Below are 268241 nucleotides of genomic sequence, written 5' to 3'. Positions count from 1 at the left end.
GTAGTTTAATTTGTAACATTATCCACTTAAATAAACAGAAGTGCTCAATGTCTATTGTCCTTTTTTTACATATTGGTACAGATTTTGATTTGGTAAGCAAATGCTTTTTAAAGAAAACTGATTTAGTTTTACAATTTTCAACCTAATGTCTGCTCTAAACTATCCAGAGGCTCCTGTCTGTACCAGCCGCAGTGGAATGTGTGGATGGCCATTCGCAACACCTTTTTTATTCAGCCTAGGAATGTCTCTGCTTATTGATGCACAAGAGTGCAGATCAGCTCATGTGAGTAGAGTGAGGTGCTCTTGCTACAGAGCAGACCCGTATGTATTGGCTGATATGGTCATATGGCTAGATCAACAATCAAGCATTGGGTTTGGACAGGGCTGGATTTACCCTAAGGCACTGTAGGGACATGCCTACATGCACCTGATGATGGAAGGGCGCTCATTTCTCTCCCCGAGCGCCTCCCTCTCTCCTTCCCTTTGCAAAGTCCTGATAAGTGTAAATTAGGTAACTTGCCCTGCTCTTGGCAATCCACTGACGAGATATCAGGAATCAAGAATTCTTTATTTCGCCAAGCATGACTGGGTCATGCCCGGAATTGGGTTTGGCACAGTACAAATAGCTCAAGAGGAGACAATGATAGGTAGCATAGAACAGCAGAACAGAGTTAACATGACACTTTTACACAATTTTACAAGCAATTACGTTTACATTATTGCACTTAACATTTGCGTTACATGCTAGAGCAGCAATTTTACGTTACCCGTAACAGGGCTGAAAAGTCATAGAATGGGCTATCGTCAATTAGTTTTGAGACAATTTATTCAATTAGTTCTTGTGTGCTGGTGGGAGTATGTGGAGGGAATTTAGAAGGCTGACGGCTGAGGGAAAGAAAGAGTTACTGTGTCTGGCAGTCCTTGTGGAGATGGCACGAAGTCTCCGTCCTAGTGGGAGCTGACAGAAGTAACGGTGGCCCGGGTGAGCCGGATCATTAGCGATCCTCAGCGCCCTTGAGCTCAGCCTTCTCTTGTGTAGGAGGTCCAGTGAGGGGAGAGGTCTTCCAATGACCCTCTGCTGCTCTGATGACTCTCTGAAGTGTGAGCCTGTTGCTGGCGGTGGCGCCAGTGTACCAGACCAGGATGGAAGAGCAGACGATTGATTTCAATGGTGGCGGAGTAGAAGCTGGTCAAAATCTCCGGGGCCATGCCGAACTTCCTTAGCTGGCGGAGGAAGTAGAGTCTCTGCTGAGCTTTCCTTTGGATGGCAGTGATGTTAGGCCTCCAGCTGAGATCTTTAGAGATGGCGGTGCCTAGGAGACGGGCAGAAGGCACTCTGGCCACTTCCATACCATCAATGTGAATTGGTGGTGGGGTGGGAGCAGATTTCCTGAAGTCAACAATTAGCTCAACAGTTTTTGTAGCGTTGAGCACTAGTTTGTTCTCCTTGCACCATTTGGAGATTCTTTCCACCTGCTGACAGTACTCCTGGATGTTGTCCTTGGTGACGAGACTGACAATGGTGGTGTCGTCGGCGAACTTGATGACCTTGACTGAGTCTGCCTTGGATCTGCAATTGTTTGTGTAGAGGGAGAACGGCAGAGGGAGAATATCCCTTCTGTTAGGGGCACCTCTAGCTACAGGTTCCCCTTAATACTAATGTTCCTCAGGCTACCTGATACTAAGATTCCTCTGCCTAACTAATACTAAGGGGCACCTGTAGCTACCTATGATGAGCAAAGAGAGTAAAGAAGTGACAGCTGGGCCAGGCAGCACACTTGTTGTGCGGTTTGGTGGCTTTTGTAGGTTCATGGAGGGCAGAGTGTAGGGTGCCAGGACATCTGTGCCTATAGGCTCCTGTGAGGTAAATCTGGGTATGAATAGCCATTCCACCAATTCACTGCAGGTCTGGTCTGGACGGATAATCCCACCGGTCATGGCAGTTCTGCCTGTGGGATTAGCAGTTTGGCGTGGGGTTGTACAATAGTGTCCCAGGTCTGGTTTAATTAAAACGCATGAATTCGAGGTGTACCTAGTTTCACTGGTTTATTTGCTATTACAACTTAAACTAATTTTCACAAGGTTCCTCTTCCCTTCTAGATGGTTGTTAGTTACATATAATACACACATCACTAATCTATATAAAAGTCAGATCACAATCCAAATTGGCACTGAACAATTGGTATACGTGAGCAGTTCTTATCGTGTAGTTTATTCAACCAATTAACATGAATTCGTAGTAGGGCTGTTCAACAATCAATATACTGCTGTGAACAATTTTGTCCACTTTTTATTACGGTCTATCGTTACTGGTTAGTATCCACTAAGGCTGAGAACTATGTGTGACAGAAGCGTATCTTATATAATGATCTGAAGAAATCTTTAATTCATGAGGAAAACATTTGCAGTACTAAGTCACTGGTTCAAATCCCAGCCAGGGCACTATCTGTACTATCACGATCATCAAACTCTGTCTAGAGTTTGTATGTATGTCTTCCCTGTGTCTGCATGGGTTTCCTCCAGGCAATCAGGTTTCCTCATGTCACAAAAACACAGATACGTTAATTGTCTCTCTCTTCCCCCCCCCCCCCCCCTCCCTCCAAATTGGCCCTAGGCTACGATACTTACACTACAAGATACATACATAGATATGACTAAGGGAATAGATTGCGAGCCCCTCTGAGGGATCGCTAAGACAAGAGAATACTCTTTACAGTGCTGCAGAGTGTCAACACAAATTTCTGTAAATAATTAAATCATAATATAGGATCATTGTGGATATTAATATAGTTGGCCCTACAAACTTAAAACTTGTGGTGAACACAGTGTATCTAGTCTTGTCTCCTCACCATCAAAATGCTTCCCTTATTGAAAGTTTTATCTATTGAGCAGATCCCGGAGGTGTGTTCTGATAGACTACCGGTAGCTAAAATCTGTAACCATGAGCGATTCTGGATGCACAGGTTGGGGACTGTGACCTGGGAGTTTCAAAGACTTGGCAACTCAAAAAAAATCAATTTCTTTTTATTTATAGTATGCAGGGCTGGTTCTCTCATGAGGCAAGGTGAAACATTTGCATTAGGGAGAAGCAATTACAGGGGCAGCACTTTTCTACTGCGTTTTCACTAACCGCATGTAGTTAGAGAACAAGACCCACAGCCAGCCAGTGTGCTATTCTGTTGAACTGCAGCATGTCATGTGAGACCATTAATTGAAGCTGAGTAAATTGTTGTGTGCTGCGTGAGCACTCTAAATCTGGTGGGTGGGGGGTGGGCGCATCCGCACAAGTCTGCCTCAGGCAGCAAAAAGTCTAAAACCGGCCCTGTGAGTATGGCCAGTTGATGGCATCCAATTTTTAACCGAATTTTTTTTCATGCATCCCTGTGGATTGAAACATCAGTTTATGAAGATTTCTGTATTAAGTGATATAAGGTGAATGGCCACTAGATGGCACTCTAGTATTTTTAAAAATTAAAAAAAAGTATTAAGGATTGTTTTGTATTTAGTCAGACACTACCCTACTTACAAACTACTTGAGTAGTTTTCTTCTTGTACATAATATACAGGTGATGGACAAAATAATGGAAACGCCTTGAAAATCAACAAAATATATATTTTAATATGGTGTAGGTCTACCTTTTGCTGCAATTACAGCCTCAATTCTCTGAGGTATTGAATCATAAAAATTGTGAATTGTTTCCAAAGGAAGTTTAGCCCATTCTTCAGTTAACCACTTCCCGACCGCCGTATATACAATTGGCGGCCAGGGAAGTGCACCCCGCAAGGACCGCCGTATAGACAAATGGCGGCGGTCCTTGTAGGGGCATGGGTGGAGCGATCGCGTCATACGTGACGCGATCCTCCGCCTGGCGCCGCTCACCCGCCGCAACATCCCGCCGGCCATACGGAAGCGCCGGCGGGATGTTAACCCGACGATCGCCGCATACAAAGTGTATAATACACTTTGTAATGTTTACAAAGTGTATTATACAGGCTGCCTCCTGCCCTGGTGGTCCCAGTGTCCGAGGGACCACCAGGGCAGGCTGCAGCCACCCTAGTCTGCACCAAGCACACTGATTTCCCCCCCCCCCCGCCCCAGATTGCCCACAGCACCCATCAGACCCCCCCTGCCCACCCCCCTGTTTCCACCCAATCACCCCCCTAATCACCCATCAATCACTCCCTGTCACTATCTGTCAACGCTATTTTTTTTTTTATCCCCCCCCCCCCCCTGCCCCCTCCTGATCACCCCCCCACCCCTCAGATTCTCCCCAGACCACCCCCCCCCATGTACTGTATGCATCTATCCCCCTGATCACCTGTCAATCACCCATCAATCACCCCCTGTCACTGCCACCCATCAATCAGACCCTAACCTGCCCCTTGCGGGCAATCTGATCACCCCCCCACACCAATAGATCGCCCGCAGATCCGACATCAGATCACCTCCCAAATCCATTGTTTACATCTATTCTCTCCTCTAAACACCCACTAATTACCCATCAATCACCCCCTATCACCACCTGTCACTTTTACCTATCAGATCAGACCCTAATCTGCCCCTTGCGGGCACCCAATCACCCGCCCACACGCTCAGATTGCCCTCTGACCCCCCCTTATCAATTCACCAGTGCATTAATTACATCTGTTCTTCCCTGTAATAACCCACTGATCACCTGTCAATCACCTATCACCCATCAATCACCCCCTGTCACTGCCACCCATCAATCAGCCCCTAACCTGCCCCTTGCGGGCAATCTGATCACCCACACCATTAGATCGCCTGCAAACCCGCCGTCCGATTACCTCCCAAATGTATTGTTTACATCTGTTATCTTCTCTAAACACCCACTAATTACCCATCAATCACCCCCTATCACCACCTGTCACTGTTACCCATCAGATCAGACCCTAATCTGCCCCTTGCGGGCACCCAATCACCCGCCTACACGCTCAGATTGCCCTCAGACCCCCCCTTATCAATTCGCCAGGGCATTATTTACATCTGTCCTTCCCTGTAATAACCCACTGATCACCTGTCAATCACCCATCAATCACCCCCTGTCACTGCCACCCATCAATCAGCCCCTAACCTGCCCCTTGCGGGCAAACTGATCACCCACCCACACCAATAGATCGCCCGCAGATCCGACATCAGATCACCACCCAAGCGCAGTGTTTACATCTATTCTCTCCTCTAAACACCCACTAATTACCCATCAATCAACCATCAATCACCCCCTATCACCACCTGTCACTGTTACCCATCAGATCAGACCCTAATCTGCCCCTTGCGGGCACCCAATCACCTGCCTACACGCTCAGATTGCCCTCAGACCCCCCCTTATCAATTCGCCAGTGCAATATTTACATCTGTTCTCCCCTGTAATAACCGACTGATTACCTGTCAATCACCCATCAATCACCCCCTGTCACTGCCACCCATCGATCACCCGCTGTCACTGCCACCCATCAATCAGCCCCTAACCTGCCCCTTGCGGGCAATCTGATCACCCACCCACACCAATAGATCGCCCGCAGATCCGACATCAGATCACCTCCCAAGTGCAGTGTTTACATCTGTTCTCTACCCTAAACACTCACTAATTACCCATCAATCACCCCCTGTCACTGCTACCTATCAGATTGGACCCCTATCTGCCCCTAGGGCACTCAATCACCCGCCCACACCCTCAGAATGCCCTCAGACCCCAGCCCTGATCACCTCGCCAGTGCATTGCTTGCATCTATTCCCCCCTCTAATCACACCTTGAGACACCCATCAATCACCTCCTGTCACCCCCTAGCACACCTACCCATCAGATCAGGCCCTAATTTGCCCCGTGTGGGCTCCTGATCACTCGGCCAAACCCTCAGATCCCCCTCAGACCCCCTTCCGATCACCTCCCCAGTGCATTGATTGCATCTATTTTCCCCTCTAACCACCCCCTGAGACACCCATCAATCACCTCCTGTCACCCCCCCCTAGCACTCCTATCCATCAGATCAGGCCCAATACAACCTGTCATCTAAAAGGCCACCCTGCTTATGACCGGTTCCACAAAATTCGCCCCCTCATAGACCACCTGTCATCAAAATTTGCAGATGCTTATACCCCTGAACAGTCATTTTGAGACATTTTGTTTCCAGACTACTCACGGTTTTGGGCCCGTAAAATGCCAGGGCGGTATAGGAACCCCACAAGTGACCCCATTTTAGAAAAAGACACCCCAAGGTATTCTGTTAGGTGTATGACGAGTTCATAGAATTTATTTTTTGTCAAAAGTTAGCGGAAATTGATTTTTATTGGGTTTTTTTCACAAAGTGTCATTTTTCACTAACTTGTGACAAAAAATAAAATCTTCTATGAACTCGCCATACACCTAATGGAATACCTTGGGGTGTCTTCTTTCTAAAATGGGGTCTCTTGTGGGGTTCCTATACTGCCCTGACATTTTAGGGGCCCTAAACCGCGAGGAGTAGTCTAGAAAACAAATGCCTCAAAATGACCTGTGAATAGGACGTTGGGCCCCTTAGCGCACCTAGGCTGCAAAAAAGTGTCACAGGTGGTACCGCCGTACTCAGGAAAAGTAGTATAATGTGTTTTAGGGTGTATTTTTACACATACCCATGGTGGGTGGGAGAAATTTCTATGTAAATGGACAATTGTGTGTGTAAAAAAAAAAAAAAAAAAAAAAACGTCATTTACAGAAATATTTCTCCCACTTAGCATGGGTATGTGTAAAAATACACCCCAAAACACATTATACTACTTCTCCTGAGTACGGCGGTACCACATGTGTGGCACTTTTTTACACCCTAAGTACGCTAAGGGGCCCAAAGTCCAATGAGTACCTTTAGGATTTCACAGGTCATTTTGCGACATTTGGTTTCAAGACTACTCCTCACGGTTTAGGGCCCCTAAAATGCCAGGGCAGTATAGGAACCCCACAAATGACCCCATTCTACAAAGAAGACACCCAAAGGTATTCCGTTAGGAGTATGGTGAGTTCATAGAAGATTTTATTTTTTGTCACAAGTTAGCAGAAAATGACACTTTGTGAAAAAAGACAATTAAAATCAATTTCCGCTAACTTGTGACAAAAAAATAAAAACTTCTATGAACTCACCATACTCCTAACGGAATACCTTGGGGTGTCTTCTTTCTAAAATGGGGTCATTAGTGGGGTTCCTATACTGCCCTGGCATTTTAGGGGCCCTAAACCGTGAGGAGTAGTCTTGAAACAAAATTTCTCAAAATGACCTGTGAAATCCTAAAGGTACTCATTGGACTTTGGGTCCCTTAGCGCAGTTAGGGTGCAAAAAAGTGCCACACATGTGGTATCGCCGTACTCGGGAGAAGTAGTACAATGTGTTTTGGGGTGTAGTTTTACACATACCCCTGCTGGGTGGGAGAAATACCTCTGTAAATGACAATCTTTTGATTTTTTTTTTTTTACACACAATTGTCCATTTACAGAGATCTTTCTCCCACTCACCATGGGTATGTGTACAAATACACCCCAAAACACATTATACTACTGCTCCTGAGTACGGCAATACCACATGTGTGGCACTTTTTTGCACCCTAACTGCGCTAAGGGGCCCAAAGTCCAATGAGTACCTTTAGGATTTCACAGGTCATTTTGAGAAATTTTGTTTCAAGACTACTCCTCACGGTTTAGGGCCCCTAAAATGCCAGGACAGTATAGGAACCCCACAAATGAACGGTGAGTTCATAGAAGATTTTATTTTTTGTCATTTTGTATTTTTTTCACAAAGTGTCATTTTCCGCTAACTTGTGACAAAAAATAAAATCTTCTATGAACTCACCGTACTACTAAGGGAATACCTTGGGGTGTCTTCTTTCTAAAACGGGGTCATTTGTGGGGTTCCTATACTGTCCTGGCATTTTAGGGGTCCTAAACCGTGAGGAGTAGTCTTGAAACGAAATTTCTCAAAATGACCTGTGAAATCCTAAAGGTACTCATTGGACTTTGGGCCCTTTAGCGCAGTTAGGGTGCAAAAAAGTGCCACACATGTGGTATTGCCGTACTCAGGAGCAGTAGTATAATGTGTTTTGGGGTGTATTTGTACACATACCCATGGTGAGTGGGAGAAAGATCTCTGTAAATGGACAATTGTGTGTAAAAAAAAAAAAAAAAAAAAAAAAAAAAAAAATTGTCAATTTACTGAGATATTTCTCCCACCCAGCATGGGTATGTGTAAAAATACACCCCAAAACACATTATACTACTGCTCCTGAGTACGGCAATACCACATGTGTGGCACTTTTTTGCAGCCTAACTGCGCTAAGGGGCCCAAAGTCCAATGAGCACCTTTAGGCTTTACAGGGGTGCTTACAAATTAGCACCCCCCAAAATGCGAGGACAGTAACCACACCCCACAAATGACCCCATTTTGGAAAGTAGACACTTCAAGGTATTCATTAAGGGGCATGTTAAGTCCATGGCAGATTTCATTTTTTTTTTTTTGTTACAAGTTAGCAGAAATAGAAACCTTTCTTTTTATTTTTTTTTGTGTGACAAACTGTCATTTTCCGCTAACTTGAGACAAAAATTAATATCTTCTATGAACTCACTATGCCTCTCAGTGAATACTTTGGGATGTCTTTTTTTCCAAAATGGGGTCATTTGGGGGGTATTTATACTATCCTGGAATTCTAGCACCTCATGAAACATGTCAAGTGGTCAGAAAAGTCATAGATGCTTGAAAATGGGAAAATTCACTTTTTGCACCATAGTTTGTAAACGCTATAACTTTTACCCAAACCAATAAATATACACTGAATGGTTTTTTTTTTAATCAAAAACATGTTTGTCCACATTTTTCGCGCTGCATGTATACAGAAATTTTACTTTATTTGAAAAATGTCAGCACAGAAAGTTACAAAAATCATTTTTTTGCCAAAATTCATGTCTTTTTTGATGAATATAATAAAAAGTAAAAATCGCAGGAGCAATCAAATAGCACCAAAAGAAAGCTTTATTAGTGACAAGAAAAGGAGCCAAAATTCATTTAGGTGGTAGGTTGTATGAGCGAGCAATGAACCGTGAAAACTGCAGTGGTCTGAATGGAAAAAAAGTGGCCGGTCCTTAAGGGGTAGAAAGCCCTAGGTCCTCAAGTGGTTAAAACACGCCCTACTTCTTTTAGAGATGATGGCAGTGGAAATCGACTTCTTACTTGAATCTCTAATGGCCATAAATGCTCAATAATGTTGAGGTCTGGGGATTGTGGTGGCCAGATGTGATGATCCACTTCATTAGAATGTTCCTTGTGCCATTCTTTATCCGCTGTATGGATTGGGGCATTATCATCTTGAAAGATGGCATTCCCCTCCGGAAAAAGTTCTTGAACCATAGGATGAACTTGTTCACCCAAAATTCCTTAATAGTCTAGGCTGTTAATTTTTTCCACGAAGGGAAATAATTGGCCTGGTGGATTTCCAAGAAATGGCACCCCAGATCATCACAGAACCCCCGCCATGTTTTACGGTTGGGAGAAGGCAGTCTGGATGAAATGCTTCTTTCCACTGTCGCCAAACATACACTCGGCTGGAGGTTGGAAATAAAGTAAACGATAATTCGTCAGAAAATAACATTTTTCCGCTGCTCGAGGGCCCAATTCTGATGGTTTCTACACCACTCTAAACGCTTTGAAACCTTTGTCTTTGAGAGCAGAGGTTTTCTAATTGCACAAATCTGGATTCCACGGAAGAACTGCAGCTCCCAACGAACAATTTTTTTTTTGTGTTTTTGGATACTGGGTTCTGTAGGTGTTCGTTCAGCTCTGCAGTGATTTTAGGAGCCGTGGTCTTGCAAGCTTTAACAATTCGATTTAGAGTCCGACGGTCTCTCTCAGACAACTTTGACTTTCGGCCACAACTGTGCTTTGCTGAGGATGATTTTCCTTCTCTTTCAAAGGCAGTCATTACTTTTGAGACAGTACATCTTGAATTACCAAGCATTCGGACAGTTTCTGTTACAGTAGCGCATGCCATACAAGCACCAACAATTTGGCCTCTTTGAAAGTCTGAGAGATCTGCAAGTTTTATAAATTCTAACAACTTTGGTTTAAATATATGTAAAAAAAACTTTTAATTAAACATATCAAATAACAAAAAAATTAACATATGTCAAGTTTTGATTGCTTAAAACATGTTTAAAGATTATGATGTCAAAATGTTTGGTGTTTCTATTATTTTGTCCAACCCCTGTACAATACGGTTTATTGCACAATTTGTGATGTTTATACAATACTGTAACATTTATCATTAGTTTAAAATGCATTAAAAGCTCACTGAAAACCATGAAAAGACAGTTTATACTACAGAGGCAGTTTTGGTGCAGAATGAAGCCAAAAGACTGCTCACTCTGTGCCTCCTGCCTGACTGTAGTTACTATTCCACCTCCGATTTGTAGCAACGCGGGGGAGACATGTAATTTGGGCATTGGTTCTTGCTGGTGGCTGAATTACCTTTTTTTTTTTTTTTTACAAATCTACAATAATATATCTGTGCCAGAGAATGATGGCCAGAAAGCTGAAGTCCTCCAGATAAGACTTCTTACACTTTCACAATGTATGCCTCAGCGCTGATCAAACAGCTGTGTTCTGCCACCATAAAGTGATAGACTTACCAAATGGCAAGAAGACCTGGATAACTGTATAATCTCGTTATAATAAACGCTGATATAGTAAACATTTGGGTATAGTAAACTACGCCAAGGTTCTGGCCAATCTCCATTAAAAGTCTATGGGAGCAACACCTGGTACAGTAAACTCTGACACAATAAAACTTCTGTTATAGTAAACATTTGTTGGGTCCCCTATGTGATGCTGACTCTGGATATAGTAAACAGTGGGTGGTGCATGCATTATATGTCCTTGTGAAACCCATGGTCTGCTTCTCTTCAGGCTGGTTGCAAGTGAGCTGATGCCTGATAACATTTGTAAGACAAAAAGAATGGTGCTGGATATACAGTACTGTACAGATAAGCAGCATGGGGAAAATGAGGAATGTGAACGTAAACAAAAGAGGATGCAGTGTTACCACTTCCACTTTGCAATCACCGACAAAAGTATCATCATGTTCCTCCCACAGGATTGTACGCACTTCCGGGTATCCCTTGTTAGCAATGACGCTTCTGGTAGTGTGTGGAGCACAGTATAGGCTCCTTTCAGTTGTAGTGCAACTCAGAGCGGGCCTACTCACTACAAAACGAAAAGTGGTGAGGTGAGTGCTATATCCCACCTGTGGCGGTATCAGAGCCACTCGCATTACAGATGCGAGTGGCTTATCATGATTGGCTGCATTTTGAAGAGAGACTTCATGATTGGATCAAGTGTGAGCGTAAAGTTTTTCAGGACACCTGCTGCAAGTCCTGTCCCATAGTCCCCAACCGTCCCGTTTTCGTCGGGACTGACCCGATTTGGGAGGGCTCTCCCGCTATCCCGCTATGACCCCCCAGTGTCCCAGCTGGCTGGGGGGTCAGATGCAGGAGCGGACTCACTATTGGGGCAGGAAGGGAGGCAGCCAGTGAAAGGGAGCTGGTGGCAAAGCGGCGGAGAAGGGGGGGGAAGTCTCCCCCCCTTCCCTCACCTTAGGGCTCCCTTTCTTGGCTCTCCTTTCCGGATGTATGCATCTCCTCCGATGGCACAGCGGCTGACAGCGGGCGGAGTGGACTTACCGCTGTTACGCAGCCGCCGGAGAGAGCTGTGATCTGTGCGCCGCAAGTCTGGTCTACTCAAGACCAGACTAGCGGCGCACAGATCACAGCTCCCTTTGCCGGCGTCTGTGTAACAGCGGTAAGTCCTCCCCGCCCGCTGTCAGCCGCTGCGCCAGGAGGAGACACATTAATCCGGAAGGGAGAGCCAGGAAAGGGAGCCCCAAGGAGAGGTAGGGGGGGGGGGGGAGACTTCCCCCCCCCCCTTCTCCGCCGATTTGCCACCAGCTCCCTTTCACTGGCTGCCTCCCTTCCTGGGGGCACCTATACACCTGGCTATACTGGGGAGACCTATACACCTGGCTACATATACTGGGGAGACCTATACACCTGGCTACATATACTGGGGGCACCTATGCACCTGGCTACATATACTGGGGACACCTATACACCTGGCTACATATACTGGGCACATATACCCCTGGCTACATATACTGGGGACACCTATACAGCTGGCTACATATACTGGGGACACCTATACACCTGGCTACATATACTGGGCACATATACACCTGGCTACATATACTGGGGACATATACCTCTGGCTACATATACTGGGCACATATACCCCTAGCTACATATACTGGGGACACCTATACAGCTGGCTACATATACTGAGGAGACCTATACACCTGGCTACATATACTGGGGACACCTATACACCTGGCTACATATACTGGGGACACCTATACACCTGGCTGCATATACTGGGGACACCTATACACCTGGCTGCATATACTGGGGACACCTATACACCTGGCTGCATATACTGGGGACACCTATACACCTGGCTGCATATACTGGGGAGATACTTTAAATTGATATATTACTAATTTTAAAATGTTAATATAAAGGAAAATGAACCAGGATAGAAAGGACCAGTGTGGTTTGAATTATAAAACCACATATTTTTCTCAGGAAATCTTTATGGTATGCGTGACTAGGGGTGTGACGGGGGCGTGATCAGGGGTGTGGCAGGGGCGTGGCTTAAGTGTCCCTCTTTCTCATCTCAAAATGTTGGGAGGTATGCCTGTCCCTAGAAGTATCGTAACCACTCACAGGAAGCGAGTGGCTGCCTCTATTCAGTGACAGTTTCATTTTTTAAGGAGCACTGGATACTGTACTAGTGATTTGTGCAGCCCTAAGGTATACTTAACCTTGTAGTCCACCTAATGTGCAAGTGCTTGTACTGTACCTCCAATGGAAGGACAGAAATGGCATGCTGGGCCATTTGTAGGACAATTTCTGATACAGTATATAGTAAACTTTTACTATAACGAGATTTTACTGTATAAGGTCTACCTGTATAGTTCAAATAGGAATCGGAGAACTCCAAAGGTCGACAAACTTCCTTACAGCATCACTCGATGTATCAAAATAGATCAACAATCATGTGAATACATCAATCAGCTCAAAAACTAATCACAATGGGTCTAAATGAATAGTTATGGATTGCTAAATAAGAGAAGTTCACAGCAGTATACTGAATGTTGATCAGCGCTACTAATTATTTGGGTGAGTCAATCCTATACAATAAAACCCCTGTGTCGCTGCGTCCAGCTGTCCCTGTTTTTTGCTACTACGCATGTGCGCAGTAACGGACAGCTGGACGGGACCAGGGAGCGAGACGCATGCACGTTGGCGGCGGCAGGAAAAAGACCTAGAGCCCGTTATTAAACGGGCTTGGGTCTACTAGTAGTTGAATAATCTACTTGAACAGATCTGCAGATGTATAGTAATTGGTCAGTGCTAATTTGATTGTGATCTCACTTGTTTACTCTGGTGAAACTTTGAAATGATAGTTCTTTTAAGTTGTTCCATCAAATCAGTGGAACTATACCTCCACTTTGTGCCTTTTTAATTAAGCCAACCTGTGACACAATTGTACCATCCCATGCCAAACTGCTTATACTGGAGGAAGCACTGCTGTCACTGGTGGACTTGTCTATCCAAACCAGATCTGAAGTGGAATGTCTATACAAACCCAACGTACCGAACGCTTGATGTATGATACAGACATATGCCCATATCATGCAACATAACAGGGGAGCAGGAGCGCGTTACCCTACCTTATTGATGCATATGTTACGGCCAGAACCCGAAGTTTGGCCACTTCTAGTTCTGGCCGGCCACTTCAGGTTCTGGCCGGCCAATGTGCGAAGTGGCCGCTGCGCTGCGGCCAATGTTAGAAATGGATTGATTCCTGTGACATGAATGTATCTTCTGGCCGCAGCGCAGCGGCCAAACGTATAACCACTTAGTTACTTTATTGCAATTAAGCCGGCGGCAATGTAACAATTCAAGCCGCCGGCTTTTTCATCTGCCTCTCTCCTCCCCCCGCATCTCTCGCTCTCCTATTGGCAGCCGGCGGGGACACGAGTGTCCCCCCCCCCCGGAGTCGTTCGTCGCGGCAGGGAATAGAGCGGGTGCTGGCAGAAGCAATGTCTGCAGCCTCCCCGCTCTGCTTTCCTGGTGCGACGAACGACTCTCGGGGACACGCGTGTCCCCCGCCCGCTGCCCATAAGAGGAGAGAGAGAGAGAGGCAGATGAAAAAGCTGGCGGCTTGAATTGTTACATTGCCGCCGGCTTAATTGCAATAAATTAACTAAGTGGTTATACGTTTGCCCGCTGCGCTGCGGCCAGAAGATACATTCATGTCACAGGAATCAATCCATTTCTAACATTGGCCGCAGCGCAGCGGCCACTTCGCACATTGGCCGGCCAGAACCCGAAGTGGCCGGCCAGAACTAGAAGTGGCCAAACTTCGGGTTCTGGCCGTAACACATACATGGAGTGCGTACCTTAGACAAATTAAATGAAAGTACTTACAGGTCCTTCTCAAAAAATTAGCATATTGTGATAAAGTTCATTATTTTCTGTAATGTACGGATAAACATTAGACTTTCATATATTTTAGATTAATTACACACAACTGAAGTAGTTCAAGGCTTTTATTGTTTTAATATTGATGATTTTGGCATACAGCTCATGAAAACCCAAAATTCCTATCTCAAAAAATTAGCATATCATGAAAAGGTTCTCTAAATGAGCTATTAACCTAATCATCTGAATCAACTAATTAACTCTAAACACCTGCAAAAGATTCCTGAGGCTTTTAAAAACTCCCAGCCTGGTTCATTACTCAAAACCACAATCATGGGTAAGACTGCCGACCTGACTGCTGTCCAGAAGGCCATCATTGACACCCTCAAGCAAGAGGGTAAGACACAGAAAGAAATTTCTAAACGAATAGGTTGTTCCCAGAGTGCTGTATCAAGGCACCTCAGTGGGAAGTCTGTGGGAAGGAAAAAGTACGGCAGAAAACGCTACACAATGAGAAGAGGTGACTGGACCCTGAGGAAGATTGTGGAGAAGGGCCGATTCCAGACCTTGGGGGACCTGAGGAAGCAGTGGACTGAGTCTGGAGTAGAAACATCCAGAGCCACCGTGTACAGGCGTGTGCAGGAAATGGGCTACAGGTGCTGCATTACCCAGGTCAAGCCACTTTTGAACCAGAAACAGCGGCAGAAGCGCCTGACCTGGGCTACAGAGAAGCAGCACTGGACTGTTGCTCAGTGGTCCAAAGTACTTTTTTCGGATGAAAGCAACTTTTCGGAAATCAAGGTGCCAGAGTCTGGAGGAAGACTGGGAAGAGGGAAATGCCAAAACTCCAGTGTCAAGTACCCACAGTCGGTGATGCCATGTCAGCTGCTGATGTTGGTCCATTGTGTTTTATCAAGGGCAGGGTCAATCCAGCTAGCTATCAGAAGATTTTGGAGCACTTCATACTTCCATCTGCTGAAAAGCTTTATGGAGGTGAAGATTTCCTTTTTCAGCACTGTCAGGAACCGGCCCGCGGCACGCCTGCGTATACGGTTCCCGACTGCGAGTTTGACAAGATCGAGAGGGGAAGCAGCCTTAGTCAAGCTAAAAACAAGGCTGTGACCCCTCAAATGCTTCTTACTGCCACCACTAGCTGTTGCTAGACACGTCCACTCGGCTGTCGAGTGCTCAGCGCGCAATCCGCGTTTTCGTATTCGGGTCAGCTTTGTGCTTTAGGCCGAATACGGGAACGCCACGCACACACATGCACAGTACAGTTGTACAGTAACACGGCACAATAAGGCACTGACTTGTAATGCAAGTTACACTGTAGTGCAGCAAAACCACTAACAGTCGTTCTGAACGATACTGTTAGCCACTCTGCTGTCGAGCGCAACAGTGCCCATACACATAATGCAATTACAATCTTATACGGTAGGGTTGCTCAATCATACAATCAGGCATGGACTTATACACAGTTACACTTCAGTCTCTTCTAGGCTATGAGTGTTAGCTTAGTACAGCAGAAGTCAAACTTATTAAATAACGATTTAATATTCCAGGAAAAAAGTGGAACAATGCAGAAAATATTATATACAAAAGATTTACAAAAACAAAGTAAAAATTACAATGATAAAAGTTACGATACACACAAGGCTATTTGCTTACAATAAACAGGGAAAAATAAACGTTACCAGCGTTGTTTGAACGTCAACGCCGCTTTCGACCAGTAGTTGGGCAGCCCTCGCGTCTTTGCTATCTCCAGAGAGCCACAAGTTGTAAAGGACCTGTGCAGGTTCTTATAGGCCCATTTGGGGCCTGGGGCATTGAATGTTCCATCCCCAAAACGCAATTTCCCCGTTTGTGACATCACGGTCTGCCGAGCCCCTTGTCACATCTGAGCTTGTCGCATTGGGAACGGCGGAATCCGCATCGGTAACGGCGGAATCCGCATTGGAGGCGGCTCCCGCACTTGGTTCACTAGATACATTGCAAAACAGTACTGGTGTGGCTGGGACTGATAGTCCACCAAGATTCAGACTTACACGCACGCGAGCACAAAGGCTGAGTTTAAATAACAGCCAGAAGTGAGTCAGCTGACCAGGCTGGTCAGCTGACATTTTCCACAACTCTCATTGGTCCAGCAATTAGGGAGGTCCTGGAAAGGTCCTGGAGTATATATACTGCTGGCTGTTCACTTGCTCTTTGTCTGGCGTTGCGATCACATATGTGGGAGCACCCAGATCCATAGTCAGATCCGCAAGTGTGCCGGGACCAGCTGGAGCTGTAATCCTACACTTAGCTAGATTCTGTTGATAGCTAAAGTACTAGTTTGATTGTATTTATTTGTTATGACTTTTGCCTGCTTTGACTATCCTCCTGAACTCTGATCTTGTACCTCGATATTTCTGATACCTGTTGCCGAACCCCGGCTCGTCCTTAGACTCTGTTTCTGCCTCCTGATTTTGTACCTCGATATTTCTGATACCCGTTGCTGAACCCTGCCTGTACTTAGACTCCGCCTTTGCCTACTGTATCTGTACTTTATCTGTCCGTGTGTTACGACCTGGCTTGTCCGACCTCGAGAACCGACCTCACTATTGGAGGCGGTTCCCCGTCCTGTTAGTGACACTTCCTCCTGAGTGTCACTCTCGGACTATCCTTCCTACTGTCAGTCTGACTCCTCCCGTCTTGGAGAGCTCAGGTCTGCGGAAGGAATCCGTGCAGTTTTCCTTGCTGCACTGAGGCCTAGGCCTCCAAGTGTTACTGTTACACCAAACACTACACTCTACTCAGGTGAACAGAGGTTAGTTAGTATATCGGATTATCGGTGATACTGCAGATCAAGTATAATCTGGTATACATCTGTATTTCCTGTGATACTGCAGATCACCGGTAATCAGACCCTCTCTGTGCTTCACCTATCGTTACATAGAGACTGTGCAAAGTCACATTTCCATGAAATCCTCAAAAGTAACGGTCATTGGATAAGTTCCTTGTTAAAGCTACACAAAAAAAAGTTTGTGGCGAGCCAACAGATAACAATGATTCTGTTAGTTATAGTGAAAGTCTTGATTACATTTTTGTACAAGGAAGGATCCGCAAACCAGAGCAGGATGAGGTAAAAAAGGCTGAAAAGTTTATTTGAAAAAATCCACAGACAAGGCAATAAAATCACAGGATCAACTAACGTGTATCGGGCCTACCATCTGCCCTTAGTCGTAGTTAAAAGTGAACCTGTACAAGAGGAAATTTATATGAAACCCGGGGATAGGAAACTCCACCCCCGGGGACACACAAACCGCCTTTTAAAGAGACATACATCCCCAAAAGATACAATATAAAGATACAATAATAACATTGAAAAATATCATATAAAAGATGTAAAAAGGCGTTACCACTGGTAAACTATGAAGTTGAAAATGGACAGGAAAGGAGAGAGGACAGCAATGGCAATTCACATAGATTATTAGCTAGGCACAATATGTATGGTTAAAGTGAACCTAAAGCCTGTTAAAAAAAAATGAGATGAACTCACCTGGGGCTTCCCTCAGCCCCCTGCAGCCGATCGGTGCCCTTGCAGCTCCGGTCCGATTCCTCTGGACCCGCCGGCGAACACTTCCGGTTTGGCCGTCACCGGCCGACAGCAGTGTTGCCAACTCATCCCTTTAATTACTGACACATCTAAGTTATACAGGTTCTGGGGCTATTTGCACATAATCAGTGCTTTAACTGCATCTACCTAGCCCCAAAACCTGTATAATTCATATGTGTCAGTAATTAAAGGGATGAGTTGGCAACACTGGCCGACAGGCATGGGAACGCGAGTGATTGTTCGTGTTCCCAGCCTGTATATCGCCCCCTATGCTGCTATTGCGACCTACTGGCCGCAATAGCAGCATAGGGGGCGATATACAGGCTGGGAATGCGAACAATCACTCGCGTTCCTATGCCTGTCGGCCGGTGACGGCGAAACCGGAAGTCGTCGCCGGCGGGTCCAGAGGCATCGGACCAGAGCTGCGAGGGCACCGATCGGCTGCAGGGGGCTGAGGGAAGCCCCAGGTGAGTTCATCTCATTTTTTTAACAGGCTTAAGGTTCACTTTAAGGAGAGGAAAAAAGGCCTCAATATGTATAAACTAAACTCAGGTCCCATCTCTTATTTAAACCCTGTGATATACGGGTACCTAACCTATGAATCCAAAAAGCTTCACGCTTCAAAAGCAATCTCTGTAAATCACATCCCCTGACTGGACAAACCACCCGCTCCACCCCCTGGAAAGCAAAGGAAGATAGGTCCCCCTCATGTACTGTTTCAAAGTGTTTGGAAACCGCAGATTTGCAAAAAGTGTTCCAATTGGTGCCACCATAGGTCATAATGTGAATTACACCTATAGCGGCACTCACTGAGAAACTCGGGCACCGGCAGTAGTTAGAGCCGGAATTATGCGGGGGGCAAAATTAATAGGTTATCAGTAGGGGAATAGTCTTTAGGCTTGTACACACATGCAACTTTTCTGCCCAACTATCATCCAAACTTGGTCTGTTGGACAATAGTTCGCATGAGAATGTGTGACAAACGACTGGACGAGCGACTGATAACATTTGGTTTGCTCGATCCAACAGGCAGATTGGCTCAGACTGTTGGGCTGATATTGTGCAGTTGGCCGCGTGTGTACAAGTCTTTTAACTGACTTGTTTTGAATGTGACCATATTGTGCAGTCCATCGTTCCACTCGTGTGTGCAGTATGCAAATGAGTTGGTCGTTCAGTTGGTTGGTGTGCGGAAAATAGTCGGTCGTGCAATAGCTTGGTCGTTCAGTCAGTCATGTGGTCAGATTGGTTGTGGGGAAAAGTTGCACGTGTGTATGAGCCTTTTAAAATAAAGAGATTAGCTACAGTAAAGTGTGCTGCCTTTCAGCTTCACCATGTGCCAAAATTTCCCTGTACCATTTTTACATGTATGCAGTTGCATGGCATATTAAAACAGTGGGCTTAATTACTGTTGAATTTCAAATTCACAAAGTAAAAATAAACTGATTAAACCGTATATATGGCCCTAGTCCCAAACAGGACTTCCCTGGAATACCATACTCTTGTTTTGCATTTGGCTGGTATTGGCAGAATGGATTAAACCTCCCCTTTTCCCATTAACCCTCTCTTGTGGCTTAACCTTGTAAACCTAAACCCACAATGCCCTAACCTTAACCTACACTCGCATTTCATGGACTTCAGAGCCAGGTCTTTTAGCTGTAAGATGGCAGCCAATTATCTAATGTCAAATATAACCTCTGGCAGCAGCAAACTGCACATGGCCAGACCGAAACAGATTCATCTACCGACCACTGCCAGTAATTGCTTCTGCTACAGCCTCACTCCTTTCTGTATGTTTCCCCTGTAGTGTATTTACACTGTGTCTGCCCAGCCTTCTGACTCTGTATACTCAGAATGTGATTCACTTGAGACCAGTAAACAGTGCTGAACACATGCAAGTATAAATTTACTAAACAAAAACTGGATGCAAGTATGACTCACAATGGCTGTTCAGAGATTTAGTAATTTAGCTTTTTCACAATCCTTATTAAGGTCAATTATGATTCAAATGAGACTTGAATGCATTTTCCAGCTATTGCTAGACCATGAAAAAGATACAGTCCATGTTTACATTAATTATAATCCAGCTTTAAAGTGGTTTGAAAGTCAGCATTTCTACTTTCCTATAAAGATTCCTTACAGCTTTAAAGCTACTATCCCAGAAAAAAAATTGTAGCAGAACATCAATGAAATGGTTAAACAAAGCACTTTGTCCTGCTATTCAGCTTCAAATCAGCATCCAGACTGGAGATAACAGTATCTTTGTTTGCATTCCAGTGTTGATACATGTGGGGTCATTTTATAAAAGGCTGTGTGGTAAAAAAAAATCTGGTCAGGAAAATGCCGCATTCGGTATTTTAGACTTTTCTGTGCTAATTCATAAACATTTTCACAGCTGCGATAGAAATGCGATGATTTACCGAACTAAACTGTCATTAACATGAGAAGAGTTGCTGACTGAGTTGTTACATTTGCTGTTCTCTGCGCAAATACTGCATTACAATAAAAGAGGCATCCCAACTTCAAATTAGATGTGCATGTTTTGTTACACTGCCTCTGCTTGCCCTGAATCTGCTCTGAATCTATTAGTCTTTCTAAACAATCTATTTTAAGGAGAACTGTAGTGAGAGGTATATGAAGCAGCCATATTTATTTCCTTTTAACCCTCCCGGCGGTTAATTTTTTTTTGCCACTTAGGCAAAAATCCTTTTTTTTTAATTTTTTTGTTTTGTTTCATGTAAAGCTACCAGAGTGGTAGCTACATGAAACACCACTAGAGGGCGCATGTGTCCCTCTAGTGCGATCGTCGCCGGCATCAATAGCAAACAGGGGAACGCGTATATATCGCGCTCCCCTGTTTGGCTTCTCCTGTCGCCATGGCGACGATCGGAATGACGTCATGGACGTCAGACCTCCGATCCAGCCCATAGCGCTGCCCGGAACTCATTGGTCCGGGCAGCGCAGGGCTCTGGCGAGGGGGGGCCCTCTTGCACTGCTGCGTGCGGGAGTTCGCCACAGAGCGGCGGCGATCGAGCTGTACGCTCGGCTAGCAAAGTGCTAGCTGCGCGTACAGCATTTTAAACTGAGCAAATCGCCCCACCAGGGGCTGAGATATCTTCCTGCGCGGCATAGCCCGAGCTCAGCTCGGGCTTACCGCCAGGAAGGTTAAAGAGAAACTCCGACCAAGAATTGAACTTTATCCCAATCAGTAGCTGATACCCCCTTTTACATGATAAATCTATTCCTTTTTACAAACAGACCATCAAGGAGTGCTGTATGGCTGATATTGTGGTGAAACCCCTCCCACAAAGAAATTCTGAGTACGTACTCTTGGCAGTTTCCTGTCTTTGAACCTTGCTGCATTGTGGAAAATAGCTGTTTACTAGAGATTGCCCGAACGGTTCGCCGGCGAACGGTTCCAGGCGAACTTCCAGTGGTTCGCGTTCGCCATGTAAGGTAAACTTTTCCGGAAGTTCGGTTCACACCCATAGTGCATTAGGGTCAACTTTGACCCTCTACATCACAGTCAGCAGGCACATTGTAGCCAAACAGGCTACACTCTCTCCTGGAGCCACTCCCCCCCCTTAAATAAGGCAGGCTCCACTGGCCATTACACTCACTCTTGTGCCTGCAATAGTGAGAGAAGGGACTGCTCTTTTGAGAGCTAATCTTGTTTTTGTGATAATTTTTTTTTTCTGTGTGTCCCACTGACACTTGTGTTGCATAGACAACCTTGCTAATTCATACTGTGTGTGTGCCACTGCCAGGCCCAGCACATTCAGTGACTACCTGTGTGTGTGACAGCTGCCCATTGTAGTACCAAGTACTGCATATACCTACCTTTTGTGTTGAGTGCACCCACCTCATCACTGCATATACCTACCTGTTGTTTTCAGTGCTCCCACCTCATCACTGCATATACCTACCTGTCATGTTCAGTGCACCCACCTACCTATGTGAGTGCACGCAGTGTGATATACACCTACCTACGTGAGTGCACGCAGTGTGATATACACCTACCTACATGAGTGCACGCAGTGTGATATTCCACTCCGTGCATACCTGTTAACTGCACCTGTGTGACTGCACATTGTATTAGTCAAGTCAGTGCATACCTTTTACTTCATCCCCCCCGATATGGACAAAACGGACAAACCAGGTAGAGGAGGAGGTAGAGGCAGACCCAGAGGTAGGCCACCCGGCAGGTCTGTGCGAGGTTGTGTTGATGTGATTTCGTGCGGGCCCTGGCCCAAAGTACAGTGCTCAGAAGAAGGCACGTCCCATCAACTCCCAAGATTGTCAGGACGTGGTTGACTATCACAGCACACCTCATCTCCCACAGCCACCAGCGCTACTACAAGCACCACATCCGCTGCATTTGACATTTTGCAGGAGTTATTTGGTGGTGAACTCACTGATTCACAGCCACTACTGCAACAACAAGATGAAGGCGCTAAGCAAGTTACACCACCTCATATGTGTGAGTTAGGCGACACTATGGACGTAACGTGAGGAGGAGGATGAAGTACCTGCTGTTGGTGCAGTTTTGGAGGTGCCTGAGGCAAGCGAAGCTGGGCAGGATGATTATGATGATACGGATCCCACATGGGTTCCAAAGAGACAAGATGACCAAGGGGACAGTTAAGAGGGGGAGCCAGAGAGGAATAGGAGGAGACGAGTTCCTGAAAGAAGCAGGGGGAGCTCGTCATCAGAAACAGCTGGTGGCAGTGTCCGGCGCCATGTATCGCCACCTATGGACAGCCAGCCAACATGCCCTTTAACGTCAGCTGCTGAGGCCACCGTAGTGCCATCACCCCAGGGGGGATCAGCGGTTTGGAAATTTTTTAGGGTGTCTGCCTTAGATCGGAGCAATGCCATCTGTTGTCTCTGCCTCCAAAAATTGAGCCGTGGAAAGGCCAACACTGACGTAGGGACAAGTGCCTTACGAAGGCACCTGGAGAAAAGGCACAAACTGCAATGGGAAGAGCAAACAGCAAAAGCAGCACACAAAAGAAAAGCCACCCTCCTTCTCCTCTTCCTCCTTCAGGTGCAGCATCTTCTGCTGCTTTCTCCCTTGCACCTTCACAGCCACCCTCCTCCACTCCACCTCTGACATTGAGCGGTTCCTGCTCCTCTGCCCACAGCAGCCAGGTGTCCGTGAAGGAAATCTTTGAGTGGAAGAAGCCAATTTCTGCCAGTCACCCCCTTGCCTGGCGTCGGACAGCTGGCGTGGCGGAACTGTTAGCTCGCCAGCTGTTACCATATAAGCTGGTGGACTCTGAGGCCTTCCGTAAATTTGTGGCCATTGGGACACCGCAGTGGAAGATGCCAGGCCGCAGTTATTTCTCTAAAAAGGCGATACCCAAACTGCAACGTGAAGTGGAGAGGCAAGTAGTGTCATCTCTGGCACACAGCGTTGGGTCAAGGGTCCACCTGACCACGGATGCCTGATCTGCCAAGCACGGTCAGGGCCACTACATTACTTACACAGCCCATTGGGTCAACCTGGTGACCGATGGCAAGCAGGCAGTACGTGGCTGTGCAGTGGACCAACTTGTGACACCTCCACGGCTTGCAGGCAGGCCTCCTGCCACCTCCTCTCCTTCTCCTCCTGCTACATCCTCTTCGCTATCGTCCTCCTCCTCCTCCTTGGCTGAATGGCAGTTCAACTCTACTGGTGCTGCTGTCTCCAGCTACACAGCCCCAGCTCTCCAGTGCCTATGCTGCATGCCAGGTATGACGGTGTAACTCCATCTTAGACATGTCTTGCCTCAAAGTGGAGAGTCACACTGGACAAGCTCTTCTGGCTGCTCTTAACAAACAGGTGGATCATTGGCTGACCCCGCACCAGCTGGAGATCGGCAACGTGGTGTGTGACAACGGCAGCAATCTCCTTTCCGCTATGAATTTGGGAAAGCTGACACATGTACCCTACATGGCACATGTGCTGAATCTAGTCATTCAAAGATTTGTGTCGAAGTACCCAGGCTTAGAGGACGTCCTGAAGCAGGCCAGGAAGTTGTGTGGGCATTTCAGGCAGTCTTACATGGCCATGGGCATTCAGTGAAGAAACAACTTGCATGTGAGATGCTTGATATGTGATAGCCCGACTCGCTGGAATTCGACCCTGGTCATGTTCTCTCGCCTGCTAGAACAGGAGAAAGCCATCACCCAGTACCTCTACAATTTCAGTAGAAGGACACAATCTGGGGAGATGGGGATGTTCTGGCCCCCAAAATGGTCACTCATGCGAAATGCATGCAGGCTCATGCGGCCGTTTGAGGAGGTGACCAACCTGGTGAGTAGCAGTAAAGGCACCATCAGCGACTTGATCCCGCACACTTACTTCCTGGAGCGTGCCATGCGTAGAGTGGTAAATCAAGCTGTGGAGGAGCGTGAAGAGCAGTTACGGCAGGAACAGTTGTGGGAGCCATTTACATCAGAACCAGATGTTTCCTCAACACCTGCGGCAGCACAGAGGGGGGAGGAGGAGGAAGAGTCGTGTGGGGAAGAGGAGTCAGACTCGGGTGATGAGGAAGGTGTTTCTTTGGATGAGGAGGAAGCGGCAAAAGAACAACCGCAGCAGGCATTGCAGGGGGCTTGTGCTGCTCAACGTTCCCGTGGTATTGTCCGTGGCTGGGGGTAGGAGAAGGACTTACCTGATGTCACTGAGGAAGAGCAAGAGGAGATGGAGAGTACGTCTGGATCCAACTTTGTGCAGATGGCGTCTTTCATGCTGTTCAGCCTGTTGAGGGACCTCCGTATAAAAAAACTCAAGGGGAATGAGCTGTACTGGGTGGCCACACTACTAGACCCTCGGTATAGGCACAAAGTGGCGGACATGTTACCAACTCACCAGAAGGCAGAAAGGATGCAGCACATGCAGAACAAGCTGGCAAGTATGCTTTACAATGCGTTTTTAAGGGTGATGTCACAGCACAATGCAATAAAGGTACCACTGCCAGTAATCCTCCTCCCATGTCCACGCAGGCAAGGATAGGAAGCTCCAGCGATCTCATAGTGATGTCGGACATGCGGACATTCTTTAGTCCAACGCCTCACCTTAGCCCTTCCGGATCCACCCTCCACCAACGCCTGGACCGGCAGGTAGTTTACTACCTGGCCTTAAGTGTGGATGTAGACACTGTGAGCAGTGATGAACCCTTGGACTACTGGGTGCGCAGGCTTGACCTGTGGCCAGAGCTGTTCCAATTTGCCATCCAACTTCTGTCTTGCCCTGCCTCAAGAGTCCTGTCAGAAAGGACCTTCAGTGCAGCTGGAGGCATTGTCACTGAGAAGAGAAGTCGCCTAAGTCACAAAAGTGTTCAGTACCTCACCTTTATCAAAATGAATGAGGCATGGATCCCGGAGGGCTACTGCCCGCCCGAAGACTAAGTCAGTCCCCACACACCGCATCTTTGCCTGCAGGCCGCTTGCCTTCTCCGCCACTACCAACAGGGTCCAGGACTCCAGGTGGATTCCTGAATTTAATAATTTTTCTGGTGCGTGTACATGCCTGCCTAATTTTTCTGGCTGCAGTGCAGCTGCAACAACAAAACAAAAGGCATGTACATGTGCCCATTCCCCTTCGTGATCATTACCTTGCCGCGGTGAAGGGGCTTGCGTATCACAATGAAGCAATGACCGCTGGCTATATGAGTGTCTCGGGGGGTGGCACACCAAAGATAATAAGGTCGTTGCTTCATTGTGGACAGACCAAATTTGATCAGCTGGACAGTCACTGTTGTTCTATCATTGAGCCCGGTGACCATATGGGCTTAAAAACCGCCACAGCCTACACTCTCGCCATGGTGCGCACCAGTCCAGCACTGGCTATCACAAGGCAAACAGCTGTTTGCGGTGCCTTACACAGTGAGTTTGGTGTGTCATTGTGAAGCAGTACTCTAATTACACTCCCTGATTGATGTATACACATGCAAGATGTTTTAAAGCACTTTAGACCTGCAATTTGGCATTCAATGTGATTTCTGCCCTTAAAACGCTGTTTTGCGTCAAATCCAGATTTTTCCCCGGGACTTTTGCTCTTCCTCACTCAGTGATGTCAGGTAAAGTTTGACTGCCTTATCAACTTTCAATGGTTCTTTCTCTACCATTGTTAAAGCTTACATCTATTTTTTTAAATACTTGTTCTGCTTGCTGTTAAGTACCTGCAACGAGAATCTTATGGAGGGCAAGTCTGCCATTGCGAGTGACCACGGGTAATGGCCGGGGAATCCTGGTTCGATTCTGGTCCGGAGTGGGAGCCTAAGAAACGGCTACCAACCCCTGCACATCCAAGGAAGGCAGCAGGCATGGCATGCACATCCCGAGGTAGTGACCAAAAATAACAATACAGGAGGACTTTCCAGGTTCTGCTGTATATGTGAAATGAATCAACTTTAAATCCTTTAACGAGAATCTGTTATGGAGGGCAAGTTTGATGGTGCCTTCACTGCGACTCACCAGGTTGGTCACCTGGTATGGGCCAGTGATCCCTACCGACTGACTGACCCTGCAAATAAAACGGTTAAAACACGCTGTACTCTGTCTAGATATCAATAATAGTAGCAACTCCTCAGAGACCTGAGTTCAGTTTCTGTGTATGGCTGTATAGCAGGTGTAGCGGAACAGTAAACGACTTTGATAAAGTCTTTATTTATGTGCAATATAAATAATTAATATATACAGAAAATCGTTAAAATCAACAATTATAGAGACATTAATAGCGCAGTATGAAAAGAAAAGGAGAAAATACTTAGGTTTATGAAAGATGTCCTTTGGGGGAAAATCTGAGCACATAGAAAATGTGCTTTGTTTCAGTCCAAGAAAATGGCTGCCAGCCGCATGGTCCTCTGGCTGGCTCAATCAGGTGATGGTACACAGGGGAGGACTGAGGTCCGCCTGCCGGCCATTTGCTTTTGATGAAGCTGGTTCGGGGGTGTGGCAATGCCGGCCCCCTCTGAATTACCCACCAATGACAGTTCATTTCCTCTGAGAGATTTTAGGTTTAAACTTATAAAATGACGTAACTCATAAATGATACATGTCATATTTAGGTGGATAACAGATTCATACTTGTCGGAAAATACAGATTAATATGACATCAGACGTGACTTGGGTAGCTTCTCAGGTTCCTGAGAAGATTCATACCGCAATAACTGGACAAGATATTGCCATGAATTTTATATCCGCACGTTGGGCAGACTTTAACGAATAAGACTATATGAATTTCATAACTGTGCGATATACGGTTTTCATATACCGACAGGAAATCATACCACACATGCATTCAGATCTGCCCTTCATCGGTGCCATGAAGTCTGTGTGAAAGCAGATTTTGAATAGCCTCCTGCTGTGAGTAGCTTCCTGGCTCTCCCTGTATGAAAAGGGCTCACCAAATGGTGGGCAATTGACATTTGCCTGAGGTAATTAAAAATAAACATTCTCCTGGACACAAGCTTGGCCCAAGCTAATTAGCAAATCAAAAGACGTCCTGCTAGCTCTCTGCTGAGAAAAAAGAGAGCCCAGATTGACTGCAGATGCTCCTACACAACCAATCTAGATTCTATTCGATTTTAATCGTAATCGATACAGAGAATCGATTGCGATCGTATGTTCTGTACGGGTGGTTCAAGGACGCGGCTGCGGCTACGCAACCGTCCGTCATAGTAGGTATATGCAGTGATGAGGTGGGTGCACTAAACACAACAGGTAGGTATATGCAGTACTGGGTATTACAATGTGCACCTGTCACACACACAGGTAGTCACTGAATGTGCTGGGCCTGGCTGGCAGTAGCACACACACAGTATGAATTAGCAAGGCTGTCTATGCAACACAAGTGTCAATGGGACACACAGAAAAAAAATAGATCACAAGAACAAGATTAGCTCTCAAAAGAGCTGTTGTGGGGTGCTATTTTAGCAATAAGAATCAGCAAGGAGCAAGCTAACAAGCCTACAACAGCCTAACTAATCTTTCCCTATGAGAGAGTCTGATGCAGCTGTCCCTTTCTAATTAATGCAGGCACACCAGTGAGTGTAATGGCCGGCGGACCCTGCCTTTTTAAGGGGGGGAGTGGCTCCACGAGGGAGTGTAGCCTGATTGGCTACAATGTGCCTGCTGACTGTGATGTAGAGGGTCAAAGTTGACCCTAATGGTGCACTATGGGGGTGAACCGAACTTCTGGGAAAGTTCGCCTTACATGACGAACACGAACCACCGGAAGTTCACCTGGAACCGATCGCTGGCGAACCGTTCGGGCCATCTCTAAATGTAAATCAGGGATCTTAAAGAGTTCACAATGGGCAAACACTGACTAAATCATTTATACATAATTATTGTAAAAATGAAGCATTTTTTTTTATTACATTATTTTCACTGGAGTTCCTCTTTAAAGTGAATGGGAACCACATTTAAAAAAATGAGACGGATACTTTCCCAAGGAGCGGGAAGGCTCTGGGTCCTATAGAGCCTTCCCGCTCCTCTCCTGGTCCCCTCGTTCCAGTGCTGGCTCGTCCGGTAGCAGTATTTGACTAATTTAGTGAAATACTGCTTTACCCGGCCGAAGGAGGCTTCAGAAGACTTCAGGGAGCCCGACTGCTCCTGAAGAAGGGCAGCCCTGCACTGCACCTGCGCAAGCACGCTCTCTTGCACGCTCACGCCTGTGCAGTATGGAGCCGCACGCCTTCGGGAGGACACGGCTCCCGAAGACTTTCAAATACCCTTTCGGTGGGGTATTAAAAAGGGAAGGGGGGAGCCAGCACAGGATAGAGGGCACCGAGAGAGGAAACGAAAGGTTCTATATGGGATATGTGAGGGAGCAGGCTGGTGTTGTACTTTATACTGGTTGAACTCGATGGACGTATGTCTTTTTTCAACCAAAATAACTATGTAACTATGTAACCCAGCGCCTTCCCTCTCCTTAGGTAAGTATTTGCTTAATTTTTTTAAAAATACAGTTCCTATTCACTTTAACCTATTTTAGTTCCTGGACGTAGAAACTACGTCCAGGAACCATGCGTGCTCCCGCGGCCGGGAGCGCACGTGCACGTTAGCCAGGCAATCAGTGAATCGGGCTATGGTGCCCGATCAGATTCCTCTCCCCGCTGAAAAAGCGACAGCTTCTCTCGGAAGCTGCGCTCTTTCTGGCTGTAGCATCCCCCATGCATCTCTCTAAGCGTATGGTACGCTTATAGTGGCGTCATGTAAATAAACTCATGGCCGCCATCTTGTGGCCAAAAAGTAAAACTACAACTAAAAGTAAAAAAAATAAAACTCAAACACACATTTAGAATCAGAATCTTTATTATCGCCAAGCACGACTGGGTCGCGCCCAGAATTGGGCTTGGCACGTACAGGGTACTGATACAGGATATAGATACAGATACAGAACAGAACATAATACCAGGTGCAGAGAGACAATGTGGCATAAGTTGCAACACAAAAATAACCAAAGAGTCCGCTTAAGCTAGAGCGCCATCTATGTGCAGAGTGCCTCAGTGTGGGCACATATTGTGGGCTGGGGATGGGCAATTTTGTGGGTAGAGTTCAGAAGGGTGACAGCCGAGGGAAAAAAGCTGTTTTTATGTCTTGAGGTCTTGGTGAAGATGGACCGAAACCGGAGCCTCCGGCACGAGGGGAGCTGACTAAAGAAGCAATGGCCTGGGTGTGAGGGGTCGTTGGTGATCTTTAATGCTCTGGAGTACAACCTGGAGTGGTAGAGGTAGTCCAGAGAGGGAAGGGGTCTCCCGATGATCCTCTCCGCTGATCTGATGACCCTCTGCAGTCTGAGCCTGTCACTGGCGGAGGAGCTGGCGTACCAAACCAGGATGGAAGAGCATAGGACAGATTCGATTGTAGCGGAGTAGAAGTTCGTCAGAAGTTTTTGGGCCATACCACAGTGGCGTACCTAGGGCATTTGACACCCGGTGCTAGGTATTGAAAGACACCCCCCCACCCACGGACTACCACCTGCGGCGCGCGAAGCGCGCCGCGGCGAAAAAATGGGCGTGGCTATGACCGGATGGGGCGGAGCTAATTTAAAAGTGCACCCAAGTTTTAGTCAACCTTTCTCCAGAAAATTCACATCATTGCGCAGCTTTTCTCCAGAAAATACACAAAATGTCAGAAGCTTTCAACATAAAATGCACGTAATGCGAGAACATTTCACCAGACATTACACGTTATGTGAGCAGATTTCACAAGAAAATACATTCAATCATGTCGGCAGATTTGACCAGAAAAAAATCATTCAATCTTGCGGTAGATTTGACCAGAACATACACAATGTCAGCACCAGATTTCACCACAAAATACACAATATCGGTAGTTAAACTGACCACAAAATACACAATGACGGTAGTTAAACTGACCACAAAATACACGACGGTAGTTAACTGACCACAAAATACACAATGACGGTAGTTAAACTGACCACAAAATACACAATGACGGTAGTTAAACTGACCACAAAATACACAATGTCGGCAGTTAATCTGACCACAAAATACACAATGTCGGTAGCAGATCTGACCACAAAATACACAATATCGGTAGCAGATTTGAGTGTTGGCAAGCTGATAGCCTGGTGGGTAGGTGGTTAAGGGTGAGCAGCCTGATTGCCTAGTGGGTAGGTGGGCAGCCTGCTGGGTAGCAGTGGTGGGTAGGGGGGAAGCAGTGGTGGGTAGGTGGGCAGCCTGCTGAGTAGCCTGGTGGGTAGGTGGGCAGCAGTGGTGGGTAGGTGGGTAGCATGGTGGGTAGCCTGGTGGGTAGGGGGGCAGCAGAGGTGGGTAGGTGGGCAGCCTGCTGGGTAGCAGTGGTGGGTAGGTGGGCAGCCTGCTGGGTAGCAGTGGTGGGTAGGTGGGCAGCAGTGGTGGGTAGGTGGGCAGCCTGCTGGGTAGCCTGGTGGGTAGGTGGGCAGCCTGCTGGGTAGCAGTGGTGGGTAGGTGGGCAGCAGTGGTGGGTAGGTGGGCAGCCTGCTGGATAGCCTGGTGGGTAGGTGGGCAGCCTGCTGGGTAGCCTGGTGGGTAGGTGGGCAGCAGTGGTGGGTAGGTGGGCAGCAGTGGTGGGTAGGTGGGCAGCAGTGGTGGGTAGGTGGGTAGCAGTGGTGGGTAGGTGGGCAGCAGTGGTGGGTAGCCTGGTGGGTAGATGGGCAGCCTGCTGGGTAGCCTGGTGGGTAGGAGGGCAGCAGTGGTGGGTAGGTGGGCTGCAGCGGTGGGTAGGTGGGCAGCAGCGGTGGGTAGGTGGGCAGCAGTGGTGGGTAGGTGGGCAGCCTGCTGGGTAGCCTGGTGGGTAGGTGGGCAGCCTGCTGGGTAGCAGTGGTGGGTAGGTGGGCAGCAGTGGTGGGTAGGTGGGCAGCCTGCTGGGTAGCCTGGTGGGTAGGTGGGCAGCCTGCTGGGTAGCCTGGTGGGTAGGTGGGCAGCAGTGGTGGGTAGGTGGGCAGCAGTGGTGGGTAGGTGGGTAGCAGTGGTGGGTAGGTGGGCAGCAGTGGTGGGTAGCCTGGTGGGTAGATGGGCAGCCTGCTGGGTAGCCTGGTGGGTAGGAGGGCAGCAGTGGTGGGTAGGTGGGCTGCAGCGGTGGGTAGGTGGGCAGCAGCGGTGGGTAGGTGGGCAGCAGTGGTGGGTACGTGGGCAGCCTGCTGGGTAGCCTGGTGGGTAGGTGGGCAGCAGTGGTGGGTAGGTGGGCAGCAGTGGTGGGTAGCCTGGTGGGTAGGTGGGCAGCAGTGGTGGGTAGGTGGGCAGCAGCGGTGGGTAGGTGGGCAGCAGCGGTGGGTAGGTGGGCAGCAGTGGTGGGTAGGTGGGCAGCAGTGGTGGGTAGGTGGGCAGCAGTGGTGGGTAGCCTGCTGGGTAGCCTGGTGGGTAGGTAGGCAGCAGTGGTGGGTAGATGGGCAGCCTGCTGGGTAGCCTGGTGGGTAGGTGGGCAGCAGTGGTGGGTAGGTGGGCAGCAGTGGTGGGTAGGTGGGCAGCAGTGGTGGGTAGCCTGCTGGGTAGGTGGGCAGCAGTGGTGGGTAGGTGGGCAGCAGTGGTGGGTAGGTGGGCAGCAGCGGTGGGTAGCCTGCTGGGTAGGTGGGCAGCAGTGGTGGGTAGGTGGGCAGCAGCGGTGGGTAGGTGGGCAGCAGTGGTGGGTAGGTGGGCAGCAGTGGTGGGTAGCCTGCTAGCAGTGGTGGGCAGGTGGGCAGCAGCGGTGGGCAGCAGCGGTGGGTAGCCTGCTGGGTAGCCTGGTGGGTAGGTGGGCAGCAGCGGTGGGTAGGTGGGCAGCAGCGGTGGGTAGCCTGGTGGGTAGGTGGGCAGCAGTGGTGGGTAGGTGGGCAGCAGCGGTGGGTAGGTGGGCAGCAGCGGTGGGTAGCCTGGTGGGTAGGTGGGCAGCAGTGGTGGGTAGGTGGGCAGCAGCGGTGGGTAGGTGGGCAGCAGCGGTGGGTAGCCTGGTGGGTAGGTGGGCAGCAGTGGTGGGTAGGTGGTGGGCAGCAGCGGTGGGTAGGTGGGTAGGTGGGCAGCAGCGGTGGGTGGCCTGTAAAAGAAAAAAAAAACATTCACTTACCTGCAGATGAAACCTCTCTTCCGAATCCCAGGCAGCCTCCGCAGCTCCTCTTGAATGTCCCGCGCCGTCTCCTGCTGCGTCATCAGTGCAGGGCTACGGGAAGATGGCCACCGAAGCCCGCACTGGAGACAAAAATAGACGGCAAGATGGCGTCGGCGGCCATCTTGCCGTCTATTTTTGTCTCCAGTGCGGGCTTCGGCGGCCATCTTCCCGTAGCCCTGCTCGGGTAAACTGAGGGCGGCTATCAGCCGCCCTGTCAGTGCCCGTTGCCGGCGCCCGTGGAGGGGAAGCGCCGAAGGAGGGGACCCAGGTGAGGGAGATGTGGGGGGGTATTTCCCCCCTCCCCGCCGACGCTGCCACCCCTCCTTCAGCGCTGCTTCCCCTCCTGTGTCATCAAGGCTTCTGGGGAGGCCTTGATGACACCCCCCCTGGAGCTGACACCCGGAGCGGAGCGCTCCTGGCCGCCCCATGGTAGGGACGCCACTGCCATACCAAATTTTTTTAGTTGGCGGAGAAAGAAAAGTCTCTGTTGGGATTTCCTCTGTGTGGAGGCAGTGTTGGCCTTCCACCTCAGGTCATTGGAGATGGTTGTGCCCAGAAGGCGGACACTGGGGACTCTTTCTACTTCCTTGCCATCGATGCGGATTGGGGGTGGGGTGGAGGCGCGCCTCCTGAAGTCAACTATCATCTCCACAGTTTTTGCTGTGTTTAGGACCAATCCGTTCTCTCTGCACCAGTGACAGACACTTTCCACCTGGTGGCAGTACTCCTTCTCATCATTTTTGGTGATGAGACCGACAATAGTCGTGTCATCAGCAAGTTTGATTACTTTTACAGAGTCTGACGTGGATTTGCAGTTGTTCGTATACAGAGAGAACAGAAACGGCGACAGGACGCAGCCTTGTGGGGCTCCTGTGTTGGTGAACCTAGGTTGTGAGGAGATAGTGCCTAGCCTAACGACCTGGGACCTGTTGGCGAGGAAGTCCTTTTTATATTTGTCACACGAAACGTGGCTTCATGACGACATCCCTGAGAGTGCCCTCCAGCATTTACATTATAAATCTATTGTTTGCATTCCACCCTCCCAAAACTACCCAAATAAAATGTTTAATATAAAAAAACAAAAAACATTACAATAAAAAAAACATGTAAATATTTACCTAAGGGTCTAAACTTTTTAAATATCAATGTAAAGCTGAAATATTTCTATATTTTTTTTATTGTAAACTTGTAAATAGTGATAGATGCAAAACGGAAAAAATGCACCTTTATTTCCAAATAAAATATTGTCGCCATACATTGTGATAGGGGCATAATTTTAACGGTGTAATAACCGGGACATATGGGCAAATACAATGAGTTTTAATTATAGAGGCAGTTATTATTTTAAAACTATAATGGCTGAAAACTGAGAAATAATGAATTTTTTCAGTTTTTTTCTTATTCTTCCTGTTAAAATGCATTTACAGTAAAGTGGCTCTTAGCAAAATGTACCCCCCAAAGAAAGCCTAATTGGTGGCGAAAAAAACAAGATATAGATCAGTTCATTGTGATAGTAGTGATAAAGTTATAGGCTAATGAATGGGAGGTGAACATTTCTCAAGTGAAAACGACGGAACGCGAATGGGTTACGTAATACCAGTTGCCTAGCTGCCCTGCTGATCCTCTGCCTCTAATACTTTTAGCCCTAGACCCTGAACAAGCATGTAGCAGATCAGGTGTTTCTGACATTTTTGTCAGATATGACAAGACTAGCTGCATGCATGTTTCTGGTGTGATTCACACTACTGCAGGGATATAGCTCAGCAGGGCTGCCAGGCAACTGGTATTGCTTAAAAGGAAATCAATATGGCAGCCTCCATATACCTCTCACTACAGTTCTCCTTTAATTTCCACAGCTTACAAGAACTTCAAGAAACTTTACACATGCCAGGCTTTGTGATGTTCACCTCCAGCAAATACACATCTGAAAAACAGGAACCCAAGAGTTTAAACACACAGCCTAAAGTATTCAGGGGAACCCTTGTTTGTTCTGCTCTCACTGCTGCTGCCTGGGGGGAGATCTCACTGCTTCTGCTTGTGAGTCCCACAGTCCCACGCTTTTATCGCTCTCTTATCACCTCTTCAAAGCAGGCGGTATTGGTCAGTGCCATTACCCAGTGTTCTAATCTGTATGAATTGACATTTACTGACATGTGTTGAGGTAATTACCGAGCAAGTCAGTAATTTACTTCACTGCTCGGGAATTTCAGCTTTTCATGCGGTAACAGCTTTTATGAATTTACATTTTCCTAAGTACTCAGTAAAGTCAGCTGTTTTCAGCATTACCGCATGCGGTAATGCTTTATGAATCAAGGCCTGTGTGTAACAAGTGACTGTGCTTCAGGCACACACACAGTTCAGAACAGCTCATTAGAAGATTTTAATATATCATAAAAAGCAGTTGGAATGAAATGCAATGGCAGCTTTCAGGGCAAGATAAACTACACTTTGGAAACTTGTAATTTGTAGACAGACAATATTATTTGTGCACAAAAGCAAATCTGATCAATGTATGAGTAATACAAACAAAGTAGGAAAACATGTTTTTATTCAATGTTATGTCAGAGTTTCAGACCACTTTAAAAGAACCTTATTTAGTTTACACCACTATTAAAGAGTACTTTGGAAGTTTGTAAGTTAATTTTTCTCCAATATGCATATAAAAAAAGCACAGAAATGCTTCTTGGTAAACTGCATTTAATGATTAGTAATGGCTAAATCCCATATGAAATGCTTTACAATGCCTTTTAAGTGGTAGAACAGATGCACCACTGGAATGGTCCTTGGTGAGGTAAGTCAAGCCTTACCTTTCATCTAGGCCTGGGACCCACTAGCAGCACTTTTCTATTTGCTTGTGATCTTAAAAGCTATTGTTAGGGCTTGTTTACACTATGAGAGCTTTTGTAAGCGCTTGTGATTTTAAAAGCTCTTGCTAATGTTATCCTATGCGAGTGTTCATACTGGAGCGATGTGATTTTGTAAAAATCCCCCATAGCATTGCATTAGCAAGAGCTTTTAAAATCTCTAGCGTTTTTAAAGCTCATGTAGTGTGAATCCTCCTTTAATGCGATGCTATGTGTGTGATCCCACTTGAGTGATGTGTTTTTTTTAACCATTTCGCATCCTACATACAGTACATTCACGTCGTTGTAAGTGGCTCTTGAAAGCCACATGACGTGAATAAGTCAGTTCCCTTTAATGAGCACAGTACGCGTGCTAGCACGCGTCTGAGCTCATTAACCCCCCTCCCTCTAACTACACTAATTAACCACTTCAGCCTTCAGTTGTTTTCACTTTATGCATCCGAGCAATGTTCACCTCCCATTCATTAGCCTATAACTTTATCACTACTTATCACAATGAACTGATCTATGTCTCGTTTTTTCCGCCACCAATTAGGCTTTCTTTGGGGGATACATTTTGCTAAGAGCCACTTTACTGTAAATGCATTTTAACGGGAAGAATAAGGAAAAAATGCATTATTTCTCAGTTTTCGACCATTATAGTTTTAAAATAATACATGCCTCCACAATTAAAACTCACATATTGTATGTGCCCATTTCTCCCGGTTATTACACCATTTAAATTATATCCCTATCACCATGTATGGCGACAATATTTTACTTGGAAATAAAAGTGCATTTTTTCTGTTTTCCATCCACCACTATTTACAAGCTTATAATTTAAAAAAAAATAGAAATATTTCATGTTTACATAGATATTTAAAAAGTTTAGACCCTTAGGTAAATATTTATGATATTTATGTGTTTTTTTTTTTTATTGCAATGTTTTTGTTTTTTTATTATTAAACATTTTATGTGGGTATTTTTGGGAGGGTGGGGTGCAAATCAATTTTTTTTGTACATATTGGTCTATTTTTAATTTTCTTTTTGCATTTTCATGCAGTTAGCTTTTTGGCCACAAGATGGCAGCCATGAGTTTGTTTACAATGACGTCACTCTAAGCATAACACGGATGCTATTTCGGGGGATATAGGAACAGAAAAACCTCAGCTTCCGTGCGAAGCTGACGGTTTTTCTCGGGGGGAGAGCAATCAGTGATCGGGCACCACAGCCCGATTCACTGATTGCCTGGCTAGCAAACCACGGGCCGGGAGTGTGCGTGCACGCGCGCGATCGGCCGCAGGGGCGCGTGGCAGCGCACATGGCCTCCTGGGCGTAGCTAGTACGTCCAGGAGGCCAAAGTAGTTAAGGATGCTCTTCCGGAGGTCCGATCCTCCAACCCCCTGCCCGATCCCCTGATATTCAGCATTCCCCCCCTTCTTCTCCCATGCTGCGATCGGGCAGCATGGAGGATTAGCATGTAAACAACATACCTCATCTCGTTCCAGCGTGATCAGCCTCCCCTCCGTGCATCACCACTGCCTGTGTCTTAATGCCGAACGGATCGGGTCCCGGCTTCAAGCCGGGACCCGATCCGTTCGGCATAATGACACAGGCAGCGGTGACGCACGGAGGGGACACTGAGCGCCCTGGAACGAGGCAAGGTGAGCTGTTTACATGCCAATCCTCCATGCTGCTTGCTCGATCCCAGCATGGAGGGGAAGGGGGCATAATAGCTGGGGGCTATCTAAGGAGGAGAGGGGGAGGATCATCACGCACCTGGCCATCTATGGGGAGTGGCGCAAAGGGGCACACTCGGCTATCTATGGGGCAAAGGGGCTCACCTGGCTATATATGGGGGGGGGGGGCAATGACAAAGGGACACATTGATTATCTATGGGGAGGGGGGGGGGGAAATACATTTGCTCACCTTTGGATCTATGGGGGGTCAAGGGGGCACATATATATCTTTTATACTGGGGGAGGGGGTGATAAGGGGCACATCTGGCTATACTGGGGGGATAAAGGGGGACACCTGGCTATCCATGGTGGGGGGGGGGGAGGTGGAATAGAGGGTACATCTGATTACCTATTGGAGAAGAACAAAGAGGCAAACCTGGCTATCAATGGGGGTAGGGGACAAAGGGGCTAATCTGGCTAATAAAGGGTCACATCTGGGATTTATGGTGGAGGGGCTAATAAGGGGCACATCTGGCAATCTATAATGGGGGGGAGATAAAGAGGCACACCTGGCTATCTATGGGGGTGGGGGGGAATAAAGGTGCACACCTGGCTATCTATGGGGGGTGGAGGGTAATAAAGGGGCACATCTTGCTAACTACGGGGGTGGGGGCTAATAAATGGATTTAGCAGTTTAGATATGTATGCTGTGAGGGTATATTACTGGTATTTTGGCATATACGGCTTGTAATCGCTAGTAAAGTGCAAAGCAAAAAAATGGAAAAAATACACCTTTATTTACAAATATTATATTGACCGCCATACATTGTACTAGGAAGATAATTTAAATGTTGAAATAAACAGGACATATGGACTAATAAAATTTGTGGGCTTGATCTACAGTAATACTTTTTATTTTTAAACGGTAATGCCTGAAAACTGAGAAATAATGACTTTCTTTCATTTTTTTTCTCCTTATTCCCTTTAAAATGCATTCAAAGTAAAATAATACTTAGCAAAAAGTACCACCTAGAGAAAGCCTAATTGGTGGCAAAAAAACAAGGTATAGATCATTTATTTGTGATAAGTACTGCTAAAGTTATGGGCTAATGAATGGGAGACCTGTGAATGTAGAAAATTGCTTGGGTTTTTTAAGGGGAAAACCCCAGAGTAGGGAACTGGTTAAACATCACCCTTCGCATTACATTAGAATAAAATCACAAGCACTTAGAAAAACGCTGCTAGTGGGTCACAGGCCTTCGAGTTCTTAACCCAAGGGGAGAGGGTTTGTTCTCCTCACCTGCAAAATACATGGCCTTTTTTGTGGTGACCTATTCTTGTGAGTATATACTTTTACTTCAAAGCTCACAAAATACTACAGTATATTGGCTTTTGGTTTCTTTGTTTTTCTGATATTTACCTTTGATGATTGATGTTAGAAACAGAGAGCCTACACAGTTTGCATTGCTGCTCGCGTGCCTGTACAGGTTGGGAGCTCTCTGCTGCTGCATCCTCACTCCCGGCGGTCTCCAGGATGTCCTGACTCAGCGTGAGAGCTCCCGACCTGTGTAGGCGCACGAGCAGCAATGCAAACTCAACTGTGCAGGTGAGGGCAGCTATGGCAAATTCTCCTTCTGGGTTAGGGGATGCCGACCCAGGGGATGGGAGAGGCCCAGGTTCGGGCACTTTGCAAAAGATTTGGATACAATCTGGGGAAAAAGAAGGACGCAGACTATGGCCTCAATTCACTAAGCTTTATCAAACACCTTATCAAACGTTTTATAATTTACCTCATGGGTAAAATCGAATTTTGAATTCACTAACTAGTCACCTCGCATATTCTTTAAGGCCTCTTTCACACTGAACGCTGAAAACGGTTGCGTTTTAATTAATCAGTTCCATAGCAGTGCGTTGAGAACATTTTTCAGTTAAAAGCATGTAATGTGAACTGATCCATAGGGAAACATGGATACTGGACTGTATGCCACTTGTCTGGTTCACTTGTAACTGACTGCAACTGATTCAGTGTGAATGGACCCTTAGGGCCTGTTTCCACTAAACGCGATTTTTCTGATGCAGATTTTCCCATAGGCAGTCATTAGAGTCAGTTTTTCTGCATCCATTCTGCATCCGATCTGCGTGTAGTGGAAACAGGCCCTTATTGTATTCAGTCTTTCCTCTACATAGATCTTCAATACAAAACCTCAGCGTTTTCTCACAATTTTCAATAAAGATAGTTATATTTCAATTTCGGTGAACCTGCAGCCACCCGGTGCTCACAGATAAGACAGACCAGTGACCACCACCAAATCAACCATACAAATCTTCAATATTGCTAATAAAAGCAATACACTTTTATTGAAGAACATCAACCAGTAATAATTAAAATACTCACATCATGGGCCACTATGACAAGGACCCTTCAGATGTATATGAGTATATAGTGTACATTCAGCACGCAAAAGTCATATCAAGTCACACAGATGTGATTGCCCAGTCTCCGATCCCATTGATCATTAATACTGATTGATGTTTTTCAATAAAAGTGTATTGGTTGATTTGGCGGTGGTCACTGGTCTGTCTCATCTGTGAGCCCCGGGTGGCTGCAGGTTCACCAGCATTGAAATATAACTATCAGGATGGAAAATTGTGCTGAGGTTTTAGTATTGCATCCTGCTGTGCCTACGGTGGAGTAGAAACCTCTGGCAACTGCTTAGATTTAAAGATCTTGTTTGGATTAGAAAGTGCCTGTTTACTACAATCACTTACATAGGTAAGTAAGAAACTTGGGGTGAATTAATCACTTCAGATTTGCTTTAAAGTGTATCTGAAATGACCCTAAATAGAAAGTTTTATACATACCTGGGGCTTCCTCCAGCCCCCTTCAGGCTTCTTGGTCCCTCGTCATCCTCTGCCTCCTGGTTCTTCTGTAATTTGGGCCGGTAACTTAGGCAACAGGAGATATTGGCAGCGCTTCCAAATACAGGAAGTATCCGAGTTGACCACCTCCTCCTTAAGCCAAGGTCCTCCTTTGCTGCATCTGTTTTGAATGCAAGTTGTGTGGGCTCTGCACATCTATTCAGCTGGTCAACTCAGATGCAGCCTGTATTTGGAAGCGCTGCCAATATCTCCTGTTGGACAAAATTGTAAGGGCTGGTTCAGATGGACGTTTGGAGGCGTTGCGTTCGTTGGCGTCGCGTTCATGTGCGTTTGGATGCGGTCGCGTTTTTTCTTCCCCTAGGGGGACATTAGCCGTCGCGGTTAACCTCCCCTGGAAGCTACATGTAGCTTCCAGGGGCTCCTTGAACGCCAGGGAAAATCGGGACCCAAACGCCGCGTTTGTGTAAACGCGCTTGAAAGCTTGGTACAAACTCTCCCATTCACTTGAATGGGAGCGTTTAACACCAAGCCCTGAACGCTGGCTGTAAACGCTCTGCAAGCGTCCGTCTGAACCAGCCCTAAGTCTACTTATGGCTCGCTGCATTCATGTGTATCAGTAGCGTAGTTTTGCATCTGATTTGTATTCAAGGTGTGTAATTTAAGTCCCTGGGGGGCAGTGCATGCCTCTGTTGGTTTCATTTCAGTAGCAGCCTGATTGAGCACTACCAATCTTTTCCCAGGTAACTTAGGCAGTCAGCACAGTTGAAGTCCTGCCGCGTGTGCGCGCTACCCTGTCTCGCTCTTGTAGTTGGGAGCATTCTATGTCTGTGCAGAAGTCTCCCAGTGACGGGGTACGTGTTTGTGGTTGGGCTGCGCATGTGCAGTACGCGACGACTGTCCGAATTACTGGTCCAAATTGCAGTTGAACCAGGATGTGGTGGAGGGCAGCGAGCCTGAAGGTGGCTGGTATGTATAAAACTTTTATTTTGGGCCATCTCAGGTTCTCTTTAAAGTATACTGTGCTCGATTGGCTCTGTTCTACTCCGCAGACGCGGGTTGTACTTCGCACCTGACTGGTGCCACTCGTACACAGAGGGCAGTGCAGCCACAAGCAATCTTTAATGGACCCTGAACAAGCACATGCAGGTCAGATGTTTCTGAGTCTTTCACATTATTGTCAGATCTGGCAAGCTGCATGCTTGTTTCTCGTGTTATTCAGATACTACTGCAGCCAAATAGACCAGCAGGACTGCCAGTGCCAGGCAGCTGGTATTGTTTAAAAGGAAATATGGCAAGCTCTAAATCCATCTCACTTCAGTTGGCCTTTAATTGTACTTAATCTGAGTGTACGGACTGTACAAAGTCACTTTCATGAAATACTCAAAAGTAGGCAAAAGCAACTGTCACTGGGTAAGTTCCTTGTTAACCATTTCCACCCGTGTGGATTTTTCACCTTATGCAACAGAGCAATTTTCACCTCCCATTAATTCGCCAATAACTTTATCACTACTTATCACAATTAATTGATCTATATCTTGTTTTTTCCGCCACCAATTAGGCTTTCTTTGGGTGGTACATTTTGCTAAGAATTATTGTTTTCTAAATGCATTGTCGCAGGAATATGAAGAAAAAAAATCATTATTTCTCAGTTTTCGGCCATTATAGCTTTAAAATAATACATGCTACCATAATGAAAACCTATGTATTTTATTTGCCCATTTGTCTCGGTTATTACACCATTTAAATTTTGTCCCCATCACAATGTATGGAGCCAAAATTTTATTTGGAAATAAAGGTGCATTTTTTCAGTTTGACGTCCATCACTATTTACAAGCTTATAATTAAAAAAATGTTTGTAATATACCCTCTTCACATGCATATTTAAAATGTTCAGACCCTTAGGTAACTATTTATGTTTTGTTTTTGTTTTTTTTTAATTGTATTTTTTTTTTCCATTAAAAATTTTATTTGGGTAATTTTTGGTGTGGAAGTTAAACGGTTAATTTTAAATCTAATAGTGTGGGTTTATTTTATTATAAAAATGTAGGTTTTACTATTTGGCCACAAGATTGCCACAGTGAGATTTTTTTTTTTTTTGCAGAACGACCACGGCCTCTGATAAGAAACCGTGGGTTTTTCTGCCGGGGACTTAGATCGATGAATGGGAACTGTATTCATTAATCTCTGGGCTAATGGGGGGATGGCACGGGAGCGCACGGGCCCGTGCCCGATCACACGGGAACGCTCAGCAGCCCAGCAGCTGCCGCCTGCATGTGACAATCACGTCCAGGTGGCAGGAATGGTTAAAGAGAGCGCGAGGTGGGCTCATAAAATAAAATAAAAAAAACTAGGCTACCTGATCCGGGTGCTGAGCTGGTCAGGTAGCCACCAAAACCGCTGCTCCTGTGTGTGCCGCACTGGCCCACTTTCACGTCTGTGACCTATGGGTCACGGCGCTGAAAAGAGAGATTGATTCTCTATCCCTGCGAGCAGGTAGGGGACGAAGTGGCAGGGGGCATGGCCAGGGATAGAGCGCTGCCCAATGGCAGCTCTGGAAACCCTGCAGGAATGCCACTTGCGGGCGTTTTGAACAGGGAACTCCTCACCCACATGTTTACCCTCGAGATAGCGACAAATATTGTTGCTAATTTCGGGGTGTGAATGCGCGGTGGTGGGGGGGCAGAGAGCAGCGGTGTGGGGACATGGAGGCATGTCATGAGGCAGAGAACATGTCTCTGTGTCCCATCTGCCCCCCCCCCCCCCCCATGAACCTCCTCAGGTTGTTTCAGGTTCCATACTCGCCTGGGGCTTGAGGCCGCTTGTCCCTCACCGTCTGCCCGGGTGGCTCCTGTCACCCGCAATAGTGCCCAAAAGCCTGGCTTCGTGCTTAATCGTGCATGCATGGCCCAACCAGGCGCACTCCTCCGTCATGTTCTCGTCCCTGGGGGCGTTCTGCACCAGCACAGTAGTACTGTGCAAGCACAGAATGCTACTAGCTGTGGTAAGGCGACGGGGGAAATAACCTTGGCCGGGCTTTCGGGCACTATTGCAGATGACAGGAGCCACCTGGGGAGACAGCGAGGGACGAGCGGCTTCAAGGGTGCTTAAGGAAGCACCAGGTAAGTATGGTCCCTGAGATACTTCTCGTCTCAGGTACACTTTAAAGCCACACAAAAAGAAAGGTTAGGGTGAGCCACCAGGTAGCATGGATTCTGTTAGTTATAGTGAAAGTCTTGTTTACTTTTTTGTTTTATACAGTACAGTACTTTGTGTGATGGATTCACCCGCGCCAGATGCGCCCCTCTCATAAAAGTGTGCGCCCAAAGACATGCTGCTGAATACCACTTTATATTTCAGTTTTGCCTAAAAAGGAAACGTGTCTATAAAAGGTGTTTACACTTTCCATAGGCAGGGTTGTAAAACTCCCCACACAGGATAAAGCAATAAAACCATTACTTCTTAGCAGGCCTGATTTCTCCACTTAATGACTTCTCAAAAGTTCTAATCCCTATTTTCAGAGAATACTGATAAGGGGAGTCAGAGAACCAGAAAACCAGATCCCTGTTGTAAACCAATAATTGACAAAGCCACATTCCTCCTCATGTCCTGTCAGGGGAGATGGAATCAAATGTTCTGTAATTAACCTAGAAATAAATAATATTCATTTTTACTATATTTCCATCTTTTCTATAAATGCAAGCAATATCAAACTAGATGGTCGCTGGACACAACCTGAACGAGTACAAGTAAGAAGAGTTCATCTACCACCTTCTGTCACAAACATATGGTTTTTTCTGAAATGCAACATAATAATTAACGCATGTTTGATATCTGTGAACAGCAGAGAACACAAGGAACCCACAGGTCTCATCCTCTGTGGATCACATGAACTGACGCCGAGATATGATAATTTCAGATATTTCCTATCTCTTTCTCCCTCTAATGAGAGCAGTGGAACTGGATCATGTGGTAGGTTCTGCCCATCTCTGATTACTATCTCCAGCGTAGAAAGGGTGGAATTTCTGGGCACACTGACGGTCAGGGTGCTTCTGTACCAAACTTTACCATCAAGGATTTGCCAGACCTGGGCTTTTATCTTTGGAATATTACCCACAGAACTATCTTCTGTTTGGACTTACAATTTCCAAAGGACAGGGTAATTCTATAGACTGCTCAGGCTGTATCCAGTTATTATTTTAACTTTTTATCCCTATTATTTTGATATATCAATCTGATCATTTTTAGATACTTTTTGACATTTTTCTGTACTCATTTTATGCATTTATTTTATTATAAAATAAACAATTAAAAATCATTTGTCTAAGTGCTTGTTCTGAATAGCCTCTGCAAAGAATCCTGCCTTTCGGAGAGCACGTTACCATAACACTTTTATTGCTATACTAGTAAAAAGGCCCGTCCGTTAAAAAGCGGGCGCTAGGTCACAGCCGCTACCCCCCGCAACTGGCACACATACGCGTCCTGCTTGCTCGTTCCCCACCACTGTCTGAAGTATATGCACACAGGGAGCTGCTTGCTGGGCAGTTGAAAAAAGCTGTTATTTCCCACAAAGCAATGAGAACCTCTGTGAACCACACACAGCAAACTGTCAGATCCGGCCCTGTGTCCTAACTGCCCTGGCTGCGCACATGCTCAGTACAAAAAAGCCAGAAACACACAACTAGAGATGGCCTGAACCTCCGATTTTAGGTTCGCGAATATTCGCCAAACGTTCGCTTTGCGCAAACTTTTGCGAATCGCAATAGACTTCAATGGGAAGGCGAACTTTGAAAACTACAAACATTTATGCTGGCCACAAAAGTGATGGAAAAGATGTTTTAAAGAGAACCAGAGACGAAGCACCCTCATGTATTTTATTACATTTATCAGTGGGAACATGACAGTAAACACCTACCCTGCTTTTAGTTTCATTGTTATCTGCTTAATTAGTCTATTAGCAACTGTGATAAGAATCCACCGACTATTCAGTCGAGGTTTGACCTGGAATCATTATAGCTGAGTCACTCTTCTGTGGAGTCTTTTCAAGCCCAAGCCTTCCCCCTCCTGGCTTAGATTTCCTGCTTTGCATACTGAGAGCTGTGATGACATGGGAGGGGCTGCTCCTGCTGAGAGAGTGTAGCTGCAATATGATCCCTGTGTGCTCTGTGTGCACTCTGTCTGCATACTGTAGATACTGATGATGACTGCAGTTTCATTCCTATGAGAGACACTTCCTACAGGCAGCTGTACATCATACCAAAATGAAAGCACATAGATGAAAGGCTGCATTTAGCCTAGATAGCAGCATGGTCTCATATAGCCTAGACAGCACATCCAGAACAACTCATAACCCGGAAGGAGAAGGGATATGAGCCGGCGGCCATATTTGATTTTTCCTGGAGCAATAATAGATAAAAAAACACTAAAAAAGGCACACCAGAGCGGCAAAATTATCAGGTAGAGCATTTATTCTTTACAAGCTATCAACTGATATGTTTATTTTGTGTGAAACGTTCATCTCTGGTTCTCTTTAAGGGGTCTAACATCTGGAAGGGGGGCATGGCAGAGTGGGATACATGCCAAAAGTCCCGGGGAAAAATCTGGATTTGACGCAAAGCAGCGTTTTAAGGGCAGAAATCACACTGAATGCTACATTGCAGGACTAAAGTGCTTTAAAACATCTTGCATGTACATCAATCAGGGAGTGTAATTAGAGTACTGCTTCACACTGACACACCAAACTCACTGTGTAACGCACCGCAAATAGCTATTTGCGTAGTGACGGCCGTGCTGGACTGGTGCGCACCATGGCGAGATTTCTCTTCCTCACTCAGTGATGTCAGGTAATGTCTGACTGCCTTATCAACTTTCAATGGTTCTTTCTCTACCATTGTTAAAGCTTACATGTATTTTTTTAAATACTTGTTCTGCTTGCTGTTCAGTACCTGCAACAAGAATCTTTTATGGAGGGCAAGACTGTCATTTTGAGTGACCACGGGTAATGGCCGGGGAATCAGAGTTCGATTCCGGTCCGGAGTGGGAGCCTGAGAACTGGCTACCACCACCGCACATCCAAGTAAGGACCCATTTGCTGTATAAGTAATGTACCTGCCCTGACCGTGCTTTGCAAACCAGGCATCTATAGTCAGATGGACCCTTGACCCAGTGCAAGATGAACCAATTCGAAAGTATTTGTCAAGAATGTGTTATGGAGGGCAAGTCTGCCATTCATTCAACTGTGTGAAACTTTCGATGGCACTTTCTCAGTAGCATAGTGACCACGGATAATGGCCGGGGAATCCTGGTTCGATTCCGGTCCGGAGTGGGAGCCTAAGAAACGGCTACCACCACCACACATCCAAGGAAGGCAGCAGGCACGCTGTGGGCAAAGGAGCAGGAACGGCTACCACACATCCAAGGAAGGCAGCAGGCATGGCAAGCACGTCCCGAGGTAGTGACCAAAAGGAGGACTTTCGAGGCCCTGCTGTAAATGACCCTTATATACTGTACTACCTGTAATGAAAATCTGTTATGGAGGGCAAGTCTGCCATGCATTCAAGTGAAAGGTATGCACTGACTGCCAGGTATTATATAATGTGCAGTCAAATATGCAGTGAAAGGTATGTAGTGACTGCAAACTCTTGTTTGTGTAGTGACGGCCGTGCTGGACTGGTGCGCACCATGGCGAGAGTACAGGTGATGGCGGCTTTCCAGCCCATATGGTCGCCGGGCTGAGGTAGCTGAATGACAGAACAGTGACTGTCCAGATGATCAAATTTGGTCTGTCCACAATGAAGCAACGACCTTAAAGTGAACCTCCGGACTAAAAATTGACTCAGCAGCACTAAAAATGCCTGGTGTTTCTTTAACATTTTCACGGCATCAGAACTTTGTTTCTCTTATACAAGCCTCATTTTTAGCTGCACAGAAGAAAACTGCCCGGGCTTTTTTCCCCTGATGCTGTGCAAAGCATGATGGGATTTCTGATGTTGTTGTTCTCGTTCTGCTGTTTTTCGTGCAATTTTGTTTTTTTTACATTTTGAATTTGACATTTGAAGCCTAGCGTGTGCAGCTGGGAGGAGTAATCAGGACACAGGACAGTTGGAACTGTGTCTCCTGCTCCTTGTCACCTCCTTTCAACCAAAAAGATGGCTGCCCCCATGACAAAGATGGCAGCCCCCATGAATCACAAACATTTGCCTGTTCTTTTAAAACAGGGTGGGTAAGAGATTATATTACCTATCAATTCTAATTAGCATAACTAATGTAACTTGATGACAGTATGTTTGTTTAGGCTGAAGTTCCCCTTTAATATCTTTGGTGTGCCGAGACACTCATATAGGCGGCGGTCATTGCTTCATTGTGATACGCAAGCCCCTTCACCGCGGCAAGGTAATGATCACGAAGAGGAATGGGCACATGTACATGCCTTTTGTTTTGTTGTTGCAGCTGCAGTGCAGCCAGAAAATTTAGGCAGGCATGTACACGCACCAGAAAAATTGCTGCTAGCAGCAGCCTTAAAAATTCATGAATCCGCCTGGAGTCCTGGACCCTGTTGGTGGTGGCGGAGAAGGCAGTCACACGGCGTGCAGGCAGAGATGCTGTGTGTAGGGACTGACTTAGTCTTCGGGCGGGCAGTAGCCCTCTGGGATCCTCCATGCCTCATTCATTTTGATAAAGGTGAGGTACTGAACACTTTTGTGACTTAGGAGACTTCTCTTCTCAGCGACAATGCCTCCAGCTGCGCTGAAGGTACTTTCTGACAGGACGCTTGAGGCAGGGCAAGACAGAAGTTGGATGGCAAATTGTGACAGCTCTGGCCACAGGTCAAGCCTGCGCACCCAGTAGTCCAAGGGTTCGTCGCTGCTCACAGTGTCTACATCCACACTTAAGGCCAGTTAGTCGGCTACCTGCCGGTCCAGGTGTTGGTGGAGGGTGGATCCGGAAGGGCTAAGGTGAGGTGTTGAACTACAGAATGTCCGCATGTCCGACATTACCATGAGATCGCTGGAGCGTCCTGTCCTTGCCTGCATGGACATGGAAGGAGGATTACTGACAGTGGTACCTTTATTGCGTTGTGCTGTGACATCACCCTTAAACGCATTGTAAAGCATACTTGCCAGCTTGTTCTGCATGTGCTGCATCCTTTCTGCCTTCAGGTGAGTTGGTAACATGTCCGCCACTTTGTGCCCATACCGAGGGTCTAGTAACGTGGCCACCCAGTACAGCTCCTTCCCCTTGAGTTTTTTTATATGGGGGTGCCTCAACAGGCTGAACAGCATGAAAGACGCCATCTGCACACAATTGGATCCAGACGTACTATCTATCTCCTCTTGCTCTTCCTCAATGACGTCAGGTAAGTCCTCCTCCTCCCCCCAGCCACGAACAATACCACGGGAACGTCGAGCAGCACAAGCCCCCTGCGATGCCTGCTGCGGTTGTTCTTCTGCCGCCTTCTCCAAAGAAACACCTTCCTCATCATCCAAATCTGACTCTTCTTCCCCACACGACTGTTCCTCCTCCTCCCCCCTCTGTGCTGCCGCAGGTGTTGAGGAAACATCTGGTTCTGATGAAAATTGCTCCCACAACTGTTCCTCCCATAACTGTTCCTGTTCACGATCCTCCACAGCTTGATCCACCACTCTACGCACGGCATGGTCCTGGAAGTAAGCGTACGGGATCAAGTCGCTGATGGTGCCTTCACTGCGACTCACTAGGTTGGTCACCTCCTCAAACGGTCGCATGAGCCTGCATGCATTTCGCATCAGTGTCCAGTTGTTGGGCCAGAACATCCCCATTTCCCCAGATTGTGTCCTTTTACTGTAATTGTACAGGTACTGGGTGACGGCTTTCTCCTGTTCTAGCAGGCGAGAAAACATGACCAGGGTCGAATTCCAGCGAGTCGGGCTATCACATATCAAGCCTCTCACTGGCAAGTTGTTTCTCCGCTGAATGTCCGCAAAGCGTACCATGGCCGTGTAAGACCGCCTGAAATGCCCACACAACTTCCTAGCCTGCTTCAGGACGTCCTCTAAGCCTGGGTACTTTGACACAAATCTTTAAATGACTAGATTCAGCACATGTGCCATGCAGGGTACATGTGTCGGTTTTCCCAAATTCAAAGCGGAAAGGAGATTGCTGCCGTCACACACCACGTTGGCGATCTCCAGCTGGTGCGGGGTCAGCCACTGATCCACCTATTTGTTAAGAGCAGCCAGAAAAGCTGTTCCAGTTTGACCCTCCGCTTTGAAGCAAAACATGTCTAAGATGGCGTGACACTGTCGTACCTGGCATGCAGCATAGGCCCTGGGGAGATGGGGCTGTGTAGCTGGAGAGGAGATCGCAGCACCAGTAGAGTGGAACTGCCATTCAGCCAAGGAGGAGGAGGAGGATCATAGCGAAGAGGATGTAGCAGGAGGAGTAGGAGGAGAAGGAGAGGAGGTGGCAGGAGGCCTGTCTGCAAGCCGTGGAGGTGTCACAAGTTGGTCCGCTGCACAGCCATGTACTCCCTGCTTGTCAGCGGTCACCAGGTTGACCCAATGGGCTGTGTAAGTTATGTACCTGCCCTGACAGTGTGTCAGGGTCATCTGGCGGGCTTACCACTTGCTGGTGGACGGACGCGCGGGATTCCGTGATCCATGGCGGGTCTTTGCTTCCGGGTCGGCCTTCTGGGAGCTGTGAGTACGCGTGCGCGCATGTCACTGGTGGTGGATTTATGTCTGCCGCCGGGGGCGTATGCGGAAGTATTTCCGCATCGCGAGGGACGTGTACGCGTGTGCAGGAGATTGTGTGCATGTGCGCGGTTTCTTGCGGTCGCGGGTACGCATGCGTGGCACGCAATTCGAACGAGGGGCCGGCCCGGCTCCAGTATTTAAGGCATCTGTCTCCAGCACTCTGCGCTGATCGTCTTGTCAGCTTGTGTGTACTGTGCTGCTAGCTTCTACTTACCTTGACTTCTGGTATCTGACCCAGCTTGCCTCTGACTTCCCCTGATCTGCTCTCCTCGTTTTGACCTCGGCTTGTTTCTAGACCTCCCTGCTCGCTGCCTTCCCCGACCCGGATTGCCTTGGATACTGCTTGATCTCTGCCTGCCCTGACCTCGGATTGCCTACCGTGCTGAACCCTGCTGCCTGCCCTGACCTCGAATTGCCTACCGTGCTGAACCCTGCTGCCTGCCCTGACCTCGGATTGTCTACCGTGTTGAACCCTGCTGCCTGCCCTGACCTCGGACTGCCTACCGTGCTGAACCCTGCTGCCTGCCCGGACCTCGGACTACTCACTGTGTGGATCCTGCTGCCTGCTCCGGCCTTGATCTCAGTTATTTCTACCATACCCGGAACCCTTATTTCTCCAGTCTAATCAAGGCCTTCCTCCACACTGAGGTGTCACCTAACCACTGCAAAAGTCCTTCCTGTGTGCAACCTGGTGGGCACTAGGCAGCTAAAGTAGCCCGTAGCCCATTAGGGGTTTACGGCCCATCACCCCCTCCTGGGGTGCTCTGGTGAAGACCCGTGGTCACTTAGACTCTGCATTGAGGAGACTCTCACTGCAGTGGAAGGGTCAACAGTGCACTAGCCTAACACTAGCCTAACACAGTGCTTGGCAGACCAGGCATCCGTGGTCAGGTGGACCCTTGACCCAACGCTGTGTGCCAGAGATGACACCACTTGCCTCTCAACTTCACGGTACAGTTTGGGTATCACATTTTTAGAGAAATAATTGCGGCCTGGTATCTTCCACTGCAGTGTCCCAATGGCCACAAATTTACAGAAGGCCTCAGAGTCCACCAGTTGGTTTGGTAACAGCTGGCGAGCTAACAGTTCCGCCAAGCCAGCTGTCAGACGCCGGGCAAGGCGGTGACTGGCAGAAATTGGCTTCTTCCGCTCAAAGCTTTCCTTCACGGACACCTGGCTGCTGTGGGCACAGGAGCAGCAACCTCTCAAGGGCAGAGGCGGAGTGGAGGAGGGTGGCTGTGAAGGTGCAAGTGAGAAAACAGCTGAAGATGCTGCACCTGAAGGAGGAAGAGGAGAAGGAGGGTGGCTTAGCTTTTGTGTGCTGCTTTTCCTCAGGTGCTCTTCTCATTGCAGTTTGTGCCTTTTCTGCAGGTGCCTTCGTAAGGCAGTTGTCCCTACGTGGGTGTTGGCCTTTCATCGGCTCAATTTTTGGAGGCAGAGAGAACAGATGGCATTGCTCTGATCTAGGGACGACACACTAAAACATTTCCAAGCCGCTGAGCCCCCCTGGGATGATGGCACTATGGTGGCATCAGCAGCTGACGTTGAAGGGCATGTTGGCTGGCGCCGGACACTGCCACCAGCGGTTTTTGACGACGAGCTCCCCCTGCTTCTTTCAGCAACTCGTCTCCTCCTACTCCTCTCTGGCTCCCCCTCTGAACTGTCCCCTAGGTCATCTTGTCTCTTAGGATCCCACGTGGTATCCGTATCTTCGTCATCATCATAATCATCCTGCCCAGCTTCGCTTGCCTCAGACACCTCCAAAACTGCACCAACAGCAGGTACTTCATCATCCTCCTCCTCACACATTACGCCCATAGTGTCGCTGCCTAACTCAGACATATGAGGTGGTGTAACTTGCTTAGCGCCTTCATCTAGTTGTAACAATAATGGCTGTGAATCAGTTAATTCCCCACCAATTAACTCCTGCGAAGTGTTAAATGCAGCAGATGTGGTGCTTGTAGTAGCGCTGGTGGCTGCGGAAGATGAGGTGTTCTGTGTTAAATAGTCAACCCTGTCCTGACAATTAGAGATGGCCCAAACCTCCCTACCGTGAAAGTTCGGTTCGCCCGAACTTTCGCGAACCGCAATAGACTTCAATGGAGAGGCGAACTTGAAAATTCAGAAAAAATTATGCTGGCTAGAAAAATGATGGAAAAGATGTTTCAAGGGGTCTAATACCTGGAGGGAGACATGGTTGAGTGGAATAGACATCAAAAGTACCAGAAAAAAATCTGGATTTGACACAAACCAGTGTTTTAAGGTCAGAAATCTCATTGAATGTTCAATTGCAGGCCTACACTGCTTTACAACATCAGGAAGTGCAATACTCCTCCTCCTTCTCCTACACCAACACAACACACTACAATGCTACATGCTGAAGCCAGCCTAGCATGTACCATTATAATATATCCAAGAGAAAAATGAGCTTGCTTAGGGATTTGTAGGATTTCAAAATCCAAAAGCCAAAGGCCAATGTATGTGAGTTGGCTTTTGAAATCCTACAAATCCCTAAGCAAGCTCATTTTTCTCTTGGATATATCATAATGGTACATGCTAGGCTAGCTTCAGCATGTAGCATTGTAGTGTGTTGTGTTGGTGGTATAATGGTTAGGATAGCAGCCTAACAAACGTTAGGCCTGGGTTCAATTCCTGGCCAATGTATGTGCGTTGGCTTTTGAAATCCTACAAATCCCTAAGCAAGCTAATTTTTCTCTTGGATATATCATAATGGTACATGCTAGGCTGGCTTCAGCATGTAGTGTTGGTGGTGGTATAGTGGTGAAGAGAGATGCCTACCAAGCACTAGACCTGGGTTCGATTCCCAGCCAAGGTATGTAAGCTGGCTTTTGAAATCCTACAATTCCCTGGAAGACAAGACCCTCCTCCTCTGGAGGAGGGAGCTGTGGTGGGGTGTAATATAAGGAATAACAATCAGCCAGGAGCAAGCTAACAAGCCTACAAGAGCCTAACTAAGGTTTCCCTAGCTAATCTCGCCTTAACTAATTACTGTAGGCAGACGAGTGAGTAAAACATCAGGAGAACCTTGCCTTTTATAAGGAGGGGGGGGGGGGCTCCAGGAGTGAGTGTACTTTGATTGGCGACAATGTGCCTGCTGACTGTGATGCAGAGGGTCAAAGTTGTTCTTAATGGAGCATTATAGGGGCGAATCGAACTTCCGTAAAAGTTTGCCTTCGCCAGCGAACGTGAACCACCTAAAGTTCGCCTGGAACCGTTCGCGAGCGAACTGTTCGGGCCATCTCTACTGACAATCTTGGGAGTTGATTGGACATGCCTTCTTCTGAGCACTGTGCTTTGGGCCAGGGCCGCACAAAATCGCATCAACACGACCTCGCACAGACCTGCCGGGTGGCCTTCCTCTGGATCTGCCTCTACCTCTCCCTCTACCTGTTTTGTCCGTTTTGTCCATATCGGGGGGGAATAAAGCGAAAGGTATGCACTGACTTGACTAATACAATGTGCAGTCACACAGGTGCAGTTAACAGGTATGCACGGAGTGGTATATCACACTGCATGCACTCATGTAGGTAGGTGGGTGCACTGTGAACAACAGGTAGGTATATGCAGTAATGAGTATTACAATGTGCACCTGTCACACACAGACAGGTAGCGGACAGGCACAGTGACACTGCACACTGCGTGCGCTCAGCTCACATAGGTAGGTGGGTGCACTGTGAACAACAGGTAGGTATATGCAGTAATGAGTATTACAATGTGCACCTGTCACACACAGACAGGTAGCGGACAGGCACAGTGACACTGCGTGCGCTCAACTCACGTAGGTAGGTGGGTGCACTGTGAACAACAGGTAGGTATATGCAGTAATAGGTATTACAATGTGCACCTGTCACACACAGACAGGTTGCGGACAGGCACAGTGACACGGCGTGTGCTCAGCTCACATAGGTAGGTGGTGCACTGTGAACAACAGGTAGGTATATGCAGTAATTTAGTATTACAATGTGCACCTGTCACACACAGACAGGTAGCGGACAGGCACAGTGACACTGCACACTGCGTGCGCTCAGCTCACATAGGTAGGTGGGTGCACTGTGAACAACAGGTAGGTATATGCAGTAATGAGTATTACAATGTGCACCTGTCACACACAGACAGGTAGCGGACAGGCACAGTGACACTGCACACTGCGTGCGCTCAGCTCACATAGGTAGGTGGGTGCACTGTGAACAACAGGTAGGTATATGCAGTAATGGTTATACAATGTGCACCTGTCACACACAGACAGGTAGCAGACAGGCACAGTGACACGGCGTGCGCTCAGATCACGTGGGTAGGTGGTGCACTGTGAACAACAGGTAGGTATATGCAGTAATGAGTATTACAATGTGCACCTGTCACACCCAGACAGGTAGCAGACAGGCACAGTGACACTGCGTGCGCTCAGCTCACGTAGGTAGGTGGGTGCACTGTGAACAACAGGTTGTTATATGCAGTAATGGGTATTACAATGTGCACCTGTCACACACAGACAGGTAGCGGTCAGGCACAGTGACACTGCGTGCGCTCAACTCACGTAGGTAGGTGGGTGCACTGTGAACAACAGGTAGGTATATGCAGTCATGGGTATTACAATGTGCACCTGTCACACACAGACAGGTAGCAGACAGGCACAGTGACACGGCGTGCGCTCAGCTCACATAGGTAGGTGGTGCACTGTGAACAACAGGTAGGTATATGCAGTAATGAGTATTACAATGTGCACCTGTCACACACAGACAGGTAGCAGACAGGCACAGTGATACTGCGTGCGCTCAGCTCACGTAGGTAGGTGGGTGCACTGTGAACAACAGGTAGTTATATGCAGTAATGGGTATTACAATGTGCACCTGTCACACACAGACAGGTAGCGGACAGGCACAGCGACACTGCGCACTGCGTGCGCTCAGCTCACGTAGGTAGGTGGGTGCACTGTGAACAACAGGTAGGTATATGCAGTAATGAGTATTACAATGTGCACCTGTCACACACAGACAGGTAGCAGACAGGCACAGTGACACTGCACACTGCGTGCGCTCAGCTCACGTAGGTAGGTGGGTGCACTGTGAACAACAGGTAGGTATATGCAGTCATGGGTATTACAATGTGCACCTGTCACACACAGACAGGTAGCAGACAGGCACAGTGACACGGCGTGCGCTCAGCTCACGTAGGTAGGTGGTGCACTGTGAACAACAGGTAGTTATATGCAGTAATGAGTATTACAATGTGCACCTGTCACACACAGACAGGTAGCAGACAGGCACAGTGATACTGTGTGCGCTCAGCTCACGTAGGTAGGTGGGTGCACTGTGAACAACAGGTAGTTATATGCAGTAATAGGTATTACAATGTGCACCTGTCACACACAGACAGGTAGCGGACAGGCACAGTGACACGGCGTGCGCTCAGCTCACATAGGTAGGTGGTGCACTGTGAACAACAGGTAGGTATATGCAGTAATGAGTATTACAATGTGCACCTGTCAAACACAGACAGGTAGCGGACAGGCACAGTGACACAGCACACTGCGTGCGCTCAGCTCACGTAGGTAGGTGGGTGCACTGTGAACAACAGGTAGGTATATGCAATAATGGGTATTACAATGTGCACCTGTCACACACAGACAGGTAGCGGACAGGCACAGTGACACGGCGTGCGCTCAGCTCACGTAGGTAGGTGGTGCACTGTGAACAACAGGTAGGTATATGCAGTAATGAGTATTACAATGTGCACCTGTCACACAAAGACAGGTAGCGGTCAGGCACAGTGACACTGCGTGCGCTCAACTCACGTAGGTAGGTGGGTGCACTGTGAACAACAGGTAGGTATATGCAGTCATGGGTATTACAATGTGCACCTGTCACACACAGACAGGTAGCGGACAGGCACAGTGACACGGCGTGTGCTCAGCTCACATAGGTAGGTGGTGCACTGTGAACAACAGGTAGGTATATGCAGTAATGAGTATTACAATGTGCACCTGTCACACACAGACAGGTAGCGGACAGGCACAGTGACACTGCGCACTGAGTGCGCTCAGCTCACGTAGGTAGGTGGGTGCACTGTGAACAACAGGTAGGTATATGCAGTAATGGGTATTACAATGTGCACTTGTCACACACAGACAGGTAGCGGACAGGCACAGTGACACTGCGTGCGCTCAGCTCGCGTAGGTAGGTGGTGCACTGTGAACGACAGGTAGGTATATGCAGTAATGAGTGTTACAATGTGCACCTGTCACACACAGACAGGTAGCAGACAGGTACAGTGACACTGCGTGCGCTCAACTCACGTAGGTAGGTGGGTGCACTGTGAACAACAGGTAGGTATATGCAGTAATGGGTATTACAATGTGCACCTGTCACACAAAGACAGGTAGCGGACAGGCACAGTGACACAGCATGCGTTCAGCTCACGTAGGTAGGTGGGTGCACTGTGAACAACAGGTAGGTATATGCAGTAATGAGTATTACAATGTGCACCTGTCACACACAGACAGGTAGAGGACAGGCACAGTGACACTGTGTGCGCTCAGCTCAAGTAGTTAGGTGGGTGCACTGTGAACAACAGGTAGGTATATGCAGTAATGGGTATTACAATGTGCACCTGTCACATACAGACAAGTAGCGGACAGGCACAGTGACACTGCGTACGCTCAACTCACATAGGTAGGTAGGTGCACTGTGAACAACAGGTAGGTATACACAGTAATGGGTATTTCAATGTGCACCAGGGCCGGCTCTAGACAGGCACATATGAGGGGGCAGACAGAAATTTGCAGGGGGCACGAAGAAACCCTGCGCCGCGCGTAGCGCGGCGCGCCGAAAAATGGGCGTGGTCATGCAACAGACCGTGGGCGTGGTCATGGGTGGGGCCAAATATACATGTCATGACCTTACAGTGGTGTTAAAGGTCTGCCGGGGAAGTTTGAGCTCTGCTGTAGTGTATCCCCCAAAAATTTACAGCACAGACCAAAAGTTTGGACAAACCTTCAATGACTGTCATTAAATATTTTTCGTCAAATGCTAATATACTGGTATTGCGTGGTGTTTTTTACCACAAATACAGTTCTGCGCACTGCAGATTATCAAAAAAATGTTCTCAGGTGTAACACAGAAATATTTTTCGTCAAATGCTAATATACTGATATTGCGTGGTGTTTTTTTTACCACAAATACAGTTCTGCGCACTGCAGATTATCAAAAAAATGTTCTCAGGTGTAAACACAGAAATATTTTTCGTCAAATGCTAATATACTGGTATTGCGTGGTGTTTTTTACCACAAATACAGTTCTGCGCACTGCAGATTATCAAAAAAATGTTCTCAGGTGTAAACACAGAAATATTTTTCGTCAAATGCTAATATACTGATATTGCGTGGTGTTTTTTACCACAAATACAGTTCTGCGCACTGCAGGTTATCAAAAAAATGTTCTCAGGTGTAAACACAGAAATATTTTTCGTCAAATGCTAATATACTGATATTGCGTGGTGTTTTTTACCACAAATACAGTTCTGCGCACTGCAGATTATCAAAAAAATGTTCTCAGGTGTAACACAGAAATATTTTTCGTCAAATGCTAATATACTGATATTGCGTGGTGTTTTTTTTACCACAAATACAGTTCTGCGCACTGCAGATTATCAAAAAAATGTTCTCAGGTGTAAACACAGAAATATTTTTCGTCAAATGCTAATATACTGGTATTGCGTGGTGTTTTTTACCACAAATACAGTTCTGCGCACTGCAGATTATCAAAAAAATGTTCTCAGGTGTAAACACAGAAATATTTTTCGTCAAATGCTAATATACTGATATTGCGTGGTGTTTTTTACCACAAATACAGTTCTGCGCACTGCAGGTTATCAAAAAAATGTTCTCAGGTGTAAACACAGAAATATTTTTCGTCAAATGCTAATATACTGATATTGCGTGGTGTTTTTTACCACAAATACAGTTCTGCGCACTGCAGATTATCAAAAAAATGTTCTCAGGTGTAACACAGAAATATTTTTCGTCAAATGCTAATATACTGATATTGCGTGGTGTTTTTTTTACCACAAATACAGTTCTGCGCACTGCAGATTATCAAAAAAATGTTCTCAGGTGTAAACACAGAAATATTTTTCGTCAAATGCTAATATACTGGTATTGCGTGGTGTTTTTTACCACAAATACAGTTCTGCGCACTGCAGATTATCAAAAAAATGTTCTCAGGTGTAAACACAGAAATATTTTTCGTCAAATGCTAATATACTGATATTGCGTGGTGTTTTTTACCACAAATACAGTTCTGCGCACTGCAGGTTATCAAAAAAATGTTCTCAGGTGTAAACACAGAAATATTTTTCGTCAAATGCTAATATACTGATATTGCGTGTTTTTTTAACCACAAATACAGTTCTGCCACGCACTGCAGATTATTGAAAAAAATGTTCTCAGGTGTAACACAGTCAGAAATAATTTTCTTCAAATGCTAATATGCTGCGTGTTTTTTATTTTTAGCACAATTACAGTGCTGTGCAGAGGGCCTGAGGTGGCAGCAGATGGCAAAGAACGCACACAAAATAAATGAGGCACTCTGAACTATTGATTTGCCAGAAAGGCTGCAGTGCACTCTGGCAGTGACACTGATTGACCTTAAATGAGGCAATTATCGGATTTGCCAGCCAGGCTGACTATTGGACTGGTCACTGGCAACTGAACTGGCACAGCACACCAGACCTGCAGCACTCTGATCGATTTTGCCAAATGCCAATGCAATTGGCACAGCACACTGCGCAGCCACACTGCCACAGCCAGTGTCTGGAGAGGCGGGTGGCAGTCAGATGGCGGCGGGTAGCAGAAGGCGGGCGGACAAATATGCTGGCTGAAAAAGTTTGCCGAGTGCTGCTCTCCGAGAGGAGTCTCAGCTAGCTCTGACGCAGGCACAGTGGCGGGAGCGGGACCTTAAGAGGCCGCCCTGCATAGAGGAGGAGTCGACTCTCTCAGAGGAGGAGAATTCCTCTTTCTCTGAGAGAGTCGACTCCTCCTCTATGCGGGGCGGCTCTTAATGTCGCCACACTGCCTGCGTCACAGCCGAGACTCGTCTCGGAGAGCCGTCGGAGGAAGAAGCGGTCATGTGACTGATCACATGACCGCTCTGCGCTCCACGCAGGACCAGGAAGCAGCCGCAGCGGCAGAGCGAGAGCCGCTCTGATTTGAGGGGGCAACGAGTCTGTTTGAGGGGGCTCTGCCCCCTCTCGCCCCCCCCTAAAGCCGGCCCTGATGTGCACCTGTCACACACAGACAGGTAGCGGACAGGCACAGTGACACTGCGTGCGCTCAGCTCAAGTAGTTAGGTGGGTGCACTGTGAACAACAGGTAGGTATATGCAGTAATGGGTATTACAATGTGCACCTGTCACACACAGACAGGTAGCGTTCAGGCACAGTGACACTGCGTGCGCTCAGCTCACGTAGGTAGGTGGGTGCACTGTGAACAACAGGTAGGTATATGCAGTAATGGGTATTACAATGTGCACCTGTCACACACAGACAGGTAGCGTTCAGGCACAGTGACACTGCGTGCGCTCAGCTCACGTAGGTAGGTGGGTGCACTGTGAACAACAGGTAGGTATATGCAGTAATGGGTATTACAATGTGCACCTGTCACACACAGACAAGTAGCAGACAGGCAAAGTGACACAGTGTGCGCTTATCTGACGTAAGTAGTCGGGTGCACTGTGAACAACAGGTAGGTAGATATATGCAGTAATGGGTATTACAATGTGCACCTGTCACACACAGACAGGAAGCGGACAGGAACAGTGACACTGCCTGCGCTCAGTAGAGATGGCCCGAACAGTTCGCCGGGCGAATCTCTCTGGGCCTTGTACTACTTCCAGGTCACTATGACCCGGAGTAGTATGCCTGCGCCGGCCTGGCGGTGCACGTCCTATATCACGCTCCTGTTTCCCGGGCACTTTCTGCGCATGAGCGTGACATCACTCATGACGTCACGCACATGCGCAGAAAGTGCCCGGCAACAGGAGCGCGATCTAGGATGCGCACTGCCGGGCCAGTGCAGGCGTACTACTCCGGGTCATAGCGACCCGGAAGTAGTACAAGGCCCATAGATTCAGAGATGTTCGCCGGCGAACGGTTCGGCAACCGTTCGCAACATCTCTATCGCTCAGCTCACGTAGGTGGGTGGGCTCTACAGCCCCCAGCACAGATCAAACATTAGGCAGCGCGACCAGATCACCCCCCTTTTTTCCCCACTAGGGGGATGATGTGCTGGGGATCTCTGATCGCTCCTGCCTGCGTGTGGCTGGCGGTGGGGGGGGGGGCACCTCAAAGCCCCCTCCACCGCAGGATTCCCCCTCTCCCTTCCCCGGAGATCGGAGGCTGCACAGGAACGGATCTGTCCTGTGCAGCCTCTAACAGGCTCCTGCCTGTCATGTGACAGCGATCCCCGGCCGCTGATTGGCCGGGGATCGCTGATCTGGTACAACGCTGCTACTGTTAGCAGCGTTGTACAAATGTAAACAAAGCGGATTATTTCCGCTTGTGTTTACATTTAGCCTGCGAGCCGCGATCGGCAGCCCGCAGGCTATTCATGGAGCCCCCCGCCGTGAATTGACAGGAAGCAGCCGCTCGCGCGAGCGGCTGTTTCCTGATTAATTAGCCTGCAGCCGGCGACGCAGATCTGCGTCGCTGGTCCTGCAGCTACCACTTTGCCGACGCGCGTTATGAGTGCCCGGTCGGCAAGTGGTTAAAGTGGACCCAAATTAAAAATACAAGATTTCAGAAATAAAATCTATTTTCTAAATTATAATAATAAATATCAGCCTTTTTCAGCTGCATGATGACAAATAAAATATTTTACATTTATTGGGGGAACCCCTCCTTTCGTTTCATATTGCCGGGACAGAATCCGGCAGACTGGTGAAGTAAGAGGTGTCCAGCAAAGGAGGAATTGCTAATGGCTGCCACCTGTAAAACCCTAGTTATGGAAAGAGAAGGGTGAAAAGCATGCACTGAAATGCTCATAGGCTTGAAGGAGTGTTTATTTATATTAACTAAATATATAGAATTAAAAAAATGTTTGGTTTCGGTGCGCTTTAATTTTTTCCAGTGTTCCATTTTTGTGTGTGGGTGATCACGAAATTGCGGTGGTGATTTGAACAGTCTATACCTCCTTACTCTAGAACATAGAGGGGAGGTTAAGATGCACAGTGGGAGCAACAAAATCTCTATTTTTTTTTTTTTTGCATGGACAAGTGTGGTCCCACAAGCTGTTTACATATGGTACTGTATGTTTGCATTGCAGTTAGTGCATTATTGGCATACATTTGCCATCTAAGCTCAATGGCAGTGGCGTAGCTACAAACCTCTGGGCCCCGATGCGGAATCTGGATGTGGGCGCCCCCCCCCCCCCACGGCAACAACAGCTCCCCTCCCCTGGCAACACCCGACGCACACACATATCCAAATCCCTATAGCCAGCTATAGGTCCCCCCAGTATAGGTAGCCAGGCATAGGTAAGCCAGTATAGTTGCCCCCGGTATAGGTTAGCCAGGTAGGTGCCTCCAGCATAGGTAGCCAGTATAGTTGCCCCCAGTATAGGTTAGATAGGCAGGCGCCGCCGGTATAGGTTAGATAGATAGGTGCCCCCAGTACAGGTTAGCTAGGTGGGTGCCTCTAATATAGGTAGCCAGAATAGTTGCCCCCAGCATAGGTTAGATAGGTAGGTGCCCCCAGTATAGGTTAGTTAGGTAGATGCCTCCAATATAGGTAGCCAGTATAGTTGCCACCTGTATAGGCTAGCTAGGTGCCCCGAATACAGGTTAGACAAGTAAGTGCCCCCAGGTTAGATAGGTAGGTGCCCCCCAGTATAGGTTAGATTAGGTAGCTGCCCCCCAGTATAGGTTAGATGAGGTAGCTGCCCCCCAGTATAGGTTAGGTAGCTGCCCCCCAGGATAGATTAGGTAGCTTTCCCCCAGGATAGGTTAGATTAGGTAGCTGCCCCCAGGATAGGTTAGAATAGGTAGCTGCCCCCCAGAATAGGTTAGAGTAGGTAGCTGCCCCCGGGATAGGTTAGAGTAGGTAGCTGCCCCCCGGGATAGGTTAGAGTAGGTAGCTGCCCCCCAGGATAGGTTAGAGTAGGTAGCTGCCCCCCAGAATAGGTTAGAGTAGGTAGCTGCCCCCCGGGATAGGTTAGAGTAGGTAGCTGCCCCCCAGGATAGGTTAGAGTAGGTAGCTGCCCCCCAGGATAGATTAGAATAGGTAGCTGCCCCCCAGGATAGATTAGAGTAGGTAGCTGCCCCCCAGGATAGATTAGGTAGGTAGCTGCCCCCCCAGGATAGGTTAGGTGGGTAGCTGCCCCCCAGGATAGGTTAGGTAGGTAGTTGCCCCCCAGGATAGGTTAGGTAGGTAGCTGCCCCCCCAGGATAGATTAGGTAGGTAGCTGCCCCCCAGGATAGGTTAGGTAGGTAGCTGCCCCCCCAGGATAGGTTAGGTAGGTAGCTGCCCCCCCCAGGATAGGTTAGGTAGGTAGCTGCCCCCCCAGGATAGGTTAGGTAGGTAGCTGCCCCCCCAGGATAGGTTAGGTAGGTAGCTGCCCCCCCAGGATTAGGTAGGTAGCTGCCCCCCCAGGATTAGGTAGGTGCCCTCCCCCATAATGAAGGGGGGAGCCGCAGCTGCGGGGAGGGCAGCCCGACCTCTCCCTCCCTTCCTCTCCCCGGGGCCCCCCCCTTCAAATGCAGAGTGCGCGGCGCACGGAAGCGCTGTAGCAGGCAGAACTCACCTCCGTCCCTGCGTTCCAAGCGCCGCTGATCTCCTCCCGCTCTGGCTGCATAGATGTTGTTACACACTGCTTCCTGTTTAGCCGGAAGCAGTGTGTATCAGCATCTATACAGCCAGAGCGGGAGGAGATCAGCGGCGCTTGGAACGCAGGGACGGAGGTGAGTTCTGCCTGCTACAGCGCTTCCGTGCGCCACGCACTCTGCATTTGAAGGGGGGGGGGCCCCGGGGAGAGGAAGGGAGGGAGAGGTCGGGCTGCCCTCGCCGCAGCTGCGGCTTCCCCCTCCCAATATCGCGCACGGGCCGCACGGGCACTACAAAAAGACATGGCCCCCCCCCCCCGGGCCCCTCCCCCGCCTCTTCAGGAGCCGGGCCCGGTCGCCGTGGCGACCGTTGCGACCACAGGCCCTACGCCCCTGCTCAATGGTATTTTATTTATCCGCTCTGTTCCTAGTGTAGTTTGCTGCATTGGTCGATATGAGCCAGCGTTTTTCACTGTCTGCAGGTTGTGCATTTTGTATATACAGTACCCTTTACCATCTTGGCAAGTAATTTATCTGTACGGATGATTGCTGCATTGCAGACCCCCCTTCCCCATCACCAATGTAGATTTGCTAGCTAGAGAGGTCCATTTTTTTAACCATTGTGTTGTGTATATGCATTTTTTTATTGGCTCCCATGTACTGCTTCTGCCTTCGTTTCCGTTCCGCTGTCCGGAAAAAATCGTTGCAGAACATAACTTGTGGTCCGTTTAGCGTAGCGTGTGGAACAGATCGATTCGGAGGGACCAAAGTGAACGGATCCATTGATCCATTAGAATCTGTAAGAGCTGGTCCACACTAGACACAGTTGCAGGACGGACACTGCAGTCCGGATCAGGGGAAGATTAGGGGAAGTACCACCGTACTGCAAACTGATGAAAGTGCATCAGTTTTGCATCAGTTTCCGTTCAGGTTTTTCCCTGACAGAAAACGTCTCCATCATTAGGAAGGAGTGGGAGGATTTTTTGGGCCAATAATAAAGCTCAGGCTATCCGTTTTAACATCCGTTTTTGCCTGTGGAGCTGGAGATGCGTTTTCTCATTACTTTCACTACCCCTGCGTGTATCCGTGGTCCTGATCCGTTGCGTGAAAATGCAGCAGATCCGGACCTTCCGTTCAGGTTTTGAAAACGGGTCCCCGCAAACGCAGACGGATCCGTTTTTTACTTGGGTGAGTCTGGCTGCTATTTTCAACATTAGTATCCGGGACTCCGTTTTTCATCAGGTTTGAAAAACGCAGCCACGGATACGTTTCCGGACCTAGTGTGGACCAGCTCTTAACATCAGTTCTGTTATGATCCGCTAATGGACTGTTTTCTAGTGCCAGTATGAACCAGACCTTGCAGATTGTGCCCATCGTATATAAATCATGCAATGATTTTAGGACTATAATCATTCCACCATGAGGCTACAAGTGAATGCCATAGTGAACAGGCACCCAGAGGTAATTCACCTGCACTCTATGCAAGCCATGAATCTGCAGGAGGTCCCTACAAATGGAGTCATGATTTATGTAGATTATCTTGACTTTTGCACACATAGTAACAGGAAGTTGCTCGATTCTGAAGTACTGAAGTCTTCAGCCAGGACATGCATTATGCCTTCTCACTTGATTTAAAGGACAACTGTAACGAGAGGGATATGGAGGCTGCCATATTTATTTCCTTTTAAACAATACCAGTTTCCTAGCTATCCTGCTGATCCTCTGCCTCTAATAATTTAATCCATAGACCTGAACAAGCATGCAGCATATCAGGTGTTTCTACCATTTTTGTCAGATCTGACAAGATTATCTGCATGCTTGTTTCTAGTGTGATTCAGACATGGCTGCAGTCACATAGCCCAACAGGGCTGCCAGGCAACTGGTATTGTTTAAAAGGAAATAAATATGGCAATCTCCATATCACTCTCCTTTAATAGCAGTGATGTACATTTGTTTTGTACAGAAAGTTTAAGGACCTGTTTCCACTATGTAATGCAAATTATCGTGGTGAAAATGTAACCAATGAATGTCAATAAAGTCACCAGAATGTCAATAGAGTCATTTACATTGAATGTGAATTTTCCCATGTGGTCCGATGCAGAAAGAATATGGATGGCATGCTGCAGATTTCCGCACCATGCTTTCGTTCCTCATGTAATGATTGTTAGACGCATATAAAAATTAAGGGGCCCATACACTCAGCCGATTTTCTGGCCGACAGATCGATCCCGATCGATCGACCGATTGATCGTTTGCAAATCGGTTGGCCAATCGACCGATCGATGAAAATTTAGGTCGATCTGATGAGATTGCTTATCAGTTTGCATTGGCCTTAATGGAAATCTGATGGCAAAAAAATGCCATCAGATAGAATTCCAACAGATTTCAAACTGAAATCTATTGGAATTCTATCCTGGTAAAAAATGTTCTAAAAACGCATCAGATAGATCATCAGATGCATTTCTTATCTATCTGCTGCCAATCTGACGAGTGTATGGGCACCTTTAGCCTTAGAACAGAAAAATTTGCATATGGGAAAAAGGCCCTTTCAGCCATGGAATTTATAGATAATTGTACATTTACATACATGTTACCTCCTTTCTATTGCAAAATATTTAAATTAAAAAAGTGTTCTTTGTTGATGAAATCATACTGTATTATAGCTTCTAGTTTTTTGTCATTTGGCTATATTCATAATAGGGCCTTGCGGTGTGAAGTAAGGTCTTGTGCACATTGCACTCCTTTAGCATTGGGCATTTTTTGATGGTTTTTTTGCGATTCCTGGCGATTTCTGTGCATTGGGCCCTTTTGGTAAGCATTTTTCGTAAGCACTTTTTGGGGCGTTTTGCAATATTTAATTGTCTTAGGCCTTATTTTTAAAGGGAAAAGGACTTAAAAATCCCAGAAACACTTCACATTTAAATTGACAGGGAAAAAAACGCCCACAAAAATCCTGGGATCGAATCTGCTGCCAATCGTTCGCGCTAAACGCACCCGCCGATCCGATTTCCTACCGAAATCGGATCGGTCCGTCGATCGCGCCGTGCGTGAAATTACCCTCGATCGCCCGCGGGTAGGGAGCGCGTCGCTAGCAGCGGCCGATCCGATCAGGTATACATTACCTGACGCTGGCTCCCGGGCGTCTTCTCCGCATCTTCTCCGCGCTGCACCCGCTCCATCCCGGCGCTTTCTGTCACTGCAGTGACCAGGAAGTTCAAATAGAGTGCGCTCTATTTGAACTTCCTGGTCACGGAGTGACACAGGAAGCACCGGGATGGAGCGGGTGCAGCGTGGAGAAGATGCGGAGAAGACGCCCGGGAGCCAGCGTCAGGTAATGTATGCGCGTGGGGACACAGGCGGCAGCTCCACAGATTGTGATCGGTTTCAGGCTGAAATCGATTCACAATCTGTTTGCAGTAAAGGCAGCCATACGATCCCTCTCTGATCAGATTCGATCAGATAGGGATCTGTCAGCTGGTCGATCTAATGGCAAATCGACCAGTGTATGGCTACCTTTACAGCATAACGTATGTGTTATCAGTGGTAGTGAAGCATAGTTTTCATTGACTGTATGTTTCACTGTATGCGAAGCAACATATGCACAACATGCAGTTGCAGTGGGACTTTTCCCCTCAGGTGTGTTCCTGTTTTTAAAGGAAAGCAGCACAGCTCCCACTGTGGACTTATTTTTGTTAGAAACACCACAAATTAAAATATACTAATGATAAAAAATATTTAAGATTCAGACAAGTTAAATGTCTCAAAAGCATCGCCATTGTCTGTTGTTATAACTTCGAGTATATTGCTATAGTATAGGCATATATTTTCTCCAGTATCAAACATGTTAACTTGACTTATTCAGCTGTTCTGCAGTAGGGGTGGCGCCGTGTCCTCATATTACTGTCCATCGCCTAAAGCATCTCTCTACCTTTCTCAATTATTTGGGCTGAGCCTCTGCAGGGCCCGGCTAGGCGTCTCCCTGCAGAACTTGTCACGCAGGGAGTACTAGGAAAGCGAGGGGAGGAATAAGCACAGGCCATTACCAGCAAGTTTAGGAACTGCATGGAAAAAGCACTGCTGTACCGAAAGTCACCGTCAGAATAATATCCTCGGAGCATAAACGGAATTGTGTCACACTGCAGTCTGCAGCGTAGATGGATAGAAGGCTTTCCATACACCAGGCAGGGCAGGAACTATAAAGCAGATTCAAACACAAAGAACAGATGGAACAGTGTCATAACTGACAGCCAGGGAAGGTTTGCTCTGGATTTTCAGGGCAAGGAGTGTCAGCCATAGAGAGACTGCCCCAGGGAGTGTCTGAGAGGCTGGCAGAGCAGGGAGGAGACTGCAGAGGAGGCTTCTCACCAAAAAAAAAAAAAAAGATAACCAGGAAGGGTGAGACTGCGAGATTTGCAGCCTGCAGGACACCATCACAGCCAGGAGACCATCTCGCCCTCTCACAAGGGTCATTTACACAGGTAGGTTTGACAGGGGCTGTACGGAGCAACGTGAAGACCCTGTAAGCTGATCACAACTGTCCCTCCCTCCATTGTCGTCGTGTGTGAAAGTTGGGGAGGAGTGTTCCGTGAACTGATGTGATCTCATTGGGGTATTTAGATCAGAAGTAAGAAAGTTGCATTTTTGTAACCAAATGGCGTGTTTTCTGTTTACTTGTACACACACGTTCCTAAGCATTCTGCACATGCTGACAGATCATTGTATGCTACCTGGCTGTCTTTGCTCTCTGTGTCTGTATTGAAGAGAGTTTCTTTTACTTCCTATCTTCTGTGACATCTCTGAAATGCTCAGGAAGTTGAGGGAAGTATCTTCAGCAGACACAATGACAGCAGTAAAAACCTAATAAACACCCCTCCCCCACTTTGAAAAAAAAGGGTTATGTATTATCTGTGTGTCTTTGGAGATCTATGTTTACTAAGGGCTCTTTCACACTAGAGCCTATTTCCTGCGTTTTGACGCAAAGTCGAAATTTTGCGTTAACCAAGGTAAAATAAAAGTCAGTAGACTTTCATTTTACCTTTCAACCTCGACGCTGCGTTTCTGTACGTTGCGATTTGATGCACCCGGAAGTTTTTTTTATCGTCGGGAGCTGGCGTTTTCCCGTCGGGTGAATTAATAGCTTCCGCTGCTGATTGCGTCGCACCGCAGCATCCAGACGACCCGCTGCAGGCTATTCAACGCATGCAGGAGAACGGCTCCTGCATGTGTTGTCTGATGTGAAAGAGCCCTTAGTTTGGATGGAAAAAAGGAAGAAAAGCCTTCAGGTTCAACCATAAAAATTGGTACAAGGCTGTCTTGCGTTCTTACATATCTCAGTTCTAAAGGAAGTGAATTTCTCTGCCTTGTGCATCCTGGCAGCAATAAAAATTGGGTAGGTGGATTTAGGCTTCTTTTCCATGAGCGGCTGATTACTTCATTTTAGCTTCTTCTGTCCACCAGCCAGACGCTTGCTAGCACACTGCACAGATGGTGGACAGGCACCCTCCCACCATGAAGTTGCATCTAAGCATAACATTTGCCATGCTCAGACGCCACATGCAACATTTTTTTTGCTGTTGGGTAATGCTGCCGTGTGTCAAACATGACGCGCGGTGTTACCAAACGCTACCATTCAGCTGCATGTAATTGCAGCTGAATGGTGCTGCAATCGGGGCGGCTGAACTGCTTGACAAGCAGTTTAGCGGTTTGTGGAAAAGAGGCCTTAGGTCTGGTATGCACCATGTCATTTTCACCTCAGATCCTGCTCGAGCGAGATCGATTGGATATAGAATAAAACAGGGCCTAGCATTAAGACAGGCCCTGCATGGGTCTGTGGTAATCCTGTAGGGAACTATTAGTCACAGGGCTTTTCTATTACAGTATCTAGTCATAAGCAATATGTTGATTTTTCCCTCTGTGAGGTACGCTCTCCCCTGATTGGTCAAATTTTGGTGCAGAATAGAAAAAAAAGTTAGTAGTGAGGTCAGAACCTGTGATTGGCTAGGTGAGAGGTTAGGTCATCTCTCCTCAGGTGTTGCTAGGGTCAGTCAGGTCTGCCGTGACCAATCAGGGGAGAGTTAGGCCTATATAAGTAGGGTCCGTCCAGCTATCTAGCTGCCTGTCACCTCCGTGGCTATAGGTGAGCTCTGAGCTGTGATACAGGGCTGTAATACGTGCTCACCTGGCCACTATGGAGGTCCTGAGGCAGTTGGCGGCGAGAGCAGAAGAGCCCGGCGGTCTGGAGGTCCTGGAGCGGTGCCTGCGGCTAGCGGAGGAAGAGCGAGGGGATCCGAGGGAGGAAGCCGGCAGAAGCGGAGAAGAAGGAGGATCTAGCCGGCATTCGCAGAGGAAGAAGGCGGCGAAGAGGCCCTACTCTCCTGGAGAGCCCAGCGGTGCCGCCCAGCGGAGATCCTCGTCTGCTCGGCAGAAGGACGGAAGCGGCGCATCATCCGGGATGTCGGGCGGTAGCGGAGTTCGCTCCGCCAAGAAGAAGGGAGGCAGTGCCGGTGGCTCCAGAGGCTCGTCCGTCCCCGCTCCGGCCAGTCGGGCCGTAGGAGTGACAGCGGGTGTGAGCGCGGCTAGTCGAGCCGCTAGCGTGGTCCCCCCGGCTTCTGTGGACATCCGGGCATCGGCGGAGGTGGCGGCAGGAAGCGCGGCCAGTCGGGCAGCGTTAGAGGCGGCGGCTGGGATCTCAGCCAGTCGAGCGGCAGAGGAGGCGGGGTCCGGGAGCACAGCCAGTCCGGTGGCAGCGGCTCTGGATCCGATGGCGGCCAATCGGGCGATCCTGGAGGCGGTCCTGGGCGGCAATCTCTTGGCGGCGACCAGTCGGGTTGCCGCTTTCGGAAGTGGGCGGAGCGGAAGTCCGGAGGCATCTGCAGTAGTCCATTCCGGGCTACAAGAAGATGGCGCGGCCCCTTCATCTGTTCCGGCTCCCTTCAGAGATGTGAGCGCAGGTGTCGGGGGGCGTGGCCTCGCCCCCGGAAGATGCGGAATCGATGCGGCAGAGAGGGGAGAGCAGAGCAGTGACCCGAGCGGTGGGGGCAGGTGTGTGCGCACTGTGGCTGCAGCGGGAGCGCATTATGAGCTTGGTGTGCCTTCTGCTGTGGCTACTAGTGGCGTTGCACTGCCTCATGCTCGGGGACCTGCGGATGACATCACCAGACTGGGACAGCCGTCAGAAGCTAGGATGCCGCAGCCTGCTGGAGCCGGTGAGTATAGTGTTGTATCACCGCTAATTCAGGCTTTATTACAGGTTTTGCAGCAGCAGCTGCAGCAACAGCAGCAGCAGCAGCCGGTATGTAATGTTGATGGGGCCAATGTGGTCTGGGGTGAGCAACCGGGAGTGGGTCCGCAACAGATAGTTACCCCTCTGACACCACTCACATCTAGCCAAGTTGGGGCCCCATTTAATTCCAGTTCAGTTAATGCTATTCCGGTTAGTAAACCGGGGGTAGCTGAGACAGTATACAAAGAGCATCTTCCTTGTGATCTCTCCCCCCTGGGGTTTCATTTACCCATAGCAATAAAAGAAAAAATTTGGAGAGGTGATTACATCGAATTGCTGACTCTATTACCTTTCCACAAAGACAAAAAAGAAAAAGAAAAGTCGGACGACAAAGGTGATGATGATAGGAGAAGGCCTGTCGCCAGATCTTTTAACAACTGGCTTCAGGCATTTTGTGTTTACGCCAGTGTGTTGGGAGAGAAATTTCCTGAAAGGTGCCCATATATGTTCCAGTATTTGGATTCTATTTTGGAAGCGTACAAATCCTTTGGCGGTTTAGCTTGGTTTCATTATGACGAGGCTTTCCGCCAAAGGATTTCTGTTTATCCGCAGATGAAATGGAATTCAAAGGATGTAGGGTTATGGTTAAATTTGATGTTACCGCAGAGGGTGTCTTCCTTTAAGCAACAGTCCAATAGTCCATCTTCATCTAGTTACAAAAAAGGTGTTTGTTATGCGTACAACAATTCGCAGTGTAGGTGGCCCGGAACCTGCAAATACCGCCATGAATGTGGTTTTTGTTCTGGTTCACACCCCATAGTGAAATGTTTTAAGAAAGCAAATTCTTCTTCTAGCTCTAAGGAGCTTTTTCTTAAGGGCGGACACTCCAGTGATGCTGGAAAACATGTTGCCATGGCTACAGGCGTATCCAAACAGGGAGAAAGCTCAGCTGCTAATTGATGGTTTTAGTGATGGTTTTCCTTTGCCTGCTTTTACTGGTTCAGGCTGTGCATTGGTAAGTAACCTTAAATCAGTTAATACACTTGAAGATATTGTGCAGGAGAAAATAAACAAAGAATTGCTGGAGGGTAGAATTTCAGGTCCATTCGCTGAACCCCCATTTAAAAACTTTCGGATTTCTCCTTTAGGTATTGTTCCAAAAAAGGAACCAGGCACATATAGATTAATACATCACTTGTCCTTCCCTTTTGGTCAGTCTTTAAATGATGAGATTTCCGGTGAGTTCACATCAGTTTCTTACGCATCTTTTGATGATGCCTTAGAAATTCTTCGCCCCCTTGGAAGAGGTGCCTTGCTAGCGAAAGCAGACGTTAAGTCTGCTTTTCGACTGTTACCTATTCACCCATCATCGTTTTGCTCTCTCGGTTTTTACTTTCGTGATTTTTATTATTTCGATCGCTGTTTGCCCATGGGGTGTGCATTGTCTTGCACCTATTTTGAAAGTTTCTCGACCTTTTTAGAGTGGGTGGTTTCTTTTATTTCCAATCAATTTTCGTTAATCCATTACTTGGATGACTTTTTATTCATGGGTCCTCCTGATTCGGTCACCTGTAATAACCTTTTGCTGACATTTCAGGTAGTATGCGAGCACTTTGGAGTGCCGCTGGCTGCGGATAAAACGGTAGGCCCCTGTACTAATTTAGAATTTTTGGGTATCACAATTGATACTGTAAGTATGGAATTTTGCCTCCCAGAAGCTAAGATCAAAAAAATTGAGTGTTTGATTGCCACATTTTTGCGGCGGAAAAAAGTGTTGTTAAAGGAGATGCAAACATTGCTTGGCAATCTGGCGTTTGCTACCAGAATTATGCCCATGGGCAGGGTATTTTCAAGGCGTCTATCTTCAGCGATGAGTGGTTTAAAATCTCCTTTTTCTCACATTAGGCTAAACTCAGATTTAAAGGCTGACTTGTTAGTTTGGGCTGAGTTTCTTAATTCTTACAATGGGAGGTCAATATGGCAAGGAAAATTTCTATCTAGCACAGAATTGAATTTCTTCACCGATGCATCAGGCAGCGTGGGCTGTGGTGCATTTTGGTCCGGAAAATGGTTTTGTGCTCAGTGGCCAATTGAGTGGCGACAACGGGAGATAACGAATAACATTGTGTTACTGGAGTTATTTCCTGTTTTAGCGGCTCTGTACATTTGGGGGGAGGAGTTTGCAGGTAAACGCATTTTAGTCCAGTCCGATAATAAAGGAGTTGTATATGCAGTAAACTGCTTATCCTCAAAATCCCCGGTAGTAGTTAGGCTGCTTAGGTTATTAGTTTTGTATGCCTTAAAATTCAATGTGTGGCTCAAAGCGCAGCATGTGCCGGGTATAAAAAATGATATTGCCGATGCTTTATCCCGGTTGCAGATGAACAGATTTTGGCAGCTGGCTCCAACTGCGCAGCCCAGAGGGGAAGAAATTCCGTCTTTCATGTGGAACCTGCTGTGGACTTAATAAGGTTAGGTATACAGCAGTCAGTTTCCATGGCGACCTGGCAGGCATATTCTGTCGCATGGAAGGAATGGACAGCATTCACAAGAAGTCTGGGTTTTACTGAATGGATTGCATCTGAAGAGACTGCATTGAAGTTTGTTGTTTCATATATGCAAAAAGGTTATTCTCATGCTCATATCTCAAAATCGTTATCAGGTATTTCATTTTTTCTCAAATTGAGGAGTCTTTCTCCCCTTCATTCGTACTTTTCAGTGAAGCAGTTATTGAAAGGCTTCAAGCGCCAGACACATCGCCCTGACACAAGACAACCGATTACGCTGGATATATTATCAGAGCTTTGGGTTAATTTAGAGACAGTATGTTCTTCCAGATTTGAAGTATTGCTTTTTAGATGTGCATTTACACTGATGTTTTTCGGAGCTTTTCGGGTTTCGGAGCTTGTGTCCCAAAGCGCCAAGATTCCTTCGGGTTTGAGATATGAGGATGTGAGTAGATCTGGTAAAAAACTCGGATTACTCCTCAAGAGATCCAAAACTGATCAGCTGGGTAAAGGAGTTTTAGTAGAATTAAATGCTTGGCCTGATAATAATCTCTGCCCACTTAGTAACTTGGATAGATATTTGTGTTATAGGGGTGTTTCTTCGGGCGTTTTGTTGCGTCACGAGGATAAGGCTCCATTAACAAACTTTCAATTCTCGGTTGTGTTGAATCGCTGCGCTACCAAAGCAGGTTTTAATGCAAGTAGTTTAACTGCTCATTCCTTCCGTATAGGAGCAGCCACAGAAGCAGCAAGATTGGGTTTAGATGATAGTGTAATAAAGAAAGTGGGCCGTTGGAAGTCCTCTGCTTTTAAGTTGTATGTCCGTTCTTGATTTGATTATTTGTTTTACAGGTAAGAAAACTATAGTCTGGATCATAGGACATTCGTATATTTTTTGGGCATATGAAAGAGCCTGCAAGAGATCTTACTCCGCCAATTTGAATATGGATCCCAGCAAGTTTTCTATTTATTGGTATGGTATTAGAGGAATGCTATGGTCTCAGTTAAAGTCTGAGTTGTTTCAATTGGTTCAGTTTTTCCCACTGCCTGACATTTTAATTGTCCACCTGGGGGGAAATGATATTGGCAAAAAGAAAACTATCGAATTGTTCTTTAATATAAGGGACGACCTCTCTACATTCAAAGCCTTCTCTCAGAACACGTGTATCATTTTTTCTGAAATTGTTCCTAGGTTGAAGTGGTTGACGTCTCCGGGGTTGGTTCCGTGTGAAAAAATCCGGAAACGGCTCAATCACCAATTGGCTAAGTGTTTGGAAAAAGTAGGGATCTTCACGTTCAGACATGTTAATTTGGAGGGAGGGACACCTGGGTTTTATAGGCAAGATTCAGTGCATCTTAGTGACATTGGATTGGACATTTTTAACTGGGACCTTCAGAGCTGCATAGAATTGGTCGTGGGTGGGGTGCCAGCCTAGGAGTCTGGCCGGTGGGGTCTTGAGTTGTTTGTTATGACTAAACATATCCGGGCTGTGGTAGTCGGATATGCACCTGTGTTATACTAAGTTATACTTGTATGTTTAATAAAGTTGGTTTTTTTTATTAGACCCCAATTACTTATTTATTAAAGTTTGATTAAATATGAATAAAGATGGCCACGGCCTTAAATGCCAGCTTGAAGTGTCCAGTGTCCTTTATTTAATTTAGGTTTGTTTATTGAAGTGGAGTACAGGCAGTATTACCTACAGTCCCATAAAACAGGGCCTAGCATTAAGACAGGCCCTGCATGGGTCTGTGGTAATCCTGTAGGGAACTATTAGTCACAGGGCTTTTCTATTACAGTATCTAGTCATAAGCAATATGTTGATTTTTCCCTCTGTGAGGTACGCTCTCCCCTGATTGGTCAAATTTTGGTGCAGAATAGAAAAAAAAGTTAGTAGTGAGGTCAGAACCTGTGATTGGCTAGGTGAGAGGTTAGGTCATCTCTCCTCAGGTGTTGCTAGGGTCAGTCAGGTCTGCCGTGACCAATCAGGGGAGAGTTAGGCCTATATAAGTAGGGTCCGTCCAGCTATCTAGCTGCCTGTCACCTCCGTGGCTATAGGTGAGCTCCCCGCCCTCCCATTCCCCTTTGTTCAAAGACGTCGTGGTCAATCTTTACTCATTTTATGACATGCCTGGAGGCATGGTCAGTTGTAATGGGGTCTTGAGTTGTTTGTTATGACTAAACATATCCGGGCTGTGGTAGTCGGATATGCACCTGTGTTATACTAAGTTATACTTGTATGTTTAATAAAGTTGGTTTTTTTTATTAGACCCCAATTACTTATTTATTAAAGTTTGATTAAATATGAATAAAGATGGCCACGGCCTTAAATGCCAGCTTGAAGTGTCCAGTGTCCTTTATTTAATTTAGGTTTGTTTATTGAAGTGGAGTACAGGCAGTATTACCTACAGTCCCAAAAAAGGTAGCGCACACTTGTTTGTTTTTTATTTTTTCTCATATTTCTGATCATTTTTTTGAACTTTCAAACTTCAGCAGTAACTTGCAGTGTTACTTGAAAGTGTAACCCTTAAAGGCCCTGTTCACAGTGGTCAGTTGCGTTGCAGAATAATTCTGTATGTCATCTCACTGCTGCCCATACAATTCTATGGGCCTGTTCACAGTACTGAGTTGTAACTTATTGCATTACTAGCTGGACACCCGGCGTTGCCCGGGTATGTATTTGGCTAGTGTTGGCTCTGCCCACTTTTCCTAACCCTAACACACAATTACTTAATGACCAAGTATGTGAGCTTTGCGGTCTTTGGCATCAATAATTTGTAATGAAATAAAATTAATCTGATTGGATGTGGCTCCACCCCTTTTCTGAATTTGAACCCCAATCACCCAATGGCCAACTGTACCAGGTACAGGTGATCAACAGTGCAAGAATGGCAGCATTTCAATATTCCCCTTAAAAATCAATAGGTGGATTTTGATTGGCTTTTATAGGCTCCCCCCACTTTTCTGAATATGAATTCCAGTCACCCAGTGACCAACTGCAAAGTTCGAGAACCCTACCATTAACAGTGTAAGAATGGCTGCAGTTTACATTTGCGCAATTAAATTTGTATTTTTCTCCACCCACTTATTTCCTAACATTGAAAAGATAGAAGACCGAGAGCCCAATATAGTGTAATATGTTTAAGTAAGATTGGAGGTATAAATGACTTGTAAGAATTATACTTACAAACCAGGGTTGCCAAGATAGCAACCACTGTAAAGGCAGGTTGGGAGAACAAGCCTGTCCCCACTCAGGAGTAAAACGTCGCTCTCTGCGGATAGAGAATTTTTAGGGTGGGTCACCCCTCCACCAAGGGTGGACTTCTGAATGCTTGCAGGTGTACAGAGGCGCCGGGAGTATAAAAATGGCTAAAATGTTTAAAATGTTTAGGTTGCGGTGGTGGACCGGCTAACCACAAACTGACAACAAGGCTGTTGATTTTTCAAAAATCAAAAATCAACAGCCTTGTTGTCAGTTTGTGGTTAGCCGGTCCACCACCGCAACCTAAACATTTTAAACATTTTAGCCATTTTTATACTCCCGGCGCCTCTGTACACCTGCAAGTATTTCCTAACATTGTTCAGGTATGTATTTGGCTGGTGTTGGCTCCGCCTACTATTTCTAACCCTAACACACAATTACTCAATAACCAAGTTTGTGAGCTTTGCGGTTTTTGGCATCAATAATTTGCATTGAGATTAAACAAATCTGATTGGCTGTTTGTGGCTCCACCCCTTTCTCTGAATATAACCTCAGTCACCCAATGACCAACTGTACCAGGTTTAGGGCTTGTGCCATTAACAGTGCAAGAATGGTAGCAATTACATATTCCCTCTAGAAAATCAATAGGTGAATTTTGATTGGCTTTTGTAGGCTCCACCCACTTCTCTGAATATTAATCCCAGTCACCCAGTGATCAATTGTGCAAAGTTTGAGAACCCTACCATTAAGTGTAAGAATTGCTGCAGTTTACATTTTCTCAGTGAAATTTGCATTTGTCTCAACCTACTGATGACCCGGCATTGCCCGATTATGTATTTTGCAGGTGCTGGCTGCGCTCACTTTTCCTAACCCTAACACACAATTAATCAATTACTCCATGACCAAGTTTGTGAGCTTTGCTGTCTTTGGCATCAATAACCTGCATTAAAATGAAACAACTCAGATTGGCTGTTTGTGGCTCCACCCCCTTTTATAAATTTAAACCCCACTCACCCAATGATCAACTGTACCAGGTTTGAGGCTTGTGCCATTAACAGTACAAGAATGGCAGCAATGTAAACATTCCCCTTGAAAATCAATCGGTTAATTTTGATTGGCTTTTATAGACGCCACCCACCTTTCTGAATATTAATCCCAGTCACTCAGCGACCAACTGTGCAAAGTTTGAGAACCCTGCCATTAACAGTGTAAGAATGGCTGCAGTTTACATTTTCCAGTGAAATTTGTATTTGTCTCCGCCCCCTTTTTGGTTATGGGAATAAAAAGTATCCTATACTTTATTCCAGGTAATGTACTATGTGTGTGCCAAATTTCATTCAAATCCATTCAGCCATTTTTGCGTGATCGAGTAACAAACATCCAAACATCCGAACTTTCCCATTTATTATATTAGTAGGATTCTAACTCGCTGCATGCAGGCTTTGCATTAAAGTCTTGTCCAGTCTCCATTGCAGTTCTCACACTCTATAGCACATGCGTTATGCAACTGACCCCTGTGAACTTAGTCTTAAAGTGGGATTGTCAGACACAAAATCAAATTCCATTTACCCACAGCTCTGTGTTTAGTATGCAGCCTGCAACCTAACCCTGCATTGCAAGCATTCCAATATAGTCATAAATGTTTCTGCTGTAATAAATCTGATCTCAGTCAGCCTGACTCTATTTGGTACGTTACTGACAAGAAGGAAGCTTGTCATCTCCCATCCCACATTCCTGCTTCTCACTGATTGGCTGAGGGTAGTTCAGTGTGACACAAGGCTGAGAAGGGAAAAGCTGCTGAAATACCATAAATGCTGTGCTCTCGTCTGTTTACAAAGCAAGCTATATATGACAGTGCAGTTTCTTGGAGAAAAAAAAAAGGGAGGAAATTACATCAGGATTGGCTTCAGTCAGAAGAAATAAAAATGGAAAATGCCTAGTTTTCAATTTATTACAATATAATATTCAATGTAATGAAAATGTGCACAGAAAAAGGAAAAAAAAGCGGTGCTGCGCGTTATCTGCTTGTTGCGTCGGGTACGGTGAAGCATATAGTCAATTAAAGGTATTCTACTCTAAAACTGCTATCGGGCACCTTAGTTACCCTAAACCCATTGGGCCATATGCAATTCACTTTTTCACCTGAGTTTTCTCCTAGGTGATATTTTAAAACTTGTCAATAAAATGCCTTTTAAGCCACCAGCAAGCAAGAAAATACTCAACATAATTTTGATAGTACTTTATACCTACTTATTGATACTTTTTTCCATTGCAAAGTGCTAAAAAGTTATTTTAAATCAAAGATGACATTTTTCTCCTAGGAGAAAACTCAGGTGAAAAAGTGAATTGCATATGGGCCATTGAGTCTCTTATTCAATCAGTTTTTAAAAAGGGAATTTCGACACCAAATTAAGAAAGTTTTATGTGTCAGACCTCTGCCTGTACTCGGATGGGTTATGTAACATGTTGTCATATGAAGCAATCTGCATACTACTGTAGTGGAATACTTAATTATTTCAATCTGCAGTAACTCATGGCCTTACAAAATAAAGTGGGAATGAAATCATTATACAAATCTGTATTGATAAAGGGTTAAACCGTGTCCTTTTATTTTTCATGACACAATGTTTGAGTTCGTGGTAACAAGCTCTGACACATGTTTTCCAGAAACGAGCTGCGATCTTAGTAGAAGCCAGGATGGCTGAGCCGGAAATAGTTCCCGTGTTTGCCACAGGAGTATCGGCCCAACTGCAGAAGCAGCGGGAGCAGGAGCTGGGCATAGGGAAAAATGACAATGCTGTGAAGTTCTTGGGCCAGGATTTTAATCGCATCCAGCACGAGTGTTTGCAGTGCGGAACTCTGTTTAAGGATGACACCTTCCCACCCAGCGCTTACTCCCTGGGCTTCAAAGAGCTCGGTCCAAATTCCTCCAAAACTTATGGAGTCAAATGGGTCCGACCTTCAGTGAGTATACAGTTTATTAACATAGTCTCATTCTGAAAGCTTTGTAAAAAATAGACAACTGTTATGTAATTTATTGTACCTTTTTTAAATGTATGGACAGAAGTGCACAACAGAATAGAGATAATTGCATATCAGTCTTCATGTGTCTTCTTTTTCCTACATATATAATGATGTGCATCCTTTTTGTTGCTAAAGTGGTATAGACTTCTAGCCTATACTAGGTTGTTCATATCACTCATAGTAAACTGAATAATAATTCTGGGTATGGTCTGCCTATTACTGGATCATCACCATTACAGTAGTGTAGTGGTTTACACTCTCACCTTACAGCGCTGGGTCCTCAGTTTGAACCCCAGTTTGAATCTCAGCCAGAGCAGTATCTGCATGGAGTTTGTATGTCTGCGTGGGTTTCCTCCCAAAAACATACAGGTAAGTTAAGGTGACACGGAAGCGAAAAAAAGTATGATAAAATGAATTGTATGGATAATAGATCATTTGTAGCAAATGTCTCATATTTTTATTTTCACTTAGGGCCCTTTCACACGGGCAGTTGATAGGCAGTGAAATGCCGTGGACCTCTCACAACTGCTTGCTGCTGCCTGGTAAATGCTTGTTGCTGCCTAATAACTGCTCACTGCTGCTTGAAAACTGCTTGGTGAGCAGACAGATCACCTGCCCGTGTGAAAGGGCCCTTATATAGCTGTTTTTCTATAACACTGCATTATTCTGTTATATTTGCAGTTTACAAATAACACTCTGTATTTTAAACTATGAAACAGTAGAGCTAATGACCCATTGAACTTCCTGGCAATAAAACCTTAAAGAAACAAACAAAACAGTGAGAGGTTGAGATAAGTACTTCAGAAAACAGCACTGTAGCCGACCCGAGTTGGGTCAGAGAAGCTCTTTTGCATAGATAATGGAAGTTTCTTAACTCTTCCTGTACTGGAAACAATATGAGAGACTTTTCTTTGCTACTAATGTTCAATTTTTTAGCTGTACTACACATACAAATAATTATCTCATAAGTTTATTTTCACTTCAGATTCCCCTTTATTGGCTTCCCCTAAATTTGCTCTAGACTATGATACATACACCACACAATACATACATAGAAAAATGACTATGGCAGGGATTAGATTGAGACCCCCTTCAAGGGTCATTTAAGTGACAAGACAATCTACTCTGTACAGCGCTGCGGAAGATGTTGGTGCTATATAAATACGGAATAATGATAATCCTTTTTAAATTGGAATGTTATCTCTGTTGCATCTTTACACTGCAATCCTTGTGTCGTGTGTGCACAAGGATAGCTGTGCAGAAGAACGTTAATAGTTCTAATCTGATCCAATTCACTTTTTCACCCAAGTTTTCTCCTCTGAGATATTTTCCCATCTTATCAATAACATTCCCTTTAAGCCACCAGCAAGCAAGAAAATGCTTGAAATAATTCGGAGTGCTGAAAAGTTATTTAAAACAGATGGTTAAAAATCATCTCCTAGGAGAAAAAGTGAATTGGATTGGGCCCATTATGCTTTCCACAGGATGGGCCTGAATCACAAATGTATCACATCACCATTAATCATGACCTTTGAAGGCACCATTTTAACACCTCTATGGCCATCTTTAGTTGAAAACTGTGTACAGATTTAAATTGAGGTTTGTAATTTTTCAGCATGTTGCTCAAGCTACTGGCAAGTATGTGTATCAGGTGATCCCCACCAGTGCCGGATACTGAGACTTTACTGTAGTACAAATCCTCTGGATAGTCCTGAAGCTTCTTGGAGTCTTCTCTAGGCCACCGTTCCACCGCTGGATCTATCTATATCTTCTGGCCAGGAGTGTGGCCATGAATGAGTGCATCTGCACTGGCCCTGCATGAGGACAGTCCACGCATGCCCAGCAGAACGAAGCAGCCCGTTTGTGGCTTATTTTTTTCTCCATACATGAGCACTTTGTTCTTCTGTGCATGCATGGACTAGGCTCACACAGCCAGTGCAGATGTGCTCATTTACAGCTGCGTTTTTGGCCAGAATAAATCTATTTTGCCTACTGCATCAACTAGATATAGATGGACTCGGCGCTGGAATGTGGGTTGTAAAAGGATCTGGGAAGTTTCTGGACCATCCAGAGTCTTCCCACTACCGTGATAAATATCTAACTCTTCAGGATTGCTTTAAATTACTGGAGCACCATTTCCTTGGCAAAGCAGCTTCACTGCAGCCATTGCCTAAAGCTCTGTAGCAATGGCTAGGAATCCCTTCATTCCCGAAGTGTCATATTGGTCCGTACACGCAAGCCGCACTTCTTAATCTATGATTTCTATTGATTGTGGAGTGTAGCCACAACCAATTTAATCAGATTAATGAAATCGATCCAAAAATTGGATTGATTCCATTAATCTGAATGGTTAGATTATTGTCCATTAGTGGTCCCACACTATCATTTCTGAACATTCATACAAAGAATCGTTTGGAAATGAACATTCGGCATATTGTATCATTAGTGGCCACCTTTTAGAATCATGGACTTCATCAATAACTTTTCTTCAAATTTATGCAGAGGACTCATTGATCTTGTGACTGAAATCAGCAGTAAAGCCCAGTGCACACCGAGCGGTTTTTGGAGCGATCCGCCAGCCGCATCCGCCTATAAAAACGCTTGTCTAATGTATTGCAATGGGATGGTGCACACCGGCGGTTTGCGTTTTTTGCCAAGCCGCAAACGCGCCTCCTGCTGCACGCTTGCGGTTTTCGGAAGCGTTTCGTCCTCAATGTAAAGTATAGGAAAAACGCAAACCGCTCTGAAAAACGCTAGTTCAGAGCGGTTTGCCAGGCATTTTTGTTACAGTAGCTGTTCAGTAACAGCTTTTACTGTAACAATATGTGTAATCTGCTACACAAAAACGCACCCAAAACCGCTAGGTATGTTAAGAAAACCTCTCTAAACATACCTAGAATCGCTCTGAAATCAGCTCCCAAAACCGCTAGCGTATTGCGGATCTGCTAGCGGTTTTGGTGTGCACTGGGCCTTAATCTGACGTCATCACATAGTGGGTTGAGTGGCCAGTGCATAGTTTAATACTAAATAGAACAGGATAAATATGTGCAGAGCAGAAGTCATCAGTTTAGAGTAGATTTCATCTTGGCTGTGATACAAAAATGTGTGGTAGATGCCTCATGAGAAAACCGTGGCAAAGCATCACTTGGAAAGTGTTGAGGCCTCCTCCATCCCATAGTGGCAGTGCTGGGCCCCCATAACCATAGCCGACAAGGAAAGTCGACTGTGGAATATTTACTTTCCCCGGCTCCAGTGCAGGTGCAGTAGCGGAACTCTCTGCTCGGGGTTAGGCGGAAATAGCCAATCCCAATAAGGTCCGCTTTACTGCACAGGCAAATTGCGCCTGCGCGGTAGAGCGGATCCAATCGGGATCGGCAATTTCCGCCTGACCCCGAGTGGAGGGATGATACTGCGCCTGCGCTGGAGGCGGGAAGGTAAATTGTTACGTTTGGGGACCGCTAGTGCTGCCACTATGGGACGGAGGGGGATGGGGAAGAATCGATAGGATCCCCCAAGGGGATGTTTTTAAAGTTACAGGACCTCTTTAAAGGATAACTGAAGGGGGCAAAGTCCACTTTACCAAAATGCCTCCTCTCCCCCCCTTTCATTCTCCACCACACCCACAGGCACCAGGGCTAGATTGATCCAAACAACCAGATCTTCATTTAGGGCTCGTTTCCACCATAGCGAATCCGCATGCGGCGACGAGATGCGGATTCGCTTGTTACACTGAAGTGGCCGGGGCTGTTTCCACATGTGCGGGAGCGATTTGGCGGCGGCCCAAATCTGCACGACGGGACCCACAGAATTCGCCTGCGTCGGGAATCCGTGCGAATCGCCGCTAATGTATTTAATAGTAAAAACGCATGCGTTTGTTACATGCGTTTTTACCCGCGATTTCGCGTGCGATTTCGCACCTTTTTCAATGTTATTTTGCCCTGGCAGTGTCATGGTTAATTTCGCATGGCACCCTGCCATGCGAAATCGCACACGAAATCGCGGGTAAAAACGCATGCGGAAACGCATCCGCATGCGTTATTACAAGCGTCGGAATGCCGGCGAAATCGCGTCGCAACAGTGGAAACGGGCCCTTACTTACAAACATCACTGCTCCATCCTTTTCGCTGTAGGAATTAGACCAATGCTTTGCTGAAAAAAAATTGTGAAGCTCTATTTATTCTACCTTTCAGTGTCTCCTACCAGCCAGAGGGAGGAGTATTGCCAAATGTAAAAAGCTTTAATTCCTGCTTTTCAAATTGTGTAGCCCAACATGCCTATAAGTGCGGACATGGTGGACACACACCTGGAGTCTGGAGGAGGTGAGAATCCAGGTGGGCATTTTGGATGACTGTATTTAGTGAGTATGGCCTCAATTCACCAGAGGAGAATTAGTAAGAGATAAAAGGTCGGTATTTTATCTCATGCGGAATTTTAACACTTGGTTTGTAATTCACCACTGTGAGAGGATAGAAAGAGGAGTGTTCGGTAGCAGGCGATAATGGAGCGATATGGATGTGAAAACCGAGCGATAAACGGTCCGTAGTTATGCGGTGTTGATGATTTGCATGCGATACTTTACTTCCAGCATCCATAAAAGGCAAAGGATTGTGGGTAGGAGGGGGAGGTTATTACCAGCACGTGACCGCAGAGGGCTTCTCTCCCTGTTTTTTGACCCTCTTCTTCCATTACAAATCCCTCACTCCGTTCTGCATATTAAGTATATTAAGCAATTTTAAGCCTTTACAATAGTAAGTGGATTGGTGAAACAGAGTAGGTATTTGGATACATTTTCATGCTCCCTCCCAATGAAAAATGTATCCAAATTCCTCCTTCGTTTCGCCCATCCACTTAATATTGTAAATGCTTAATATTGCTTAACCATTTCAGCCCACGGGGATTTTTCACCTTATGCATCAGAGCGATTTTCACCTCCCATTCATTCGCTAATAATTTTATCACTTATTAACACAAGAAGTTTTAAATCAGGATGATACCATTTATTGGCTAACTACAAATGAATAAGAATAAACAAGATGCCTTAATACAAACAGACCATCTAAATGGGGTAAGATAAGGATCCTTGTTTACTTTATTGCTCCCAGACCTGGTATTAGGATTGACCCAGAGGTATCGTAAATTCTTAGTTCACAAGTTCAGCTAGGGTGGCTGAGACAGTTCATATATCATCCATCTCATACCAATATAGAAAGTTGTTGTCCTTATTCAGACCCTTCTGCACAGCTTTGAAACAATTTATAAATTTTGTTTCTGCTATTAATCGGTCATTTGACGTTTTGAAGCCGCCCTTCAGGGCAGTGACACGAAGATCATCCATGCTGTGTCCGTTGGACCGAAAGTGTGTAGCAACTGGGAGTCCAGATTTGGTATCATTAATAGTGTGCCTGTGTCCATTCATACGTTTGCGCAGAGTTTGTCCAGTTTCTCCCACGTACATAACATTGGGGCATTTAGCACACATGATCAGATATACCAGATTGGTGGACCCACAAGAAAATTTACCTTGTATTCTGTACTCCTGTTGTGAACCTGGTATCGTTACCCTGTCAGTGGAGTAAATGTGTCTGCAGGTCCCACATATTTTTTGTCGGCAGGGTGATGTTCCGTTTTGTTGAGGCCTATTCAAAGAGCTCCTGACAATCATCTGTTTTAGATTGTGTGGTTGCCGATATGACAAGAGTGGAGGTTTAGGGAATATCGTTCTCAGTCTGTGATCCTTGTGTAAAATGGGATGAAGTTCCTTAGCAATCCTCCTTAAGATTTCCAGGTGTGGGTTGTAGGTGACAACCAAAGGGACACGTTCCTCTTTCTGGTTTTGCTTATATTTCAGGAGTTCAGTCCTGGGGATGTTGCTGGCTTTCCTGATTTGGGCCTCAGCCATGGGAGGACTGTAACCTTGTTTAATGAAAGTGTTCTTAAGGTGATCCAGGTGCTTGTCTCTGTCCATCCTGTCAGAACAAATCCGGTTGTACCTTATAGCTTGGCTGTAAAGTATAGAGTTCTTAATGTGCTTGGGATGAAAACTGTCATATCTTAGGTATGTGGGACGGTCTGTAGGTTTGCGATACACAGAGGTTTGTATGTTGTTACCCCTGATGTATATGGTGGTGTCCAGAAAGTTAATCTCTGTGTGAGAGTAGGTAAGTTTCAATTTGATTGTAGGATGGAAGGCATTGAAGTTCCTGTGGAACTGGAGAAGATCATCCTCACTTGCGGACCAGATGATTAAAATATCATCAATGAAGCGGAAGTAGGCCAAGGGTTTTATGCCACATGCATTGAGGTATTCCTCTTCGATTTTGGCCATGATTAGATTTGCATACTGTGGAGCGAATCGCGAACCCATTGCCACGCCCATCTGCTGTAAATAGAGGTCCTGTCCAAAAGTGAAATAATTATGAGTGAGAATGAATTTGATCAGTCCAGTAATAGGCTTTACAGGTATGCCCTGACCCTGAAGATATTTACGGCAGGCCGCAATACCATCATCATGGGGAATGTTCGTGTACAGGGACTCCACGTCCATCGTGGCCAGTATGGTTCCCTCAGGTACTGGGCCGATGGCTGACAGTTTGTTCAGGAGGTGGGTGGTATCCTGTAAGTAGCTGGGTCTTTTACAGACAAGAGGTTTCAAAATGTTTTCCAGCCACCCTGAGATGTTCTCTGTAAGAGTTCCGCTCCCTGAGATTATGGGCCTGCCAGGGTTTCCCTCTTTGTGGATCTTGGGAAGCATGTAAAAGCAGGCTGTTCTAGGCTCTTCAGGGATAAGGGTCCTTACATGTAGTCTGATGTTTGCAGGCAATCTGTTAACCATCCTATTAAGTGCCATCCTGTAGCCTTTTGTGGGGTCCCCCTGTAATTTGGCATAGTGAGCGGTGTTGGATAATTGTCTTTGTGCCTCCTGGATGTAGTCACTGGTGTTCATTATGACTATGGCACCACCTTTATCCGCTGGTTTAATAATAATGTCCTTATTCTCCTTAAGGGATCTGATGGCCTGTCGCTCCTGTGGTGTTACGTTCTGGGCCAGTGTCTTTCTTTTACTCAGGATCCTGTCAGAGATTCTGCGTCTGAATTTGTTTATGTATTTATCCAGGGCCGGGTTTTTTCCTTCTTTGGGGGTCCATCTTTTTTTTTTTTTTTTCTTTTTAGATCTGGTGCGTTTTGGTCCATTATCCATTGTATCACAGGCTTCCTTATCATGGTAGTGTTCCTTGAGTCGCAGCTTTCTGAAAAATTCCTCCATATCTCCACAGAGTGCAATCCTGTCTATGGGTCTCGCAGGGCAGAATGACAGGCCTTTGGAGAGTACTGACATTTCAGCTTCAGTAGCCTGATAAGAGGAAAGATTCATTACACCTGTGGGTTGCTCTTTTTCTGCTGCTTGTGCATCCAGGCGTCCACTCTTAATTCTAAGTCTCTGAAGTTTTTTCTTTTTGTTGTTAATTAGGAATCTATTATTCACACAATTTATTGATCTATATCTTGTTTTTTTGCGCCACTAATTAGGCTTTCTTTGGGTGGTACATTTTGCTAAGATTTATTTTTTTATAAATGCATTTTAACAGGATTAATAAGAAAAAAAAATGGAAAAAATTCATTCTCAGTTTTCGTTCATTATCGCTTTAAAATAATCCACGCTACCATAATTAAAACCTATGTATTTTATTTGCCCGTTTGTCTCGGTTATGACACCATTTAAATTTTGTCCCTATCGCAATGTATGGCGCCAATATTTTTTATTTGGAAATAAAGGTGCATTTTTTCAGTTTTGCATTCATCACTATTTACAAGCTTATAATTTAAAAAATGTTTGTAGTATACCCCCTTCAAATGCATATTTAAAAAGTTCAGACCCTTAGGTAATTTTTTTTTTTAATTGTAATTTTTTTTCCATTAAAAATGTTATTTGGGTAATATTTTGGTGTGGGAAATACAGTTAAATTTAATGTTATTATATGTGTAAAATATGTACCGTATATACTCGGATACAAGTCGACCCCAATATTTGACCCTCATAAGCTGGAATTTTTCAATCACTCATGTATAAGTCTATCCAGCAAAGTTAATTTCTGCACATGGGGATCAGGATGGGTTAATGGATGCATTGAATAAAGAATTGTAGTCATTAACCTCTCCTGAAACCCCAAGTACAGCCAATAACTCCTCCAGGACAAATATTCAGCCATTGACCCTCTGCCTGTAGCTCCCCCCTCCCCTCCACCATCACCAAACACATGCTGCCTGCAACTTCCCCATACCCATGCTGCTTGTACAGTAATTCCTCCTTTCCTCCCACCCACCATCACCCAAAGGGGGCCCCTGTCTCCATTTAACTCCTCCCTCCCACCATCACCCAAACACTTGATGCTGTAACGATTGTGGAATTCTCTCCGTGATCAGCGCACAAAGCGTGCGCTGACACTGCGGAAATCCTCCACAAGCGTATAATTTGAGGAAACCCAGCAGAAGGTGCAATGCACCTGTAGAGGGAAATTCCTGTCGACAGGTGGAGCTGTGGAGTGCAGAGGAACAGCTCCTCTGCCCTACCACACACGCCAGACAGGAATTGCACGAGGGGCATAAACGCAGGGCAAGATAGCCCTGAAAGGGAGATTGAGCAAAGGGACAGATTGTATGTGTGTGCACCAAACTAGTCGCCAACCCGTGACGGTGCATACACAACAGCAGATATGAAGCAGGAACGCAATCGCGAGAGAGGCGATTGCCAGAGGTGACACAAGGCTACAGCAAGGCAGAGCATGAGAGTAGCAAAGGCACAGCAATCATACAATGAGAAGATAAGGAAAATAACAAACGCTAGCTAAACGCGAACACCGCACTCATTCGCAACAGTGCACGCGTTTATGCGCGGTCTCCACGTGATAAGCACAATAGAGACAAGCACGCCTAACTAACCACCGACAAACAAACATGAAACAGAGGACGCGAGTGCTTGCTTAACGGTTACCTCACCGAGCCTCCAGCAAGCGTTCGTAACAGACAAAACAGACACACGAAAACAGGAACAAGCGAGAGATAGGATCCACAGCACTAGCGAAAAGAGGCCAGTGCGATCCAGGGAGACAGAGAGATGGAGATCAGATGGATCCACAGCACTAGCGCTAGGCGAGTGCGATCCAGGCAAGACAGAGGAGATAGCTGGTAGCAACCGCTGCTCCAGCTATACTCCAAGAACAAAGATCAGAACGACTTCCTGTCGACCACCGCAGGGACAGGACAATCGCAACATACAAACAAAACAGATATGCAATCCTAACTGCACTAGGGAAACCTGCCGAGTGCAGTCCCAGGAATTACTCTAAGCTAATCTTCAAACAATGAGCAAGGCTGACACTCTCCGGAGTGTTTCACAGGAAGAATCCTTATGACCAGCAACTTACTGTGGGAAACATAGCTCTTTATAGAGCAAGCCCACAAAGGATGTGGCTAGGCAATCTGCATGACAAACGTATGCAATATTCTTCAGCAGCAAGCTGCACAACTGACAAAAGATCTCTCTTCCAGAGACCTGCAGAATGCAGACCTGAACAGTGGTCAAAAGGCTGCCTGTCTCCAATTCCTCCTCTCTCTGTGTAATCCTGTGAAAAGTAATTCCCGCAGTGAGAAGCTGTCACTCACCCTCTGTGTGCGCAGCTGCCTTTCTTTTCCCTTCACTCGCTCTGGTCTCCTTGCTTTAGCGTAGCGGCGTCTTCTGACATCGGGAGACGGGGCTACGATAAAGCACGGAGACCAGCGCGAGTGAAGGGAGAAGAGGACGCCGTTGGAGGGGGAGGTGACGGCTACCGCTGCGAGAATCACTTTGCACAGGATTACACAGAGCGAGGAGGACATTGAGACGGATGGCTCCCTTTGGGTGATGGTGGGTGGGAGGGAGGGGGGAAAGCACACTGGCATATTGGCTATAAGTTGGGAAATTTAGGACTACTCATGTATAAGTTCACCCCCCCCCCACACTTTTATACTTTGAGTCAGTCCTAAATTTCTTGACTTATAGCTGAGTATATACGGTAGATGTAGTTTTACTATTTGGCCACCTTGAGGTTGTGTGTTTTTTTTTTTTTTCTTTTTTTTTTTTTCTCCTTGTGCTTCTCGCTAACCGGAAGCACAAGGGGAACGCGGAAATTAAAATTTTTATTTGCAGAAAGACTGAAGCCTCTAGTAAGAGCACTTCGGTTTTCCTGCTGGGGACACGGATTGCTGATCGGGAACCATGTTCCCGTTCACTGATGCCAGGGCTACCGGGGGACAGCGCGGGGGCACTGGGCACGATTGCGCGGGAACACATAGAAACGCAGCAGAGCAGCCGCCTGGACGTGAGCATCATGTCCAGGCGGCTGAAATGGTTAATCTGCTTAAAGGGGCACTACAGCAAAAAAACTGTAAAATTTTAAAATATGTGCAAATATATACAAATTAGATGTACCTTTTTTTTCCAGAGTAAAATGAGCCATAAATTATTTTCTCCTATGTTGCTGTCACTTACAGTAGGTAGTAGAAATCTGACAGAAGTGACAGGTTTTGGACTAGTCCATCTCTCCATAGGGGATTCTCAGCAAGGCTTTTATTCTTTATAAAGATATTTCTGAAAAAGGATTTAAACAATTGTGCTGGCCAGCTTCCCTGCTCGCTACACAGTTTTTTGGCAGTTGGACAGAGCAACTGCCAGGCCCTTTTCCACTAGCAGTCGCTAGCGTTCACGCTGAACGCTAGCGATTGCGATTCAGAAAATGTACAAAATTTCGTGGCGATTTCCCGACGTTTGCGATCGCGATTTTGCTATGCACTGCATAGCAAAATCGCGGCAAAAATCATTCCGCGGCGCGATCGCGATTAAGTAAAAAACGAATCGCGGTAGTTGAAATTACCTACCGCGATTCCTATTTTAAAAAGCAAACTAGCGATTTTAAAATCACTAGCAGTTTGCGGTTTTGCGATTAAGTAATCCCAAACGCTCTAGGGAAAAAGGGCCCTTAGTGCTATTGAAAATAACTATATCCCTGAGAATCCCCAATAAAGAGTTAGACTAGTCCAAAACCTGTCACTTTTGTCAGATTTCTACTACCTACTGTGACAGCAACATAGGAGAAAAGTAATTGATGGCTCATTTTACTCTGGAAAAAATGTTCTTCTTCTTATTTGTATATGTTTGCACATATTTTAAATTTTACAGTTTTTCGCTGTAGTGCCCCTTTAATATTGTAAATGGGCTGCTCTCTGGTGCCTGAAATATGTACAGTATAGGCTGTTACTGTGTGCTGCTGGTAAACTAGCTGCAGAGTGAGCTGCAGCAGCTGTGAGAAAAACCACATATAGCCAGGTACATGCAGGAGATGAATAGATCTAAAATAACGAATGGTCACACCCCCTTTTTTACCTGGTGAATTGTGATTTTGAGGAAAAAATGAATAACTATCGCCTATTTATCGCACAAATTTCACATGAATTTCGACCTGTCGGTATTTCACCCTATACTTCTGGAGAATTGCTATTTTGAGATATCACAGGAGGTAAATTACCTACCATGAAATAAATAGGTTGGTAACCTCTGGTGAATTGAGGCCTATGTCTATCCATTAAGATCTATCAATAATAAACTAAAGGACTTCTGATCAGTCTGACTCCTCAGTCAAGTATGTTATGAAACCACTATATCACCCTCACTATTTGGATTGGCTGGGATGGATTTTCTTTGCTAGTTGCTAATGTTCTTCCTGCACTGGCGCTCATTCCTCATCATCTTCCTCTGGCAGTACACTCGCTCTGCGTATAAATGGTTCTTGACAGCCAAATGGTGTTTACATGTCCAGCTACATTCTATCTAGTGTCAGACTGTTTAACACTACCTACAGATTTGAAATAATAGCTGGATTTATGGCCATTGCCCAGTAATATCCCCAGTAATGTAAATATTGAGTTCCTAGCAGTAGCACATTCCACATACTCTTGGCAAGGTGTGAAAAGGGTTGCGAGAAACACCATCAGTATGAACACTGCTGGTCTAGACAGTAAATACCAGCATGTTAGGCATTAAAAGCCCCGTAATTCTGACAGCATTGACCAAATTATACGTTGATTTATGCATACAAACACCACTTAAAGGAATACTTTCAATGCCCAAGTGTTCTAAAATGACAACGTACAAATAATGTCTAAGTAGCTGTGTTAACATTTTTCTACTATTCATGTGAAATATCAGAGGCAAAAGTTTAAATTCATTGGGCTTGATTCCCTAAACCGTGATAACTCAAATGTCACACCTTATCAAAGATATTACACCTTATCAAAGTTAACACACCTTATCAGAGTAGCATAGCGAGCACTACGAACCCGCAGGAGCTCAGGGCAGGACGAGTGCCGTTGCAAATTAGCAGGCATAAGTTCGTAGCGCTCGCTATGCTACTCTGATAAGGCATGTTAACGGTTGATAAGGTGTGATATCTTTGATAAGGTGTGATATTAGAGTTTTCATGGTTTAGTGAATCAAGCCTATTGTGTGTAGATTGTAGCTACGTTTGGAATGTCTCATTTGCAGAGGTATGAATCTCTGCAGTCTGACTTGCTAAGAACAGTGTAATATTGAAAAACGGGTATCAGGTTTCACACACTACGGTATTACAAATGTTTGTTTCACATAAGATACATTTCCTCTGCCTTCTGTGAGAGAAAGCTGTGACTGAGCTCTCTGCACACAGAGTTAACAGATACACTGTGAGGGAATTTCCTCCCTCCCCTCATGGTTCAGTCTGCCGTCAAAATTTCAGCAGACTGCCGTCAGAAAAATGTGAAAGGAATTAGATAACAGTAATCAAATAGATAAGCAGTGAAATGTATACACCAGTACTTAGCAGCACTTCCCAAACATTTCCTATCTCAATTGGGGAAAAAAACATGTTAATTGATAGTGTCCCTTTAATATACCTAAAAAGGCAGTATGGAGCTAGTGGATGCCCCTTAGATGCGATCTGGCCCCCACAGTCTGGACTTGGCTGCTCCCGATATAACCACTGCAGTAAAAGAAGAAAAGAGAGGGGCGCTCTGAGTCCGTTGCACCGCTAGACTGTGCTCTAATAGGACAGTTCTCACCTGTTTGTGGTGGGGCTTGCACAGCGTACACAGCCCGGATCTGCCTTGTCCCTCTTAGCCGAGCCGGGGACTGAGCTCTAACGCGGGGCGGAAGTGACGTCACTTGCTCCAGGAAGTAGTAGGTCAGTTGCCGGGTAATGCCAGACAGCTCTATACGGAGCTTCTGGCCCTGTACAATGTATATTGCTGAGCAGGAAACTTCACGGAGGTTAAGGTAAATAGACTTGGATATGATAGGGATATAAAATTTTATTAAAATAACGCGTTTCGCGGAGATACAGTCTCCGCTTTTTCAAGTTAATGCTTATGGAACTAGACATCTCTCGGAAATAAATACCCTCTCCTCCATACAAAGGCCCGACTTGACCAATCCGCACTGCAGTGGGTGGGGTCCAGGAATTCATATTGCTTCTAAGTAAGGGGCAGGTGCCGTAAAGCACCTAATAAAGGGACAGGGGATAATATATAGGAATAGTAAAATATAATATAATATAAAGAACATAGTGGCCTAAAGGAATTATAAAAAGGACTCTACATGCATGCAGTGCCCACTGATCTCACATGAACATAATCTAAAAATAAACAGACTAAAAAGTATCAAAAAATTCTATGTATATGTGCATGCACTCTCCCATACATAACCACAGTTGTAAAGTGACCAATGAGATCCTTTCCACACGTATATCTCATTGGACAATAGGTTGGAGGTGGCTCATCTCCTCCAAACACTTGTTTAATCCCCCTGGTTCCAGTGTACCCAATTTCAGAATCCAGAAGGATTCCCGCCTGCACAGGGTATGATATCTCTCATATTTATTGGGGTGGATTATCTGTTCAATTATGATTGCCCTGAGTAATTCAAAGTTCTTATCATGGGTATGAGAAAAATGTTTGGACACCCCATGTTTCTGCTACCCTTTGTTTATGTTGGATCTATGTTTGTTCAACCTGGTCTGGAATTTTTGTGTGGTACGTCCCACATAAAAAAGTCCGCATGGGCAACTGAGTAGGTAGATCACGTATGAGCTCTGGCAGGTAACATGGCTTTTTATAGAGTATACAGTGGGTGAGTTAGTTTGAAATGTAGATACACCTTTCTTTAGAGTCTTACAGGAGAGACATCTTGTGGACCCACAGGGGAAACATCCCAGCTTCCCACTAGTGGTCCTTTGGCTCCGAGATGTTATCTCACATCTCACTGTGAGCAGTCTACTGGGTGCAATATGTCCCCTAATCGTTTTGCCCCGTCTAAAGACCACACGGGGTCTCTGAGGTAGGGATTGTTTCAAAATGGGATCACTTAATAAGACCGGCCAATATTTCGAGAAAATGTCTCTGCATTCCTCGGCCTGTCCAGAGTAGTTAATTACCACAGGTGTCTGTTTCTCAAGGGGTTTCTCTTTCTTAGAAAGAGTTCTAGAGGACTCTAAACACTCCTGTTGAGACAGGAGGGCAGCTCGGTCTCGTGCTGCTTCTACTAAGGGGATAGGATAATGTTTCTCTATGAATCTGGATACAAGTATTTCCGATTGGCGTGTATAGTCTACTATATTGGTACAGTTACGGCGTAATCTCTTGAACTGGCCAAAGGGGACATTCCTTAACCAAGGCTTATAGTGGGCACTGTGGTAGTCTAGATAACCATTCCTGTCTGTTGGTTTGAAGTAGTTAGTAGTTTTAATAGAGGCATCAAGAGGATCTACCTCCAAATCAAGATCTAAAAAGTGTGTCCTGTACAGGGCTGTCTCCATGGTGAAGGACAAGCCTAGTTTGTTCCTATTCAGATAATTCACATAACCCTGTAGTTCCTCCACAGATCACCTCCACACACACAAAATATCATCAATGAAACGGCGATGGAGGACGAGGCTCGCCCGGTACGGACTCCATTAAGTTCATACTGCAAACCAACTATTTCACCTTCCAGGATGTCTTCTACCTGCAGCTGCGGGGGACAGCGATGGGGACGAGGTTCGCTCCAGCCTTCGCTAATTTGTATATGGGTTGGTTTGAAGAGCAACTTGTCTGGTCCGACGCCAACCCGTACCGGGCGAGCCTCGTCCTCCATCGCCGTTTCATTGATGATATTTTGTGTGTGTGGAGGGGATCTGTGGAGGAACTACAGGGTTATGTGAATTATCTGAATAGGAACAAACTAGGCTTGTCCTTCACCATGGAGACAGCCCTGTACAGGACACACTTTTTAGATCTTGATTTGGAGGTAGATCCTCTTGATGCCTCTATTAAAACTACTAACTACTTCAAACCAACAGACAGGAATGGTTATCTAGACTACCACAGTGCCCACTATAAGCCTTGGTTAAGGAATGTCCCCTTTGGCCAGTTCAAGAGATTATGCCGTAACTGTACCAATATAGTAGACTATACACGCCAATCGGAAATACTTGTATCCAGATTCATAGAGAAACATTATCCTATCCCCTTAGTAGAAGCAGCACGAGACCGAGCTGCCCTCCTGTCTCAACAGGAGTGTTTAGAGTCCTCTAGAACTCTTTCTAAGAAAGAGAAACCCCTTGAGAAACAGACACCTGTGGTAATTAACTACTCTGGACAGGCCGAGGAATGCAGAGACATTTTCTCGAAATATTGGCCGGTCTTATTAAGTGATCCCATTTTGAAACAATCCCTACCTCAGAGACCCCGTGTGGTCTTTAGACGGGGCAAAACGATTAGGGGACATATTGCACCCAGTAGACTGCCCACAGTGAGATGTGAGATAACATCTCGGAGCCAAAGGACCACTAGTGGGAAGCTGGGATGTTTCCCCTGTGGGTCCACAAGATGTCTCTCCTGTAAGACTCTAAAGAAAGGTGTATCTACATTTCAAACTAACTCACCCACTGTATACTCTATAAAAAGCCATGTTACCTGCCAGAGCTCATACGTGATCTACCTACTCAGTTGCCCATGCGGACTTTTTTTATGTGGGACGTACCACACAAAAATTCCAGACCAGGTTGAACAAACATAGATCCAACATAAACAAAGGGGAGCAGAAACATGGGGTGTCCAAACATTTTTCTCTTACCCATGATAAGAACTTTGAATTACTCAGGGCAATCATAATTGAACAGATAATCCACCCCAATAAATATGAGAGATATCATACCCTGTGCAGGCGGGAATCCTTCTGGATTCTGAAATTGGGTACACTGGAACCAGGGGGATTAAACAAGTGTTTGGAGGAGATGAGCCACCTCCAACCTATTGTCCAATGAGATATACGTGTGGAAAGGATCTCATTGGTCACTTTACAACTGTGGTTATGTATGGGAGAGTGCATGCACATATACATAGAATTTTTTGATACTTTTTAGTCTGTTTATTTTTAGATTATGTTCATGTGAGATCAGTGGGCACTGCATGCATGTAGAGTCCTTTTTATAATTCCTTTAGGCCACTATGTTCTTTATATTATATTATATTTTACTATTCCTATATATTATCCCCTGTCCCTTTATTAGGTGCTTTACGGCACCTGCCCCTTACTTAGAAGCAATATGAATTCCTGGACCCCACCCACTGCAGTGCGGATTGGTCAAGTCGGGCCTTTGTATGGAGGAGAGGGTATTTATTTCCGAGAGATGTCTAGTTCCATAAGCATTAACTTGAAAAAGCGGAGACTGTATCTCCGCGAAACGCGTTGTTTTAATAAAATTTTATATCCCTATCATATCCAAGTCTATTTACCTTCACCTCCGTGAAGTTTCCTGCTCAGCAATATACATTGTACAGGGCCAGAAGCTCCGTATAGAGCTGTCTGGCGTTACCCGGCAACTGACCTACTACTTCCTGGAGCGAGTGACGTCACTTCCGCCCCGCGTTAAAGCTCAGTCCCCGGCTCGGCTAAGAGGGACAAGGCAGATCCGGGCTGTGTACGCTGTGCAAGCCCCACCACAAACAGGTGAGACCTGTCCTATTAGAGCACAGTCTAGCGGTGCAACGGACTCAGAGCGCCCCTCTCTTTTCTTTTACTGCAGTGGTTATATCGGGAGCAGCCAAGTCCAGACTGTGGGGGCCAGATCGCATCTAAGGGGCATCCACTAGCTCCATACTGCCTTTTTTGGACTTTATCATTTAGTGATACAAAACGCGGAGGCCCCCCCCCCCCCCCCCCGCTTCAAGGATTGGTGACATTTATGTGTATATATTGTTGTGATTCTACCATTTACCACCTTGCACAGTCCATCTTTGCGATAATAATCTGAGATGGATTATTATATCCATAGACAACAGTACAGATTGTCGCTGGGTCTATTGCCAGGTACAATTATAGACAAATCTAGGCCTGGTGATGAAATTAAAGAAAAGAGAATTATTACTCTAATAAGAAATTTGGAGGATGTATTAGTAAGGGAGAAGAAACACTCTTTAGATGTGGTTTTTATGGAAATGTACAAGAAAGCTAGGATTGTACAGAGAGGCCTTAGAGTACCTATCCAATCCGCCTTTTTATCAGATATAGATTACACAGATGTATGGGACAACTATTGGGATGACAAATCCATTGAAGCTATGGATCTCATCATTAGCAAGAGAGAATCGCTCATTTCTCTGGTGCAGGTAGATATCGACAATTGTTTAGATGCCCTTGCCAGTTATGACAAGGATCCTTTTTTCCGCACCTGGGACCTTAAGGTCACCGATAGATTGCGGCGCCTGGAAAAAGATCTGTATGATAAAAAGATGGTGAAGTTTGTTAGAGACAAGGAAGATTATGCTAGGGGCCAGAATAGGAGTTGGAAAAGCAGTGGGGGGACTCGGGGGGGTACTCGGCCTCTGCCGCCCCCTAGAATCCGCCATCGTACCAAACCACCTGGCCCTAATCCCACCATACCATCACTGTTGTCCATATATCCTATTCCTCCCCCCAGTGGGATGGGTGGAGTGGTGCCCGACACAGGTGCACGACCCCCTAGAGATGGTCCACTCATGGGGCAACAACTACGCCCCAGGCCAGTAGGGGGAGGGGAGTTATCTAGGGCCCGCCCCTCTAGAACCAAATACCCTAACTATAGGGAGAGAAATGCACTCTCTAGGAGGAAAGATACCCCTATGAACTGTCGTGCACTGGATAATGCAAGAACCTTCTACAATTCCAAAAGGGTATGGAACAGAATTCCGGCAGACCAGGTCCCTGTGGCCAAGCCCCACATGTCCACCCCCGGACAGACACATAGGGGTCCACTAGATAACTCAGATAGTGCCCCACGTGAGAATGCCAGTACTGGTAATCATTCCTGTGATAAGACCAAGGCTGAAGACAGCATTGAAGCACTGTTTGAGGGCTCATACACGGAATTACCCTCGTCCCATATCTGTAGCCCCATGGCCAATGTATTGGGTCTGCTCTCTGTCCACCCCAACCCCTTGTCCTTGTCCCCTGTGAATCCACTGACTAACAAACGATTGGTGGCTACGGAGGCTCTCATCCACACCCCCAATCTAGTTGTGGATTCATTGGGAGACGGCGAATCAGAGAACTCAGCTAATCCCTCACTTGACAGGATAGAGAGTGTAGACTCTGATATCACCGAGATTCCAATCGATCAGGCATCCAATTTGGAGATATCGAAGCCATTGATAGCTAAGAATAGTGCTCTCTGCCCCTTGAGGGTACCAAGCTTCCCTCGCAAGGCTTTTTTAGGGGTGGGTGCTGCCTCTCTCCCTCGACGGGCCTTGAGGAACACCCTAACCCTTCCTATATACCCCCAAATAACAGAATTTTTCAGAAAAGAGAGTCCCAAAAGAACATCCCCAGAATTGGACCCCATAGAAGGGGTAGAAGGGGCAATAGAAACAAAACACACAACACCAAAGAATATACAATTGACACTGCCACAATAGTTCCCATTTTTAATTTGTCCTCCTATACCCTTAGTTTAAGCGAAACTTCAGTTCTCGCTAAAGGCCTCTCCTTCTGCCCTAGTGACAAAATCAATACGTTTCAGATTTTAACCGATGTGCATGCATTTGTTCGCAAGCTTTCACTGCATAGATATTTTGCCCTAAAGAACGAAAGGAAATCTGCTACAAACAATGAACTAGTGGAAACGATGGGCACCTTGGATCTAGCCGACACGTCGTCTGACAATCTTGTCGACGCGGTGTTGACGCGATCCATACCTACCGACCTTAAGAAAAAATCTAAATTCAACCCCACCCAATATAAAGGTCCACAAGTAGAAACTTTCTGCCAACTAGTCACCGAGGAGCTTCTCAAGCTACCCAATCAGCCCGTCCGCAGGGACAATCTTACCCGAATGGAGAAGGAAGCACTCAAATCGCTCAGAAATAATGACATGATTGTCATTAGAGAAACGGACAAGGGCGGAGGGGTTGTAGTACAAGATCGGGATATCTATATATGTGAAGCTTTGAGACAATTAAGAGACCCTACTTATTATAGAATCCTTTCACATAACCCCACCCATCTATTTTTGAAGCAATATAGAGACCTAATTGGACAGACACATAGAAATGGAGTTTTGAAAGTGGAGGAGTTCAACTATTTGAACATTGAGGCCCCCAAAACGCCCTTTTTTTTTATCACCTCCCTAAAGTACAAATGTATGACGGATCCCCCTGGCCGACCCATCATCGCGGGAATTGGGTCCATCACGAGTGCCCTCTCCCACTATGTGGACCTACACCTCCAGAAATTCGTCTGCCAACTACCCACATACCTCAAAGATACAACCCACACACTACAGACACTGAATGGTATTGAGTGGCTACCCGAAGTGTATAGATGGGCAACCTTAGATGTAAGTGCCCTCTATACAAATATACCACATGATTTGGGCCTACAATCTATTGGGTACTATCTGAGGGGCGACCCATTGATGCCGGAGGCCCAGAAACAATTTATTTTGGACTCCATTAAGTTCATACTGCAAACCAACTATTTCACCTTCCAGGATGTCTTCTACCTGCAGCTGCGGGGGACAGCGATGGGGACGAGGTTCGCTCCAGCCTCCGCTAATTTGTATATGGGTTGGTTTGAAGAGCAACTTGTCTGGTCCGACGCCAACCCGTACCGGGCGAGCCTCGTCCTCCATCGCCGTTTCATTGATGATATTTTGTGTGTGTGGAGGGGATCTGTGGAGGAACTACAGGGTTATGTGAATTATCTGAATAGGAACAAACTAGGCTTGTCCTTCACCATGGAGACAGCCCTGTACAGGACACACTTTTTAGATCTTGATTTGGAGGTAGATCCTCTTGATGCCTCTATTAAAACTACTAACTACTTCAAACCAACAGACAGGAATGGTTATCTAGACTACCACAGTGCCCACTATAAGCCTTGGTTAAGGAATGTCCCCTTTGGCCAGTTCAAGAGATTACGCCGTAACTGTACCAATATAGTAGACTATACACGCCAATCGGAAATACTTGTATCCAGATTCATAGAGAAACATTATCCTATCCCCTTAGTAGAAGCAGCACGAGACCGAGCTGCCCTCCTGTCTCAACAGGAGTGTTTAGAGTCCTCTAGAACTCTTTCTAAGAAAGAGAAACCCCTTGAGAAACAGACACCTGTGGTAATTAACTACTCTGGACAGGCCGAGGAATGCAGAGACATTTTCTCGAAATATTGGCCGGTCTTATTAAGTGATCCCATTTTGAAACAATCCCTACCTCAGAGACCCCGTGTGGTCTTTAGACGGGGCAAAACGATTAGGGGACATATTGCACCCAGTAGACTGCTCACAGTGAGATGTGAGATAACATCTCGGAGCCAAAGGACCACTAGTGGGAAGCTGGGATGTTTCCCCTGTGGGTCCACAAGATGTCTCTCCTGTAAGACTCTAAAGAAAGGTGTATCTACATTTCAAACTAACTCACCCACTGTATACTCTATAAAAAGCCATGTTACCTGCCAGAGCTCATACGTGATCTACCTACTCAGTTGCCCATGCGGACTTTTTTATGTGGGACGTACCACACAAAAATTCCAGACCAGGTTGAACAAACATAGATCCAACATAAACAAAGGGTAGCAGAAACATGGGGTGTCCAAACATTTTTCTCATACCCATGATAAGAACTTTGAATTACTCAGGGCAATCATAATTGAACAGATAATCCACCCCAATAAATATGAGAGATATCATACCCTGTGCAGGCGGGAAACCTTCTGGATTCTGAAATTGGGTACACTGGAACCAGGGGGATTAAACAAGTGTTTGGAGGAGATGAGCCACCTCCAACCTATTGTCCAATGAGATATACGTGTGGAAAGGATCTCATTGGTCACTTTACAACTGTGGTTATGTATGGGAGAGTGCATGCACATATACATAGAATTTGTTGATACTTTTTAGTCTGTTTATTTTTAGATTATGTTCATGTGAGATCAGTGGGCGCTGCATGCATGTAGAGTCCTTTTTATAATTCCTTTAGGCCACTATGTTCTTTATATTATATTATATTTTACTATTCCTATATATTATCCCCTGTCCCTTTATTAGGTGCTTTACGGCACCTGCCCCTTACTTAGAAGCAATATGAATTCCTGGACCCCACCCACTGCAGTGCGGATTGGTCAAGTCGGGCCTTTGTATGGAGGAGAGGGTATTTATTTCCGAGAGATGTCTAGTTCCATAAGCATTAACTTGAAAAAGCGGAGACTGTATCTCCGCGAAACGCGTTGTTTTAATAAAATTTTATATCCCTATCATATCCAAGTCTATTTACCTTCACCTCCGTGAAGTTTCCTGCTCAGCAATATACATTGTACAGGGCCAGAAGCTCCGTATAGAGCTGTCTGGCGTTACCCGGCAACTGACCTACTACTTCCTGGAGCGAGTGACGTCACTTCCGCCCCGCGTTAGAGCTCAGTCCCCGGCTCGGCTAAGAGGGACAAGGCAGATCCGGGCTGTGTACGCTGTGCAAGCCCCACCACAAACAGGTGAGACCTGTCCTATTAGAGCACAGTCTAGCGGTGCAACGGACTCAGAGCGCCCCTCTCTTTTCTTCCTTTAATATACCTGTCTCCATTTGCATTGTTCCATTGGTAGCTACTAATACATGGAATAGTTTCCCTTGCCTTATGATTGGCTTACATTGTTTGATTAGTGGTAGATTAGGTACCATAAATGATTATCTTCCAGATATTGCTAATTTCCCTGGCTTACCACCGTTCACCAGTACATATTTAGGCCCATGCACATGCACAATCAGTGTCACCCGCTTAGTCCTTAACCCTCTGCACTCAAAATAAATCCACAACAAACTGCAATACTACAGTAAGAAAATCTAGTTACAGATGAACGAAGATAGGTGTCAGGCCATGGGAGGTGCGGTAAGTCTATACACACACACACACACACCCGCCGGGCCCGGGGTCCCAGCACGTTGTCTTGCCAGGCGTCCTCTACTGCGCCTGCGTGAGTGCTGCTGTCAATCAAGTCCACGTTGTCAGGACTGTACTGTGCAGCAGGTGCAGAACTACTGCGCCTGTGCAGTACACTGCGGACAACGCGGACTTGATTGACAGCGGCGCTTCACGCAGGCGCAATAAGGACGACCTCGAGGTCGCCCTTTGCACTGTGCCGGGAACCCAGGCTGGCAGCTAAGAGCGGAGCTGCGCCGTGGGACATGTCAGCTGCAAGGGGCTGGAGGAAGCCGTGGGTAAGTAAATCGAGGGGTACAATAAGTCTTGCCTCCAACTTGAAATTCAGTTCTAGAGAATTTTTGCTTGCATGCTTGAGTGACATAGGTAGAGTAGGGACATTTTCCAATAAGTGAACTGGAAAGGTACTGCTGACTTTTTTTTTATTTTTGTTTTGGGAAAGTAAGAGCCTCCATTTTGACAACTCCTAGTTATACATACTATAATTACTGCTTGTTCCTACATGCTGTGCGCATTTGTTATCAGTGCGGACGGTTAATGATTGTTTGCATGCAAATTACCACATCCCTCAGCACCTGTTTTTCCCTTATTTAAGTCCCACCATAAAGAGCAGAGCTACCCTTGTTTTTGTGTTTTCAGGTTTCGTGGGTCCCAGAGTAAACACTGGTTTGCTGGAGTGTAAAAAAACAAAGCCAGTTTTTATTGTTGGCAACACACTGGCACATTGTTGTGACAGATTTTTATCAGATCAGCGTAAAGTATCAGTAGTGCAGGTGGTTTTCTGAAGCTAATGTTTAATGAAAATTTATGATGCAAGAAGTGTTATCAGTTCATCATGATCAGATGAGTCTCCAGACTAGGACAGTGGCCTGCTTTGAGGGCCTGTTTCCACTGCGTGCGAATTTGTGTGCATTTTCTGAACACAAATTTGCATAGCAATGTAATTCAATGGTCATCTTTTCATTGTATCCAGAATCTGTATGGAGCAAAAATCTGCTCAGCAGTGTTTCTGCACAGTGCATGCGATGTACCATCCATTTGCGCATTCGCTTTTTGTTTTCTTTTGCATGCATTTTCATTAATGCCAATAGAAACAAAATAGTGATTACGCATGCAAGTGCATATATTAAAAATGCACTTATATTTATGCGCATTTGAAATGCGATTTTGCATTTGGAAAATAGCATGCACATTCACATGCTTCTAGTGGATTCTAGTAGTTTGTAGATGTGAGCAGACTAGAGGGGATTGTGGTATGCTGGATTCATATAATATCTGAACCATCCATGACCATAGTTCTTGTAGATGTGAGCAGATTAGGGATTGTAGAATGCTGGATTCATATAATATCTGAACCATCCACAAACCATAGTTCTTGTAGATGTGAGCAGATTAGAGGGGATTGTGGTATGCTGTATTCTTATATCTGAACCATCCACGACCATAGCTCTTGTAGATGTGTGCAGATTATTAGGGATTGTGGAATGCTGGATTCATATAATTTCTTGGAGACTGTTGCTTATAATTGCCCTCTCAAATGTACAGGAGTGTTTAGTGCGAATGGATGTTATACATTTGCTACATTCTCGCCAGATCTCTGCAGTGTTCAGTAGATGAAAGGACATGCCTCCAGCTACTAGTCACGAGCCATACAGCTCTGCACGTGTGACACTAGATCACGCTAAAGTGGAGGCTATTTAGGATCCCTCCCTTGTCTTTGTCACTCAGTATTACTGCACTTTATCCCTTTCCTTGGGTTTGTGTCAATCTGTACATGACACAATTTGTTACGGATTGTTTACAATGTATGACTAATAAAACTAGTTTCTCTATGGAGATACCGGTGTTAGGGCTGGAAAAAAGTGAAGAGGGATCAATGGCTCTTGGGGTACATGTCTTATATCACATGCTATACCGTACACGCATGTGAAGGATTTCAGTGAACTTGACTTACCTGATCTCCATGAAACGCTACAAGTTCATCATTTCTCTTATTAGTGCAAGCACACACTAGGTATCCACTACTATAATGATAGTTTCCCCAAGAGTTTTCCCTAAGAGTCTAAAATAACCAGTTCTCAAGATCATAACTGATTTTCAGAAAAGAAAGATTTAGGCAACCTGTGATTTTCAGTTATGAAGAAACAATGCTTGGAGACAAAAAAAAAAAAAAAACTTGTGTTGCGTCTTCATTTTGGGTGCACTGCCAATGCTGCATACTTCCCAGCTATGTATCCGAGAGATCAGGACATAACACTGGAGGATAGATTTGGGAGAATGAGTCAGCAGAGTGTTGGAAGCACAGATCTCAGCTTCAGTGCGGATATTTACAGTACTTTCTCCACAAATTCTCTAGCTTTCTGGATGAAGCTTGAGAGGGCATCAGGTTCAGGTTGCTGTGTGGGGTTGACAAAGAACTATCATGGATGGTTCAATTATTATAAGAATACAGCATACCACAATCCCCTCTAATCCGCTCATGTGTGCAAGAACTATGGTCATGGATGGTTCAGTTATTATAGAATTCCGGCATCCTACAATCCCTTCTAATCTGCTCACATCTGCAAGAACTATGGTCGTGGATGAAGCAGAGGGACACCAAGAGCCCCAATAGTGTAATTCGTCTTGGGGACAACAAAATAAATGAGAAGTTAAAATTATACTCACAAACCAGGGTTACCAATAGGCAACCACTGTATAGGCAGGTGGGGAGAACAATCCTGACCCCACTCAGGAATAAAAAGTCGCTCTCTGTAGACAGGAAGATAGGGTAACAACCCTCCACCCAGGGTGGACTCAATGTAGTGTACAAGATACAGAGGCGCCAAAAGAATAAAAGGTAATTAAATGAACTTAAAAAACCAACTGGTTAAACAGAGGAGGCAGCGGTGGTCTTACCCCCTCCAAACAGACACAGGCAAGGACTGCGATTCAGACAGTCAACAATTTATTCGGAACTCCAAAAAACAATGCAACGCGTTTCACGGGCCATACATCCCGCTTCCTCAGGCAAAATACAGTAGGAGTCACAGCATCTGTATTATATCAGCGAGCTCGCTGATATAATACAGATGCTGTGACTCCTACTGTATTTTGCCTGAGGAAGCGGGATGTATGGCCCGTGAAACGCGTTGCATTGTTTTGAATATGGGGGGGAGGGGGGGAGCTTTGGCGATATGTGGCAAATGAGACCCCAAGATGCAGTGGCGGAAGATGGCAGTGGATGTTTGGTGAATGCACGCCCATCTCTGGAGAGCGAGGCTGTGGTGCTAAAGGACAGCACCACAGTGCTATACCTCGCTTCCCATCGCCGTAGCATGGAAGCATCGCTCATGTTCGCCTAAGTAATGCTCCCTAGCGATAGGCCATCGCGCAAAGGAGACCGGCAGTAGGATTTGCTGGTAATTCTCGTGTGATGGCAAGGTGATAAGTAGCTCGCATCTGCAAGCTACTTATCACCTTGAATAGGATATAGCCCTTAAGAGGCCCATACACTGGTCGATTTAAGCGATTGATCGATTCTATGAAATTGATCGATCAGAAATCGATTGTATCAAAACGATCGATTTGCGGATGATTTCGATTGATTTTGTTTGATTTGATCTAGCTGACAGGAAATCTAGGTCGATCTGCTCCTGGCAGCCCATGGCCCATAGAAGTTGCAGTTACATGTAATGGTCCAATAATGCATTTAGATCGCTTTTCAATAGATTTCATTCTGAACTCTATTGGAAATCTGTTCCTAGTGTGTGGCAGATTTCTGTCAGATTCGACTTGACAGGCATCTGACAGAAATCTATCTGATGGTCGAATCTGCTGCAAATCTATCAGTGTATGGCCACCTTTACCCTCCCACAGTGTGATGTCATAACCATAGTCCTGTCAGATTGGCGCGGTCGCTCTGAGATTATGATAACTGCCACAATAAATATGACACAATGGTTGCTCAGTGCGACTGTAGCACTGAGAATCTGATGTCCACCACACTGAGTAAACAAGGACAAACAGAAGGCATGCTTGCCAATCTAATCGCTGTCCCAGCGATAACAAACATCCATACAGACACAGACAAGACAAACAGTAAGGAACACAACTAATAGCAACCGCAGCTATAGTTACGTTCACAGGATCAGAACTAGCAGGAATACTACCTGTCACTCACCAACGTGGTGAAGGCAGTGTCCAAGCTTTCAGGATAGGAAAGACTTCGCTGTACCCCTGTGGGTGCAGCGAACTGTCCCAAGCAAGCAAGACAAGGTAATGCAATACAATTCAAACTTCACACAAGGAAGCCAGCTAAGGCAAAGCTGAATGCTATGACGGGCAAGGTGTGAGGAGGAGCAGGCTTTTCTATGGACATCAGCCATTGAGAGCAGGGATGCAAATGCCCACACAGCTGAATGGTAATCACTCAATCCTTTGCTAGTCTGATTGAAGACTAAAGGCTGACTGTGGATGGAAAGGACTCTCATTACAAATGCATGCCATATTATGCAACAACATGCATGTAGGGAGTTCAGAGCTGTCTGGCTACAGTTCAACTGCAGCAAGTCATAGGTGGATTCATGCCAACATCCTGAGCTGCTCTGAACTGCAGAGTGATTGCAGATGCCAATGAGACTTTTTGGCTATCATTCATAAAGCATTTCCGCATGCGGAAATGCTTAAAACAGCTGACTTAACCGAACACTTAGCAAGTTCGGCATTCATAAAGCCTCTTTACGCATGAAAAGCTGACACTACCGAGCAGAGCGATAAATCACCGCCTTGTGCGGGGATTTTCGTAAAAAATGTAACAAAATGGTAATTCATATAGATTACCGCAAGCGGTATGAAGACGGGAAATACCGCTCCCTCTGATGTGGCGATAACAATATAAAGTAATGGAGGCACAGACCTCCCAGGCAGCTGCAGTAGAGCGGAACACGGAGAAATGTATCAACTCGGCAGCTTCCTGTGTCCCCGCAAGCCTACCGCTAGCCTACCGCCAGCCTAGTTTGGGAAATCTCCACAGTGCTATCGCACCTGAACACTTTTTTATGAATGTCCACCCAGAACTCTAAAATACCGGCAGCAGTGTTTTCCCGCATTGATTCTTCTTACCGACAGCTCTTTTATGAATGATACCTATTGTGAATACAACCAAAACTAAGCAACTGAATGCAAGCAGAGAAATCAAAACTGCTCAAAACCGACAGGACACGCTACAGGAGGGATCCTTGCAGGAGATAAGTTAGGAGAAAAAGTTAATTGAGTAAGGGTCCTAGTGTGAATTAGTTGTCAGAAAAACAAAATAACATAATAATCTTAACTTAATTGAAAATTTCAAAACAATAACCTAGAGGTAACTGCATTTTTGTTAGTATGTAATCCCCTCATCTACCTGACAAACATTTTCTGCGTGGGAAACAGACGAGGAATTAGAATTTGGGTGGGTATCGAATGAGGTAGATGGGTGTCAGGTAAATGATGTGATTAGATGCTGTGTGGGTTGCAGGTAGAGCTGAAGATTGCATTCTGTGTGACAGGCAGGTCAGGGCATTGTGTGCTCCATGTGTGACAGTGAGAAGATTATGAATTGGTTGGGTTAGGGCCCATTTCTGCTGGGTGTCGCGTCTGTTTCCGAATCGGATCCTGCACCCGTGCTGCTGCAAAGCTGCTTTATTTTTTTATTTTTTTATTGCTATGTTAAGGTTTCTTTTTGACTCTGTCCTGTGGTATCGGCATACATAAAATCTGGAAAAAATTTTTACCAGTCATAGGGAAGCTCAGTTAGTACAGGGGTGGTGAAGGGCAGAGAGAAGCTGCAGGGGGGCCCTTGTAACTGATTGCCTATCACTTAGGAGGTTGAAATTATTAAAAACAGCTATGGGTAGGAGCATATTAGGAGAGTACAGATAATCTCCTGAATATCCATCAAGTCAAACTGGGTCACCTCAACATTAATTAGAATGTCTATTTACCTGTCCATTCTCCTCCGTTGATAACTAAATTATGTAATGCTAATGACCACGTCAGCTAGCAACTATTGGCTCTAGTGATTTGTTGCCCTTTGAAAGGTACACATTTACTTTACTATGCAGAAAGTCCATGGCTGACTGTAGACTGATGGCTTTCCATCCCAATCTGCACTGGTGACATAGCCCATGCCACAGTTTATCTTCACGGGTGTATTTGGATAACTACACATGGATTTATTTTACGAAGGAAAATGGATGTTGATTGAGAAACTAATGACCCCTTAAAGTGGACCTGAACTCTTGAACAGGATTGAAGAAATACATATAGAATTGCACCCTGTATGTATTTAGAGAGTTTAGCCTGTTTAATTCCCCTCATGTGTGTCTAATCACATGCTATAATTTGATCTCTCCCCTGCGTCACATGACTGCCTATGGTAGATAAGTAGATAAGCCCATTTGAAAGCACAGGCTGTAAACAATGGGCTTGATTCACAAAGCGGTGATAACTCAGTTATCACGCCTAAAAGACTTTAGGCGTGATAAGCCGTGCAAAGCTGAGTTATCACCGATTTTTGCTGCTCTTCGCGCGAAGCTCCCGTGCGCAAACGCACAGGCGCGCGCGCAAAGTCCCATAGGGTTCAATGGGCGCGGAAAATTCGCGCGAGTTTCTTCTTATCATGCCTAAAGTGAGTTTAGGCATGATAAGGGGCTTTTCACAGGCGTGCAAACACTTTGCACCGCTTTGTGAATCAAGCCCATTATGTCTACTTCCATGAATCGGGATGTAGAAACAGTGCAGATTTATTTAAGGATTTGTATTAGCTGTAACATAGAAATGTTTTTTGTTTAAAGGTTATTATGCTGTTGCGTATCTTTTAGAGCAGAGAGGATGTTCTTAATTCAGGTCCACTTTAAACTTCCATTTTAGTATGCAGAATATTGAAGCTTTTCTTGGGGAAACTGATTCCTACAGGTTTTCAGCCTTAGGCAACTTAGAACATACCAAACTGACTCCACAAATCCTTCAGCTTCAACCAACAAATGACTGATGACTCTATCACAATGAGCTGAGGTGGAGGATCTTGACAAGACTAGGCAGGTAGAAGGTAGACAAACTGGATCTGTCACATTCTGCTAGTCTTACAGTAAACCCATTGACCCGTGTCTTTCCATCTATAAAACACTGCTGCTCTGTTGAGTGGTACAGTCATGGCTCATCTAAGTAAATAGAATTCTGCAGTAACAATGTTTCTATAACAGACCAGATTTATTTACTTGTATATTATCATGGGTGTGACTTGCAGTGTTCCTGGAGGCAAGAGCATTTAAGCACACTATAGCCTCGATTCATAAAGCATTACCTTATGCGGTAATGCTGAAAACAGCAGACTTTACCGACCACTTAGCAAAGTGTCAATTCATAAAGGCTGTTACCGCATGAAAAGCTGACATTACCGACCAGGGAGATAAATTACCGACTTGGCTGCAGTTACCGACAACACGTCAGTAAATTGTCAGCAAATGTCAATTCATAAAGCCTTCAACAAGCGGTAAGCCTGGCGGTAGTTACCGACATCTCTGGTGAGGTCTTAACACCTTACTGACAGCTCTGATTAATGCAAAGTGCAGAGAGCCGAAGTCTGTTTGAGTCATCAGTGGAGAGAGCCAGAGAGCCCTCTGTGTGAATCATTTCTGCAGGCAGGGAAAGACTGTGTGACTCATCTGTCTGAGTCATCAGTGGAGAGAGCCATCTGTGTGAGTCATTTCTGCAGGCAGGGAAAGACTGTGTGACTCATCTGTCTGAGTCATCAGTGGAGAGAGCCAGAGAGAGCCCTCTGTGTGATTCATTTCTGCAGGGCAAAGAGAGAATCGAGACACTGCTCTACTCTACCGCTCAATGGGCTGCGGTAATTTACCGACCTCCAAGGGCAGCTGGGGAAATCTTTATGAATTAGCACACAGAACGGGAAAATACCGAGTGCGTTATTTTCCCGACAAGATTTTTTTTTTTTATCACACTGCTGTTTATGAATCGAGGCCTTTTTGGTGTTAAAGAAGTCTAACTTGCATTTAAAGGGCGCATCACATTTGATTAACGGGTAGCTCTAGTTTTGGCGTTGATTCCTTTTCCAGAATATTTTTATTGCTTAGTTTGTATATCTAATAAGTGTTTCACAGTACAAGCCCCTCCCTACTTCTAGTACCCTTTTTTTTTTTTTTTTTTTTATTGTTTTATATTGTAGTTTAAAAGTGTATAACCACATAAGCTTAACACTTCCCATTAAGATGAAGATTAGAATTGACCATACATGGATATCCACTTTGACACTTAGCATTACATAGTTACATAGTTACATAGTTATTTTGGTTGAAAAAAGACATACGTCCATCGAGTTCAACCAGTACAAAGTACAACTCCAGCCCGTCCCCCACATACCCCTGTTGATCCAGAGGAGCATTACAGGAGCAATATAGCATCTCCATACAAAAGCACCTAATATAATAGGCATTTTAGGGATTCTATGTTAAGCTGGCCATACACTTACAGATTTCCCCCCAATGTTCCAAAACAAGAAATTCCTTTCTGAAAAGAATACATCCAGAAGGAATCGATTACCATACATTGCACATCTATTGAAAATTAATCGAACTGTGAACTGTTCAATGCAGTGCAAAGCTATAGACCAGTGATCTGCAACCTTGGCTCTCCAGCTGTTAAGGAACTACAAGTCCCACAATGCATTGCAGGAGTCTTGACAGCCACAGTCATGATTTATAAAGGCAAATGCATTGTGGGACTTGTAGTTCCTTAAAGAGAATCTGTATTGTTAAAATCACACAAAAGTAAACATACCAGTGTGTTAGGGGACATCTCCTATTACCCTCTGTCACAATTTCGCCGCTCCTCGCCACATTAAAAGTGGTTAAAAACCGTTTTAAAAAGTTTGTTTATAAACAAACAAAATGGCCACCAAAACAGGAAGTAGGTTGATGTACAGTATGTCCACACATAGAAAATACATCCATACACAAGCAGGCTGTATACAGCCTTCCTTTTGAATCTCAAGAGATCATTTGTGTGTTTCTTTCCCCCTGTTCTCATGCACTGAAGTTTCAGGCTGCTCTTTTCTTCCTGCAAACAGCTTTGCCCTTGTCTGTAATTCTTCAGTATGTGAAAGCCCAGCCAGCTCAGAGGACGATTTATCCAGCTTGTAAAAGATAAGAGAGAAGAGAGAAGCTGCTCTAATCTAAATAACACACAGGCAGTGTGCATAGAGGGGCCTGGAAGGGGGAGTTCATAGCAGAACCACAACACTGAAGAACTTGGCAGCCTTCCAGACACAGGCCGACAAGTCTGACAGGGGAAAGATACATTGATTGATTTATTACAGAGACAGTGATAGTATAAAGTGCTGCAGTAAGCCAGAACACATTAGAATAGCTTTTTGAACTTGTAGGATGATAAAAAACAGGATGCAATTTTTGTTACGGAGTCTCTTTTTAACAACTGGAGAGCCAAGTTTGCAGATCACTGCTATAGGCCATTGATCTGCCAATGCTCTTGCCTGCCCCCAATTGTTTGAAAGTGGACCTCAACTCAGACCTCCTCTTTGCTCTAAAAGATGCACAACCTCATAATAACCTTTAAACAAAAAACATGTATTTGTTACAGCTCATACAAATCCTAAAATATATCTGCGCAGTTTCTACTTCCTTATTCATGGAGGCAGACATATTGTTTACAGCCTGTGCTTTTAAATGGGCTAATCTTCTTCTTATCTGCCATAGGCAGTCATTTGACACAGGGGAGGATCAAATTACAGTTTGAGATTAGACACAAATAAGGGGGAATTAGACTTAAGGGGCCCATACACTGAGCCGATTAGCGGCCGATCGATCGATTTGCGGCCATTGATCGATTTCAAACGATCTGACATGCTGGAAAATCTAGGTCGATCTGTTGAGATTGCTTATCATTTTGCATTGGACCTAATGGAAATCTGATAGCAAAAAATGCCATCAGATCGATTTTCAATAAATTTCATACAGAAATCTATTGGAAATCTCTTCCTAGTAAAAAATGTTCCTAAACACATCAGATCAGAAATCTATCTAATGATCTATCTGCTGCTAATCTAACGAGTGTATGGCCACCTTTAGCCTAAACTCTCTAAATGCATACAGGGTGCATTTCCCTATGTTTTCCTCTGTCCTGTCCAAGAGTTCAGGTCCACTTTAATATTTCCATCCTGTCTAATTGATACTTTCGATTGATTTTTCAGTCAAAATCGATCAAATTCGATCGATCTGACATTTTGGAAAATCTTTTTCCAGCAGATTAATTAAATCTGCAAGGAATCGAATGAGCCAATCATTGAGTATATGACCACCTTTAGTCAGTCTGACCTATTATGAGCTTCTAATCATGGATCCTGTATTTTTTTTTTTTTTTTTTTTTTTAATAAATTTGGTTGGGACAGCCTCATTTTGTAAAGCGGGTGGCTGTTCTTACACATACACTATATGTTGTCGTGTGTCTTCATGTTTACATGTTACCTGAAGTGACACTATAGGATGAGCTAAACCTCTGCATGTATAACACCAATCCTACCTAGAACTCACCTGTGTCTCCTCTTTTTTTTTTTTTTCTTTTTTTAATGTGACATTTGATGAAGGACTATAAATAAGCTGGTAAGACCTAAAGTGCAGTATGTATACACCCAGGCCAGGAGACCATTAATCGAGACCATCAAAACTAGGTTAACTTTTACAACCAGAATAAAGGTGGCCACACACGATACAATAAAATGATTCGATTTTACGGCAGTTCGATAAATATGATCGGATCTCCTGAAAAAATTGAAAGGGGTTTTTTTTTTTTCTTTTTTTTTTTTATTCAGCTGAAAAATCCGATCGCATTTCCTGTTTTTTTTTTTCCCGATCCGGAAGGCTGGAAATTTTTTTCTTCAATTTTTCTAAAGAGTGTATGGCAGGGGTCTCAAACTCGCGGCCCGCGGGCCATTTGCGGCCCTCGATACAATATTTTGTGGCCCTCACCGGCAAAAGCTTCCTTATAGTTCGCTTCAGTGCTCCCAAGTAATCCGCCGCATCCCTGCCGCTAAACAAGGGCTGCAGAGCCCCCAAATCGGCGGGGGGGGGGGGGGATTTGCAATCTACCGGCATTTCCTGGAAGGGGCAGAGCTTTCAGCTTCAGCTCTGCCTCTCCTGACGTAAATCGCCGCATGGATCACCGTCTCTCCCCGCCCCTCTCTGTGAAGGAAGAGTGAGAGGGGCGGGCTGAGGCGGCAATGCGCTGCGATTATGAAATTCCTTATGCGGCCCAGCCTCATCCTGACTTTGCCTCCTGCAGCCCCCAGATAAATTGAGTTTGAGACCCCTGGTGTATGGTGTGTTGGATTGTCAATTTATTAATATACACACCCTAGCAATTTTCTTAGCGTTTCCAATCATATTTTATCATAATTGGGGAAAAATTGAACATGGGTGTGTGGCACATTGGTCATATTTTTGAAATGTTACAATCAGTCAGAAAAATTTATCGCAATTCTTGAATTGAACAGATATTTACAAAAATCTGGAAATCCGATTGGATTTTTCAGTCAAATGAAAAAAAAAAGCTTGCGATATTTTTTTCGGGAGATCCAATCATATTTATCGAATTGCAGTAAAATCAGATCATTTTTATTGTATTGTGTATGTCCACCTTTAGATTGGTTCAGCTAATTTGCTTTTACCTGTCTACCATTATAATTGCACTGTTTTTACTGTTGTAGAGTTAACATTAATTTATCTTCCCCTCCTTTCCATAAAACAGAACAAACTGTTAAACCAGGGGCTGAGCGGCGAGTCTCTATAGTGCTAGTTTACTAAACTTATAACAGGCAATCATTTTGGTGACAAGTATGTTCGTATTGCCATGAATATAAATGGGAGCTGCATCAGTCTTTTTGCAGTTAAATGCCATAAAAATTATCTTTCCATTTTAGTCTGCAGCTAGCTAAGAATTTTTCAGAACTGGCAGCTTAAATTGCCTCTATCTTTAGCAACAGTTTTGCCTGCACTTTGTTTGGAGTACAGTTACTATGAGACTCTCCAGAAACTGCCATCTTCCTGCATGGGTAAGGGCCCCTTTCCACTAGCCGTGGCGCAATCGGATCAGATAGCACCAGAACGTAACCAATGCAAGTCAGTGGAGCAGTTTCTATGGCTTGCGAGTTATGCGATGTGGCCCAAGAAAAGAACTGGATGTTTGCTGCAGATTCTCGCAGTACGCATCCAATTACCATACGCAACAACCAGCAGCCGCATCCGGAAGTACCAGCGGTGCGTGGAGATCATCACATCTTATCGCTATTGGAAATAGGCCCTAATGACCTGCACAGGGCAAGAGGCTATATCATTCTTTTTCAACACCTGGGCTTATCCATTAGCTGGCAGTAGAGGTGGCCAGTGAGATTCTAATAATTGTGGCCCACAGGCAATTTTCATGCGAATTGTATGCAGCTTGGATTTGCACCAATCAGAATTGACAGGAAGTTCATTTGATTGGGCCAGTTCCTAACTACATATAATTTGCATGAAATTTGCGTGCAATCTAGAATTATTTGTATTTTAAACTTGCAGCAAGTGCTATTATTTGTGTCTCCCAACATCTGTTACATGGAATGCATGAATGCTTATGTTTTGAATGCATAGAAAACAAAAGTAAGCAAGCTAAAAAAAAAAAATAATCTTTGCCATACATGGTTCAAAAATTTAAAACCCTGTATTTCTGAACAAAAGTGGAATTTCCTTTAAAGTGGAACAAGTTAAACAAGTTTCACTCTGCTTTAACAGATCAACACCATAAGAACTTATCCTTTATAACAAAACCTAACTGTCATCCTCCTGTCTGTGTGTCCATGGGTTTTAGCTACTGCACATGTGTAGCTGTTAGGACAGGGGGACAGGCGGCTGTTGGTGCGGGCAGCGCAGCCGAGAGTATGGCCATGCGCGCGGCAGGGAATGCGGCCGTGTGCCCTGGGGTCACTGCCCTAGCACCCATTATCTAACTGGCGGACAAAATGACTAGTTAAGAATAATCTTGTGGATGGGTATTCCAGCATGACAATGACCTAAAACACACAGCCAAGGCAACAAAATGTGCATCTCAAGAAGCACATGAAAGTCCTAGAGTGCCTAGTACACACCATACAATTTTCTGTTACATTACTTTCTGTAGAGAATGGTCATTATCTCTGGTGCATTGTCTTCTGTTGGTTGCATATAATATGCTGTAAATAATGTTTTAGAGCAAAGTTGAAATACAGGGTTATATTCCGCTTTAATATCACCCTCAGTGTGTTTGCTTAGATGTTATAACTAGTGACTAGAGGGTATATTCACTAAACCCAGGTAAAGTTTACATGTGCACGCAGCACCTATAAAATTTACCAAGCTTTACATAAATTGAGTAACACATAACATTAACATCTTACATAATTTGCATAACGGGTAATGTGTGCAACAGTTACAGTGCCTGTTACACAAGCAGCGCAGGTGTTGGATGTATAATGCAAGTTGCGCAAAATATCCAAAGCAATACTTTACAAAAAACCTGTTAAACTTCATGTGCACTGCCTACATACCATAAGTTTCCCAGGGTTTACTGGGCTTACCCGTAGTGATGGTCAGTAAGTGCTTCTAACAAGCTGTGCTACCACATGAAAGCTGTTAGGCCCAGTGCACACCGAGCGGTTTTTGATGCGATCCGCCGGCCGCATCCGCCTGTCAAACCGCTCGGTTAATGTATCTCAATGAGCGGGTGCACACGGGCGGTTTGAGGATTGTAGCAAACCGCAAACGTGCCTCCTGCTGCATGTTTTTGGTTTGCAGAAGCGTTTCTGCCTCAATGTAAAGGATAGGAAAAACGCAAACAGCTCTGAAAAACACTACTTCAGAGTGGTTTGCCAGGCGTTTTTGTTACAGAAGTTGTTCAGTACAGCTTTTACTGTAACAATTTGTGTAATCTGCTAAACAAAAACGCAGCCAAAACCGCTAGGCATGTTTAGAAATCCGCTCTAAACATGCCTAGAATCGCTCTGAAATCTGCTCCCAAAACCGCTAGCGTTTTTCAGATCTGCTAGCGGTTTTGTTGTGCACCTGGCCTCAATCAGTTAAAGTGGATCCAAGAAACTTTTACTCATTGCATAGTTGTGTTCCTTTCATATAGTTTATAGGGCATTCCTCAAGCCAAATACTTTTTTTTTTTTTTAATACTCTAGTTCCCTATAAACTAAACAAGCTTTGCCGACAGCTCCTTTTGTGCCTTGGCACTCTTAAGGTGCGTACACACATGCGACTATAGTCGTTTGTAACGATCGTTCCCCGATCTTTACCAACGGGACAGCACGGTGGTGTAGTGGTTAGCTCTCTCGCCTTGCAGCGCTGGGTCCCTGGTTCGAATCCCAGCCAGGGCACTATCTGCAAAGAGTTTGTATGTTCTCTCCGTGTCTGCGTGGGTTTCCTCCGGGCACTCCGGTTTCCTCCCACATTCCAAAAACATATGGATAATTTAATTGGCTTCCCCTAAAAATTGGCCCTAGACTACAGTACTTACACTACATAATATAGACATATGGCAATGGTAGGGATTAGATTGTGAGCTCCTTTGAGAGACAGTTAGTGACAAGATATATATATACTCTGTACAGCGCTGCGTAATATGTCGGCGCTATATAAATACTAAATAATAATAATAATAATAATAATAACGACGATCGTTACAAAAAACGAACCACCGACTATTAAGGCAAACGACGAACGAGCCAAATCGCTACAAAAGAAAGTTCTGTCTCGGCGGCTTTTAACCAACGACGATCGTTTGCAAAAGTAGTACATCGTTGGAAACGGTCGTTCGTACTAGGCTTGACATGCGCATTTCCCAATTTCTTCTTATTTTTATGCGCAGGCGCAATAGTTGCTTTACGTGATGTAACGTTCGTTCTAATGATCAGATCGTTACACACCTTTTAAAACTAACTTTACTTAGGTCGTTCTTTCATCAATTAAAAGTTCGTTCGTCGTCCTCAACGAACGATCGTTGTCGCATGTGTGTACGTAGCATTAGAGCCATGTAGCAAGGGCCTACGGGAGCTCAGTCTGGGCAGGAGGAGGAGATAATTAGCCAGAGATTTCAGAGGCAGAAGGGAGGAGAGAGGAGGGAATTTGTCACAGCCTGAGAGCTGGAGATGCTATCAGCTTGCCTGTGTAATGCGACAAGCAAAACATGGCTGCCCTCATTGTATCACAGGAAGAAGAAATCATAAACTGTTGAAACTGTTTGCTGCTAAATTTGCTGTGCAAACTATCTAAATTTTAGATAAGATACAGTGGTTTGCAAAATTATTCGGCCCCCTTGAAGTTTTCCACATTTTGCCATATTACTGCTACAAACATGAAACAATTTTATTGGAATTCCACGTGAAAGTCCAATACAAAATGATGTACACGTGAGAAGTGGAACGAAAATCGTACGTGATTCCAAACATTTAAAAAAAAATAACTGCAAAGTGGGGTGTGCTTAATTATTCAGCCCCCTGAGTCAATACTTTGTAGAACCACCTTTTTGCTGCAATTACAGCTGCCAGTCTTTTAGGGTATGTCTCTACCAGCTTTGCACATCTAGAGACTGAAATCCTTGCCCATTCTTCTTTGCAAAACCGCTCCAGCTCAGTCAGATTAGATGGACAGCGTTTGCGAACAGCAGTTTTCAGTTCTTGCCACAGATTCTCGATTGGATTTAGATCTGAACTCAATCCCGATTTCCTAGAATACAAGGCTAAGCTGCTACTCTTCCACACTGCCCTCTTGAAAACCAAACTAAGTTACTTTGCAGCCCTGTTTGGAACCCAAACTTCCAATCCTCAATGTCTCTTTGCCACCTTTAATTCCCTACTCCCCTAACCCCCCCCTCCAGTACCTCCCTCTCAGCCAACTACTTGGCCACCCACTTTACCACTAAAATTGCTATAATCTGCAACGAAATCGACCTTACCATCTCCTCCCAGGTTGTTCCCTTGCACCACCTCCTTTGCTTCTGCCACCAGACTGTTGCTGGTGGCTTCTCGTCCCACTTTCCCCCACCCCTTTGACACTGTACCCTCCAACACCCTTCGTCCCCACTTCCCTGACCTTGACTCGGTCCTCAGCTTCTTGTTCAACCTCTCCCTCTCCACAGTCCCCTTCCCCAAAGCCTTCAAACAGGCCACCGTACTTCCCCCTGCTGAAAAACCCCTCACTCGACGAATCCCTAGCTTCCAACGATTGCCTGATCTCCTTCCTTCCCTTTGCCTCTAAACTCCTCGAACATTTTGTCCACCAACGTCATTACCCAGTACCTAAACACCAATTTCCTGCGCGACCACCTACAATCTTAATTTCGACTTGCACACTCAACAGAAACAGCCCTTTAGGTGGTCAACAACCTTACCCTTGCCAGAGCCAAAGGCAGTTACTCCCTCCTGCTCCTCCTTGACCTCTCCTCAGCATTTGATACTGTATACCATCCCCTCCTCCTCCAATCTCTACAGTCTTTGGCCATCCATGGCCTTGCTTTATATCTTCTCCTACATCTCCAATTGCTCCTTCGCGACCTCCTTTAAAGGTTCCTCCTCAACCACTTCCCTCCTCTCAGTCGGGATCTCCTAGGACTCTGTTTTGGGCCCCCTTCTGTTCTCAATATACAGTACCTCCATCGGCAACGTCCTCTCCTCCCTTGGCTTCAAATACCACCTTTATGCTGTCGACACACAGATTTACCTCCACGCCCCTGTTCTCTCCTCCACTACTATGGACAAGGTCTCCTCATGCCTCTCAGCTATTTCCTCCTGGATTTCAGCTATGTTCCCAAAGCTTGACCTAGATAAAACTGAGCTTCTGATCTTTTCATGCCATTCTGCTGCACCCCTCTTGGATATCCACCTCACAATCAATAACCCAACCATTCGCCCTACCTCCCAGGCCCTTTGCCTGGGCGTCACCCTGGACTTTTCCTTACCTTCATTCCCCATATCCAAAACCTCACAGAGCCTGCAATTTTCACCTCCACAATATCTCCAAGTTCCGCCCCTTCTTGACCCCGGACACTACCTTCATCCTTGCCCTCCTCTCCATTTTAATTTTATCCGTCTCCCCATTTAATAGATTTCTATCATATTGTGTCCCAGAGACAAGGTCATTTCGATAACATGGAAATCTCCTCCGCAGCTATTGAAGCAAATATCCCAGTGCCATATTGATTGCTGTGAAGTGGGATTTTAGTAACTAGATAGTTTTCAAATGAAGCAAGGAATGTTGTTGCCAACTGCTTCTGTCCCTGGTGGACTTTTTTTTCCCCCCCTGCTAATTGGCATATTTCTCACATGGTAGTTTGTTATGCAATCATAGAAAGAGAAATACAGCTTTCTCACTAGGGTTGGTCTGTATCTGCAAACAGACAAGTCAGAACAGAATCGGTGGATCGTGTAGATTTATGTTACCAGCTTTTTCCCATAAAGCAGCAGCATGTAAATTTAGAAGTGTCACTAGAAGTTGCATCCTAACTGCAATTATGACACAGTTGACACATGAATTTATTTTTCTGCCAAGATGAAGGCCTGGCAGAGCAGGTGTAGTAATTCCAGTCATATTGCTTTTCAGGCTTTTCTGGAATTCATGTACAGTAATTATATATTGAATCCAATAGTGCTAACCCTCTTTTACATTATATTGTTTTTGACTCTTTTGGAGCAAGAAATGTGGTAAGGCTAAAGCCTACGCACACTAGCCCATAGGCTGAAGTCTAGATGCAGCTAAAGTGCATCTCCCTAGCCCTTGATATCACAATTCCTAAATATTATAAAGTGTGGTATAAATGTGCAGTCACATGACCTTTACTGTCAGCTTTTGGTTCAGTGCCTGCTATAGCTATCTCTTCATTAACAAGCCAGGCCGAGGCAGAGGCCCAGTGTAGGAGGGGGCGCACAACTCATTCATCTATCATTTCCCTATTGTGTTTGTTTGAAGCAAAGAGCAATTAGAAAAGAAGATACATGGCAGTGATTGCAAGCCAGATAAGTAGAGATTAAGGTGTTGAGAGCCCTGGGACGCCTCTTAGGGCCCGTTTCCACTGGAGCGGTTTCCGCTCCAAATCCGCAGAGTTTCCCCGCACACAAATTGCACAGTGAAACTCTGCCATAGGAAACTATGGTGCCGCCGCCACTTTGGTGTCTCAGCCTTAGGTGCTGTAGGACGGAGCAGGAAAAAAAAGGCGCATTCGGCAAGTGTACGAAATTGCAGCTGCCGTAGATGCCAATACAAAATTGTGGTCATTGGGTGCCAGAGCGTAAATTTGGACGCCTGATATATAGTGGGCACTAATACAGCTACTTTGTATTTAGTTCACTTGCCGCATACGCCTATTTTGTTCTACCACGATCTTCCTGAGCTTTGGGCGCAGGTAGAGCCTTTGTGAGCCCAGCCTGTCTCTCTCTGGTAAGTGACTGTTCTCCTCCTCCTCCGCCAGCACACACATACGGGTGCACAGATCCTATGCTACTATGGCCAAATCCTGGACCCAGTCTCCTGCTCTCCATCTCTGCACTACATTTCCCTCCACCCACCCCCCCAGCTGGCGGCGGTACCACCCACTGGCAGTCCCCACCTTGCTGCTCTCTAGGCATGGCATATTGTTGGGGCTGATGTTATGTTGCTCGGTGGGGTTCCAGTGGTAAACCTCCTCCACCTCCTCCCGCTGCTGCAGCGGAGATCCTGGCGCCATTCTGCGCCCAATATTTAACGTTTTTGTTTTTTTTTATGTATTAATCGCACTGCACCATGACTGGGGGTGTGTGTGTCAGAATTAGTTGGGGGGGGGGGGTGTGTGTGAGGGCTGTAGTTTTAGGCATGGGGGGGTTAGGCATCAGGGTGGAGGGTTCTGTGTGAGGGTAGGGTTAGATTTGGCCATAGTTAATATCGATATTTACGTTTTTTTATAGTAAAATATCGGTATTTCAGAACGATATTTTACTAACAACGTTACTGCGCACCCTTATTTCTCCGAATCTTTATTTGATGTACCTGCTGGAGGACCTTGTCCCGTCTCTGTTAACAAGGCACTTGTGTAGTGTTACTGTATATCATGAGCTATTGGGGCTTTGTTGCCTTGAACCTCCCTATCTCAAAACACAAAAAAGAGGAAGTGCCTTTGCAGTCTCATTAATGCACTGGAACAGGAGAATTCAAGCTTAGCTAAGATTTGTTTGAAAGTGAAAAATACAGTTCTTTCGCTAAAATGATGGCCTACCCTACGTACAGTGTCTGCATGCTGATTATGATAATCACACATGCTGATTATTTTAACATCAGCAGCCAGTGCCCAGATATGTGTAGATGGTAATCTGTATCTTGGCGTTTTATTAAAGTGGACCTGAACTCAGAACTCCTCTCTGCTCTAAAAGATACTCAATGGCATAATAACCTTTAAACAAAAAACATGTATTTGTTACACCTGATACAAATCCTTAAATACATTTGCATAATTTCTACCTCCTGATTCATGGAAGCAGACATATTGTTTACAGCCTGTGCTTTCAAATTGGCTTATCTGCTTATCTGCCATAGGCAGTCATGTGACACCGGGGAGGATCAAATTACAACTTATGATTATACACAAATGAGGGGGAATTAAACTGGCTAAACTCTCTCTAAATACATTAAGGGGGCATTTCTCTAGGTTTTCCTTCTGTGCTGTGCAAGAGTTCAAGTCTACTTTAAATGGCTTTACAGCTTCTACAGTCTGAAGTAAAGGACCTGTATCTTTCCACCTTAGTATTTCCAGTGAATCCACTCAGACTTGCTTTAAACTGCATAAAAGGCCGCAATAGGCAGAAGGTAGACCAGCCGTTGCTTTGCCTAGTCAGGAGTTCAAAGTTTTTTTTATGAACAGACACATGAAAGAAAATCTGGTTTATCACAGTGATGCATTGTACTTCGCATTTATTTTTCCTTTTAATCTTCATTTTTCTTTTTTTTTTCTTCACAGCAAATTACCCCCAATCCACAGTTCATTGTAGATGGTGCTACAAGGACAGACATCTGCCAAGGAGCTTTAGGTAATGTTTAAATTTTTTTTTTCTTGTGTTATATACCGAGGGTTTGTCATATACCTACATTGGGGATTATTCTTCATACTGTGGTAGGGTTTATGTGCAGGCAGCAATCATAAAGGTTACCGGGCCTTACAAAATAATAATGTAACATGTTACATGTACAATGTGAGTTACGGAAATTATGTAACATGTTACATACATGCTGGTCACAACTTCAGACATCACTGGCTTTATGCTTGAGTCAGTAACTCTGAGTTATTTTTATAAAGTGGCAGTAATTCGCAGGTTTGCATTAAAGTACATGACTGAAAGAAATGTCAACCTGTTTTTGAAAGACTGAAGTATTTTTGTAAAAAAAAAAATCCAAAACCTTGCCATGATGTTGGATGAATCATTTCAACTGATGTTGGTGAAACTTCATGTAACTTGGTTGACCTATGAGAGTGTAAAGGTGGCCATTAACGGTACAATTCTCCTGACGATCGATCATCCAATTCAATCGTAATAATGTTTGGAAATGATCGTTCAAGCCCACTAATGGAAGGAAAGCTGCTATCCAATTCGATCAGATTAATGGAATCAATCTAGTTTTTCGGATCGATTCCATCAACCTGATCAAATTGGATAGCCGCTTTCCTTTCGAAACGATCGTTTCTGTTCAATATTACGATCAAATGGGATGATCGATCAGCCAGAGAATCGTATAATGAATGCCCACCTTAAGAGAAAACCCGGCAACCTGAAAATGGTGACCGTGGCTTGTAGCCAGAGATTGACCAAAGGTTGGCCTTCTGAGGGGGAGGGACTAGGACTTACTGCTGCGCTGCTCTATTCATTTGAATATTAGACGTTGTCGTTAAAAAGAAAATGTGGCTCTTTGGGGGAGTGGTCCAATCTGAAACTAGCAAAATATCTCATGAATCTTTATAAATGGGCCACAGGTGACTGTACACCTCAATCCCTTAGAAATAAAGCCATATGTCGGCCAGGAAACTGGCAATGGCTAAAACAATATAATTCTGATTTGTTTTCTCACACAGTCCAGGAAAATGCAGATCTAGGAAAGAATCCAAAAGAAAAATTATGTGCTATCCTATGGCACAAATTTACTGTGACTGAAATGGTTGCATGTTCCAGGAAGTTGAGGGTCCCAAAAGCAACATGTGATCTACATAAAGGGCACCATGGAAACCCTCATCTCATGAATGAGATGAAAGTAAAGAGACTGTCAGGTTATCGCTGTAGGAAAAATAACTGGAAGATGCAAATTCATAAACTACAAAAGAACTCCACTGAGAATATAAAGGACAAAAACTTCTTGTTAAATAATTTATGGATCGTTTTACCTAATTTCTTGTTTATAGCCTTGTGATTGAAGCCTGTTATATGTACCACTCCCTGCTGCTTACTTACAACACAAATACAACATACAGCACTATAGCATAAAACACTATATTTAGCATAACCCATATCATGACAACATTCTAGTAATGATCATCTAATGATCATCTTTCTGAAAAGCGTTAAAGAAACACTGAAGCGAAAAAAAAATTTATGATATTATGATTTGTATGTGTAGTACAGCTAAGAAATAAAACATTAAGATCAGATACATTAGATAAGCTCTCCGACTAAGTTAGTGGTGGAGAGGGCTGTTATCTGACTTTTATTATCTCAACTGTAAGTGAACTGTTTACTTTTTCTCTGCTAGAGGAGAGGTCATTACTTCACAGACTGCTCTGAAAGAATCATTTTGAATGCTGAGTGTTGTGTAATCTGCACATATTATAGAATAATGCAATGTTAGAAAAAACACTATATACCTGAAAATAAAAGTATGAGAATATTTTCTTTGATGCTAATCTTCTAGAAATTATTCATAGTACACAACCAATTCATTATATCATATTTTTTTTCCGCTTCAGTGTCTCTTTAAATACTTATGTAAAAAAAAAACCTTGAAAATCTTCTGAAAAATCAGGGGTCCTCTTATACGCCAGCTGTCATTGATGTCAGGTGATACGCCCTATCCTGTTACCGACTCTCAGATCTTGCTGCTGAGGACTGTAGTGAAGGGGTGCAGGCGCGCATTTGCGAGATCTGAGAGGCAGAGAAGGAGGTTAATAGGATACAAGGGTGGGCCAGAAGGATTAAAGAGGCGTGTTCTATGGGCACAGCGAAATCTAATCTTCCATACCGCGCTGATAAACGGGTAGACAAGAAGAGCTGACTAATCCATTTAGGTAGAGGGAGAGTTGACCAATCCAACCAGTCAATTGCCTATATACTGTTCTATACTGGGTACCACATATAGTACAGCACCAGTATCTGTTCATACATAGCACCAATTTATGATTTCAATTTTAATTTTTCATTAACCTCCTTGCCGGTTATCACGAGCTCAGCTCGAGGTAACCTGCGTAGGAGGATTTCTCAGGCCCCGCTGGGCCGGTTTTAATTTTTTTTTTTTTTTACTGCACGCAGCTAGCACTTTGCTAGCTGCGTGCAGTTTCCGATCGCCGCTGATTCGCCGCTACTTGCCGCGCCACCCCCTCCAGACCCCTTGCGCAGCCTGGCCAATCAGTGCCAGGCAGCGCTGAGTGGTGGATCGGGATTCCCTCTGACGTCATGACGGCTATGGCAACCGGGGAAGCCCAGCAGGAAATCCCGTTCTGAACGGGATTTCCTGCTTACTCTGATCGCCGAAAGCGATCGGAGTGGATAGGGGGATGCCGCTTGTCAGCGGCTATCATGTAGCAAGCCCTGGGCTAGCTACATGATTTAAAAAAAAAAAAAAAAATTTAAAAAGTGCTGCCCCCTTGCCGCCAGAATTGGAACGGCAAGGGGGTTAAGTTTGCATTGGAAGAGGGGTAGTCTTATACGGCAAGTATATCCCAAACTCTATATTTTAACTGGAAAAGTTGGGGGGGTCGTCTTATACTCCGTCGTCTTTTATAAGCCGGAATATACGGTGTATTTTCTACAAGTGATCACAGACAGATAGATATATATCTAATGGCAAATACAATACCTGTAAGGAACATTGAAGAAGCAATACTGACCTTTACTATTGTATTAAAAAAATTGAATTGTAGCAAGTAAACCTGTCTCCTGTGAGAATTGATGTTTAAGTGCAGAGCAAAATGTAATTTTGCCTTCTAAAAACAGAAGGTATTTACGATAATTCAGCTTCAAGTGATAAATTGTGGTTTCCCAAGATGCATCACTCCTGACTATGCAAATAATTTATTTTAGCCCTTTATATTTTCCTGATGGTACTGGGTCACCATGAATATCGGGTATTATTTAGTACCGGTCCAAGTGCTATCCCATGGAGCCATATCAATCCATGCCATGCACTGATGACCAGAAAGTCAGAAACAGCTGCATGTATGTTTCATTGGTGTGGCTCTGTAAAATGATTTAGCTATGGGCTCACTATACACCAGTGGTTCTGGATGTGCTGTCTTGCTTTCAGAGGCATAGAGATTATTTACATAGGCATATTTAGGAGTGATGCATCATTGGAAACCACACTTGCTCACTTAAAGCTGAATTATTTATTATTTAACTGAACCACTTTATTATAAACATACTTTTTAATGCTGATTTATGTGTAGTGCTGTGACATATGTCACACCGCACCATCCTCCTCCTGTAAGCAGTACCAGGAAAATGAATCATAATGTTAAACTTCCGGAACTGAGCTGTACTGAGCTGAGGAACAAAAGAGCTCACTAGATAGATTTTACTATATAAATACATACAAAATGCAATGGCAGCTTACAGAGCAGATAAACTGTACTTTGGGAACTTGTGGGCTGTGGAGTCGGTACAAAAATCCACCGACTCCGACCCCTCTGTTTAGGATTCCTCCGACTCCTCTAATTTGCATATTACAATCTTGTTGATTAAAAGTATGTAACATAAAATTCATCTCTTAACTGCCAACACTTAGGAATTTTAAAGGACAACTGAAGTGAGAAGGATATGTAGACATACATATGCCATATTTATTCCCTTTAGTCATAGACTAAAACTAATCCTTGGTAAGAGTATTTGTAAAAGTTACAGACCGGAACAAAGAACATCTATCAGGCCCTAGGCAATGTAACTGTGGGTGCATGTAAGAGTGATGTGCAGGTACTCTGCAGGGGAATGAGGCGATTCTTCCTCTATTACACATCTGAACATGGATCAGGCCCTAGGCAATGTGACTGTGGGATAATGTAAGGCCCCATTCACACTTACAAAACGCAAAACACTAGCGCTTTTGCTAGTGTTTTGCTCTGGCGTTCTTTGGCGACTAACGCCATTCACACTTGGGGCGCTTTCCCGGCGATCGTGATTAGCGCTTCTATAGCACTAAACGCGATCGCCGGGAAATCGGCTGAAAATGGTGCAGGATACAAATTTTTTTTTGACCGATTCGCGTTAATCGCCGGCGATTAAACGCAAATCGCCCAAGTAAGAACAAGCCCATAGGTTATTATTGCACTAGCGCTTGTGCGTTTTGCCCGAAATCGCCGGCAAAACGCTCTAGTGTGAATGGGGCCTGAGAGTGATGTGCAGGTACTCTGCAGGAGAATGAGGCGATTCTTCCTCTATTACACATTCTTCATGCACAATCTGAACCAGGTTTATGGGCGATAGGCAACACCTCTGTGTTCAATGTGCACAACATTTTCAGTGGATTCCCTGCAGCTCGGTGGGGAGTGCATATGTATAGTACTACTGTGTAACAAAGTAAACCTGAGACAGATTAAATTAATGGGGTTTTTTTTATACATGGGGCTTCCTCTAGCCCCTTTCAGGCTAATCGGTCCCTCGCTGTCCTCCTCCGCCTACAGGTACTTGAGCCAGTCTTGCTTAGTTTGCATGCACACAATCCGCCGCCGGGAGCGTACTACACCTGCGTAGCACTATTGCACAGGTGCAGAATGCTCCTGGCTGTAGGAGCGGCACGTGGCCGGACAGCGCTGACTGGCTGAATTGCCGGGACTCATAGCAGAAGATCCAGGTGCCGGAGGAGGACAGCGAGGGACTTATTAGCCTGAAGGGGGCTGGAGGAAGCCCCAGGTACAGTGGTGTGAAAAACTATTTGTCCCCTTCCTGATTTCTTCTTCTTTTGCATGTTTGTCACACTTACATGTTTCTGCTCATCAAAAACCGTTAACTATTAGTCAAAGATAACATAATTGAACACAAAATGCAGATTTATTGATGGTTTTTATTATTTAGTGAGGAAAAAAACTCCAAATCTACATGGCCCTGTGTGAAAAAGTGATTGCCCCCCCTTGTTAAAAAATAACTTAACTGTGGTTTATCACACCTGAGTTCAATTTCTGTAGTCACCCCCAGGCCTGATTACTGCCACACCTGTTTCAATCAAGAAATCACTTAAATAAGAACTTTCTGACACAGAGAAGTAGACCAAAAGCACCTCAAAAGCTAGACATCATGCCAAGATCCAAAGAAATTCAGGAACAAATGAGAACAAAAAGTAATTGAGATCTATCAGTCTGGTAAAGGTTATAAAGCCATTCTGGGACTCCAGCGAACCACAGTGAGAGCCATTATCCACAAATGGCAAAAACATGGAACAGTGATGAACCTTTCCAGGAGTGGCCGGCCGACCAAAATTACCCCAAGAGCGCAGAGAAAACTCATCCGAGAGGCCACAAAAGACACCAGGACAACATCTAAAGAACTGCAGGCCTCACTTGCCTCAATTAAGGTCAGTGTTCACGACTCCACCATAAGAAAGAGACTGGGCAAAAATGGCCTGCATGGCAGATATCCAAGGCGCAAACCACTTTTAAAGGAGAACTGTAGTTGGAGGGATATGGAGGCTGCCATTTTTTTCCATTTAAGCTATACCAGTTGCCTGGCTATCCTGCTAATTCTCTGCCTCTAATATTTTCAGCCATAGGCCCTGAACAAGCATGCAGCAGATCAGGTGTTTCTGACATTGTCAGATCTAACAGGATTAGCTGCATGCTTGTTTCTGGTGTGATTCAGCTAAATAGATCAGCAGGGCTTCCAGGCAACTGGCATTGCCTAAAAGAAAATAAATATGTCAGCCTTCATATACCTCTCACTACAGTTCTCCTTTAAGCAAAAAGAACATTAAGGCTTGTCTCAATTTTGCTAAAAGACATCTCAATGATTGCCAAGACTTTTGGGAAAATACCTTGTGGACCGATGAGACAAAAGTTTAACTTTTTGGAAGGTGCGTGCCCTGTTACATCTGGCGTAGAAGTAACACAGCATTTCAGCCAAAGAACATCATACCAACAGTAAAATATGGTGGTGCTAGTGTGATGGTCTGGGGTTGTTTTTCTGCTTCAGGACCTGGAAGGCTTGCTGTGATAGATGGAACCATGAATTCTACTGTCTACCAAAAAATCCTGAAGGAGAATGTCCGGCCATCTGTTCGTCAACTCAAGCTGAAGCGATCTTGGGTGCTGCAGCAGGACAATGACCCAAAACACACCAGCAAATCCACCTCTGAATGGTTGAAGAAAAACAAAATGAAGACTTTGGAGTGGCCTAGTCAAAGTCCTGACCTGAATCCTATTGAGATGTTGTGGCATGACCTTAAAAAGGCGGTTCATGCTAGAAAACCCTCAAATAAAGCTGAATTACAACAATTCTGCAAAGATGATTGGGCCAAAATTCCTCCAGAGCACTGTAAAAGACTCGTTGCAAGTTATCGCAAACGCTTGATTGCAGTTATTGCTGCTAAGGGTGGCCCAACCAGTTATTAGGTTCAGGGGGCAATTTCTTTTTCACACAGGGCCATGTAGGTTTTGAGGTTTTTTTTCTCACTAAATAATAAAAACCATCATTTAAAACTGCATTCTGTGTTCAATTATGTTATCTTTGACTAATAGTTAACGGTTTTTGATGAGCAGAAACATTTAAGTGTGACAAACATCCAAAAGAATAAGAAATCAGGAGGGGACAAATAGTTTTTCACACCACTGTATGTATAACACTTTTTTCTTTTCATCCGTCTCAGGTACCCTTTAATTCGTAGTCCCCAAACCAAATTTTAACAACATATCAAATTATTTGATTTCATGAGCAAAGATGATACATTTATTATTATTATTATTATTATTATTATTATTATTATTATTATTATTATTATATGATACATACATATTATTATTATTGTTATTATTATTAGATGATACAAAGATTATACATTTGCATAAATCAGCATCAACTTAGAATTATTTCCATCTCATTGACCATCTCTATTAGTGACACAGCTACAAATCGGGCTTTATTCTTACAGCATAGATGTTATTTAGTATATATAAGAGATTCCTGTGTACACATCATATATACTGTACAGTCGCAATCAGATATGTATATCTGACTTTAAAAATACGGGGACTGCTTTATTGAAGCAGCACAAGTAACTACGTAATTTTGATTGGTTTATTTCATTTTTGTGGACTAAGCACAGCTATTACTGTATACATAAATTATTTATGATGACTATTATCTGAGAAATACATTTTTTAGCATATTTTCTATTTTAATTACAGTTTAAATTCATTAGGAGTCGGTGCATTTTGTTCCCGACTCCGACTCCAGGCGCCCAAAATTACTCCGACTCCACAGCCCTGAATATTACTTGTATGTGTAATAAAAAGAAGGAAAATACATTATGTTAGAGTTTTATTCCACTTTAAAGCTGGATCTACACGAGGCGATTCGGCGGCTCGATTAGCCGCTGGATCGCCTCGTGTAGATCCAGCTTTAAAGTGGAATAAAACTCTAACATAATGTATGCATCCCTCTGCTGCTCCCCCCCCCCCCCCCAAAAGAAACCGCCGTGCTAGCAACATGCAGCTTGTCGCTAGGCGGCTGTTTACTTGCAGTCTGTCACTCTCCGGCACTCCCCCGCCTCCTCTATAGCACCGCTTGCCGCCTGCGTTCCTTCCCTCCAATCAGCTTACAGAGGCGGGGAGGGAAGGGACGCAGGTTGGGAGCTGCGCTATAGAGGCGGCGAGGGAGCGGCGGAGAGCGACAGACTGCATGTAAACAGCCTGCCAGAGACATGCTGCGTGTCGCTAGCACGGCAGTTTCATTTGGGGGGTACAGCAGAGCACAGGGGGGGCCTGGAGGGAGGGAACAGTATAGTAACAGAGGGTGGTGATTATATGCAGAAACAGGTTTCTTAAAACCCACCTCGGGTTCTCTTTAAGATCATAAAATGATTGTATGAGTTATACACGCCTGTATCACATTTGTAGTATTGTCTCGCACACACTAAACGAACAAACCCATAGTCTTTAAGGGGAGTGCAACAGCTGAAAAAGAGGGATGATGCCCTCTATGCAGTATTCAACAAAGAATACTTTGTTGAATATACACGCCTGTTTCACATGTAGAAAATTGTCTTGTGACAAAGATCAGAGGTATAAGCCTGAAGGCGCAGTAAATTTGCCTGTTCTGCCTTACCTAAAGGTGGCCACTAACGGTCGAATTTTTAGCAAAGCATCATTCGAGCAATCAGATAAATGCTATCTGAAATAACAAGTGTTAAGACAGCGATTATTTCACCATCAACAAACCAATCTGTACTTCTTCTCCATCACAACCAATTATAAAAACTATTTTCCAATCAGCAGAATTGCTGTGGAATGATCACTTTACGAAGCGTTTGCAATCGATTGGTAACATCAACAGAGTTTGTTTTCTACCAATCTGATCACAATTTTCTGATCGCTCTAACAATTCTGTGCTAACAATTAGACCCTTAGTGGCCACTTTAAGTGTAAAAGGCACATAAAAGTGCATTAGAAGTCTCTAACACACACAGGCAGAGCCTAAAGGAATACTAGTACGGAACGTTCACTAATATGCAGCACAAAGTTTGCAGAAGTGAATCATTTTCATATGCCAACATAAGCTCAGTCTTTCCACTTAGAGCTGCAGCTGAATGCTTGTGGTTTTATGTATATCACTGTCATGTTTGTAAGCATAGTTATCATATTCATATCTAAGTGAACATGAAAAAATGTTTAGACAGCAATACAAGGATACGAGGAGGGGCGTTGCTGGAGGTTTATATGGAAGGCGTGGAGTTTGTGGTTTTATTTTGGGTGTGTGACACAGGGATTCCCTCAGGCATCACTCCCTCTCCTGTCTCACATTTCTCTGCTCTGAGTCATTGCTCTGCAGCTGAGGCGTGTCTGTGTTGCGGGCAGTCATGATCCGTGCATAGTCTTCACTGAATGTGCAGCAGGTTTAATTCGGTTTTGTACTTCACTGCTGCATTTGTTGCTGTTTGCACTTTGTGCTCAGTCATTCTAGCTGAACATGTCCTATGGAATGTGGGTGTATCATGGACACACCTGCTGTTTTCTCAGGGATTTTTCTCTGTTTATGTTGTTGTATTGGAGATGTATGCACACTAGCCTGACCATTGTACATTGTCTGTTCTATGATTATGTCACTATATGGGGGTCATACAATAGGCCTGCTGTATGTAAACTGCACTGTCCAATGAAACTGTATGTTATACTAACTAGAGTACACTTAATTTCATTTTTCAGTTTTTTTTGGTAACAATTTTTATTGAGAAGGTCATGCAAACTTCCGGTTCCGGCGCCTGCATGAGCGGTTAGGAGAGGAAGAGCTCCGGCTGAGACTTACCGCAGCGACAACTCTACCAGCTTAACGCAGCCATCGGGGACCCGCAACCCGCTCCTACCACTGCCTGGAACTCCTGAGGTGCCCGCAGGCAACACATGGATAAATTCCTAAAGGGCGCAGGGAACAAAACTCCACAGGGAGCGGCGGCCACGAGGTCCAAGATGGCGGGCGGCAACACAGAAAAAAGCAACAGGCAACGACCAAAAAAAGGTGACGAGGCAAGAACGGCTGTGAGCACGCCCGATCGTGACTCCGGAGATGAGGTGCAGTCTGAGCAGGGGGAACAAGCCAACCCGCAAATAGATTATAAACAACTGGCACAAGAAGTAGGAAAAGTGCTGGTTCCGGAAATCCGTGGCATGATAGACTCGGCCATCACTAAGGCCCTTCAGCAAGTCAAGCAAGAGCAGCGCAAACAAGGAGAAAGGCTCAAGGAAATGCAAAAGCGGCTGAGTGCATGTGAGGACGAGCTACGCGAAGCACAATCCTCTGTAGATTCGCTTTCACATGACGATGCCACAGCACATGAACGAATCGAGGACCTTGAGAACAGATCCCGCCGCAACAACGTGAGAATAGTGGGGGTGCCGGAGGACATTCCAGTTACACAACTATCCAACTTATGTGCAGTGGAGATTCCCGCTCTCTTGGGCATTACTGATGAACTGAAGGTGGAGCGGGCCCACCGCGTAGGACCTCCCAAGAACAAGCGTAACGATAAGCCGAGGATGATTATGGCCAGGTACCTAAACTTCGCGGACAAAGTGAGCTTGATGACAGCCTACAGAGCGGCCTCCTCTGACCTCACCTATGCGAACAAAGAAATACGCTTGTTCCAAGATTACTCGATGGAGGTATCTAAAAAGAGACAAGCATTCGGGAAAATATGCAACACCCTGTACAGTCGCAGTATCAAATTCACCTTGGCCTACCCAGCAATACTGCGTATCACGGATGAGGAAGGGAAAGTTACTGCATATCATACTCCGGAAGAAGCACGGAACTACCTAGATGGGGCTCCTGCAGCAAGAAGTTCTAGATCTACATCTCCAGCAGACTGAGGGAACAAACTGCCCTGAAAGTATGGTAGCTATCCGACCTTTATTCTCTTTTAACTTTAAGGAACTTGATAACTGCCATTTGTGCTTTTTATTCATATAGCAGAGACAAGGGCCAGTATACCACTACAATGGTTACCTAAGGACTGGAACTAGTTGTCTTGACACAAATAGCCACCAAGAGGAGAACCTGCCCTTTGAAAACTTGTATCTGTTTACCTGGATTAGTCTATTAGGGGCTCTTTTAGCCAAAAGCTCATAGAGCTAGTTATATGTTTTGTCCATATTTCTCGCTATACTTTCCGCTGCGGAAAGACTCTCGGAGAGTGAAGGGGAGTCTTGTGCAGGGAAGAAGTGGAGTCCATGCCGAAAAGGCGAAGAACTGTGTGTATCATAGGTTATCTTACAGAAGTAATGCTTTGGGGAAAAATAGGGGAAGGGGGAGGGAGTAAGGGACTATCTCTGCATGTTTACACAAATAGAGCAAATCCAATATGTATGCTGCAGTCGCACCGACTAGCAAAAGGCAGTAAATGCGTATAGTAACATGGAATGTTAAGGGACTACAGTCCCCAAACAAGCGTACTAGTCTTGGCACACCTTAAAAAAATGCGCCCCTATGTATGTATGCTACAGGAAACACACCTGGGAGCTGAGCAGATTCCCTATCTAAAAAAGAGCTGGGTGGGTGCGGTCTACGGAACCCCGGCGGTTAACAAAAAAGCAGGCACGATAATATTAATAACTAAGCGCCTTAAACACAAGTGTCTCCACCAGGACCATGACACAGAAGGAAGGTGGGTGCAGCTGCACATACAAATGGCTACTGAACAACTGGTTTTACTTAATGTATATGCCCCCAATGAAGAAAACAAAAAATTCTTTGACGCCCTTGTAAAACAAATATCTGACATGACGCAAGCACCTTTAGTGTTAGGGGGTGACATGAATTCAGTAATTGATCGCCTGCTGGACAGAAGCTGCTCGGGCGCGGCCCCGAGACAAACAGATACTAGATTATCTGCCATGTTAGAAACAACCAATTTATTAGATGCCTGGAGATGCCTAAGACCCTTTGACAGAGAATACACTTTCTTCTCCTCCAAACATAATACGTGGTCAAGAATTGATATGCTATTTATAACTGATAAGCTTGCTAATAGATTATGCTCATGCTCGATAGGAGAAATACTCATCTCTGACCATGCCCCAGTTACAATACAATTAGGTGACCAGACCCCAAGAAACTCGGAATACATTTGGAGATTCCCTACAAGTCTGTATGGAGATGAGGCGTTCGAGCAGCTTCTGCACAGTTGGTGGGTAGAATATGAGTATGATAATAGACAGCACAGCAAAACACCGGACTTATTCTGGGAGACAGCAAAAGCGGTCTTGAGAGGTCGCCTGATCTCTTATGTGGCTGCTAGGAAAAAACAACTTACCAAACAATATAGAGATATGGTGGGTCAAGGCAGCGCCTCACAAAAAAATTTGACAAACCCTTCCCCCCAAACAAGGGAGAGCTGGATGAGAGATAAGGCAAGGGCAGACTTATGGTTTTCGACGAGAGCAGCTCTTGGCAAGGCGCAGTCTGACCTATTTTTCCATAGATTTGGGGACAAGGCTGGTAAGCTAGTAGCAAACATAGCGTCTAAACAGCTTAAGAGGCAAGAGGTTCCGATCATACTGCAAAACGATACAGGCACTTTAAAACATGAACCCAAACTAGTTAATGACATCTTTGCCCAATTCTACACTAAACTATATAGGACAGAACCCGTTCACCGGCCTGATCCGGAGGCTTATTTAACACGACTTAAGCTACCTAAGGCCTCGGCTTCAGAGGTGGAGCTACTCAATCTAGAAATCACTAAACAGGAGGTGCTCCAGACTATAAAAACACTAGCAAACGCAAAGTCACCAGGGCCGGACGGTCTACCAGCGGAATTTTTTAAAATTCTAAAACAAGATGTGGCAGAGCCACTAGCAAAAGTATATAACCACATATTGAAGACAGGACAATACCCTAACACCGGTAAGCTGGCCTACATTAAGCTCATCCCGAAAGAGGGAAGGGACCCCACAAAACCAGGCTCCTACCGCCCGATCTCCTTATTGAACCAGGACATGAAGATATTATCCAAAATCCTAGCAGATAGACTAGCGCAGATAGTCCCAAAATTAGTCCACCCGAACCAAACAGGGTTCATAAGAGGCAGAGCAGCAGTGAGCAATGTGAGGAAAATGTTATCAGTATTAGAACAAGCAAAAGCATACCCCCACACTTATAAAAAATCAGCTGTCCTTGTGCTTGATGCGGAAAAAGCCTTTGATAACGTGGAGTGGGATTGGCTGTGGGCAGTGCTAAAAAAAAATACGGTATCTCGGGACCCTTTTTAACAGCAATTCAGGCCATGTATGCTGAACCAACTTCCCAAATAGTCACACAAGGCTCTATCTCCAAGCCCATCCACCTAGCTAAAGGAACAAGACCGGGTTGCCCGCTATCATCCCTACTATTTAACTTAGCATTGGAGCCTCTGATGGCCACCCTGAGATATCGCATACCTGGTATACAAATAGGAGATATTAACATACAGCAAACGCTATTTGCCGATGATGCAGCATTATTCTTGCAGGACCCTATATCTCAGGTACCTGAAGTCTTTCAAATAATTGAAGAAATGGGGAGGATGATAGGATATAGAGTCATATCTAAACATGCTCAGACCCAAGAATGGCAGCAATTGGGAACACTAGTAAGCACTGCAAACTTCAAATATCTAGGCGTAAATATACCACGAGATCCTGCGGACCTTTACGCAGTTAACTATACGCCCCTAATCAAGAGCATCATAGAACAGTTAACTAGATGGCAAAACCTACCGATAGGCTTAGCTGGCAGAGCAGCTCTGATTAAAATGGTAACCATGGGAAAACTTCTTTATCCAATACAGACAATCCCGCTCCTCATCAGGCACAAGGTTTTGCAATTATTAAATACTGCCCTGGTTAAATTTCTCTGGAAAGGGAAAAAACCAAGAGTAGCACTGGTCAAGCTGCAATGCCCAAAAGACTTGGGAGGCCTAAATATGCCAAATATTAGAGCATATAACCTAGCTGCCCTCATCAGGCATGCTAGAGATTGGCTAAATAACACTAGTGTGCACTCAAATCATTCCCTAGAGGCCGAAATAGCTTCACCTTGGTCGCCAGTGGGCTTGCTGCATGCCAATATTAAACGCTTACCCCTACGTTTAAAAACAAACGCATTCTTTCGTGACACTATTGCAGCCTGGCAAGCGACCAGGAAATTGTTCAGACTGCCAATACGTATCTCCAAGTATCTACCGATCTAGGGCAACCCGGAATATCCACCTAGCACGCAACAGACAGATTTTTTGACTTGGGACCAGAAGGGCATAAAAAACTTAGGACACCTGCTAGACATCAGAAAGGAAACTTGGAGATCCTTTCCTGAACTGAAACTAACATACCAGCTGTCCAGAAACGGCATATTCCCGTATATGCAGATTAAATCCCTAACACACTCATCAATCCGACAGATGAAACAAGTGGCAGAAATTACGCCATTTGACTCCTACATAGGACCTGGTGGGGGGCTCTAATCACTATCAGACCTATACAAGGGACTCCACTCACTTTGGGTTGGAAAGATTAAGAATCAACTTTATAAACCGTGGAGTAATACCTTCCAAGACGACTGTGCACCCGATAAAATTATATCAGGATGGAGCTCAGTGCAAAAATGTATCATCAGTGAAGTCTGGAGAACCTCCCATCTACTCTTGATGCATAAAGCAAAATATGCGTTTAACATCAAGTGCAAACAACCCCCTGCGCACTACAAACCTTTCTGCCCAAAATGCGGCCTTGGAGAGGCAGACTTATTACACTGTATTTGGTCATGCCCTTACATCACTCGATTCTGGGACCAGACACTAGCTTATGCTAATAGGCTCTGTGCCAAAAAAATAACAAAAGATCAGTTCTTATGTCTATTCAATTATACCCCCAGTGAAATTGATGATACTTCTTTGAGACCATCACACCTATTTCATCTGTTACTAATAACAGCTAGAAAAGTAGTCTTTAAGAAGTGGCTAGAGCAGGACCCCCCCACGGTGGGCATGGTTAAACAAGAACTACACAGATTGTTTACACTAGACAAAATGAATACGTTGCAGGCCAAAGATAAGAGAGCAAAAGCCTTCATGAAAACCTGGAAGAAATTCATATTAACCCAGCTCTCTGAGGCGGAACGAACAGCGCTAATGAGGAATTTTACATACACAAAATGGTATCTAATAGAGCAGCTGCATGGTACCCTGGGCCGACTGGAAGTTACCTAGACTGCCGAACTTATTGGTTTCTTGAACAAACACTAACTGGCTAAAAAGTGTAGAATAACGCATGCAGAGATAAAGGGGGGGGGGGGGCAGGATAGGGGAGGGATGTAGAAGGGTGGGATGAAGCGTCTTTAGGGGGGAGGGAGGATAAATGTTCTAGATTTGGGAAGAAATTTTGAAAAATCCATAGCCCACGACTTGTAATGTTATCCCCACATATATATGAAGATAAAGCTTATAACTCTACAAAATGTAAATGTCTTCAATGTGGATCCTGTTTTTCTCATTTGTAAAGTATCTTGGTTGTATTGCTATGGAAACAATAAAAATATATATAAAAAAAAAAGAAAAGGTCATGCAAAACAAACACAACAACATGTACATATGTTCAGATTTATAAACCTCAGCAAAATGAGCAAAATTATACCTAACATAGCTCAAGGTAAGCTTAGAAAGTTCCCAAATAAGTTCAAAGAGAATAAACGTCCAAAGATATTATGATTTCCTGTGAAACAGAAGAATGCATGATTAGGTAAAATGAGCAATGTGCAATCTTCATATTATTACCATCCAAGGTTTCTTCGCGGATTCTCCCTGAACTCCAATGGCATCTATAGCACCTAGGTGACAATAGTTCTATCAGAAAAAAGCCAGAAGGGAAAGAAAAAGCCATACAACAATATCATCATACTGTTGGGGTCTCCTTGTCTAGGTGAGGCTCCAGTGGATCCATTCAGACCAATCAAGCTAAAAGTCAAAGGGTAAATACTCCTACTCCATCACTGTCTTCTATACCTCGCCATCTTTAAAATCGTACCACAATGCCCACGTCCTAGTATATTTGTCCATTTTATCCTGCTTTAGGGGAATGTGTTCCTCAATATCAGATATCACTTGCACTCTTTCTAGCCACATGTTAACCGAGGCCGAATTAGGGGATCATCTCCAGACCGGTATGCAGGATTTCACCGCGTTCAATAAACTACAAGGGAGAGAACTTTTGTAACCTTTGCCTGTTTTTGGTTCCCAAGGTACATCAAACTCGGCAATTGTTTTAATCAATAGTTGTACCTGTCACCAGTAACCAGAAATTTTTGAACACGACCACCAAATGAGCATGACGCCTGGCTGAGTCCCACATCTCCAGCAAAGATTAGAGTGTGAGCTGTAAATTTTGCTAAGAAGAACTGTTGTGCGGTACCACAAAGATAGTATCTTGAAATTACATTCTTGCATAGAGACAATTGGGGTACTCTTGTGAACCAAAGAAACTCTATCAGCGCCAACGGGGACTATACAATTGATTGCAGCTGAAGATAGACAATGTCCAAAGTCGCCGATCTACCACGTGGACAAACCAACATTATCGCACGGCCTCTACGATGACCAGTGGCGGACCGGAAGTCGTGTAAGTCTATGGCGACGCAGAGTTTGCCAAAATGTTGGTGTTGCGCACTGCATGTGCGGAAAAGTATTTTTACAATACGGTTCTGCACAGTTCCGTATCGCTTAAACAGGAAATGACCGCAAGTGAGCGTTGCTTTCTGTTTGGATCCCGGCTAGAACGGGATCCCGGACCCTTGGTTGCAACCTCTGCATCCCCTATTGCTACGCCACTGGATGCTGTCAATATCATTCTGTAGTATATTGCTATCCTGCTGATAATCCAACGTAATTTTGTATTATCTATAAAGATGGTAACATTGTCTATTCTACTCAATACTGTATTGACTTTTGTGATACCCCACCATTTATGAGTATGATGCATTTGCTACTACTGTTTGCCTCCAGTACCTTAGCTAGTTTTCTAGCAACAAGCTTTTTTTCTCCTACTTCCTGTAGCTTTGGCTCCTGCACTAGGCTTGTGGAAAATGGCATCAAAAGTTGTATTTTTATTTTTTAAGTCCTAGTATATTTATACTATAAAAGTATAGTGTACTTTTCCAGTATTTCAATTTGCAGTCTCCACTTTATAAAAGCCTGTGCATGTTGGTCAGACAAGAACTATTTAAAAAAAAAAACAATGTTGATGAAGTGATATAGAAAAGTCAGAGGAATTTTTCTGCAAAGGGGCATAGCCATGTGATGGAACCTGGCTAATATGGGGTTAAGTCTTATTGGTAACAGTACCGATCCATTATAAAATTTATCATTAGCTATATATTTTTTTTGGTTGTACAACAGAGGTACAATGGACACACGACAGGAAAAACATAAGTACGAAGTATTGTCCACAATACTACAAAAACGTTTTATTTTTTGGGTACAGCAATTCAATTCTGATGTGGAGGATAAGCCTTCCTTTTTAATCAACAATAAAAGTAAATGATTTGGCTGCGGTACTGTTCTAACCCTGATGGTTGCTGATGACTGGCATTGATGTTGGATCTGCTGCAGGTGTACTGGTTTTCCATGAATGCTATTGTGTGAATTGGATCCCCTCAAACATTTTACTAAATTAAGTGGGAAAATATTGACAGAAAGTGGTGGAGGATGCCATAACAGCAGAGGGAGTAATCTGGTGCCTGTGGATTGGTGTGTATGTTTGGTGTGTATGTTTAGGGCATTGTAATTTTTATTTAGTATATCTTCCGCCTGATGTAGAGCAGGCACAAATAGAGGAATCTATATGGTATTACAGAGTGTAACTACTCTACTGTACATGTAACCTGAGCTGGGAAAACCTAGCAAAGTACATGATCTTCTTCATAAGGCGTAAATGCTTTTCTTAGGGTGGAGTACACAATCAGTGATCCCGAAAACCTGAGATGGATATTTAAAAAGGTGGAAAACGTTTTCAACACTTGGATCCCACTAGGAGAGCTTTTTTCTGAGCTCTTTGTAATTTGAAAAGCTCTTGTTAATGTAACGCTATGGGTGTGATCCCACTGGAGCGATGGGATTTTATAAAAATCCCCCATAGCATTGCAACCCATTGAAAACCCATAGAAACTGATTTATCAAGAACGTTGCTAAAAATCTTGCAGCTGCTCAGGGCAGCCAGTCAGGTTTCATCTCTCTCTCTCTCTCTCCCTCTCTCTCCCTCTCTCCCTCTCTCCCTCTCCCTCTCTCTCTCTCTCTTTTTTTTTTTTCTTTTTTTTTTTCATGATTGTATAATCTTGTCCAGTCTTATCACATTAATGGCTTTTTTGCATAGAGATAACAACTGGAGTTTCTCAACTCTTCCTGTACTGGAAACAATTAGACTGATGTATCTGATCTTAATGTTTTATTTCTTAGCTGTACTACACATACAAATCATAATATCATAATTTTTTTTCCGCTTCAGTGTCTCTTTAAGGGGTAGAAAGACTGTGGTCCTCAAGTGGTTAAGCAGATTTCTATAACTGAGATTGGGGGAAAGACACAGACAGACTAAAGCCCTATATACACACACTAGAGGTATGATCTTATTGCACAACTATCCATCTCCAATCCTTGAGGGCCCGGATACTCACAGTGTTTATATTGTCTCTAATTAAGAAGTGGGAGTATGTGATAAGGTGTGGTTTGTTAGCAAAACTGGTTCTGTTAATGGTGTTAGTGAGCAAATTCGAAATCCTGCATTCAGAATCAGAATCAAAATCGTTTATTTCGCCAAGGATGACTGGGTCATGCCCGGAATTATTCTTGGCACAATACATATAGCCCAGGGACAGACATAGGTGGAAAGAGACATAAATAGATAGCAGCGACAGCAAGGCATCAAGTATACATTACATTACAACATTCCAATATAACAAAAATAACAAAATATGCATCACAGTCCCCAGTGCGACCTGAGGTGTCTGGCAGTTAGTCTTATGGGCTAGTTGGTCCGGTCAGCTGATCAGCCGTCGTGTGGCCGGCCCCGCAGTCCGTTGGGGCCTGAATTGACGGTAGTATGTGGAGAGAATTTAGGAGGTTGACCGCTGAGGGGAAGAAGGAATTCCTATGTCTGAAGTAGCAGTGGCCTGGGTGTGAGGGATCGTTGGCAATCCTCAGCGCCCTGGATTTCTGCCTTTTGTTGTGTAATGGGGCAAGTGAGGGGAGGGGGCACCCAATGATCCTCTCCGCCGACCTGATGACCCGCTGTAGTATGTCCTTGTCGCTGGTGGTGGCGCCGGCATATCAGACCAGGATGGAAGAGCAGAGGATCGACTCGATGGTGGCGGAGTAGAAGCTGGTTAGAATTACTTGAGTCATGCCGAACTTCCTCAGCTGACGGAGGAAATAAAGTCTCTGCTGGGCTTTCCGTTGGGTGGCAGTGATGTTGGGCTTCCAGCTTAGGTCACTGGAGATGGTAGTACCCAGGAGCCGGGCAATGGGCACCCTGGCTACCTCAGTGCTGTCAATATAAATTGGAGGTGGGGTGTGAGCAGACTTCCTGAACACGGCACTTCAGCACCCGAGCTAGTGGAAAGGGTCACGGGGCTGTAGTCCTTACAAGGCAGGAGGAGGAAGCATCTGAGTCGCATGTAGCACGGCATGAGTGACCTCCCTACTACCCAGTCCACTAGCTTGGTGCTGAAATGCGGTGTTTGGCATAATTCGGGTTTCCGAATGCAGAATTCTGAATTCAAACACCAACATGAGTATCTCTGGTTTTCAATATTTTTTATTGGAATTTCACATTTATAACAAAATATGCCATTGACATATGTTTAAAAACAAACACCAACATGATCTGTCAATCTCAAGATACTGGCATGTCATGCTTCAGGACAAGTCTTTTTCACCTTGGTTTGGGTAGTCATTGCTCGGTTTTCTTACTTTTTTTTCCCCCATAGAACTTAGATGTTTCCAATAACCTTGAATTCCAGAAGGTAAAGAAGACCTAATTAATGTTATCTGTCCTCCTACTCAGGTGACTGTTGGCTCCTTGCTGCTATCGCCTCTCTTACACTGAATGACACTCTTCTCCATCGAGTGGTTCCTCATGGTCAGAGCTTCCAGGAAAATTACGCAGGAGTCTTTCATTTTCAGGTAACTGAGATTCAGGTTTCCTAAGTTTGAGTATAACATGACTAAGGGGGCCAGTGATGATTGGTGTTCTGTCCCATCTTATTCAGATGTATAACTGGGGCTTCAGCATGGGGAACATCAAATGCTTCCAAAATAATGCCATGTATGGTTATTAGTGGGCTCAGGAGTCCCTAAGGATTCAAATTCGTGATTTAAATGAGACTTAACTGCCTCAGCTGTGCGGCTGGCAGAGAGGGGGTTAGTTATCCATAAGTCCGTCGTCTTTCCTGCATTCCAAACGTCTTGCACGCGCCCTATAGGATGCTTAGGAGAAAGTGCGCGGTAGTGAGTCTTGCAACGCCTCCAATAGGACGCACGCAAGACGTTTGGAGCACAGGAAGACGACGGACTTATGGGTAATTAACCCCCTCTCTCCCAGCCGCACAGCTGAGGCAGTTAAGCCTCATTTAAATCACAAATTCGAGTAGGTACTCATGAGCCCATGCCCGATTACTCTCAGCACTTTGACTTTTATACTAGTATTGCTCATTATTTAGGCACATGTAAGGTTTCTGAAAGTGCTACCTACACCTACAACCACATTTATAAAGAATTGTCTGCTGTAAAAAACAAAGTACAATATAGTAGATGATATGACCCTCACACAGCCCTTTCAGTGGCCAAAACAAGTAACGTTTAAGTAAATTTGCATAAGTAACCCTAACAAGGATTTGTAATGGAAGGGTGGTCACACCAAATATCAATGCCATTCATGTACTTTTTAGTTTAATGTGTCACATGACCCTCTTCCTATTGAAAAAACAAAAGTTGGATTCAAAATGGCTGCCTTCAAAATGACCACCATGGACACCAGCCATCTTGAAAAGTCCCCCCCCCCCCCCCCCACATATACTAATGTGCCACAAACAGAAAGTTAATATCATCAACCATTCCCATTTTATTAGGGTGTATCATTATATAAAAGGCCCACCCTATACAATGACTGCTTTATTGCAGTAGCATAAATAACCTGTTTTTTGATTGATTGGCCTATTTCATTTTTGTTAACCAAGTACAGGTAGTCCCTGACTTACGAATGCCCGGCAAGTTAGAAAAAAAATTCAAATTTGGCCACATTTCAGCAGAAAATAACGCAATGTGGGCAACATTTCAGTAGAAAATAAACGCAGTGGGCCACATTTCAGCAGACAATAAATGCAGTGGGCCACATTTCAGCAGACCATAAATGCAGTGGGCCACATTTCAGCAGACAATAAATGCAGTGGGCCACATTTCAGCAGACAATAAATGCAGTGGGCCGCATTTCAGCAGAAAATAAATGCAGTGGGCCGCATTTCAGCAGAAAATAACGCGCAGTGGGCCGCATTTCAGCAGAAAATAACGCGCAGTGGGCAACATTTCAGCAGAAAATAAACACAGCGAGCCACATTTCACCAGAAAATAACGCAATTTGGGCCACATTTCAGCACAAAATAAACACAGTGGGCAACATTTCACCTGCAAAAAAAGGAATGTACTCACCTGACAGAAGTCTCCTCTCCCAGCTGGCCTCTGGCGCGCAGCTTCCCCGGACGATCCGCTTGCATGTCTCCTGCGCTTGCGCTGAATGCAATAGCAGGGCTACGGGAAGATGGCGTTCGAAGCCCTGTACTGGAGACACAAATAGTCTCCAGTACAGGGCTTTGGACGCCATCTTCCCGTAGCCCTGCTCTGCCTCCCAGGAGACTGCGGGCTGGAGCGGGGCTGTGGGTTAAACTGGCGCAGCGTCTAGTAGACGCTGCGGCCAGTTCATGCAGTTCATAGCGCAGCAGCGTTGGCATGCTAGCAGATTCGGCTACGCGTGCCGGGTCTGGCACGCGTGCCTTAGAATCGCCAACGCTGTCCTAGGTGCTATTTTCACATAATAGCATTTTAATCCACCAGCAAGCAAGAAAATATTTGGAATAATTTTGACAGTACTGTTTCACCTACTTTTTGGTACTTCAGTTTCAATTGCAGCGCTGAATAGTTTTTTAAACAGAAGATGAAAAATTATCTCCTACAAGAAAACTCGGTAACTTAAAAACCTCATATAAATTAACATACCAGCCTGTAGGTTTTCATCTCCTGTCCCCCTCTGTCACATCTTCGCTGCTCCCCACCACAATGCTGGCCCAAAAAAAGCCGTTTTATAAACTGTTTTTGTAAACAAAAAATATGGCCGCTAAACAGGAAGTGCATCATAATATTGCATGTACCTGTAAACTACATTAGTTTCCATGAAAGGTTATATTACAGAACAATAAATGCAGCCTTCAAAGTTTACTTCATAGTTTAGAAGAAGTTTTGCCTTGTAAAGAATGCTGCAATCTTTAGTAGTGATTACTGATAGCAGGTCCATATTTGCATTCTGCAATATGGTAGTCTATGAGCTATGCTTCTCACAATTATTAGCTTTTATCAGTAGATGATACTGAGTTACTGAGAGCAGGGAATGTGTGAGTTCTGCTTTTCACAGTTTTCAGTGTGTGAAAGACTCAGACTCAGAGCAGGGCTATCAGTGTAGCATCCTCCTGTCTGTAAACAATTACAGCCACTTCCTCTTTGGGCCGACAAGCCTGACAAAGGAGAGTAAATTTGATTTATTTCAGCAATGGAGCAACTAAAAAAGGCTGCAGTAAGCCAGAGCACTTTAGAATAGATAAAGGAACTTGTAGGATATTAGAAAAAAGGCTGAAAAATTTGTTAGAGTCTCTTTAAGAGAAAAAGTGAATTGGATCGAGACCGTTGGCACTTATTGAGCTCATTGAGCATCCAATCAATTTGACTGCATTTAGCTGGATTTTAGCAAACCGTATGTCTCTGACCACCTTAGAATTCACACGGCTGCTTCTGTCCTGTGTTACATCATCAATAAACTTTAGTGTCCCAGTACCACTAGCAGCCATGCACGCCCAAGCCATCACACTGCCTCCATCGTGTTTTACAGATGATGCGGTATGCTTTGGATAATGAGCTGTTCCATGCTTTCTCTATACTTTTTTCTTGCCATCATTCTGGTAGAGGTTGATCTTGGTTTCATCTGTCTAAAGAATGTTTATTCCAGAACGGTGCTGACTTTTTTAGATGTTCTTTAGCAAAGTCCAGTCTGGCCTTTTCCATTCTTGAGGCTTATGAGTGGCTTGCACCCTGCAGTGCACCCTCTGTATTTACTTTCATTTAGTCTTCTCTTTATGATAGACTTGGATACGCTTACCCCCTGGAGAGTGTTGTTCACTTGGTTAGTTGTTGTGAAGGGGTTTCTTCACCATGGAAATTATTCTGTGATTATCCACAGGACGCCCAGGTATTTTTGCGATGCTGATTTCACCAGTGCTCGCTTTTTTTTCTTAGGATGTACCTAACTGTAGATTTTGCCACTTGTAATATTGTAGCAATTTCTCAGATCGGTGTTTCCTGTTTTTTCAGCTAAAGGTGGCCACTAACAGTCCAATCTCTAGTGAAAAATCGTTCGATTGATCTGAAAATCTGATTGGACGAAAAAAATCGTTCACTACACCATCAACTAACCAATCATTGCTTCCTATCTATCACGACCAACAAGAAAATCCAGATTTTGGTTCGACAAAAATTCAATCGGACGATTGTTTTTATAATCGTTTGTTATCGATTGTGCCCATCAACTGAGATTATTTACAACCAATCCGATCACAATTTCTAATCGCTCGAACGATTTTTTGCTAGAAATTGGACTGTTAGTGGCCACCTTTAAAGATGGCTTCTTTCAACTGAATGGAGAGATCCTTTGACCCCATGTTGTCTGTTCTCAGCATAACCTTCCACATGCAAGCACCTTGCTTAGATACAGTATATAGAGTGAGGTATAACGGAAAATTGTATACTCACCTAACGGTAATTTTCCTTTCCATGTGCATCCATGGCAGCATACATATGGGTTAAGCCCCACCCCTACCAATTAACAGGACCTTATCAATAAAAGAAAGTGACCACTAGCGAGCAGCATTCTCATTGACTAGCCGAACCGGAGAACAGCAAAAAGTCAACAAAAGGAAAGGGAGGGAAATCCCTATGCTGCCATGGATGCACATGGAAAGGAAAATTACCGTTAGGTGAGTATACAATTTTCCGTTTGCCATACGCCTCCATGGCAGCATACGAATGGGATTTAACTAGCAGAAAAAAAGTAAGGGTGGGACAAGACTTGCTGACCAAAAATAATTTAAATTAAGGCTTTAACAGATTCAGAAATAACTTTCTTTCTAAATTAAACTGAAGCGGAGGCTGCTGGATTGACTCTGAAATGGGCAATGAAAGTATGGACAGAGGACCAGTTGGCAGCCTGGTGAATCTTTGCCCGGATAGCGAAAGTGGCACAGGGGACAGCTGAGAAGAGTGCACTGTGATGCCACCCAGAGGGACAAGGTCACAAACCCTGATAATAGGCTAGCCTTAATAAAAGGCTTTCTTGATTCATTTGAGCCATGAAGAGATCTTTTGAGTTTGATGTTAGCTGGCTCTTTCTTAGACCTGATGGAATTATGAAGAGCTGTTCTGATTTCCTGAAGCTCCCTTGTTACATTCACATAGGCTCTAAGTGTTCTTGCAACATCTAGAACATGCAGATCAGAGGAATTTGTATCCATAAAAGATGGCACTGTCCGATCCTGATTAAAGGGAAGCCCGGAAGTGAAGTGCTGTAGTGGTCTCAAAACTACTAAGTGGGATGTCAAGAATGAGCCCCTAGATCCTGGAGCTCGGAAACTCTTCTGTCCAAAGAGATAGCGACTAGAGGCATAGTTCTTAAGGTTGTTAAGTCTCATCTCCTGCAGTCTTCCACTGGGTCAAAAAGAGGTTTTGCTAGGTAACTGAGAACCTGCGCAGTTCCCACTTTGGAAAAAGGTTGCAATTAGGATGCTTGTTCTTGGTGGCAGCCTTCATAAATTGAACTATTAGAGGGTGAGAGACCCAGCAGTGATCCGTCAAAGCAGAGATGGCAGAAATCTGCACTTTGAGAGTGCAAGCCAATTGTTTTTATAGGCCAATCTGGAGGAAGCTAAGAATTTGTTGTGCTGGTGGACCCATTGGGTCTAAATTATTTACCAGAGCAATTGAGAAAAAATATTTTACAGTTTGTAGTAGTTTTCCCTGCTTTTAGCAGTGTGTTTATCAATGATTCTGAGTTTACCAGGTCTCTAAGCTTCCTCCCACAATCCTTAAGCCTTTAAATCAAGGGATTGAGGAGACAGGTGATAAATTGAGCCCTGGGACAGGGGGTTTGGTCTGACTGGAAGAGGAATAGGAGGTTCCAACTTCAGGCTCCAAATTAGAGGGACTCATGGCTGGCATGGCCAAAATGGACCCACCTCCAGGAGTACCACTTGTTCAAGGAGGAGTCTCCTCAGAATTTTGAAGATAAGTGGAGTTGGAGGAAAAAAACAGAGACTATTCAGAAATTTCAGGTGTTGCCAGAGCACCCTGAGCTCTTGAATGTGGGGGCGAATCTCCTCGAGCTGGCATTTAGTTGATGTAGGTTGCCATCAGGTCCACCTACCCAATGGTCACAGATCACTCTGGATATATTTTATTGAGTGGCCACAAGCTATTGCCTCAGTCCCCTTGATTGAGAAAATCTGCCGCAGAGTTCTGAGGCCCTATGAGATAAACTGCCATGATGCTGCAGAGATTGCTCTCTGCACTGGAGATAATATTGCTGACCTCTAACATGAGGAACAGACTCCTTGTGTCCCTCTGCTACCTGATATCAAAGACTGACGTCTCATCCCAGTGATGGCTGAAGGTCTGAAGCACCATATAAGCCACCCTGTGTTTGAGTATATTTGCAGGGATCAATCAGCTTTGTTTTGACTATTTTACCTAAGCTAATACGACCTGTAAACATGTCAAACCATGCTTGCATGTTTATGAGTTATGAGTGAACGATTGGTTAATAGTTGTTGAGCTTGTGTTTAGCCACCACCGCAGACAGTCTCATCGTGGGAGTGAGAAGGATGGTCTGAGAGCAACTCTGGTGGTTTCATTGATGGAGAAACCCTAGTTGGAATGGGCAGATGTGCCAGTGAACCCATTTGACCGTCTGGATTGTAGATGACGAAGTGCCCAGGAGGTGTATACAACACCTTGATTAATGAATATAGTATGATAATCAGCACTCGCAAACTTTTGGCAGCAATTTTCTCATCTGGTTACTGCATTGGATATAGATTGGAATCTTGCTCACGGAAAGATTAGGTTTCAGAAGGAGTGAGGTGGCTTTCCTCCTTGTTTGTTAACCAGCCAAAGACAGACTGTGAAGAAGAATCTGTTGCTAACACAGTAGAGCCTTGGGATCTGAGGCTAGCAACAACAGATTTTTCTCAACTGAGCCACCAGACACACTAGTACCAAAAAAGGTTGTCATGGCTGTGATAATGTCGAGAAGGAGGATGGTTACTGGAGAAGAATGTTACCAACTGCATGGTGGAAAGAAGTTTGAAATAATGAATGTATCTGCCAAGTCATTTGTTGTAACTCCATCTTGAATGTTTTCAGAAAGATGAAGATTTAGGAATTTCAGATCCAGTACTGAACGCAGATCACCTGACTTCTTTACAATGAAGAGAGGAGAGTAGACTTCCTGAATGCGCTCCTCTTCTGGAACCAACATAACAGCCGTTTTCTGCAATGAGTCATGAATGTAAAAGAGCAGGTCTCTGTAAAGACAAAGTGACTAAGTGGTGGAGTGAACTTGCACATCCAAGAAAAACCGAACCACTCTATCTGTGGCCTACTCGTCCTTTATTGTTTTTTGTCCAGGTAATATGGAACTGCTGAAGTCTTGCAGCTACTATCTGGACTTTAGAATTGTCAATAGGACTCTGCGCTGACTGCTTTGTGAGCTTATGGAGATTAGCATGTGAAGTTTGCCAATTCCTATGGTCTGGTCTTTCCTTCCTCAATGTCTTCTCTCCTTTGGTATAATACCAGCCTTGGTGACTGTTGGTTGCCAGATCCAACTTGTTACTAAAAAGATTTCTTCCATCAAACAGAATTTTAAACACATTTTGTTGGAAGCTGGGAAGCTGGGATCAGCAGACTAGTTTTTTTTTTTTGTTTTTTTTTGTTTTTTTTTTTTTAACAGACCAATTCACTGTCATGGCAAAAAGCCTGGCATATTAAGTGGACTGGACAAAATCTATAGCCGCTTCCCTAATAAACTTAGAGACAATATGAACGTTCTCTAAGCTGCCAGGATAGAATCAGAATCCTTGTCCACTTCCCGTGGCAACTGAAGATAGAGCCAGGGCTGGTTTACATGCCCCTCCAGTCGTCGTATACACCATCGTTAAATCTATATCACGTTTATGGTCTAGGACATCTTAAAAAGTAATCAAGACTTTTAACCTTACATGGCATGCAAGACACCTGACTGACATGTCCACCATGGAAGTGAACTCTAGGACTGGAGAATTTTCTTGAAGAAAGGATGATGTTTGGAAAGTCTGCTTTTTCAGGAAGGACTTTCTCCTTACCTTTTCACATTCATCTTTATTTGATCTCTTTCAAGACAGGAAAGGAGAATGATAATTATTTCAGACGTTTCTTATCCTGGAGAAGGGTTTCCTCTTCCCAGTGAATGGCTTCAGAGATGGCTTGGATAAAGGAGAAATAGAAACCAGATATCTGTATGCTCACTCTCATTGGATTCATGCTAAACCATAGATAATTGAGGATATTCAGTATCTTCATTGATTTGCTGGGAGGATGCTTGGGGACCAAAGAGCCTTCATAGTAGTCCACTGATTCCTGGACAGCCTGCTTTATCATCTTGGATGTGTGCATCTGGTGGAACTCTGGCTCTTTTCCCATGTGGTGGAAACAGATCTACTTTACTGATTTCCCTGGCATGGTTCTGTCGCCACAAACCCAGCAATCTGGGGGGCTATGGTGCCTTTAACTGGGACCTGATCCTCCAGTTCCCAGGCAGGTTATTTACCTGCTCCTTGAGCAGGATCCTGAGTGATGATATAAAGATCTAAAGCAGGATCTTAAATGATGACAAAGAACTAATGTCCTAGAACTGTGGTGGGAACTTGCCCTCCATTGTTCTCTTCTTCCTGGGCTTGTATCTAAAAAAGTACAGCCCATTTATGGAAGGTGTGCTCTCTGTTTGTTTTTTTTTTGTAGAAAAGCGGGGTCACTTACCTGTATGACTCTTACCTATTGACCTTAGAATTATTTGTTTCTGGCACAGTGTGATCCAGAATGCAGTCCAACAGACCGCAAGAGATGAAATAAGTAAGATAAGAGGTACATGAAACGTTGCAGAAAATAAGAAATCAGATAATACTTTCATGCAAGGAATGCTATGTCATTTATATTGCACATAGTACACAATACTGTTTATAATGAGAATGGCAGATGATAAAATATAGTACATAGTGCTACCAAGATACTTGAAATAACTTACCTCCTCCTGCAGCTTGAGAAGCATTACATCAGAGGGACAGCAAATAATAGTGCCTTTACCTTTAAGCCAAACATAGAGGGAGGTAGTGTTGCAGCCAGCACAGTCCTGTGTGTATCCAGCCTTGTGAGAGGAGGGGAGGAGAGCTCAGCTGTGAGGAGATCTCTGCTGTGTCCAGAGCAAGGATTGGAGAGCAGTTACTGCAAACACTTCCTGGTCTGATGGCTGTGCGTTCCAAGCTGGAATGCACTCTAAGCCATGTGCTTCAGAGCCTTTCATTGTGAGACAGGTGAGTGGAATCACACTGAACACTCAGCAGCACTGAATACCCAGCAGGAGAGGCTGAACTATGCCTCACATAATGGAGCCTGAGCAGTCAGCAGACAGAGCAAGAGATACAGGTGAGAGGGATCACACTGAACACTCAGCAGCACCAAACACCCAGCAGGAGAAGCTGAACTATGCACCACTAACCTGTGCAACTGCAGACAGCAGACAGGAAGAAAAAAAGGTGAGAAGGATCACACTGTGCTCTGCAATCGTATTTAAGTCATGCAGAGCAGCCATAAAGGGGGAAAAAGATCATTTAGATCAAGCTCCCACCATCACCCCAGATATAAGGTCCCTAAATAATTTGACATTTAGTCATGACAACAGGGCTGCGACCAGGAGAGGCTGAACCTGGCCGGACGCGCAGGAATGTCGGCGAGGTAAGAGTAAAATAAAAATAAATAGCGCTGAAACACTAAGGAACCTGTTCGGAGGTGAGGACAAAAATGAGAATGCTGCTCGCTAGGGGTCACTTTCTTTTATAGCTAAGGTCCTGTTAATTGGTAGGGGTGGGGCTTAACCCATATGTATGCTGCCATGGAGGCATATGGAAAGTACTATATTAGCTAGGCCTATTTTTAACATTGAGCCTCAAGCAGCCAGAAGGCATATTTATCCGGCATCAGCCGATCCCAGTCGGTGCCGGATAACCAAGATTCTACTGTAATACTTGGCTAGGGTGTCATCGTCGCTAGGTTGTAGCCTTCTTGGAGTGCTGTAGTAAAAAAATGTACAACTTTTTTTTTTAATATTTCACACAGACTATGCTGTCAGTGACATCATCTGGTGATTTTCATTGTTTCATGCAAATTAAATGCATTTCAGTTTTCTTCACCCCTTCCTCAAGTGAATTTGTGGAACATATCTGCATCATTTAAACACTTGCTAATCTTTTCATGTGATTCTACCTCTCGTTACAGCTATGGCAGTTTGGTGAATGGGTGGATGTTGTGGTTGATGACCTCCTTCCAACTAAAGATGGGAAACTTGTCTTTGTGCACTCAGCCTCAGGGAATGAATTCTGGAGTGCTCTGCTGGAGAAAGCTTATGCTAAGTATGAGACACTTTTGAGAGGACTGACAAATGATGTTAAAGTTTTTTTTTAATTTAATGTACATCTTTCTTGACCCATTTTTGTTTTCGAACGCTGTAGAGCTAATGGAAGCTATGAAGCTCTCTCTGGAGGCAGCACTTCTGAAGGCTTTGAGGACTTTACAGGAGGAGTTACTGAGTGGTACGAGCTGAAGAAACCACCGGCTGACCTGTTTGGCATCATCATAAAGGCTTTGGAGAGAGGCTCTCTCATGGGGTGCTCCATTGATGTGAGTAAATCATTTTCAGCATGTCTTTACATCCTGGAAACTTTTCAACAGCCTTCTCATTGTCTTTTCTGCTTTAAATATTTTGCTTCAACCTCTTTGATAAAGACCACAAACAACAGCATTACATAGCAACCATATTTTTGAGTACTTCAGAGTAGTGATGGTCATGTCCAGGAGAACTCATGGAGAAGCATGTGATTTGTTCAGCTGATAGATATTTGCAAAGCTCTGATTTTTCTGTGATCACTTCCTGCTTTAGCGCATAATTATGACTAGCAAATCAGAGACTTGCATATCTATCCCCTGACCAAACGGATCACATGCCTCTCCATGAGTTCTAGATATGACCATCACCTCAAAGTAACCAGTCTGATATTGTCTTTGTTGTGGGACTGGATACCTGCATATTGCCATTGCCTTTGTTCTTCCTGCTGTTAAGTCATTGCTGTCCTGTGGCATGTTACTTATTGAACAATGTCATGTTATTTCTTCTTTGTACCCTCTCTTTTGTATACTGTCTGGAATTCCTCCATTTGCCATGTTTTCTAGTTGTTCAAGTTGCTAATACTTATTTAAATTCCTTAACTATGCTGTTAGCTGATTTACTTCTTTATCATTTTTTTCTCTTATCTGTCATTGTGTTCTTCCTTTTCTTAGATCACTAGTGCAACTGACATGGAAGCTGTAACCTTCAAGAAGCTGGTTAAAGGGCACGCATACTCTGTTACAGGAGCTAAAGAGGTACCAAATGCATTTACAGTAATTTAATGTATCTTGGATGTCATTCAATTACGTAGATCTTTTTAACAATGCACCAATATGTAAACCTGCAGACAAGGCAGCATGGAAAGAGAAGCAGACCTTTTACCAAAGTCAGCTGGGGAGAGTCCAAACCAACTAATCATTATTTCACAACAGATATGTTGGGCTGATGTCTAGTGAACAAGAAAAAATTCAGTTGTGACTGTTAAGAGTGACAGCCACTGGATGAATTTAATTTAGATAACTTAAATGACTGTTAATGTTAAAGAGAAACTCCAACCTAGAATTGAACTTTATCCCAATCAGTAGCTGATACCCCCTTTTACATGAGAAATATAATAATTTTCACAAACAGACCATCAGGGGGCACTGTATGACTGATTTTGTGCTGAAACCCCTCCCACAAGAAGCTCTGAGTACCGCGGTATTCTGGGCAAACTGCCACAATGTAACAATGTTCACAGACAGGAATTAGCTGTTTACAGCGGGGACAGGCAAAAATGGCGCACAGCGCCAATAGTGTCAGAATGGCGCTGGCGCTGCACTTAAAACGATATTTATCGTTTTATATGTTAATTTTGTTTTGTAGTGATCGGGCTGAGAGGTAGTGGGCTGGCAGCGGGGGTTGGGCTGGAGAGGCAGCGGGGTCAGGGTGGAGAGGCAGCGGGCTGGCAGCGGGGGTCGGGCTGGAGAGGCAGCGGGGTGGAGGGAGGATTACGCAGCATGTGTATACATTACCTCGTCCCGGCCGGCGATCGCTCCTTCACTTCATAGCTTGCACGAGTCCTGCATCCAGCCAATCACTATGCGGAAACTGAAGCCGCATGGTGATTGGCTGGATGCAGGACTCGTGCAAGCTATGAAGTGAAGGAGCGATCGCCGGCCGGGACGAGGTAATGTATACACATGCTGCGTAATCCTCCCTCCACCCCGCTGTCTCTCCAGCCCGACCCCCGCTGTCTCTCCAGCCCGACCTCCACTGCCAGCCCGACCCCCTGGCACACCGTTCTGCTGTTTTATAAAACGCTATTTACCATTTTAATGTATTTACATTAAAACGGTAAATAGCGTTTTATAATCGGCAGAACGGCGCGCCATTATTTCCTCCGCGCCATTTTTTTACTGTATGCGTTTACAGCTGTCTCTAACAGCCAAAACAGCTAGGAGCAGCTACATAACCTGCCCACAGTAACAATGTCACCATGTAATACACGTCAGAATGTGAATCTGGGAGAGGAAAGATTTTACAATGAGCAAACACTGACTAAATCATTTATACATAATTATGGTAAAAAATGAAGCACTTTTTTTACTACATTATTTTCACGGGAGTTCCTCTTTAAGCTATAATGCATACTGTGACAGTAAACTTCCTATGGCCTGTTATTTTGGCAGCATTTCTTATTTTGATCTCAGCAGCCGACATTCTAAAGTATGTGCTTGCATTTCCATTGTTCCCAGCTGTCAGGCCCAGAAATACTGATCAAAAGTTTTCCAAAACTAAACCAGTTAAAGACATGCTTACTTAAAAATTTTTTTATTTCTTTATAGTATGGGAAGATGGTGGATCCTCCTATGGTGTATTTTATGGCTGGTTCTGTCCTCGTTCAGGAGACAACTGCCCTTTCCCTCTTTTGATGGGATCTGGATAAATCTCTCCAATTGCACAATGTCCGGCGTTCAATAAAATTATAAATCTTTTATCATATCCACAAAGATAGACCGCATAGACCAACCACTGGCATGTTCTGGACACACGCCTGTTTGTAATCCTAGCACCGTGCATAAGCAAATGCAAACATCTAGACAGTCAACTCTTCCCGGTTGTTCACAAGATTGAAATGGCGGATATTGGTTATGAAAGCACTGCAGTGTTTTTTGCATTAGATTCACCAAGTGTCAAGGTTTCCTCCTTAGTGCTGTTCCCTACTCTTATTTAGCAATACTCTTCCGGGGGCATGCATGTATCTTGTAACTTTAATTTAAGGGAACATACATTTCATGCATCTAACAATTTATCAAGGCAGCGAAGAACTCACACTTACACCATTTGCAACAAATGGGCTGTAATGCCATAGTTATAGGACTGGCTGTGAGTTGACAGGGAACAGGACCAGGAACTAAGGGCCATCCATATAAAGGAGCTTTTCAGAAGCTGCAAATGTTCACTTAAAGCTTAATTATTGCAAGTTTCCTTCTGTTTTAAGAAGGCAAATCACACCAAGCATTGCTTTTTAGTAGGAGGGCTTTTGCTCTCTTTTAGCCCCCTATACATTCCTAGTGGTTCGGGTCACCCCCAGCTGCCTGGTTACTCTGTCATAAATAATGATGCACACCTGAGCATAGTCCCAGCAATCAAGGCTCCAAACACCACCCACAGGCGAAACAACAAATAGCACCCAGTATATAAGTCAGCAGAAGGGGCACTTATTAGTGAGAGAAGTTCCTTGCAAAGAAGGTATACACTGCCCCCAGGAGGCAAAGCAGGACATTGCTCAATTCCTAACAGCAACCTATGATGCTGTGTCTTAGACTTTTGCAAAACAATGATGGACACCACTCCCGGTTCACAGGTGACGTGACAGGCCAAAGGGTCTGGCAGCACTCTAGGCCCAACAATAGCAATGCAAAGATGACCAGCACCATCAGACTTTTGAAATGTTATAGGGATGGGTTATCATATGAAAAAAACAATGGAAAACTATTTTGAAAAGGCCCCAAAGTGGTGTTGGATGTTAACATTGTGTACACTTTGTCTATACATGTGTGCCTTTGAGCTTGACTTGTAACGGATAAAGATGAAAGGAAATCGAATTTGAGAAGGGTTGAAGCCTGGAGGTAAAAAAAAAAAAAGAGTCCTGGAACTTAGAAACATAATGACAAAGTCATGTGTGTGTGTGTCCATCACTAAGAGTCTTGGCTGAGAACCACTATGAGAGGCTGAAGGAGGAGAAATTAAATAAGTTTAGTGTCAATAAAGCTCTTGCTATCAATAGGGAGGTCACACGGTAGTTAAAGCGGACCCAAGTCAAACATTTTTTTAATTCAAAATATTTAGTTGCTCTATTCTGACACATACAAAGATAAATAAACACTCATTCAAGCCTATGAGCATTTCAGTTCATGCTTTTCACCCTTCTCTTTTCATAACTAGAGTTATACAGGTGGCAGCCATTAGCAATTCCTCCTTTGCTGGACACCATCTACTCCACCAGTCTGCCGGATTCTGTCCCGGCAATATGAAAGGAAGGGAGGGGTTTCTCCACTAAATGTAAAATATTTTATATTTGTCATCATGCAGCTGAAAAAAGGCTGCTATTTATTATTATAAGTTAGAAAATAGATTTTATCTCTATCTTATATTTTTAATTTGGGTCCACTTTAAAAACTAAGCAGCCTTACCTGCTTGTGCCAATAGCATAGCATGGTGGTCTAGTGGACAGAACTCTCCTTGCAGCGCTGGGTTCCCATTGGAATCTGAGCTACTGTCAGCATAGAATTTGAATGTTCTCCCTGTGTTTGCAGGGGTTTCCTCAGGGCACGTCCATTTCTCCCCCCACATCCAAAAATCCCCATAACAGGCCTGTAGGACATATGACTGTGTGGTAAGTACAGGAGAAGCCCAGTATGTGTGTAGATGTATTAAATACATAGTGGACAAAAAAGGCCAAAACCAGCTCCTCCATTGATATCCCTGACTGCATTTCTGCTCATGTTCAGGTAGGATTGCGGAGCACTCATTCCCAGCGGAGTGGAGGCAATCTCTGTGTGCCAAGACCTGCAGCTTAATTACCTCCTGAGTTGTAAACAGAGTCCTGCATGGTTGTCACCACTATTTCAATATACAATTTAGTGTGAACTATAAAGTAACTTACAAAACATCTGTGTAAGCAACACCCTGTCGTTTCGGGCAATATGCCCTTTTTCAAGCTGATGTATACAGTGCTGCCCATAATTATTCATACCTCTGGCAAATTTTGACTTGGTTACTTTTATTCAACCAGCAAGTAATTTTCGATGGGAAATAACATAAGCGTCTCCCAAAAGTAATAAGATGATGTACAAGAGGCATTATTGTGGGAAAAAAACATTCCTCAGCTTTTATTTACATTTGAGCAAAAAGTGTCCAAAATTATTCATACCCTTCTCAATAATCAATAGAAAAGCCTTTATTGGCTATTACAGCAATCAAGCGCTTCCTATAATTGCAGACCAACTTTTTGCACATCTCCACAGTTATTTTTGCCCATTCATCTTCAGCAATGCGCTCCAAATCTTTCAGGTTGTGGGGTCTTCTTGCCATCACCCTGATCTTTAGCTTCCTCCACAGATTCTCAATTGGATTCAAGTGAGGACTCTGGCTGGGCTACTCCAAAACGTTAATGTTGTTGTCTGCTAACCATTTCTTCACTGCTTTTGCTGTGTGTTTTGGGTCATTGTCATGCTGAAATGTCCACTGGTGCCCAAGGCCAAGTTTCTCTGCAGACTACCTGATGTTGTTAAGAATCCTCATGTATTCACTTTTTTCATGGTGCCATTTGCTGTGATTAGGTTGACCATAACACAGAAGAGCATAAGTCTTCTTCTTTGTCCAGAGGAGCATTTGTAAAGGCAAAGCAAGCTTTTGTGTGCCTTTTCTGGAGAAGTGGCGTCCTCCTTGGTCTGCATCCATGGAACCCCAGCAGTGTGCAGTGTCCGTTGGTTTGTCTGCTTTGAGACATTGCCACCTGTAGAGCCCAGATTCACCATGATGGCCTTGGTGGTGATCCTTAGTTTCTTTTTCACTTCTCTCATTATCCTCCTGGCCAACACAGGTGTAACTTTTGGCTTCCAACCACGTCCTCTGAGATTTTCCACAGTGCGGAACATCTTGTATTTTTAATAATACTTTGCACTGTAGCAACTGGAACTTAAAAACATTTAGAAATTGCCTTGTAACCCTTTTCTGACTTGTGAGCAGCCACAATGCACAGCTGCAGGTCCTCATTGAGCTCCTTTGTCTTAGCCATGACTCTCCAGAAACCAACTGCAGAGAGCTGCTGTTTTTCACGTGTTGAGTTAATTAAAACAGCTGTTTCCAATCAATCAGGGTAATTTAAAATGCTTTAGAAAAGCTTGGACTATTTGGAATGGTATAAAACTTTAAATTTTCCACAAACTGTGACAGTTTGTAAAGGGTATGAATAATTTTGGACTGGACACTTTTTGCTCAAATGTAAATAAAAGCTGAGAAATGTTCCCTTCTCCCCCCCTCCCTCCCCCCCCCCCCCCACACACACACACACACACACACAATAATGCCTCTTGCACATCGTCTTATTTTCTTTTGGGAGACTCCTATGTAATTTCCCATCAAAAAATTACTTGCTGTTTGAATAAAAGTCATTTTAAGTCAAAATTTGCCAGGGGTATGAATAATTATGGGCAGCACTGTATATGAAGGACAAGAAGATATATATCTAAGTAATAAAAGAACATATCACCCAAAACGGCAGGCTATTGCTTTCACTTTTATGGATACCATTTTGTTGTTCCTTTGGACATTAAGGTGGCCACTAATGAGACAATTTGCCGAACAATCGATTTATGAATGATTCTTCGTATGAACAATCGTAAATGATTGTTTGGGACCACTAATGGACAAAAATCTTCTTGCCAATCTCATCAGATGAATGGGATCGAACCTAAATTTAGATTGATTTCATTAATCTGATCAGATCGGTTGGAGAGTTTTTGTCCACTAGTGGTCCCAAACAATTATTTACGATTGTTCATATGGAGAATCGTTCTTAATCGATCGTACAGCAAATTGTAACATTAGTTGCCACTTTAAGAGTCATCAAGCCAACTGAGTCATCTTATAGCAGATTTCAATCTTGACTCATTCTGTGCCATTTTCCATCTGAATTTAAAGCATATTTTTAGTTGTTGTTTTCTCTTTCTTTAAGCAATTTAGTTCTTATTTTAAACTTGTAATGTGGTCACTTTGTAGGTCAACTACAGAGGCCAGAACATTCAATTAATTCGAATGAGGAACCCCTGGGGTGAAGTAGAATGGACTGGTGCCTGGAGTGATAAGTAAGATGGGATTTCATGTTTGTCATACACTTTAAAGCTCAAAGCCTGAAAAAAAAATAGTTCTGGACAGTGTGGAAAGAGGTAAAGGCGTAGCAAACAATGGGTCCGATACACCCTCCCGCTGGACGGACGTTCTGCCGACAAGCTGTCGGCAGACTGATGTGTACAAGCTGTCAGCAGACTGATATAAGACAGAATATATATAAATATATATATATATATATATATATATGTATATGTATGTGTATATATATATATATATATATATATATATATATATATGATCTTCTCAAAAAAATTAGCATATTGTGATAAAGTTCATTATTTTCTGTAATGTACTGATAAACATTAGACTTTCATATATTTTAGATTCAAATACACACAACTGAAGTCGTTCAAGCCTTTTTATTGTTTTAATATTGATGATTTTGGCTTACAGCTCATGAAAACCCAAATTTCCTATCTCAAAAAATTAGCATATTTCATCCGACCAATAAAAGAAAAGTGTTTTTAAAACAAAAAAAGTCAACCTTCAAATAATTATGTTCAGTTATGCACTCAATACTTGGTCGGGAATCTTTTTGCAGAAATGACTGCTTCAATGCGGCGTGGCATTGAGGCAATCAGCCTGTGGCACTGCTCAGGTGTTATGGAGGCCCAGGATGCTTGGATAGCGGCCTTAAGCTCATCCAGGGTGTTGGGTCTTGCGTCTGTCAACTTTCTCTTCACAATATCCCACAGATTCTCTATGGGGTTCAGGTCAGGAGAGTTGGCAGGCCAATGGAGCACAGTAATACCATGGTCAGTAAACCATTTACCAGTGGTTTTGGCACTGTGAGCAGGTGCCAGGTCGTGCTGAAAAATGAAATCTTCATCTCCATAAAGCTTTTCAGCAGATGGAAGCATGAAGTGCTCCAAAATCTCCTGATAGCTAGCTGCATTGACCCTGCCCTTGATAAAACACATTACCCGCTCCGCCGGCGCGACTCACCCCGGTCACCGCTGCTCCGTCTCGGCGCTGGTCTAGCCCGGCAGGAAGTTTAAACAGTAGAGGGAGCTCTACTGTTTAAACTTCCTGCCGGGCAGGAAGAAGTGAAGCATGCCGGACCCGGAGACCAGACCAGAACGGAGAAGACAGCGGAGACCTGGGGACTGGAGTCGCGCCGCCCGGAACAGGTAATGTATGCAGGTGGGGGGAGTGGCGGCAGCACCACCACCACCACAGATTGTGAACGGTTTCAGGCTGAAATCGGTTCACAATCTGTTTGCAGTAAAGGCAGCCATACGATCCCTCTCTGATCAGATTCAATCTGTTAGTTGAATCTGATGGCAAATCGACCAGTGTATGGCTACCTTAATCCTAGTAAAAAAAATGATCCTAAACACATCAGATAGATAAGAAATCTATCTGATGATCTATCTGCTACTAATCTGACGAGTGTATGGTCACCTTTAGGGCTCATTTCCGCTATAGCGAATCCGCATGCGTTGTCCGCATGCGGATTCGCACAGCCAAGTGGATGGGCCGGTTTCCACTTGTGCGTTGTGCGGAGCGTTTTTGTGTGCGGGGAAAATCTGCACGGCAGAGCCGTCAGAATTCGCTCCCCGCACACCGCTAAGCGAATCGCATACAATGTATCTAATGGGGAAATCGCATGCGGTTTTGGCATGCGTTTTTCCCCGCGATTTCGCATGCGATTTCGCATAGGAGGTAATGTTAATTTACACAGGCAGTGGCATGGTTAAAATCGCCCACCTACTACCCTATGCGAAATCGCGGGAAAAAACGCATGCAAAATCGCACCCGCATGCGATTTCGTCTGCGGTGATTTCCCGGCGATACCGCACAAGTGGAAATGCAGCCTTAAGGAACTCAATATAGAGACTACTCCAGTTGTGGCAGAGACCGGATTAACAATCCCTTGCACACTTTCCAACACTTTTTTTTTTTTTCTCTTGGTAATAATATCCATTGAATATAAATGTTTTGCTAGCATTTACCTTTCCACAAAAAGACACTGGCTAATATTCATTTACACCTGTAATTCTGTACTTATTTTCAGTTCAAACGAATGGAATCATGTGGATCAGTCAGAAAGGGATAAACTGCAACGTAAAATGGAAGATGGTGAATTTTGGTGAGTGCAACATTGTATTGTGTCTGTGAAGAGTCTGATCCAGTTCACCTTATATCCAAAGGCAAATGTGGACACTGGGAACTTAATGTTGTAGAAGGTCTTCCATTGTGATTGGATTACATTTCTTCATAGGGTTTCTTTTAATAGCAATGAAATGTCTTCTAGAACGTAAGAAGGATCCATTTGAAACTATACTATGCTTCTTTAAAACAATATTCACTTATGTTGGGCTATCATATGAGGGGCCAATCAAAACCTAGAAACACAGAAACCTATAGGTGGAGACGTCTAGTCAATATATATATAGAAACCTGTAGGAAATGTAAACTACAAATAGTAGTAAACTTGCATTGGAAGAGTACCCTGGCTCAGTGTTGATAAACACTATATTTCCAATGGATTATACAAATTTTTGATCTGTGTAAAATGGGTAACTTTTTTTTTTGAAATGTAAAACCCTGATCAGCACACAGCAACAAGCAACACAGATATGCTTCCACATCTGTGCTACTGCTTAAAGAAAACCCGATGTGAGTGATGTAGAGGCTGCCATATTTATTTACTTTTAAACAATACCAGTTGCCTGACAGTCGTCCTGATCCTGTGTCTCTAATACTTTTATCCGCAGGCATGCAGCAGATCAGGTATGCTGACTCAAGATTTATTGGATTAGCCATATGCTTGTTTCAGGGCTTTGACTTAGACACTACATATGCCAGAAGATCAACAGGACTACCAGGCAACTGGCATGGTTTACAAGGAAATAAATATGGCAGCCTCCATATCACTCTCACCTTTGTTTAATACAAGAATGAGTCTTCATCCAAGAGAGCAACATTGCAGGCACAGGGTAAAAAAAGCAATTTTATTATGCAAAAAGCAGACAGATGCAGGGGAGGCCCCCCCGGTGGAAAGGGCTCCTCCTCACTTTAAAGCCGTTTAGTGGCATGAACACGCATCATTAGAGGTGTTTAATGGAGGATTCAGGGAGGCCAGTCATAAAATGTATACCTCCCCACTCTCAAGTGTTTCCTTTCTCCTTGAGATGTATAGACTGCAGAGTTCTGGCCTGCAGAGTTAGACCCTGGGGCTGGTCCATGTGCTCACTCTGGGATTGCTCAGTTCCCAAAATCCCACAACATTTTTACCCTCCTCAGTGCATTAGACTGCATAACTCAGTTTGCTTTGATTGCACTTGAGTAATAGATCACTATGATGTACAAGTTTCTTTCTTGTGTATTGCTGTTAAAGGGGGTCAATGTGTCACCAATTTCCAGGGCTTTTGTTGCAATTTCTAGCCAGCTTGGAATTGGGCCAATGAACTGCAGCTGCAATCTGTAGCTCCTGAGTTTAAAGAAAATAGAGATTATTATTATTATTTAGTATTTATATAGCGCCAACATCTTCCGTAGCGCTGTACAGAGTATATTGTCTTGTCACTAACTGTCCCTCAGAGGAGCTCACAATCTAATTCCCTACTATAATCAAATGTCTATGTATGTATTGTATAGTGTATGTGCTGCAGTCTAGGGCCAATTTAGGAGGGAGCCAATTAACCTATCAACCTATCTGTATGTTTTTGGAATGTGGGAGGAAACCTGAGTGCCCAGAGGAAACCCACGCAGACACTGGGAGAACATACAAACTACTTGCAGATGTTGACCTGGCTGGGATTCGAACCAGGGTCCCAGCGCTGCAAGGCGAGAGCGCTAACCACTACGCCACCGTGCTAAAGAGGATCTGTACTGTCCGATTTGTACAAAAAAAATATACCAATCAAGTCACTGTGCTCTCCTGAATTCCTCTTTTCCCTCCATTTTTTTATGTTCTCTTCTCTTGTCCTTAGGGCTCTTTTCCACTACGGCGTTTGCGATGGCTGAATCGCAAAAACGCAAACTGCTAGTGATTTTCAAATCGCTACAGTTGGCTTTTTAACATAGGAATCGCGGTAGGTCATTTCCACTACCGCGATTTGTTTTTTACCTAATCGCGATCGCGCGGCGGAAAGATTATTGCCGCGGTTTTGCTATGCATAGCATAGCAAAATCGCGATCGCAAACATCAGGAAATTGCCGCAAAATGTTGTACTTTTGCTGAATCGCAATCGCTAGCGTTTAGCGTGAACGCTAGCGATAGCTAGTGGAAAATAGTGTGATGTTTTCTGTTTACCTTGATGTTGTTTTTACAAGTGCCCTATCTGGGTACCCACAAGCCGTTGAAGTGGACATGAACTCAGAACTTCCTGTCTGCTCAAAAAGATATGCAACAGCATAATAACCTTTAAACAAAAAACATTTCTTTGTTACAGCCGATACAAATCCTGAAATAAATCTACACTGTTTCTACTTCCTGATTCATGGAAGCAGACATATATTGTTAGCAGTCTGTACTTTCAAATGAGCTTACCTGCCGTGGCAGTCATGTGACACAGGGGAGATATCAATTTACAACTTGTGATTAGACACCTGAGGGGGAATTAAACAGGCTAAACTCTCTAAATACATACAGGGAGCATTTCTCTGTTTTCCTTCTGTCGTGTGCAAGAGTTCAGGTCCACTTTAACTCTACTAAAACGCACAAAGTAGAAATAAACAGTTGCCAACTAGTTAAGCACTACCATGCAACTCTCCTTGCCACTGTTTTTTTTTGGGGGGGAGGGGTTGTTTCCATATGCGCTTTTAGCTGCGCTTATGGAAATGCGATCGCAGGTACATCAGGCAGTGCATAGACTGCACTGTCTGTTTCCATACATGCACTGCAATTCCCCACTGAATCGCAGCGCTTGGCTGCAGGCATTTTGGGGTGATTGCATCCGCGATCCCATTCATTATAATGGCATCACAAGCACCGCCTCAGAGAGTCACGTGATGCAACGCAGAGCCGCTCTGACGCATGGCTCCTGCATTGCATATGGAAACAAGTCCTGATCCCTGCAGCTTCCTGTGTTCCATCATGTATCCCTTCCTGCTTTGCCTCACTAGCGGCGGGCAGATGCCTGTGCGCTATGGTGCGGTTGTTAATTATGCCAGCCAATCCACCCCCACATACTTCAACGCTGCTAAAGCCTGCCATCTAAGCCAGCAACCACATCAAACGTTAATCTATGAATCGGCGGTTAAGCTTAGAGCTCCCGACTCCTATTGCCATAGCGGCCCAGCGCCAACGAACCCGCTGCATAACACAGAATCTGTGCACCCAGCCGCACAATAGACCATCTCCTAAACCTTACAATCAAAGATAGCGTATTCCTACTTCTATTAATACCATGATTGCACTCCCTTAACACACTGATCATTCGCTAGTACATTCAATATCGCTAGTACATAGTCTTGTAACAAGCCCCTACCCACTCAATTCAATTTGCTGTACAATAGTGCCAAATTACAGGTATCCAATCCCTTCCCCTCCAGAACACAACACACACTGCAAACTATTAAATAGTGCATCGGATGCTCTTCTTGGATTGATTCGGGGACTTAATGGAACAGTGTTTTTGTCAGCTAAAGACAGTAGTTTAGAGCTGGACTTGTTAAGAGGTAGTGCACTTTTAATATACTTTTTTAGTATTTTTATTTTTGAAAAATAACAATCAAAAACCGATTTAAAGGTTTGTTACTGCTCTAGACATTGCTGGGCAGTTTGTGTGCAACGCAGGGATCTGCTTTCTATACAATGGGCCTGAAACGCTTAACGCCAGTAAATTGGCTATGCACAGGGAGCGCATGGCAATTTTACTATTACAAGCGCAGGGGTATGACCACTAACCCATTAGTGCTACTCGCATTACCGTGCATTGCTATGGTAACACGCGGGGCCTAATGTCTGATATCCTTGCAGATTTTTAGTGTCTGATGTTCCCGCAAAATGCACTGCAATGAAGAGCATTGTCTACACCCTCTCAACATGTGGGACATGTACCCAACCTTCAGCTGCACCCGAGGTGTCTTAGACAAATCATTACAGTCAGTTTTGAGTTTTGAGTTGTTTTTTTTTTTTTTTTTTTTTTTTTAGTAACTCTTACATCGTCAAACCTGACTAATCACACTTTACTAATAAGATATTTAAATCCTATCTGATGGAGAGATAACTTGTCACTTTTTGACTTGTGAAGAGACTGGACAGAGCTGAGTAGAAGTCTCCAGAGAAATAAAATAATCCCTACTGTAGTCCTAACTTAATGTGACCCACATTCAACCTTAGTTAAAATGTCATTCATGTTCATTTTACTTATGTGCAATTCTCTCCCTCAGGATGTCATTCCAAGACTTCCTCCGTGAATATTCTCGCCTAGAAATTTGCAATCTCACTCCGGACGCTCTCACAGCACGTAACTACCGCAAATGGAACACAACTCTTTACAATGGAAGCTGGCGGAAGGGCAGCACAGCTGGTGGTTGCAGAAACTATCCTGGTAAACACAGAATATTTCAGGTCACAGTTAGATTGCAGAAAAACACACCAGAACTTAAGTAGTGGGCCAAAATGACCCAAACCCCAGTGAAAAGTCAAAATGTGTAATAAGACTTCCAGTACATGCCCAAAAACAAACCCATGATTCATCACTTTTGGACAATGGGTTAAGTTTTACAAGTGGTTTCTTTTTACCACTGTAGCCACCTGAAACATACAGAACTACTTGTGCATAGACACTGTTATACACACAGAGCTCCCTCAAATCCCATAGCCTAGTATTGTGGGCACATACCTTTTACGAATTGCTTACGATTTACGTTTCTTTCAGACACTTTGGTAGTGGAGTTCTGTGTATAAAACTGTATTTGTACGTTACACTAGTGGTTGTAGGTATATCCGTAAGCTGCAGGAGTATAATCGAGTGTTTACTTGTTTTTATTCACTATCCCAAAATACCAACACATTACTTTCTGGATAAGTGCTAGAAGTGATAATAGTATCTTTTATCTTAAGAGGGAGTCCTGTAATTTTTTTTTTTTTATTTATTTATTTTTTTTGGAGAGCTTATTTTTTCTGCTCCGCACTAAAAGGATAGCCACAGCATGATAGAAAAAAAATCATTACAATTTATGGAAATCCTAAAGAAAAACCCGGAATTTTACTTTGTTTCACTTTTGCAGAATGCACTGAAAATGTGAAGTCTCAGTGCTTACAATATGGAGAGCTGCCTCAGCAGAGCTCTCCTGTCATCTATTTCATAGTTGTTAAGAACTAACTACTAAGGTTTATCTGCATAAACAAACAGAGAAGTGAATTTCTTCAGCAAATATATATGGAATAAAGACTTTCCATTGTGTGCTGTACAAGAGTTTGGGTCGTCTTTGAAGCAAAATCCTAATCAGTTTTAATATGTTTATATATCAGGTTTAGGGCTCGTTTCCACTATCGCGAATCTGCATGCGTCCAACGCATGCAGATTCGCACATGTAATGCAAGTGGATGGGCCTGTTTCCACTGTAGCGTTGTTGAGGTGCGTTTTTTTCAGCGGTAAAAAAACGCACAAAAGAGCCAACGAATTCGCCTGCGAGTGGAATGCATGCGAATCGCCGCTAATGTATTTAATAGTAAAAACGCATGCGTTTGTTACATGCGTTTTTACCCGCGATTTCGCGTGCGATTTCGCACCTTTTTCAATTTTATTTTGCCCTGGCAGTGTCATGGTTAATTTCGCATGGCACCCTGCCATGCGAAATCGTGGGTAAAAACGCATGCGGAAACGCATCCGCATGCGTTTTTACAAGCATCGGAATGCCGGCAAAATCGCGTCGCAACAGTGGAAACGAGCCCTAAATCAGGTTTAATATTTGTTGTTTGAGGGGAGGGAAGCAGTACTGTATACACATTATGCTTGTCTTTCTAAATATCTCCTACCTTCTACTATGCTCCTTTCTTGCACAGCTACATTCTGGATCAACCCACAGTTCAAATTAAAGCTGGAATTTGAAGATCAAGATGATGACTATGGCAGAGAGAAAGGTTGCACTTTTCTTCTTGCTCTTATGCAGAAAGACCGAAGAAAAGAGAGACGATTTGGAAAGGACATGGAGACTATTGGCTTTGCAGTCTATGAGGTTTGCTTCTTAACCATTCTGTTATTCCTAATGAAAGATTTATCTAGTAACAAAGGGTACACAGGGAGACACAAGGGGGCATAAGTTTTTGATTATAAACACAAAATGGTGTAAAAGATTGATTCAGTCAGTAAAGACAAAGGACCTGATTCACTAACCTTTACAACGTACATAATAAGAGCAACGTATGTGTTGTATCCATAGTGTGCTTGTGGTATTTGCGCAATTCCTGGTAATTTTCCAACATAGACTTGAGGGTGAATCTGGCCCAAATTTAGTTCAATCATATATGCTGCTGCTGTGGTTGTAGGGTGAACAAGGCACATAAAGCAATTAATGTGGTAATTTATGAGACTATAAAGTCTAAAATAAACATGGCATGCATCTTGTCCTCTTAAAGGTAAGTGCAGTGGCATTCTCTTTGTAGTAGATAAGAGTGTCATGGAAGCGCCACAGCATTTGCATTTAAGGATGTGGGACTAAGTGACGAAAGTCGGTTCAAACAGGGTTTCTGAGGGTGAGTTAGACAAAAAAAAAAAACACCAGTTAATGGATTCATACATTTTTAGTAAAGCAATATACATAGCCTGTATTTTAAACTTTTAGGCCTCTTTCACGTCGCACATTAGAAAATGTTCCAACGCAGACTAACGCACAGCAATACTAAGTCTGTGCGACATTCACAGTGCACACGTTGCGTTTGTGTGCAACGTGTAGCGTTATTAGAAAGTGCTGCATGCTGTGCGTTATACACGTTATTAGCTGAGTTGGACTGTTTGCACATGCTCAGTAATGACTTGGAAGCATACTTTTCATTGCCTGTATGCTCTACTGTATGCGACGATAACAGGGCATTAAGTTGCGTTGTGACTTTTTTGTGGCCTTGCGTTGTAATTTGCGTTGCGACTTAAACATCACATCAAAATTCAACATCCTACTGTGAAAGAGGCCTAATAGTCTGTTTAAGGCTACAGCTCATGGAGTGTATCATTGTACTGTGAAGTTGCTATGTAGGTTGACAGTGGAGTGTTGCAATTCAGAATTTCAAATGAGATCACACTGAGCGCCTGTCATCAAAAAGCTTATTACATGAAACCTAATAGGCAATTACTCAACCATAAACCAATTAAAGAAGCCCATTTAGGTAACTCACTATAATAGCCCAATTATGTGGGTCAATCAATAGCTAAATGCAAAAACATCAATCCGACTAATATGTATCCAAAAATAACAGTAATTTATTGAGGGACGTATCCCATAAAAACAATTAAAAACAATGCAATTAAAATCCCCAGATAGGATGCAGGTTAGAAACAGCCCTCATAGAAAATCAACAATAGTGATACACCGTATTTTTCGGAATATAAGACGCACTTTTTCTCCCCCAAAAATGGGGAGAAAAAGTTCCTGCGTCTTATATTCCAAAGGCAGGGAGTCCCCAACTTCAGAACGCCCGCCGATACGAACCGCCGCATTGTCGGGGACTACCTGCCTTCTCCCCCTGTGTGGTCTGCCTGCCCCCAGCATGTCTCCACTCCCCCTTGGCAAAAATTACCGCAGAGCAACTCACCTTCCTATGGATTCCAGTGCTGTGTGCTCCTCCGCCTCCAGCATGTCAGCGCTACACCTGTAAAAGAAAAGTTAGCGGCAGAGCGGCTCACCTACCCAGCAGCGACGATCTGCAGACATCTGGGGTACCGCGCAGCTTCCCCTAGCGATGGCTCCTGTTAATGACTCATTGAGTCATGGGGAATGACTCATTGAATCATTAAAAGGAGCCGTGACAAGGGAAAGCCGCACAGTACCCGAGATTTCTGCAGGAGGACCACACAGGGTGGCAGGAAGGGATGACACACACACACACACACACACACACACACGAGGACAGGAAGGGACACAGGAGGACAATGGGGGAGAACATGTACAAGACGCTCCTGGAACATGGGCGCACCAGATTTAGTATATACTGTATACAATTTTTACCTTTGCCCTCTAAACCTAGGTGCGTTTTATATTCCAGAGCATCTTATATTCCCAAAAATATGGTATTTCAAGGTAATAGTAAGGCAATATAATGGGGAGATACAAAAGTGCTGAATTCTAAAAAAAAAAAAAAAAAAAAAAGTGCGTTATGCAAATACAAAAACTTGCAATATAAATCATTAAAAAATGTTCGAAAAAAACCTTTACAAAGAAAAACTTTAATACCAACACTTTTTGTGTATCTGTATTAGTTGTGCACAAAAAGTGACCAGTGCAAGTTGTGTGCAAAAAGTATTGAAGCAAATGCACAGTGATATATGAAAAAAAGATTGACGATGGTCAAAGGAAGATTAAACCATTAAGGTGCTTAGTGCAAGCTGAGAAATGTGATAAAGAACTCACCCGATAGAAATGGTGTTTCAGAGAGGGAGGGGGACAGCCCAACGCGCTCGCAGCTCCAGCTACTTCTGAGGAGACTAACTATGGGAACGAGACCGGCCGATTAAAAACTATCCGTCACCTGATTAAACCGCGCACAATACGCATAGCTAGTGCGCTCTATCCGGGCCAGTGTATGATGTTTGTATGGATGCTGGCTGCGAGACATTACTGAGCCCACGCACATTGCGTACTCCTGAGATCAACATGAACATATTCGTAAGGAAATCATTGCAGTGCAGGAAATCCTATAACACAGTATAGATAGGTATAGTCAATAGGGTGCTAATAATTTTGAGTTGATGCAAATTGTATGTTAATTTTTATGCAGATTTATACAGCTTAGAAATGGGGTAATCAGACACAGCAGATGCATTCCTGGTATCATTGCCCAGTGGCAGTTGAAGACATACAATTATAGATGGTGGATATTTCTCTTGGTTGAGATGTTCTCTTGGTGAATTCCAGCTTCCATTCTTCACCATGACACTTTGTTACATTCACACCACCAATCATTTTTACAATAGAAAAGGTGGATTTACCATTTAAGAACACCTTTCCCAGTCAGTTGTTGAGCAGTGATGAAGTTGCTTAGCCTGAAATAGGCAAGCTTTTCACACGCGATCAGGCTGTAGAAGCACTGTATGTCCTTGATTACATCTGTTGCAAAAACATCAAAAATATAAAACTTAATCTTTTTCTTAATTTAAAAAGGGGGGACACCGAGAGCACAATATAGTGTAGTAAGTACTGGATTACAGGTAGTCCTCGGTTAACGAATAAGATAGACTGTCGGCTCGTTCTTAACCTGAATCCGTCCTTAAGTCAGGACGCTGTGCCAGCCACCTTTGCCTCGTTTTTAATGCTGAGTAGGTGCAGCGGAAGGCAGATAGGGGACATCTCACCTGTTCCACAGTGGTAGAAGGTCCCAGCGTGCTGCCCGGAAGCTGCACTGCGCGACCCATCCTCTCTCTCCATCCACCGTCCCCCCGGCGGCTTCTCATGCGTAGCATAATGACTCATCAGGAGGCGCCGCCACTAGGGGGCTTTTCCTGATTGCGACGCATAAGAAGCCGCCTGGGAATAGTGGACGGAGAGAGAGGACGGGCCGCGCAGCTTTCGGGTAGCACGCTGGGACCTTCTACCGCTGTGGAACAAGTGAGGTGTCCTCTATCTGCCTTCCGCTGCTCCTACTCTGCTTTAAAAATGGCAGCAGAAGAGGTAGTCCCCGGTTGCATGACGTCATCGCGGCGGGTTGGCGAGCGTTCGTATTGGCGGGTCATTCGTAAGTCGGGCGTTTGTAAACCGGGGACTACCTGTAGATGGATGTAAAGGGTAAGTATAATATTCATGGGCGTCCGCACGTTAGGCAATATGGGGCATTTGCCTCCCCCTGGCCGCCAGCTGCATATCCCTTACCCCCTCCCCCCGACCGTCCGCTACTAACATTTACTATAATTCCTGTTTGTTCATTTATCCTCCCCACCTCCCCGCAGCACTCGCACAGCTCCTAGTTTCCTTACTGCGATCGCCTTCAGCCGGCCCAATAGAGACACAGCTCTTCCCCACCTCTCCACCCCTTCCTTATACCATAGTATCCACAGAGCGTGTGGATCTACCACTGGCCCGCCTCTAACTCCGCCCCCCACCAGCCAGATGTTCGAGGTCTCTAGGCTTGCTACTATGCGTCCCCCTGAAAGTGACAACATGACAGAGGAGAGGGTGAGCTGCGGGGGGAGACTGGAATCAGCGCAGCAGTGATAATCAGTGCAGAGGAGAGCGGACGAGTCTCCTGACAGGCAGCTGTTCACTGTGTGAGCCCAGAGCGGTGTATATCGGCATGTAGCATATGAACAGTACGATGCTGATATACACAGCTCTGAGCAGCTCACAGTGCACAACTGCCTGTCAAGAGAATCGCACATCTCCTGCTCTTATCAGCTGCCAGGAGTTTGTCACTCCTGATAAATACACTGACTGACCATCACCTGCTGGGGGAAGAGAAGCACTGAAGAGCAGCATACATGCTGACAGTGTGGGGGGAAAGGCGAGGGGAGATAAACAAGGGTACACAAAGTTAGAACAATTATCTAGGACTTTGCTCTGGGTGCCCATAGATGTAACGATTGTGGGCAGATCCAGCAAGAGACGGATCTCTCTCTGATCGAATCTGATCAGAGAGAGAGGTCTGTCAGCTGCCCAATTGCCACAGGCCGATTCCTGATTGATTTCAGCATTAAATCTGTCGAGAATCAGCCTTGTGACCCCACATCCACCCCTGCAATGCCCCTCTAATGTAAAGTGTGTCCCTGGATGCCCCGTGCACTGTTACCTGTCAGTGTCCGTCTCTGCACTGCCTCTCATACATATGCCCTACGTATGCATATACATCACACGCACTCACGTATATGGTGGTAACCACCCAGGTTACATGTATGTGAGGCAGTGCAGAGACATTGGTGGACACAGACAGCTAACATACACACACAGGGCACCTGGGAGCACACTTTACATTGGGGGACATCACCGGAGGTTCTGTAGCATTTGTGGGGGATCCCTGTCACTACCTGAACTGGGGGTTGCTGTCACTAACTGAACTGGGGGTCCCTTTCACTAACTGAACTTAACTGCAGGGCTGTGGAGTCGGAGTCGGGGCAATTTTGGGTGCCTGGAGTCGGAGTCGGGAAAAAATGCTCCGACTCCTAATGAATTTAAACTGTAATTAAAATAGAAAATATGATAAAATGTTCTATTTCTCAGATAATAGTCATCATAAATAATTTATACATACAGTAAAAGCTGTACTTGGTCCACAAAAATGAAATAAACCAATCAAAATTAATTACTTGTGCTGCTTCAATAAAGCAGTCCCCGTATTTTTAAAGTCAGATATACACATCTGATTGTGACTGTATATATGATGTGTGCACAGGAATCTCTTATATATATACTAAATTATGTCTATGCTGTAAGTATAAAGCCTGATGTGTAGCCGTGTCACTAATAGAGATGGTCAAAGAGATGGAAATAATTCTGCGTTGATTCTGATTTATGCAAATGTAAATGTACGCACTCTCTTTGCTCATGAAATCAAATAATTTGATATGTTGTTAAAATTTGGTTTGATGACTACGCATTAAATGGTACCTGAGAAGGATGAAAAGAAAAGTTTTATACATACCTGGGGCTTCTTCCAGCCCCCTTCAGGCTAATCCATCCCTTGCTGTCCACCTCCACCACCTGGATCGTCTGCTATGAGTCCTGGTAATTCAGCCAGTCAGCGCAGTCCGGCTGCATGCCGCTTCTACAGCCAGGAGCGTTCTGCACCTGTGCAATAGTGCTGCGCAGGTGTAGTACGCTCCCGGCGGCGGAGTGTGTGCATGCGCACTACGCCAGACTGGCTCAAGTACCTGGACTCATAGCAGAAGGTCCAGGTGGCGGGAGGACAGCGAGGGACTGATTAGCCTGAAGGGGGCTGGAGGAAGCACCAGGTATGTATAAAACTTTAATTTCATCTGTCTCAGGTTTACTTTGTCACACAGTAGTACTATACGTTGTGCACATTGAACACAGAGGTGTTGTCTATCACCTACAAACCTGGTTCAGATTGTGCATGAAGAATGTGCAATAGAGAAAGAATCTCCTTATTCCCCTGCAGAGTACCTGCACATCACTCTTACATGTACCCAGAGTTACATTGCTTAGGGCCTGATCCATGTTCAGATTGTGCATGAAGGATGTGTAAAAGAGGAAGAAACACCTCATTCTCTTGCAGAGTACCTGCACATCACTCTTACATGTACCCAGAGTTACATTGCCTAGGGCCTGATAGATGTTCTTTGTTTCGGTCTGTACCTTTTACAAGTACTCTTACCAAGGGGTAGTTTTAGTCTATGACTAAAGGGAATAAATATGGCAGTCTCCATATCCTTCTCACTTCAGTTGTCTTTTAAAATTCCTAAGCGTTGGCAATTAAGAGATGAATTTCATGTTACATACTTTCAATCAACAAGATTGTAATATGCAAATTAGAGGAGTTGGAGTCGGTGGAATCAATCAAAGAGAAAAACACCAACTATATGGCCCACTATAAGCACCATGATACACTTTAAAGTACAATTAAAAACAATTAAAATAGTCCTCTCCAATAATAGATATATGGTCTATTATATCACAGACAGACATCTCCACCAGTATCGCGGAAAGTCTTTTTCGCTGCTTTTTCAAGAGAGGCGGGGGAAGCTCCTGAGGATATTCCAATATTTATGTATACATTTTGTGTATGAATGCACTGAGTGTTCCTTTGGGACCTGTTTCACTATTATTATGGTTAATTCTGTGGAACTGGGGTTCTACACCTTAAGGGAGCTCTTTTATGAGCACCTTAGGTGATTGTTTACTCTAACAGGTTACTTACTATTATTACTTGATAAGATTGCATGATATAATAGGCCATATATCTGTAATTGGAGAGGACTATTTTAATTGTTTTTAATTGTACTTTAAAGTGTATCATTGTACTAATAACCGTGTTCCATTTTGCTTAATTTAGTGGTGCTTGTAGTGGGCCATATAGTTGGTGTTTTTTCTCTTTGATTGATATACTGTGTCCCAGCACACACCACATACAGAGTGCAGGGTTTGTTCTTTCATTGTTAATTAATGTTAAAGCTACATTGTAATAACTATGACTGAAATAAAAATGACTGATAGCTAGACCCTGGTGTACTTTATTGATGTACCTTCTCTTCATTACACAGCAGCCGAGTGAGTAACTTACAGATTTTCCCAGTAAAATCAAGTGGCGGAGTTTCATACAATTTTTTTTTCTTTTCAGTATTTTACATTATCTTGACTAAAATACTTTTATATGTATTTTATTGAATTCACCTAAACAATCCCCAGAAGAGTAACATCTCAGACTGAGCCAGGGGAATGATGATTACTTTATGCTGGAAGCTGAAATGTTATAGCTGTATCTGATCCTGTGTTATATTAATCATTTCCCTATCTGTTTTTTCATAGGTCCCAAGAGAGGTATGCTATTCATCTTACACATATGCACCCCAACAAGAAGAGAAATGGTTGTATTTTTATTGAATGACTCGCCATCTAATCCTTACTGCAATATATACTTTGCTAAAATCATTGGTCTACCATTGCTGTGATTACTCACATTTCCCCCTTTATTTCAGTGCTTAGCAAATCTCTTTCAGGTTAGATGGTTGTTGGAAGGGGTCGCACATGTGGGTTGGTTGACATTTAGTGCAGTTCACTCATCACCCATGAAGTGATAGACCTCATTAGTTATAGATTATTATTATTATTATTATTATTATTTATTAGATTTATATAGCGCCAACATATTACGCAGCGCTGTACAATAAATAGGATTACAGACAATGATAACAGGGTTGACAGAACAATACAGGTAGCAGACCATAGATACAACAATACAGGTAATAGCAATAAGATACACAACACAATGCAGATAATAGTACAATGCCAGATCATAAACTGGAATGGTAGTGGTAAAAAATTACCAGTTCCAAATTCTGGGTAAAGTGCACACAGTCAAGTATGATACACAAGGGGAGAGAGATATAGATCCCCATTTAGTGACAGACCTCAAAGATGACATACCCAGTGAGAGACAGATCCCTCAATGATAGACCAGCAGCAAGGGACAGACCTTCCACTACATGACAGACCCCTTAGCTCAGAGTTCCCAAACCTGTCCTCAAGGCCCACCAACACTACGTGTTTACAGAAAACCACAAACATGCACAGGTGAGGTAATTAGTGTCTCAGGAGAGCTGATTAAGGGTCCTTTTACACTTAATCAGTTGCTCTCAGTTAAAATGGAAAGAAAACTGATTTTCAAAGTAATGCCCATGTTCACCTATGGCACCTTTCACACTTAACGCGTTTTAACTGAAATCTTCTTCCCAATGCACTGCTATGGAAAAAACACGTACCAACGCATACTAATACACACCAACTGATTAAGTGTAAAAGGGGCCTAATTGATTAATGGATTTCCACAAAACATGCACTGTTGGTGGGCCTTAAGGACAGGGTTGAGGAACACTGCCTTAGTTGGTGACAGACCCATCCACTGATGGAGGTCTTAGGTGTTAAACTCCAACTGAGTGACAGATCATTAATGCTAGACTCACAGTAAACGACCGACCCTCAGTGAGTGACAGACAGTGAATCTACCACTGCTCCTGCATCCAGTTGACCCAGATTTTCCATTCTGTCCAATCGATCGACTTTTAGTCAAAATTGATTGAAATTTGATTGGGTGAAGAAATTGATTCTGATCTGATTGGAGAAGACTGAACAAAGCTGTAGGAAATCAAATTGGTTAAACCGATGTGTATATGGGCACCTTAACAGAGACCCCTTAGATGACAGATCTCAATTTTGACAGAGCCTTCAGAATACTATTCCGTTCAGACAGCCCAGAGGAAAATTGCTTGTCTCAGTGTTAGTGTAGTTATTTTCATCCCTGCCTCTCGTGCAGCTGCTGCTACCTCTTTCATTTGTCTTCTCTCCCTAACCCCTGTTCAGCCAGTGAGGGCATTGACTAGTTGGCATGGAAGTTTGGCATTAGAGATGGAGAAAGAGAAGAGTGCAGCCAGCACATAGAGGAAAGGAAGCAGAGTGCACACTATTTAATATAGCAGTGCTAATGAGGATAGAGTGCCTGCAGGATCCCAGATGCTCCGACACGCTGGTTTAGGTGATGCAAAACTTCATTCACTTTGGATTCTAGAAAAGACTCCTAGCATCATCGTAGAACTTTCTAGAATATACTTATTATTTTGCCTATACTGTATTTCTCATCATAGTACTATCTTCATAATGAATGAGCATGTTGTAGGCACTTGCATGGCTTCTTATTTTTGCAACAGTTTCTACAAATCCATCAGTTAGTGCTGGAATCTTATGTTTTCAGTTATTCATAACGGTTTTCAATTTCTTGCATGCTTGATCATCTATTTTTACATTCTTCTACATTTAGGTTTGGTTCACATTGAGATGGGTCACAAATATCCGTTCCAATGGTGTTTTGTTACAGTTGGAGTCCTGGGCAGATGCATTTCCACCACAGTTTTCTGTGGGAACTGTTTGTGCTGTTCAGAGGGATCGTGCAGGTTGAGATTTTGAGTTGCGTTTACTGAAAGGGATCAAGTTAATTTTTTTTGTGGACTGACAAGCGTGAATGGATCCCAACAATAACATAGAATCTGTTTTCTGTCAGTTTTTGGGATGCGGTTTTGTGCTGCAGTGTGAACCAAGCCTTAATGTTATTCACATTGTTTATGTTGCCTTTGGCTGTCCGTCCAGCTTTTTGAATCTTTATACATTTTGTAACTTTCATTGTTTTATGTCAAATAACGTGATATTTTCCATGCTTTGTTAGTTCTTAGGACAGTCAGCTGTGCACCTCAAGCGTGACTTCTTCCTAACAAACTCATCCCGTGCTCGATCAGAGCAGTTCATTAACCTGCGAGAAGTCAGCACTCGGCAGAAGCTCCCCCCTGGGGAATACATTGTGGTACCTTCCACCTTTGAGCCCAATGTTGAGGGAGACTTTGTCTTACGAGTCTTTTCAGAGAATCGTCATGGGACCGTGTAAGTGAAATTAGATACAACGTTTTAAGAGAAACCAACAGGAAGCCACAAAAGAGATATATAATGGAGCGCTAAGTAAAAAATGATAGTGGACATTGGGAAATGTGGTGGTTTTTTTTCCTCACCCATGTGTCGCTGTTAATTTTTAAAAATATTTTTTTAATCAGAATTTCATGAGCCAGCCATTTGCAGTTGCCTCTAATGCTGCCTGTTGCAAAGCCATCAAGATTCATGAAGGATTTCTATTGCAATCCAATTGAAGGAATTGTATTACTGATAATCTGTGCAACCTGCAGAGAATAAAGGCTCGTACACATGTTGTATTTTTTTAAAGACCGGTCGTTTGGACGTCCGGTCGTTTAGTCGTTTGGACGTCAAATCGGGCATGTGTACAGTCCGTCGTTCAGCTGATAAGACTGGTCTTGAACGATCTGCCAGGCGGATCGTTCAAGACCAGTCTTATCAGCTGAACGACGAACTGTACACGCGCCCGATTTGACATCTGGGCGACTGAACGACCGGACGTCCAAACGTACGAGCCTTAAGGCTAGGTTCACAGTGGGGCATTGGGTTACGTCCTAAGTGCTGTATTGTAATGCAGAATGTCGCACTGCAATGCAAAAGCAATGTGACGTTCAAGACAAGACAAATAATATTTATATTGCTCTTTTCTCTCGGCAGACTCAAAGCGTTTGAACTGCAGCCATGAGGGTGCGCTCAGTAGGCAGCAGCAGTGTTAGGGAATCAAGCCTAAGGACGCCTTATTGGCTTACTTAACAGAAAGAGACAGAGACTGAGCCCTTAACCAGCACATTCTCCAGTTCACAATGTGGCCATTGCAGTGCGGTATCGCACTGACTTGGTGCAGATCTCTATGGCTACCGCAACCTCATGTGACCCGCAGTTAATACCTGTTAGCGGGTCACAGGATGCCACTGTGGCCATGGAGATTGGTGCTGGAAGGGTGAGAGGAGACTGAATCCAGCCCTGAATTGGGGCTGCTAATACTGGGGAACACCTAGCTTGTAAAACTGGGGAGAGGGCTGACAATACTTGGCTACCTGTACTGTGGTAAGGGGCTACTTAATATTAGGACACACTTGCGTATACTTAGGGCAAAAATGTCTGTCTATATTGAGTAGGGGGCTATTTAATACTGAGGGCCAACCTTGCTACCTATACTGCAGGGAAGCTCACCAGCTACCTGAACTTTGGGCTGAATTAAGACTGGGAGCACATTTGGTTTCCAAGAAGGGGATGGGGAGAACACGTCAACTACCTACACTGGTCCCCCCCCCCTGTCACCTATAGGGTCATTCTGTGGCCTGTGACTCATAAAGTTGCCCACCTCTCAAGACCAATTATTGAGTTGTATCCTGTTTAACAGTATTGGAACATATAGCCTCAACAAGGCTTTAGTTGCAAAACAGTCAGATCTTTGGGAATGGAGCCATGAAAAGAAGAGGTCATGTATTTTTAAAATGCAGTAAAGTCATACCTAAACGAATACATGAAACTTGGAAATTGCATTGCTCTGTTTAGAATTAATGATTAAAGATAAGTAGTTTTTTTAGAAGATTGTTCTCTTATTGTTTGTTTTCTTTCAGTGAAATGGATGATCCAATAAGTGCTGACTTGCCCCCTGAGGTAAGTAATCTTCACATTTCTAGATATAAAACATTTCTGGGCAATAACCGAAAGATATTACAGGAGTAATTTTTAAAATTATGGCCTCAATTCACTAAGCTTTATCAAACACTTTATCAAACGTTTGATAATTTACCTCATGGGTAAAATGTAATTTTGAATTCACTAAGGTGTTCTATATTTATCGAATTTTTTATTGATAAAACGTTCAATAAAACTATAACACCTTTAGTAAATTCAAAATTAGTGAATTTAGGCCTATGTTTTGTATTGCCATTATTCAAATTTTGATTTTGCCTAGAGTTCTTTTTTTGTTGCAATGTGTGCCATTGGTCCTTGCCAGCTGATGGTTCCTGGAGTGGAATAAAACCTTCCAGAACTTTATCTGGAACAGAACACAAAGAGAATTTTAATGTTATTTTAGCTTTTAATGTAAGTTCTAGAAGCTGCCACTTCCTCCTCCCCCACATTTGACGGCAGAATGGGGGCCACAACGGCCGCTGGAGTGGGAGGATGGTGCTGTGTGCTAGTCACAGCACCAGTAATAAAACTATATTGAAAGTATGGGGGGGGGACCAGGTCAGAGGTATAAAAAAAGGTCATTCCTTGCTTGCTAGATGGCAAGGGCTGAATTTTATATCCTTTGGGGTATTGCAGATGAAAAAATAAGTTAATAGCTTGAAAGAAATAAAAATTGCACTGGGAGTCACTTAACAGTTTTGAAAAAATGGTTTTGATACACCAAAGACCAAGAAGGACCTTTTTCCAACATATTTAACCTACCAGATAAGACAACCCCTCCTCTTTCCCCAGGGGCTGCAGGGGATGGGAGACAGAGATGGTATACCCATTAGACTGTGTGTTCTGGAAGAGAACCTTTCAAGACACCTGGAGAGTCCCAAATAATCATGTTCAGTTATTGTAGTATAAGCTACTGTTGAGGTTGTACCTTTACCTCTCTCGTGTTGCATAAATAAATGGATTATTGGATCCTTTTTGTTGGAAATGTAACTTATCAGTGGGAACTCTCTCCTAAATGATGTGGGACTGACCCTTAAAGTAAACCTGAGATGGGGCAGGAAAAAATACATAACTGGGGCTTCCTCCGGCCCCCTCCGGGTTTATCGTCCCCTTGCCGTCCTCCTCCGCCTCCTGGTTCTTCTGCAATTGGCCTTGGAAAGTCCTTCGGTCTGGGGCCAACTGCGCAGGTGCAGAACACTCCTAGCGACAGGGAAGCGCGCGTCCGGAATGCACCTGCACCGACTGGCTGCAACTGGAGAATTTTCTGGTGCCAGTTGCTGAGGAGGTTGCAAGGAATGATAAGCCTGGAGAAGGGCTGAAGGAAGCCCCAGGTATGTATATTTTTGCTTTTTTTGTATTCCCATCTGAGGTACACTTTACTTAAAGAATTATGGCAGAAAATCTTGGCCTTTTTTGTGTTGCATTTTGAACTTCGTCTTAATTTGGATTTGAAAGTGGCAGTGTTGGGAGAGGAGGGAGCCCCATTCCTTTTGGTTGAAATAGGGGTACTAATTGCCAGAAGGATTATTATCAGAAACTGAAAGGGAAATGACTCTCCCTACCTGAAGGACTGGATTAAGGGAATGTCTAGGGTTGGTTATGAGGAGACCACAGAGGGAGAAGCCCTACCTCCACTAAACTAACAGCAGCAAAAATATATTGGGATAGTGTGATCACCCTTAGCTGGTACAGTAGCTCTCCTAGATTATAGAGGTGGACACGGAAGACAGCTAATTTAGGCGCAAAGCTGCGCCAATGACGTGGGCACCGCCATAGGCCATAATGAGAATTACAGCTATAACGGCGCTCCGTGACTGAATTGGGCGACGGCAATTACGGAGCTTAAATTAGCCGATGCCCAAATTAACTCCACCCTGGACTTTCAGCAGGCACAGGGTGAACCGTCTTTCGGCTTCACTGTGTGCCAAAATTTGGTTGCGGCCATTTTGCATGTATGCAGGAGAATGATGTGCTATGGTGCTTCATTTTATTTTTTTTTTATGTTTTTTTTTTATTTCTTTATGTCGGATACCCATTGTTGAACATTTTTAACACTACCAAAAAAAAATGTACTTCGTATCGGGAATAAATATATTATAGGTTTAGTAAAGTAAACAAGTTGTTTAATTCCAACAAATGATGCAAACCTGGAACGCGACAGAAGAGGGTACCGATGAAGCCCATAAAATTGGTTGGGTTTATCTGTTGGGAGCTGAGTTGTAAAAAAGAAAAAAGAGAGAAAAAAGGAGAAAACAAAAAACTAAAGCAAAATCTCTGCATGACAGCCAGGCCACTGGGATTGTTTATAAAGAAATGAAGGTGGCAGCCTCCATATTCCTATCGCTTCAGGTTCCCTTTAATTCATTTAGGAAACAATATACTTTGTAAATTCCCTAATGCTAGGTATACACCATTGTATTAGATGGTTCGATAGATAATTTCCGACATGTCCGATCTTATTTTTGATCGTTTTTCTGATTTCTCATAGAAGTGAATGGAAATAGATAAGAAAAGATAACATAATCGAATCTGAGATCAATCGAAAAATCTAATCAAAAATCGATCAGATTGAAAATAGACCAAAAAAAAAAAGCATCGTGTGTACCTAGCATGACACAGTTTTATTGGTGATTTGAGTTCTCTCCAATTGTATTCTAATCTGTTAGTGATTTCTCACTTTGTAATTTCCCCATGTGTACAGTAGGGGGCAGACATTCTGCACCATGGATTTTCTTTTCTTTGAGTCCCAAAGCAGAACTGCACAGTAACACATTGTAAACATACAAAATGAAACTATAAAGTAGTGAAGGCCAGGATTATCCTGTGTATTAAAATCATATCTCTATTCTTTAAAGTGAACCCATAGTGAAAATAAACTGATGATAAACAATTGTACTTCTCCGCCTCCTCCTAAATATGACCATTTTTTTAGATATCCCATAGTTTTATTTAATATGTAAACATGCAGAAAGCAGATTCAATGTTTTATTCTCTCTGCCCAATGCCAGTCTGTTCCCAGTGTCCCAGAATCAAAATCCATGAAATATTGACCCTTTTCTATTCCCCCCCCCCCCCCCCATGCCCTCCTGGCAGTAGTGTTTTGCCAGGAAAACTTTTATGGCTGTAATTTGCTTATCAGTGAGGTTTACTATATTCCCAATAAGGTGCCGACATGAGAGAAGCTGTTACTTGCATTCCTGAAAATTAACTCTTTCAAGCAGCAAAATAAAAAAAGCAATGTTTATCTCATCATGTTACATGTAGCCTTGGGTGCACTTTATTACCTTTGTGAACACATTAACATTTTATCTATTTACAGGAAGCTCTAACTGAAGCCGACCTGGATGAAGCATTTAAAGCCCTTTTCAGACAACTTGCTGGAGCGGTAGGTATACTATTACTGTCTGTACTACTAAGTAACAAAAAGAGGGACACCGAGAGCCCAATATAGTGTAGTATGCACTGGTAAATGAAAGTGTGTCGAAAGAGTATGTGCAGTATACTCACAAGTCAGGGTTACCGCATAGGCAACGACTGTAAATGCAGGTGGGAAGATTGGACCTGTCCCCACTCAGGATTAAGAAGTGGCTCTAGTACTCTGATAATGGAATATGCAATAGTTTGCTGCATAAAGGAAACAACTTATAGAATTGAAGTATGGCAGTTATTTTTTTTTGCCAGTTAGGCAGAAATCCATTTTTTTTTTAGTTTATTTATTTTTTGTTTCATGTAAAGCTACCAGAGTGGTAGCTACATGAAACACCACTAGAGGGCGCATGTGTCCCTCTAGTGCGATAGTCACCGGCATCAATAGCAAACAAGGGAACGCGTATATAACGCGTTCCCCTGTTTGGCTTCTCCTGTCGCCATGGCGACGATCGGAATGACGTCATGGACGTCGGTTGACGTCAGACGCCTCCGATCCAGCCCATAGCGCTGCCTGGAACTCATTGGTCCGGGCAGCGCAGGGCCCTGGCGGGGGGCCCTCTTCCGTCGCTGCGTGCGGGCGATCACCGCAGAGCGGCGGCGATCGAGCTGTACATGCGGCTAGCAAAGTGCTAGCTGCGCGTACAGCACTTTGAATGGGGCGAATCGCCCCACTAGAGGCAGAGATATCCTCCTGCGCGGCATAGCCCGAGCTCAGCTCGGGCTTACCGCCAGGAAGGTTAACAGTCACAATTGCTATGCTGGGATGTGATGAAAGCCACCTCGTTTTTAGTGTAAAATTCAAACTGGGCCTCCTCGTATCTCACAGAAACATACTTTTTGCCCTTCGGGCAGTAAAGTGCTAATGAGTAATAGAACTGGACAAGTGTTCATCCCAGGGGGGTAACCACAAGGTAGCAGCCCCTGTGATTGCAGGAGAGCCCCCAGAGCTTAAAAGGGGTCCAAACCACTACTTAACCCTCTGGGCGATACAATTACATCGCCCAGGAGGGGGCGCAGCACTTTTTAAATTTTTTTTTTTAAATCATGTAGCTAGCCTAGCGCTAGCTACATGACAGCCGCTGTCCCGCTGTGCAGTGGCATCCCCCCACCCTTCGGCGATCAGAGTAAGCAGGAAATCCCGTTCAGAACGGGATTTCCTGCTGGGCTTCCCCGGTCGCCATGGCAACGGGGCGGGATGACGTCATGGACGTCATGACTTCAGAGGGAGTCCCGATCCACCCCTCAGCGCTGCCTGGCACTGACTGGCCAGGCTGCGCAAGGGGTCTGGGAGGGGGGGGGCTGTGCGGCACGGCGGGTAGTGGCGGCGATCGGAAGTTACACGCAGCTAGCAAAGTGCTAGCTGCGTGTAACAAAAAAAATTATGCAAATCGGCCCACCAGGGCCTGAGAAATCCTCCTACGCGACATACCCTGAGCTCAGCTCGGGATTATCGCCCAGGAGGTTAACTCCCTCCGATAAAGTGTCCCATCCTTCAGATCAGGGGCTTGATTCACTAAGACAAATAGCATGCCTTATCAAAGTTAGCACGCCTTATCAAACATGCCTTATCAGAGTAGCATAACAAGTGCTACAAACCCGCAGGGGCTTAGGGCAGGGCGAGTAGAGCTCTCGTCATTGCCAATTAGCAGGCATAAGTTCACTATGCTACTCTGATAAGGCGTGCTAACTTTGATAAGGCATGCAATTTGTCTTAGTGAATCAAGCCCCAGATGTTTTTGTGGCTACACTTTTTATGGGTGTGAAGAATATGATGTCCACGCTTGTTCTATTCCTTTTGCAAGATGGGCCCCCAGGCTGTGAGGGTTACCAAGGGTAGGCAAGGGAAAGGCTGTGAGCATTGTGGGCCCATCAATGTTTTGCTGTGGGGGGCCCTATGATTTGTGGTTACGCCACTGGATCACCCTTTTCAATGCGTGTAAGCCTACTGGAGACTGATAAAAGAGACGGGATTGAAATGAGTTGAAGAAAAAAGAATTCTGGAGTTTTGAGGACTCAGCTGGTAGAAAGTGGAAGCTGCAGCCTTGGTTACACCACTTCCCATCATGGGTCCAATAAAACATGTATGTTCTCCTCGTCTGTATAAAAGGGGGAAATCCGGTACACCAAAATACATTTTTAATAGATTAGACATTCAATTTGATATAAATATTGACGCTAATGAAAATCTATTAAAATGAGGCCCCCTCAATTGATGATAAATAGTTTTGTGGATTGAACACTGATGGAGAAAGGCCATTGCAATATTTAGCATGTTGTGTTGGGAAAACATTAACAATTTGGGTGTACGGCTAATAAATGCATATTGGTCACAGTATACTTAAAATATTCTGACTTTCTGAAGGGGGTGCATGAAAAAGGACTTTAATAAAGACATAAGGTATACATAGCAAAATGAAGCTGAGAAACACTATTTCAGCCTTTGTAGTAAGCTGGTATGTGCAGGTAGTTATCACCTCCCACTTACATCTCTGGTTTTATTACACAGGACATGGAGGTTAGTGTTATGGAACTTCAGACCATATTAAACAAGATTGTGTCCAAACGTAAGTATCCCAGATCTGGGGAAAAACAGTAATACATGTGTGAGATGTCAATACTATGTGATGCATATAAATGGTGCCTTAGAGGTCTTCTTGTATCTATATGTAGACCCTGCTGTTATTTAATATGTAACCCATTTGGCATCATTTGAAGTGAATAAGTACATTTTGTTGCAGACCTGGAATTTCTTAGCTTGCCAAGCTTGTTATATAGCTATAACAGTGTACTGTATTTGCCTGTTCTATGCTATATAAACTATAATGGTCAGGGAATCAGGTACTTTACCCCTTTATATGTGCTTCCCTTGCCTTTCCCATGCTACTCCACACATCTCCCTCCTTTCTTTCTCCTTTTCACTTCTGATTACTCTTTCCAATAACAGGAGAGAAAGCAAATAAGTAGCAGGCACTCTGTTTTTTATATTTACTGTGAGATAAACCAGTATCACACAAAAGGGGACACCGAGAGCCAATATAGTGTCGTATGTTGAGATGTAAAATGGGCGGTTAAGTGAACACTAATTAAATATACAAACAAGGATTACCAATTAGGCAACCACAATGTAAGCAGGTGGGGAGATTAGACAGTGAATGTATTCAATTACTCCACAGTGCATCGCGTTTCACAGGTTCAATCCTGCTTCCTCAGGCAGTAACTGGAGCAAACTCTTGTGTTTTAGGTCAGGAAGCCAAGCACCTCTGTGTCTGTCAGTCACACAGGACACAAGGAAAACCGGGAAATGCACCCTATATGTATTTAGAGAGTTTAGCCTGTCTTATTCCCCCTCATCTGGAACTAATCAGGAGTGTAATTTGATCTCTTCAGCTGTGTCAGCTCAGGAATCTCCACTGCCCCAGCAGAGCTGCTAATTTGCAAACACAGAATGTTAACCCTATGTCTGCTTCCATTAAAGCAGGATGTAAGCACACTGCAAAATTATTGCCGTATTGGTATCAGCTGTAGCAAAGAAATATTTTTCTTTAAATGTTATGCTGTTGCTTATCTTTTAGAGCAGAGAGGAAGTTCTGAGTTCCGGTCCGCTTTTATGGCCGTCTTGCACTTCTTCTGAGTCTCTGTGTCTAGTGCACAGAGAATTGGGTATATTGCTCCTTACATGTGCTTCCCCTGCTTTTCCTACCCCCCCTCCCCTCCTCTCACTTCATTTCTCCCTCACATGCTATTTCTTGAACATAAAACAGCGCGTGGTGTGAAGATTCCAGCGATGACTACCTACTTGTGTAAATACTTCTTAAAGGGGAACTTCAGCCTAAACAAACATACTGTCATTAAGTTACATTAGTTATGTTAATTAGAATAGATAGGTAATATAATTTTTTACCCACTCTGTTTTAAAAAAAAACAGGCAAATGTTTGTGATTCATGGGGGCAGCCATCTTTGTCATGGGGGCAGCCATCTTTTTGGTTGAAAGGAGGTGACAAGGAGCAGGAGACACAGTTCCAACTGTCCTGTGTCCTGATAACCCCTTCGAGCTGCACACACTAGGCTTCAAATGTCAAATTCAAAATGTTAAAAAAAAAATTTGCACCACAACAGCAGAATGAGAGCAACAACATCAGAAATCCCATCATGCTTTGCACAGCACCAGGGGAAAAAAGCCCGGGCAGTTTTCTTCTGTGCAGCTAAAAATGAGGCTTGGATAAGAGAAACAAAGTTCTGATGCTGTGAAACTGTTAAAGAAACACCAGGCCTTTTCGGTGCTGCTGAGTCGATTTTTAGTCCGGAGGTTCACTTTAAGATCACGATTGTTGACAATAGCAGAAAAGAGACGCATTGCTCTATTATTGCTCTTCATATGTATAGCATAAGGCACTTACTATATTTTACCACGGTGTCATTAGAAAGCATTTTACAATAACACAGAGATGCTTAATATTTTATACAGCCTGCATTCATATAGGAAATTATTTTGATTGTATGAATATTCAGTATTTGCCATGTCTAAGGAAATAAGTAGGACCATAGTTATCCAGGACATTTGGCAGCCATGTCCATAATACGGATTGTTTGTAACAAACAACATTTCCTAGAAATGTTAAGGTGGTTTGATTTGACAGTTTTCGTTGTCTTGGCCCAGTAACAGTACATTATTGTCTGGAACTTGTTTTCTTTCCCATTGCAGATAAAGATCTTCGTACTAAAGGATTTAGTGTGGAATCTTGTCGCAGCATGGTGAACCTCATGGATGTATCCTTTCACATACAGACTGAATCAGATGCCAGTTGTCTTTCATTTTCTACACACTGTGTCTAAACCTACAGCTGTTTGTCCCCTGAAGTCATTGGCACTTTGGGTACAGCGTGGTGAAGACCCTGACTGGAGCTGTTATCGCTCATTTCATACATAGAGTTCATCAACTTATATTTGCGTATAAACAGACAATATTTCTCAAATGTTCTTATTTCATGGACTAGAAAAACTGCTTATATGCCAGTATGCTAAATATTTATGGCCATCATACACAATTGCATTGGATCAAAATTAGTAGTTTACCTGCTTGCCATCTTGTCCCGCTTGATATTACTTCAGATCTGACCAGATATCCAATCTTATATTGTTCCCACCCAGGTCAGTTTCTAGGCTAAATACAGTGGAACGAGAAAGTTTAGGCAAGCTTGTTAATGGTCATGATTTTCCTGCATAAATCGTTGGTTGTTACGATAAAAAAGTCAGTTAAATATATCATAGGAGACACACTGCAAATCCTTCCATTTCCATTCCGTTTAACGAAACAGTCCGGGAAATTAGGTCCTGCAGCATTTTTTTTTCTGTCCGTTCATCAGAACGGACCATGGAATCGTACGGCCGGATCCACTTGAAAAAGCTAATGTGAACCAGGCCTTATTGCTATAGCCGCGCTAAGCTTCGGCGCTGCACAATGTAGGGCGCTAAAAAGCCCTGATCCCATCCCTGCTCAATAAGAAGGTAAGTAAGAATGGTCGTACTCAGTGTTCAATCTAGAGGGTCTGTCAATTCTATCAGTTGAGAGGGTCTTAATTTTAAATGGATTTGTCTATATTTTATTCAGATCTAATGTCTAATCTAATAAGAAAATTGCATAGTATATGATGGCCTTAACTGTACAGTGTGCTTGTGTATAGGTCGCAGGATCGCTGTCATGTTTGTAAAATCAAGTGCAAAGTTAACTGCTAAATGGCTTGTGAGATGATTGGAAAATGTTAGAGATTCTGAAACCGTGGCCTAGATTTAATATAAATTGCCTGCTATTAAAGTGGGATAGAACTGCTATTAGAAGACTTTTAGCTATTGCTAGGTACCAGAGTAATTGGTATAAGTTTGACATCGATTTCCCTAAATGTTGGGAAGCTGAATCCTTGTAGTGACACATCCCCATGACTACGGCTGTCATGTCCTTTGACTTCTAGATGGTAAACCAAGTGAGGTGTCATTTTGGCTTTCCTTTGCAGAGCTTTGCATGAAGGTAAGAAGTGCTTTGAAATCTCTAGGTGGCAAGTTATCCTTAACTCCTTTTTCACAGAAAGATGGAAATGGCAAACTAGGAATGCTCGAGTTTAATGTCCTGTGGAATAAAATCAAAAATTACTTGGTGAGATTTAAATTCATTACACAATGTGACTTTCAGCAAATATTCCTGGTACACCAAAGTACATATCCATTCAGAACTGGTAAAGGCTCATACATGTACGAGCAATATTCCAAACGTGTCTGTTGGAAGATAAGTTGGGCGTGTGTACGGCTGGCAAACAACCAGATGGTCAACTGAAAACAGGTTGTCAGTTCCAACCGATGGATCAATCTGCCCAACTATCATGCAGGTTGGAATGTGTGTACAAGTCTTTTGAACAACTTTATTTTTTTTGAATGCAGACATGTCATGAAGTTTGTCATTTAGCTTGCATGCATAGAATTTAAGTGAGTTGGTTGTTTAGTTGGTTGGCGTGTGTGTTCATGTACATATCAGGTAAACAACTTGTTGTACGGTTGGTTATGCATTAAGTTGGACGTGTGTATGAACCTTTGCTCAGTCTGAGGTATTTGTAAAGTGCATCTCATTTTGGCTTCCATTTGCTTTATGTATTGTTTGTTTGAAAGACTACAGTATTGAGATCTCACTATTAACACTAGCTCACTAGCCCTGCAGTTCCCTATATAAGTTTTCTTAGATTTCTAAGATTTCTCCCATTTTGTGGAAAGTAAGAGTACAATAGAGAACGTCAGTAATTGGGAGTGGGGGGAATCTAAGGTATTTTTGGTAATATTTGCCTACGAAATCTGTGAATTGCATCCATAGGGGGATGCAATTCAATGACACCCATCTAAAACTGGAATTGAATATATCATCACTCAAAACTAATAATGTTAAGAGTTGTAGCTGGGTAAACTCACTTACTGGCAACTCCTTTTTCTTTCCCAGCTACTGTTCCCCTTAGAAAGATCTTCAACAAGTCATGGTTGCAAGCCACTGTGCATGTGGGGTCTTGACCTCGTGCCTCCTCAATTGCACTCTGCCGAAAGCATTCTACTAATAGTCAGTACAATTATTTTGCGAACTGCACATGTTCAGAATGCTTCCAGTGCAATCAAGGAGGGGTGCAGACAGTTTAAGCATGTGCTAAATGTTACTTAGACTCTTGAGCCATGCAGAAGTTGTCAGTTTCAGAATTTGTAAGAAGCAAGTTAGTAGTCCCCCAAAACAAAGACTACACATTTTATGGCCTTGTTTTGCAAGGTGAAGTGACCATTTGCACTTGCACAATGGTATTTTGGTTCATAGAACCTGAACATACTTAGCTGTCAGTGTACATAATGTTTCTGCTTTATTTTATAGACTGTTTTCAGAAAGTTTGATGTGGACAAGTCGGGAAGCATGAATGCCTATGAAATGCGATTGGCAGTGGAGTCTGCAGGTTGGTTCCTTGTTAATAATTCTCACCACAGTAACTGCAGAATAATAGCTAAGAATTACTGGTGTGTTTATTTTTCCTACTGTCTTTCTCAGGTTTCAAACTCAGCAATACCCTTCATCAGCTCATTATCACCAGATATTCAGAGCCTGATATGTCTGTGGATTTCGATAGCTTTGTGTGCTGTCTGATGAGAATGGAGACTATGTTCCGTGAGTATACTTTCTGTTTCGGAGCAGGAATGTATTCCTCCAACACTCGCATCACAATTCTGAGCTTTGTAGACTCTGTAGACCTGCCACAATTGTTTGTCTGTACACTTGCTACCATTCTTCTATATCCTCTACCATGAACACTAAATGACAGTGTGTAGCCATGCTTTACAGGTGGCTAACTAAATCCCAATTGCCCACTTACACAGGCAAATAATGGTCATTTTGTGATCATATTCTTTCCATGTTTTCTGGGCAGTTCCTATTTTTCACTCCTGGACCACCATGTATTCCCTGTGAGATCACATTCAAAACCTTTGTTTACATTACCTTATTGTTTTAGATTTTTTTCAGGTATTTTTTACGTACATATGATATACAGAAGTAAATAAAAGCCCCCAAACCCCAACAATAGTTAGGAATCGACTGCATGTACCCAACTCCTCCTTCCCATGTAAAGCTCCAGGTTTAATTAGAAATAACTGATGATAAAGTAAGGTTTAGATCTTTATCTTAAAGTATTTGGATTTATATTGTAGAAGATTTTTAATTACTCTCTTGATCCAGCTTTAGAAAGAGCTTGATATAGGTTGTTTCCACCTAACGATATGGCATACGCGATTTGGCACCAAAATACTGTTCTGGTTGTTTCCTTGGTGATTAGGACATTGATAATACTGAGTAAGAGTCTCTGTAAAACATGGGAGAACATTTCTTCAAAACACCTAAGACCTTATTCCAATATTCTTAACTTGCTAGAACTTTACCCAATATTGTACCAGCCAGGCTGAACAAGGCAGTTCAGTCTGTATGATGAGCATTGGGTGGGGTCTCTCTACTTTGGTATCACAATGTTGAGTTCTTCTCTTGTGAATTCAGCCAACTGCCCAGTCTAAAGGTGGCCACACACGATACAATAAAATGATCCCATTTTATCGCAATTAAATAAATATGATCGAATCTCCCAAAAAAATCGAGAGCTTTTTTTTTTTTTTTCTCATTCGACTGAAAATTATGATGAATTTCCCGGTTTTTTTTTCCCATGATTTTTATCGATCCGGAATGCTGTTACAATCAGTGAGAAAAATTGATTGCAATTCTTGAATTGAACAGATATTTCAAAAATTGTATGGTGTGTGGTCACCTTAAAGTGAACCTAAAGCCAAGTAAAAAAAAATGAGATTAACTCACCTGGGGCTTCCCTCATCCCCTGCAGCCGATTGGTGCCCTCGCAGCCCCGCTCCGATGGTCCAGGACCCGCCGGCGAACACTTCCGGTTTGGCCGTCACCGGCCGACAGGCATGGGAATGCGAGTGATTGTTCGCGTTCCCAGCCTGTATATCGCCCCCTATGCTGCTATTGCGGACTCTCCCCTTCTGCCAGTTTGATCAGCTACGGCAAGTTTTCTTCCACGAGCCAGTGGATCTCGGTGAGCGTTTACTGAGCGTTTCCCTGCTCAGCGGATTCTCCGGTCCCTTGACGATAAACTTGCTCCAAACGTTTGCCTGGGATGCCCCGCCAATGAATCCTGTTCGGCAGTGGGTTGTGTGTACATCACAACCCAATAAAACAGGTCCACGACTTGCCGCTGATTATTTACTCGAACTGCAGACTGTGTGCTGGCTCTGCAGCCTACCACACACTTAGCTCACACTTGGCATGCTTCCAAAGTCTCAGTCCGCTTGTATTACTGTGAAAGTCCTGGAAAACCTAGATACCAGACTGACATCTGGCCCGGTTCTTGTCTGCTAGACAGCACTGGGTTCACGGCACCACTGTTAGAAATCACCTTTTGCTCCGGCACCAGCACCCCCTTAGAGGTGCACCTCACAGAATGTGAGCTGACTCGACTCTCCTCACGGCAAGCATTATAGGAGATAGACTTTCTTAGGCGTCTTCAAAGTTTGGTGGAGTTTATTCAGTCAACGGATATACAGATACTCCTCTCTACATGTCGTTACATCTTAGCGAAGCAATCGTTTTTTAAGTCCATTTGTGTTACAAGCTCTTGACTAACATTCCTCATGAATAATAATCAGTTATCTTCTTTCTATACTAAGTTACGTCTAAACTAAGTATATACAGCATACAAGATATATCATACAAAATGTCCTAACATAAATAAAGATTATTATAGCCAGCAGGGACAGGAAGCAGAAAAGAGAGCCTCTCTGTAAACCGGCTGTTGGTTTTATACGAACCAGAAAGAGTAAAATGTGACCTCATCTGAGCCATCCCCCAAACCCCCAAACCGCAATAGCAGCATAGGGGGCGATATACAGGCTGGGAACGCGAAGAATCACTCGCGTTCCCATGCCTGTCGGCCGGTGACGGCCAAACCGGAAGTGTTCGCCGGCGGGTCTTGGTCCATCGGAGCGGGGCTGCGAGGGCACCGATCGGCTGCAGGGGGCTGAGGGAAGCCCCAGGTGAGTTGATCTCACTTTTTTTTTACTTGGCTTTAGGTTCACTTTAAAGAGCATTCTGAAAGGCGATAAAAAGATGGGAATTTATAGGGGGTTGTAACATCCAAACATAAAAAATGCCTAAAAATAGTTAGTGCCCCAAATATATATGTAAACCCCTTTTGTTCCTAAAATATGTCCCTGTATTCCCCTAATTTTTTTTTTTTTTACCTGGTCTGCGTGTCTTTGCTGAACTGTACAGTAGGGTTGATCATACTGCGTTGCTGAATCGAAATTTAAAGAAGATCGGGCTGCCCGCAGCCGAGGGGGGTTTGACTTTACCCAGTGTGTCTTCCTTAGACACGCTCCATTCGTGTTCCACGTCACTCCCATGCTTCCTTCTTCAACCTGGAAAGATTTTGAGTAGCTACGTACTCGTTCTGATCAACCCTACTGTGCAGTGGCAACAGAATTGTGAGGAGTTTATTTTTTTTTTAATTTATCTACAAGCTTATCTCAAAATGCAAAAAACGGAAACTTCCCATTTCAGATTGGATAAGGCCACTATAATTAGAAGGTAACTGAATCCTTTGTAGATTTTACACAGAGATGTAAGCCTGTTATCTAGGTGATGTGTGCTGTGGGATGGACAGTATTCTGTAACATAAGCAGTAAATTAACACTGAGCTAGGTTGAACAAAAAGAAAAGGGCAGAAGTGATGTCACTTTTGGCATCACAGAGAAACAGTGAATATGTGATATGGAAAAAGAAAATCGTCTGCTGGTTTCCATTTCTCTTAAATATGTTAGTGAAGACTAAAAACATCAGGATAGGTAAGCTAAATAAATAATTTCTTATTGAATGATTTATATTAACCCTCACCCGATTGGCGTCAGGTCCTGTAGGCAGAGATTAGTGGGGATTGCGCATGCATCCCTGCTGAGTTATGGTAAACAGCCTGCTAGCCGCGATCGGAGCTGGCAGGCTGTAAATAAAAAAAAAATGTCCGAAATTACTTGTACAGCGCTGCGATGTAGTGTATCGCTGTACGGGGTACAGCTCTGTCACTGAGCTGTCCCCAGGAGAGGCTCACAATCTTGATCCCTCTCATAGGCTGATGCCTATGAGAGGTGTTCACAGGGATTGGATCTCAAGGGGAGAGAGGGAAGGGGGAGAAATAAATTTAAAAAGAAAATACTCATTGTTAGAAATCACCTTTTGCCCTGGCACCAGCACCCCCTTAGAGGTGCACCGCACAGAATGTGAGCTGACGCGACTCTCCTCACAGCAAGCATTATAGGAGATAGACTTTCTTAGGCGTCTTCAAAGTTTGATGGAGTTTATTCAGTCAACAGATATACAGATACTCATCTCTACATGTCGTTACATCCTTAGCGAAGCAATCGTTCTTTAAGTCCATTTGCGTTACAAGCTCTTGACTAACATTCTTCATGAATGGTAATCAGTTATCTTCTTTCTATACTAAGTTACGTCTAAACTAAGTATATACAGCATACAAGATATAGCATACAAAATGTTCTAACATAAATAAAGATTATTATAGCCGGCAGGGACAGGAAGCAGAAAAGAGAGCCTCTCTGTAAACCGGCTGTTGGTTTTACACGAACCAGAAAGAGTTAAATGTGACCTCATCTGAACCATCCCCCAAACCTTACAATTGGCTCAGACCCCTCGTGGAGTCACAATACCCACCTACTTGATTAATATTCTACGAGCCCCTTGTCCCAGTTGCAAGAATGATATGTTTTGTAAATATGGCCTATGTTGATTTGTCTGGGGGCAGTGTAGGCCTAAAACCTTGTACTAGGAACATCTTCTCAGTATCTGCTTGCATCATCTGCTTCAAACAGACACTGAGATGCTTCTGCTTGCATCACGAGAAACTCTACTTAAAGGTATATTCTGCGAACAAGCCTTTTACCTAAAACTCAGTCCAAATAACTGAGGCCTACTTATAATACTTAAATTATAACAATCCCCCCCTAAAACGGCTTGATCCGCAGATCCCTGCTTCTGAACCAAACAGTACCTGGTTTCTTTTCTTTATGTTTCACTTTTCGATACTCGTGCTCACACACCACCTCTGCTCTAGGTGGTTATCCCTGGGAGAGAGGGAAAGACCTCTTGTTCTTCCTGTAACCAGGCTCTCTGGGAATGCCCTACTTCAAAGTCCCTCTATACCACATTTTCAGCATTTGCGTCACTTGCGTATCACTCACAAACTTGCATGATCACCGAAAAGTGAAACTTGTTTGTCTGTTAAGCATCGGAGCAGGGCCAGGTGTCTTCTAAAAGAACGCCTTTATACAATCAGCTCCATCATAGGTACTGCTAAAAACTATACTCATCCCCTGGTATATCCCTTAATTTGGAAATATTGGTTCATGAGATTGTTTGAGGCACCAATCTCTTGACCAGGTTAATTTGTTTGCGTAATTGAACACACAACCTCACCTGTATAATGATGCCCAAAGTGGTCATCCCCATCCCGACGACCAGTGGGTGTAGGAAGAAATTTTGAACTGCAGAGGCCTAGTCCGAGTGTCCCTGGAACATCGCCGGAAACCTTTTCCACCAGGTCAGACTGGAACTCGCCTGCTTATATTTGTGTTCTACCTCATTAAGATCACCTGGATCATGGTGAAATCTTACCTCTAACTTAGTGTTCTGTTTGTTTAACCGTTGTAACAAAGTGTGGTCGTCTTGTGTCAAAACCTGTACCCATTTGTCCCATGGCGTGTTATCTTTCAGGATGGGAACTTCCCGTGAAGCTTTGAACTTTAGAGTTCTCTTAACAATTTGAGGAATGACGTCATCAAACTTGGATGACTTGATCCATATGGGATCACCGCTCATACAATAAGCTCCCCTCGAAAATTCTACCTGATCGGAACACTTATGAAAATGTACCTTGAATGTGTCATTAGACATTATGTTAAAAAACCAAACCTTTCCTTCAGCCACCGGAACTATCGGTTTGGCTTCAGGGCGGATCTTTTGAATGGTAGCCTCGCATTCTGTGTTATTGAGCCAGCAGGCGCCTTCACTAAATTTGACTTGCCCCGGCAAACACAGGTACCTCTGTGAGAATTGCCAGCATGATGACAACTCTACTTGTTTCACCTCCCCGTCTAGCACCAAAAAAATGTTGACCTCTCAGGTCATGGTGTAAGACATGTGTTGAGATGGGAACTAAGGAAGTAGCAGTGCATAAAGAAGCATTGCACCCTTTCCTTTTGTGTACCCAAACATCTCGATGCTTCCATGCAAAAGATCCTTCTCCAGAAAAATCGATAAACCTCTCCTTGCCCAATCTCAGTTGTACAGGATCTTTTAGCATCTCAATGACAAAATATGACCCCAACTGTCCTGATAGGACCTCTTCCCCCCTATGTCCTGAGGCAAAATGCATACCTGAGGTCGGGAAGACTGTACTCTCTGCAATCTTTCAATTAAGAGTACCTCTTCACTTACCCATCTAGCATGAGGATAAGTGGCTTCATATGGACTGTGTAATATTGGCCCCTGTTGTGACCCGTGTAGTGAGAATGGGGTTCCCTGTGTTGGCTTTCCCTCCCTCGGGATCGCTCTCCCCACCCTCTTTGTCACCTGGAAATGTGGCTGGCTCTCGATTTTTACTTCTTGTTTCAAGAAACAAAACCCCTCGGCTTTCCAGCCTTTACGTGTGTATAGTTGTTTCAGAGACACTCTGTGTTGGTAGCTCCAGAGTGTGATGTTGTCCCCTGCGTCTCTCCTGTAGGAGAAGTGACGCTTACTGCTCGTTCCTCTCCAATCTGGAACCATCTCACTCTGAATAACCCAGACAAGGTACTCCTGAACCACACACTCCACCTTTTGCATGTACCCACTGTACTGCAATGTACCTTTTTAACAATACTTTGGATCGGTGCATTGGTTCTGGGAGTGTGACATTCAAGAGCAGATTTACACTGCCGTTCAATTCAAACTTCCAGCACACCTGACCCTTCAGACCTTTCACCAACCTTGTGCCATGAAATTTGTTTGCACCTGGCACTAGTAATCTATTTCACCTTCCCTGCTTGGTCCATCTGTGCCAATCAGAGGGAAGTGGAAAAGGATCAGTACCTTTTTCTCCAAACATTAACATGCTTGGGCCTTGTGTTCTCATTAACCCCTTATTGTTCATGAGAATGTCCTCTCTTTGGTCTCCTAGGACGGAATGGCAGCCTAGGATCACCATCAGCACGGTACTCTTCATTATAAAAGCACCTCCTTGGGAAAGAAAAACATTAGCAATTTACATTATGCTTTGCTCAGTCAGTTTTTTTTGTCTCTTTCCGATCTCAGAAGTCTTGTTTTTAGTCTCTTTCCGATCTCAGAAATCTCGCTGTTCTCCAAACCCGGATTGGCATCTGCAACCTTTTGCTTATCCGACTGACATCTCTGTCTCGGGTGCCAGCACCTCAGCTTTCTTGCTTCCATATTGCCAAACTCCTGAAATCGAAATACAAACAAATCAATTCTTATTAATGATTTGGGTTTCGCCCTGCGGCTTGTACTCTGTACACTTTAAATTGATCAATATATACCGTAATTGATCTCGTTGCTTTATGGTTCTCATGAACTCTGTTTGCTCTTTTTGGTAGACTGGAGCTAAACTCCTCTCCCCTACCTAAGTACTATCCTAAGTACTTACCTGTTTAAAATATGCTCCCGCAGACTTCACCTTTGGAAGCTCTCACCTCATTGCAAGCTCTCCCCACATCCCCCCCTTCTGTACATACTCGGTCGTAGTATGCACAGAGTACGGATGTCACACACCTGTTGCTGCTTTGTAGGTGAGCTTGCAATGCTCTTACTCATTTTCGCATTTACTTACCTAGAACTTCATTGCGATACCAGCTCTACTAGAAGTCCTGTTTGTTGTACCCTCTGACCAATGTTTGGCAATGCTACTACCCCCAGACTACAAACGGCTGCCTTCCCGTAGGAGGGTGTGCTTTGCACTTTAACTACCGAGGGCGCAGGGCTAAGCATTCCAGCTCCATATGCCTGTATGCAGATCCCTGAATGCCCACTTGGTAGGTAGTCCTATGGCAAACACTGTACTGATACTGTCCCTCTGTAAACCGCAATTCCTCCTTCTTTATAATTGCCCCATGAACTGCTGTCAGTTCTGTTCTTTGTGCTACTCTTGGTAGGAGTTGGAAAAAAAATATGTGACCAATCGGTGGACGAGAAAAACGCACAAACAGCCCCAGCCCAGCATTGACCTCTTTGTCAAGCTCTGGCCCTGTCCACGTAAAAAAAAACCGGAAAAAACGTTACCGCTCTGCAGCCAGGGCGACGGATACCTGGATCGGTCAACTCCCTTTTTTTTTTTTTCCAACTCCGGCACCCCTGATGCACTGTTCTCCCATTACTCTATTGGGAACTCGTGCTGCACCACCCATTATGGTGCTCCACTTAAAGGAATAATCCCATAAGTAACACTGTCCAGTTACCTCCCTGACCTGCCCTCGCAAATCACTTCCTGGGAAATATCTAACTGCTATGTGTTTCCCTGCCCCTTGCTGGAAAACCACTTCCTAATCGGTGACCATGCTAGTCTCTCAGCAACTGCTTGGTGCACGTATTCTGGCCTTCCTTCGGGAAAATAATCTAGAACCCGAGATGCTCTGTAGAGTGTCTCCCCCACGCATCCCCCCCTTGATCAGCAACCCTGTGCACGGTGCCGTGTGCACAGCTCTGATACCTGGATCTCTGGCACCTCTGTCCCCCCTCCCTTATTCATGACAGGGGCCTGGCGTGACGTGGGCTCTCCCAGCACCACCACCCCTCCCACTTTGGGGGTGGCATTTCCCTGCACTGCCTCCATTTTGAGTACTGGAATGCCAGCCAAGATGGCTGCTATGCAATCTCCCATAGCATTCTCTCAATCCTATATACTTTAAGAAGGAAAAAAAACCATCAGAAAATGACATTGTAAGTGCACACCAGACATTTTAGCATCTTTATGCATTCTAGAAAACTAGCATCCCGCTACAGACACCCGCAGATGCTTCAGAGAACAAAAAATTTAATTATAACATAGGAGGTTGTGAAATCTCCCCCCTCCGTACACTCCTCCGCCTGAGAAGAAAAATGGAGAAAGAAAAAAACTAAACAAATCTTCCAGCTTCTAGCAGATATCCACTGACATAAAACACCTTAATCAGTAATACCTCATTGCCTCAAACTGTAATGCACATTACTATCTTAGTTACAAAACCCTATAATGAGAATGACATTAGCCGCAGCTCTACGTAGCCGTCCTAAACAGCTCTCTAAACTTCTCTGTCCACTGACAACTAACTAACCTCGCAGCCCAGAAAACATAACAAATAACACACAAACAATTAATACAGCCGGCACTCGCTGCTCAGTACTTCCCGCTGGACAGTACCCTCCCTCTCTAGCTTCTGTCACCCCTATCTCTGTTGAAGGGGGACACTACACTAAACTGAAACACTGCTGGCATCACTCCAAGCTCTCCTAACACACTGCGTAGACAGTAGCAGACCTTCCCTGTAAAGCGAGAGAGAGAGAAAGAAAAAGGAAAAAAAGTAGCTGATAACACAGTTAACATCTGTCCAGCGAAAGGAAACCTGCCTGTGTATAGACAAACGTGTATATACCCACTATTTAAGCCATAACATACAACACAGGAACATTAAATCACAAGAAATATTCCACTCCCCCTCCTCCCCCCCCCTCCCCCTTCGGGGGAAGAAATCTTCACCTGCACATTAAAGCACAGAAACTATGACCAAATCACTATGTCAAATCACATGTACGCTGCCCACGCTGGCGCTGAACAGCTACTGTCAGCCCTGCCAGCCCCTCCTCCCCCTTCCCTACAACCCGACGGGAGGGAGAAAGGAGTCCGCAGCTGCACATAACACACAGAATGCATTATCATATTACTGTATACAACCACAAGACAGACACTGCTGTATAACCAAATAAACAAAACTTTATACTTGCCAATTCATGCGGACTCTCCCCTTCTGCCAGTTTGATCAGCTACGGCAAGTTTTCTTCCACGAGCCAGTGGATCTCGGTGAGCGTTTACTGAGCGTTTGCCTGCTCAGCAGATTCTCCGGTCCCTTGACGATAAACTTGCTCCAAATGTTTGCCTGGGATGCCCCACCAATGAATCCTGTTCGGCAGTGGGTTGTGTGTACATCACCACCCAATAAAACAGGTCCACGACTCGCCGCTGATTATTTACTCGAACTTCAGACCGTGTGCTGGCTCTGCAGCCTACCGCACACTTAGCTCACACTTGGCAAGCTAAGTCTCTACTCCGCTTGTATTACTGTGAAAGTCCTGGAAAACCTAGATACCAGACTGACATCTGGCCCAGTCCTTTTCTGTCTTGTCTGCTAAACAGCACTCGGTTCACGGCACCACTGTTAGAAATCACCTTTTGCTGCGGCACCAGCACCCCCTTAGAGGTGCACCTCACAGAATGTGAGCTGACTCGACTCTCCTCACGGCAAGCATTATAGGAGATAGACTTTCTTAGGCGTCTTCAAAGTTTGATGGAGTTTATTCAGTCAACAGATATACAGATACTCCTCTCTACATGTCGTTACATCTTAGCGAAGCAATCGTTCTTTAAGTCCATTTGCGTTACAAGCTCTTGACTAACATTCTTCATGAATGGTAATCAGTTATCTTCTTTCTATACTAAGTTACGTCTAAACTAAGTATATACAGCATACAAGATATAGCATACAAAATGTCCTAACATAAATAAAGATTATTATAGCCAGCAGGGACAGGAAACAGAAAAGAGAGCCTCTCTGTAAACCGGCTGTTGGTTTTATACGAACCAGAAAGAGTAAAATGTGACCTCATCGGAGCCATCCCCCAAACCCCCAAACCGCAATAGCAGCATAGGGGGCGATATACAGGCTGGGAACGCGAAGAATTACTCGCGTTCCCATGCCTGTTGGCCGGTGACAGCCAAACCGGAAGTGTTCGCCGGCGGGTCCTGGACCATCGGAGCGGGGCTGGGAGGGCACCGATCGGCTGCAGGGGGCTGATGGAAGCCCCAGGTGAGTTGATCTCACTTTTTTTTTACTTGGCTTTAGGTTCACTTCAAAGAAAAAATGCAATGAAATTAATAAAAACAAAATTGCAGCAGGAATCAGATCTCATCAACAGAAAGCTCTGTTGGTGGGCAGTAAAGGAGGCAAGATTCATCTGGCTGCTAAATTGTATAGCTGTGCTATAAACTGTTAAAGCTGCAGTGTGCTGTAAAAAATCGCCTGGTCACTAGGGGGGTTTAAGCCTGTGGTCCTCAATTGGTTAATGTTTGCATTTAATATAGAGTTTCATCCCACTTTAAAGCTGCTTTGTGTGCCTTTTGAAAATGTTCTGTACAGACCAACAGAATATGGTATACGGTATTACACAATTACCGTACATCACAATTATCCTTATACCCAAGTACATCACAATTACCTTTATAAAAATGAAAAAAGTTCGTTGAACAAACTCTTTATTAAAGTAAACCCGAACCGAAGCTTGGGTTCAAAATCCGATACTGAAGAAAGGGAAGCCTCAGGTTTATATTGAAGCTTCCCTTTCTTGTCTGAAGGCCCTCCCCCATTGCAGAGCTCAGCCCCCCTTCACATCGAGGCCGGGCAGCTCCTCTTCCTAAACCGTGGCCTATTGCACGGCCATGATCCAGGAAGAGGAGCTGGGTGGCCCGATGAGATTAGCAACAATGCCTTGTTGGTAGTCTTTCGGGGGGGCACGCTCAGTGAAGGGTGACAACAGAGTAGCAAGGGAAGTCTCAATAGGATCCTGAGGCTTCCCTTACTTAAGGTAAGTATCTGATTATGTGCCCAAGTTCGGGTGCACTTTAAAGTTAAAGTGTGTATATATACTGTATGTTTTACGGCCAAAACCCGAAAACTTTGGGATCTGCCGGCCAATACCCAAACTGGCCAGCTACTGGTACCCCTAGTATAGGTTAGCCAGGTAGGTGCCTCCAGTACTGGTAGCCTGTATAATTGCCCCAGTATAGACTAGCTAGGTATGTGCCGCCAGTATAGTTGCCCCCTGTATAGGCTTGCCAGGTAGGTGCCTCCAGTATATAGGTAGCTAGTATAGTTGGCCCCAGTATAGGCTAGCCCAGTAGGGGCCTCCAGTATAGTTGCCCCAGTATATGCTAGCCAGGTAGGTGCCTCCAGTATCGGCTAGCCAAGTAGGTGCCTCCAATATAAGTAGCCAGTATAGTTGCCTCCAGTATAGGTAGCCTGTATAGTTGCCCCCAGTATAGGCTAGCTAGGTAGGGGCCTCCAGTATAGGTACTCAGTATAGGCTAGCCTGGTAGGTGCCTCCAGAAGAGGTGAAGCGGCGGGGAGAGCAGGTAGTAACAACTCGCCTTCCTTAAGCCACACGCAGCATCTATCTTGTTCCACCCAGGTGTTGTCGCATTGATAATAGCGCCCCCTGTGATGACCTGCATCACAGGGGCCGCTGTTACAAAGACGACGACGCCTGGGAGGAAGAAGGTAGACTGCGTGTTTTTGAAGGAAGGTGAGTTGTTCTGATCGCTCTACCCCGCCGATGCACCCGCTCTTCTCTTGCCAATGCAATCGCTCTCCCCTACTGCTGCTGCGGCCGCTCTCCCCCACCCCCTAGAACCAGGAAAACGGGTTTGTACATGATATAATTACCATGCACAATCCAACCACGGTATACAGTTACACCGTGGCAACCCTACACCGCACCCAAATTTTTATTTTTTAATGTACGCTATTTTGTGATGCTGGCAGTACACTAGTAAACATTTTTTAATAGATTAGACATATTTAATATTCAATGTTACCTGCTTGCTAAACTAAGCAATGCCTTTCATCACTGCAAAGAACAGATGAAATGAAGGAATTGTCTGTTTCTCAGCAGTTGGGGAGTTTCATATTAGTGTTGTGGTACCATTGTAAATCTCCGCTCAGCATAACGATCGGTAGTATGAAATTGCACACATTGTAGAGATTGGTCTCACTAGCAGTGGGGTTGATGTTGCTAGCTGCATACAGTTCTTCACTAGTGACATCTTGCAATGTATGCCTTAACCCTAAAGGCTCATACACACATCAGACCATAGTCTTTTGAAAATGAAAGATCACAGACCAATTTTACCCCCTTCCATGTAGTATGAGAGCCATACCTACACAGTCTATTCTATGGAGCTGAGCTCCCCATCAGACAGAAATCTTTGCAAGATGCTGCACACAAAGATGCTGTAGACATTCAAAAGATCAGTATCTGCAAAAGATCTGTTCCTGCAAAAGAGCCGTTCCTGCAAAAGATCCGTTCCTGCAAAATGCATTCATAGTCTATGATATCTGCAGATCATCATACACACCTTGTTTTAACAGACATTCATCTGCAGATCAGATCCACCAGGATGGATTTTCAGATCTGCAGATGATTGTCTGATCTGCAGATGAATGTCAGTTAAACAAGGTGTGTATGATGATCTGCAGATCTCAGACTATGAATGCAATTTGCAGGAATGGATCTTTTGCAGATACTGATCTTTTGTGTCTGTACAGCATCTGTGTGTGCAGCATCTTGCAAAGATTTTTTTCTGATGTGGAGTTCAGCTCCATAGAAAAGACTGTGAAGGTGTGGCTCTCATACTACATGGAAGGGGGTAAAATTGGTCTGTGATCTTTCATTTTCAATCAGACTATGGTCTGATGTGTGTATGTGGCCTTAGATTGACAATACATGATCAATTAAAACAGTCAAGTATACTTGATTGCTTGAAAAAATGTCACGATGTAGAAGTGTAGCAATCACAGCTTCCAGTTCACATATTTTGTGATAGTGGTTTGTCCATCATTCATCGTAATCTGCCAGCCAATTATTTGTTGTGCTGAAGCCTAAGCAAAATCAGTCTTGCTAATAAAATCAAGTTGGTATTTTTCTTTCTTTTTCTTTAAAGGGAACTATACTAAAGTATTTCCATGTCTCAAATAATTTGTGCTTCGTCCCCCAGCAATTTGAATATCGCAATGATACCAGCCAAGCAGCAACCCCACTTACTCCACAGAGCCTAGATTTGGATTAAATCTGTAGTCAGAAGAATGTGTCTTATTGCCTTTTAAAAAAAATCAGTTTGCTTGGTCTTGTTGATCCTTTGCATCAAATACCTTCTCAGTCACAGAACAAGTATGCAGACAGGGCTGCCTTCAGGACATCACAGGGAGCACTGCTATATGGGGCCCGAGTGAATATGGGGCCCAGCGAATAGTACCACACATGGGCTGCCCATTATTGTGATGAGAAGAGCCGGGAGGCACCTTAGTCAGTGATTAAATAAACCTGAGAGGAATGGGAGAAAAGGATTTTTACTTTCCTGGTACTCCTTCCAGCTCTCTGTAGTCCATCAGCTCCCTCAGTACCCTTCTGGTCCAATCTGTTAACTGCTGTGAAGTCTACACAATCCAGCTGGGTTGTGGAGCACTGAACATGCACTGTTCCGGGCCACGTGCCTTCTCCATCGTGTTCCGATAGCTGGGAGCATTCTGTACAAGCGCAGTTACAGTCTTAATGAAGACAAGGGAACGTGTGAAATGCAGACACATGGACGTCAGTGTGTTCAGAACTTCAAAGATTGTGAATTGCCATGTGGGGGTGCAGGGGAGTGAGGGGGGCCCAGTAAGTTTGGTCAGTATAGGGCCCAAATTTTTTTCATGGCAGCCCTGTATGCAGAAGGTGTCTCAAATCTGAAGCCACTGGCTGCATGCTTGCTGTGTTTGAGTTTCACACTATTATAGCCGAAAGTTCAGTATGACACTCTTTTGTGGCAGATTTACTTTGAGTGTATCAAAAAGCCTCGGGTTGTGTAAATCATGACCATTCATTTTTCTAAAGTCATACTGAATACGTTTTGTAGTACAATAACAGCATGCTTTCCTTCCTCAGGAATGTTCCAGAACATGGACACAGACAAAGATGGTGTGATCAAATTCAATCTTTTTTCTGTAAGCACAACATTTGTACTAGATCTTGTCTTTCATACTTTTTCAATTACCTTCCTTGTGTTTGTTCTTATTTTTCTTCTCCTTATCCAGCTATTTTGGGGAAAAGATGGGGTAAAGGTTACTTATGTTATTTATCTGACCTGCCAATAACGTTATTTGAAAATGTATGAGGGACCCATGTCAAATGTATGGTAAATAATATATGTGAAGTGGAGGACTCTATAGAAGAGAGCAGCAGAAGTGGAGTCAGGTGGTGAAAGCTAAACAAAGTAACAACAAGACAAGACAAATAACACTTATATTGCGCTGTTCTCCTGGCGGACTCAAAGCGCCAGAGCTGCAGCCACTAGGACGCGCTCTATAGGCAGTAGCAGTGTTAGGGAGACTTGCCTAAGGTCCCCTACTGAATAGGTGCTGGCTTACTGAACAGGCAGAGCCGAGATTCGAACCCTGGTCTCCTGTGTCAGAGGCAGAGCCCTTAACCATTACACCATCCCGCAACCAGAATGTTAAGAGACTTGCATAGTAAAGGTTGTGATTGAAGGTTTGTGCCAGTCAAATCGGATGTTCTATAGACCAAATGAGAAAGGGGTGGATATGTGAAAGTGAGGTGAATGGGCATGAAGCCTAGATGTGTGGATCTTGGTGAAAGAAGGTGGAGAGCGATGAGGGATATGTGGGCTGCATGAGCCACCAGAGAGAGCTTTAGCTAAAATCTTATTACTTTTTAATTTTGGATTGAGTTGGTAAGGGTTACAGCCTCTGCCAGTATTTTACTGCATTCTTTGACCATGATATGTAGATTTCCCATTCATTCCTGTCCCAGAGACACAACATGAAGTGAGAGGAAATTTCCTCAGAGGAAAGGGAAAATGCACCCAAAAGTCTCAGCAAAAATATACTTTTTTGAGATCCAGCTCATTCTGAATCTCGGTGTCAGGTGTCGAAGAGATAGGTCTATAATGCTGAAAATACACCGTGATTTTTTTTCAGCAGATAGATGGCTCGATAGATCATTTCCAACAGATCTGATCTGATTTCGATTGTTTTCCTGATCGATTTTCTCATAGAAGTGAAATAAATCGATCCGAAAAATGATCGGAAATCGATCGTTAAGTTAATCTGTCAAAAATGTATCATGTATTCCCAGCATAAAACACATCTTTAAAGAGACACTGAAGCGAAAAAAAAAATGATGATATTATGATTTGTATGTGTAGTACAGCTAAGAAAAAAAACATTAAGATCAGATACATCAGTCTAATTGTTTCCAGTACAGGAAGAGTTGAGAAACTCCAGTTGTTATCTCTATGCAAAAAAGCTATTAAGCTCTCCAACTAACTTAGTGGTGGAGAGGGCTGTTATCTGACTTTTATTATCTTAACTGTAATTGAACTGTTTACTTTTCCTCTGCTAGAGGAGAGTTCATTACTTCACAGACTGCTCTGAAAGACTCATTTTGAATGCTGAGTGTTGTATAATCTGCACATATTATAGAATAATGCAATGTTAGAAAAAACACTATATACCTGAAAATAAAAATATGAGAATATTTTCTTTGCTGCTAATCTTCTAGTAATTATTCATAGTACACAACCAATTCATTATATCATATATATTTTTTCGCTTCAGTGTCTCTTTAAAAACAAAAAATAAACAAACAAACCATTGTTGATTGTTCTGAGTCTTGCGGGCTCGTTTCCACTGTAGCGGTGCGGAATCGCCTGGATTCCACCGCTGAAGAAATCGCATGCGGCTGCGTTTCCCCATGCGGATTTACCCGCGATTTCGCATGCGATTTTGCATGGCAAGGAGCCAGGCGAATTTAACTATGTCACTGCCTGTGTAAAGTTCCATTGCCTTTCATGCGAAATCGCGGGGAAATCCGCATGACAAAGCCGCATGCGATTTCCCTATTGAATGCATTAGCGGCGATTCGCCCGCATTCCTGCCGCACGGGAAATCTAACGACCCTGTCGTGCAGATTTTTCCCGCACCGAAAAACGCCGCCGCCGACGACACACGTGGAAACAGCCCCATCCACTAACATTGAGTATGCGAATCCGCATGCAGTGCCCGCATGCGGATTCGCTATAGTGGAAACGAGCCCGCACTCTCTTCATATGTACATGTCATGGTTCCAGTTCCTCCTGGGGATAGCAATAGTGACACAGGTCTCCTGAAATCCTTCTTCCGCCCTTTTGGTTATGTCTGGCCACTTTAAAGTTTGGAGACATGGTTTTCTCCTGGCACCCCATTTTCCCTCCATATCTCCAAAACTTATGGATAAGTTGATTGTCTTCCCCTAAACTAGCCTTAGATTATTATATACATATGACTATACTAAGAATTAAATTCTGAGCCCCTGTAAGGGACAGTTAGTGACAAGACTATACTCTAGTGAAAGCACTGCAGGCGAGTTCAGCACTAGAAATAAAAAAAAGGAATGGATAAAAAAAAATTTGGTTATGTGACATTATCCACACTCAATACTTGCCAGGCAGTGGTCAAAGCCCTGCCCACAGGTAAGACTATATCTTAAAGCCAATGGTTACCAATCTAAAAATAAAAAAGTCAGATACTCACCTAAGGAGAGGGAAGGCTCGGTCCTAATGAGCCTTCCCTCTCCTCTCCCGGTGCCCTCGGTGCTGCGCTGGCTCCCCCGTTCGCGTCCGCCGCCACAGGGACTTGAGGTCTTCGGGAGCACTCGGGCTTCCGAAGACGGGCCGCTCCATACTACGTACGCGCGAGTGCGTCATAGAGGGTGCTCGCGCATGTGTAGTATGGAGCGGCCCGTCTTCGGGAGCCCGAGTGCTCCCGAAGGCTTCCGAAAGCTCCCTTCGGCTGCGCAAGTGGCAGTATTTGACCGAACTGGTCGAATACTGCTACGGGGGATCCTGAGCGTTACCGGGCACCGGGAGAGGAGAGGGAAGGCTCATTAGGACCGAGCCTTCCCTCTCCTTAAGTGAGTATCTGACTTTTTTATTTTTAAATTGGTAAACCTTTACTTTAACCATTTTCCTACCACAGGTTTTTTCCCCTTCAAGACCAGAGCAATTTTCACATCACACTCCTCCCATTAATTTGCCAACAAATCTTATCACTACTTATCACACTGAAAGTAGAGCAGATCGATCGGGCTTGGCTATTTTCGCCTTAGCCCAAACAAAGAGCCGCTACTGCAAAGTTTTGGGGGAGCCAGCGCTGGATTCCCCCAGGCTACAGAGGACGGGGAAGCCTCATTGAGTCCCTGAGGCTTCCCTCTCCTGAGGTAAGTATTTTTTTGTTACAGGTTCTCTTTAACAGCAGACAGGAACTATTGTGTGTGTAACAGTTTGCTTTAGGCTTTGAATGAGAGTTGCGTGTCACTGCCGCAAGCTCGCATTCATCACAGGCACGGCGATCGGGGGTTAGGAAGAGCTGATTCTCATACCCCAATCATGGAAGGATGGGGATAAGATGAACGGAACGCCACAGGGATCGCGATTGGGTGGGGGGTGGGGGGTGGGGGGGGATTAAGTAAACAGTGCATATATACACACCCCTGATCTGCAAGTGAGATACACAGGGGCGTATATATACGTATCAAGGATCCGGAACTGGTTATTATATACAGTAATTATCTGGAAAGTCAAAATGGTGTGTTGACAGTTGTGTTTCAGAGAACATTTCTTAACTCTGGCCGGCATCTCTGCTTGCTGTGACGTAAGTCCCAGGCTGCAGCTTGATGACGTCATCAAGCACCGACCTGGGACTTAATGTCAAAACGAGCGGGGATGTCGGTGAGCGTGGAGGTGTCCACAGCGGCTTATCGCTTATCTAGCCTGAAAAGACCATACAATATATACAAATGACACACACACCAGCCAATTGGGTAAATGCTATAGTTTGTAATGAGACTAATAAAAGTTGCAGTGAAATATGCTCCAATGTTAATAAAACACAAGTGGCACATCAGCAGACACCAGAAAGTGACAATGGCATAAGTACTTATATGGAGTCAATGCAGAGCCTCACAAAAACATGCATAGCAATAAGCATACAGTGTACATAAGCAGTGGGCAACATAGCAAGGCATACACATAAACAGTATGTTAGAACAGAGACTTCATAGAAAATATACCCTGACAGCACATTGTTTCGGAATAACCCTTCGTCAGAGGGTTTATACAGATATGCTCCTTCCGGCTGCTGCAAGTATCTAGTGCGATATACCAGCTTAAATAACGCTGATTAGAGCAGCACGCCCGCTCTGGACACCAGGGCCGGCCCATATGACGCACAGGAAACCTCGTGGCGGCCGATGCGGGTGTCCTTGCGTCACTTCCGGTCCCACGATCCTCCACTCATTGTGCGGCCAGCCAGACTGGGAAAGAGCCAGCCATCCCTAATATGGCTGTCGCACATACGCGAGCGGGGGCGCAAGGCCAGGACAAATCAGCTGTCAAAAAAAGGAAGCAAGGCGCATACCAATAAACTAAACACATCACTTATATTAATTATTGTTATGCTCCCTGCTTCCCTTTTTTGACAGCTGGTGTGTCCTGGTCCTGCACCCCCCTCTCACGCATCTTTGGCAGCCATATTGTCAGGGGCATAACAATAGACCCTGCAAGGGATGCCTCCATAGGGAGGCCCAGAAGCCTCAGGGGGCCCCGTGGGGGAAAAAGTTTGAGAGACTGATAAGCAACTAAGGGCATGGAGAGAAAACGTATTCTACTCTCATACCATTTTTATGTTGACTGCATGTGTCCACTACACAGATAAGGAATCATACACACTTTGGAATTTGTACACTGTCCCTTCTCCCTAGGGTTCGTAAAAAAAAAAACCATCTGTCTCTCACTGCAGCAGTTCTGCTGACTTTATGTACAACATTACAAAGGAGTCACAGTTGGAAAAAAAGTTGAAGACTGTCCCTCAGGAGATTCCTAGATTCTTAACACACACACACACACACACACACACACACACACACACACACACACACACACACACACACACACACACACCTTGTGTGACCTTATGGTGTCTGATTACTGGACACCGTGGAATGGGAAAGATTGATGTCTGACTGTTGCTGCCTCATTGAGAGCTTGTTGTCTCACACAGAGTCCCAGATCCTGTAATAACAGTATCAATCAGTGACATTCTGAATGCTTTGCCAAAGTTACAAAAGTTACAGTGAATATATCTTATGTTCAGCATGTCATTGTTGTTCCTCCATATAGCATGTACTAAAATAATACGGCTGTGTGTGTATGTGTATGTATGTACTGGGAACAGAGCTGCGACAAGTCCTTGTCGGCTACAAGGGGCTGGAGGAAGTTCCAGGTAAGTAGATCTGGGGGTAGCATAGAATGCCTGACATTTCCTTTAAAGGGAAGGTCCAAGCAAAATAAAAAAATGAGTTTCACTTACCTGGGGCTTCTACCAGCCCCACGCAGCCATCCTGTGCCCTCGTAGTCACTCACTGCTGCTCCAGTCCCCCATTAGCAGCTTTCCAACCTCGGAGGTCGGCGGGCCGCATTGCGTACATTTTTACGCATTACCGCTAGTGCAGGAACATTAACACATACATTTTTACGCGTTACTGGCTCAATGCGTACATTTTTACGCATTGAACCAGTAACGCATAAAAAAAAGGTAAATGAAACATTTTTTTATTTTGCTTGGACCTTCCCTTTAAGTCTAAAGATGGCCATACATGGTACAATTTTTCATTTTTTTTTTTTTTTTCCGATTAGATAATTTAGTTCGATTATTCCGTTAGACCGAATATAAAGATTTTTCCAGCATGTCCGATCTGATTTTTCTCGAAAAAAACGGGATAATCGTTCAAATTTCTTGATCGAAAAAAAAAAAACCCCAGTATTTTCAACTTTTCATTTGATTCGATCATTTAGATCGAATAAACTGGTTAATCGAACGTTTTTATTGTACCATGTATGGCCACCATAAGTGTTTTTCTCTGCATGGGGAAAACACATTGGTCCTCAGTTTTCCTTGCAGAAAGCGAGGGGGTGGGGGGCCCCTTCCAAAGTTTCGCAGGGGCCCCAGTGATGTCTAGTTATGCCCCTGCATACTGTGCTCTTACTCCGTCTGGCTGGCCACAGAATGAGTGGAGGATCGTGGGACCGGAAGTGACGCATGGACGCCCGCATCGGCCGCAGCGAGGCTTCCTGTGCGTCATATGGGCCGGCCCTGGTGTCCAGAGCGGGCGTGCTGCTCTAATCAGCGTTATTTAAGCTGGTATATCGCACTAGATACTTGCAGCAGCCGGAAGGAGCATATCTGTATAAACCCTCTGACGAAGGGTTATTCTGAAACAGTGTGCTGTCAGGGTATATTTTCTATGAAGTCTCTGTTCTAACATACTGTTTATGTGTATGCCTTGCTATGTTGCCCACTGCTTATGTACACTGTATGCTTATTGCTATGCATGTTTTTGTGAGGCTCTGCATTGACTCCATATAAGCACTTATGCCATTGTCACTTTCTGATGTCTGCTGGTGTGCCACTTGTGTTTTGTTAACATTGAAGCATATTTCACTGCAACTTTTATTAGTCTCATTACAAACTATAGCATTTATCCAATTGGCTGGTGTGCGAGTCATTTGTATATATTGCTGGTGAAAGGGGAGGACGTCTGGCCCAGCAAATCCTAACTGGATCCAACTGCCTGACCCTCTAAACGCGCAACCCCGCCTCCCCATGCAAAAGTGCCTGGGGGTTAGGCGGCCGGTCCTGAAAGGGTTAAGCATCCACAAAGGCGGCATAGATTTTATTATTATTATTATTGCACTTTACATATATTACAGCTGTTAATATGTATGTTGCCCATAAGTGATTCATTCTGATTAGCTTCTGTGTTTTTACATTTACAGTGGCTTCAAATGACGATGTTTGCATAATGATATCCCTGTCCTGCATGGGCTGGATCCCTGGATGCTCTTAAAATCCAATGCAAGTGCCTTTTCACTCGCCACCCTGTGCCATAGCAAAACAAAGAGGGACCTGTCTGTCGTTGGACTCTCTCCTGCATCTGCTCGTGCAGCCTTTTCTGTATTCACCAACCATTTTCCGTTCCTCTCTGCTTCCTTATTCTGTGTCAGGCCTTTCACTTTCATGTGTAGTAAAGAAACAATCCGTGAGAGAGCTTCCAATATCTTTCTGCCCTCCAATGCTGTAGCCTATCTCTTGTTTTGTACTGGGTTTAATGCCAAAATAAAAATTAGCCTCCTGTAATAAAAGCAGCTTCAGGAATTAGCAATACTTATAAACTGTACATAGAATGTTACTCAGTATTGCATTTCTTATACAATATGGATTCCCTCTTGCTCAATAAAGTCTCTTGTTCTTTAATGTGGATATGTGTCTATTGTAAGAAAGCTGCAGTAGAATGAACATGAATTTACATGAGTCATGGCAGAATTGTTTGGCTTCTTAGGGCTCTTTCACATTAGGGCAGACTTTGTGCGTTAACGCAAACGGCAGCCGTTTGCATTAACCAAGGTAAGATGAAAGTCCATAGACTTTCATTTAAACTTTCACACTCGACGCTGCGTTTCGATGCGTTGCGGTTCCGACGCACCCGGGCACAGTTTTTCCTCCAACGCACCCGCGAGCCGGCGTTTTCCGTCGGGTTTAATTACCAGCTACCGCCGCTGATTGCGTCGCACCGCAGATACCCAACGACACGCCGCAGGCAGACAACGCGTGCAGGAGAACGGCTCCTGCTCGCGTTGTCTGATGTGAAAGAGCCCTTTTTGATCCAAGATGGCGCCCACGTGAGCAGCCTCGGTCACATCGGCTCCCGACAATTCCTTGCTCTTTTTTGTTTATTTTGTTTATTTTTTGTTTTTTAGTGTTAGCAGTATCGAGTTAGTTAGTCTTTTCATAGTCTTAGTTTATTTACATCGGAGAACTACCCACACCACCGTGATCCCCCCTCAGGGATGGCTGGGCTACCTACGGGCCTCCAACTACGGCCATCCTGCGGGACCCCGACCGGCATACTCCCAGTGTTGCAGCGCGGAAATCCATCTGCCTGCGCCACTGTGGTCCATCGCTCCTGCTTCTGCTCTGCCCCAACGAAACAGATCTTCCATCACCGACTGGCCTCCCACGTGGCCCCCATCCCCTCCGAAGCAGTTTCGCCACCGGTACGGCCTCTACTACCACAGCTCCAGGATTTCTCTGCTCGGCTCCCCCCTGCTGCACTCTACGCGAGGCCTCTGCTCCCTCTGCCGCCTCTGAATCCAGACAGCCGATCCTCTCGATCAGAGCCACAGCTGCTAGCTAGCTGGTCCTGCAAGGTCAGCGGCTACTCACCCGCCGTCACCACGTGGACCCTCAGCCGAGTCTCAGGCCCCGACTGTCGGCACTGCTCTGGTCTATGCTCCGGACCCTGCCCGCCACTGCTTCGCCGGACCACTGCTGCCACCTGCGGAGGGTACTGCCGGACCTCCGCATCCCAGCATCTGCCGCTGTCGGACCTCCGCTCCTGGCCTCTTCATCTGCTGCTGGCACTTCGGACGCATACCCGCTCCTGGCTGCTGCATCCCCCCGGGGAAGTCCTAGTCCCTGGCGGCCGCTGCAACTCCTGCCTTCCAGCAACCGGCAAGCGTCAGTGGATGCCTCCCGCATCGCCTCTCCAACGCAACTCCCGGCGGGGCCCGGTCTGACTCCCATCCTCCGGAGGTGTCAACCTCCTCCACGTGGCCTGGCCTGCACACATTCCACCCAGCGACCACAGGGGCAGCAGTGGATTCCCCCAGGTGCACGAACAGTGTCCAACCTCCAGGATCTGCGCCCTCCAGGACCAGTCTCCCCTACCGGATACACCACTCCAGCGGCTGTGGATCCTGCCACCTATGGTGAGTCCCTCAGATGTTCGCTCCCCATGGGGATCTATCCACCATCTTGTCTCTGCCCGGTCTTGCCTCTGCCCTATGCCCTGCTGTGCTGAAGAGTACTGTGCCACTTACCTGCTACACCACCTACCTGTGCCCTATACCGTGCTGTGCTGCCTGCCTGCTAGTCCACCCACCTGTGCCTACACCTGTGTACTGTGTACTTTATTTGTGCTGCGCTGCCTGCCTTACAATATTACCTGTGCTGCCGGCTACACCTCCTACTGCGGGGACCCTCTGTCCCCCTGCCCTCTGACTTGCTGTGCTGCTCGCACCTCCAATTTACTGTGTCACTCTGTCTGGGCTGCCTGCCATACTACCTACCTGGGCCCTATACTGTGCTGCCTGCCTGGCATACACCTACCTGTGCCCTATACTGTGTCCTATACTGAGTGCGCTGCCTGCCTCACATCAACACTGGTGCTGCCTCCCACACCACCGGACGGTACTGCGCCACTCTGACTGGGCTGACTGCCATACCAATCACTTGGGCCCTATACTGTGCTGCCTGTGCTACCACCTACCCGTGCCCTATACCACCCACCTGTGCCCTACACTGTGCTGCCTGACTGCCCCATACCCCCCGTACCATCACCGGGCCTACCACCTTCTATGGGGGCACCTGCACCATGTGCACGGAACGGCTACAATATATTACCCCCGTATCTAGAGAGGTCCTCCTCAGTTGGGAACCCCTGGTCAGCCCCAAGCCTGCATGGTGCTCCGCCCTGTGGGATGCTGTCACCACCCACGCCAAATTCCTCGTCTCCAAGCATGCACCGAACACACGCCGCTGCCACAGAGGTAGGAGGGCGGGGGCCCAGGCCCGACTCAAAAGAAAAGGTCTGCGCACTCCCGTCCCGGCCATCCTATTAGCCAACGTCTGCTCACTTCCAAACAAACTGGACGAGCTGCTCCTCCTACTAGGCAGCAAACCCCAGATCGGCAAAAATACCCCTGTTCTCTGTTTTACCGAGACCTGGCTGAGTGACAGCACCCCCGACAACTCCATACACGTACCGGGCTACAACCTCCTCAGAGCAGACCGTGATGTAGCCCTCTCTGGGAAAATGAGAGGGGGGGGCATCTGCTTTTACATCAACTCCTCCTGGTGCTCCAACATCACCACCCTCAACAAAACCTGCACCCCTGATGTCGAGTTTCTAGCCATTAACTGCAGGCCTAATTACTCCCCCAGAGAGTTCTCTTCCCTTGTCCTCGTCGGAGTCTACATCCCTCCCGACGCATGCTCCAGGACTGCCTTGCAAACCCTCAGGGACTGTATCTCGGGGTGGGAAACTGCCCTCCCGGAGGCCCTGTTCATCATTCTGGGCGACTTTAACAAGGCGAACCTGCGACATGAGATGCCCCGATACAAGCAGCACATAACCTGCCCTACCAGAAACTGCAACACCCTGGACCATTGCTACACGGTCCACAAGAACGCTTACAAGGCCTCCCAGGGTGCCCACCTGGGAAACTCCGACCACAACACAATCCACCTGATTCCCACTTACAGGAGGCTCCTGGAGTCCTCTAAGCCCACCATCAAAACAATTAAAAAATGGACAGCTGAGTCTAAAATGGAGCTACAAGCTTGCTTTGACACCACCGACTGGTCGACCCTAGAGGCACCCTCCCTAGATGAATGGGCAGAAAATATCACCTCCTACATTAGTTTCTGTGAGGAAATGTGCATCCCATCCAAGACGTTCAGGGTCTTCCCCAATAACAAGCCCTGGTTCAACGACTAGCTCCGCCGGCTTCGGAAACGCAAGGAGGAAGCGCACAGGTCTGGCTCACCCGAGGAGTACAGGGAGGCCAGGTACACCCTGAAAAGAGAGCTGCGATCGGCAAAGAGGGCTTACTCCGAGAAGGTGGGGCTCTGCCTCCAGTCTAACAACACACAAGAGGTTTGGAAGGGCCTGAGGGCGGCCACGAACTTCAAACCCGTTCCTCAACCGGTGACCCCAAGTCTTCGTCTGGCAGAGGAGCTCAATGAGTTCTACTGCAGGTTCGAGCGCCAACCCACCCAGCTCACGGACCGCACAGCCGCGGCCATGGTGACCCCCCCCTTGGGTGAATCCGGCACCCTGGCTCCTGCTGCCATCCACGAAACTGAGGTACTCCTCCGTAAGCTGAATCCCAGGAAGTCTTCTGGCCCCGATGGAGTGTCGTCGATCTGCCTGAGAACCTGTGCCGAGCAGTTAGCCCCTGTGCTCGCCTCCCTATTCAAGCGGTCTCTATCGGATGGCACAGTCCCCTCCTGTTTTAAGCGGTCTACAATTGTACCAGTTCCCAAAAAACCAGGCAGCACTGAGCAAAATAACTTCCGACCGGTGGCCCTAACCTCTAACATCATGAAGCTGCTGGAGCGACTGGTTCTTGCCCACCTGAAAAAATTCACGGACGCCCACCTTGACCCACTCCAATTTGCATATAGGGCAAACAGATCTGTGGAGGACGCCATCAATGCCAGCTTGGCATACGTCACGGAGCACCTAGACAACCCTGCCTCCTATGCTAGGCTACTGTTCCTGGATTTTAGCTCAGCGTTCAACACGATCTGCCCAGACATCCTGCTCACAAACCTGACACAGCTTGGGGTGGATCCCACCATCCGGGCATGGATCAAGCACTTCCTGACGAACAGAACTCAACAGGTGAGGCTGGGAAACTGCTACTCCAGCGTAAGAATCACCAACACTGGGGCTCCACAAGGCTGTGTACTTTCACCGCTATTGTTCTCCCTCTATACCAACCATTGCATATCATCCACGGACTCTGTGAAGGTTATCAAATTTGCAGACGATACCACTATCATTGGCCTTATTGGCAGCAATGGGGAGCACAAATACCGCAGTGAAGTCGAGAGAATCTGTAACTGGTGTGAAGACAACAACCTTGTACTCAACACAGCAAAGACGGTTGAACTAGTTGTAGATTTCAGAAGGAACCCTCCCCCCCTTCCACCTGTCCTCATTGGGGGAACTGAAGTCTCAAGGGTGTCATCGGTACGGTTCCTCGGCACAACTCTCACGAATGACCTGAAATGGGGGCAGAACACCACCAAAGTTCAGAAGAAGTCGCAGCAGAGGCTATTCTTCCTGCGCCAGCTAAAGCGCTTCGGCATGCCCCGGAAACTGCTAACTAGCTTCTATACTGCCACCATAGAATCCATCCTCTGCTCCTCAGTCATTGTCTGGTACGGGGGCACAACGGCCAGCGACCAGCACAAACTGCAGAGAGTCATAACTGATGCAGAGAAGATCATCGGGTCTCCTCTTCCACCCCTTGATCTCCTCCACTCTGCTAGGATGATGAAGAGAGCCACCCTGATCTCCCGAGACCCCTCCCACCCAGGCAGTCGCTACTTCGAACTCCTCCCGTTGGGCCGCCGCTACAGGTCCTTAACATCCAAAACCACCAGGCGGGACAACTCCTTCTTCCCCCAAGCGGTTCGGTTGCTTAACTCCAACCCTCCCCCGACAAGGCCTGCCCACTAGCTTGCCCTGGCGGGGTCGGTCAGCCTGCTCTCGCCCGTGCCTGCCTGGTCCCCACTGCCCGGGTCTCTGTCGCTGTTCTTATCACCACTGTAGCATCACTACCCATCCACTATCAGTAGCAACTCTATTGGACTAACTGATGCCTCAGGACTGTTTTCACCTGAAACCCATATCTATATCACTAGTGCATTTCTGTACTTGTATCATTGTTAACTGTATGTGTTGCGAAATTGTCCTCTGTCCTCCTACACTATGTCTATGCCATGTGAACCACAATCAATTCCGAGTATAGCCCTGCTGTACTTGGCGAAATAAAGTGATTCTGATTCTGATTCTGACACAAGGACATACAGTTTTTTTTTTTTTTTTTTTAGCAGACTTTCTACAGGAACGCAAAAATATGCAAACAATCCAATCAGTTAAGTTCTCAATCTTTACATTCCATCTTTTTTACTAGCTAGCAAAATATATATGTATCTATACAGTAATTATCTTTCTATCTATAGGTGCATACTATCATGCAGAATCAATCACTTATCAATCATATGTGCCCCCCCAGCAAATTGTTATTTAATAGGATCTATTTGAAAATCTAGCAAAGACTAGGGATTATCAGTGAGATGTTGAGTTAATACAGTATTGAGCAAATTCTGGGTGCAAATGTATGCAGCTTGAAAATAGACCAATTGAATTCCACCTTGGCAGGATTTGCTTGGTCCATCTCAAGCTGCATAAATATGCATGATCTGGCATTAACTCAAATGTATTTGTATCTCATTAACCTTTCCTAGCAAATACATAACTGATGTCTTAAATGCCTATTATTGCCTGAAGTTAGTGATTCCTAATTTATTACTTCAAAGCACTGTTACCTCCAGTGTGCTGTGCACTTGTCACCAATCCTTCCTGAATGTCATGTAAATGACTAATGGTAATCACAGAAACATTTGCAATTTATGTTATCATGGTTGAAGCTTATTTTTCGGTTATTATATAAAAAAAAAGGTAAAATGTCTTTTCTTGAAATGCAGGCTAGAAGAATTCCTAAAGTTGACTCTTGTGTGGCATAGTGCTATGCAGCACTGAGGGTCATAGGTTGAAATCTGGGATAGGGCACTATTTTCATGAAGTTTCTATGTTATCCTTGATTGCATGGGTTTCCTTCTGGCACTCACACATGAAAAAAAAAAAAAAAAGATTTATAATTTCATTGATTCCCCCTTCTCTTGTCACTAACTGTTCCCCAAAGGAGCTCACAATCTAATCCCTACCATTGCCATATGTCTATATTATGTAGTGTAAGTACTGTAGTCTAGGGCCAATTTTTAGAGGGAGCCAATTAATTTATCTGTATGTTTTTGGAATGTGGAAGGAAACCGGAGTGCCCGGAGGAAACCCACGCAGACACGGAGAGAACATACAAACTCTTTGCAGATAGTGCCCTGGCTGGGCTTCAAACCAGGGACCCAGGGCTGCAAGGCGAGAGATAGATAATAAGCACCTCTGAGGAGCAATTAATATCAGGACTACTGGTATGTATTTTGTAACTTGCTACAGAAGATGCCAATACTACTGACTGGAGGACGTCCGATGACGTCAGCGCGATGGCGTGAGACGCACGTTGGAGGGCACAAGAGCCGACCTGGAAACCGGCCTGGCCAGGTCGGATGAGCCACCAGACAAGACTGGGAGCCTCCGGAGCGGCGTCGAGGGCACGTCCTGCCTGCCACGGGCTGGAGGAAGCCCTATGTAAGTGGATTAGTGTTTTTTTTTTTTTCCTCTGTGAATCCTCCGTGAACTGATCGGTCTTCCAGGTCGGGCTCTTGTGGGCTCCAACGTGCATCTCACGCCGTCGCGCTGACGTCATCGGACGTCCTCCAGGCTGTAGTTCTGCGTCTGCGCAGTACAGTCCGTAGGACGTCCGATGACATCAGCGCGACCGCATGAGACGCACGTTGGAGCGCAGGGAGAAGCCCAACTAGGAAGCCGGCCTCACTAGGTCCGGTGAGCCACTGGAGAAGACCAGGAGCCTCCGGAGCGGGGTCGAGGGTACGTCCTGCCTGCCACGGGCTGGAGGAAGGCCCAGGTAAGTGGATTAGTTTTTTTTTATTTTCAGTGGATCTTCCCTTTAAAAGTACACATGTAAAAGTACTAAAGATACCATGAATATTACCGTGTATTACAGTGCTGTTTTAAAGTTAGCAAACCCTTTAAAATGTTCTATATTTTTATATCAATGTCTTCTAAAAGTACATGAAGAAAACCTACGGTAGTTAATGAATGAAACAAATCGTTATGTTTGTGTAACGATTGGTGTCAGCACGCAGAGAGAATCTGATTATTGGTGATCTGCAGTATCACCAAGAATGCAGATATATACCTGATTATTGATGATCTGCAGTATCACCGATAATCAGATATATTGCTAACCTCTGGACACAGTAACAGTAATACTTTGAGTAATGTACCTGCTGAGCAGGTGGTATACAATGTAGAGACACAGCTCTGGGAGAACAGGAACCTTCCAGCAGCCTGAGGCTCTCTGGGGGGAGGAGTCAGGCTGGAGACGGGAAGGACCTAGGAGTGAATGACACCTAAGATGGATGTCACTATCTGATCTGGAGACTATCTCTTTTAAGGGGAGAGATGGCTCTCGAGGTCGGGCACGCCGGGTCGGCAACACACTGACAGATAAAGTACAAAGACAGAAGGCTGATTCGGTTTCCAAGTCAAGCAGGGACTGGCAACGGAATATCAGATATATGAGGTACAGAATCAGAAGACAGAGGAGTAGTCAGAAAAGCTATAAGTCATAACCTATATCAAACAATGCCTATTCTGGGTGCGAGGTCCTTGGTCTCAGCACCCCGGAACTAGTCTGAAGAATACACAGATGATGATACAGTATTCCCTAGACTGGGTGCAAGGTCCGTAGTCTCAGCACCCTGGAACTAGTCTGAAGTATAACACAGATGATAACACAGTTCCCTAAGCTGGGTGTGAGGTCCTTGGTCTCTACACCCTGGAACTAGTCTGAAGTATAACACAGATGATAACACAGTTCCCTAAGCTGGGTGTGAGGTCCTTGGTCTCTACACCCTGGAACTAGTCTGAAGTATAACACAGATGATAATACAGTTCCCTAAGCTGGGTGTGAGGTCCTTGGTCTCTACACCCTGGAACTAGCTTAAGCATAAACAGAATACATTTCAAATAATCTGGCTAAGTGTGTATTCCCAGGTCCACCTGGTTCAAACACACTGAGGATCTGACTAGGTCTGAATGCTTCCACGTAGTGATCGCAATGGCAGACAACTTGCAAGTGACCAGCAGGAACAATATTATTATTATTTAGTATTTATATAGCGCCGACATATTACACAGCGCTGTACAGTATATATATTATATATATATATATATATATATATATATCTTGTCACTAACTGTCCCTCAAAGGAGCTCACAATCTAATCCCTACCATTGCCTTATGTCTATATTATGTAGTGTAAGTACTGTAGTCTAGGGCCAAATTTTTTAGAGGGAGCCAATTAACTTATCTGTATGTTTTTGGAATGTGGGAGGAAACCGGAGTGCCCGGAGGAAACCCACGCAGACACGGAGAGAACATACAAACTCTTTGCAGATAGTGCCCTGGCTGGGATTCGAACCAGGGACCCAGCGCTGCAAGGCGAGAGCTAACCACTACGCCACCGTGCTGCCCTTATATACCGTCTCTCCCCGAAAATAAGACAGTGTCTTATATTCATTTTTGCTCTAAAAGGTGTGCTAGGGCTTATTTACAGGTGATGTCGTATATTTCTATTCGGAAGTGTCTCTCAGCAGAACATTTTCTGTTCCTTTGTACTGTGATGTTCATGGATTTGAAAGTATGCTACTGTACTGATCAGGCACCTGCCCTGTCTTCCCTGCACACAGCTGATAACCTTGCTGTATGCTGAGATGACAGGACCGGTGCCCAGTCTGTACTGCACCCACTGTGTCCCAGCTTGCTGGCCAACCTCTTACTCCTGTGCAATCTACTGATCAGGCACCTGCCCTGTCTTCCTTGCACACAGCTGATAAACTTGCTTTGTGCAAGATGACAGGTTCAGTGCCGATTGGCACTGCACCACGGTGTCCCCACTTACTGGCTGCCTTTTCCTCCTCTAACTCCTGCTAGGGCTTATTTTAGGGGTAGGGCTTATATTTCAAACATACTCAGAATTACAGCTAGGCCTTATTTTCAGGGTAGGACTTATTTTCAGGGAAAGAGGGAGTAGTGCTCTCCAGCACCACCCCTAATTGCTCAACCAATAGTATCCCGCTCAGGAGTCAGCTGATCGGCGTGGTCAGCTGACTCTTCCTGCTTAGTATAAGAATTCTGCCTCGTGTATTCCTAAGTCTATGTGCACTAACAGACTCGGACACACGCTACCGCGTGCAAACCGCCGCGCTGGACGCGGAACCAGCCGCCTTACTGTTGTTGCATGCGGCGGCTTTTCCGCGTTCTGCCCTGCTACCAAACACACGCTTCCGCGTGCAAACTGCCGCACTGGATGCGGAATCAGCCGCCTGCTCAGTAGCAACTGTGGCGGCTTTTCCGCGATCTCTGTTTGGTGATGTATTTATAGAAAAAAATAGAAATGATGTGTGTGGCAAAGAAAAAAGTAAATTGTGTGTTTTGTATTTGATGTGACCCTTTTGGGCAGCAATAACTGAAACTAATTGTGGTTACTCTTGATTGATCCTGAGCATCAGTTTGGAGGAATTATATCCCAATACTCCATACAGAACAGCTGCAGTCCTTGAATGTTGGAGAGTTTCCCTACTTGAGCCACTTGTTTTAGGTCTTTACGCAACATTTCAATTGGATTAAATACAGGACTTTGACTTGGCCTCTCCAGAACATTCACGTTATTCTTTTTAAACTAGTTGTTGGTAGAACGACTTGTTTGTTTAGGATTGTTGTCTTGCTGCAGGACTTGCTGTCTTATGAGATTCAGTTCATGGACAGATGTCTTGACAATTTCCTTAAGAATTTTCTGGCAGAGTTCAGAATTTATTGTTTCATTAGTGATGGCAAGCCGCCCAGGCCCAGAGGCAGCTAAACAGACCCAAACCAGAAAAAACCTTCCTACATGTTACACAGATGGGAAGGGTTCTTCTGCCTAAATGCAGTCTTTCTGACATTCCTCATGTATGCTAAAGAGTTATATTTTTGCTTTATCCATGCACAACATATTCTTCCATTGTCCTCATGATTTTTTAGCAAACTGCCACGTTGACATGCACACTGTTGCTATTCCGTGTTCTTTTGACAGTGGACTCAAATAAATGACCAATGTGACACAGGCCTCCAGTTGCTTAGGAGTTGCTGTATTCCTTTGCAGCTTCTTGGACTAGTATATGCCTTAAATGTGAAGGACAATCATTTCTAGACAGGTTGAAAATGGTTTCTAATCTTCTCCATTTTGACACAATTGTTCCAACTATTCATTGGTGTAGTCCAAATACTTTAGAGATGGTCGTGTAACCTTTTCCAGCTTAATGGGCATAGACAAGAACTTCATCTGAAGTCCCCAGACTCCTCCCTTCTGTGAGCCATGATAGACATACACAAATGTGTTGTATGTGTTAATCAGGCTTTGCTGGATCCCCAGTTTTGTAAATAAAACAAAATCTCTCCCTCACACCTGCTTGAAAAAGTACAGATTCAGATTTCACCTTGACATTATACCATAATCGTAAGGCTTCACTTACTTTTGCCACACACAGATATGTCATTGGATCATCCATTTTCAATAAATATTTTATTTCTTGTTTGATCTGTTTAATTAGGTTTTCTTCATCTACTTTTAAAACCTGTTGGAAAATCCGCACTCACAAACTTTTTAGCAACTCTGTGCCATAAATAAGGCTTCTTTCACATACACACAAATAAACATACACACATCATAATTACCTCCCGTGTAGTCTACTTCTCAGTCCCTTTCTCCTCTTTTGCGTCCTGTCTGTCCACTGGGAACAATGGAATTCTCCGTCCACCATTTTGAAAATGGCCATTACCCCATAATGGCTTCCTGGTCAGCACACTGTTAAACTGTAATGTTGCCCACATAAGCCGTAGGGGAACATGAAAATTACCTTGCTCATCAGTTGTCCTTTCTTTTCTTTCTTTTTTTTTATTTTCAAAGTTTAACAACCCTCCAATGGGAGTCAAAGTCATAATTACACAGATGTCATGAAATATACTATTTCACACACATTCCATAAGAAAAATGCTCCCATATAATCCTACCATCCCCCTAAATTACCCCCCCCCCCCCCCCTTTGAGTAAACCCTAAAAAACTTCCCACCCCTTTCACTGTCTTATTACCAAGCCATGAAATGTAAGTTGCCAACCTATTATTGCCACAGAAATCAAAGGAAATAAACCTTCCTCATACTACTTTGAAAATGGAAAGCCAACAATTTAAAACTGCTTCATTTTAAGCTTTCCCAAACTCTCCCAGGAGGTCTTTCTTAGCATACCACCCCGTGTACTGAAACGGTTTCACAATAGCTTGAATTTCAGCAGTACCAAAAGTATTAACAAAGACATTGTTTTAGGTTGTGAAAAAGTGTTTTGCCATTCTGTCCTTATGCATCTGAACCTCTAAATTGTCCAAATAAACATATGCAAAAGCTCCTGCTTTAACGTCCCAGGTGTTGGGAAAACTAGGGTATACCATTTATTATAAAGAACCTTTAGGGCAATATTATGTAAACTAATTCCGGAACAGTTTTTAGGGCTTGTTCACACTAGGGGCATTTGACAATTTTTAAGCTCTGGCAATCTTCAAAATCGCCCTGAAAGCGCTTGTGCCATGATTCCCTATGAGAGAGCTCACATCTGAGCGGTTGGTTTCTGATCCGCTCAGATAAGCGGTGCTTGGGCCATTTTTGAGGCGATTCTGCCTCAATAGAAGGTATAGGAAAACGCTCACAAAATTGCTTTGTGCAGAAATTGCGTGAGCGTTTTTAAGAATAAATACATTGTATTTATTATTTTCTGGATCAAAGAGTTTACTTCCTGACTGACATCAGGAAGTGAAAAAAATGCAATCGCTCTGCAAAAGTCCAATGCAGGGAAATTGAAAAAAAAAACTTGCTTCAAAAAAGGGCCAACGCGAACGAAACGCAATGTGAACAAAGCCTACCTGATTGATCCTGCGTGCTTGCATTGGCTTGTGTGCTGAGTTGTATGGCCCTGCAGCGAGCCCTTAAAGCTGCAGTGGCCTAATTTGTTAAAGGGGAACTGAAGAGAGAGGAATATGGAGACTGCCATGTTTATTTCCTTTTAAGCAATACCAGTTGCCTGGCAGCCCTGCTGATCCTCTGCCTCTAATACTATTAGCCATAGCCCCTGAACAAGCATGCAGCAGATCAGGTGTTTCAGACTTAAAATCAGATCTGACAAGACTAGCTGCATGTTTCTGGTGTTATTCAGATACTACTGCAGAGAAATAGACCAGCAGGGTGGCCAGGCAACTGGTATTGATTAAAGGGAAATAAATATGGCAGCCTCCAAATACCTCTTACTTCAGTTCCCCTTTAAGTGGTTGAGCTGTGGCCAGCAGCATGCTTGAAAGCATCTTGCATGTGTATACATCAATCAGGTAGTGTAATTGGTGTACTGCTTCACACTGACAGACCAAACTCACTGTGTGACGCACCGCAAACAGCTGGGTGTCCCAATTGCCACAACTTCTCTGAAGGCCTCAGAGTCCACCAGCTGGTATGGTAACAGCTGGCGAGCTAACAGTTCCGCCAAGCCAGCTGTCAGATGCCGGGCAAAGGAGTGACTGGCAGACATTGGCTTCTTCCGCTCAAAGATTTCCTTCACGGACACCTGGCTGCTGTGGGCAGAGGAGCAGGAACCGCTCAAGGTGAGAGGCGGAGTGGAGGAGGGTGGCTGTGAAGATGCAAGGGAGAAAGTAGCTGAAGATGCTGCACCTGAAGGAGGAAGAGAAGGAAGGAGGGGGGGGGGGCTTTGCTTTTGTGTGTTGCTTTTCCTCAGGTGGTCTTCCCATTGCTGTTTGTGCTTTTTCGTCATGTGCCTTCGTAAGGCAGTTGTCCCTCCACGGGTCTCTGTCTTTCCACGGCTCAATTTTTGGTGGCCGAGAGTACAGATGGCAGATGAGGCAGACCCACAAAAAATTTTTTCACATCGCTGAGCCCTGGGATGATGGCACTTTGGTGGTGGCGTCAGCAACTGACCTTGAAGGGCATGTTGGCTGGCTCTCCATAGGTGGCGATACATGCCGCTGGACAATGCCACGAGCCGTTTCTGACGACGAGTTTCCCCTGCTTCTTTCAGCAACTCGTCTACTCTTACTACTCTCTGACTTCCCCTCTGAACTGTCCCACTGGTCTATTAGGATCCCACGTGACATCCATGGCAATATCCTCTTCATCGTCAACATCATAATCATCCTGCCCAGCTTCGCTTGTATCAGACACCTCAAACTGCACCAACAGCAGGTACTTCATCATCCTCCCACCTTACGTCCATAGTGATGCCTAACTCAGACATATGAGGCGGTGTAACTTGCTTAGCGCCTTCATCTTGTTGTAACAATGATGGCTGTGAATCAGTTAATTCTCCATCAAATAACTCCTGTGGAGTGTCAAATGGAGCGGATGTGGTGCTTGTAGTAGCGCTGGTGGCTGCGGAAGATGGTGTTCTGTGTTAAATAAGAAAAAGCGGGAATGAGTGGCAAGTGTCACATGAAAACGTTGTCACTTGGCCCATAAAAATAGTGGGCGGGACTAACCCTCAAAATCAATTACCAAAAAAGTAGCACCAATACACATGGGTCATCAGCCACCATTAGTGTACAAAGTTAAATACTTTATTATTTAAATAGGACACAAAAATTCAATATACTAGATGAAAATGGGACAGTACAACAAAAATTCAATAATTAAAATTTGCGTATGGGAAGCGGTTGTGTAGCTATAAATTGCGGCTGCCGTTGCAATACAGGACAAATATGTTAATAAGGTGACAATAATCATCCAAACAACACACGCACCGCGCAGTCATACAAGTGGCAAGTCACAAAATTGTTTGTAGGTGGGGTCCCCTTAAAAAATAGGATATCATGGATAGCTCAAAAAATGTTCCAAAAGTCTATGTACGAGACTCAAATGAGGTTCCTAATTGGTGAATAGATACTTTTGAACAAAGTTCCTTTTAGAGCAAAAACCAGATCCAGATAGTAGAAAAACAGAGGGTAAATCTCACCAATCTTGGTAGTAGCATGCGTCTTTGCAAAGTTCCCAGCACAAATGTCCTTGCGTCTAGGATGGATAAAGGCTGCGCATCACACAAACAGCCTTGCAGATTTACCTCCCACACGTGCAGTCTCACTCGCCGCAATTAAGCAGAACCGCCATGCTGGTACAATGTATCTAGCGAGGACGGCCGGCCAGCCATAAACTGTGAGGGTTGTTCTGAACGCCAGGGATGGCTGGGAGCAGTGGGACGCCAGGCACTGTGGATGGCTGCACGGGTAAACAGCCCGTCACGCATGCTGCTTAGCTCCGCCCACCTACGTTTCACGTCGCACTATGATGCTTCTTCAGGGTGTGGCTTCCATACGTACTTCGTGTGGATAAGAACAGTTGAAGGTGCCTGCCCCTTTTCCTTCTACCCAATCACACATAATATTTAGTAACCATGTGCGGGCAAGCCAACTTAGCAACAGCGCATTGAAGCAGAATAAACAGCATATATAGTGTAAAGTTCTCAGAGAGGATATCCTCTCTCATATTGTGACTTATTGTCCTGAAATGTTTAAAGGAACATTTACCACATTGATTTTCAACAAGTCCTGCAAGTAAGAGGGCAATTTTATTAGGAGTACTGAGAATCATTGAAGATATAATGATATGTACCATAGTTACATCTGTCTCAATGGATCTATGCCGCCAGACACTGCCACGAGCTGTTTCTGACGACGAGCTTCCCCTGCTTCTTTCAGCAACTCATCTCCTCTTACTCCTCTCTGACTCCCCCTCTGAACTGTCCCCCTGGTCATCATGTCTATTAGGATCCCACGTGACATCCATGGCAGTATCATCATCATCGTCAATATCATAATCCTCCTCCACAGCTTCGCTTGTATCAGACAGCTCATAAACTGCACCAACAGCAGGTACTTCATCATCCTCCCACCTTACGTCCATAGTGATGCCTAACTCAGACATATGAGGTGATGTAACTTGCTTAGCGCCTTCATCTTGTTGTAACAATAATGGATGTGAATCAGTTAATTCTCCACCAAATAATTCCTGTGGAGTGTCAAATGGAGCGGATGTGGTGCTAGTAGTAGCGCTGGTGGCTGCGGAAGTGTTCTGTGTTAAATAGTCAACTACGTACTGACAATCTTGGGATTTGGTGGCACGTGCCTTCTGAACACTGTACTTTGGTCCAGGGCCGCATGAAATTACGTCAGCACCTCGAACAGACCTGCCGGGTGGCCTGCCTCTGGCTCTGCCTCTGCCTGTTTTGTCCATATTGGGGAGGATGAAGTGAAAGGTATGCACTGACTTGACTAATACAATGTGCAGTTACACAGGTGCAGTAAAAAGGTATACAGTGACTGCTGGTATAACAATGTGCAGTCACACAGGTGCAGTGAAAATGGATGCACTGACTGCTGGTATCTAAAACAGCGTGTAGTCACACAGATGTAGTGAAAGGTATGCAGTGACTGATGGTAGAACAATGTGCAGTCACACAGGTGCAGTGAAAGGTATACACTGACTGCTGGTATAATACAATGTGCAGTCACAGATGCAGTGAAAGTTATGCAGTGACTGGTATTACAATACAATGTGCAGCTGTCACACAGGTGCAGTTAACAGGTATGCACGGACTGGTATATAAAACAGTGTGCGATCACACAGGTGCCGTGAACAGGTATGCAGTGACTGGTATATGAAGCTGCATGCTGTCACACAGGTGCAGTGAAAGGTATACAGTGACTGGTATTACAATACAATGGGCTTGATTCACAAAGCGGTGCAAAGTGTTTGCACGCCTGTGAAAAGCCCTTTATCACGCCTAAACTCAGTTTAGGCGTGATAAGAAGAAACTCGCGCGATCTCCCGCGCGCAAAGTTTTGCGCGCGTAGCGCACCGCGCTGCGCGCGCAGTGTACCTTGCTTCGCGCGCAGCGTCCATTGAGCCCTATGGGACTTTGCGCGCGCAGCGCGGTGCGCTACGCGCGCAAAACTTTGCGCGCGGGAGCTTCGCGCGAAGAGCAGCACAAATCGGTGATAACTCAGCTTTGCACGGCTTATCACGCCTAAAGTCTTTTAGACGTGATAACTGAGTTATCACCGCTTTGTGAATCAGGGCCAATGTGAAGCTGTCACACAGGTGCAGTTAACAGGTACGCACGGACTGGTATATAAAACAGCGTGCAGTCACACACGTGCAGTGAAAGGTATACAATGACTGGTATTACAGTACAATATGCAGCTGTCACACACACAGGTGCAGTGAAAAGGTAGGCACTGAATGTGCTGGGCCTTGCACAGTATAGCAATTAGCAAGGGCCAGCTGCGACAGACAGGGCTGTATATGCAGTGTCAGTGGGCAACACACACAAAAAAATAAAAACACATCACAAGAACATTAGCTCTCAAAAGAGCTGTTTTGGTGGTGCTTTTCAGCAACAAATATCAGCAAGGAGCAAGCTAACAGACCTCCTAACTATCACTTTCCCTATTTATCCAATGTCTCTCCCTTCTCTTACTAATACTGCAGCACACAGAGTGAGAACATGGCAGACGCTCTTGCCTTTTATAAGGAGGGGGGGGGGCCTCCAGGAAGGAGTGCAGCCTTATTGGCTGCCATGTGTCTGCTGACTGTGATGGAGAGGGTTAAAGTGTAGCCCAATGAGTAGTATAGGGGGTGGGTTGACCTTGCATAAAGTTCGATTGTGAACGCGAACCAGCGATGTTCGTGCAAACAAGTTCGCCGGCAAACTGTTTGGGCCATCTCTAATGAATACTTTTGAACATAAATATAGTACATGATTAGAAATATTGAACCAATGGATCTCATACAAAAGACTGCATCAGCCAGGTAAATAATTTGCTCCGAGATAAAATCTCTAATCAAACAGTTGTATGTGAATTAACATCACAGAATGTCACACATAGAATGTATATGCATCCATACTAGACTATAAACCTAGGCACTATCACTAGGATAATTGTGGCTTGAGGGCCACTGTTCAAGAAATCCACCAATATACAGATGAAGGTGAATATTTGTACTGGTAGCTGCTAAATAGCAACACCATATTAAGTACACGCCAAAAAAACGTAACCAGAAACCCCATATCAACAAAGGAAACATGGGAGTGTAGACAATATATAAGATATACATATATATAATTACTTACTTAAATAAAATAAAACACATACACAACCTCCAAAGCGGCATTTAATTGGCCGTGGCCTTCTTTATTGGTTATTTAAAACACAAAGAGGTCCAAATAACTTTATTGAAATATATAAATATAAATATCAAAACTGTCATCAACGATCAAAACAGGTAAAAACAGTTCATTGTGATCCACCACTACGGTTCGGAACACTTGTAACACTCAAATTTTCCAAAAAAGGACCCCTTCACGAAATTCGTCCACACTAGCCTGTGTGACTTGAAGAACCAATAAAGCTTGACCACGACGAGCAATCGCTTTACCTAAAAAGGGGAAGGGTGGGTTGGGAGCTCCCCAGACCGCTCTGGACTAAAGGCAGATTATGCTGAGACGGACCCTTAATTTATACCCTGTACCTTGACCTGATAGGCTGCTGCAACATTGTATGAGCCCCAGCAACACCTGGCAGACTACCTACTGCTCACCTGCCGACCAATCACCAGATGAGCTACATTTTTTCACCCTGCAACCTGTGCCCAGTGACCTGACCAATCAGCAGCGCAGTTACCTCACAGCTTAACTTCAATGTTAAATTTTATGACAGGAGAGCCCCTTGTAACACAAACCCTTCTAATTGTCACAATCCCATGTAGGGCCTATTTTATTAGATTATTGGCCCTTCTCATTCTTTGTGTGTAGTATACAGTAGAGATGGCCTAAACCTCTGATTTTCGGTTCGCGAACCTCCGCAAACGTTCGCGAACATGTGAATTTCCGCTTCAATGGGGAGGCGAACTGAAAACTAGAAACATTTATGCTGGCCACAAAAGTGATGGAAAAGATGTTTCAAGGGGTCTAACATCTGAGTTTGTGCATGGATAAGTGGGATATGCGCCAAAAGTCCCAGGGAAAATCTGGATTTGACGCAAAGCAGTGTTTTAAGGGCAGAAATCACATTGAATGCTAAATTGGAGGCCTGAAGTGCTTTAAAACATCTTGCATGTGTATGCATCAATCAGGGAGTGTAGTTAGTGTACTGCTTCACACTGACAGACCAAATTCACTGTGTAACGCACCGCAAATAGCTGTTTGTGTTGTGACGGCTGTGCTGGACTGGTGCGCACCATGGCCAGAGTGCAGGCAATGGCGGTTTTTCAAACATATGGTCGGGCTGAGGTAACTGAATGACAGAACAACAGTGACTGAGTGTCCAGCTGATTGTCTGTCCACAATGAAGCAATGACCTTATTATCTATCTTCTTGGGTCAGGTGTGCCTCCCAACCCCAACACACTCATATACACACGGCAGCAAGGTAACGATCACGAAGGGGAATTGACACATGTACATGCCTTTTGTTTTGTTGTTGCAGGTGCAGTGCAGGCAAAAAAATTAGGCAGGCATGTACACGCACCAGAAAAATTATTATAGCGGCTGCTGCTAGCAGCAGCCTTAAAAATTCAGGAATCCACCTGGAGTCCTGGACCCTGTTGGTGGTGGCGGAGAAGGCAGTCAAGCGGCCTGCAGGCAGAGATGCTGTGTGGGGACTGACTTAGTCTTCGGGCAGGCCTGAGCGTGCTTTGCAGACCAGGCATTCGTGGTCGGATGGACCCTTGATCCAACGCTGTGTGCCAGAGATGTCACCACTTGCCTTTCAACATCACGGTACAGTTTAGGTATCGCCTTTTTTGAGAAATAATTGCGGCCTGGTATCTTCCACTGCGGTGTGTGGCTTTGCTTTTGTGTGCTGCTTTTCCTCAGGTGGTCATCCCATTGCAGTTTGTGCTTTGTAATCATGTGCCTTCGTAAGGTAGTTGTCCCTACGCGGGTCTTTCCACGGCTCAATTTTCGGTGGCAGAAAGTACAGATGGGGATGAAGTGAAAGGTATGCACTTACTTGACTAATACAATGTGCAGTCACACAGGTGCAGTGAAAGGTAGCAGTGACTGTTATTAAAATACAATGTGCAGCTGTCACACAGGTGCAGTTAACAGGTATGCACGGACTGGTATACTAAACAGCGTGCGGTCACACAGGTGCAGTGAACAGGTATGCAGGGATTGGTATTACAAATGTGCAGCTGTCACACACAGGTACCGTGAACAGGTGTAATGACTGGTGGTATATTACACAGCTTGCGCTCACGTAGGTGCACTGAACAGGTTACAGGTATGCACTGCAGTGATTAGAATTACAAATGTGCAGCTGTCACACACACACACACACACACACACACACACACACACACACACACACAGGTACCGTGAACAGGTGCAATGACTGGTGGTATTAACAATGCGTGCACTCATGTAGGTAGGTAGGTAGGTGCACTGAACAGTGAACAGGTGCAGTGATTGGGATTACAAATGTGCAGCTGCCTGTAACACACACAGGTAGTCACTGAATGTTCGGGCCTGGCAGTGGCACAGTAGGAATTACCACCAAGGGGCCAAAGGCCAGTTGGGCCTGACTGGGCTGTATATAATGCAAGTGGGCCACACAAAACAAAACAAAAAAAGATCACAAGAACAAGATTAGCTCTCAAAAGAGCTGTTGAGGGGTGGTTTTTTAGCAATAAGAACCAGCAAGGAGCAACCTAACAAGCCTACAAGAGCCTAACTCTCTGCAGCAGCTCTCCCTTCTCTAATTACTGCAGGCACACGAGTGAGTGAAAAGCCTGACGATGCCTGCATTTTATAAGGAGGGGGCTACAGGAGGGAGTGTAGCCTGATTGGCTGCAATGTGCCTGCTTACTGTGATGTAGAGGGTCAAAGTTGACCCTAATGATGCGCTATGGGGGCGAATCGAACTTCCGGAAAAGTTTGCGGTTCTCTGCGATCGCGAACCCCGGAAGTTCGCCTGTTCCCGTTCGCCGGCGAACTGTTCGGGCCATCTCTAGTATACAGTACTGGAAAAGTATGGGTGAGAGATGATCACTCACAACCAAACTCCTATTTACTGGCGCGAGATACATAAGTGCACACCTGTCACACTAAGACTTGATATATCATAATAGTGCATTATAAACACATCAAAATTATACATGAAAAACCATATGAAAAAATATTTTTTTAAAAAGTATATATATAAAAAAATTAGAAAAAAAGATTTAGAAATCATATGTATATAAATATGTATAATATATGAAAAACACTGATTGAGGCCCCTCTCCAAACCCAGCAATCCCTGACTCAGGCCCAATTGATTGCGGATGACAATATGCACAGGGCCTTGATACAATTGGGGCGGTGACGGAACAATGCAAACAAAACACGCCACAATGGTGGTCAAACACAAAACCCCATACTGTTACACCCCATGTCCGAACGGGCCATACCCAACAGCATGGCAACACAAACATGATCGCAATCATGGGCTGGGCGATAAAGCGGCAATCAACGTCACAACTGGGTGGAGAGAAGCCAAATAAATCTTTGTTAAAACCAGTTCATAGACCATATGACCTTTTGCAAATTACTAGCATACAAAACTCTATGGCTACACTAGGAGTATAACTAGTGTAAGCCAAAGGCTGTAGAAGGTACAAAGGTGAAAAGAAAAGGGATAATGAATAAATGGATGGAACCAAATATTTTTAAGGCACAACGCTCCTTAGCTTATATATATGTTGCTATTTCTAGACCTTTATTGAGACCACTAGGATCAAGGGAGTCCAATTTAAATATCCAGAAACTTTGTCTCACAGAGGGCCATATGCAATTCACGTTTTCACCTGAGTTTTCTCCTAGGAGATATTTTTTAATTTTCTATTTAAAATAATTTTCAGCACTTTGCAACTGAAAAAGTACCAAAAGGTTGGTGAAAATTAGTGTTGGGCGAACATCTAGATGTTCGGGTTCGGGCCGAACAGGCCGAACATGGCCGCGATGTTCGGGTGTTCGAGCCGAACTCCGAACATAATGGAAGTCAATGGGGACCCGAACTTTCGTGCTTTGTAAAGCCTCCTTACATGCTACATACCCCAAATTTACAGGGTATGTGCACCTTGGGAGTGGGTACAAGAGGAAAAAAAATTTAGCAAAAAGAGCTTATAGTTTTTGAGAAAATCGATTTTAAAATTTCAAAGGGAAAACTGTCTTTTAAATGCGGGAAATGTCTGTTTTCTTTGCACAGGTAACATGCTTTTTGTCGGCATGCAGTCATAAATGTAATACAGATAAGAGGTTCCAGGAAAAGGGACCGATAACGCTAACCCAGGAGCAGCACACGTGATGGAACAGGAGGAGGGTGGCGCAGGAGGAGAAGGCCACGCTTTGAGACACAACAACCCAGGCCTTGCATGAGGACAAGAAGCGTGCGGATAGCAATTTGCATTTTGTCGCCATGCAGTCATAAATGTAATACAGATGAGAGGTTCAATAAACAGGGACCGGAAACGCTAACCCATCACAGATGTTCATTGTTCATGTTACTTGGTTGGGGTCCCGGGAGTGTTGCGTAGTCGTTTCCAATCCAGGATTGATTCATTTTAATTTGAGTCAGACGGTCTGCATTTTCTGTGGAGAGGCGGATACGCCGATCTGTGACGATGCCTCCGGCAGCACTGAAACAGCGTTCCGACATAACGCTGGCTGCCGGGCAAGCCAGCACCTCTATTGCGTACATTGCCAGTTCGTGCCAGGTGTCTAGCTTCGATACCCAATAGTTGAAGGGTGCAGATGGATTGTTCAACACAGCTATGCCATCTGACATGTAGTCCTTGACCATCTTCTCCAGGCGATCGGTGTTGGAGGTGGATCTGCACGCTTGCTGTTCTGTGTGCTGCTGCATGGGTGTCAGAAAATGTTCCCACTCCAAGGACACTGCCGATACCATTCCCTTTTGGGCACTAGCTGCGGCTTGTGTTGTTTGCTGCCCTCCTGGTCGTCCTGGGTTTGCGGAAGTCAGTCTGTCGGCGTACAACTGGCTAGAGGAGGGAGAGGATGTCAATCTCCTCTATAAAGTCTCCACAAGGGCCTGCTGGTATTCTTCCATTTTGACCTGTCTGACTCTTTCTTCAAGCAGTTTTGGAACATTGTGTTTGTACCGTGGATCCAGAAGGGTATAAACCCAGTAATTGGTGTTGTCCAGAATGCGCACAATGCGTGGGTCGCGTTCAATGCAGTCCTAGGCCGAAGAGGTCATAGCCTAGGGTCACAAAAACCTGTTTATTTGGGCAATTTCAATGGTAGTTATGCTGACGTACATAAATCTCAGCCATGGCCGTTAGCAACGTCTGAATTTCACGAAATGTCTCATGCAGGTAGAAGACATATTGTTAGACTTGGATTCCAAAGATGGGGTCCCTACATCTCTGCAAACCAGAGTTACAGGGGTGCAAAATTGGTAAAATCCCCACTAGGCTTTCATTGCCTCCCTATTTCACTTTCCAAAATCTCATATCTTTTCAAAGGGCAATTGCTCAGCAGTGGCAAATTTTCTAGCATTGTAGGGACCCTTAGGGGGAACATGACTGGTGAGTTTCGGGTCCCTAGGCCAAAGAGGTCATAGCCTAGGGTCACAAAAACCTGTTTATTTGGGCTATTTTAATGGTAGTGATGCTGACGTACATAAATCTCAGCCATGGCCGTTAGCAACGTCTGAATTTCACGAAATGTCTCATGCAGGTAGAAGACATATTGTTAGACTTGGATTCCAAAGATGGGGTCCCTACATCTCTGCAAACCAGAGTTACAGGGGTGCAAAATTGGTAAAATCCCCCATAGGCTTTCATTGCCTCCCTATTTCACTTTCCAAAATCTCACATCTTTTCAAAGGGCAATTGCTCAGCAGTACCAAATTTTCTAGCATTGTAGGGACCCTTAGGGGGAACATGACTGGTGAGTTTTGGGCCCCTAGGCCGAAGAGGTCATAGCCTAGGGTCACAAAAACCTGTTTATTTGGGCAATTTCAATGGTGGCGAGTCTGACGTACATAAATCGCAGCAATGGCCGTTAGCAACGTCTGAATCTCACGAAATGTCTCATGCAGGTAGAAGACATCAATTATTTCTAAAAGTCCGCGCTCGCAATCAAGGTTAGATACAAAAGGGGTCTCACTGTCCTTATTCAGGTTGTCCACAGACCGTCCCGATCAAAGTTCACACTGCATGTGCCCTTGGTACTCCAAAATGTATCAGCCAAGACTCACGTTATATGCAAAATAGAGAAAATAAAACAAACATAGTGTAACACTGTATTGCACTGTGGAATTCTCCAACACCTCTCCAAAGTGTCAACCTCCGTCACCCAGCACGCCACACCAATTGTGCCTGGACACCCCCCAATGTGCCCGCACTCACCCAATTAACCTCCAAAATATCCGGAGGTAGGAATGAAAGCTTTTGGGGGTAGAGGGTATCCACAGTTTCCACAACTCAGCAGTCCACTACGATTCCATATACAGCACTATAACTGAAAGATACTCAGATAGTGTAAAACCAAACAAATTTTAATAGCTTAAAAAGTAATGCACTCACAAGCGATGGAGGTATCAAGCGCATATAGGATACAATAAACAGTCCCCGGGCGGCTGTCTCAATCCACGCTGTCTCAGATCCACGCTCCTCCGCTCGTATCTCCGTGCACTTCCGGATGTTTTGCCTGCTGGTCACATGTGCCGAAACTCCGCCCAATGCATTTCGTCAATAGCTGACTCATCAGGGCCCCTGGCTCTGGTTTGCAGAGATGTAGGGACCCCATCTTTGGAATCCAAGTCTAACAATATGTCTTCTAACTGCATGAGACATTTCGTGAAATTCAGACGCTGCTAACGGCCATGGCTGAGATTTATGTACGTCAGCATCACTACCATTGAAATTGCCCAAATAAACAGGTTTTTGTGACCCTAGGCTATGACCTCTTTGGCCTAGGGGCCCATAACTCACCAGTCATGTTCCCCCTAAGGGTCCCTACAATGCTAGAAAATTTGCCACTGCTGAGCAATTGCCCTTTGAAAAGATGTGAGATTTTGGAAAGTGAAATAGGGAGGCAATGAAAGCCTATGGGGGATTTTACCAATTTTGCACCCCTGTAACTCTGGTTTGCAGAGATGTAGGGGCCCCATCTTTGGAATCCAAGTCTAACAATATGTCTTCTACCTGCATGAGACATTTCGTGAAATTCAGACGTTGCTAACGGCCATGGCTGAGATTTATGTACGTCAGCATCACTACCATTGAAATAGCCCAAATAAACAGGTTTTTGTGACCCTAGGCTATGACCTCTTCGGCCTAGGGGCCCGAAACTCACCAGTCATGTTCCCCCTAAGGGTCCCTACAATGCTAGAAAATTTGCCACTGCTGAGCAATTGCCCTTTGAAAAGATGTGAGATTTTGGAAAGTGAAATAGGGAGGCAATGAAAGCCTATGGGGGATTTTACCAATTTTGCACCCCTGTAACTCTGGTTTGCAGAGATGTAGGGACCCCATCTTTGGAATCCAAGTCTAACAATATGTCTTCTACCTGCATGAGACATTTCGTGAAATTCAGACGTTGCTAACGGCCATGGCTGAGATTTATGTACGTCAGCATCACTACCATTGAAATAGCCCAAATAAACAGGTTTTTGTGACCCTAGGCTATGACCTCTTCGGCCTAGGGGTCCGAAACTCACCAGTTATAATCCCCCTAACAGTTCCTACAATGCTAGAAAATTTGCCACTGCTGAGCAATTGCCCTTTGAAAAGATGTGAGATTTTGGAACTGTAAATAGGAGGCCCGATGAAAGCCTATGGGGGATTTTACCAAATTTGGAGCCCTGTAACTCTGGTTTGCAGAGATGTAGGGAACCCATCTTTGGAATCCAAGTCTAACAATATGTCTTCTACCTGCATGAGACATTTCGTGAGATTCAGACGTTGCTAACGGCCATTGCTGCGATTTATGTACGTCAGACTCGCCACCATTGAAATTGCCCAAATAAACAGGTTTTTGTGACCCTAGGCTATGACCTCTTCGGCCTAGGGGCCCAAAACTCACCAGTCATGTTCCCCCTAAGGGTCCCTACAATGCTAGAAAATTTGCCACTGCTGAGCAATTGCCCTTTGAAAAGATGTGAGATTTTGGAAAGTGAAATAGGGAGACAATGAAAGCCTATGGGGGATTTTACCAATTTTGGACCCCTGTAACTCTGGTTTGCAGAGATGTAGGGACCCCATCTTTGGAATCCAAGTCTAACAATATGTCTTCTACCTGCAATTCAGACATTGCTAACGGCCATGGCTGAGATTTATGTACGTCAGCATCACTACCATTGAAATTGCCCAAATAAACAGGTTTTTGTGACCCTAGGCTATGACCTCTTCGGCCTAGGACTGCATTGAACGCGACCCACGCATTGTGCGCATTCTGGACAACACCAATTACTGGGTTTATACCCTTCTGGATCCACGGTACAAACACAATGTTCCAAAACTGCTTGAAGAAAGAGTCAGACAGGTCAAAATGGAAGAATACCAGCAGGCCCTTGTGGAGACTTTATAGAGGAGATTGACATCCTCCCTCTCCTCTAGCCAGTTGTACGCCGACAGACTGACTTCCGCAAACCCAGGACGACCAGGAGGGCAGCAAACAACACAAGCCGCAGCTAGTGCCCAAAAGGGAATGGTATCGGCAGTGTCCTTGGAGTGGGAAAATTTTCTGACACCCATGCAGCAGCACACAGAACAGCAAGTGTGCAGATTCACCTCCAACACCGATCGCCTGGAGAAGATGGTCAAGGACTACATGTCAGATGGCATAGCTGTGTTGAACAATCCATCTGCACCCTTCAACTATTGGGTATCGAAGCTAGACACCTGGCACAAACTGGCAATGTACGCAATCGAGGTGCTGGCTTCCTCGGCAGCCAGCGTTATGTCGGAACGCTGTTTCAGTGCTGCCGGAGGCATCGTCACAGATCGGCGTATCCGCCTCTCCACAGAAAATGCAGACCGTCTGACTCAAATTAAAATGAATCAATCCTGGATTGGAAACGACTACGCAACACTCCCGGACCCCAACCAAGTAACATGAACAATGAAAATCTGTGATGGGTTAGCGTTTCCGGTCCCTGTTTATTGAACCTCTCATCTGTATTACATTTATGACTGCATGGCGACAAAATGCAAATTGCTATCCGCACGCTTCTTGTCCTCATGCAAGGCCTGGGTTGTTGTGTCTCAAAGCGTGGCCTTCTCCTCCTGCGCTGCCCTCCTCCTGTTCCATCACGTGTGCTGCTGCTGGGTTAGCGTTACCGGTCCCTTTTCCTGGAACCTCTTATCTGTATTACATTTATGACTGCATGCCGACAAAAAGCATGTTACCTGTGCAAAGAAAACAGACATTTCCCGCATTTAAAAGACAGTTTTCCCTTTGAAACTTTAAAATCGATTTTCTCAAAAACTATAAGCTCTTTTTGCTAAATTTTTTTCCTCTTGTACCCACTCCCAAGGTGCACATACCCTGTAAATTTGGGGTATGTAGCATGTAAGGAGGCTTTACAAAGCACGAAAGTTCGGGTCCCCATTGACTTCCATTATGTTCGGAGTTCGGCTCGAACACCTGAACATCGCGACCATGTTCGGCCCGAACCCGAACATCTAGATGTTCGCCCAACACTACACGTGACCCGTTCGGCCAATCACAGCGCTAGCCGAACGTTCGGGGAACGTTCGGCCATGCGCTCTTAGTTCGGCCATATGGCCGAACAGTTTGGCCGAACACCATCAGATGTTCGGCCGAACTCGAACATCACCCGAACAGGTTGATGTTCTGCAGAACCCGAACAGTGGCGAACACTGTTCGCCCAACACTAGTGAAAATGTATTGTCAAAATTATTTTGCATATTTTCTTGCTTGCGGGTAGTTTAAAAGGTATTTTATTGAACATTTTGAAAATATCACCTAGGAGAAAAAGCAGGTGAAAAAGTCAATTGCATATGGGCCAGAGTCTTGTATCTCTCATCCCTAGATTTATAGATTTGGGTATAAGTTCCAGACCTATAATTCTTAAAGTCTGCTGAGCTGTTATGACATTGTTTGAAATGTCTGGAGACACTGTTTTTCGTTACCAGCAAGAATGTTTTGTTTATGCTGTCCCAATCTTTGTCCCAGTGGCCTTGTATTTCTGCCTACATAACTTTTGGGACAACCGCTGGTGAGAAGATAAATGACATAACCACTGCCACAATTTATAGAATAATTTATCTTGATAGTTATAATTTTTCCATGTGTAAACTCCCTCACTCTGTGACCCAAAAATGGACAGCATCCACATCTTTTAACATGATATCGGTAATTGCCAGTGAAAAAATGTATACAGGTACTATGACAAATATTATTGGTTCATTTTTTTTTTATATACTGGGAAATGATCAGCGATTACTGTATAAGTTGCTGGGTTATATGGTGGAGAGACACAATGAAGTCTGTACATGGGGAGAAGCTGGTGGCAAGCTGTTAGCGGATTAGAAGAATTCAAATGACAAACCTTCCTGCAAAGACTCTTCAAGCAAGCTTTTAGGCTGGAAGCAATTTGGAGAGAAGCCTTTTATCAATAAGATAGAAGGCATACTGCAGAAAAAGCTGCTGATGAAGATGGGTCTCCTGAAGAAGAACTCCAAAGACCTCAGAATAAGTATCACAACCCTCTGTGTGTCATAGACTCTAACTTTTACATGGTTATCTATTGTGTAATACGCCATCTGTTACGCTTGGTGGTATATCCTCCACAGTCAGCACGTAGTGTATATCCTGACGTGAAGGAGGTACACACGCGAGCACAAGGAACCTGGATATCCCCAGTTTAGTGAAGGAGAGGACTGACTCCAACAGGAGATGTGGCGCACAGAGCAGGCGTAGATCCGAACAGCCACAAACAATCCTTTCACTATAGTGGCTCAGCGCAAGGTAGCGCTGAGCGCATAAACCAAAGCTCAGAAGATCAGGACAGGTAACAGAATGAACGCTTGCTTAACTAGTCACTGCTAAAGTGACAGCAAGCCTCCATAACAAGACAGACTGGAATGAGGCAGCCAATGCGATTGCAGAGGTGGCGTACCTCACAAGGACAAGACAGAATAGTCGGGAAATAGAGTCAAGAAGGCAGACGTAATACACACAAATATACAATAGGTATGATTTCCTAGCGTATTACGATTACAGCTATCAATGAACTACAAACGACTGACATATGTATATATCGGCAATAAACCGATATATGACATAAGCAAGGAACACTAACTAAGAACTGGAGCAGGACTAGGAAGGATTCGCTACTTCTACGCAGAAGCGAGCTAAGCACGGGGGATCACGATACGCGCAACCTACCAAAACGTGCTGAAAGCTGACTGACTGAACACAAGATATAAACAGTTCGTGTACGTATATATCAGCCACACTGATGTATTAACGTAACACGAATACAAGGAAAATAACAAACACGCTAGTATGCGTGTATATTGGCGATGAACCGATATATGATGCAAGACTAGCAAGACTAGCAAAGTAGCAATTACTGATAAACAGAACAGGACTTTGCAGGAGTCAGTGCAGTCCACGCGAGATCTAGGAGTGAGGGGGCCGAGACAGAGTAACAGACTGATCTGAAACTATGATAGCCCGAGGAGCCCTGCAGGAAGCAGATCTTTATACTGAGGTCATCCAATGGGAGCAGACATGCAGATTCCCACACAGGTGAATGGTAATCATTCAATCCTGAGCTGGCCAGACCTGCAGAGCCACTGCAGAAGCAATCGTGACAGTACCCCCCACCCCCGCCCCCCCTCCTTAAAGGCGGACACTAGACGCCTTTCAAAACTGACATTCCCAGCAAAACAATCTGACTGATAATTCATGATGGCCGGGACAGCCCGACAAAACCAAATTCCAGAATCAGTTACCCCAAGACTGGACCCATCAGAACCAGGACCTACAAAACCATGCCCGTCAGTACTACAAGCCTCAGTGTGATACCCATCAGAACCGCGATTTCCAGAAAAAATCCCCCCGAAACTCTGAGCGATACCCACTGCCTTCCAGGGACTGTCCAAAAACGCCAAAGCCTTTGCAATGCCCACCGGAACTGTCTTTACCAACACAAAAAAAAATCACCATGACCAGAATTCACAGCTACTGGATTCTCACTAAAGAATGCAGGATCAGACTTAGATGTCACTGATTCTAGCAAGGTTATTAACCTCCTGAGCGATAATCTTGAGCTGAGCTCGGGGTACATCGCACAGGAGGATTTCTCAGGCCCTGGTGGGCCGATTTGCATAATTTTTTTTTGTTACACGCAGCTAGCACTTTGCTAGCTGCGTGTAACTTCTGATCGCCGCCGCTCGCCGTCGATCCGCCGCTACCCGCGGTGCCGCGCAGCCCCCCCCAGACCCCTTGCGCAGCCTGGCCAATCAGTGTCAGGCAGCGCTGAGGGGTGGATCGTAAAACCCTCTGACGTCACAACGTCCATGACATCGGTGATGTCATCCCGCCCCGTCACCATGGCGACCGGAAAGCCCAGCAGGAAATCCCGTCTGAACGGGATTTCCTGCTTGCTCTGATCGCCGAAGGCGATTGGAGTGGGTGGGGGGATGCCGCTGCGCCCAGGGCTCGCTACATGATTTAAAAAAGAATTTTTTTAAAAAAAAAGTGCTGCGCCCCCTCCTGGGCGATGCAATTGTATCGCCCAGAGGGTTAACAAATCATCATCAGGGGCATTTACAAAACAGGATAAATCTTCTGATGTATGCACCGAACTAGACAGGGTTTCCATAGCTTCCTCTGGACTAGACAGAGACTTATCTAATACACTGGATTGGAGCTCATGAAGGGCTGTAAAACAAGTCAGTATTGCAGCATCCCCCCCCCCCCCCCCCCTGAACTAGGCAAAACTGAGGAACTCACTGGACAGGAAGGGAACTCTGGAAGCTCTGCCACACTGGCCAGAGAGCCAGAATTTTCCAGGATGCAGGGCTGGCTTTCAGGAACACTCATTAACCCGGACTGAAATTCTGAGATTTCTATTATTTTTTCCAGAGAGTCAGAATTATCCATGTTACAGGGCAATACTTCTAAAACATTCAGAGGACAGGGCTGAAGTTCCCTGGCTACTGTGATATCATAGAGGGACTCAACATCATTAGCAAAATCAGACTGTGTACAGGGCAAGGTATCTAAAACGCTTGCTGACACGGACAATGTTTCAATGGCTTCTGCTTCACTAGGCAGGGATTCATCAAGCTTTACTAGAGCAGACTGTAATTCCAAAACAGCTGCTAAACAAGTGACTATTACTGTAACACCCACTGAAGTAAGCAGAGCCTCTGAGTCTTCTGCTCGAGATCTTGAAGCATCTGCAATACTGAGTGAAGCATAGGACTCTGTAATTTCAGCTTCACTGGACAGAATCACTGAACAGTCCATATTGCAGGGCAGAACCATGGAAGCACCTGCTGGACAGCACAATGATTCTGTGAGCTGAGTTTCATTGGGAAGAATTGAACAATTCATGGTACAGGGCGAATTCACAGGAATATTTTCTGAACAAGGCAATGATTCTGTGATTTTAAGTTCACATGATAGAAGCTCAGAACCATTCATGGAACTAGAGCAAGGTACAGAAACAGGAGGATCAGGACACAGGGCTTGTGAATCTGAACCATAGCTTTTCGACTGTGAGATTGTCAGATGCTGGGGTTCCAAGGCAAACAAACATGATTGCTGAGACTCAGGAACTGATGTAGTGCATCTATTGGTGTCTGCTGGATCAGACAGAAATTGATCTTTATCAACACAGGTAAAATCTACAGAAGTGTTGGTTGAAGCAGACAAAAATTCTTTGATCTCTGTTTCACTGAACGAAGACTCATGAGTACTGGCTAGACTGGACTCATAACAAGTCAACAGGACCTCTGGATCCTCTGCTGAGAAATTTGTGCAGGGCAAGGTTAAGGAAGTATCAGTAGCTTCTGTCTTACTGGGATGTAACACTGAGTTATCCATGGTACAGGGTGGCATTACAGGAACATTTACTGGACAAGGCAGGGATTCAGGAACTTCAATTTCACACAAGGAGCTCTGAATCACTCGCTGAATCAGCCAGAGGTGCTGAAGCAGGCGGGTCAAAACGCCAAATTTGCGAACCCGGAGTCAAGCTCAATTGTGAAACTGGAAAACTCAGAGACAGATGTTCTGAGATCACCGGACTGGATTGCAGAGCCTCAGGAACTGAGGAAGTGGAACAATCTCCAACTGACAGCGTGCTTTCCCTGGTATCAACTGATTGAATCGCATAAAAATCATCCATAATCATTTCCCACACATCGATCAATGGAGCCACAAAGTCATACCCACACACACCAGTTTTTATTAGATTATAGGCAGACTTAATGCATGCATTCAATACTGCTTCACTTTTAGCACTGAAGAAATGACAGAATTAACTTGAATCACTGTTCAATTCACAGGTTAGAGCTTCAATCTCCCATTTCTCAAATGGAGGATCCCATGCACACTTAACGACAGCTGAACATTCAGGCTGATCACAGTTCACAGGTGTGGTTGTGGCAGAAACATGTATTGGGTTATTTAGCAGGCGATTGGCAGATTTCTTATTCCTAAGAATCTCCAAAACCTGTAACAAGTGTTGAACTGTAGTATATGCATATTTCCCTTGCTGCACGAATAAGTTACATAGTTATTTTTTTTTTATTTTGGTTGAAAAAAGACATACGTCCATTGAGTTCAACCAGTTGATTTGTTCAATACTCTGTAATACGTCTTCATAATCATATTCAGACAATTCATTTAGACAAGAATTTTTATTCTCCCTGGCTAGCAGCGAAAGTTCATTAGTAGTTTCATAGGTCCATTTGACTCCCCTGAATGGTAACTGAATTTCATTATCTGCTAATGGCGGAGTCTCATTACAGATCTGATGCGCAGTCGCTAAGGGCAACGACTCTGCTAGTTTGGAACGTTTCCTGGAATGTTTACGCTTATTTCTATGTGAGACTTTAGACTTTGCTGCCTTAGGCGATTTATTCACAGATGAAGGAAAGTTATCAGTACAACTATCTGCTTGCTGATCATTTTTGCAAGCAGTTAAAGGAACAGCTGATTGACAAACTGCCAGGAGCTCATTAAAAGGGTAAGGCAAATTAGTTTTGCGCAGCCAGTTATGGATCACAAACGCTAAAAATTCCAGCGGTCTCTCTTTCAAATTGGTATGATGCAGGACATCATAAGCCCACTGAAACAATTTTCCCTTAAACAAGATATAAACTAGCTGGGGTGCCCACGTTGAAAGGGAGTAGCTTGGAGCTTGGGAATGGCCAGAAACCTGGTACATTCAGAAAAAAACTCATTTTCTGTTTCAGAGTTAAGTTTCTCAAATTTCTTAAAGGAACAGGAACCATAATAAACAGTGTCATATGTTCTGGAAGTCTCCTCCACAATGGGGATTTGTAATGGGGCTATCATAATGTTACGCTTGGTGGTATATCCTCCACAGTCAGCACGTAGTGTATATCCTGACGTGAAGGAGGTACATACGCTAGCACAAGGAACCAGAATATCCCCAGTTTAGTGAAGGAGAGGACTGACTCCAACAGGAGATGTGGTGCACAGAGCAGGCGTAGATCCGAACAGCCACAAACAATCCTTTCACTATAGTGGCTCAGCGCAAGGTAGCGCTGAGCGCATAAACCAGAACTCAGAAGATCAGGACAGGTAACAGAATGAACGCTTGCTTAACTAGTCACTGCTAAAGTGACAGCAAGCGTCCATAACAAGACAGACTGGAATGAGGCAGCCAATGCGATTGCAGCGGTGGCGTGCCTCACAAGGACAGGACAGAAGAGTCGGGAAATAGAGTCAAGAAGGCAGACGTAAGACACACAAATATACAATAGGTATGATTTCCTAGCGTATTACGATTACAGCTATCAATGAACTACAAACGACTAACTGACATATGTATATTGCATACAAATCCACAGCGCTTGGTACTCAGATCGGCATCTGCAGTAACCCCACAGTGCTCAAAATCATGTTTCCATAGTGACCATCACCAGAAATAAATCGAGAAAGGTCATTTCTCCATCCAAGAAACATATAAACATTTATTAGAAGCTGAATCTACATCACATATACAATGACTTACTTCCAGGGTCCTTTTGACAGGGACCCTTAGTAGTTAAAAGCATATAGTGTAACCCAGTACACATTTAAAATCCAAAAACGATCTCATATAAGTTGCCCAGTCTCCAGTTCCTACCGGTTTCGGCCTTGCGCCGTCATCAGGGAACACTGGAGACTGAGCTGTGGGCAAAATATATAAAGATTACCTTGTAATCACTCGATCGGGGCCATTGCAGGCTCTCAGCAGAAAGTTTTCCACTTGCCGGTAATGCGCATAGCTGATAGGCTCATTCCGGTCAGGTGGTTAGGTGCAAGGGGCTCTGGGATGGTGTGACATCACTACAGAGCTGGAGCCATAGCGTGATTGGTCGGGCTGGTCACATGGGCCAGCATGCTCGCGCGTAACTGGCTGAAAGAGACACTAAGGATGTTGGGAAGTGTAGTTTCCAGTCTCTCCACGCTCAGCAACTCAATTACATGACCAAATAAATAAATAACACATCAGTACAGGCAGCACGGTGGCGTAGTGGTCAGCACTCCCGCCCCGCAACGCCGGGTCCCCGGTTCGAATCCCAGCAATACTAAAATAAATACATACATACATTAAAAAGGCATATATTACTAAAAACATATATAAATTACGTAGTATATTGCACACCCTATAAATAGATTATTGCACTCAAGAATTGTCTATAAAGCAGTTTATATTAAAATCAATGTTCAAACCTCTTGGTTGCATAGTCCTTAATGTAAAAATCCACTTAGTTTCAAGTTTGTATAATTCTCTATCTTTATTTGATCCTCTCCAGTCTGTTTTTACTTGGTCGATGATACAAAATTTTAAAACTAAAGGATCTTTGCTATGGGCAGTTTTGAAATGATTGGGGACAGAGTGGTCTATTTCAGCTTTTCCAATATTGTAGACATGTTCGTATAGTCGCCTCCTGAACTCTCTCTCTGTTTTCCCTACATATTGGAGCCCGCATGGACACTCCAGAAGGTATACCACATACATACTATTGCAGTTGTAAAAACGTTTAATCTGAAATGTTTCTCCTGTATAATTACTGGTAAAAGAGGTGATCTTCCTTGGTTGGTTGGTACATGTGCGACATCCAAAACATCGTTTGCACATATGTATATATCGGCGATAAACCGATATATGACATAAGCAAGGAACACTAACTAAGAACTGGAGCAGGACTAGGAAGGATTCGCTACTTCTACGCAGAAGGGAGCGCAATTCACTCAAGGCGACAGGAACAGGACTGACTAGCTAAGCACGGGTGATCACGATACACGCAACCTACCAAAATGTACTGAAAGCTGACTGACTGAACACAGGATATAAACAGTTCGTGTACGTATATATCAGCGACACTGATGTATTAACGTAACACGAATATACAAGAAAAATAACAAACACACTAGTATGCGTATATATTGGCGATGAACCGATATATGATGCAAGACTAGCAAAGTAGCAATTACTGATAAACAGAACAGGACTTGGAAGGACTCACTGACCCCTTTGCAGGAGTCAGTGCAGTCCACACGAGATCTAGGAGCGACGGGGCCGAGACAGAGTAACAGACTGATCTGAAACTATTATAGCCCGAGGAGCCCTGCAGGAAGCAGATCTTTATACTGAGGTCATCCAATGGGAGCAGACATGCAGATTCCCACACAGGTGAATGGTAATCATTCAATCCTGAGCTGGCAAGACCTGCAGAGCCACTGCAGATGGAATCAGCAACTAGTTTGAGTGCAAACCAAACTATGCAAGCAAATGCATGTAATGACATCAGAACTGCTTGAGTTGCAATACCACTGCAGCCAGCAGTAAACGCTGCAGAAGCGATCGTGACACCGTCAACCACATGGGGCACGTGTTTATGAGGAAGACTTGCTGAGACAGAGACAGTGGCGAACACTAACAGGTAAAGTATTCATGCACAGGCACCGGGGGGTACATCTACATTTGGGGGACAGCGGCCAGGGGTGACGAGTTGGCATCACTAGGCCGATTCCTGAATGATTCTGTAAGGGCTTGTTCACACTAGAAGAGCTTTTTAAGCGCTAGTGATTTTGATAAGCTATTGCTAATGCATTGCTATGGGGGATATTTACAAAATCACATCGTTCCAGTGAGAACACAAACATAGGATAACATTAGCAAGAACTTTTAAAATCACAAAGCGCTTAGAAAAGCTCTTGCAGTGGGAACAAGCCCTAAGGACAAATGGAAACAGAGCGCACTCTGGCGAGAAGCAAGTGATGTGTCCTATGGGCAATGAGGTCTCACCTGGTTAAGTTGGCTGGTGTATCTGTACAGGTAAAACCAGTGTCAGTGCTTATGTCCTAATTAAGCCTGGGACAGGGCGATCAACGGCATCTGAATATCCCCACCTAGGTGGTCTGTTTTGCTCCCAGGGCTTCTCCGTGTGACGTAGGGGCCAATGAGCAGAGCAGCAACGCTGTGCAATACAGGTGCATGCTCTAGCTGGCCTACACTTGAGAGTAGGCTTACAATCATTAGACTGTAGGTATATGTTCATTGTAAATTGTGCTCAGTAATATGGGTGCCAAGTATTGCCATTATTTTAATATTGCTCAAATAACTGCTTAGCGTCATGAACTTTCATGTCAATTTTCCTTTCTACTGCTAACATCATGCCCTACCTTATCCTTTAACACTAACCCTCCCTACGTACACCTTTCCCCTACAATAACCTCCCGACTACATATACCTTACACTAATCTCCCCCTACCTACACCTAACACTATACCTGACCACCACACCAATATCTCTCCATTCATAGCCAATAACCATAGTCCACTATGCCTGATATATTTATTTGACTAAATATATACCATAGTGGGGGGCGTGGCCAGCATGAGCATGTGAGAGGACGTGTTTTACTTCAGCTCCGCTCTCCGGCTTTATTTATCCTGCATCATCCTGCCTATTACGATTCTCTACCTGCTCTAAGTAAGCTGCTGTGTGTTATACACCGTACTGACCTCTACCATGGGCCCCAAAGCTCAAAAGGACAAAGATAAAGACCGGGAGAAGACTGTCGGCCCGCTGGACAAATATCGCCAGACGGTCCAAGATGGCGCCTCCCTGGAGATTAATGCGCCACCCTCCTCAGACTCTGAAACAGAACCGGCTCCCACAACGACACAAATTCTAGAGGCCATTAACACCATGCATACCTCGCTAACCGAGACCTTCACTACTAAGGTAGGAGAGGTAAAGGCCGATATACAACTACTGCGTGCTGACCTAGGCAACCTATGTGACCGTGTACGCGACACTGAACGGCGGATCTCCGACCTCGAGGACAGCATAAAAAACATACCTAGAGAGACTGCCGACACACAGCAACAACTTAAAACCTTGGTCCTGCGACAGGAGGACATGGAAAATCGGCTCCGGCGAAACAACATCTGCCTGATAGGCCTCCCGGAGAAGTCAGAGCGCAACGACGCTGAGGGCTTCTTAGAGCACCTGCTCACTACGCACTACGGCCGAGAGGCCTTTACATCCTGCTTCTCGGTAGAGAGAGCCCACAGAATACCATCTAGAGTGCAGCCTCCTGGAGCCATGCCTCGCACCTTTATTGACCGCCTTCTCCACTTTCGGGACCGTGATACAGTCCTCCGCCTAGCACGTGAAAAAGGCAATATACAAATCGGTAACATATCGGTCTCCATCTTTCCAGACTTTGGAGTAGAAACTCAAAAGCAAAGAGCCAGCTTCATAGAAGTTAAAAAGAAGCTGCGTACTCGCGGCCTACAGTACGCTATGTTTTTTCCAGCTCGTCTGAGAGTCGTGGCTGAGGAAAAAACGCACTTCTTTACCACCGCCTCGGAGGCCTCATCCTGGATAGAAAAACTTTCAGCAACCTCACGGCAGCAAGATACCTGAAGGTCCTAGCCCAATATGGGCCATGCAAGTATTTCTTCATTGACTATATTGTTTCCTATAATAGCGCTTAAACCGCTAAACTCCACTCTGAATCCTGATGGCCTCTTTAGGCCTGGAAACCACTTTAATAACTTACTAAGCTCTGCCTTAACACCGAGCAAGCGCTATACAGTATATATGCTCCCAGTTGAAAGTTCATATAGGTTATTAATAGTTTATCGACTATCTTTGTACTATGCTGACATAATAGGCTCATAGTTGCACTTGTTGTTGCAGGATGATTACTTGTATATTCTGTTAAACCTAGCCGGATTGAGCTGGCGAGCTCCTTACTGATCGTGCTGAGCATATATATCTAACCCCCCCTGGGACAGATGGCACCCTATTTCATAAATTACAGAATTTTCACAGGTCTCTCTTTACCTGCGGTACTGTGCTTCTGGGACTTCTGCCCCAGTGACGGTTTGTTCATGGGTTTAATGCTCCGGCCTTATTATTTTGGCAAGGAGCTGGGCTTTTGTTTTATTTTTCTTTTTTTCTTTTGTTTTTACCTTACCCACTGCACTAATAGTTGTCGACATGTTTCCAATCCTCATGATCCTATGATTTACTTACCTACAGGACAGATATGGCTACCAAGGTGTCCTTCCTAACATGGAATGTGCGAGGGGTGAGGGACAAAATCAAACGGTCAGTAACACTCAAGGTGCTTAAAAAATATTCAGTGGATGTCATTGCTCTTCAAGAGACACACATGGACAGTACTATGGAACGTGCCCTCTTAAGACCTTGGATCGGGTGGAGTTACCACTCCACATTTAACTCCCAGTCAAGGGGAGTATCTCTATTGATTACACGTAGAGCGCACTTTCAGTATAGGGATTCTATGATAGACGATGAGGTAAGATATATTTTCCTTCACTGTATATTATACAATACCCCAATGCTTATTCTAGCTCTTTATATACCACCCCCGTTCCAATATGATATAATTAAGAGGGCACTGTCCTTTATATCAAATCACCCACAGCTGCCTTCCATTTGGCTTGGAGATCTGAACTACGTTCTTTTCCCAGCATTAGATAAACAACCTACTCTGAGTAATACTTCCTCCCCCACCAAACTACTACAAATGCTCCGTCTGGTCTCAATATCAGATTCCTGGCATAATAAATATCCTGATACTCCAATGTACTCCTGTTACTCTGCTACCCACCACAACAGGTCCCGTCTAGACTATGTATTGGTGAGTGACTCCTTACTGCCTAACTGCACTGCAGTGGAATACTTACCAGCTATCCTATCAGATCATTCTCCATGTAAGGCTACCTTCTCCTGGTCTTTTCCGCCAAGATCTCATTTATGGAAACTTAACTCTTTCTGGTTAACTAAATTGTCACCAACTATACAATTGGAGTCCAAGATACAGGAGTACATTGAAAGCCAGGGTATGGATGCTTCTTTTACTTCAGTTTGGAGTGTCACTAAAACCTATATTAGGTCCCTCTTTTGTAAAGAGATTAATCTATGCAAGAAAACATCTACCTGCCAGGAACAAGCAGCAAAAAAGGCTTTAACTGAGGCTGAGAAAGCATACTCTACTGCCCCTAATACATTAACAGAACAGGAATATAAGCACAAATTAACATTATATGAGCAGCTATTGGCAGAAAAGGCGCAACGCAAATTATTATTCTATAAACAAGACTGGTATGCGTTTGGGGAGCAATGTGGTGCTCTATTAGCCAAAATTTCCAGACAACGAGAATCACCCCAGGTGATTACTAGCATAAGTGATCCACAGGGTGATATACTGACCAGACCAGACTTAATCCTTAACAGATTTGAAACCTATTACAAGCTACTATACACCAAACAGACAGATAAGTCACCTTCCGAAATCTCTGACTACCTGGACTTAGTTGCACTACCTACTCTTACCACTGATCAGGCAAGGAATCTGGACAGACCCATTACTATTACTGAGATATGTGATGCAATAGCTGACCTCCCCTCCTCTAAATCCCCTGGCTCAGACGGCCTGCCAGCAGAACTATATAAAGAATATTCCCCTTCACTTGCACCCCTACTTCTGAAACTATTTAATACAGCCAATGAACAAGGGATATAACCATGCTCTATGCGTGAAGCTATTGTTACTATTATACTAAAACCGGGAAAAAACCCTCAGGAGTGTGGGGCCTATCGCCCAACCTCTTTACTGCAAACAGACATCAAAATCTTAGCTAAGATTCTGTCTAATAGGCTGAACTCAGTTATACCCACCTTGATACATAGGGATCAAACTGGGTTCATTCCCAATAGATCCACAGCTTTAAACCTGTGACGTCTCTTCATTAATCTGCAAGCTAATCACTCAAATATAGGAACACAAGTCCTTATTTCACTAGATGCTAAAAAAGCATTCGATACCATAGAATGGGATTTCCTGCTTGCAGTACTCTCTAAATATGGATTTGGCGATGGGTTCTCTTCCTGGGTAAAGCTGCTTTATAATAGACCAACTGCGCGAATAAAGCTTAATGGCTGGCTATCCTCCTTCTTTACACTCCAACGTGGTACTCGGCAGGGTTGCCCCCTTTCCCCACTTTTATTTGACCTAGCATTGGAGCCCTTAGCAACATTGATACGGAATACTAATACTATACGTGGGTGGGAACTGGGACATGTGTCTGAAAAAATAAGCCTTTACGCAGACGATATGCTTCTTTATATGGCCGACCCTGGGAAATCTCTGCAAACAGCTCTTTCCATTATTGAAAATTTTGGCTTATTCTCTGGCCTGCGTATAAACTGGACTAAGTCGTATATCTTGCCAGTGGATCACTTCGCTCCCTCGCCTGACCAACTTACAACACCCCTTAAATGGGTTAGTGAAATCAGATATCTTGGTATTAATATCTCTCGCCTTCTGGATGATTTCATTCCGCTGAACCTCGCCCCTCTGTTACATTCCATGACCACCAAGCTTCGAACGTGGGAAAAATTACCACTGTCCACGCTTGGTCGTGCAAACATGTTTAAAATGATCATTCTTCCTAAGATTTTATATATATTATGGCACTCACCAGTATATCTTCCACCCCACACTTTTGCCAAGTTAAATGCACACTTAACTCAATTTATTTGGTCGCACCAACGGCACAGGTTGTCTCTCTCTGTCCTACAACACCCTAAGGACCTAGGGGGTATTGCACTGCCTGACTGTTACTCTTACTACCTGGCTGCACAACTGTCGCTCCTGTATGCTGGGTTTAGGGAGGACAAACAGGTTCTGCAAACGCTCCTCTTTGATGTGCTACCTGTTAAATACACAGATCCTGTATATAATGTTTTAAAAGGTAAACAGGGTATAGCTAATTACCACTCCCTACCCCCAACCTTGAAACAAATACTATCTGTATGGGATAAAGCTCATGTAAAACTCCTTCACAAGTATGTTATACGGCATCTTCCCCTCTGGAAAAACAAATCTTTACAGGAACTTTTTAAAATAGAAGATTCTGGATTCTGGATTAACAAAGGCATAAAATATCTTTATCAACTCCTACAGGGACCGAGACTTAAGTCGTTCTCTCAGCTCTCAGAAGAATATGGTCTTCATCATACATCTTTCTATAAGTATATGCAACTATCCCATGCCATCTACATACAGTTTAAGTCTTTTCCGTCAGAACTAAAAGACTTGAGTATTCTGAATATAATTAATGGCCTTATCCCTAAACAATTAATTTCTGCTTTATATAATGTGATTGTTACTCCTACCGCCAGTGTACGTGCCAACTCCCGTAAAGTCATATGGGAGATGGATGTGGGACCAATAGAAGAGCAGGATTGGGAGGACACCCTTGACAAGGTACTATTAGTATCCCCCATGCCCCTGATCGTCTGATTTATCTATATATAATACATAGAGCTTTCTTAACACCTGTAAGACTTTCTAAATTCAAACCCAACGTTTCACCCAATTGCCCCAAATGCACTATTGACAGGGGAACCTTTTTTCATATGATCTGGACTTGCCCTGATGTTAACCTTTACTGGACACAAATCATTAAATTTCTAAATGATTATATGGGCTGTCCAATTACCTGTGACCCTAGAGTATGCCTCTTATACATCTTTCCTGACTCCTTCACAGGAAAATATACCCGTCAACTCGCAATTGAAGTGCTACACATAGCTAGAAAACTTACTGGATACAGCCTAAAGTACCAACTCGCAAGGAATGGGTGGCTTCTGTTAATGGTGTCCTCCCCTTACGAAAAGCAATTTATGAAAAACGAGGTGCATTGCGCAAATATAACACAATATGGAAGAAATGGCTAGACTCTCATCATACAAAGCTATGAACCTTGTAATGACCCTACATATAGTTACCCTTTCCCCACCCTCCCATCCTATATATAACCTTGGTAGCTAAAGCAAAACAAAGAATCATGATGCTACCAATATCCTCTATTCTTGAGGAATCGGAGGCATTATGGACTCTGCTCCTTATCTTTTTCTGCCCTAGTGCAGTGGGCAACACAACCACATACCTGGCTTATAATTTTGGGTTTTAATCATTATCTCCTTTTCCTTTATTTCCTTTTTGTTTTTCCTTTCCCCTGTTTTATATGTTATTTCTTTTCTTTTTAAATAGTGGTTATCTGGTTACCAGAAAACATTTCAAGTGTTGGGAAAAAAATCTACGATACCTGTACCTGTCGCCTATCTTTGGCAATGCATATCGCCACTGTATATACAATGTTATTGTAATATTTGATCCCTTTTACAATAAACTTGAACTGTTTTCAAAAAAAAAAAAAAAAATACCATAGTGATCCAGAGTTTGGCTATACTGTAGGCTACCTCTACCAGTTATTACCTTCGCCACGTCGGTTAAAGGGAACCTGACGTGAGAGGAATATGGAGGTTGCTATATTTATTTTGTTTTGAACAATATTGGTTGTCTGAATCGCGTACCAGAAACAAGTATGCGGCTAATCAGTTTAGACTTGTGTCAGAAAACCTGATCTGCATGCTTTTTCCTGATCGATGCCTAAAAGCAATAGAGGCAGAGGATCAGCAGGACAGCCAGACAATTTGCATTGTTTTAAAGCCTCCATATCACCCTCACTTCAGATTCCCTCTGCCCCTCTTTCTTCCTCATTTGACCTTCTTTCAGGGCTGAATTACAAATCCAAGTAAATATATGTATTTTTCTACTGAAAAATGTGTTTCGGCTCCAAACTTTATTTCCATCCTTTCAATCGATATATTTCTTAATCCCAAACAGTAATATGAAGAAATACTAGTGATAATAGAAGGGACCAGTGTGGTTTTAATTCTAAAGTTACATCTTTTGCTTATGAATTATTAGTGGTGAGGGGTGTGGTGGGGGCGTGGTAAGAGGTGTGGCAAAAGTGTCAGTCTTTCTCATCTTAAAAATTTGGGAGGTATGGGGGGTCACCATTTTTCCCACATTTTTTGGCTGATATAATCCCAGATAGTACCCTGGCTGAGATTTGAACTGGGGTCCCAGTGCTGCAAGGCAAGAGAGCTACCCACCACGCCACTGTGCTGTCCGTGAGCAAACAATATCAAGCATTCATGAAGACATTCAAATCCCACTAGGCAACTGTAATTTAGAATGAGAGCCAGATTGTCATGTTACAGTTAAAGAAGTATGTAAGCGCTTCATAAGAAAGCACTAAACAAATCTACACTCATCTTCTTGAACAATTGTCCATAAGGAATCCTGTGTTCTGGGGTTCATGAATAGTTCTTTTCTTGGGGATGAGAGTCGCGCCAACCTAAAATAAGAGTAAGTGGAAGAGACACAAATGAAAAGCAAGTTATTGAAACCAGTGATGAGTAGCAATACAAGCTGTGCCCAGTTTTATCATTGTAGACATTGTTTGTTGTCACATTCGCCAAGCCTTTGAAACCAGCTATATCCAGACTATTACAGCATAGAGTGGCCTAACCATGATTTATATTTTCTCTGTGAAATTAAGCTAATTGGAACCAAGCTATAAATTCCTAAGCGCTACTTAGAATACCATATATTGTTATTTTACAAAATCAGGTTTTGGCAAACATAGTTAAAAAAAGCTTTCATTTTATGATACTTTTCAAGAGCTTCAGGGGTCAGATTTATATTTGTGTGCCAGGTCTGTCTCCAGCTGTAGCGTTCACAAGGTGGTCTCACTCATCCTGGCCCTGCTGAAGTAATTATGTTTCTGGGATCTACCACCTGAGTGCAGTGCAGTGGCTGATGCTGGCTGTTTGCCAGTCTATAATTTCCCTTCTGGCCATTGGCTCACTATCATTGCTGCTTCTCTCCTTGTAAAGAACTGTGCAGAATTGCATTTAAACGTAAACTGAGTCCAAGACACACAAAGATGTGAAGGTGTGTATCTGATTGGCCCAATTCCAAGCTGCATGCTATTTAAATTACATCTGCATGTGAGCCAAAATGATAAGCATTGCATTGACTATCTCTACTAGATGAATGGTTGACTCTTGTAATGCACAGATCTCAGGATTGTGGTCTCAAACTGACTTGAAGGGGTAGCTGACCAAATGTTTGTTTCTTTTTTTGACGTGCTCTTAACTTGGTTTAACCACTTGAGTACTGCCCCCAGCCGATCAGCGGCGGCAAAGGCTGGGCCTAAACGACCGCAATACGCCCATCGGCGGTGGCGGCAGGCGTGGTTATGCGGCGATCGCGTCATTCGTGATGCGATCAGCCGCCGGCGACAGGCTCCACCCCCCTTGCGCTTTAACCCGCCGGCCGTTCGGAAGCGCCGGCGGGTTACTAGCTGCCCGATCGCCGCTACAAAGTGTATAATACACTTTGTAATGGATACAAAGTGTATTATACAGGCTGCCTCCTGCCCTGGTGGTCCCAGTGTCCGAGGGACCACCAGGGCAGGCTGCAGCCACAATGGTAAGCACCCAAGCACACTGATCTCCCCCCCCTGCCCCCTGATTGCCCACAGCACCCCTCAGACCCCCCCCCCCCTGCCCACCCCCCAGACCACTGTTTGCACCCAATCACTCCCCTAATCACCCATCAATCACTCCCTGTCACTATCTGTCAAAGCTATTTTTTTTATTCCCTAAACTGCCCCCTGGGGACACCTGATCACCCCCCCCACCCCTCAGTTTCTCCCCAGACCCCCCCCCCCCCCCCCTGTGTACTGTATGCATCTATCCCCCCTGTATTAACCCATTGATCACCTGTCAATCACCTGTCAATCACCCATCAATTACCCCTTGTCATTGCCACCCATCAATCAGACCCTAACTTGGCACCCAATCACCCGCCCACACGCTCAGAACGCCCTCAGACCCCCCTTATCAATTCGCCAGTGAATTATTTACATCTGTTCTTCCCTGTAATAACCCACTGATCACCTGTCAATCACCTATCACCCATCATTCACCCCCTGTCACTGCCACCCATCAATCAGCCCCTAAACTGCCCCTTGCGGGCAATCTGATCACCCACCCACACCATCAGATCGCTCGCAGACCCAACGTCAGATCACCTCCCAAGTGCATTGTTTACATCTGTTCTCTCTTCTAAACACCCACTAATTACCCATCAATCACCCATCAATCACACCCTATCACCACCTGTCACTGTTACCCATCAGATTAGACCCTAATCTGCCCCTTGCGGGCACCCAATTACCCGTCCACACGCTCAGAATGCCCTCAGACCCCCCTTATCAATTCGCCAGTGCATTATTTACATCTGTTCTTCCCTGTAATAACCCACTGATCACCTGTCAATCACCTATCACCCATCAATCACCCCCTGTCACTGCCACCCATCAATCAACCCCTAACCTGCCCCTTGCGGGCAATCTGATCACCCACCCACACCACTAGATCGCCCGCAGACCCGACGTCAGATCACCTCCCAAGTGCATTGTTTACATCTGTTCTCTCCTCTAAACACCCACTAATTACCCATCAATCACCCCGTCACCACCTGTCACTGCTACCCATCAGATTAGACCCCTATCTGCCCCTAGGGCACCCAATCACCCGCCCACACCCTCAGAACACCCTCAGACCCAAGCCCTGATCACCTCGCCAGTGCATTGCTTGCATCTATTCTCCCCTCTAATCACAGCTTGAGACACCCATCAATCACCTCCTGTCACCACCTGTCACCCCCTAGCACACTTACCCATCAGATCAGGCCCTAATTTGCCCCGTGTGGGCTCCTGATCACTCGGCCAAACCCTGAGATCCCCCTCAGACCCCCTTCCGATCACCTCCCCAGTGCATTGATTGCATCTATTTTCCCCTCTAACCACCCCCTGAGACACCCATCAACCACCTCCTGTCACCCCCTAGCACTCCTATCCATCAGATCAGGCCCAATACAACCTGTCATCTAAGAGGCCACCCTGCTTATGACCGGTTCCACAAAATTCGCCCCCTCATAGACCACCTGTCAGCAAAATTTGCAAAATGTGCACTCATTTTGAGGCATTTGGTTTCCAGACTACTCACGGTTTTGGGCCCGTAAAATGCCAGGGCAGTATAGGAACCCCACAAGTGACCCCATTTTAGAAAAAAGACACCCCAAGGTATTCTGTTAGGTGTATGACAAGTTCATAGAAGATTTTATTTTTTGTCACAAGTTAGCGAAAATTGATTTGTATTGAGTTTTTTTTTCACAAAGTGTCAATTTCTGCTAACTTGTGATAAAAAAAAAAATCTTCTATGAACTCACCATACTCCTAACAGAATACCTTAGGGTGTCTTCTTTCTAAAATGGGGTCACTTGTGGGGTTCCTATACTGCCCTGGCATTTTAGGGGCCCTAAACCGTGAGGAGTAATCTAGAATCCAAATGCCTCAAAATGACCTGTGAATAGGACGTTAGGTACCTTAGCGCACCAAGGTTGCAAAAAAGTGTCACACATGTGGTATCTCTGTACTCACAAGAAGTAGTATAATGTGTTTTGGGGTGTATTTTTACACATACCCATGCTGGGTGGGAGAAATCTCTCTGTATATGGACAATTGTGTGTAAAAAAAATAAAAAAAATTGTCATTTACAGAGATATTTCTCCCACCCAGCATGGGTATGTATAAAAATACACCACAAAACACATTATACTACTTCTCCTGAGTACGGCGGTACCACATGTGTGACACTTTTTTGCACCCTGAGTGCACTAAGGGGCCTAAAGTCCAATGAGTACCTTTAGGATTTCACAGGTCATTTCGCGACATTTGGTTTTAAGACTACTCCTCATGGTTTAGGGCCCCTAAAATGCCAGGGCAGTATAGGAACCCCACACATGACCCCATTTTAGAAAGAAGACACCCAAAGGTATTCCGTTAGGAGTATGGTGAGTTCATAGAAGATTTTATTTTTTGTCACAAGTTAGCGGGAAATGACACTTTGTGAAAACAACAATTAAAATCAATTTCCGCTAACTTGTGACAAAAAATAAAATCTTCTATGTATAACTACCGCTGGTCACAAAACGAGTCCACGCTTCATACTGATGTTACAAGTTGTTCATTTATTCTTTATCATGGGTCACCATGAAGTATAATGGAACTTTGAAGCACCAAACACCTTGACATATCAGATTTTACTTCATATACTGTGGTACATCTTCAATCTTGTCACACCGTGAAAACTGCATATAAACAATAAAGCCTTTTAGTTTCAGCCATTAGATTGCTTGCTTACACTTTTAGCATGGCATTCCATCATACATGTGCAGACATCATATGCATTATGAATATATCTAAACATTTCACATTGTTCATACTTCTTTACACAGATATTTGCATCAAAACAGGAATAAAACATGTTCTGTACCGTGTTTGCCTCTCTGACCAGCTGTAGAATAAGGGCTTTCTCTGTCCAGTCTCCATTAGCATGTGCTCTCTCCTCTATGCTGTCACCAGAATGAGGCTTGGCTCTATAGCTCATGGGATATGCAGAGATACCAGAATGAGGCTTGGCTCTGTGGTTCTCATGAGACTTGGGGAATCAACTTAGCATTAAAGGGCCCATCCATAATATGAAGTATGTATATCTTTAGCAAACATATAATACAACTATTTTAAAATACTGGAAACTGTACAATATTGCTGAACACTGTCCTGAGATAAGATAATACATTGCACTGTCATAGTAACACACATGCTAAATATCAGCGTCAGCTACACTCCCACCAAATTACCTTGATTTATAACCTCAGTATATCATCTCAGTATACATTTGACATCAGGTAAACTTTACAAAATAAATCAATGGTGATTTCCACTTGGTACATATGGTTTGGAGCCTACAAGAACTTTTAAATTCAAATTAGCATACTAATTATAACACCTGAATATAAGCTAACATTTTACCTATATCTTAAAGATTAGTTAGCACCATTGCAATAACTATTTAATCTAGAGGTCCTTCCTAAAGCTTTAAAGAATGCTATCAATTATTTTCAACAAGAACCACTAACTTCTGTATAGGACGTTCTAGAACCGTTGGTCTCTTCAGGCGTTCACCTCTTTTGCCTAGTTCTGGTTCACCTATCTGTACTGTCACTTTGCGTACCAGTCCATCATCATTTTCTTGGACATTGAGAACTTTGGCTAGCCTCCACTTATACCGAGGAACCTCTTCTTCTTTTAAAATGACTATGTCACCTACTTGAACATTCCGTCTAGGAGCATGCCACCGTTGTCTAAGAGTAATATTTGCAAGATATTCTTTCCGCCATCTACACCAGAACTGTTCTGACAGATATTGTACTCGCCTCCACCTCCTTTTGGCATACACGTCCTCTTTAACAAACTTTCCAGGTGGGGGAAGCATTGTGGAGGACTTCATTTGGAGTAGGTGATTAGGTGTTAAGGGATCCAAAGTTGTGGGATCATTGATGCTTTCAACAGTGAGTGGACGGCTGTTTACAATGGACATGGCTTCATAAAGGAATGTTCTCAAAGAAGCATCATCTAATCTTCCAGCACTTTGTATAAGAACAGAGCTTAGTACACTCCTAACTGTTCTAATTTGTCGTTCCCAAACACCTCCTACATGACTTGAGTCTGGTGCATTCATGCTGAAGTCACACTGTCTTTCTGCCAGAAATGCAGCCACTCTTTCCTTGTCCATTTCCTTAAGGGCTCTTTCTAATTCATTTTTCGCTCCAACAAAGTTAGATCCTTGATCTGATCTGATTTGCCGTACGGGTCCTCGGATTGCTATAAAACACCGTAAAGCGTTGATAAATGCATCGGTTGTCATATCTTCTAGCATCTCTATGTGAATTGCCCTGGAGCTTAGGCATGTAAAGAGTAGACCATATCTTTTGCATTCCTTACGACCTTGCCTAGTTGGAAAGGGACCAAAGCAATCCACACCACAATAAGAGAATGGTGGTGAAGGATCAACACGATCTGTAGGTAGATCTGCCATCCGCTGCTTTTCTGCAGGTCTACGAGCCTTACGACAAGTGACACACTGGCTTATGTATCTAGCTACTGCCCTGCTGCCACTAATTATCCAGTAACCACTGGCTCTTAATTCATTCAGAGTTTGACCTCTGCCCTGATGTTGAATTTTTCTGTGGTAGTGATCAATGATCAAATCCGTGAGAACAGAGTCTTTGGGAAGAATCAATGGGTGTTTAAAACTGTGAGGTGAAGAGGCCTTTCTCAACCTTCCTCCAACTCTAAGCATGCCATCTTGCAGGATGGGGTCAAGCTGGTACAACTGGTGATTTCTTGAAAGCTTTCCAACTTCCTGGCTGAGTATGTTCAACTCCACTTCGAAGGCATTCTGTTGAATGAGTCTAATAATTGTAGTCTCAGCTTTCTGTCTTTCTTCTACATTTAGAGGATCTGTTCTCTTGATATGCTTAAACATTCTATGTATTCGAGCAATTACATTCACTACTGTAGTCCATTTTGAGAACCGAGAAAGTCTTATTAGAAAGTTATCTTCCTTTTCGACTGCCGTGTGCAGGACTTGAATTACCTTTACCTCTGGATCTCCTATTATCAGCTCTGAAGTTCCTTTGTTCAGTAATACTTCCTTTTCCCATAGAAATTTGGGACCTGTAAGCCAGCTGGAGTTGATAATCTCTGAAACCTTGAGGCCCCTTGAGGCATGATCAGCTGGATTCTCTTCTGTTTCAACATGGTACCACTGTCCTGGATCAGTGGTTTCTCTGATTCTCTGAACTCGGTTTGCAACAAAGACATGGAACCTTCGAGCCTCATTATTGATGTATCCTAGGACAACCTGTGAGTCAGTCCAAAAATACTCCTTGTCAACCTGGAGTTCCAATTCTTCCTTTAGATAACTGCTCACAGAGGCAGAAACAACAGCTGCTGTTAATTCAAGTCTTGGTATTGTGACTACCTTTGTGGGTGCGACTCTTGCTTTGCCCATGATCAAGGAACAATGCACCTTATCACCACTGATCAATCTAATATAGGAACACTGCCCATAACCATGACTACTTGCATCTGAAAAATGGTGCAGTTCGGCTCTCAGTATCTTTCCAAAATTATTAGGTACAAAACATCTTGGGATCTGGATTTCGTGGAGGTTTTTTAAATCATCAAGCCAGTTCTCCCACCTTGACTTCAGTTCATTTGTAAGCGGTTCATCCCAACTGATGCCTCTCTGACACATCTCTTGGAGCACTCTCTTCCCTGTCAGGAGAACTGGGGCCAAAAATCCAAGTGGATCGTACACAGATGCCACAGTTGAGAGAATGTTACGCCTGGTTGCTGGCTTCTCATCGATCATGACCCTAAAGGAGAATGTATCACTTTCCATATTCCATCTCACGCCTAGTACATTCTGTACAGGAAGGTCGTCATTGTTGAGATCTACATCCTTCATGGCAGACGCACGCTCAGAATCGCTGATAGATTGCAAGACTTGTCGATTATTTGAAACAAATTTGTGGAGGCGCAAATTTCCTTTATGACATAATGCTTGGGCTTCTTTCACCAATTCAATTGCTGCTTCTGCAGATTCCACACTTATGAGGCCATCATCAACATAAAAATGTTTTCTAATGAAGTTTGCTGCAGAAGGATACTCGCTTTCATTTTGGCTGGCAAGGTATTTCATTCCATAGTTGGCACACCCCGGGGATGATGCGGCACCAAAGAGATGAACCTTCATACGATACTCTGTGGGCTCCAAATTAGTGTTTCCCTTTTCCCACCACAAAAACCTTAGGAAATTCCTATCTTCTTCATGAACATGAAATCTGTGAAACATTTTCTCGATGTCACACATGACTGCAATGGGGTGTTTACGGAATCTACAAAGCACTCCAGTCAATCCATTTGTAAGATCTGGTCCTGTCAGCAGATGGTCATTTAGAGCAACACCTTCATACTTTGCAGAACAATCAAACACCACCCTGATTTTATCTGGCTTGTTGGGGTGATAGACTCCCTGATGTGGAATGTACCACACCTTCCCCACCTCTGGTTGGTGGTCAACTTTCTCTGCATCGCCATCTTGGAGGATACCTTCCATAAACCTCACATAGTCATTCTTAAGCTTAGGGTCTCTTTCTAGTTTTCTTTTTAAGTGCTTCAGTCTCACCAGGGCCAACTTCTTATTGTCTGGCAAATGAGGACGTACTTTGAAGGGAAGCGGCATCTCCAGGTGGCCATTTTCATTTTGCTTGATTCCTTCTTTCAGAATGTGTAGGAATGTTATATCTTCCTGGGAAATGGTCTTTTCTCCTGGGCTAGTATTTGCAAAGTCAGACTCTAATACTTTAATTACAGTCATTGGGGTCACAGGCGGTATTTCTTTAACAGATACACGATGGCACAAACCTGTCACTTGTTTTGGATACACACTCTGAGAGCTTCCAACGATGCTCCAACCCAGGTCTGTCTTAATAGCATATGGCTCGTAGTCCTCTCCCGTGATGATCTTTCGTGGCACCAAGGCTCTGGAGCAATCATATCCAATTAGGAGCCCAACACCACAATCCATCAGAGGGGGTACTTCATGTGATATGACTGTGAGATGATTCCACTTGTTCGCTGTTTCACAGGTAGGAATATGTGCACGTTCAAGAGGTATAAAATCTCTTGCATAAGCTGGAGGTAGGTCAAAAAGGATGTCTGAGGAGAACCCTCTAACTCTTAGTCCAGTAACTCTTTGACTCTTCACAACAGAGTCTCTTCCCATCATTGTGGATAGTTTGAGCTTCACTGGCTCCATTGTGGCTTGTAACTTCTCACAGACCTCCAGGTCGACAAACGTATTGCTGCTCTGCGTGTCTAATAGTGCGTATGCAAGCGTTTCCTTTCCTGCCATGTTATGTGAGGAGATCCATACTGGTACAATCATTGAAGTGCTGTTACTTTCACTTCCATCCATACAACATGACAATGCAGATGCATTTTCTTCTGATTGGGAAGCTCCGTGTGTTGCAGCTTTGCCCACTGAGGAACGATCTTCATGCAGTGGAGTTGGGTGATGCCTTTTACATATTGCACACATGGCTTTTCTTTTGCAGTCTTTGGAATTGTGTCCTTTTCTCAGGCAAGCAAAGCACAGTTGGTTATCATACACAAACCTTCTCTTTTCTTCGACTGACTTTTCTGTTAATCTCTGACATTGGTATAAGGAGTGGTCGTCTCCACAGAAGATGCATTTTACAGGGCTTGTGTTGTTTACATGCATGTTCTCTTTCTCTGGTTTATCAGAGTCTTTTGGCCTGGTTTCATTTACATCATTGCACTTGGCCATTACATCAATCGCGAATGTATCTGCCTTTGCACGCTTTGTGTCTCTTGTTGGCTTTTCTTCCAAGGGCTTTATTGCATGAAGAGATGATACTGGATTGCATGCTATCTTCGCTTCTTTAGAGACAAATGAAGCAAACTCTTTAAAACTAGGATAATCTTTGTCTTGGTCTAGTTGATCTGTGACATAACGATTCCACCTTGAAGTCACCCAATCAGGGAGTTTGAGTAGCATTTTCTGATTTTCCTCGCAATCGTTTAGTACTTGCAGACCCTTGATGTGAGGCATAGCATTGTCACATGCTTGTAGAAAGTCGCCATACTCTCTAAGCTTAATGTACTCCTTGGAGCCAATCTTTGGCCATTTATTAAGCTTTTCTCTAAATGCACGCTGCAACACAAATGAGTGGCCATACCTTGAATTCAGTTTATCCCAAGCTTGTTTGTAAGCTTCTTCATCCTTCCTATAGAAGCAACCTTCCAGAGCAAGCTTTGCTTCTCCAGTAATGTACTTTTGCAGGTAAAACAGTTTATCAGCTGGGCTTGAGCATCGACGTTCTATAAGTGCTTTAAAGCTTGTACTCCACTCTACAAACTTCAGAGGATCTCCTGAAAATACTGTCGGTTCTGGAGCCGGAAGTCGAGTTAGGACCATTGTGTCATGTATTGCTTGAGCTAGAGCTGTAATACTTTGTTGATCACTCTGACCAGTGAGGGATGCAGGAGGACAGGGATCGGTCTTTCCACTGTACACAGATCGACATCTATCTTTATTTTCTTTTGTTTCCTCTTCAGCATACACTCTAAGTTTGGCCTCCATGACCTCAATGTCTCTCTGATTCTCTAGTCTTTTTAGTTGTTGTCGTTGTGCATCAATGGCAGCTTCCATTTCAATTTCAGCCTTTTTTGCAGCAAGTTGTGCGGCGGCTTCTGCTCTCTTAGCTGAAATACTTGAAGACCCTGAGTTGTGGCTGGAGTGTTTGCTAGGAACTGTGGAAATTGTGGATCCATATATAGATTTAGCGTAATCCTTGTCATAAAGCATGTGTAGCCTCATCTTCTCAGTCTCTGCATTAAAGTCATCTTCAGTTAAGCGTATCCTCATAAGTCCTAATAAATCTGCTGTCACTGCTATACATGCATCAATTTTCCTTCGGATGTCTTGGGAGGGTGCTGCATGCAAACGTAAATCATCATATGTTATCTTTAACTCTGACTCAAACGTCTCAATAGAATCCATCATTTTACACAAGTCATCTTCTGAGCACTCATACTTTAGCTTTGTGCGAACCTCTCTGATTAGGATTTTCCATTTTTCATACATGGAGCTGAACTTCTTTTCTTTTTGAGCAGATTCTTGTTGCTTTAGTTCCTGCATCTTTGGTGTAAATCGTTTCTCACGACTAGACTTTCTTAACTGATCTACCCCTGTCATGACTGCCTGAGACTTCTTCAGCAATGACTCTAGTTTCTCAATTCTAGAATACTGACCTTTTATAGCACACTCTATTCTTTCTATTTCTTGCTGATTGGTTTCTGTCTTTAAGATTTCTTTTAGCTCTACTACCTTTTGCTGCAGAGACTCAATCTGCCTAGTCACCTCCCCACACTGTAACATTGGATCACTGTGAACTGACATTTCACTTCTAAGCATCAATATCTAGTGACAAACAAGAAATAGAACACTTTGCGTAAATGCAGAAACAATATCTTATAACTTTAAACTCTTAAGTCTCTATTACTTAAATTATTTCTTTACTTATTGTGGTAAGATCCATTCATTGTCTGAGACCACACAAATACGATAAAACTCTTATTTTTACACTCTCGAAGTTGCACAACAGACTGTTGTACCTGAAGTCTGTTTGCAGAAAGCAAAGCAGCGCTGCATGCAGAATCAAAGGCCTTTGTAGCAGGACACTGAATTGAAAGCTTTGTAGGAAAGATTGCAGTACTGCATGCTGAATCTGTCTATCTCTGGATGAAGCACACTTTCAATAAAGCAGGCTGCACGCTGAATCTGTAGCACACTTTCAGTAAAGCAGGCTGCACGCTGGATCTGATCTCTCATCAGGATGGATTTAGCACACGTTTTCACTATAACTACCGCTGGTCACAAAACGAGTCCACGCTTCATACTGATGTTACAAGTTGTTCATTTATTCTTTATCATGGGTCACCATGAAGTATAATGGAACTTTGAAGCACCAAACACCTTGACATATCAGATTTTACTTCATATACTGTGGTACATCTTCAATCTTGTCACACCGTGAAAACTGCATATAAACAATAAAGCCTTTTAGTTTCAGCCATTAGATTGCTTGCTTACACTTTTAGCATGGCATTCCATCATACATGTGCAGACATCATATGCATTATGAATATATCTAAACATTTCACATTGTTCATACTTCTTTACACAGATATTTGCATCAAAACAGGAATAAAACATGTTCTGTACCGTGTTTGCCTCTCTGACCAGCTGTAGAATAAGGGCTTTCTCTGTCCAGTCTCCATTAGCATGTGCTCTCTCCTCTATGCTGTCACCAGAATGAGGCTTGGCTCTATAGCTCATGGGATATGCAGAGATACCAGAATGAGGCTTGGCTCTGTGGTTCTCATGAGACTTGGGGAATCAACTTAGCATTAAAGGGCCCATCCATAATATGAAGTATGTATATCTTTAGCAAACATATAATACAACTATTTTAAAATACTGGAAACTGTACAATATTGCTGAACACTGTCCTGAGATAAGATAATACATTGCACTGTCATAGTAACACACATGCTAAATATCAGCGTCAGCTACACTATGAACTCACCATACTCCTAACGGAATACCTTGGGGTGTCTTCTTTCTAAAATGGGGTCATTTGTGGGGTTACTATACTGCCCTGGCATTTTAGGGGCCCTAAACCGTGAGGAGTAGTCTTGAAGCCAAATGTCGCAAAATGACCTGTGAAATCCTAAAGGTACTCATTTGACTTTGGGCCCCTTAGCGCAGTTAGGGTGCAAAAAAGTGCCACACATGTGGTGTCACCGTACTCAGGAGAAGTAGTATAATGTGTTTTGGGTTGTATTTTTACACATACCCATGCTGAGTGGGAGAAATATCTCTGTAAATGGACAATTGTGTGTAAAAAAAAAATCAAAAAATTGTCATTTACAGAGATATTTCTCACACCCAGCATGGGTATGTGTAAAAATACACCCCAAAACACATTATACTACTTCTCTTGAGTACGGCAATACCACATGTGTGGCACTTTTTTTGCAGCCTAACTGCGCTAAGGGGCCCAAAGTCCAATGAGCACCTTTAGGCTTTACAGGGGTGCTTACAATTAGGCACCACCCAAAATGCCAGGACAGTAAACACACCCCACAAATGACCCCATTTTGGAAAGTAGACATTTCAAGGTATTCAGAGAGGAGCATAGTGAGTCCGTGGCAGATTTCATTTTTTTTGTCGCAAGTTAGAAGAAATGGAAACTTTTTTTTTTGTCACAAAGTGTCATTTTCCGCTAACTTGTGACAAAAAATAAAATCTTCTATGAACTCACCATGCCTCTCAGTGAATACTTTGGGATGTCTTCTTTCCAAAATGGGGTCATTTGGGGGGTATTTATACTATGCTGGAATTTTAGCACCTCTTGAAACATGACAGGTGGTCAGAAAAGTCAGAGATGCTTTAAAATGGGAAAATTCACTTTTGGCTCCATAGTTTGTAAACGCTATATCTTTTACCCAAACCAATAAATATGCACTGAATGGATTTTTTTTTAATCAAAGACATGTAGCACAATAAATTTGGACAAAAATGTATACAGACATTTTACTTTATTTGAAAAATGTCAGCACAGAAAGTAAAAAAAATCATTTTTTGACAAAATTCATGTCTTTTTTGATGAATATAATAAAAACTAAAACTCGCAGCAGCAATCAAATAGCACCAAAAGAAAGCTGTATTAGTGACAAGAAAAGGATGTAAAATTAATTTAGGTGCTAGGTTGTATGACCGAGCAATAAACCGTGAAAGCTGCAGCGGTCTGAATGGAAAAAAAGGCTCTGGTCCTTAAAGAGACTCTGTAACAAATTGTTTATCTTTATTTCTTCTATGCTATAAGTTCCTATGCCTTTTCTAATGTGGTCTGGCTTACTGCAGCTTTTCCTAATTGCACAGTAGCTGTGTTATCTCTGTTATATGATCTAATCTTCTCTCTATAGTCGGCACAGTCAGGCTGAGGCAGTCAGACTGGAATGTGCAGGGCTGCTTGTGATTAGCTAGAAGCTGTACACACCCCCTGCAGGCTCTGTGTGACTAACACACTCTGCTTAGCTGAGCCTATTAGAAGCTGGTTAGTTTGTTTGTAAACACTGCCTAAAACTGGCAATTACAAGCCAGGTTTGCAGCAGAGAATGGCAGAAACAGCACAGAGGGGACCAGGAGCACATAATGAATAGAATGGTATGCTTTTTATTGTAAGAATTTCAGAGTACAGATTCTCTTTAAGGGGCGAAAAGACTGTGGTCCTCAAGTGGTTAAGCAATAAGCTTGCATTACACAAGAGGTCATTGTTAACTGCAGGAATTTTATATGTTTTTTTAGGTATGTAATTGTCAAGATTTCATAGACAGTTGGTAAAACCCTTTTATTCAGCAGACTTTTAGTTTGGCATGTACATGCTTCCTTCTGTAAAACAGCCAGTAACACATACTTCACTCTTTGT

General features: G+C 44.6%; 1 protein-coding gene across 3 annotated transcripts; it reads left to right on the top strand.

The window, feature by feature from the left end:
• Nucleotides 1-66769: 66769 nt before the first annotated feature.
• CAPN1 (calpain 1) lies at nucleotides 66770-211159 on the top strand. Of its 3 annotated transcripts, XM_068260325.1 has the most exons (23): nucleotides 66770-67181; nucleotides 73285-73405; nucleotides 78303-78599; nucleotides 121213-121282; nucleotides 141235-141353; nucleotides 151068-151201; nucleotides 151301-151469; nucleotides 152127-152210; nucleotides 158224-158309; nucleotides 160373-160447; nucleotides 164698-164858; nucleotides 166319-166491; nucleotides 173938-173949; nucleotides 176345-176556; nucleotides 178164-178203; nucleotides 181544-181609; nucleotides 184160-184217; nucleotides 186357-186421; nucleotides 187734-187802; nucleotides 189045-189123; nucleotides 189216-189332; nucleotides 203736-203794; nucleotides 210682-211159. In XM_068260325.1, exons 3-23 carry the CDS (start codon nucleotides 78333-78335, stop codon nucleotides 210706-210708), a joined length of 2142 nt encoding a protein of 713 aa, XP_068116426.1. In that variant the 5' UTR covers nucleotides 66770-67181; nucleotides 73285-73405; nucleotides 78303-78332; the 3' UTR covers nucleotides 210709-211159. The 3 variants fall into 3 exon arrangements, with proteins under 3 accessions (XP_068116426.1, XP_068116425.1, XP_068116427.1); XM_068260324.1 differs by lacking the exon at nucleotides 73285-73405 and having other exon boundaries at nucleotides 66771-67181; XM_068260326.1 differs by lacking the exons at nucleotides 66770-67181; nucleotides 73285-73405; nucleotides 78303-78599; nucleotides 121213-121282; nucleotides 141235-141353 and adding an exon at nucleotides 149965-150106.
• Nucleotides 211160-268241: the final 57082 nt, after the last annotated feature.

The sequence above is a fragment of the Hyperolius riggenbachi genome, chromosome 11, assembly GCF_040937935.1.
Source record: "Hyperolius riggenbachi isolate aHypRig1 chromosome 11, aHypRig1.pri, whole genome shotgun sequence".
Lineage (NCBI taxonomy): Eukaryota > Metazoa > Chordata > Amphibia > Anura > Hyperoliidae > Hyperolius > Hyperolius riggenbachi.
The sequence above is the reverse complement of the archived record's forward strand: the minus strand, read 5'-3'. Positions and strand labels throughout refer to the sequence as shown.

Coding starts and splice junctions, on each gene's coding strand:
- CAPN1 (XM_068260325.1), top strand. CDS start 78,333: ATGGCTGAGCCGGAAATAGTTCCCGTGTTTGCCACAGGAGTATCGGCC. Junction 151,202..151,300: donor CTGGAGAAAGCTTATGCTAA/GTATGAGACACT, acceptor CGAACGCTGTAG/AGCTAATGGAAGCTATGAAG. Junction 160,448..164,697: donor ATGGAAGATGGTGAATTTTG/GTGAGTGCAACA, acceptor TCTCTCCCTCAG/GATGTCATTCCAAGACTTCC.